Source organism: Ursus arctos, unplaced genomic scaffold, assembly GCF_023065955.2.
Source record: "Ursus arctos isolate Adak ecotype North America unplaced genomic scaffold, UrsArc2.0 scaffold_13, whole genome shotgun sequence".
Taxonomy (NCBI): domain Eukaryota; kingdom Metazoa; phylum Chordata; class Mammalia; order Carnivora; family Ursidae; genus Ursus; species Ursus arctos.
The window spans coordinates 14,773,422-14,989,272 of record NW_026622797.1 but is presented as its reverse complement, the minus strand read 5'-3'; the positions used below and the strand labels follow the sequence as shown (position 1 = coordinate 14,989,272).

Below are 215,851 nucleotides of genomic sequence, written 5' to 3'. Positions count from 1 at the left end.
ATCTGGTGGTGTCTTCCTGAAAAAGTCAATTTTCTTTTATTATTTTTGGTTTTAAACAATGAGAAATGGCTAGAAAGAAATTTTTGAGAAGGCTTAATAGTAAAAATGCCTGGCCCAGCAGGTGATTTTGGAATTTTTTTTTTAAGTGTCAAAATGATTTCTGATTTATGCTAGTATGTAAAAGACTTGGTCAGACAATGGCCATAGTACCTGCGTAGTGTTCCACTTTTTCACACGTCAAAATGGCCTGGGCACGTATGCTTCTTAAATTGCGTTCAAACGCAGAACTCCAGTTTGCAAACTTAAATTACGACTGCTAGGTAATGATTTTAAAGCATTCTAGATGTTCGAGAAAGACTAGTTTAGCAGAAGGATAATAGGCTGTTAAAAGCAGAAAGTAGTTGATCCTGGATCAACAAACCTGACGACCAAAAAAGGGGCCATATTAGAGAGACACCTTATGATAACAGTGTATGGCCTCGTAGTTGGGAAATGTTTACTCTCTTTTTAGGAATTATTCTCATAATAGTCATCTGAGGCTCATTATTAGACTTTAAAATCCCCAAATTAAAAAAAAAAAACCCTTTGATCTAAATATCTTTTGCCAACTTGAGACTTAAAAAAATCCAAGTGCTGGTGTCAATTTTTGAAGATCAACCAAGAGGTCCTGGAGGTGAGAGCAATTTGTAAGGGGCTCCTGATAGGTCCAAACACTGACTTCGTCTCTTTGGCATGAGGATGCTTCGCTTTGCACCGATGAAAGATTCGTGTAGTCACGTGGTAAACGATTTTTTGTTGTTGTTGTTTTTGTTTTAAACACTATCGCCCCACTCTGTTCTGTTTGTGTTTGTCTCAGACCACCTATGGCCACGTCATTCTGGCCTTGGCAGGTGGTTTTCCAGCAGTGTTTGCTTCATGACTATGCTTTTCATACTCCTCTCTGGATGTGCCCCGGATTACTCCTGTGCGAGCTCTATACCTATGTCTGTTAAGCAACACTTTCATTAACCAGAGGAATGCTATTAACAGTAGCATGAAATAGAATTCTATATTATAATTCTAAAGCTGCTGTTAATTTATGAAGTACATAAAAACCAAATGTAAACTGCAGAAGTTGCAGCAAGTGCCTATATTTTGCTATTTTTGGCAAATGTGGAGCCATGTACAGTAGAACGCAATGCAAGACTTGTAAACTCTCCCACTTCTTGTAATTGAGGAATATAAAATGTTGCCCCTCAGGTGATTTTGCTAATGGTACACATGAGTTGCCTCTTTCTGTTACAAATACTGTGTTCCAGTATTTTCCTTTGCTGTTTGGAGCTACAAATAGTCAAGGGCTGGAAATTTTAGCTTTCAGTGTTAAGCTTCAAGCATAGCAGTTTCCTTTTAACCTGAGACAGTATTTGATGACTAGTTCTGTTTGGGGGCAATTTTTCATTTATCTAAATAAAATGCGACCTTTAAATGCCATGGATTTTCTTTCCGTAATTTCACCCTAATTCAGTTTTGATTGCTTTTCCCTACTGTTGTGATAGTCATCACACATTTAACTTCTTTTACTTACCATCCTTTGCAACATTTTCCACGGAGCGTCGTGGGAGTTTGGAATGTACCTGGGACTTCGTAAATGCACAAAACCTATCAGTGATTCTGAACCTTTTGGGGGCCAAGGGCCCCTTTAATTAGAATCTCTAAGCCTCTGGCTGACCTCGAACTCCCCAAAACACGGTTTTTGGATAGTTACACAGACCTCCTCTGCAATCCTGACCAGTAACTAGAAGCAGACTTAGAAACCCCTCCCCCAGCTCTACAAGGAAAGAAATGGACGGAGCCCCAGGATCCCAATGGTGCAAGGATGGAGAATGAGCACACAGCCAGCGTCCTGGAACTTCTGGTCTCTGTCACTGTCTCTTCTAATGTGTGATTTGGGAGATGGATGCGGGACATCCCGGCACAATTCTTGTGTAAATACAGATTTCTCCTCCCCACCGAATTCCTTACCATCACCACCTGTGTCACTGGAAATGATCAGGGGGTCTGGGTCCTAATTTTATGAATGAGAAAGCGGAGATTTAAGCCACCAGCTTTTCATGGGGTGCCTGGGTGGCTCGGTTGGGTGTCTGCCTTTGGCTCAGGTGGTTCTGGGGTCCTGGGATTGAGCCCCATGTTAGCTCAGCGGGGAGCTTGCTTCTCCCTCCCTCTGCCTGCCACTCTGCCTGCTTGTGCTCTCTCTCTCCCCCACTGTGAAATAAAATCTTACACACACACACACACACACACACCCCACCAGCTTTTAAGTCACTTAAGCATTTTTGTTTTGTTTTTAACTTTTAAGGTTTTGGCTAAGGTGACCAGGACTTGGCAACGGCATGGTGGTGAAGATAGTCATGACTTTTTTTAATGCCGTCACAGCTTAAAAACCAACCCTGCGTCTTAGATCTCTCTGTAAAAGACATTGTTACAGCGCCGCACCTCCAGTTACGAGTGACGTGATCTCAGAACTTCGCATATTCTTCCACTGCTTGTTGACATTGCAAATTTTAACACGAGAATTGTGACATTAACCTCTGAAGAGCTGCATGGGCTCCTGGGTGGCTCAGTCAGTCAAGCGTCTCACTTGGGCTCAGGACATGATCCCAGGGTCCTGAGATTGAGCCCCATGGTGGGCTCCCTGCTCAGAGGGGAGTCTGCTTCTCCCTCTCCCCCGACCCTCCCCACCCCCTTGCTGGTGCTCACTCGCTCTCAAATGAATAAGTAAAATCTTAAAAAAGAGCAACTTCACCATAACATTCATATTTGGAGACCAGAGGTCGAATAGTATTTCCTTAATGAAAAAAACAGGACTGAGCATGCTGTTTTCCTATGACAGGATATTGAGTGCTGAAGCCTACCTCTAACTCAACCCCGTGCTCTACCTTTTATTCTAATTCCTGATAACTTGGTATAATTAACTAGCACAGAGGCAATACTATAAATTAGGTTAATTTAAAAACCACATTGTGCTTGATTCTCCTCATCCGTATTAGCTTCAGGAGCTCACCTGATGCCTGGAAAAGCAGGTAGGGTTTCTCCTGGAACTTGAAACCTGAACAGAATTTGTGCTCCTTTGAAAGACTTAACAAATATTGCAGAGTCGGCCAGTGGGCCATTTTAGGGAGTGAAATTTATTATAAATCATTAAAATAACTTAGGGAAGCGAAACGATCCTCACAGGTTAGTGATTCCCAAGGAAGTGTTACGGTGCTGTTCTATTCCCTTGTAGCGTTTTTGGTTTCAGTGATAACGGTGTTACTGGAATTTAATGTGTTGGAGCTCTGGAGGCTTGTCATCCTGCAAGGCCCGGGACAGCCCTTCTTAAGAAAAGAGTTTCTACCTAAAATGTCATGCGTCTCAGGGGCGCCTGGGTGGCTCAGTCAGTTAAGCCGCCTTTGACTCAGGCTATGATCTTGAGGTCCTGGGATGGAGCCCCACCCTACCTCAGGCTCCCTGCTCAGGGGGGCGGTCTGCTTCTCCCTCTCCCTCCGCTCCTCCCTCCCCCACTCGCTCTCAAATAAATCTTCAGAAAACAAAAAAATGAAATGCATCTGGAGAATTGCTTCCAGCTCCTAGAGAATTAAAGACTGGAGATTGGGAGGAGGACTAGCAAACGTGAGTATGATAATTGAGGCAAGAGTTGATACTGGCTGACATTAAAGTGGCCATTTGGCTTGCAAGCCATGCTTGAGATCAGAGAGATTTAGGAGGGTAGAATCAACAGGGCATGGCCGTCATTATCTGTCATGGGAACTATGTGGGGTGAAGAAGGAAGTTTCTGGGTTACCAGCGTGCATAAGGAGCCAAGCCCTGATATGGGTGGGGCCAGGAGATAATAACTAGTGTGGGAAATGTTCAATTAGAGAGGCCCATGAGCTATCCAAGGGCAAATGCAGGATCAACAGCTGGACCTGTGGGTCTCAAAAGAATTGAGAACAACGAGACGGCAATGGCTCTTCTGTTGTATTTCCTGGGAGACCCAGAGGGGGTAAATAACCTTGCAACGTGTCTTAAAATTCACAGACAGTGGTGTCTGGGTGGCTCAGTGGTTTAAGCATCTGCCTTCCGCTCAGGTCATGATCTCAAGGTCCTGGGATTGAGCCCTGCATTGGGCTCCCTGCTCGGTGGGGAGTCTGCTTCTCCCTCTCTCTCTCTCTCTCTCTGCCTGCTACTCCCCCTGCTTGTGCTCTGTCTCTGTCAAATAAATTTTTTAAAAATCTAAAAAAAACCCAAACACACACAAACTTTGGTGGGGTGACTGAGAAAGAGGAGTCTTTAGTTACCGTGTCACAGCAGTGTCATTTCAGAACGTAGAAGTACGTGCTTCACAAGATTTTCCTGTTGGGAATGTGTTTATGAACTAGAAAACAAAATGCACCACAAAGCATTCAGAGTAGTAATTAGAAGAGAAACAGAAATTTAAATAAAACTGTCCACCAGAGGCAACATTGTGACTGCTGCACTGCTGCCTGCTTGAAGATTTTGGTAGATTGGGAATAAAGGCACTGATCTTCCCAAAACGTTATGAAGATACATCTTTTTCAGACATGCTTTTTTAGAAATGAAACATCCACTGTGTGTCATCTGCATTTCTTTTCTTTCCTCCCTGTTGCCTTTTCAGCTTCTGTGGCCTGCTGCACCTCTCCCCAGGGAGACTCGACAGGAGAGACGTGCTACGTGGGGAGGAGGGCCTGTGGGAGGGACCAAGCCTGCAGTGTCCTGGGTCAGTCCCAGGTTCCTCCCGACCGTGTAGCATGCAGGCTCCTGGTTCTCTCCCACGTTTGTCTACTTACTGGCGGCACTACCCTAACTACAAAGATAAGATTCTTTAGTTCCTTTTCTCTTGCTGACAAAAAACATTGAAACGACTAACAGCTAGGAAGGGTTTCCCAGATAGTGTGATGGCAGCAGAAGGGCCCTGGCTTAGGAGATGGGGGCTGTGTACTTACCTCTAAGAGGTGGTGTGGCCTTAGCCAACCGCCCAACGCCATTTTGTCTCCTCACCCGGATCCGTGCCTCTTTTACTAAGGAGGAAACCAGGTGGCCTTTCCGAAAACTACTTAGGGTATTTGATTACTTTAGCTTCATTGTGCTCGCAGGTTATAGGGGCATTTCGAATGAGAAGAGGGAGGTTTAGAATAAAGCCCATTTTTTCTAAGTGTTCCTGTACCGATGTGTACAGAGCGTCTATCTCATTAGGGAGCACTTTGCTTCAAAGAAAGCAGAATGCTAGAAATGTCACAGGTCCCTGTCTGGCCCTTTATTAGCTCCCCTGGTTATTGCAATTCTGAGAAGCAAGTAGAACCAGGAAAGGACAGTGATATAGCAGAAATGATAGAGTAATGCTGTGGTTCTCAAAATGTGGCTCCTGGGGGCATCTGGTTGGTTAACCGTCTGCCTTTGGCTCAGGTCATGATCCCACGGTTGTGGGATGATGTCCAGGGTCAGGCTCCCTGCTCAGCAGGGAGTCTGCTTCTTCCTCTCCCCTTGCTCGTGCCCTCTCTCTCTCAAATAAATTTTTTTTTTTAAATGTGTCTCCCCGTATCATCATCATCATCATCATCATCATCATCATCATCATCATCATCTGGGAACCTGTTAGACACGCACATTCTTGGGCCTGACCCTAGAAGGCCTGAATCAGATACTCTGCCAGGCTGAAAGTCTGTTTTATTAAGCCCTCCAGGAGATTCTGATGTGCTTGTTTTAGGACGACTGCAGTAATATAAGGCTTTAGAACAGATTTAAGTTAATTACCTCAATAGCAGAACAAATAGGTTAACAGGTGAAAAAGCTTTCCCTTCCCTGCACCTGGCACCTCCCCCCAGCAATTGCTTCTAGCCCGTAGAAATGTTTGCACGTTTGGGAAAATATCTTTTCCCCCTCTTCTTAATATAAGTTGGACAAACCTAGGTCTGAAACCAAATACAAAAAAGTAGGTCAGATGAGCAAGGAAAGCCATGCCTTGTACTTCTTGCTTTTGCTGAATCAAAGGCTTGTCAATTACAACAATACGGGACTTGTCGATTGCCAAGGGCTGGTCAAAGGTGCCTGATAGGTGTAGAGCATCCCTGGGGGAGTAGAAAGAGCATTGCTTTTTGAGGGAGCCACATGGGGTTTTAAATCCTGGCTGTCTCTATTTGGCTGAATAACCTCAGAGGCGTTGTTTAATTTCTTTGGGCCTCAATTTCCTCACACAAATGGGACACATGCCTGCCAGGATGACTGGGAGTAAATGAAAGCACCTAGCACACAGACACCCAGTTGAGTTTTAAAAAAAGATGAAATCAGTGAAAACCTCTCACTGTTTAAGAGTCTAGGTTTATATAGCATGACTTTGTGTCATTTTTAGGTAAACACCTCTCGGAGTCTTTTTTCTTCCTTGTAAAACAAAGTGGGGTAGGATGACCTTCAGATCCCTTCCTGGCCAAGCTTGGACGGTCCATGGCACCTTCATACGGTTTACTCATTCGATTCCCACAATCTGACAATCCAGCGGTTATCACTGTCTTCGTTTTACAGATGTGGAACATGCCACTCAAGTTAGGGGACCCATCCGCCCAATTTTCTGCAGACAGAAGGAGGGGTGCAGCAAGGAGATCCCTCCTCAGGCCACATCCCCCTCCCTGCATCTTTCTGGGTAGACAAAGTAATACACAGATACAATAAAATACCCATTTAATTAAATGTTTATTCAATGAAAGTATGTATAAAAACTTACAAATCTGAGAACTCAACTATACATGAAATAGGATGGTGGGATATTCAGTTTTAAACACATACGTACAGCACAGCTATGAACTGTTCTTCCCTTTTCCCTCCGGTCCTTATTTCTGGCTCCCGTTTTGTCCTGTCAGACCATTCTGTTATTGGCCCAAGGAAAGAGTAACGGACACATTTTACTGCTTTCAGGCCAATGGAGGAAATTTCAGGTGCTCAAAGAAAAAAAAAGAAAAGTGGAGACGAAACATCAAAATCAAGTTTTTTCCCAAACAGCAATTAGGTTTTTTCGTCCTGATTTTTCATTGCCATTTTTGATGCTTCAATGAATGTTGCCAGTAAACTATTAGCATTAACGTTTAAAGTCATTAAAGTTCCTACATGCTTTGCTTACAACCTCCCCTCTGAGATGCACTTTCCCGCATACATACACTGATTTAAAGCAGCTGGTCGGTGCTAAAACAGATTTAACACGGGCAGCTGTTGGAATGGCATGTCGTTTTCTATTCAGAAAGACAATCTACAGTACTTTCAAATCTGATTTTTAAAACAACCAACAGATTTATCAGAAACTAAAAGAGAATTTTGTTCTTGTTCAACTTTGAAAGAAGCCAGCAATTTGATAAGGCATGTGCGTTAATACACCTGTTTATCGCTAATATCCACACATTTTCTCTTACAAACACACAAACTCACAGCTTTGTCATGTTTTATCCAAAAATTAAGATTGCCATCACATTATTACTTTTTCTCTTTTGTGTTTTGTTCAAGTAGATTTCTTAACGAATGATTTTTCTCGACTGGACATAATCTCAAAGGACGTGTTCTGAAATAAGACACCTGGAGGATAAACACTAAGAATATTTTCTTGGGTTTAAAGTTTCCCCACACCTTCTAGATTTTGCATAGTACAGAGCCCAGCGGTATCTCTAAGAAGCATGCTGTATTTTCTGCCATTTTTCTGAGAAGGAAGACTTACTACCCAGGGAAAGTCATAATTTGAGCTTACCAAATCGCATTCCAGTTGTTTTGTTTTGTTATATACCCTTCATTAGTTCCAAGTATGCTTTTAAATAATCTAAAACGTCTCAAAATCTATTTGAGTTTATAAGTACTACTGACCATTATCTTTCCAATATCCCCTGACTCGAAGTAAATATGTTCCAGGTTTATAATGCACAAAGCCTTTACGGAGGAAGGGCTGGGGACAGGGAGGGGGTGGGGAGGACAGAGGGACCGGGGACCTGTTTGTATCATGCCACGGAGAACTACAGTTCTGAACTGGGGGGGGGGGGGGGGGGGGGGGGAGGAGACAGTCTCTGTAAAAATGACAGTTTTTAAAAAGATAAGTAACATTCAGTCTAACAACACTGTTTCCTGTTCCTTTTTGATGGAAGCTAACACTGGGTGGTCAGGTTCCGTGACTTCCGAGTCCCCGCTGCCCAGGAGAATGGACCGCCCCTCGTCCAGGGCAAAAACGTCCGAGTTCTGGTTTTGGCACGAATGTTTAACCACCTCATTGGGAGTCGAGAATGTTTTGTCACACAAGTTGCATTTGTAGGGTTTGTTGGTCTGGACCAACATGTTGTCCATCTGACTGCCTTCCTCAAACGTGCAGAGCTCCAGAGTCTGTTTGTCCACCATGGTGTAGGTGTCGATGCTCTGATTGAGGCACACGTGCCGGGCAGCCTGGTTGGCCCTGCAAAAGCTCTTGTCACAAGTGCTGCACTTGAAAGGCTTGCCGGTGTGTATGTACATGTGTTCCCGCCAGTGGCTCTTCTGGATGAACTTGCGGCCGCATATCGTGCACTCGTACTTGCGCCTCTTGACCTCGCGCTCTTGGTCCGCCTGCTCCAGGTTGTCAATGTCCGCGATGTCCGAGGGCGGCGGCGTCTCCGAGTGCTGCTGCCCGTCGATGATGGGAGAGTCGGAGATGTGCTGCAGCTCGCTGTCACTTATCATCCCGGCCTCCGGCACCTCCATGGTGTCTTTCCCCAGGTCGGCGGCGTTGCTACAGAGAGACAGGGGCACCCGGCTTTCTCCCGGCTGGCTGGACGTGAACGGCACTCCCGTGTGGATCTGCAGGTGTTCCCGCAAACTGCTCCGCAGGGTGAAGCGCCGGCCGCACAGGTGGCAGGCGTAGTACTTTGGAAAGCTCCCGTTCCTCTTCATGATGCTCGGCTTGACGTGGGCTATGGTGAGGGATGCCGGCTGTTCGTCGGAGGAAGAGGCTTCCAGATTGGTCTCCTCCCCGGGAGGAGGGGGAGGCACCGGAGTGGAAACGAGTTCTGGAGACAGCGAGGTCTGCAGTGGGTCCGAGGGAGTCAGATGCGTCCGATTCACCTGGGCCAGATTGGAAGTCAGCTGAGACAGCTGGGAGGCCTCAGGCACCTGTTCCTGGCTCATCCTGGACGTCGGCGGCCGGGGCTCCCGACCGAGTTTCTCGGGGGCAGAGGCAATCTTGGTGGCTTGTCTCAACTGGTGGTCTGCAATCTGAATGCCATACAGGGAAGAGGCCAGTGGGAAAACTTGGTCGGGATGAGAAAAGGCTCCTTGGCTGGCCAGGCTGGCTTCCTGGATCAGCGGGTAAGCGTGCAGAAACTTGATCCCCTGTTCTAATCGAACAGGGTCAATCAGCTGAGGCGCCATCTTTCCAGTGTACATCAAATGTAAGAGATAGCTGAAAATATCTGGCTGTATGTCAGTTGGTTTCAAACGGACACACTCACTGGAAGAAACAAGTGAACAATCTGTAAGTAAATGTCAACCCATGTCTCCAATGAGAGCATGATCTCTGAAGGAAAAAGGGGGGACTTTTAAAGGCAAATGAAACAAGAGCATTTCCCATTTCTTATTGTTAGTGTTTCATGAAATGGAATACTCAGGGGAGATAACTGGAACCTATGTAATGTAACTGTATTAAGAACAGAGAGATACAATAAATATATTTTCAAGGACCGAGACAGAAAAAGTTCATGTTAAGCAAATATGACATCTAACTCCTAGCCTCTTGAAGCAGTTTTTCTCCTCATACTCTGTGAAATTCTATCATATTATATTTTTAGACAGAACTCCAAGAGTTTTATATAAAAAAAATCTGTGTTTTGTGCAGAGGAGCTGTTGCTTATCAGTCAGAAAGTGCCCTGTGACCCAGTCGTGGTTAAGAACCGCTGACCTGGCAGATCTTTGGCTAAAAGTCTATGATTTTCTATTGATCCAATGCCATCCGGAGCTCCGCAGGACATCTCTGAAGGCAAATCAAACAATCTACCTGATGAGAAAGCTTCTTCATTTGTAAAATGACACGGGGGAGCTGGGCTAGTATGAACAAGCACTAAGAGCCACACGACAAAAGGGAGAGAAAAATAAAACCTAATTCTGTTGGTGCTCTGAACTCTCTGATCTATCTCCCACAGGAAGGTATGGAGGAACATTCTAGCTCTAATGGGGTCAGATCAGCTTCCCAGTATGGCTAGATTGCATTAAAAAAAAGCGGTTCCAGGGCACCTCCCTTCCTTAACAAATGTAAATACCACCACCATCAACAGAACTATAGCTGGGCTTTACAGTCACTATCTCATTAAACTGCCATTACAGATAAGGGATCAAGGCTCAAGGAGAGTCAAGCCTTGCTCAATATCAGAGCTGGTCAGAGGAACTTAAATCTCGGTCTCATTCCAAACCCATGACACCAAAATGGTTTAGAGCATGAAAACAATCCCGTGTAGTAGTTAAGGCTGATCTGATTATTCCCATTTGGCAGATCTGAAAACTGAGACCCCAAAGAGTTATGTGATTTATCTGAGGCACCTAAAGCAGCTGATTTTCTAACTTTTAGATGCTAGTTTGCCTCATTCCAGAAACATCATTCTGGCCAAGCAGCTTTAATCAAGAAGTCCCAAAGAACTCTTCCTAAACCATGACTAATGGCAGAAATGCTAATGCATCATTAGAAAGCAATGATTATATCTATACAGTATGAGATATGTGCTATTGTGAATGAGTGAATATATTCTCAGACAATGCATTGTCAATTTCAAAGACAGCTTCCTTGAATGCCTTTAGAATGGATCATCATTTTTGATTACACCACTTCTTACTACTATAACTCTTTTTGTCTCCTTTAGCTGTTTATCTTATGGATAAATATTTTTTCCGATATGCTAAAATGCTCTTCCAAATTTAACATTTTATTCTATTTTTTCAGAGTGACTTTAATAGCAATTTGTGACACAGATTTGAATAATTCCTGTCTTGCTACTGATGTGTGTATATTTCAAGACGACTGCATACAAATAATCATGTGAGAAATGTCTGCTTACCAAGTATGGAAGTCAAAGAATAAAGATTACTCATAAAAACTTGCAGCACTTTGATGGCAAAAGAACAGAACTTCTGTGACTCTGTTTTTTAAAAAGACAGATCACTCATCTTCCTTTGGAGTCTTTATAGTCCTCTAGTGATATTCCTTTAAACAGGAATGCAATTACAGGTGGTCTTCCCTTCAGCACAGGGTGAGTGCCAACAATACTCTGTACACTAGAATACATTTAAGGGGCTCTAGGGAAGTTCAATATTCAAAACAAAGCTTCAGAGATCATGTGTGGTAAAGAATACTTCAATCACGTAAACAATCATCTCCCAGAGAACTGGGAAACCAGAGGCCTTTAGAGATACAAAGTCCTCCCAGGAGATCACAGGGCACCTTTGTTCTGCTGGGAGGGAATGTTCCTCCAGGCAGAAGGGACAGCAACTCCCCCTCTGCCTCCCAGAAAGAGAAGGGCCGAAATCCCAAGGAGGGCTATGTTTTTTTAGCATCCGTGAGCGGTAACCCCCAGGCAGGGCCCCTTTGCATCAAAATGTTGTCATCAGTTTTATGATTTTCCCTCATTTGTTATTGTATATAAGTTGTCCTCTGTCTACTGCCAGTGACGGGTGGTGACTGAGCAGAGCTTGGGTTTTAAAGAACTGCGTGCAATCTCTGAAGGCAAAGAAGAAACGGGGCTGGGAGACCCCGCCAGGCTGTGGGGAGGATTCTGAAGGGGCCCACGGGGCTGGTGAGAAACCACCAGGGAGAGGGAGGCCGTGAGCGTCTGGGATAATGCCAGCGCCTAGGGTCCCAGGAGGTTCCCAGAAACCAATTATCTTGATTTCTTGATTTTAATTTTTTTTCTTAAAGCAGAAGAACACATGCACACATATACACAGAGAAACACTTTAGAAAAAAAGTTATTTTAAAAAGTTCTTTAGGTCACATTCCAGCAATTTCCATCCTTGACTGCTTTCCCTCCCAGGCAGCTAGACCTCTCGGCTCGCTATGGGCCAGACTTTGGTCATTTCCAAGTCCTTCTGGAAGGGCACAGCTCTCCACAAGATATTTAATTACACCTACATGGTTTGATTTGTAGGCGTCTGCTTGAGACAACACTTTAACAGGGAAAATACGGTTTTAGCACAGGCACAAGCCCTTCGTACAGATTTTCACAGTCATTTGCATTTTTAATCTTTCCTTCACTAGAATCGTGAAGTAAAAGATGGGCTTAAAGAGCTTGGCAAAGAATTTTTAAGTGATGTTCGACCTCAGCAGGAAGTTGTGCTTAGTAAAACCTGCCTCTCTCCAGTTTTGGGAGCCCCATGTTTGCAGTCCTACAAGATTTGAAACGTAACCACTTGGAGGGCTGCCCACGAGACAGAGACATCTAGTGGTGCTATAGACAATAAAACACTCTTAAACCAAGTGTGAAAAAACGGTATTCTCAGTTCACCTTTTGGGGAGTCAGGTGGCAGCTCGCAGTGCCTTGCAAAAAAAAGGCGCCCGTTTAAAAGCCTGCCTCTGGCCTTTGGCCCGCATTGGCTCCGTCTTTGAGACGGCGTGAGCCCCTCTGGCCCAGTAACATTTGGGATTCCGGGATTACACAGATACCACTTCTCCTTTTTACAAAGGCATTTAACCGCTCTCCACTTAAGTTTCTTGCATCTATATAAAACTCATTAAAGTGTATTCTTTTCTTCCTCAAAATGAAAATCTTCCCCCTTTCAGGACAAGTTAATTCATTGTGCTGAAACTTCTAAGTAAGTCTCGACAATGAGGTAAAAGGGAACATCCTTAGTGTGGCAAGACAAAGCACCCCCTGCTTGCCGGCATTCCTCTTCTTCACCCATTCCGCTCCTCCGGACACCGGTCAGTGGCTCTTACGTACAAGTACGTGACCTACACACTGGGGCGCCCACAAAGCTTGGTCAACCCGGTCTCTGCCCTCAGGAAACTTACAAAGGAGGAGGGGAGAGAAGTCCACCGAGAACCACACAGGGAAAACGTGCTGATCTTGTTAAGGGGCAGAAAGTGCTGTGAAACGTGAGAGAGGAAGAGACGGCTTTGGATCACTGTAGGGAGGGGTCACGGAAGAGGTGATGGGGGAGCTGGGCTCAGGAACTGGGCCAGTGGGAGGGGCTGCTGGCCCGAAGGGGCTCGGGGGCCAAGGAGGGTGCAGGTCAGGCTGCCAGCCTGCCGGACCCAGAAAGAGAAGCAGGAATCTGTGTGCTGTTCTGATGGTCAATGATACCCTCTAGGTTTCTGATCAGAGGAGTAACACCGTGCAGTAATTTCTGATCAAAGGTGTCCCACAATCAGAGCGCTGTTTAGGAATATTAATCTGACAGGAATGATTAGGAAATGGGAGGAAGGAAGAAGGGGAAGGAAAGGGCTAATACAAAAGGCACTGTGAGGGAAACATGATTTGGGGACCGAGAGTACGGGGTTTTAGAGCGATTTTAAGTGCGGGTTACTTGGAGATAAACAGGGCAGTAAGGGAAGGACCCAGGAAGGCCTGACTCAGCTTTAGACATGCTGATACTCAATTCTACCCCTGGAGAAGCCAGCTTCGAAGTCTTGGGAAGCAGAGGTCTGAACAACACAGAGAAAGGTCAAGGCCAGAGCTGTACACTTGTGTTTCCAGGGGAGGCCAAATCCAGGAGAAAAAGAAGCTCCCCTCAGGAGAGTGCATGTGGAAGGAAGGTGGAGAGCTCAAGACCAAAACTCTCCGAAGGCTCCTGCCCAGAGGGCAGGGAAACGGGAACATTCTGCATTATCAAAGTGCAGAGGACGGCCATTAAAGAGAGGAAGCAAGCGGTAGCAAGAGCTGCCGAGGACGAGGAGGCTGAGAAGAGCTGCGGTTTCGATGAAGAGGTGACCTTTGAGAAATGATTTTGGTAGAGATGGAGCACAGACCACAGTACCACCAGAGAGGAGGGGCGGGGGGGGGGGCACCAGCAAGGCCGCAGCTCGCCCTCTGAACACCTTCACGGTGAGATAAAGGAGGAGCCGCCCAGGGTGTCAGGGGAGCGTGGATCCTGCAGAGACTCAGGCGCAGGGGGAGTGCACAGTGAAAAGCACAGACGGAAGAGTAAGAGGTAGGATCTGCAGCCCCCGAGTTGGAGTTGGAGGAAGATCACCTTTCCATAGACATCGAGGGTCCTTTTCTCCCAGATGGGAGAGAAGGGAAGGAAAGATGAAGCAAAGATACTGGGATTGAGATGTTTTAAGAGAGAAAAGAAGGAAACTGGGGAATTCACGCCCTCAAGCTTCTCATTAGATCAGCAGATAAGGATAAAAATAGGGAAAGGGGTGGAGGGAGTCTGGGCAGCCAGGGCTAGAGGAGTGGGAGAAAGGGATTCCGGAGGCCGCTGCCCATCCTACTGTGCAGGGGACACCGGGCCAGGGTACTGGGCGTGGCGGGGCTGCTGGGGGCTCAAAGGTCCGTGGAAGCGTGAGTAACCAAGACAGGCAAGGGGGCAAGTGAGGTCACGGGGGAAAACTGGGAGCCCAGGGGCCTAGGATTCCAGGGAGAGGAGGTGAGCCCCCACGGTCTGGATGGGTAAGAGCAGGTTCAGAGGGAAGAGGGCCGTGAAGTTCAGTGTCTGCAGTCATTCGATTATTATCAAGCACGTTAGTTACCTGGTCTGATGGACAAACAACATCTTAAAGTAATTGGAGAATGAAGCAAGAACTGATTTGTGTGCCTTGAAGTACACATCGCCGATGGCAACCGTGCAGTCACACAGGAAACCAAACTCTCGCTGAGCGTTTAACTGTTGCAGGAGAATAAGTCCATGGTTGGCCAAATCCATTTTTTTAAAAATCTGCAAAGCAAACAATTTTTTTTTTAAGAAAGGTGGTTCACAAGGAAGTATGTGTCCGTTACAGTCACCGATAGTAATGACCGCAGCTAACATGTCATGCTAACAACGTGACACCAATTCACTCATTTACTCTCCACAGCAGCCCTGTGAGGCAGCTGCTCTGTCTTCACTCCCATTTCACAGATGATGGCATTTACAGTGACCTGGGGGATCACACGGTCTGCCCAAGTTTACACAGATGGTGAGGGAGGAGCCGAGCCGGGAAGTGAACTCGGTTTTCTTGCGCTCCAGACGGCAAACATCCCCAGATCAGTTAGTCTTTTAGTTTATGATTCCAAATGCAAATTCTAATGATCCATTGACCAGAAGTTGTCAACTCTTCCATAGAGAGCAGTAAATTGAGGTGCTGGGGTGGGGCCACAGCAGGGTAGGGCAAAGAGCTCACCAAACTGGGGCGGTGTTGCAGCTCCTGCTGTGTGGACAGGGCAGTCCCCGGCAGGGATATAACAACACGCCCATTATTTCCCCGGACACCTGCGCCCACGGAGGGAGGAAAGAGGATGGTGCTCTTCTCCCTTTTTTGTGGAGGAGGAACTGGGCTTTGAGAGGTGTACATAATTTGCCCAGGCCATCTAGCTCGAAGGTAGGGGAGCCAAAATTTAAATCAGAATGTTCTGACTCCAAATTCTAAGGTCTTCATTCTCACACTTCACCCTAGCAAGCCACTCGTTCTGAATCATCTACATAGTAGGGGAACTGCCCCTAAAGGAGATGGTTCATCACATCAGCAGACAGCTCCTCTCCCACAAAGAGCGTCTGTAACAGCCCTCCACGTACAGATCAGCATTATACATACAGATCAGCCCTCTACGTATAGGTCAGCATGCTTCACGGCAGACTCAGTGTTATCAAGAGCGAATGCTTTCTAAGCTTGTGAAGGCAAGGATGCCCACGCTCACTACTGGACATGGTACGGGGTTTGAGTTAGTGCAATAAAGCAAGAGAGGAAGTAAAAGTCATACAGACAGGAAAGAAAGAACTAAAACTGCCCCTATTTCCAGATGACATGCTTGTTACTACCTAGAAAATCCCAAGGAATCTACAAAAAACTCCTAGAACTAACAAATGAGTTTGGCAACAGCACAGAGAAGCTGTAAGATAAACATGTAAAAGTCAACTGGTGTTCCGTATACTCTGAACTTGTGGACACTGGAATTAGAAATATAATACCATTTACAAGCACTCAAAATATGGAAATATATATGTTGTCAATCTCACAAAGCACGTATAGGACTTGTATGCTGAAGACTCTTAATAAAATGCTGAAGAAAGCAATCAAGGAACACCTAAAGAAACCAAGACATACTGTATTTATGGTTAGGAAAACTCAACAGAGTAAAAACATAAATTTTTCCCAAGTCAATATATAGGTTTGACAACATTCTTTTCGAAATTCTTGCAAGATTTTTTTTTTTGTAGATTTAGATAGGAATATTCCAAAATGTGTAATGTAAAGCCAAAGAAACCAGAATAGCTAAAATGATTTTTAAGAAGAATATTAGCGTGGGACGAATCTGTCTGATTTCAAGATGCATCAAATAGCAACAGTATGAAGACAGCGAGGTCGTGTCCAAGGGACAAACATGCAGAGCAGCGCAACGGAACAACAGCCCAGAAGCAGAGCCACACAAATGTGCACAACCGACAGTCGACAAGGCACAAAAGCAATTCAGTGGAGGAAGAAGAACCTTTCCAACAAATGGTGCTGGATCAACTGGACTCCCCGGGCACAAAAGAAGAAAAGAAAAGCACTCACCAAAGTTTCATACCTTATACAAAAATTAACTCAAAAAGAATCATAGACTCAAAGGTAAACACCAAACTAAGTTTTGGGGAGAAAAATCTTAGGGATCTAGGGTTAGATATAGAGCTTTTATACTGAACATCGGAAGTATAATCCATAAAAGGAGAAAGTGATTAAGTCGGATTTCATCAAAATTAAAAATTTTTGTTCTGTGAAAGAGCCTGTTAAGAGGATGAGAAGACAAGCTAAAGACCAGGAGAAAATATCTGCAAACCTTTGAACACCTTTGACAGAGGACAGGTATATAGAATATATAAAGAATTCTCAAAATTCAACAGGGAAAAAAAATATAATCTGACAACAGGCAATAGACTTGAAGACACATTTCACCAAAGGGGCTGGTGGATGAAGACTTGAAAAGACCTTCGACCTTGCTGGCGACTGGGGAAAAGCAAATTAAAACCCCCATGAGATTTCATTATATATTTATCAAGATTGCCAAAGTAAAAAATAATGGCAACACCAAATGCTTGCCAGGACGCCAAGGAACTGGATTGCTCGAACACGGCTGGGGAGAAGGTGAAGCGGTGTAGCCACTTCGGAAAATCAGGTTCTTAAAAAACTCAATATGCAATGACTGTACCACTCGGCAACAGCGCTCGTGGACATTCGTCCCAGAGAATGAAAACTTAAGTTCACACTGAGACCTACGCGTGGATATCCACAGCGGCTTTATTCCTAAGAGTCAAAAACCAGAAACAACCCAGATGTCCTTCAGTGGGTAAAGAACAGTTAAGCAGTGTGGTATGCCCACACCACAGGAAACCACATAACCGGCAAGGAGAAATGAACTACTGATACATGTATACAGCAAGGTCGGTGCTTTATGCGCAGTGAAAAAAGCCAATGCCCAAAGGTCACGTCCTGTATGATTCTATGTCTGTAACAGTCTTGAAACTCAGAGGAGCAGAGAACAGATCAGTAGCAGAGGGTGAGGGGAGCAGGAGGGAAATGGGTTTGGCGACAGAACGGCAACACGAGGGATCCTTGTGATAGGAACGTTCTGTAACTCAACTGTATCAACGTCAGCACCCTGGTTGTGATACGAACTACGGCTCAGCGAGAAGTTTCCATCAGAGGAAACTCGGTAAAGGGCTTATGGGATCTCTAGTATTTCTTGCGACTGCATGTATATTTATAGTTATCTCAAAATAAAAAGTAAAAAAAAGACAATCCCACCACACATTAAGTAGTTAGCCAGATTTAAAAAGAAATGGGTAACCATGCTGCTTAACTGCAGAACCGGGCAAGCTACTGTGGAGAACGCATTATCAATAAGCTTCCGAAACAAAACGAAACAGACCCGTGGCAATCTTACTCAGCTGGTACTGAACTCCCCACTCTCCTTCCTCTTCTAGGCATGATCTGTCAGATTCAGATTTAACAAGTGTGACCTAAAAGAAAAGAATGAAACGGAATGATACTTCGAGAGACCAGTCAGGTCACCGAGCAAGGATCGAGGATGTCCAGTCTCATGTTTTCCATCAAGAGCTATCTCCAAGTAGGAAAGGCAGGAGGGTCACCTAAGTTAGCAGTGAGCTGGGTACAGAGACCTGGACCACAGGCTCAGTCACAGGTCCACATCCATGGAACGGAGCAGGGCCTTAGTCCCCTCAGTATTTTCTGTGCAGGTCAGAGAGGTGAAAGCACTAAGATTAGGAAGGGGAGACAGAAACAAGGCCTGGGGTTCATGAAGAAAACACGAGTGGTGCCAGGTAGCCGGGTAACAGGGATTATTACATGGAAACATCACTCTAACCTGACCTCCCCCAGAATATAACGTTGAAAGCTTGCTGGCTGAAAAACGTCAGAATACTTCCATTCCATCTTACTAACCTGCCTTTCTCTACACAACAGAGAGAGGGTCAGAGAGCACCCTGCTGTGAGCCGGGCGGGTCCCCCATAGGCCGCCGCCACCGCTCTGGGTGTCACTTCGGGGACGGCAGCTTCAAGTATGGTAACACATCACTATTTATTCCTTGATGATAATGACAAGAGTGGCTGTTATTTACGGAGTGTTTACCACTGACCCTTCATTTCCATATGGTATTCATTCAAGTGCACACTAACTTATCTGAGGGACCGCTATGCAGATTTTATAAATGAAGAAAGGGCTGGGAGGGCAGCTCTGTTTGCCCGTGATGACGGAATCCGTAAGTGTAAGAAGTGAGATTTAAACAGGATCGTTTGATTTGTTGGAATGTGCTGTGCGCGAGTGTGTTTAAAATCAATCGGAAACATTATTTTTATTGCTGCTTGTAAGCATCTACACTTGTGATAAGAGATTCCACTACCAGGGACATGCAGTCGTGAGCTGTCCGTCCACCCCTGCCCCGGCCAGTTTCTCCACACTCTGCCCCCACTGGGTATCACTGCTTCTTAAAAGAATCTTTGCCAAATCCATTCTCATTTTCTTACCGTCTATGGATTTAGTGATGAGAGGAAGTATATTTTTATGTTTATTGATCATTTACATTTCCTCTTGTATCTCTTCATGAGCTCTGCCTGGTTTTCTATCAGGCTGTCTTTTTCTTATCGATCTGTACAACGCTTGGTATATAATAAAAATGAGCCCTTTAATGACGTAAGTCGCTACCATTTTTCGCACTTTCTTTTTGTTTAGAGATTTCTGAGATATAATTTTATGTTGCAATGTCATCAAACTTATCAAGATTTTATAGGATTTTGAAGTTTTTGGTCGTACAGTGAAAATCTCCTTCGATATAGCAAAAGGTAGAGCTCCTTCTCATTCCACAAACAGACCAAGGTAAGTATTTTTTTTTCAGCCCATAGGAATGGAGCTATGAAAAAAACTGAAGTGTTTCTTTTTTTAAGGGGGTCTACCAGTTATTTTGGAATCTCGATTTAGAGATTTCCTATTCGATCTAGAATAGGAAACAAACTGAACATGTCTTTCACACAGAGAGGGAAGAACACATGTATAGGAGTCTCAGGGATGTGAAAAAAGCCAAACAAGAGGAGGAAACATGGAAAGAATGAGTCTATGTTCACAATTCACACAGGGAAGACAAAACTCCCTGTAGATAAATTTTTAAAAATCTTACTTTGGACACCCAAAAACCTTTCTCAGGGAGAAAAATCAGAACAACACCCCCTAGAGCCTGACACATGTGAATGAGTCTGAGAAAATGGGGTGGGGGGTCCCCAGCCTGGATTCCACGAGCAGGGCACTTAGGGGCAGTGTCCCCAGCCCCCACCCAGCTAACAGCACCCCCTATTCCTAAATCTCTTTTCGTCATATGGCCCCTTCAGAGCCGCTTCCACTCGGCCTGTGCTGCAAGGCTGAGGCAACAGCATCTTCATGGGGGGCTTTGCTCGAGGCCATCCCCCCTCCATTGTGGAAATGGAAGTCTGCTCTTTGCTCTGCCTGTTCTGTTTTAATCTCCACCAAGGATTCCTCTTTTGCTGGTGCTCCTCTCTGCCTTCGGTCCACAGTCTACTTCTCATTCTGCGGACTCTCTGTGGGGATCCAGTCCACTCCCACAGGGCCATCCCACACGACCCCTCACTTCAGAATAGGCAAAACAACTCAAATCCCCCTTCCCCTCACCCCCATTTCCTCCAAAGGACACTAAAAGCCACGGACACAAACCCCTTCCTTCCATATCCCCAGCTGAGTGCATGGCGCCACCATCATCCATCTCTTGACCAAGCCAGGAATCTCAGTTCCTCCTTTCAGGGCCCCACTTCCCTCATTCCTCAGTCAGTCCCTCACCGCCCACCAACTTCACCTCCTTCTCCCAATGCCACACCTGAGCTCTGCCTCCCTACTCATCTCTCCAGTTTCCAGCCCTAGCTCTTGAATCCTTCCACACGGGAACAGCCAGAGTGATCTTTCCAAAGGGCAAATCTGATGTTACTATCTTGCTTAAAATCCTCCTGTGATTCCCTACTTCCTTTAGTATGAAACCCAAATTTTTCAGCACAGCTTACCCAGTCCTGCATGACCCAACCCTTGCCTAACTCTGCACAACGTGCTCTCCTGCTGCCTAAAACTAATGATTCCAGAATTTCGGATTGCACAGACCTACTAAACACCAACCAACCAACCTTGAAACTAGGGGTCCAAAAGAGTATCAGTCCCTCTTTACTTTTCAAGAAAAGACAAAAAATATTCACATACCCAGTAGAGGTGGGGGACTTCTAAATGTAAATGGGCAGAAAGGACCAAATCAGAACTTTTCTAAAGGAAGGACTGTTGGCACTATATTCATTATATGGAAGAAAAATTTTATAATGCAAAAAAATATTACAACATAAAATTTTACTTTATGACATTAAGTTGTACCTAATTTTTTTTGATATAAGATTACATTCGACGATCTTCACGAAGTGATCAAGTAACCAACTTGTTCTGAAATCCAAGCATCACCAAAAACCCAGTTTCATCTGAGTATGCTGATGATTATGGAGACAAAATGATGTTATTTCACTCACTTTGGAAATGCTGGAGGAACTGAGATAAGCTGAAGAAGGGCATTTTTCTTTATAACTAGAAGGTCCTGAAGCCCAGACCACTCTTGGGTTCCTAGCCGTCTGCAACGCTCACTGCTCAGGGGCCACATTCTCAAAGCTGAGCCCAGAACCAGATTTCTACTCCCACTGTCAGGACTGGGGGCCTGTTTGAATGGGGCCTTAGAGCCTCTGTGCCAGACCTTCAAACATGCCACTACCAGAGTGACCCACCCCTTACTGTCTCCCCTTTCCCCTCAGCCCCAGCCCTACTTGTCCTCTGCAGAATTTCCCTGTCAAGATTAGGAGGCTCTCCTTGCGTCTGGAGCATCTGTGAATATTCCAGTTTCTGTGGGTCTGCCTGACGCTTCCAGAAAGTCAGCACTGACTCTTACTTATCATGTATTACTCTACTCTATTCCATGTACCTAGCATATTGTCTGGTGTTCAATATTTGTTAAAAAAAATTAAAAACTCTATGTTCAGAGAGAAGAATGTTGAGTTCTTGGCCCCTGACTAGCTGGGTGATACGGGGTAAGAGTTCAATTTCTCTTTATCCTAGATTAATCTAAAAAATTCACATCAATTTAAAGGAAGCTGTATTTTGGAAAAAGTTTTTGATTTTTAAATGTCACTTTGTGTTTCTCCAGGCTCACAATTAAGTTCTGAATAGTGCTTTATATTTTACAGTAACTCTTTACACTCATCATTTAATCCTCAATAATACCATGGTATATCATTTTGTCACTCTTCAGTATTAATTATAATATTAATCACCACAGCATTAATAATAAATCACCACTTATTATGTGCCAAGGACCAACTACCCTCTTTCCAGAAGAAACCTACTAGACTTAGGAAGTAACTTGCCCACATGCAGTCCAGCTCTTAAGAAGCAGATCTGGGAAGTAGTCATGCATTTAGTGAGAGAATTCTGAGGTCCCAGGCACAGTGTTTACTATGGTATACAGACTACAGAGTTCGAGGGCAGAATCAAACAAGTACACAAATTTACAATGTGAAGAAAAATACAAGGAACTATGAGGTCATGAAGCTGGGGTCTAATTTGGGGGTTGGAAGTCAGGGAAGGGTTTTGTGAGGAAATGCCAGTTAAGCAGATATTTGAAGAATGAGAAGAGTTAACTGGGCAAAGATGGACCGAGGGGACACATCTGCAAAGGCCCTAAGATAGGCGGGAGTAAGCTGCAGCTGAGGAACTGGGAGAAGGTCCATGTGACTGGAGGTCAAAGAGCCCGCAAAGAAACGAGGCGAGGCAAAGCTGGGGACTCAGGTCTTCTTAAGGATTTTGGTCCATATCTGAAAAGCAATGGGAGCCACTGGAGGGGATTTTGCAGGGTGAGCGATCCCATGGCTGTACTGCAGAGCTCATGGAATTTGATCAGGGAGTGAAGAGGCAGGTGAGGGGAGACCTGCTGGAAGTGGTGAGAGGGGAGACCTTTCCGTGGTCCAGAAGAGAGATGACAAGAGTGGGTGGTGGCCATCAGGATGCAGCAAGAGGGATGGGATTTGAAAGGTAGTTAGGAGATAAAAACTCAACAGAGCTGGTTGGTGAATTAGATGCAGGAGGGTGGGGGAAATTGAGGTGTCCAAGATAACTCCTACTAGATTTCTTGCTTGTGTAACTAGAAAGATCATGGGGATTCCCGCCAGGAGAGGGAACACAGGCAAAAAGCCAGCTCTGTGGGGAAGATCATGAGGTTATGTTCGGACGTGCTGGGGCGGGGATACTTTTGAGAGAACCAAGTAGAGGTGTGCAGTACACGTTGGTTATATTGGTCTGGAGCTCCTAAGTCCCCACTGGGATTTATGTCTGAGAGTCTTTGGAGAAGTAGGGTGTATCTAAATCCAACTTTAAATCACTACATGATAGTTTAGAGAAGTTAAAACTGTAAACAGGAGTGAACTGAACCCTGGTCTCTGGGTGTAAATTTCACAGGCTTTCTTTCCTCTGCACTACCTGGCTCTTCAGCTCAGTCCCCAAAGTTCTTAGTAATCCTAGTCACGGGGGCCAACATGAAATCTTGCCCAGAAACTGAAGACCTATATAAAGCCCCCAACCATTTAAAACAATAAATGGAACTTAAGAAAAACCCAAAAAGCTAAAATAATTAAAAAAAAATTGTCTTTCTTAAATCAGAATAGTGAGCAGAAAGGAACTGAAGAAAAACAGAGATGGGAGAGGGGAGGCGATTCTTTTCTTTTTTAAGATTTTATTTTTAAGTAACCTCTACCCCCAACATGGGGCTAGAATTCACAACCCCGAGATCAAGAGTCCAATGCTCTATGGAATGAGCCAGCCACGTACCCCGAGGGGAGGCAATTCTTAAAAGTGGGTTTTCATAGAATACCTTCTTTATGCATGTATATGTGTACAAAGTTAGTTTTTTTTTTTTTAACTTAAGCAAATTCAGAGACTGTGAGACACATGTTGAAATATGTAAAAAAAAAAAAAAAACCTTTGCGGAGCTAAATATTTTAAATGACTGTTTGTATTATTTAATGCTGCACCACTGTTTCCCACACTGATAACGCGATGCTGCCTGGATGTCAAGTGCTTTCACTTCCAGCTTGCAGCACAGGTGGCGCTGATCCTTACTTGTAAGTTACTCATCTTTTGAAGGTGCAGCTGAATGGGACAAATAGCATCATATTATATTTTGACAACCCAACTTCCTCCTACATTTTCAGTATAAGAAGAGGAGACCCAAACAGCTTTTGGAAATTGATGACTCACTTTTTAAAGACAACAGCTCTCCTAAGATACTAAATACCACTTAGATTACCCATTTCGAGGGCACTAAAAGGGTCCGCTAAAGTCCTTAATTTTATTTAAGTGAAGCATAAATGAATACTGTAATGCACAGGACACATCAGTAACAGAAAAAGCACTACCCACAAGTAAGATTGATCCTTTCAAGTAGTTCAGACCACTTACCAGGACGAAACAACTCTTTTTCAATTAGTATTATTAATAATTAATATTTAGGGCCTATAAAGTAAACCTGAATGAGGCTGGTCATTTGAATTTTAATGTTTTTAAATTGTATCTCAAAGCTAGGACATGCGTCTTAATTAGTTGTGGTGACAGGTTGGTGTACTGTTCTTAACATTAGTCAATCCTCTTCCATAGTAATTAGAAAAAGGTGGGGCATAAACTAATCAATAGCTCGTATTTTGACTTTGAAAACCATTGGATTTGTAAGAGACTGTCTTTTCAATTACAGGCTGCTGACGTTAAGTTTGGAATTAGTTTTTAATTTCTAAGTGAAGGTCAGAAGGAGGCAGTTCCGGGACAGTTTGTGTCAAGAACCAAGTCAGAGATTTATGGCGAATGGAGTTGATATTAAAGTGATAATTCTAAAGGCATTATGCTATAATCTACTTTAAGGAAACATACATATGACCACACAGCAAAATTTAAAACCTAATCTAATTTGCTATTTTTACAAATCTCTTTAATAGAAGACAATGGGATTCTGCATTTACTCTCCTCCATTTAACTTTGTTGTGATAACTGTTTTGGTTGAGTATTGAAGAAAATCCAACCTCACCCACATATGTAGTTGGAAAAAGAAATATATTAATAGCTTTTCCAGGTAATTGTGGATATTTTTCTTTGATATTATATCAAAACTTGACAAGCCGTAGTTTCTTAAAGGTTAGCAGTATGATCTAAAAATACATAACGAATGAAATTTTCCTACTCTCTTACAGTAAAATTCATTGCTCTACCTTGCACTTTGAACGGATCTTTTACCCATTCATGGTTTTTTCGAACATCACCTATTGGTCACTGGAAAATGTCAGCTCAGTGAGTTATGCAGCAGATCTTTCCAATGTTGACACATTTTGTCAAGAGCTAAAAAGTCCAAGAACATCTCACCATTATTATGAAAATTGTTTTGACCTCATGGAACCCTGAGGGGGTCCTGGAGATTCAGAAGAGTCTGTAGGCCACACTTAGACAACCCCTGTTCAGAATCACTTTGGGGCTCGGAGAATCTAAGCAGATAGGCAAGGTGTAGAACACAAATACACTCTGAAACTGCTCTCAGATGATTCTGACAGTTCATCCTCGCCTGATGCAGACCTTAGGCGGGTACACAATTTAAAGGATCTGTACCTCCTGTAAAGTAAAAAGAGCTGTTTTATAAATACTTAATACCTAAAAATGCTTTACCAATTCCTATCTTTGCACACTGAGCTTTCTTGAAGTGAGAAAGTCATATGATGCGTACCTCAACCGTGAACTGGGAATTATGTGTTTGAGCATAAATACAGCCTCTAACTTGGCCTTCTAGCATAGAATAAAACAGTCCTAAACTGTCTTGGACTGCCAACTTCTGGTAAGTATTCTGTGGCTATGGACTCCATCTCTTAATGGCGTACTAGCATCGTAAAACACTGACTCTTATTTACTATTGACTCACAGTAATATTTTAATTATTTAAGTTTAATTTGCTAATAAAATTATAACTTCCCTGGGCACAAAAAAGATTTAGAAAATGTTCTAATGCTTAGTATGTTTACAATTTTTTTCTTCAGGAAAATAAAAATTCTCAATTCCTTTAGATTTTTAGAGTCATGCTTTGCAACCATAAGGAAGTAGGAAAAGTGATAAATTCCCATTTCTGCCATGTGCATTCTGAAATTTATGGTGGTCTACAGCAGACCAGCAGTTCTTCTTTTACTGTGACAGGCTGGAACCACACCACTTGCTCAGCGTTTCAAAGTTACTTCAGGGAAAGTGCAGTGGGTCTAGGGATGAAACACCAAGACAGTTCAGAAATGGCTGAAGAGTCTCCAACTCCAAAGCCTTTCCCAACCCAATGCCACATTATCAGCCATGAAGGCTTCCTTCCCTTACTACGTCCATGTTAGGAGTTCTCACACTGGGGAAAGCGTATCCCCATACACAAGACGTGCAGTGTTGACAAGCAGCATCTTCTCAGAGGGTTAAGGTGAATAAAATTTTATATTTTATATAATTTTTATATTATAAAAGTGCAGATCTTTGAGGACAGTGCAAAGTTCATATTAATCATTACAATAAAAAAGAAAATGTCATCATGGCAGCTTTTATTCTGTGGCCTAAAACATGTTTCGTGTTTACTCTGCTGCTGGACTATTTCAATGGAAGTTTGCAGAGCACCATTTATTTACACCTTCTTTGAGAGAAGCTTTAAAACTGGCAAATGATTGGACTATACATTACAACAAAGCTTCAAGGGGGGTTTATCTGCCACCCTTTTAACCGATTCCTCCACTACTGTTTGTGGCACTACCACTGGTATAAATTATACCTTGAGATCTTACCATGGTGTCAATAATAGGTCAATTCTTCGGTTAGAAAATAAACTTCTATAAACCACCAATTTATTAAGTGAGAAAGGCCCAGCTTAAAGAAATGTGGAACTTTTTTCCTTAAAAATTGCCTTTTAACGGTGTGAAAACACCCTGGATATACATCAAGGTTATTTAGAATGCAAAATAAAATCTACTTCAACAGTTAACGTTGGTTTGTAATAAATCACAGAAATGAGCATTTAAAATGTCTTAATTCTGATTTTCTATTAAAGTTTCAGGCCTCTCCAACTAAAATGCTAGTGCAGGGTTCTGTCAGCAACTACACGAAGGTCTATCCTAAAAAGGACAGGGCAGCCCATTTAAGGGAACCCTGAGCACCCCTAAGTTCTGTGTGAGCCCGTAATTCTGACCTTTTTTTATGCTTTATTTTACTGAAACAATAACCTATGAAAATGAATAGACTTGAGACTCATACACTAAGTGAGCCCGTTGTATTTGATGAAGAGCAAATGAACATTGCAGCCGGTGGGGCGGGGAGGGGTTAATTCCCTAAGGCATCATTAGTTCAGCAGTTGGAAGTTCTTGCAGTAAATGGCCTAGCAATAACTATCTGCATTTTCACCCTGCCCACTTTCTTGCCTGCTCAGCTACCCTTGCCTTCTTATCGCCCCCCTTTCACTACCAGCTAAAAGCGACAAAAACCGTGCTTCCGAAGCACCTCTGTATTAACAGTTCTCTTTGCAGCCTGTTTAAAAATCAATGGTTTGGGGGGGTCCGTTATACCGGAAAAACGCCTCGGGCCCGGGAAGCAGCCTCCGCGCCCCCAGCCTCCCCTTCACGGAGGCCTCCGGGGTGTGAGGGCCGCACCGCCCCGTGGGGCGGCACGGACGCCGGCCCACGCCCCAAGGCAAAGCAGCCAGAAACCACAGCGCAGCTCCGAGCTAACCTCGGCCTCAGCGGAGGCGCAGATCGGCAGCGGAGCGGAAGCTGGAGGCTGCCGGCCCAGCATGCCCACACCCGCCGTCCGAGCCGCAGCGGTCCACCCGGGCGGCACCCAGGGAGGCCTACATCTCCCCAGCCCGCAGGCTAGCGGCCCAACGGCCGCCCCATCCTGCCTCGCCCCGCCCCGTCCCGGGGGCGGGGGCCCGGCCGGGGGCGGGGCCGGCCAGACCGGCAGGGGCCCAGCGGGCCCGGGCGCCGCGCTCCCCGGCACCGCCCCCATCCCCGAGGGGCTGGGAGGAGGGGAGGGGCGACGCACTCCAGCCGCGCCGCACGCTCTCCGCTTCCCTCAGTCCCGCGTGCGCGCGCGCGCTCGCCCCAAGTCCCGCGGAGTTTAACACAATGCCGACGCCTACGCCGTGCGGAACGCCCCGGCTGGCGCAACAGCTCCGGCGCCGGGGGCGGGGGGTGGTCAGACAGGGCGAGGGGAAGAGCGCGCGCGAGAGCCGAAGACAGCGCGAGACCCGAGGAGGCCGGAAGCGCGCGTGCGCGCCCCCGCCCGCGAGCGGGGAGGCGGAGCCGCAGCAGTAGCGGCAGCAGCTGTAGGAGCCGCTGCAGCTGGGAGAAGCGCCAGAGAGGCCGGGCCTGCTCCGGTCGGACCGGATCCCTCCCCTCCCCCTCCCTCTCTGCTCCCCTCCCCCAAACCCACTTCCGCAGCTCGCGGCCTTGCCGCCGAAGAAGCAGCAGCGGCAGCAGCAGGAGGCGGCGGCGAGGCGTCGGGAGGATTACGCACCTGACGGGCCCTCCTCTCAGGGCTCCAGCGCGGGACGCTCACCGGCCGCCGCCGCTCGGGACGCGCTTCGCGGTGGCGGCGAGAAGGGAGGGACCGGCAACGGGGAACGGAACGCGAATCGCCCCCCTCCCCTTCCTCCCTCCCTCCCTCCCTCCCTCCGATCCGCCGCCCGCCCTCTCGGCTTCCGTCCCCTCCCCCTCCCGCAAAGCCCCGGATGGAGCCGCCGCCGACTCGCCGCCGCCTGGCTCCGGGGGATGGTTTTGTCAGGCGGCCAGAGCCCCGGCGCCAGGCGCAGCCGCCACCGCCCCCGCGGGGCGCCCCTGCCCTCGCTTCCCAGAACTGGGTCCCCGTGTGGTCCGGGCCCTCCGCCTGCCTTCACCCGGAGCCCCGGGACGGGGGTCATTCGTCTTCTTTGTTGCCACCGTTGGTGCCGGAACCGTTTGCGAGCTCCGGTGGCCCCCGCCCCCCCTCAGCCTTCCCGGAGCCCGGGCCGGGGGCGGCACGTGGGCACCGGCCCCGGGAGGTGGAGGCGTTGCGCGCTTACCTGTCGCCCGTGCTGCTGCTGCGGGGGGTGTGGAGGAGGCACCACTGGGCAGCCTTGGCCGTGGTCTCCCCGCCGCCGCCGCCTCTGCCTCTCGCTGCTGCTGCTGCTGCTGCCGCCGCGGTCGGTGTCTCCGGCGCGGCGGCGGCGGCGGCGGCGGGGCTTTTCCTGTCCGGTTACGTTAAGGTCACATGACCGAGAGAGCGGAGCGACTAGTGCAAAGAGGCTGAGAGCGGCTCCCGCCGGGGGGGAGAGGCGGCGAGAGAGCAGTGGCGGCAAGAGCCCCCTCCGCCCCCCCAGCCGCCTCCCCTCCCCCCGCCCGCCTCCGCCTCCTGCTGCTCTGCCGCCGCCGCCGCCGCCTGCAGCACTAACTACACTGCCGCTCCCACCCAGGCTCCGCTCTGCTCCAGCCAAACTTCTGCAAACCATGTGCAGCCGAGGCGAGGAAACTTCTCTCCACCTATTGGGGCTGGAGGCTTGAGTCACAAGCCCCATGTTTACATAAAGTGTTTAGGTAGGACAACCCTGGAGATGCTCGGGGAAGGGATGCAGAACTGCTCGGATCCTTCTGCAAGCTTCTGCTTGACATCTCTTGGCCATTACCTTTGTCCCTTTATTTCCCGTGTGTCATATAAGTTTTCATCCTAAGACTTGAAATGAGTGGACTTGGGAGCCAGGGAGAAACTTGTAAATCACTGATAACCTTTCTATCACCAGTGGAGTTGAAAAGTCACCGAAGTAATGTCAGTTTGTGCTTTGTATAAAGAGGTACAAGTGCTTCCTTACAGACTAGTGTGATGTCAGACGTTCGTTAGGATTGAATTTGATGCTTATTTCAGTAACTGTGTTTTACTTTATGAGGTGTTGGTCCAAAAAAAAATTTGCAAAGCATGTTTGTTACTTAAGAACAATTTACTTTCCTGTTAAGTTTTGGTCTCTGAGGACTGTTAGAGTGGATTTAGAGTGGCCATTCTGTTAAAATTGGAGGTTCTGAAACAGGTTACACGGCAGGCAGGGGACTTAGATTCTCTGGTGGTCATTATTAACATTTTAAAGTTTATTTTGTGTTTCCATTTTGCTAGAATTTTATATCTTTGGAAGTACAACTTAATTTTTTGAGGACTGGATTTAGCGATTTCTGTATTTTACATATCTAGGATTTTGGAGACTTAAAAAGAATATGGCGTGGTTATTAAGGAAATGGAGGTCGCAGTTTCCAGGATTCTCTTTGGCTTTAAAGTATGCAATTCAGTTACAAGTTCCCTAATTTGATGTTGAACTCATTTTGGTTTATAGGGCCAGACTTTTAGCACAGAGCTCTGGCACATATTTCCTAAAATATTTAAGGCAAGATTAGTAAGACAGTTAATTTAATATACAGAAGTGTCCCCTCCTAAAAATGTGACTTTGATTTGGTAATCCAGTTATACCCAGGGCTACTGATGACTAATTCCTTCTTCTTTGAAGACAAAATAAGCAGCTGTGTAACTTCAGTGGTCCAAAAGTGAATACTAGATTTCATACGTACCTGCCTTGAACTTTCTTATTCTTTGATCAGCTAGATAAATGACTTGAGTGGTTAAATGTCTGCCTGCAAAACTAAGTTCTGACCCTGATATGTAAGTATTTCTAGTGAACTATCGCTAACACATCAAAGTTGGCCTTCAGATTCGCATGCCACGTTCCTTGGATTGGCTCTGCAGTTGAAGTCTGTTTCATCTCACTGGGAAGCTAAAGTGATTCTGATTGGTAGACAGTCATAGTTAGAGATCTTTGGGTTCTTAATTCTTTTAGACCTTGACTGTGAACTTTCACGTTTATGGTTCGGATGGAGTGCTTACCAGGAAAGTGAACTGACTTGAGGGAAACTAAAGGAAGAAATGGGCAAAACTGATGCTAAAGTTTTGGATTAGTCTTAGCCATTGTGTCTATAGAGTATTGGCCTTGAGTCCTCAAAGTTACTGCTTATCTTAAGACCAGTGAATAATTTCCCAGTACTATATACTCTTATATAGTTGTACAGAAATAAACCAGTTTTATTCCTGAAACTCTGGATCTCATTCCTAGAGAAAGTGCTGTCAGGAGCGTCGTCGTTTTCTGTTCAGGAGCTGCTGCTCTCGACTTTAGAACTGGGCTGCTTTGCTGCCAGTTTTCTTAAGGCATAGGCATGGGTACTTGAATTTTGCCAAGTATGCTAATTATTTTGATTTTTAGTCACCATCATAAAGTAACAGCATTATAAGGAATTCTGTACAAATTACATCTGCTTTCTACAATTTGCTGAATTGGAAATCTTTAGGTGGATACATACGCAAAGGTTGGGGAGAAAATAGTCATTGCAAAGAAAAACTAGTAGTATATCTCAGGATTTGGACAAGGAAAGCTGTCAGTCTGGTTGTGGGAGAGCCACAAATGCCCTGAGTTCAGTAATAAGAAAAATAAGAAGTTAAATCATCTGTTTAGTGCTTATGTACTGATTTATTTTGGTATTTTGAAAATAAATTTGGTAAATTAGGAGTTCAAAAATAGTTTCACACATTTACTTCGAAGAAAATCACAGTGTAAGCAAATAATCTGAGTGGATTCATCAAAAGTTGAATTGTGCATATTCTGCAGTCACGTGCTGCTGAAAGTTTTGATGCATGTTATGCTGAAATACAATCGGAAAAGTATGCACTTGCTTGTGTTCTGAAGAGAATAATTGCAGTGAGACTTGGACAGTGGGCAGAAAGCAATTTAGTAGTACTGTACTTAGCTTTTTTTTTTTTTTTTTTTTTTTTTTGGTTAAAAATTTGTTGTGCATGTGTGCTGAGGTGGAAGATGGAATTTCCTTTAACACTGATAAGAGTAATAGAGGAAATAATAGATGTGGGTAGATCCCAGAGCAGCTTTTTCACTACATAATTTTATAAGGATGTCCTCCTGGGTAACCTTGAATTAGGAAAATGACACGTTTTTACATGTGTAAGTCTACCATGCCTTCTGTGTTTTATATGAAGTTTAAAATACAAGTCAGAAAAGGTGTATTTTGAGAGTGTCTTATATTTCATTGGTTTGGTTATAAAGTTTATAGGAAATGCTTATTTTATTGTTGGTTGTTACTGAGTCCATATTCCCTCAAGGATTCCTTATACTTTAGGGAACTTTTTGTTTTAATCCTATTAGTGTTGGCTTTTGGGTTTCATACCTTTTTAGTTATAATTGTAAGATATATTTTCTATTAAATGCTACCTGGTATACACATGTATGTAAAATTTAAACAGTTTTCAGGAGCTCTAGTGTTAGTTTGAGTTAATATAATTATTTTTTTCTAACTTAAAAACCTGATTGTGGTTGTTTAAATGGATTTCATTAGTCACAAATGAATCAAGATCCACTTTTTGAAAAACACTGGTAGATTAGTTTTCTTGCTATTACAAATTACCGCAAAGCTTAATGGCTTAAAATAATAAACCTTTGCTTATTTCATACAGTTTCTGTGGGTCAGGAATCTGGACTAGGTTAGCTTAGTGGTTCTGGGTCAGGGTCTTTCAGTCAAGATGTTGGCTAGAGGATTTGCTTCCAAAGGTGGGTCACACTCTGACAGGTTAATGCTGACAGCCTGCCGGTCTCAGTTTTCCAACACACTGCTTGAGTGTTCTCACAACATGGTGGTAGTTTGTTTCCCTCAGGGCAAGTGATCCAAGCTAGAGGAAGGAGGAAGTCGCACCACTGCCACATGCTGTTAGTTAAAAGAAAGTCACGTAAGTCCAGCCTATAGCCAAGGGCAGAGGAATTAAGCTCCATGTCTTGAAGGGTGAAGTATCAAAGAATTTATGACGTATTTTAGTAACTACCACAGTTCTGTATTTTTGCTGTTTACGGATGAATTAGGATTGAACCAGAAGCCTTGTTGAAGTCAATCTGTAAGTAATTATCTTAGTTAATTAAGTCAGTGTTTTCCTCTGAGGGCATCTAGTCTCACGCCCTCAATCTTAAATTTGAGAAGGGAGGCTCGAAGAAGTTAAGTAATTAACCAGCCCATGGCCATTCAGTCTAGAAAACTAAACCGATTTTTCTCTGATTTTTGTCATGAATAATCTGTACTGATTAAGATGAGAAAACTTGCTGGTGATTTTTAAAAATCTGAAGAAGTTAGAGTTTAGAACTGTTGTTTCCTAATCTCCTGGTTACCAAACTTCTACATGATAGTAATACTTTCATCTTATTTGGCCTACAGGTAATGCCTTGATGTCTATGAATTTGCAGACTCCTCATACCAGAACCCCCTCCTTATTGATTATAAGAGGAAACAAAATGTACTTATGAAATTAATTCAGATTATTTTACTGTTAGCTCCAGATGCTGCTTATATACAGACCTCGAGATTGTATGTAAATATTGCAAATAGCACATTTTTAGGACCTAAAAGAAGATGTTATAGCAAAGATAATCAGGGTTCGTGTATGAAAGAAAACAATACCACTTTCTGCTGTAAGATTGTCATGGAAATTTGGATCTAGTAAGATTTGTTCTAAGACTAGTTTTGGCTTTGTGGTAGAAGTAGGATGGGACCCTGACATGGGTAGTGTGAGTGGAGCCAGGATAAATTTCAAAGGCTTTTCTTGATTTTTTTCTTTTAAATCCGGTGGACTTTTTTGAGTAATAGATTGGGGGTACAGTAAATTATCTTACACCTTTGCTGTTGCAGAATTGATAATGGCTGCTTTATTCTCAAACTGCTTTCCAGTTTCTTTGACCATCAGGACTCCTCTGACAGTTGCTGGTCTGCCCTAAAGCGCATACTTACGTGATTGCCCTTCTTGTTGTCTTCCTATATCTTGTATCTCCCATCCCCACTGTAAATTCTTTCCAGGGACTTTCCTTTTCTGTATATTGCTGGTACTCAAATGCTTGCAGAATTGAATAAGTTGAAGGACCTAAGAAGATAATTTTTCCCACTAGAACTGAATGAAAAAATGTTTATTGTTGTGGAAAGCCTCCGGATATAGGTGGGAGGTGCTGGTGCTGTATATGTTAATATCTGTTCTTAAGATGCTTACAGTCCAGTGGGGGAGAAATATACTTTGCTAGTATATTCATATATTTAATATACACTTCTAAAACTACACATATTCAGAGTGTAGGGGTAGTATAAATGACGGTATTTAAGGTGAGTCTTGAAGGGTGAATAGATGTTTGAAAAATAGTTTTGTGACATGTTTGGTGGTTGTGCATTTCATTTCCTTTTTTTTTTTTTTTTGAAAATTTTATTTATTTATTTGAGAGAGAGAGAGAGCAAGAGTGAGCATAGGGAGGAGCAGAGGGAGAGGGACAAGCAGACTCTGGACTGAGCACACAGCCCGACGTGGGGCCCAATCTCATGATCCTGAGATCATGACCTTAGCTGAAATCAAAGAGTCGGACACTTAACCAACTGAGCCACCCAGGTGCCCCAAGTGGTTCTGCATTTCTCAGCTTTACTCCTTCATTATACATCTGCCTTGAATTGTTTTATTGTTGAGTTGCCATCGTATTTTGGTAAGTTGCTTTTTTTCTGTGGCATGCACGCTCTTTTTATATTATTTCTCTAGAAGTGTCCTGTCTAATTCAGTAGCTACTAGCCGCATGGGGGTATAGGCGGGGTATAGGCGACCATATTGGACAGCACAGATATAGAACATTTCTATCGTTGCAGAAGGTTCTGTTGGACCATTCTGTTCTAGAATCATGTTTTGCTTATCTGACATTTTCACGTTAGGGTAATGTATTGAGTTAGGGGTATAATGAATAAACAGTAGCTTTCTGACATCATTGGAAGAGTCTGAGTGGTTGGTATTTATGAACAGAGGGGAGAGAGTATAGGATATTTACATTGGTGAAGAATATAGGTGTTGGAGTCAAATCTAGGTTGGAATCATGTTCTCTGTACCTGGGCATGTACTTCACTTCTGAGCCTCAGTTTTTCGTTTTACTTAAAGCTATTCTTAAGATGCTCACAGTCCACTGGGGGAGGACACAATCATATATATTATTTTATATAGTATATAAAATATGTATTATATATTTATCTCATAGGTTTGTGTGCATATAAAATAAGAATGTGTGTAAGGGCGCTTAGCACAACACTTCAGTACATGAGATTATTGACATATTTTTGAAATAATCACTGATTAAAGAAATTAGAAAAATTTTTGCTTATAGAGTTGTGTTTGACTTGGGATTTTTATGTTTGAAAGTGAAATCAGTGATGAAATTTATAGGGAAAAACGACTTCCCCTTATAACCGTGTGTCTATGATATTGACTTGTTTTTCTTTATGAAAATGATTGATCATTGGTGGGGGAGATTCCCATTTTTGGTAGTTTGTCCATTAAAGATCTGTGGAGTGGCAGGAGTGTCCTTTGAAAAAGTTATCTATTAAACATTACTTTCTAAAATGTGGTCTGAAGATAGGATAACCAGCTGGCTCCTTTGCCCAGGCCTTTCCCAGCCTAGCATTGGAAGTCTGGCTGCTGCGGGAAACCCCTCAGTGCCAGGAAGTCCAGGATCTGAAAGGGCCACATAAAATTCAAGGATTCCAGTTTATCAGATTTCATTAGTGAACCACAGGACAAGTATTCAAACTAATCTTACTTGCCATCAGAGTGCTTAGAGTCAAAAATCTCTAAGGTAACCAGAACCCAAACCACATGAGGCTTTTTAGATTAAGATAATACTCTGCATTTAAAGACTAGTGTCTGGTGGTTTAGATTTGACTGGAATTACATCATTTTTTGTTAGTTTGTTGCCTTCTGTAAGTCTTCATGTGATGGGTTCAAGAAGCAGTCTAGTACATATTTTTATATTAGCAGTATTCAAAAAAAATTGTTGTGGTAAGCAAGTTTCTACGACTCATGTATAGAAGCTAGGTTAAAAGTCAAGTTAATACTTAACCAGAATCTCTCCTGTTTTGGGCTTTTCAATTTAAATAGTGTTGTCTAAATCTCACATAAATTTTAGTTTTTTTAGTTTATTTAACTATTGTGTTCACTTTTCTGATTTTTCATTCCACCCCTCTACCGGTTCTATAGATTTCTCTGTAGAGCATTTCTGTTTTTAAGCAGATTACTTAGTTGTTTGTTTTCCTGCTGCCTTCATTTGATTGTAAGCTTCATGAAAGTAGGAGCCCTTTCTGTCACTGTGTCTTGGAGTCCAGAGTAGCACGTCCTAACTTCTGAGTAAGTATTTGTTGTGTTACTTGAAAGAATGAGTATCTCCGTGAGTAGGTTTTACAGTTCTGCATGCTTTCCAGCCTATTTTATCATAACAGTCTAGGACATGTTGAAACATTTTGTTTTTATTTTAAAATTTTTATTTTTTAATTTTTTGGGATTTTATTTATTTATGTGTCAGAGAGAGAGTGCGTGCGAACATGTGAGCACAAGCGGGGGGAGCAGCAGGCAGAAGGAGAGGGAGAGGGAGAAGCAGGCTCTCCGCTGAGCAGGAAGCCCAATGTGGCACTCCATCGCAGGACCCTGGGAGCATGACCTGAGCTGAAGGCAGACGCTTAAACGACTGAGCCACCCAGGCGTCCCTATTTTTACATTTTTTAAAAAGAGTTACTTATTTGGGGGCGCCTGGGTGGTGTAGTCGTGAAGCGTCTGCCTTAGGCTCAGGGCGTGATCCCGGCGTTCTGGGATCGAGCCCCGCATCAGGCTCCTCTGCTGGGAGCCTGCTTCTTCCTCTCCCATTCCCCCTGTTCGTGTTCCCTCTCTCGCTGGCTGTCTCTCAAATAAATAAATAAAATCTTAAAAAAAAGAGTTACTTATTTGTGAAAGAGCACACAAACACAAGCCAGGGAAAGGGCAGAGGGAGAGAATATCCAAGCGGACTCCCGCTGAGCACGGAGTCTGACACAGGGCTCTGCCCCACAACCCATGAGGTTAGGACCTGAGCAGAAACCAAAAGTTGGATGCTTAACCTACTTGAGCCACCCAGGTACCCTGAAACATTTTGTTTTTAAAGAAACATTTAAATCTTTGTTTCCAGTTGTGCAGAAGGAGTTAAAAGATCTGGCCTTTAAAAAATCCTGTTTTGTTAAACCCTTGACGAAAGCTCCCATGAGGAAAGGGAATTTGGAATAGTGACCTTAAAATTTCCTTTAAAAAATGGCAATTCATAACCAGTGGAGAGAATTGAAAGTTAATAGATTTGGATTGGAAGTATTTGGAAAAACTTCCTCTACTCCTCTTCTTCACCTCACAGCACCGGCCCCACATATTCAATTTGTAAAGGCAGGAAGGGGAGAGCATGAGGAGATTGGGTTGGGGAAAGAAAGAGAATTGAATCACCTGAGGTGATTTAGTACTTAGTACATTAAATGGAGCAAGAGATTGCTAATGAATTTTATTGAAAATATGTATCCATGAAGTGAGGACAAATCAGTAAATAGTCTCTTAGTTATTGGTACTCAGAATTTAGTGAGCATGGGAATCTCTTGGAGAGTTGTAAAAAACATTCCTTAGTTGCAGCCTCAGAAATCCTGACTGCAAAACACAGGAATCTATATAAATTCATGGACACCCAGGTGTTTGCTGATGGAGTTGGTCTGAGCACCACACTTTGGAAAAACTGTTAAGTGATAGACCGGAGAATAATTAAAAATAGGTGAATATGATTAAGTTTTGGCAAAAATTTCTGATACTAGAAACATTTATATTGATTTTATATGTAAAAAACAGTCCTGCTTCTCACAGCTGTGGTGATGTGAGAAGCCACCCCAGAATGCGTATTGGCAGCTGCCTGGTACACGCAAAATGTGTTGAATTTAAAAGTCTTTTGGGGCTTGCACTGAATAGCCAACTCATTTCAAACAGTGGAAATACTACTTTATATTTAAGTGAACTCCATCCATTTAGGTGCAGGATTCTCTAATGTCGGTCTTTAAGTCTCTCATGATGTTTCTCAATTGGAGTCAAGGGTGGGGGGGCTCCTGGTGATTTGATTTCAACCTCCATTTAATCTCAGAATCCTATGGATTTTTACTCAGAGGGATTGTAGTAACAGTAAACTCCTAGCTTCACATGTTAATTCCATTAATCCTCACAGCCACTCTATGAGGTAGTGGTACTGTTAAACCCATTTTACAGATGAAGAAACCGAGACCCAGAGAGGTTCAATGATTGGCCCAAGGTGATAAAACTAAATAGGTGGTGGTGAGGAATTCAAATCCAGGTTGGTCTTAATCACTGTACTCTCATGAGTGATAGAAATTTGATACCACTTTGAGGAGTGCTTCCAAGGCCACTGGTGAATGTACTTAACTTTAGGCTCTCCTCTGTCTTCTGGTAGGATTTCTTGGTCATTTTGATGTTACAGAAATTGTGATCATGAAAATCAATCTTCTGTTACATAACCTAAAGTAATTAAAAAAAAAAAACCCTCTTTCCTATAACTTAAGTTGGAGCTTTCATCATAAATTTAAGCAGTTGGAAAAGATGCAATTTCTGATGAATCATAAGTATTGATACTTAAAGGTATTATATCAATCTTTTAATGTATCTAGTCGAATGTAATACTGTAATGATCTGGTGTCTGATTGCTTTAACATAAGTAAATTCAAATTTAATACTGTTCCTTTTTTCTTCTTGTAAAACTGTTACATTTCCCCCACAAAATGTTTACCTAATAAATTTTTATGCTTGAAGGTCTTAGTGATTATCCTTTTGTTCTTTGCAGCATGTTTGTATATAAGTTGAAATGTTAGATTTTGCCATGACCATAAGACACCAGATGTTCTTATTTTGTTGTTAAAATTGTTGTAATTAACACACAGTTGACCCAAACAGCAAATTGTACATATTGATACTTGGAGTAAAACTTTATTGGAAATGCCCCTCTTAATAGGTGGGGGATTATATAGTTCCCATTAAATTAGAAATATTTGTTGACCAATATTTCAAATTGTGTTCTTGTTGGCTTCCCAAAGATTTCTAAATGTAAGTTAAATATGTTTATAGGTTTTTAAATACAGTGGACCAAACTAAAATTGAAGATGGGTGAGAAGGGAAGATGGGAAAGCTGAATAGGCTTCATACATTGGCTGCAGGTGTGTATACAGGCACAGCAGCTTTATGTAAGTGCTTCTGTGGAACTTAAGGATCTAGAAAGCATTCCTTGAACTCTCCATGCCCACGTGTTCCTTAGGAAGTCTTGGGATATAGGTACCTTAGCAGACTGCTACTCAAGGAGAATTCTTGCAGTGTGCTGAAAATGGTACCAGGATGTTTACCTTTGCACTGTTAGAGCAAATAAGTACATAAAAATAGTAAGGGTATAGGTAGATGTGTATTCTCTAGGTGAAATACTGTAGCAGTTAAGTTGCAAAATGTCTCAATTTAGAATAGTAATACTGTATTCATGGATATAAACCTTGAATAACAGGTTTCATTAAACTTCACAGTTCCATTTATATGCAGGTGGATTTTTTCCATAAATATAGTACATACAGCATATAAATGGATTTTCTCAACCTTTACCTTGCCTTATTGTTAGAGTAAAAAATGGAACAAATGTATTAATTGACTTATCGGTAAGGCTTCTGGTCAACAGGCTATTAAGTTTTGGGGGAGTCAAAGATAACAGATTTTCAACTGGGGGGGTGGGTGCTCTGACCCCTCATTTAATGGTGAACTATAATGTATGAAAAATACATTTAAATTCATTGTGGGAAGCATATGGAGCAAGTGGGGGTTATGCATTAAAAACAAAAAAGGAATTTACTTTTTAAAGATTTATTTTAGAGCATGGGGGGAAGGGGGAGAGGGAGAAGGAAAGAGTCTCAAGTAGGATCTGTGCTGAGGGCAGAGCCCAGCATGGGGCTCGATCTCACGACCCTGAAACCACGACCTGAGCCGAAACCAAGAGTTGGAGACTGAACCAACTGCTCCACCCAGGTGCCCCAAAAGGACTTTGCTTTTTAAAAATGTTTATCAATTCAAGATGGTAACCATATAAATGTCAAGTTCTTTGTTCTTGGCATTTTTTCATTTCCCCAAAGTATGTGTGAAACTAAGAGTCTGGGAAGAATATTTTGACTAGGCTGGTAGTAACAGCATGGGTAGTGCTGATTAATGAAGTGCCAGTGAGCAGCCATACTGAAATTATGCCATCCAAAGTAGGTACAGAAAATTCACTGCTGTCATCACAAACCTGTGTTACGTATTTCAGCACTCCAGAGTTCCCTGTATTGTTCTCTTAGAGCTGGGATTTCCTGGAGACGGGAGGGATGGTGTCCAAAATCTAAGCCTTTTGGCTTTAATAAGTATCTTTACCTAGATTTCCTAGATGTTAAGCTTTTTATAGTTCTTTTAAAATATCTTCCTTTCAAATTCTCAGTGTTAAAGACCCGAACACCAGATTCTTCATAATTTTTATTTAAGTAATACATACAGGAGCTGAAGAAGATCATCGCAACCTCTTGATTAAAAATATTAAATACCAATTAAATAAGAGATTTTCCCCAACAGTGAGCATTTATTTTTGATTGTAGAACTTGAATATCTCTTGCACTGATACTTTTCTCTGGTTATCACTTGATCAGAAAAAATACTCGTCCCAGCTCAAACATTACCTTAGGGTGATAAGAAGTGAGGTTTATTAATTTCATAACAAATTACTGGTAAAAACAACTGATTTTTCCAAAATTGTGATTAATGAAAAATGCTCCTGAAGTCTTTCCCACATGGCAAGCTGTAGATAATGGGGCAAAGGTACTTGCTGCTGGATTGTACATGAGAAATCTGCAGCTAGAACTTTCTCTAAATGCTATCTTCAAAAATGGAACTCCTCCAAAAATCTCACTTTGTGCATTTGCAGTATTTCCATAGTCACTTGAAACTTGCCTCACTTCCAAATAGACTTAGTAATTAGAACAAAAAGGGATGCTCTTTTCCACTGTCACTTTCTACGTCAAATTATTTTTTAAAGATTTTTAATTTTTTTTTTTTTCAGTTACACCCAGTGTGGGGCTTGAACTCACAGCCCCGAGACCACGAGTGGCATACTGCACTGACCGAGCCAGCCAGGTGCCCTTGTTTTCATTCTGAAAAGCTGTGTACCTCGATGGTGATAAGGATGACGATCATCCACTCCAGGCGCAGCGCCCTCTTCTCCGTCAGGTGATTCCGCATCAGAACTGTCAGCTCCATGCAGTGCTGAAGCTTTTCATTCATAACCTGCATTAGGAAAATCTTAGGGAATACCCTGTTTTATGTATGAACAAGCGTGAGAACTAGGTAACATCACATTTCAAAATTCTAAAGGTCTGAAATAGGTAAACGGAATTTACCCTCCAATTCTTGCTCCATTCTCTCCCCAAGGCCACCTGCCAATGTTAACCTGCCTCTTGTGAGTTCATCTAGAGACACTTTCTAATGCACAGACCAGCAAGAAGTACTTTACCTACTGAAGCTCTCAGATTCTTAAGATTTTGATGGAAGATGTAGAAACTAAAGGTTTTGAGTCCTAGTTTTTGGTAGCTGCCCTTGGGAGTTCAGTAGTTAAGAAAGGCAAACTTGAAACGTGTTATGGCCGAAACGCCCAAAAGATGATATATACAGGGGCGCCTGGGTGGCGCAGTCGTTAAGCGTCTGCCTTCGGCTCAGGGCGTGATCCCAGCGTTCTGGGATCGAGCCCCACATCAGGCTCATGCACTAGGAGCCTGCTTTTTCCTCTCCTGCTCCCCCTGCTTGTGTTCCCTCTCTTGCTGGCTGTCTCTGTCAAATAAATAAAATCTTAAAAAAAAAAAAAAAAAAGATGATATACACAATGATTACCTTCTAGAATTGTTCAGGCTCTTCTGTGCAGACCCCCAAATGGTACCATGTGACCAGCAGCACACTTGCTGTTAGCTGGCACTGCTTTTAGTGCTGAGCTGCAGAGCTTCCGGGCTCTGATGCCCCGCCACATGCTAGTTGGTGCAGAGTCACAGAAAACAGAATCTTTGGGGGTTGTTTATTTTTTAACAGATTTTATTTTTAAGTAACCTCTACACCGAATGTGGGGCTCGAACTCATGACCCCGGGATCAAGAGTCACATGCTCTACAGAAAGCCAGCCAGGCACCCCCAGAAAACAGAACCTTTGAGTTTAAGACCTGGATGTGACCGCTGGTAGTGGTACCTCCTTAATCTCTATCTCACGTTCTTTTGGAAATTGGAAAAAGTCTGGAAACATTTAAAGTAGTTTGATTCCCCCTGATAACTGATGGGGCATGCTGAGGGTGTGGGTTTGGTCTGGAAATTTGAGACAATTGTCACAGACGCATTTTTGGGGACTGACGGAAATGTGTTAGCATACTGTATGTACTATGGTTATGCAGAGCATTAAACTGCCTCGGGGTGCCTGGTGGCTCAGTCAGTTAAGCTTCTGCCTTCCGCTTGTCATGATCGCAGGGTCCTGGGATCCAGCCCTGCGTCCTACTCCCTGCTCAGCGGGGAGTTTACGTCTCCTTCTCCCTCTGCACCCCACCCCTACTTGTGCTCTTTCTCTCCTCCCTCTCTCTCATCTTGAAAAAAAAAAAAAACAACTGCCTCAATAATGAGAACACAAGGGACCACAGTCATAGCATATATTCACCAGGTTTCCAGCCGTTATGGCCATCCTGTAGTTTCCACTCTGTGTCAGTGCTGAGAACAGTGCCTCCTCTCCTGCCTTCCTTCCAGTTTCTATTGGCTGCTCCATCTTGGTCTATAAACATGCTCATCCTCAGGCTGGCTTCTCTCTTCAGGGTGCTGGCCTGACCCTCTTCCATTTTCTTTCACCTCTGACTAGACACGTTCTTCCTCCACTTCCTCATCACCCAGTTTATTCTTTAGCCCTTAGAAGTTCCATATTACAACTCTTCTGAAACTTCTGTTTCCAAATTAGTAAATCTAACAACTTTTCTTGGTTCGAAACCTCAATGAACTCAAGCGTTTGACACCACCTAGACATGCACACTTCCTTTGGCGTTTTTCTCCCCTAAGATTGAGGTTCTACCTCTGGCCGTCATCTTTTCCTGGGTTTTCTCTACCTCCCCTTGCCTTTAGATGACATTTCCCAAAGTCCTGATCTTGTCCTTCTTGTCTTCTAGCTCTACACTCTGCATTACCGCACCCTAAACTTTGGTCACTTTGCATCCCACCATCACTCTGTGATGTGTGTGCCACCTGTACTATTATGTAATTTCCAAAAGACTTTGCTTCATACGTAAACTGCCATCGCCATAAATGGACAACAGTGTGATGTGAAAACAGTGTTGCCTACAGGAAGCTGAGCCTGACCCCCGGGAAAGTGGGAGTAGCATACATTGGAGGGCCCATCAGGAGCCACTAAACCACTAAACCAAACTAGTTCAGGGTCCATGTGTCACCTAAATTCATCTCTTGAACAAGTGTATGTTTCCCACATTGTGGGAAAGGCTTAAACTACTCTTTTCTACTCCCGAATGTAACTGTTTCTCGTTTCTTCTCTGACTGAATTTCTAACTGCCTATAAAACATCTTATGGATTTCCTGACCACACCTCAAATTTAATGTTTCTCAAACTAAAACTGACATCGTGTCCAAGTCTATCCCTTGTCTTGGGTTCCCTTTCTCCGATCAGGTCATGCTGTCTTCCCAGTCACCTGGGGTGGAGATTTTTTTAAATTATTTGAGAGAAGAGAGAGCACAAGCAGGGGGAGCAGCAGGCAGAGGGAGAGGGAGAAGCAGACTGTTCTTAAGAAATAATGACTATTTCATGAAGACCTCCTATGTAGTATTAAGGAATACTAAGAAGGGGATAGATTCAAGACTGTCCATCATGGGGCATAACTGTAGGCAATGGGAATTAGAGATCAAAGATCTCCACCCCAGAGGTGCCTGGGTGGCTCAGTCCGTTAAGTGTCTGCCTTCAGCTCAGGTCATGATCTCAGGGTCCTGTGAGCAAGTCCCATGTCGGGCTCCCTGCTCGGCAGGGAGTCTGCTTCTCCCTCTGCCCTTCCCAACTCCCTGCCCTCCCACCCCCGACTTGTGCTCTCTCTTGCTTGCATAAATAAATAAATAAATAAATAAATAAATAAAATAAATAAATAAAATAAATAAATAAATATATATATCTATCTTAAAAAAAAATAGGCAGGTGCCAGGAAGAAAGGGTAGGGAGCCACAGACAGGGGAGAGCGTCTCAGACAGGAAACAGCATAGAGGCAAAGCATGCTAGATACTTAGAAGGAAGTACTTGAAAATGAGGTTGAAAAGGTAAGTTAGTGCCAAATTGTGAGAGGAACTGTAGACCCTAATTCCTGGGACCTGTGAATACGACATGACAAAGGAGAGTTATGACCTCATATGGAATTAATGCTGGCAATCAGCTGATAGCTTAAGACAGGGAGATAAACCTAGATTATGGCGGGGGGGGGAGGAAGTCCAGTGGAATCATGGGGGTCCTTAAAAGTGGAACTGGCAAGTACAAGAGCCAGCCATTGAAGTGATGCCATGTGAGGAGCCCTCAACTCGCCTCTGTTACATGAAGGGGCTGCAAGCCAAGGAATGTGGGCTGCCTGTGGCAACTGCAAAAGGAAGGAAAGAGCCTTTTCCTACACAGAGCCTGCAGAAAGGAACACAGCCTGCCAACACCTTGATTTTGGCTCAGTGACTCATGTCAGACCTCTGACCTACAGAGCTGTAATACAATACATTCGTGTTAAGCCAGTTTGGGGAAATTTGTTACAGCAGCAAGAGAAACTTACTACATGATGCTGCAACATTGGAATTTTATTAATGTGGAGTCCTTTGTTCAGTCTTCAAGTACTGGTTGTGTTGACTGTACTGTGCTGGGCAGAGGACATGGAATGGTGAATAAGACAGACACATGTCTGCCTTCCAGCTAAAAGGTCCAGTGGAGAGGCTGGGGGCAGTCAGGAAGGTCTGAGAATGGTCTGGGGGAGAGAAGAAGGTGAGTGGCAGCAGGAGGGTTATAGACGGGGGCCTGAACAGGGGTCAGTATGGTATCCCCCGTTTCACCAGCCGAGGGCCTGTCATACAGACTTTCCATAGATATCTGTTAATGAACGAATGACACTGGGAAGAAAATGAAAGGATGGTGTGACTGGACGTGGAGGGTGAAGGAGAAAGAGGAAACCACCATGCCTTTCAGTTTTCTGGTTGACGGACAGATGGAGGAGGCTAGTGGTCCTGCCATGAGCTGAAATGGAGAACAGAGAAGGTTCATTGTTTCCTGGGAGAATACATGGGTTTCGTTTTGAAATCTTAATCACTGATGAATTCTACAAATATTTACTGAGCATGTGCTCTATGTGAGGCCTTGCCAAGAACTGGGAAGATAACAGGGAAGAAAATAATGCTAGTCTCTGATCTCAGGGAGCCGACATTCTAGTGTGGAGTGACACACAGAACTGACTTGCAAAGGGACCCTACAAGATACGTCTGTGTGGAAGACATGTGAGATTTTAGTAGGCAACAGAAAACACCTGGAAGGCAAGCAGAGAACTGAGGTTAGAGATACTTATTTGAAAATCATCAAGAAAACATGGGAGCAGAAATCGTGGAACCGAAGAGGAGCGCTGTTGGAGCAGGCAGCATGAGGAGAGAAGCCAGGACAGAACTCTGGAGGACACCCACGGAGAAGGGGTGGCGAGGGACCCACCTCCGCCTGGCTTTTCTGCTCCCACTGCACTGCTGTGCCTCCCCTCTGATCTTTTCCAGTCGTCTCTTAACTACCACATGAAAGGACTTGACCTCCATCCTCAACTTCTTGGACTCCTTTCAGCACATCTCATGCCTAATACTATTTTTTTCTCAAGATTCTTTTCTCTGGGGGAAAAAAACCAACCAAACAGATGGAACAAAGAACAACCTTCTCCTGGCATTACCACGAACTCTCTTCGTCCTGGGCGTCGTCTTGTTAGACGGTCAAGCCAGTTGAAGGGCAGCACCAGCTCTTAATTCTCTTTTGTATCATGTGCAGCACCAGTGTCGTGTTGAGCACGTGAAGGAAGGCTAAATTCTTTCAACTTCTTCTAAATCATCTTCACATAACCCAACTGGTCTTAACTGCCCTTGGCGTGATAAGAAAAGAGTCTGAAAGGGGTGACTGGGTGGCTCAGTCGGTTAAGCGTCTGCCTTCGGCTCAGGTCATGATCCCTGAGTCCTGGGATCGAGCCCTGCATCGGGCTCCCTGCTCAGTGGGGAGTCTGCTTTTCCCTGCCCCTTCCCCCTGCTCGAGCTTTCTCTTGCTCTCAAATAAATCAATAAAGTATTTTTTTTTAAAAAAAAGGAAAGTACTCTGAGAAACAAAATCTGGGAACTTTTAGGTATGCTTGGTAACTTGTGGAAGATTTAACACCAAAAAGATGGCTCACAGTGGGCCTGGGAAATGAACAATTAGTGTAATGACTCAATCAAGCCACGAAGGGGATGATGGTAATGATAATTGGTCACCTCAGCTACAGGGGAGAAAAATTCAGTGGGACGTGAGAGTTCCATAAAAACTGTCAGTTACCAAAGGAATTCTGATGAGTGTAAGTTTTAGTTGATATGTAATGAGTTTTCAGAAACAGAATGTCCAAATCCATTAGATAAAGTGAAATGTAGTTCAAACCCATGTGGCCATCATGCCCAGCAGCCATTTACCTGCTAGAGATCCCAATTCACATACCTTGCCCTCTGGGCCCATGAGCCAGATACTCCCTCCGTCTCTGGTGTGCCCATCATATATTTAGATATTTAGGGGGAAAGTAGCTTCTATCCCTTTTGCTGCTGTGTTTTAAGAAAGGAGAGGGGGAATCCCACGAGTGTAGCTCCAATTTCCTGTAAGTCCCTTTCCCCCCTAATACATTGCCACTTCTACTTTTAGCTATCTTGCCCCAGTTCCTAACATAGAATCCAATAAAGATGTGGTAGAAATATGTAATTTATAAAGATAATTAAAATGAATCTTGAATTTTAGCTCCTAAAGAAAAAATAAAGTGGAGTTTCAGGGACTGTTGGTATTATGGAATTAATGTTTGTGTCCCCCTTAAATTCTTATAGTGAAACCCTAATCCCCAAAGTGACGGTACTTGGAGATGAGGCATTTAGGAGGTGATCAGGTATAGGTGAGGTCATGAGGGCAGGGCCCCTATGATGGAATTCATGTCCTTACAGGAAGAGCGGACACGAGACAGCACTCTCTCCCCTGCCACGCGAGGACACAGTGAGAAGGTGGCGGTCTATGAACCGGAAGAAGGCCCCCAGCAGGAACCCGGTCTGCACACGTAATCAGAACACCCAGATGCAGTGTGGAAGTGCTGCACGCGAGAGATACCTACAAATACTCCAGAAGCACAGAGGCGCAGACCAGATGGGAAACCTTTCCGAGGACGTGACATTTGGGCTCACCAGGCAAAATGCAACCAGGCATGGTCCTGGCCCAAAGGTACGAAAGGAATCAAATCACATTAACTTGAAAGAACATAAGCTACAGATGTATCTATGATGATGCGAAATTTTAAAAGACCCTGATTTTTGTTCTGATTAACTGCAATGTATGCAGTCTCCCGATGTACTCAGCTGAGGACTGAGAAGCCAGTAGTACTGTCCTTATATCTCGTTCGTATGAGATTTTTTAAAAAACTGCCACAGAGCTGACTTGTTCCAGGACTTTTCCAATTTGGGGACTGACGGACCCCACTGCACCTGCTCTCTGGGCTGCACAGTCAACTCTCCAATGGTGTCTCCACTGCAGGTGCCCATCCTGGTTTAGCAGAGTGATGACGCAGTGGTACTTTCTCCAGGTTTCCCCTTCCTTCTCAGTCGTTTGATTCTCGTCCCACTAGTTGATTATTTCATTGCATTTCCGTCTTCATTATTGATCCTGCTCTCACATTTCTCTTCTTCAACTCTGGCTTTCCTGTTGAATGTAGCACTCATGTGGAGTAAGTTCCTGAAAGACATCCTTATTTTTATACTTCTCCTCTGAACCGTACCCTCAGACCACCTTCATAATTGGTGACCATGATCTTGTTTCTCCTGTCCTGTGGTCTTGTGCACGAGGGACAGGTGAAGGACACCCTGGGCATCAGTAGTACAGACCCGTGACTTGAGGGAAGACAGGATGGGCTGGGGGGGCATGCAGCTCAAGCTCCAAGCCGCCGGTTACCTTGGTTCTTGCTCACCACCTTTACTGACTCAGTTAGGCACAGCAGGCTGGGCATCAGAAGAGGGAGAGAAGGTCTGCATCTGCTCGGTGGCGATGACTTTATAACTCGTCGCACTGATCCTGAGTCCATCGCACGTCTCCATTCCAAGAGAGAAAGGGACATCCACGAGCAGTAACTCTGAGTGCTCTCAGATTTGTCCCCAGCGAATGTGTCTCAGTGACACTGATGTTTTTGTTTAGTTTGTTATTACAGAATTCTCACAAGATGCTGTATTTTCAAATTAACTTTACTGAGGCATAATTTACATAGGGTAAAATGTAGCCATTCTAAGTATACAGTTGGAAGACTTAACAAATGGATTCCCTTGTAACTGCCTACACAACATTTCCATCCCCCCAAAACGTTCCCCTGTGCTCGTTTGGAAACTACAGCCCCATCTACTCACCCCCTCGTCCAGCTCCAGGGAATCACTGACCCACTTTCTGTACCTATAGATTCGAATTGCCTTTCTAGATCCCATAATTACAACAGCACATGTTTTTGTGTCTAGATTTTTTTCACTCGGCATGACTCTGATATCTGCCCATGTTGTGGCATGGATTCAGTAATTAATTTACTGTTGCTGAGTGGTATTCCACTGTATGCACACACTGTGTTTATCCACTCACCTACTGATGGGCACCTGACTGCTGTTTTTGGGCTATTACGAGTTTGGGGCCAGTATGAATAAAGCTGCTGTGATCATTTGTGTATGAAACAGTGTGAGGACATGTGTTTTTATTTCTCCTGGGTAAAATACTTCAAGACGTGGAATGGTTGGGTCTTACAGTAAGACAATGGGTAAGTTTATGAGAAACTGCCAAGCTACTGTACCAGTTTATATTCCCACAAATCATGAAGCTCCAACTGCTCCACATCCCTTCTAACACTTGGGATCAGTCTCTTAGATTTTAGCCATTCTAATGGGTGTGTAGTGAAATCACGTTGTAGTTTCGATCGCACTTCCCTGGTAAACAAGGATGTTGAACATCTTTTCATGTTCATTTGGCCATTTGCATTGTTTTCTTTTGGGAGGTATCTGTTCAAATCTTTTGCCCATTTATATATCTTTATCTTTATTTTTTTAAAAAGATTTTTATTTATTTATTTGAGAGAGAGCCAATGAGAAAGAGCGTGAGCAGGGGGAGGGGCAGAGGGAGAAGCAGTCTCCCTGCTGAGCGAAGAGCCCTGCACGGGGCTCCATTCCTGGACCCCGGGATCATGACCTGAGCTGAAGGCAGACTCTTAACCGACTGAGCCAGCCATGTGCCCCTCTTTGCCCATTTAAAAAATTGGGCTGTCCTTTAAACACTGAGTAGAGAGAGTTCTTTTTCTATGCTGGGTAAGTTCTTTGGCATGTATGTCTACTGAGAACATTTCCTCCCAGCCTGTGGGACACTTAACAGTGTCCTTCAAAGATGTTTTTAGTTTTGATGAAGTTCAACTCACGAAGTTTTCCCTCCAAAGTTCATGCCTTTTTTTTTTTTTTTTTGGTCCTAAGAAATCTTTGCCTGGCTGAAGGTCATGAGGCTTTTCTCCTATATTTTCTTCCTGAAGTTTCATAATTTTAGCTTTTATATTTAGGTCTCTGATTCATTTTAAAATGGTGTGAAATAAAGGACGGAGTTCAGCTATTCAATTGTTCCAGCACCATTTGTTGAAAATATTATCCCTTCGTTATTGAACTGATTTATATTTGTCGAAAATCAATTGCTTGGGGTGCCTGGGTGGCTCAGTTGGTTAAGTGTCTGCCTTGGGCTCAGGTCATGATCCTGGGGTCCTGGGATTGAGCCCCACATCAGGCTCCCTGCTGAGCCTGTTTCTCCCTCTCTCTCTGCCCCTCCCTCTCCTGGTGCTCACTCTCTCTCAAATAAATAAATACAATCTTTAAAAAAATTTACTCCTAAGTAATGTGAGGTTTTGATGCTATTGTAAATGGTATTTCAAATTTTCATTTTCCAATTGTTGATTGGCAGTATAAAGAAAAACAATTATTTTTTATAGTGACCTTGGATTTTGCAACCTTGATAAATTCACTAATTAGTTCTAGTAGCTTTCCTGTAGATTCTTTAGGACATTCTACATACAAGATCCTGTTGTCTGTGAATAAATTCAGTTCTACTTCTCACAGGATGTTAAATCTTGGGGCTATACATAAAGCCACCAGAGGGACTCGTGCCTTTTCTAGCTGGCACTGCATGGGGCTTTTTCCACAGGTCTAGAGTGCCAGCGGCTGGCTTTGCATCCGCTTCTCCCAACGGCAGATGTGTGACAGTGGTTACGTGTCAATCCTTTCACGGAGGGACTCAATCTCAAGCTGGCCTTGATAATGGAAGACGGAGGATACTCAACATACTACAAGTAGGGGGAAGGAGCCTACACAGCCCTTTTGTTCTCACTGGTGTTTTTCTTATGTTTGCACTTGATCTTAGCCATGAATGAGTTGACCATTTGGTTGTTAAGGTCTTCTTCACTCAAGGTGTCCTCAGTTGTAGACCTGATGCCAATAATTCCATCTTGTATAGTGAGGATAGACACATAAAAACGGCCACCTTCCAGGAGAAAGATCAGACCATTTCGTTGGCATAGCCCTCCTGCCTAAGCCAAGTGGCAGTGGCATTTGGCTTACGGATGATTCAGAACATGAGACCAGTGACGCCTGCTGCCAGTGCCGCTGGTGGTGTGAAGCAGGGAACCATTAGAGTAACAGCACTGTGAGGGTGATGTGGGTCACAGTGCTTACCCTGTAGGCTTCTAAAATTTTCTCCACCTTTTTCAAAATCTGAAGTCTGTGTTAGGCAGACTTCTACGACGCCACCTAAAGGTCCTTGTGTCTGAGCATTCACACCCTTGTGCAATCCCCTCCCCTGGACTGTGGGCTGGGCCTAGTGACCTGTTTCTAACAACAGAATACAACAAAAGTGATAGGCTGTAATCACTGTGATTAGGTTACAAGAGACTGTGAGTCCGTCTTGGTAGTGCTCTGGCCCACTTCTCTCACTTGCTCACCCTCATCAGACAAGCTGCCGTGTTGGGAGATGCTTGCTCTCTGGAGAAGACTATGGGAACTGAGGGAGGCCTCTGGCCAACAGCTTGTGCGGAACTGAGGCTTCAGCCCAACACCCTGAGAGGAACTGAATCTTGTCAACAACAAATGGGTAAAAATTAGGAAGTTCACCTTCTCAGCTGATCCCTGAGATTACTGCAGCCTTGTGAGAGAGCTGGAGGCCCTGGCTGAGCTGGACCCCGGTTCCTGACCCATACACTGGAAGATAGTAAGTGCTGTTTTATAAACCACTCAGTTTTGGAACAATTTGTTTCACAGTAATAGCTAACTAATACAATCACAGGAGATCCCCCAACTCAGTAAAGCTTTTAGCATCCCTTTTATAGCCTCTGAAACGTCATCCCAGTCCACAACCTTGTAAGTCCAGTGCTTTTCATGTCTGACCAGACATCTGGATTGTCAAATCGTATCTAGACATTTAGTATCTGAAACCATTTTGGAATCCACTGAAATTTGAATCTTATAGTATCACTGACCAATCTTCTTGCATCAGCTAAAAGCAACATAGTTTAGGATGGGCCTCTTTCCCTGACCACTGGCAGTGACCGCTGCTCTTCTGTGCTGGAAGACGCCCATACAGGCAGAGGTGGTAACAAGGTCAGTGACAAATAAGGAAACTTCGATGTTGTTATTCAAGGGGAAATGTCTGGCCTGGAGAAAAATATATAGATACCGGAGCTGGCGTAACATTCAACGAGCCATGGTGGGCCGCTGAAATTGTGCGTCATTTTTTTAAAAGATTTGTTTGAGAGAGAGTACGCATGCGCATAAGCTGAGGAAGGGAGAGAGCCCAATGCAGGGCATGACCCTGAGGTCATGACCTGAGCCAAAATCAAGAGCTGGATGCTCAACCAACTGAGCCTTGCTGGTGCCCTGTAAGTCATTTATTTTTGACGGGGCATAAGATGAATGTGGGGAAGTGGTAGGAAATAAGATTGAAAAAGAGGAGAAAACATGAAGGCCCTTGTATATGAAGCAAAAAACCTGAACATAACACTTGAGGCAATGAGGGGAACTGGAGGTACTTAGTGGGAAGGAGTGAGAGAAGATAATCAGTAGATGTTAACATCAAGATAAATCAGATGCTGAAATTATCTAACAAGAATTTTAAAGCAGTCATCATAAAACTGCTTCAATAAGCAATTATGAACATGCTTGAATAAATGGGGGAAAAAAAGTCCCAGCAAAGAGATAAAAAACATAAGAAGAACAGGAAAATTTTAGAACTGAAAGATACAATAAGTAAAATAAAAAACCCAATGATGGGCTCAGCAGCAGAATGAGGGTGATGAAGAAAAGAATCCGTGAACTCGAAGACAGAATACTGGAAATTACCCCATATGAACAACACAGAGGAAACAGCCTAGAGAACAAGTGAACAGAGCCTCACATACGTGTGGGAGTGTAAGAAAGGACCTGATGTTCATGTTATCCCATCAGAAACCAAGCAGCCCAGAACTACATGCCACAGCATTTTTCAGGTGCTGGAAGAGAACGGTCAACCCAGAATCCTAGAGCTGGTGAAAATATCCTTCGGGAAGGAAGGGGAAATCAAGAAAGTCTCAGATAAAGTACAACTAGGAGAATCTGTTTCTATAGACTTATCCTAAAGGAATAACTAAAGAATGTTCTTGAAACAGGAAGGAATCAATAAAGGAAATCATGGAACATCATGAAGGAAAAAAGAACGACAGAAAGAATAAAAATATAGATAAATACAATAGAATTTACTTCTCCTCTTGAGTTTTCTAAATTATATATGTTGGTTAAAGCAAAAATTGGTAACAGCAATGGATTCTCAATGTCTGCAGAAGAACAGTTCAGACAATTATACTGTAAATGGTGGAGGGTAAAGGGATGTAAAGGATAGCAGATTTCTGTACTTGATTTAATCTGGTAAAATGTCAAAACCAGTAGACTGTGATAAGCTATGTCTGTATAATATATCTAGGGCAACCACTACATATCTATGCAGAGATATACTAAAAATATACAGATAGATAAATCAAAATGGAATTAAAAAAAATGTTTAAGTAACACCCAGGAGGGTGGGGTTTGACACAGACAACTTACATGGATGGCAAGGGCATTATGCTCAATGGAAAAAAGTCAGTTTTAAAAGTCACACCCTGTATGACTGCATTTTCAAAATGACAAAATTATGGAGATGGAGAATAGATTACTCGTTGCCAGGGGTTAGGGATGGTGGGGGAGGGAGGCAGTGTGACTAGGAACGGGCAGCTCAAGGAGATCTTTGTGGTGACAGAACGGCTCTGCATCTTGACCGCGTGGTTACGGACCTCAACGTAATAAAAGGTCACAGAACTATGTGCACACGTCATACAATGTCCATTTTGTTTCCTACCCTCCTTCCCCGCATAGTTTATCTTCATCATGACCACCTCCATCCACTTTCATCATTCTCTTGATACCCATGTCACTCTTCTCAATTTTGCTTCCATGCTTCTAAATGCTTGTGTGATGGTTCTCATTGGATGGCTTCTTGCCACTTACTCTCAACATATCTTAAATTTTGCTTCTCCACTCCCCTAGTCCCACCTGTCTGTGTTTTGCCATCTTCCTACCTGTAACTTACAGGCACACGTCAGTCATCCTTGACTCTTCCCCGTCCCTGGCCTCCCATGAACCAACTGCTTGATATTAGAGAATTCTTTCTTGAATTCATTTCTATTCTCACTGCCACAAACACAGTTCTGGGACCCATGAACTCTTGGGTTCAAGTCTTGCTTGAGAGTTGACAAGAGCTTACTAAAGGAAGAGTAGACCTCTAAACTCTTACTACTTTTACCTAGTTTGCAAAGCAAGTATCAAAATATTCTTTGATGTAATAAAGGAAAGTGTTTAAAACTGTCTGTATCTAGGAGATGCGGAAGGGGAAATCCAGAGATCTGAATAAAAGTCAAACAAGATATTTCTCCAAAACCAGTTAAATGCATTTACTTAATTTAAAATTTCTCTTCATGTAGTCATACAAATTAAAAGCAGAGTTGTGTCTTTCTCAATAAAAGTGCAAAATACATACCTTAACTCTACGAGCAATGCTAAGGAACTGACAAGTTTTATCATAAAGTTGTTCCAGGTTTTCTCTGTCCCAGTAGAAATCGGGAGTGATCAAGAAGTCTGAACTCAAGTTTATACGGTGCCTTAAAAAAACCAAAAATTATAACTTTTTTATCTTGAATTAAAAATCACAGTCTTTATTTCTTTTTACAAAGTACTTCATGAAAACATTTGTTAATGCTGACCTTTGTAATACTTCTGAGAAATGTATAAATAAAAAGATTTACATAAGAATTTCAGAATTTGTAACCAAATTAACTCAATCTTTAGCGTTAATGTTATTTATAAGTAGTTCAAAAAAAGAAACCCCTATCATTTTGCTCTCAATTTCTGAGCTTTTTTCTGTTTTCATTAACTTTTACAATATACACACATTTTTTGATGGATAGGTAATCATATGGCTTAAAAATAAAAAAGATAGAAAAGGTAAACTGACAAATCTCACTCCTATTCTTATTCCCATCTTTCCCTTTCTCCCACCCACAACAAGTAACCACTGTTAGCTTACTCTCTATTCTTCCAGTGTTGGTGTAAACACTGGGCAAGCACACACACACACACACACACACACACCCTTAATTTCTACCTTTTTACGTAAGAGGCCTGTGCTTACTTTTAAATGAAAATTTAAGACACAGAAGTAACACATAAATAGTTGTTCACTATAACAAAGAAAACTCCAGAGAAGAACTCAGAAAACAGTAGTCGGCCTTCTTACCCTAAAACACAATTCAAATCCTTTAGGCCCTGTGAACACTTTACTGTGTCCTTCCAGACCTCTCTATGCATACATTCATGTGTGTGTGCATACAAACACGTATGTGTGGTATGCATACACTGTGAGATAAAGATGAATATTCATTTTTGTTTGTTTACACAAACTGGATCATACCATACATGATTTGGACTTAACTTTTCACCCAATGTTGTAACTTGCCATGTATCTATTCATAGATTTACCATGTTCCTTTTAATAACACACAAGCACTTCTATGGTAAAGAGAAGACAACTTAGGATAAGAACAATAAAACTCTATAGAAACTGTTCACAAACCTACGTATATTTAGTCCTAACTTCTGAGTTTTGATATGATTACAGTCGGCCGCATCAAATTCTGCTGGCATTACTAAGAGAAGAGGATAGAGACTGTCTTTACCCCATTTCTTAGAAGCTCAAGGCTTTAGATGTGCTGCAGGATGCTCCCAATGAGTGGGTTATTTGGTTGGCATCCTGAATCAGGGCCCCTGGGCTACGAGGAACACATAGGTGACAAAATCCTGGACCACTTCTCTCCAGGCCAATCTCTAAGGGGGATGTGGAACCACAACTCTCAAACTCGTTACAGCGATCCTTGGCCGCTCATGCCATGTACTTGGATGGACAAGACACTGAACGAGGCTGCCTGGTGAGAAGCATGCCAAGATTCAGGATGTTTCATCCCATAAATCCTGGGAAAATTACAAAAAAGAAATAAACTGAACACCTTTTCAGAAACTTCTTTAACATGATGCATCGATGTTCTTCTTCGGTCTTACGACACTGTTCCCTCCCATCTCTGAAAGTGGATGGCATCTTTAAAATGGATGATGCCTTACAAGTGGCGGCTGTGACTTAGCTGTCATTGCCGTTAACTTCCCTCTTGCTTTCCTTTTATGTATGCCCAAGAGGGAAGGTGATGGAATCCACAGCCAATAAAGCTAAAGGAGTTATTTCAGTGTAAGACGTTAATTCTGTGATAAGAAAGCACTGTATCATAGCTTAACTGGCAGCACTGATCTGCTGAGGCATCTGACGGCCTGTCTCAGAGTCGGTGACACATGGTATATAATGTTTCCGTAGCACTTGCTTCTATTTAGCAATAGCATGCAATTATGTATATATATATTTTAATTCCGATGTAGTTTACAGTGTTACATTAGTTATACTAGGTGTACGATATGGCGATTCATCAATTCGATACACTGCTCAGTGCTTGTTATGATAAGTGTACTCTTAATCCCCTTCTCCTATTTCTACACGTGCCACTCCCCCCATCCCCCGGCAACCATCTGCATCTGTTCTCTATAGTCAGGAGTCTGTTTTTTGGCTTGCCTCTTTTTCCTTTGTTCATTTGTTGTGTTTCTTAAATTCCACATATGAGTGAAATCATAGGGTATTTGTCTTTCTCGGACTTATTTTGCTTAGCATTATATTCTCTAGATGCAATGAGATACTTTTACTGAGAATTCCCATTACCCAAATTCTAGAACATATCTTTCTACCTACAAAGAACATCTACTGGGTTCCCTTATGTAGGTTTAATTATGATCTCCGGGCACATGCAGAATTTCTTGCAGTGCAGTCCTAGCACAGCCCAAGTGCCTCTAATGGGCAAGAGGTCCCCCTGTTTAGAATCTGTGAGATCAAAGTGGCTGCGCTTCCCATAAAGGCACGTTTCTTTTTACTATACAAGTACAGGAATGTCTTCTTCAGACTGTTAAACACATACATTAATTTTATTTACAGAGAAAATTCTACCTCAGGGCAAAGAGTTCACCCATTTTCTGCATAACTTCTTCATGAGATAGTTTCACTTTCTTCCCAGCTTTTAAAGCCTATTTGAGAGGGGAAAAAAATACACACATACATACATACGTCCATACAAACACATCTCCAACAAGTAACAGGACCATAAAGCACATTCTAGAGCAGATGTACATGACATCTCTTGGATGATGTCTCTCAGTCATTTCTCTTTGAAATTTCAACATCTTAATAGGTAGAAATTTCATATTCCCTTGTTCCATTTCTCTTCTCAATAGCGTTTTCTAGGATCTACATTCCTAATCTTTTATTGAGAAAGCTGAGCCTCTTCTCCCAAGTATAATTCCATTATTCTTTCACAGTAAAAACAAAATTACAGTAAACATGAGTTTTGGTGTATTCTGATATAACTTTATATGTATTTTTCAAGCCACTATTTGTCTCATAATTCAGCAAAATACTTTTCAATAGAGAAAACTGGTCATTATCCTCTTCCTTAGAGAGGAAAGAGCTAGCTCACTTTTTAAAAAATTCAGTTACATTAAAAATATTACACCATCAGAAGAAAGTAATTAGAATTCTAAGTTTTCAAAAGTAAAAAAACAATGTAAAAATTTTTATTTTAGATATAATGACTGTTCTGTTTTTGCTTAAATTCAGTGTAACTTTTCTAGCATTTATTACTACTTTATTGTACTCCTAAGTATATTTTTAGGGTGGGAAATTTGTATTTTTCTCAAATAGAAATCAATCCTTGAAAACAAGCATAAAAGTGGTATAATTACCTCTGGAATTGACTGAATAGACTCAACAAATTTATCCAGTGATGCCTCCCAAATAGCCAGTTTCACTGGGAAAAATGAATAACAACGGATCATTTTTCATCATCGTATTCGTGTTGATACAGGATGAATAACTAATTGCCCGGTACCTCCGCCGCCGTTTCAACAAGAGTTTAGGAAGCAAATACGCTAACAATGTGCAACTGAAACTTAAGAGTAGTTCATTATCATTATCGAGGATAGCACTGAGTGAACAAGAGGGAGCAAAGAGAAGGTATCCAAGCTCTGCCAGCAGACCAAAGTGATATTTGGTAGCATTCCCGATTTTCTGATGCTGCATCTCAGAAACCCAGACAGTGTAAGCTACACCCCGAAGGGAAGCGTGGCTCTGTTGACGGGGCAGGAACCAGGCCTTTCCCGCCTTCCCTCCTACTCCTTACTCTCCTCGGGGCTGAGCTTAAGCTCCCAAGTCCACGAAGCCTGCTGGAGTGGTGTGGACAAGGCCACATCAGCCGCAGCCGAGTGCCGGGGACGGCCACGCCATTCTCAGAGAACTTCTGCAGTTTTACCCAGTGCGTGGATCTCTGTCCCATCGCTGTGAGGCACCGGTGTGCGCTTTTCCCCAGAGGCCTGTGCCCAGTCACACTGGGCTTTCTCTGCCTGGATTACAGACAACTCGAGAGCCACCACCACGCAGAAGAAGACAGGAAAACAAAGGGGATAACGATACTACAAAAAATATTTTTGGAGAGGGTAAGTTTTATCAATACAGTTAATAAAGAATGAAGAGCTTCAGCACAGACACTCGACTTTATTCTCTGGTGTTTCTCTTGGAAGGAGAAGAAATGTTACGGCTTTGCTGAGTAATCTGTGAAAACACGCCTAAATCTTTACTGAATGCTTAAAGTTCCCTGATGAAATGAAAACTATGTAACACTTTCTCTGATAAGTAGTATTAACCTACCTGAAAGGCAAAGAGCATTCGAGAAAGCAAATTTCTCTAGAATGGCATCATCTATATCTAGCTCCGAATTTAATCTGATTTCCCCTCTGTGAAGTTTCGACTGTCCCCTGTGAAAAGGAAAAAAAAATTATCTTCTAAATCTTAAAAAGCACTTTTTCTTCAAAAAAATTTTTTTTTTCTTTTGAAGTAGTCACCTTATACTCTTTCTTTCTAGAGGTCATTTTGGCAATTTGTATCTAGAGTCTTAAAAATGTTCTTACACCCTTTGATCCGAGAAGTCCCACTTCTAGGAATTTATCCTAAGGAAATAATCAAAGATGCAAAGAAAGATCTGTGTAGGAAAACTGTTTTATGGTCAAATGCTTAACAGTAAAAAATCAGGAAAGAAACTAAATCTTCAATAGGAGAATGGCTCATTTATAAGAAATCCACACAGCAAAAATTAACAAGCATGTTTTGATTTTTTGTAGAAAGGGAAAATGATCACAAAAAATTGCTAACTGATCAGATATTGAATATAAAGCTATCTATACAGTGTAATCTAAAGTCACACCGACATGGTGAGAACGGGGAGGGAGATGGGGAAGTGGTGAAACGGTGAGGTGCGCTGTGAGGACTTTGGGAGGACTGGGAGATAGGGAATGGCAGGGAACTTGGGAACATACATGTCACAAGCAAACAGGAAACACACAGGGTAAACCGTCACAGAAGATGTGAGGCAAGATATGGGCAAAGCGGTGGACAAGAAGGCCATGGGAGGCAGCGAGGCAGAATGTGCCGACCACCTCAGGTGGGAGGAAAAGGAAAAGACAGAGCGGAGTCGACAAGTTGCTTTAGGGAAGGAGCCCGGCCAACACCACAGAACTGCCTGAGGCAGCAAACAGCTAGAAGCCCTGGCAGGACTCACCTAACAGCCAGGGCGGTGGCAGGGGTGATGACACCAAACATGGGATCTGAGATTCAAAGAGACCCCAGTTGGGGCCTTTACTCTTCCATGGACTGTAAGGTATTGAGTGAGTGTGAGTGTGTGCGCGTGTAAGTGTGTGTGTGTCTGTGGGTACCTAGTAACAGTTTGATCTGGAAATAGAGCACAGAAGGGAAGTTCCTGGGAAGCACAACCACAAGGCTGGGTGCTTAATAAGAAAATGAATAAAATTCTATTAGCTTTTCCTCTGTTGTGCCTCTCAGGTTCACATCCTCACTTTCAAGTGCATCCACTCGGGGCCCAGGCCCTCACTCACTGGTCGGGTGCCCTTAGGTAGGATGAAACATCTCTCAACCTTGTCCGAAGGCTGGTTAAGGCCATTTGTAGAGTTTTTTTGTCCAGCCTAAATGAAAGGATGCCTGGGAAGCACCTAGAACAGCGCCTGGCACAGGGCGAGTAGCTCATCTTTGTTAGCTCTGATTCCATCTTGTCTTTCTACAGCTGGTGTCTCTTCCAAATTTTTCTAAAGCTCTGCTTTCATCACTTCCTTTAATATAAAGAATTCTTCTTCCGTATTCCACTAGACAAGTAACTCCCCGAGGGAAAAGGCCTTTCGATCCTGTTCGCACTGCCATCTCTCTTCATCTTTTCCCTGCTTGCTGAGACAAGAAAATCAGCCAGGATGCTGCTTGCCCACACATCTTCCCTGGGAATCCTATGTCAGGCCCCCCCACTTCCTGCAGGCACCCCCATTTATACCAGTGGTTCTCTCAGATCGCATCCTCATCCATACTCAAACTCAACACGGGAAAACTGGACTTACGAGAAACCTCTACTAGAATAACCTGATAGGTTCATTCTGATGAAGGCAGAGCATTTTGCTGATTCAGGCTGCTTAGGACACTTACCATTTCGGGGTTATACTATCCATTTCTTTTAATTTATAAGTAGCCTGACAAGTTCAAGCGATTATGTTTACCTACTAATATTTATTATATTGTTTAGGCTTTAGATTTGTACCAATAACTTGTGTCTTAAAATGAGTCTCCAGGTGCATAAGCTGTTTATCGCCTCCACTGCTTGATGTCCTTTTTGTAAACTTGATAAAATGCTTACTCTGTTTTTATGTAGTTAAGCTCTTCATTTTCCCAGTGCACCAGGGCGATTTCGTAGGGCTGGATTTCATGCTTTTCCAAGACTTGCATCACATGCTTCATCTAGAAGAGACAGAAGATAATCCAAAATCAGACAGACTCTCTCAGTACAGAACTATGGTACAGGGTTAACGCTTCTAACATTTTTCATTACATCTGATGACATTTCTTCTGATTAGTTTTTAATTAGCAATACTCTGCCTCAGAGAAACCTCACTGGCTATGATACTGCCACTGTGCAAAGCTCTTCTGTCTATAGTTTTTAAAGAAAAGACAAATTCTTTGTGATACTAAACTCATCAGGATAATACATTGTTTTTATATTTAGAAAACACAGATTGGCATAAAGAAGAAAAATAAAATTATCCCATTCCACAACCCAAAGAAAACCAACTAGTAACATGGTTGTAGCCTTTAAATCTTTTAAAAAATATGTAAGTTACAAAACTATAAAAATTTAAACAATATCAAGGTACAGAAAGTGAAAACCTCTCTCTGCTCTCCTGAGTTTTTTGGTTTTTTTTTTGGTAAGACTTTATTTGGGAGAGAGTGCACGCATGGGAGCACACAAGTGGGGGGAGGGGCAGAGGGAGAGGGAGAAGCAGACACCCTGCTGAGCACGGATCTGCTCTCAGGACTCCAGGATCATGACCTGAGCAGACACTCAATGGACTGAGCCATGCAGGTGCCCCATAATATAATCATTTTAGAAGACAAAAGTGCTAGGATAAATATCACATAATGCAGAGCAAGTAAGTTGTGGATTATCTGTTAATTTATCTTCCAGTAGCTCAGATTATTGAGTGATAATGAACACTTCCTTTCTCAGAAAACCAAAGATTTACACTTTTGTACTTTATATATACTTACAGTTTTGTCTTTCACATTCCAGAACACAGCAGCTCCTTCTCTGATTTAAAAGAATAAAAGAACCAACTAAGTTAATGCTGGAATATATTCTTTAGGGCTATACATAAAGCCATGCTTAGGTAACTTCTAGGATATATCCCGAAGGCAATCTTTAAAAATGTGATTTATTACTTATTTGACATTATGGTCCCTACATGGAGTTGCTAAACCAAGAGCCCTTCCTGAACTCTTGATAAAACCTGAGCTCCCCCAAATCCATGATTACTCACATGGCTTGCAGAATAAATATTATTGTAATACTATATAACTTCATGTATCTAGACCGTTTCATACCTGGTTCAATTCTGATGTACAGAATAAGGAAAATTTGGGGCCCGTCTTAGCTCTCATTAGGCAGATTTTGCTATAGGAAAAGAATAAAGGATCATGCTTTTAATGGTTGTGGAATAAAGAGACGGAGATAAATTAAAGCCAGAGATGGCTAAAAGCACCCATGGAATAATGCCACCCATCCTTACAGTGCTTGGAGCAGTGCGATGAAGCCATTAAGAGGCCTATGAATCTAGTTTTGGCTTTGAAAGAATTTGAGGTCTAAAAACTATAAATGAACTTGTTTTGATTACCTGAAGTTTGACATGCTGAGCAGTTTTTGGTGTTAAATAAAAAACGAGGGAGAGAGAGAGACAGAGAGAGAAGTTATGGCTCTGGGTTATTGCACTGGAAGAAGGAAAGGTGGAAATGAAGGAAAGGTAAAAATGATGGTCCCGATCATTCTTCAAACGTTTCTTAAGCACCGTGCTTATCAGCATATGTGTGGGTCAGCACTCTGCACTGGATACAACGATGAGTTTGGTCTAGTTCTCTTGAGGAACTCCCGATTTAGAAAAGACTGACCTCCAATTGCGGGTACAGAGTGGAGAGTGCTCGGAGAGTTACGCAGAACGTACTCTGGGATGTCTGCAGGGGGCCCGTTCCCACAGCACCAGTAGGGCTAAGCCAAAGGAGAGAACGGGAGGCGGCAATAGGGTAGAGGGAACGACCTGGGCTCGGGGAGAAGGTGTGACGGAGCCCGGCCGCATCTCGGAATAAACAGCTAGTTGTCTGCAAGGCTGCGGACGTGAGCAAGCAGTGGGCGATCAGACCAGAGAGGCAGTGACAAGGAGTCTGGTCAAGTTCCACGGAATTTTAAACAGGAGAGTGTAGTGATCAGAAGCGCCCACTGAAAACTGCTCCTGTCAGTGACAGGCAGTCAGACAGGCAGGGGGACCAGGCAGCCAGCTGTGGCACCCCGCTGCTGTACGGCCTAGGAGGTGGATGGCATTGGTATCTAAAGCTACAGCGAGAGGAGTATTAGTTCAGAGTATCACTTGTGGGATCATGAGAGGTCTTGGGATCATGCCCCTCTCCGTTCAGGAAGCTGTGGTGTTCGGTGTGGCACTTGGAGGCCATGGGGGCCACGGAGCCCTTGAAATGTGCCTGATCCATGCCGATTGACGCTGGCAACGTAAACCACACGGCGAGTTTCAAAGACTCAGTGTGAAAAGAACAGTACACAAATCTCATTAATTATTGACTGACTGCATGTTGAAATGACAGCATTGTAGATATGCTGGGTTAAATAAAATACATTGCTCAAATTCATTTCAGGCAACATATATTATTATTGGTGTTCAAATTTAAATCTTTTTTTTTTTAAACTTTTAAAAATGTGTCTACTAGAAAATGTATCATTACATACGAGGCTTGCGTTGTATTTCTACTGGACGGTGCTCACCTAGAGGCCCTCGGAAATCCAAATCCCTCACTCGAGTCAAAGGAGACGCTATTCTCCTTGGGCCACGTGTTGAACTCTTTTTTTTTTTTTTAAAGATTTATTTTTATTTATTTATTTATTTGAAGAGATAAGAGATAGCCAGCGAGAGAGGGAGCACGTGTTGAACTCTTTTTTTTTTTAAAGATTTTTATTTATTTATTTATTTATTTATTTATTTATTTATTTGAAGAGATAAGAGACAGCCAGCGAGAGAGGGAACACAAGCAGGGGGAGTGGGAGAGGAAGAAGCAGGCTCATAGTGGAGGAGCCTGATGTGGGGCTGGATCCCAGAACGCCGGGATCACGCCCTGAGCCGAAGGCAGACGCTTAACCACTGCGCCACTCAGGCGGCCCCACGTGTTGAACTCTTGATAATCTCCAAAGTTATGTCAAAGGGAGGTAAGGCTTTGAGAGGAACCAAGCTGGAGCTTCCAGCTATCCTCAACTCTAAGCACTGATATCACAAACATTTTATTGAAGTTTGGGTTCTTACAGACACTCTATGTGTTTCTGTTCTTTCATAGAACAATCCCATGACTGTGGGAAATTCCCTTAATCTCTCTCACCCTGAATTTCCCCAGCTGCAGAATGGCAATCATAGGCCTCCTCAAGAGCTGGGAGGACAATATGAAATTATTTTAAGCGGTTACTATTATCATAACCATTCTCACTCAGCTACTAGGGAGTATTTGGTGTTGAAACCACCTTTAACTAAAAGGAGTAAGTATATGTAACTCGGGGTTCCAGTCTGAGTCTCTGGAGAGGCAAGGTGGTCTAAAACTAAAGCAAAAAAGCTACAGAAGGAGGGAAAAAAAAAAGGAAGAAAAGACAGCAGGGTGGTAGCATGAGTCTGGTAGGAAGCCCTGAAGATGAATGGAAACTAGGATGCTTTACATACTCTCAGGAAACACAAATCCAGATTTATAAATAAAGGCGAGCCATGGAAAAATTATTTGTTTTAAAAATTATTTGTTTTATCAGGATTTACCAGAAAATTCCTAAAACTGACAAAGTCCCCTAGATCAAATAAGAATCAAAGGAGAATTTTAAATCCCAAGTAAATTTTGAACACATTTACTACTAAGGGAGGAGGTACGCCGTCGGGTTTAAGGACCGTGTTATCTGGACGGCAACATGCAGAAGAATGACACTGGACCACTCTCTTAAACCATACACAAAAATAAATTCAAAATGGATGAAAGACCTAAATGTGAGACAGGAAATCATCAAAATCCTAGAGGAGAACACAGGCAGCAACCTCTGTGACCCAGGCCGCTGTAGCAACTTCTTACTAGACACATCACCGGAGGCAAGGGCAACAAAAGCAAAAATGAACCACTGGGACTTTATCAAGATAAAAAGCTTCTGCACAGTGAAGGAAACAATCAACAAAACTAAAAGGCAGCCTATGGAATGGGAGAAGATATTTGCAAATGACAGATCAGATAAAGGGTCAGTATCTAAAATCTATAATGAACTTATCAAACTCAACATCCAAAAAACAAATAATCCCGTTAAGAAATGGGCAGAAGACATGAAAAGACATTTCTCCAAAGAATACACACAGATGGCTAACAGGCACGTGAAAGGATGTTCAACGTCACTCAGCATCAGAGGAATACAAATCAAAATCGTGATGAGATACCACCTCACACCTGTTAGAATGGATAAAATTAGCAACACAGAAAACAACAGATGTTGGCGAAGACGCGGAGAAAGGGGAGCCCTCTTGTTGGTGGGAATACAAAACTCTAGAAAACAGTATGAAGTTTCCTCAAAAAGCTGATAACAGAACTATGACCCAGTAATTATTTACCCAACGGACACAAAAATACAGACCCGAAGGGGCACACGCACTGCGATATATATATAGCAGCAATGTCCACAATAGCCAAACTATGGAAAGAGCCCAGATGTCCATCGACAGAGGAATGGATAAAGAAGTGGTACATACTCAGCGATCAAAGAATGAAATCTTGCCATTTGCACTGATGTGGACGGAGCTAGGGTGTATTACACTAAGTGACATAAGTCAGTCAGAGAAAGACAAATACTGTATCATCTCACTCGTGTGTGAAATTTAAGAAACCAAACAGATGAACATATGGGAAAGGGGGAAAAAAAAGAGAAAGAGAGATGGAAACAAACTATAAGAGACTTTCAACAATACAGAACAAACAGAGCGTTGATGGGAGGTGGGGGGGGGGATGGGCTAGATGGGTGATGGCTATTAAGGAGGGCACTGGGTGTTATATATATATGTGAGGAATCACCAAATTCTACTCCTAAAACCAATATTACACTACATATGACTAACTAGAATTTAAATAAAAATTTGAAAAATTAAAAAAAATTACACTGTAGTAAAGGTGCAAAGTGCAGAAAGATAAAAATAAACAAAACATCTGTGGTTCTACCACTTGGAGGAAAAACAAACAAACAAAAAACCCACAATATCTGACCACAGGCCCATTTCCCAGTAGGGTCGCTCACTTGTCTTACCTGAAGAAGAATATTGTTCCAGGATCACCTTCTTTAGCAGAGTGTTCCACTCCTATCACCAAAATATTCGCAGCATCTGTGATTTTAAATAAAGGCATAAAAGCTACCATTATAAAGTGACACAAGGTTTATGAGTCACCTTTGAACTTTTAATAAAGTCCTGATAATCATTCCTTCATACACCATTAAGTGCCCTGTAACATTCTGTCCATTTCTAGGTTTCTGAAAGTATTTAACATATGAAAATGAAAAGACTATAAGAAATTACTTCCACAAAACATTGAAACACCTGTGACACTGTTATTAATACTACTTAAAACCACTTACTGACACCCATTTTCATTCAGTAATCACTTCAGTTAATAATTATTGCAGTCTTAGTTTTAATGCAACTAAGATTCAAGAATTAAATTTTCTACAAAATTCTCTTCCTTTAAATACCATTTTGTTAATAGAATTTTAATATTCTCAAACTACTCATTTGATGAATTTTAAATTATATGAAGTGTGAGACAACAGAAATGTACGGAAAAAAATATACTGACCATTTCAAAACATATCTGAGTTCAAAGTTATTCATGAGAACCAACACTGTAGTCACCTGTAACTAAATATTTCAACCTTTTAAATATTATTACATGTATATTAATATACATATATTCATCAATAAGTAGTTGCTTTATATATTAGTAAATTGAATATATCAATTAATAAATATACTAATGTTAATTTGCAAAAAATTATATGTAATTTCTTTTTTTTTTTTTAAAGATTTTATTTATTTATTCGACAGAGATAGAGACAGCCAGCGAGAGAGGGAACACAAGCAGGGGGAGTGGGAGAGGAAGAAGCAGGCTCACAGCAGAGAAGCCTGATGTGGGGCTCGAACCCAGAACGCCGGGATCATGCCCTGAGCCGAAGGCAGACGCTTAACCGCTGTGCCACCCAGGCGCCCCTATATGTAATTTCTTAACCTAACATTAGGACGAACAAAACTTCAGAGTTCCTAGTAGAGGCTGGGGAATGGGGCATTCAGATAAAGACCAAAGCCTACACTACCTTTTTTGGGTGAGCTCTAACTTCCCTGAACGTAGCCAAGAGCAACACGAATGAAATGGAAAAGACCCAGGGCAGCGGGACTGGTACTAGAAGCTAGCCAGGGTGTAGGGCACAGGGCCACCCTTCTGACAGCCCTTAGAATCAGTCAAGAATACACCTGGAAAATTTTTTATCTTCAGGGTTCTGGACATAGCTCTGTTTTTCTCAGTCAATTATGTTTGTTTCTGCCATCAAACAGCACGAAGAGTCTGTCCTGATCACCAAGGCTGAAAGAGCACTTCTTATGGGGTCGATGACTCTTTGAAGAATTTTCTATGTAACAGGGAGGTTTTCAATCTGCTACTTTTGCTACTTTGTGCTAAATTCATGAATTTCCATCAGAGTGTTCCAAATTATTTATTTTTTAATATAAAATAGGCTATTTTCTTCAAGAATCCTTCCTGATACTATCCTAAAAATCCTGTTAAGTTTAATTCTCTTTTTAAATATTCCTTGTATTTCTCTTTCCGTTAACTTTTTTTTTATTTAAGATTTTATTTATTTATTTGAGAGAGAGAGAGAGACAGCCAGCGAGAGAGGGAACACAAGCAGGGGGAGTGGGAGAAGAAGCAGGCTCCCAGCGGAGGAGCCTGATGTGGGGCTCGATCCCAGGACTCCAGGATCACACCCTGAGCCGAAGGCAGACGCTTAGTGACTGAGCCACCCAGGCGCCCCTTTTAACTTTGTTAAAGTATCGAATTCTACTGGTAAATTTTTCTTTAAAGGCTCTCCCCCACATTTCTGTTAATTGCATGGTTCTTCTGTAACACTAAAACAACTTTTTAATGCAACAGAAATGAAGTGTCACAGTCTTTGATCATCCCAAGTCACAGTGACCCTACAAATAAAGCTTAACAAACCATAATGATTTTAATCGGAGAACGAAGTTCTCTGTAAATACATTTCCTTATCTTTGCCATTTGTATAAAGAGACTCAACATCATTTTTGTGATGCAATCCTTTTTTTTTTTTTTTTTTAAGATTTGTTTTAGAGAAGGGGAGAGAGCAGTGGGGGGAGTCAGAGGGAGAGGGAGAGGGTCCCAAGCAGACACCCCACTGAGCTCGGAGGAGCCAAACTCGGGGCTCGATCTCACAACCCTGATCGTGACCTGAGCAGAAACCAAGAGCTGGATGCTTAACCAAAGGTGCCACCCAGGCACCCCTGATGTAATCTTTTAAAAAGAAAACGGAATGTAAACAAGTGCGTATTTAAGACGTAGCACAGGAAAGTTATTTTCTAATACATTTTAATATACTTGGCCCCAGGTCCAAGAAGACGTACCCCTAGGCAAGCTTGTTACTTCAACATATCCACGGGAGGCCAGATCTTGAGAGAGAGTCCCGAGATGATATTCGTCTGCAGTGGCAAACGCTGTGCAGTGCATCAGGTCCTGTTTTGGCGAGATAGGCATGACGCAGGTTACCAAGGGGTTGACATGTCTGTGATGGCTATCACATTCCAGGACTCCGTTTTGCAAAGCAAGCACCCGAGAGTTTTCATTAAAGGTCTCAAAGGTTCGTCCAAGGGATATGATAAGGGTGAAGAGAAAGAAGGTATAGGGAGATGGATTTCAGCCCAAACTGTGAAAGAACTTTCTCCTGCCAGCCACCAAAAGGATGTAATGGGCTATCCAGAAAGAGAGCTGCTCCCCCAGTGGTGGCGCTGCCAATGCAGATTGAGCAAAAGATACGGAGAGGATTAAGGCATCACAGGGCCGTGGGTGGAAGGATATTTAGTCTCTCCACACCTGCGTTTCCATGACTTCTTCACGGCCACATGAGTATTTGAGGCCATTTGATAATTTGTCACTAGCCTTGTACAGCAGAGATTACTTTAAATCTACTAAGGAGGTACAGCACTTTTACTCTGGTTACTATTCAACAAAAAGTTATGTTTATCTGAGGATGTGTCCGGGTTTCGTAAGTGCATGGAGTCTCATCTGTGCACACACGTGTACATCTCTGCTGTGTGTGTGTGTGTGTGTGTGTGTGTGCAGGACACAGATGGTAAGGACATGGCACAGCAGTGCTTCTGTCACACTGTGAGTCACAACCCATCACTGAGGGCCGCTACCGATTTAGTTGGCCCAAACCAGCTTTTGAAAAGAATTAATTATAATAAAATAGAAAATATTACAGTACATCATTCAGAGTGCAGGTAAATATTATTTTATAAAGGTTTTTTTTTTGTCACTTATGCATGTCTAGTACGTAAAATGTAAAATGTATTTCTCACTAGGGGATGAAGTCAATTAAGTTCAAAAGCTATTAGCAAAGACTTCATGAGTTCAGCACAGAATCGGAATAGTTTTTTAAAAAAACCAGAATGACAAAATACCTACTTATAGGATTGTTGTGAAGTTTAAACAAGCTGATAAATGTCCAATGCTCAGAATCATGGCTATCACAAATGATCAATATTTGTGAGATTATAGTTATTACTATTGCATGTACAGGTATATTTAAACCATCAAAATTTATGGGAGTTGAAAAGGTTTATCAAGTAATTTACATCTGAATGTTCATATGTTCATACTTTTATATTTTCAACCAGAACATGAGTGATTCTATTATGCTGCTTTGGCCCACCACTGGTTAAAAGAGATTTATGAGTCACTGAATCAAAATTTACTCCTAGGAGTTACTCATCTCAACAAGAAACTCTTTCCCTTTCTGTTCCATTCCTAGTACAAAGTTTCAGAAAAGTAGTATATTAATTCCTTCCCCTCTTCCACGTTTGTTACCTAATTCCTCGCCCTGTCTCAAGAAATGGCCTAACTCTGCTTTGCCTTTTCCTTAATCCGTTATGCGGTTCTAAGGTGTGGTTTAAAAAGTAGCACAGGAATAAACAAAGGACCTGAGGATACACACAAACTAAAAAACCTAAAATCAATCCAATATCCAGTCATCAGCAAAATAATTTTACCTCAATTAGAAAAAAAAATAAAAAAGGAAAGTCAGACAAGCAGAAATTGCTGGTGAATGTGAATGCAGGACACCCTCCTTTTGCACGTAGGTATCTGATAAGCTGATTCCCAGAGTCACTGTCAAGTAAGAACATGCTGGTATAGGAATCACATGGATCCATACAGCCAGAGTCGAGCTAATACAGATAGTTACAGAGGAATCAATTCCGTGCTTAAGGTTTAGAACTGCTAACACTATCTGTTCTTTTTAAGGCTCCATGGAGTTAGAAAGAGCTGACAGGACATGTGATTAAGCTGGATGAAAGAGAGGAAGCCTGGTAACAGGCATCAGGTAAGGCCACAGTGGGCAGGCTCCGCTCTGCAGCAGACCCAACAAATTTATTGACGCTTGTCAAGCAAAATCACAGTATATTAGGTTGGATGTGAGAATTACTTCTGTGACTACTATGGTTGACACGCTTAGTCTGGGCCAGAAGGAGAAAGGCGGGAGGCACAAAAAAGATAAGAGATGAGGAGAGGGGTGCCCAGCAGGCTTAGTCGGTTAAGTGTCTGACTCTTTTTTTTCTTTTTTAATTTGTATGGCAGAGAGAGAGAGAGAGAGAGAGAGAGACAGCGAGAGAGGGAACACAAGCAGGGGGAGTGGGAGAGGGAGAAGCAGGATTCCCGCCGAGCAGGGAGCCCGATGTGGGGCTCGATCCCAGGACCCTGGGATCATGACCTGAGTCGAAGGTAGATGCTTAACGACTGAGCCACCCAGGCGCCCCTAAGTGTCTGACTCTTTTTTTTTTTTTTTTAAAGATTATTTATTTATTTATTTGGCAGAGATAGAGACAGCCAGCGAGAGAGGGAACACAAGCAGGGGGAGTGGGAGAGGAAGAAGCAGGCTCATAGAGGAGGAGCCTGACGTGGGGCTCGAACCCGGAACGCCGGGACCACGCCCTGAGCCGAAGGCAGACGCTTTAACCGCTGTGCCACCCAGGCGCCCCTAAGTGTCTGACTCTTGATCTCAGCTCAGGTCTTGATCTCACGGTCGTGAGTTCAAGCCCCTTTAAAAAATTAAATTAAATTAAAAAAAAGAGTTGAGGAGATAAGGGGGTCCCAGTCCAAGAACTATCCCAGTGGAGGATCTTTCCAAACTGAAAGTGGCAGAGGCCAGCTGTCTCTAGAATCAGAATTGTAAACTGGCAGCTCAGAGAACTATCCAACTCCAAAAGTGACCCATCTAGGGTTTTTAAGATCTGAATTCATTGTCAACAACAAATTGAGATCTCACACAAAAGCCAGATTTCCACCAACTTTTTACCAAGTGGACGATCTGGCAATGACCAACTAAGGTTGAGGAGGGGGTTGCAGTTCTCCAGCGCACCCAGGCCCTGCCACTCGCTGCTGTCTCCTGCCTGCTTCACCGTCATTTGTTACCGACCAGACTCACCCATGCTAAGGAGGTATAGTACTCTGCACTCTCAAGGATGGGGCAAGGCAAGGCGTTCAGCCACTACTTCCATGAAAAAACGTATTCTGAGTTCCAAAGAGATTAAAAATAAATCTTGAAACACAGTCTGTTTTTACTTAGCCATTCCAAGGATTTTTGCAGACTTTCTGAAGATTGTCACCTTTCCTTCTGTCTCCTGTTTGATTTGGCTCACAGTCCTGGCCGGCGTCACACAGCTTATCTGGCTTGCCACACCACGATCTGTACCCTCCTTAAGCATCTCAGATCTCAGCCTCTAACTTATGGCTTCTTCTATTAATAAAGGATTCACAACGCTCTTCAGTTTGATTTGTTAGATCTTTTTTTTTAGTTTTATATCCTTTAAGTTTCAAGATTATACTCAAATCCATTCCGTAAAAGGAAAGAGAGGCCCATGGAGTGTGTTGTCTTCACATTTTTTCCCGTTAATGATATTGTTACGTTGTGAGAAGCTTTTGTTTTCATACATGTCTTTTTCTGGATTTTTATAATGAATCACGTATCTATATGTAGAGAGAGCAAATTTCAGGGTTTAGGATAGGGATCAACACTCGTTCTTAAATAAATGTGCCAAATTAACCTAAAATAGTTACTGGATTTAACACCTAAGTTTAGGCCTTTCTATTTTAAAATGTTAAAAAAACAAAAACAAAACCCTAAAACCCAAAGCCAAGAAAGCCACCGTGTTTCAGTATGTGTTTCATTTTTCTGGCCACAGAAAACATATTCCAGCAGATGGGGCTAGAAATCTATATATGATTCTTGTTTCAGCACATAACACACACTCTGATGGAACACTTTTCTTGAAAAAGAAAGTTTATTTTTATTCATATTCTAGTACTAAAGAAAATTAATGCAGAACCTCAATATTGTTTTGTACTGCGGAAAGAAAAATGCATGTTTTTCCTGTTATGTATAGATTGCAGATAAAGTTAGAAAACACAAATATGTTTTACACTACCAGTAGAATGCTTTGGCTTTCAAGTGTTTTGACGACACCCCACGGTGAGAAAGCTTTTTGTATACACAGTACTCGTAGGCGTATGTGCACACATACCAGTAACTGCACAGAAAATCCACAAAATAGTATTAGCTCTATCACTACTGATGCTTTCTATTCTATTTCACTAAAAAACCCCCCTAAGAACAAACAGACAACTATTAACAACCCACGAGTTAACTTTGCTGTACACAGTGGTCTTCCTCTGAAGACCACGAGCAGGCACCTGGCACCTGCCCTCTCGTGCCCATCTCCATGCTGCTCAGAGCAGTGGCTGTCATCCCCCAGCAGGCTCCTCCTGAGAGACAGGACACACAAACAGGAAGCACTGTTGTTTGCTCTGATCAGCTCTGAGCCAATGGCACATGGGCTGAACATCTTAGTAGGTTAATCTCTGCAAATGACACCAGGTAAAGACTTGATTCCAGCAGAGAGGGTGATTAACCTCATTCAGCACACTGTGTGGCAGAGGAAGAGGGCGAGCTCAGGAGCGTGTGTGGGGGTCCAGACAAAGCACACCTGCCGTCTGGTACAAAGCAGAGTCCTTCCTGTCTCAGTCCAGAGGGGTAGAAAGGGCTATACCGCCACAAAGGATTTGCCAGCCCCATGACGCCCACGTGGAAATGGAGTGGCCCTCCATCTGGGGCAGATAAAAGCCAGTCGTTGGCCCTGGGGATAGAGTACCTAGTCACACTTCAAGACTGTGTTCGCCTAGGAAAAGTAAGATCATCAGAAAGAATGTTCCAAGAGACACCTGGCTGGCTCAGTGGGAAGAGCATATGACTTTTGATCTCAGGGTCATGAGGTTGAGCCCCACACTGGCTGTAGAGATTACTTAAAAAAAAAATAAATAAATGAATCAACTCCTAACTTCATAACCTGAGGATCAATAATGAAGGTGTATAGACCTTTTTGAAGGAAGTCAAGCACGCAGTAAGAAAAACAGCAACAACACAAATTAAACATGCTCAGGGTCTACTTCTCAGAATCAAGATTTTAAGACAGACATTCTAACCTGTTTTCTGATAGATTCAGAAGGCCTGATCAAGTTTTAAATATTCTACATTCCCATTTTTAATGTTGATGACCATGGACATCAAAGACCCCTTTGTCTCTCTTCTCTCCTTTCCAATTTAATGAACATTTATTTAGTATAAAGCGCAGCTTTGGGTATCATGTAAGATACAAAAGCTAGCAAAGGGCTTGATCTTGACCTTAAATAGTATTGATCATTTAGAAGGGAAATGCAACTGTAGCTGAGAAACTCCCATAAACCCCTTAACAGTGAATAAAAAAGCCCCTTCAACCCTAAAAAAAACAAAAAATTTTCTCTTTTCTGACTGTACCTTGCCACATCATTTCACTACCTGAACCCATACAGTTACTACAGGCTAATGAGTGCTTACCAGTCTGCTTAGCTACTAAAAAAGGATTTTTTTAATTTGATGAAGAATTTACAGTTTGAATTTTTTAAAATGGGTGTTTTTTACAGTACCGTTCCAACACTGGACTTAATACTAGTCTCCTGGGGCGCCTGGGTGGCTCAGTCGTTAAGCGTCTGCCTTCGGCTCAGGGTGTGATCCCAGGGTCCTGGGATCGAGCCCTGCATCGGGCTCCATGCTCTGCTGGGAGCCTGCTTCTTCCTCTCCCACTCCCCCTGCTTTTGTTCCCTCTCTCGATGGCTGTCTCTCTCTCTGTCAAATAAATAAATAAAATCTTTAAAAAAAAAAAATACTAGTCTTCTTCCTCAAAGTTTCCGTAAGTCAATAACTAATCTTTTCATAAACTATATTTTTATATTTAATTGCCTATACTTTGTCTTTATATGTACTAATAATTCTTAATGAATTCTTAATCAACTAAGATGTTGATTCCCTGGGGCACCAGGGTGGCTCAGTCAGTTAAGCATCTGACTCTTGGTTTCGGCTCAGGTCATGATCTCAGGGTTGTGAAATTGAGCCCCACCTTGGGCTCTGTGCTCAGCGGGGGTCTGCTGGAGATTCTCTCTCTCTCTCTCTCTCTCCCTTTGCCCCTCCCACTCGCGTGCACTCTCTCTCAAATAAATCTTAAAAAGAAAAAAAGATGTTGATTGCCTTTGGATATCATAGATTTTACTATTAGGCTTCAGAGATCTCATTGCCAGCTCTCTATGTTCACAGTAAGGCTGTGTTCCATGGACACTAGTTACAGTGCAAGCGATGATTACAAAACAGAATGCCACCACCACACATCTTTACCTCACTCACAGACAGAACTGGAAGGTTGGTCCTGGATGGCTGCCTGGTCCTCGATGCTTTTAGTGGTCTCTTGATTTGCGGAAAGTCTTGTTTAGGAACAAATGTTTCCGTTGATGGAGATGAGTAATGCCGCTCTAATATTTTTATAAACCACTTAGAACCTAATAGATTGGGTTTGTGAGTCACTTTCCTGTGAGTACCAAAAGATTTCCTGGTTGGAAGGTGCACTTTTTCATCTTGGCAATGCACAGCATTTAATGGAGAGAGTATGCTTGTATTTGAGGTTTTCTGATTCATTTCCAGGACGGGGGACTTACTCAAACCACCAGCTGCCATATGAGGATCCAGGTTTTGACTTCTCATCATGGTGCTGCATGTTGTAGTCTCAAATTCTTTGGGTGGTTTTAACGTTCCATGAACAAGTCTTTGGCACTGACGCACTTTTGATAAAATACAGTGAGATCCGGCCAAGGCTCTGAACAGTCTGGCTGACATTACCACATCTCAAGCTAAAAGAAGAAGAATGAGAAGTTCAAGTGTTTTTGTTTTTTACATGTTTTCAAATACATACAATATTTTCCTAGGTAATAAGCATACTTCTGTAAAAACATCTGCAGAACAAATACACCTTAACCTAAGTCTAGTAAAAGAATGAGGTTAAAAAAAATAAATATGGGGCGCCTGGGTGGCACAGCGGTTGAGCGTCTGCCTTCGGCTCAGGGCGTGATCCCGGCGTTCTGGGTTCGAGCCCCACATCAGGCTCCTCCGCTGGAAGCCTGCTTCTTCCTCTCCCACTCCCCCTGCTTGTGTTCCCTCTCTCGCTGGCTGTCTCTATCTCTGTCAAATAAATAAATAAAATCTTTAAAAAATAAATAAATAAATAAATAATAAAAAAATAAATACAAAGTGTAGTTACAACCTAGGCTGTTCCAATTCCAAAGACGACACAGTAACACTGTGCTATATTACCCACATCTAAATGGAAGAGGACCAGGGTGCGTCAAGGTGATGTTTAGAAGCTACTACTTTCAAAGTATCTCAAAAGCTGGAATTCTCTGTTTAGTTCTAGTCCAACTAGCTATTATAGTTCACCTTTAATTAGTACTATTCCTTGCCAGTTGAACCAGTGGGTTTTGAAGAAACTAATTATAAAAAATTTTAGAAATCTGTATACACTGGTTCTCCTATTCTCTTCTAGGAAATTCTTACCTTGAAACTAAAGACTGCCTTCATGGTGAGGTTACGCAAAGCACTAGGACAAAGAACGCAAAAGCTACAGGACAAACAAGAAGTGTGTTTTCTGGGGCGCCTGGGTGGTGCAGTTGTTAAGCGTCTGCCTTCGGCTCAGGGCGTGATCCCAGAGTTCTGGGATTGAGCCCCATGTCAGGCTCCTCCGCTGGAAGCCTGCTTCTTCATCTCCCACTCCCCCTGCTTGTGTTCCCTTTCTCACTGGCTGTCTCTCTCTCTGTCAAATAAATAAATAAAATCTTAAAAAAAAAAAAAAAAGAAGTGTGTTTTCTGTCTTTGCAGAGAAAGACAGACGTAGCATTTAAGGTGTCTAACATACACACAAAATTAAGGTTTTGTTAAAAACTGGGGCACATCTCAGGAAAGTTAAATTTTAATTGCACAAACTAAATTTAAAGGTTAAAAGTATATTAGATTGTTAATTACTCTAAAAGTTCTGCATAAGCTTTGTGCATTATCAGCAACTGCAACTTCATATGCTTGGTTTCCAGCATTCTACTCCAAACTCCATGTCTGGTCTTTTTTTTTTTTTTTTTTAAAGATTTTATTTATTTATTCGACAGAGATAGAGACAGCCAGCGAGAGAGGGAACACAAGCAGGGGGAGTGGGAGAGGAAGAAGCAGGCTTCCAGCGGAGGAGCCTGATGTGGGGCTTGATCCCATAACGCCGGGATCACGCCCTGAGCCGAAGGCAGACGCTTAACCCCTGTGCCACCCAGGCGCCCCATGTCTGGTCTTTCAAGCTCACTCCTCTTACTCAATTCCAACAATTCTTCAACCCCAATAGGACCTAACAATTCAATGGTCCAAACACCCTTTCAGCACCCCTCATTCCCCACACGTCACTTCCGCCACGCTCAGTATATATTCTGTGGTCTACCATCTCTTTCTCTCCTCCGTATACCTCAAACCCCTTGCATCCCTCTCTCTTCCTCATCCCCGTGTGACATCACATCCACCAAAATTAAATATAATTCACCTAATATGTGCCTGCACTCCTGCCTCTGAACGTGGCTACAGACAACCAACCAACCACGCCAACTGGTCTCACTTTAAAATCATGACCGCTTCCTTCAGGAGCGCCCTTCACGCTGCTGAACACCATAACCTATTTCCCTACCAGAGTCGACTCTGTGCTCTCTCCTCATACCTCCAAAGCCTCCTCTTCCTTTCTCATTCTTGATAATGATCTTGCTTCCTCCTTCGTTGACAGAACAGAAACAACCAGAAGAGAATTTCCATAAGCTCTCACCTGCTGATCCACCGGCCCACCGACTACTTCTGTGCCCATGTAGTTTGTCTTCCCATCTGCTGCCACAGATGAGCTGCCTGTGGTCCCATCTGGAACTGGGTCCTCCATGTGCACACCAAGTCTCATCCCTTCCTGCCCCTAGCAGCAATGGCTAAACCCTTCTTTTCTCTTTCATGCTATTTATTTTTCCTTCTTTAGATTTTATTTATTGGGTTGCCTGGGTGGCTCAGTCGTTGAGCGTCTGCCTTAGGCTCAGGTCATGATTCCAATGTTCTGGGATCGAGCCTTGCATCCGGCTCCCTGCTCAGCAGGAAGTCTGCTTCTCCCTCTCCCACTCCCCCTGCTTGTGTTCCCTCTCTTGCTGCCAATCTCTCTGTCATATAAATAAGTAAAATTAAAAAAAAAAAGATTTTATTTATTTATCCCAGAGAGAAAGAGAAAGCAGGAGGAAGAGCAGAGGGAGAGAGACAAGCAGACTCTGCGCTGAGCATAGAGCCTGATGCGGGGCTCGATTTCAGGACCCTGAGATCATGACCTGAGCCAAAACCAAGAGTCAGATGCTTAAGTGACTGAGCCACTCAGGCATCGCTTTCCACCATATTCTAATTAGCATATGGCTATGCTTTAATTTCTATCTTATAAAAACAATTCTCCCCTAACCCCTTTTTCTTTCCATACACTTTAGCTTTTCTCTCAGTTCCTTTCCTTTAAAAGGAGTTTTATTAACTGTCTCTAACTCCTCTTCTCTGATTTTCTTGAATCCACTTCAAACAGGCTTTTATCCCTACCACTTTGCCAAATCCCACTTCAAGGCCACTAATGACCTCCATATTTCTAAATCCAGTGGTCACTTCTCATCTTCATTTTACCTGATTTATCAGCAACATCAGATTAGTTGATCACTCCACCCTCTTGGAAGCAACTTCTTCACTTGGCTTCTGGTATACAACACTGGCCATTTTCCTCCTACCTCATTGGTTGTACCTTCCATCTCTTTTGTGTTTTCCTATCCCCTCAACAATCAAAAGCACCACGGCTCAGTATTTGGGCCACTTTTCTTCTCTATTCTCAGCTCCGTATATGCAACTCCAATTTGCAGCTCCAAATATGCATTGATGAATAGCAAATATTTATTCCTAAACCACTCTGATAAGCATGAAAAACGTAACATGCTTAAAACTAAGCTTCTGAAATCTTCCCACAAATTCTATTCTTTCCACAGTCTTTCCCATTCACAAAATAGCAATTATATTCTTATCTTTGCTAAAGGCAAAAACCTACAATCCACCTTGCCTCTTCATTCTCCATACCCAGTATGTCAGCAAATCCCACTGGCTTTATGTGCACCAGGTCTCAACCGATACTGCTACCACCCTGGTCCAAGTTGCTGTCTTTCCATTATTGTAAGAGCCGCCTAAGCGGTCTCCCTGCTTCTGTTCTTCACCCCCTACAGATTCTTCTCAACACAGCAACCAAAGCAATCCTCTGAAGACCTACGTCGGATCACATCTTTCCTCTTGCACCAAATTTGAAGCTGGCCTCTCATCTTACTTGAAATAAAAGCCAAAGACCTTAAAAGGGATGCATGGTCCTACATTCTCTGGCCCTTCTCTCCACCTTAAATCTCCTACAGCTCTATGCCTTGCTCATTTTGCTCCAGTCACTCTGGATCTTGGTACTTTTTGTACTGACTGTTCCTTATGCTCTTCTCCTAAGAATCTGTAAGGCTCATTTCCTCACCTCCTTCAGATCTTTGCTCCAACAGACTCCTACCCACTGAAGTCTTCCCCAATCACTTCATTTAAAATGCACAACCAACTCTCTATCTTCCTCCACTGTTTAAAAATTAATTAATTTTTCCATTGCATTGAACATCACTTGAATGCCTTCTATTTCTAATTTGTCAATTCATATAGCAAAGATGAACTGAGTTCCTACCATGTGCCAGACTTTGTCCTAATTGCTGATAATACACATGAAAACAAAACAGACGAAAATCCCTACCTTTTGAAACTTACATCACATTGGAGATGCCAGAACATAAACTGGGTAAGTCAGAAAAATATATGTTAAGTAGTGACAAAGCCAGGGACGCCTGGCTGGCTCAGTCGGTAGATCTCTGGGCTGTGAGTTTGAGCCCCATGTTGGGTGTAGAGATTATTTTTTTTAAAAAAGATAAATTCTTTAAAAAAATAGTGACAAAGCTAAAGGAGAGAACATTAGAGGAAAGAATAGATTTCCCTCTCCCTTCCGTAGAATGTAAGCTTCTTGAGGATAAGATTTGTCTTCCATTCATGCTGTGCCTTTGATCACAGTGCCCACTATATAGTAGGTATTCCACTGATATTTTCTGAATGAAACACAAGGCAGCTACTCAGTTCCTAGGCACATTTCCTACTTCTTAAGAACAATAATACCAAATAAGAAAACAGTATCAGCCAGGTTACGATTCAAAGGAAGAGCGGCGCTAATCTTTGGGAGCATGCCTTCCAATTCCTTAAGCTCAATTAAAAAAAAAAAATCTTTGTGGTAAGCGCTATAGACTACCTCAAAAAAAGGTTCAGTAAGTGTTTATGGATTGCGTGCTTTTTTACTCCCAGCTAAGTCAACCAAAGATCACCGCATAGGTTCCGGTGAAACCTGGTGACCCGAGCGGTTCAGAGCGGCCGGGATCAAAGGTGAGGACCGCTGGGAGGGCCCATACAAGCTGCGGAAGAAAGGCAATGCACTAACCTCTCCGCCGGAAAAGAAGAGGGACGTGCCAAGCGCGCAAGCTTCCGCGACCCGGCTGCAGGTAAGACACAAGAGCGGTATCCGAACCTCCCGCTTCCCGCAGCCTGCACTGCCGGGCCGGCGACCGTACCAGTGCCCGCACTGCGCAAGCGCGCAGAACTGCCGGCCCGGCAGAACGTGGGCCGCCGGGTGCACGTGACTGCCGGACCACGTGATCCGCGTCGCCGCGACCTTTTCCGCTCCCTAGTGTCTGGGACCTCCCGGTCCCTGCTTGCTTCCGCCTCCGCCTGCTTCCTTATTCCGCTGCGCTCGTCGCCCTTAGTTGTCCCCGCCCTCGTCCCCGGAAGATCTCCTCGTCTTCCAGCCGATCGTTGTTTGTCTCTTCCGCGGGCACCAAATAAAGTTTCTTCATTCAAACGCATTTTTTTAACCCATGCCCCTCCCTTTCTTAGCTCCTCCTTGGCGCCGGCACCGCCTCTCGTGCAGCGGGTGCGACGCGAGCGTTGGCGCCCGCACGGCAGAGGTGATGGCCGGGACTCCGGCGTCCCTCTCGGGACAGGACGAAGGGTTCGTGTCGCTTTCCTCGCCCAGTCCCTCCGCTGCTCTTCCCCCTCCCTGCTTCTCCGGAAAGCCGGGCCTCGCCGGGAACCTCTGGGTAACCATCAGGAATGCTGCGGCGGGCCGGGGACGCCTGGTCCAGCCGTTCGGCCCCGCTCGCCGGCGCGTCGGCTCGGCTTCCTCGGGGAGCGAGGCGGCCCGGGGCAGGTGGGCGAAGCCTGCTGGCTGCGGCTGCCCGCCGGGCTCCGGGCTCCGGACTCGGATCGGTTTCCAGCCTTCTCCCTGAATGCTGGGAGCGGACTACGCACCCCGCCGAAATCCTCCGGTCACCCGGCTTCTCTCTACTGTCCTTGTTCAGGCCTTTTCGTAGGCTTATGTTATGATTTATGTCGATCAGATAACTTGTCTTTCAAGTGATCCGGTGCTGCTGTTTTGTTTGACTCATGACTTGAGAGTTTATGTTCCTCTATCCCCTTTCAGGGTGTTAACAGCGGCATGGCTCTACTCATCTTTACTCTAATAAACGCACTTTTGGAGGGCTAAATTTTTCTGCAAAAGTTAGGAATCTCAGATTTATCGAGAAATGTTTCTTCCTATTGCCGTTGAGATTAATTCGTGATCCCACTATCAGTGCCTGCAGCTTTTCGCTTTTTACGCGTCATGTCACAGATTTCTGGATAAAGTTGTGGACGACTATAAAAAAATATTTATTTGTATAAATTGAATAGCCAAATTTATCTTTGAGCTATGTCTTGCAAAATACTGCCCCCTCCCAAAGGAGCACGTAGAGGAAATTGAGCTTAACGGGAATAGAATGAGGCTGGAGAGACACTAATGGCCCAGAATTTGAGCAGGCACTCGTTCAGTCATGTAAAATATAAGGGAGTGTGTGGAACCTTAAATTTTGAGCCCTAGGTTCCTCTGGCTCTACTTTAGTCCTGACCTGGGACTTTACCCTCACAGATGCAGACCTTTGAGGAAACTCTGAGGAAATTTAGTAGGACTGTTGACCCATACACAGGTGGGGGTGGGTTGAGGTTAGGGGCCCTGACACCCCTCCTTTCCTCTTCTTTGGAAAATCTGCATATAACTTCTGACTCCCCCAAAACTTAACTACCGTACTTTGGTGATGTGAAGGTAGAAATGAACGGATCAGCTAAGTTTTGTGCTCTAGAAATGCACAGAATTTCATCACTTAAGTCTTTTTTTTAAAGATTTTATCTATTTATTTAACAGAGAGAGAGAGAGAGAACAAGCAGGGGGAGCAGCAGACAGAGGGAGAGGGAGAAGCAGGCTCCGGCTGAGCAAGGAGTCCTATGCGGGGGCTCGATCCGAGGACCCTGGGATTATGACCCGGCTGAAGGCAGCCGCTTAACCAACTGAGTCACCCAGGCGCCCCTGAAGTCTTTTTTTTCCAACTGAGTCATATGCATTTGCTTAAAAATTAATTATGTATAAAATAATAATCTGTAAATCTTGATTTTTGTATGCCTAAAATCAAGAGTATCTTATTTTTTTTTGATGCAAGTATGCTCAAGTTTTTCCTCCAGCCTTTTTCATTCTTTAACACTTCTAGAAAGTCTCCTAATTTTTTGGTTGGGAAAATGTGATGGTAACTTGCCTTAATTTTGTTTGGGGGCAGAGTAAGGTGGATGGAGTCATTGTGCAGGTAGAGAAGGCAGGAGAGAAAACCTTTGAAGAGAATTAAAATTGGCTAAGAATATAGACTAAGAGAAAAGAGAAAAGCAGGTTAATAAAGTATCTTTCATTCTTGATCTTCTAGCCCAGTAGAGGCTTTCACACAGTTTTACATCTGTTGCCTCATTCGTCTTTCTAAGTATGTGAAGTCACTTAGTAAGTAATAAACCCGAAACAAGAGTTTTAGTATAAATTTTTATATATTTTAGTGTATATTTATTATATAAGTATAAATTTTTATGTATTTTAGTATATATTTTAGTATAAATTCTTTTATCCTAATTTCCTTTTTAGGATAAATCCTTTTTCCTATCACATTGTTACGTTTCTGATTCGAGAAAATAAAAGGAAGAGAATGGGAAAGATAATCATGGGACAGTCTCGAGGGGAGAATCTGGGATTAGAAGCACGAAGAATGTTTAGCTTTCGTGACCTGTAACACCAGAGAAGTTTTCGGATTTTCTTGTCTTACTATCATGGTCAAACAACGGTGGCTTACTTTATAATGCTTGTATGAAAAGGAATTTTAATTCAAGTGAAACTGGAAGATGGCCATTCTGCTGGTATTTTAACTCTAATATACTGTGTATGTGGCTCTCTTTTCTAGATCATTTGCGTATCTTACAATTAAAGACAGAATACCACAGATCTTAACCAAGGCTATTGATACATTGCATCGACATAAAAGTGAATTTTTTGAGAAACATGGAGAGGTAATACTGTGTTTTCACTTTAATTTTTTGTTAACTCTTTAACAGAAACAAAATAGCAGTTTTCCGTCTGTGGTAAGGATCATTCCTCCTCTAGAGAAGAACTCTGGTTCCTTAGAAGAAACTTAAAAAAGGCAGAATAGCTAAGATAGGATAATGTGTGTGTCCTTTGATTTTCAACTTAAGAATTCTGAATTTCAATGTTTATAATAGTTTGTAAAAGACATAAAAAGTAGCTTTGAAATCTAGTATTTTTTTCCTTCTTTAGGACCTTAAAAATGTGTTATCCTAGAGGGCTTATTCCTATGTAAATTAATTGTTTACATATGTAAATTATATATTTAAATATAGATTTTTCACATATTTTTTAAATATTTAAATACTTTTTCATGTTTCTGCAGAAAGGCACAGAAGCTGAAAAGAAAGCAATTTCTCTTCTTTCTAAATTACGAAATGAATTGCAAACAGATAAACCAATAATCCCCTTTGTTGAGAAGTTTGTTGATACTGACATATGGAATCAGTACCTAGAATATCAACAGAGTCTTTTAAATGAAAATGATGGAAAACCCAGGTGGTTTTACTCACCTTGGTTATTTGTAGAATGCTACATGTATCGTAGAATTCATGAAGCAATTATCCAGAGGTAAGTATATAACATCAAATAATAAATGTTTAGATGACTTAATGCTTTTTCGAAATTATAAAATGATAAGTTTAAAAATAAAAGCCAGTGGGAGCCAGAATTCAGTTCAACAGATATTAATGGCAGTATTGGATGTTTCTGCAAGTGTTACCGATATAATAGATTCTTGGCAATTACAACCCAGTTGCCCAGAATAGATGTAAGATATAATATCTGAGGGCGCCTGGCTGGCTTGGTCAGTAGAGCATGCGACTCTTGATCTCAGTGTTCTAAGTTCCAGCCTCACGTTTGGTATAGAGATTATTAAAAATGAAATATTTAAAAAAAGGATATATCTGAAGTGGGAACTAATTAAAAATTCTTACAAAGACTTACTTTTAGAGAGAAACAAATTGTATTTATTGAACAAAAAATGTTAATTTGAAAAAACTATTTCAGTAGAACAAGACAGAACAAAGGAAGCATGTTTTGCTTATTAAAATAGGTAATATGTCAGTTAACTTGGGGCAAGGAGTCAACAGATCAGTGAATCACTATGGTGTTTTTTGCACCATCTTAATTAATTTTTAGCCTTTTTTTTAATGGGCTAAATAGAGACAGACTTTAAAAGTTAAACATATATAAGATCACTTTTTATAGGCTTGTTTATACTAATTTAATTTTTTCCTAGGAAAATTCTGATATAGAACTGATTTAGAGAGCAGAAGAAAGTGTAGGGGCGCCTGGGTGGCTCAGTCGTTAAGCGTCTCCCTTTGGCTCAGGGCATGATCCCGGAGTCCTGGGATCGAGCCCCACATCAGGCTCCTCTGCTGGGAGCCTGCTTCTTCCTCTCCCACTCCCCCTGCTTGTGTTCCCTCTCTCGTTGGCTGTCTCTCTGTCAAATAAATAAATAAAATCTTAAAAAAAAAAAAAAGTGTAATGTAATGTGGATCATCCTTTTAGGGCACTGATTACAAAAATACAGGTTTGCTAAATAAGAGGAATTCTTTGGTATCTGTTCCTAAACATAGGAAAGAATAATTGAAAGCAATTGATCAAACCAGCACTAATAGTAAAATAAAAAAATTATTTGGGGAAACAATTTAAGTCTGTTCATTAGCTTTTTCTGTCTTAATCTTTAGAAATTTTTTTAAAATTAAATAATTGTTTTTAAGATTTTATTTATTTAATTTTAGAGAGAGACAGCACGAGTGTGAGGGGCAGAGGGAGAGAGCAAGAATCTCAAGCAGACTCCGTGCTCAGCATGGAGCCCGAAGTGGGGCTTGATCCCAGGGTCCTGGGATTATGACCTGAGCTGAAACCAAGAGTCAGATGCTCAACTGACTGCACCACCCAGGTGCCCGTAGAAATTACTTTTTAAAGTCACAACGTGTTTTTGCTGAATAAGTATATTAAATTTAATTTAATTACTTAATGGTTTCTCACCCCGCACCCACTGTATTTTAGAACTTTTGCTCTCAAGGCAAAATACACTGTTAGATATCTAGCACATTGCCTGGCACATGGGAGGCAACTGAGCAAGACTATTGCCAATACTAGGAGCGGTCATGTGTTGAACACCAGCTATGTTCCAGTTACTTTGCAGCCCGGTGAAGTGTAGGTATTATTATGGTTTCCGTTGAGGAAATCAAGGTCCAATGTTAACAAGTTACCCGGGGTTACATGGCTTGTAAATGGTATAGCCTGTACTTGACCCTGGTCTATTTAAATCAGCTTAGAGCCCTCATTAAACCATCTTTTTCCAAGCAGTAAATTTAGATGTCTGTCAAGGACTAACGTGAGTCTGAAATTCTGGGTGAGAGTTTCATAATTCTGGAAAACATCCGTGATATGAGCCAAAGTTACAGAAGTGTTGAAACATGGGGTGGCTCCCTGCACAGGGTTGGGGGAGTTTGGAAGTTAGAAAAGTAAAAGGAATGTGTTTCTGAGTTTGATTTTAGAGGTAGATCGGGTTCAGAATTAAATCTAGGGTAGAAGTTTACAAACCTGGCTACACATTTATAACCCAGTTAGGTGAGGAATCTTTTTTTCTTTTTTTTTTAAACACGCAGGGTTTGAAGTCATTATATTAAAATAACCACTAATGGTTTACTTTGTCTGCGGTGGGGCCTGGGCATCAGTTTTTCTTTTCACACCTCAGGGAGATTCCTCACGTCCTGGATTGATACCCACTGGTTCAGGAACAGCTTGTTAAAAGGGGTTGAGGCAAAATGTAGCTTACAGTTGCAAGAACAAGAATGTTAGTCAGTCATGGATGTAGAACTCTCCTCAGGTCATCTCTGCGGCAGACACTCAGAAGTCAGGGAATTTACATCAGAACTCTGGTTTTAGGTCAGTGTAAGGAAGAAATATCCTGTAGCAGGACCAGTACTGAAAGTTTTTAAATGTCCAGTTCGTAGGAGGAGTTCCTATCCTGGGCCAGTGATACAGCTCCAGTGACCAAAGAAGGGTCTTTACTTTTCCAGGATCCCAAAGCACACATTGTCTTTAAGACATGTTTATGTTGATTTTTGTCCCTTATACTGAAACATACTTATAATTTTCTTTGTCAAGATGTGTGTTTTAGTTTTTATCAGAGTTAAATAGTTGAGTAGTCTAAATTAAGACTCAAAATGTCAGCCATATGCAAAATTTAAATATTAAGAAAATATACTTCAGATATTGAAAAATGAAAGTATGGAGAAAATGGGCATTTTAAAGCTTTTATTAAAGTATAATATACATCCAGAACATATCTTAAGTGTTCAACAATCTTTACCAGAATATGCTTACATTCCAAGCACCCAGATCAAGAGGCAGAACCTTATTGGACTCAAAGAAGCCTCGCATATGGCGCTTTCGGTCCTGCCATTCCTGCCCCTCAAGGATAACGCTGTCCTGACCTGCGTTAGTTTTGCCTGTTTTTAAACTGCATTTATTTTTTATTTTTTCCCAAATGACAAGCTTTATTTAAAAAAAATTTTTTTTATTATGTTATGTTAGTCACCATACAGTACATCATAAACTTCATTTAAATGAAATTATATTGGATCTAATTTTGTGTCTGGCTTTTTTCATTCGGCATTATGTTGGTGAGATTCATCCATATTGTTGCATATAAATGTTAATCATTTTCATTGCTATATTGTATTGTGTTATACGAATATATCACACACTGTTTATTCTATTATTGATGGATATTGGAGTAGTTCCCAATTTGGGGTTATTATGAAGAATGCTGCTACAAGCCTTCGAACACATGTTTTTGGTGAGCAGACGCATGTCTTCCTGTTGGGTGTGTATCTAGGAGTGAACCACAGGGTCATAGTGGGTGCACATACACAGCTTTAGTAGATTCTAAAATAGCAAACATTTTTTAAAATCAGAAATCATATGTAAGTATATGAGTTTACTCTTAAATACAAGGAATAAGGTTCATTCTTAATAAGAGGTGTGGGTTTAATGATTTATGAATAAAACATTAGAACAAGGATTGGCAAACTTTTCCTGTAAAGGGCGGGATGGTAAACGTTTTAGGCTGTGGGGGCCATATGGGCTTTGTTGCAGCTACTCAGCTCTGACCTTGCCTGCAAAGCAGCTACAAACAGTACGTAAATGAACAAGTGTGGCTGTGCTCCGATAACACGTTATTTATGGACACTGAAATTTGAATTTTGTGTTTCGTAAAATACCCTTTTTTTCAACCACTCAGAAGTATAAAGATCATTCTTAGCTTACAGGTCATACAAAAACAGGTGGTGGGCTACACTGGGTCTGCGAGCTGCAGTTCGCTGACCCCTACACTGGAACCTGTGCGTCCAAGTAATTCTTATCTCTTTAAGTCACCTTGAGAGACCGATTTATTTTGGCAATGCTGTCGTTGCTAAAAACATCTTTTAATTCTTTGGAACCTCTTTCAGAACCTAAAAAAAATTAGTCTCACTATTTTTTAGTTCTTCTTCATGTTTGATAACAAAAATCAAACTATTACTCCGTTTGATTTACACACATCATTCTACTGAAACTTCTCTGAGTGACTTTGGCTCCAAATAAACCCCAAAGGATAAAGATGTGCTCTCACTGATAGGACGTTCAATAATGTGCCACAAGTTCTAAAGAAAATCCCAGAAGTGCTTTGAGCAATGGCAGCATCCTTGGAATAGGGTGTAGCTTCCCAGGGAGACTTGAAGGAGACTGCAATCATGGGGATGTATAAATTCTGGTATGCGTTTGTTTTTGAAGTCAGTCCCACATCAGTTACATTGTTTTTATCCTGAGGTAGAGGACCCCTGGAAAAAGTTGCTAATTTAGAAGTTCAGATGATCTGAATGTCTTTTGTGTTTGGTTCTGTAAAGTCTATGATGTTCTTATTTATACCTTGCTAGTTATGTTCTTAGGCCAGTATTAATATTACTTGATCTCTCATTGGACAGCATAAAGCCCTGACACATATATCACCATTGGTTAAAACCCAAAAACTACATATATGTAGTCAAAATTTGTTATTATAGTAAAATTTACTGAATATTTTCTGATTTCTCTCAAGTAGTTTTTGGGTTCCCATAATACTGTATGTTTGACTCTGTTGGTAATTACCATATTGTGTTCAAATATTGATACCCATATGTTTGTTTCATGGAACCCTGCCACATCTAGAACCCCCCAAAATACTTGTTAAACTAAAGCAGTTATCTTGAAATGTTGTTGCTTTCTACTTTTGCTCTGGAACCCCTAACTGGGTAAATAATTATGGATATATCACTATAATTACTTCAAATTCCAGTAAAATATTTGAGTAGGGAACTTGTGACAGTTAACTAAAATGAGTTTGGGGATTTATTTTTGTGTAATTTGATTTATTTTGTGTAATTTGATAACTATTCATTTTTCTGTAACCTGATTTATGTTTGATACAGTATCTATTACCAGTCATTTTTGAGATTAGATACTTCTACTCACTTTCCTTTAAACAACTGCAAATTATCCAAATGTTAAAAAAAAAAAGGTACAGAGTTATAGAAATGTTTCACCTCTATGTTTTTCTCCTCCTATAGTCCACCAATTGATGACTTTGATGTGTTTAAAGAATCCAAAGACCAAAATTTCTTTGAGTCACAGGAATCTATCATTGCTCTGTGTACTCACCTGCAAGAGGTGGTAAGAGCCATCGAAGACCTAGATGAAAATCAGCTGAGAGATGAATTTTTCCAACTTCTTCAGGTAAATGTGATAATTAACCTCCTGAGTATATTTTGTGTATTTAAATAGTTAAAAAAATAAAGTGGCATTGATTTAACAACAAAGCACGTGTATATATTGTCATTTAACTTATAATTGATCATTTTTTATCATTTTAGTAATAGTGTTATTCAAGAGCTGAAAATCCACTTAATCTCTGAAAATGAGTCTTGAAATCTCTTCAGCTGGAGGTGATTTTAGTGGCACAAGAGTTCTCTGGCTTCATAGCCTCTGTCATTCTTGAGAGAATACTTCATAGTCACTTGGTCGGCCTAGCCTGACTTGGACTTGAATGCTGGTTCTGTCACTTACTTGTTGTTGGGCCTGAGGCAAGTTACTTAGTCTCTCTGAGCTAGTTTCCTCCTGTGTTAAATGAAGATGGCAGTACATACCTTGTGAGAATGAAAGTGGATTCAGTCGTGTCAGTGGGGAGCACAGAGCCTAGAACACCCAGCCTGCTCTTACCGTCAGGTGGAAACACTCAGGGGGTCTGTGGCCTCTTTAATAGGATTTTATTACATTTCTTCATCTGTCTTTCATTAAGTTTAGTTTTTAATTCTCATTCGAACACATCCTTAAGATGTGTTATTAGAATCAGAACTATTTGAAAATGCGGGGTTTTACACAACAGTATCCCCAGCCCTCATCTCCCAGACAAAGTTAGAAACATTTCCAGAAGAAGATGCTATTAGGAAATGCCACGAAGTAAGATAGAGCAGGGCAGGAGAATGGGGATGTTGGAGGAGATGCAGGGGTACCGTTTAAAGTGGGGCTGCCAGGGAAGGGCCTCAGAAGGTGATGGGGAAAGATGCAAAGCCGGCGAGGGAGTGAGTCACATGCAGGTCTGGGGGAGTGTTCCTGCCAGGGTACCTGACGTGGGAAACTGGCAAGTATGTGAGAGAAGCTGCCAGGGGATTCTGCAGGAAATGAGTGAGGTGAGGGGCCTGGAAGGGCCTCGTAAGCAAAGGTGAGATTTCGGTTTTTACTCACATTGCCATCACGGGGGAGCTATTCGAGCGTTTTCATCAGAGGAGTAACGAGGATTGACTTGTTTCAAGGATGACTTCTCAGGACACACTGAAGGGGTACAAGGCTAGACATGGGGAAGTCTGTTATTGATGTGACTCCGGGAGGGATGACTGGACCAAGAAGAGGTGTTAAATGTCACCAGTATTCTGGAAATACTTTGAAAGTAGAGACTGCAGAATCCTGATAAAGCTTTGAGGGCAAGCAGAGTAAGCTGCATGATTAAGAGGGAAAGGCTTATTTTGAGTTTGGAAGATAAGTTGGCAGGGTATTATTAAATAATAAGCCTAGTTGTTTCCCCCAGTTGAAACTAGCCTTTATGCTTAATTTAGAATTAAAAAAGAAAAGAAAAAAAACCAGTAACATGTCAGTCCTTACCTGTAGCTGGCCCATTGTTTCAAGGGCGGTCTTTGAGTGTGTCTTTGTCCCGTGAGTATAGTAAGTTGTGAAGAAGGAATACCTCTCTGTTTCTGTCATTGAATGTGGCCAAGTGAAGGAGGCCAAAGTTGCCTTCCGTTAGTACTCATGATGACCAGCAGGTTAACTTCCTACAAGAAACCTAAGGGCGTTTTAATTTGCAGGGAATGTTGATCTGTTTTTGTTTTTGTTTTTTTAAAGATTTTATTTATTTAGTTGAGAGAGAGAGAGACAGCGAGAGAGGGAACACAAGCAGGGGGAGTGGGAGAGGGAGAAGCAGGCTCCCAGCAGAGGAGCCTGATGTGGGGCTCAATCCCAGGACTCTGGCATCACGCCCTAAGCTGAAGGCAGACGCTTAACGACTGAGCCACCCAGGCACCCCTGTTGATCTGTTTTTAAAAGCCCACTGTCCACACAAACATTTCAGCACCTGCTCTGTCAAACTGCATGCGGGGCCTGTGATGTTGAGGAAAACAGACGGTCCTTGCTATCATAGAACTTGTAATCTCGAGAGAATATAGACAGTCAAATAATGGCATAACCTAACGCGGAATTACAACTGGAAGATGGTGTGAGGGAAACTGTGTGGGCGGTGGACAGAGACCCTGATGTCAACTGAGGAGTGCCGTCGCCCACACCGTTGTGTTTCTGCATCAGATGGACACTTAATATTTAAGCCTTGCACTTAAAAACATCCATTCATCTGTCTTATTTTAAACATAATATTCTTAGAATGTGCATTTTCCTCTTTGAATTACACAAGAGTAGAGTCTGTTTTGGCTAATATTTATGGAGTATTGGGTGTGTTAGTTAAACGTATTATGTCACCTCTCACAGTAACTACAAGGTGAGTGCTGTTATGTCATTTTTCCATTGTGGGACTTGAGCCTTAGGGAGCATATATACTTTACCAATGGCTGTTAACTGGAAATGCTGGGATTTCAACCCACGTCTCTCTGATTCTAGAGCCTGTACTCCTAAACGCGTTATTTATTTATTTATTTATTTATTTATTTATTTTTTAAAAGATTTTATTTATTTATTCGACAGATAGAGACAGCCAGCGAGAGAGGGAACACAAGCAGGGGGAGTGGGAGAGGAAGAAGCAGGCTCATAGCAGAAGAGCCTGATGTGGGGCTCGATCCCAGATCGCCGGGATCACGCCCTGAGCCGAAGGCAGACGCTTAACCACTGTGCCACCCAGGCGCCCCTAAACGCGTAATTTAATTACAGCTTTAAAAAGGGGGCTACGTACCATTTTCTATAAAATAAAGAGTATTATTTCAATTTAAAATGGAATAATAGATGATTGGAATTGGAGGGATCTTTAGACATCACCTTGCCCAATTTCTTTATTTTTCAAGTAAGAGACCTAAATCCCAGAGAGTTTGCCTGGTCCTAAGGTTATACAAGTAGTAAAAGAAACAGCGTTTGGGGAGGAATATGAGGAGGGAAAAGGGAACTTATTTTTCTTTTGACTTTAGATTTTTAAATAAACTTTGTAACCTCTTTTTACAGTATGATCGTATTCTAATATCTGCAAGATGCAAAATCATTCTGGTTTAAGCCATACAGATCGTTAACATCATTCAGACCAGTTTTTTTTTTTTTAAATTATTACATAGTGACCAATTAAATGTTTCATTGTCTTAACCTTGTTTATACATCATGATGGAAACACAGTCTTTGCATTATTAGAGAAGGTGTAGATCTGATGGGTATTTTAAATTAAGCGTGTTGTAGATATGAATTTTACGAATAGTTTTAGCAACCTCTCCCCCCCCCATTTTACACAATAGAGTTTTTGTTGGTTAATCAAAAGAAGGGTAAAAGTTTTGTACTTTTTCTTTTTCAGATTTCACTGTGGGGGAATAAGTGTGATCTGTCTCTATCAGGCGGGGAAACCAGGTCTCAGAAAACCAATGTAATTAATTCTTTGGAGGAACTAAAACCTTTGATTTTAGTGAATGACATGGAACGTCTTTGGTCACTGCTTAACAACTGCAAGAAAACAAGAGAAAAAGCATCTATTACCAGAGTAGTAATTGTTCTGGATAATTCTGGGTTTGAACTTGTTACGGATTTAGTTTTAGCTGACTTTTTGTTGTCCTCTCAACTGGCTACTGAGATCCATTTTTATGGAAAAACCATTCCGTGGTTTGTGTCCGATACTACTATCCGTGATTTTAACTGGTTAATTGAACAAATGAAAATGTCTAATCATAAGTGGATGTCCAAGTGTGGGGCTGAGTGGGAAGCCTATGTAAGGACGGGCAGATGGGTTTACCGTGATCATATATTTTGGACCCTGCCTCATGAATTCTGCGTAATGTCTCAGGTTGCTCCTGACTTGTATGCTGAACTGCAGAAGGCACATTTAATTTTATTCAAGGGTGATTTGAACTATAGGAAGTTGACAGGCGATAGGAAGTGGGAATTTACCGTTCCATTTCATCAGGCCTTGAACGGCTTCCATCCTGCCCCTCTCTGCAGCATACGGACATTAAAAGCAGAGCTTCAGGTTGGGCTGGAGCCAGGGCAGGCTGAGCAGTATGTAGCCTCCGAGCCCAACTGGCTGACCACTGGCAAGTATGGGATATTTCAGTTTGATGGTCCACTCTGACTTGCTTTAGGAACTCTTAAGTTGTGTAGAGAGATATGAGAGACACTTCGCGTCCCCAAAAGGAGCGCGTGAATTTAGTCCCATGGCTGCTCTGCATTCGCTCTGGGGAGCGTGGCTTCTCAGTGCTCGTTTCCATACGCTCTCGATGCTTTTCTCTTTGGGCATTTTGCCTCACTACATTGTTTGGGCACTAGATGGATTGAGCTAGTTACAGTTACTTATGTTTATGTTGGAATTTTAGTCACTTATTTCAAGTTAAATGCATAATTTCAAGTGGTTTTAATGAACTTATTTTTAATTGGTCAGAAAGTAAAATATAAGAGAATTCTGCTTTTAAAGTTAGTTAACATTCTTTTAATGCTATGCTGCATGGTATTTAATATTCTAGGAAGCATGGGATTTTATTTACCTTGTTTTGGGGCTCTAGAAATAAGGGCTCCGTGAAGGCAAGCATCTTAAATGAAATAGGTTTTGAAAAGAGAGGCATTTCTCAGAACTGTGATACTTGAACGATGAAAGTAAAGATTACCTCATAAGTTAATTCTAAATTTTGTTCTCCTTGAACTTTATTTCATTTTAAATAACTTGTTTAATTTGCACGCATTTGTATTTTGATTGAGCTGTGGAATGGGTAGCAGGAAACCCAAAATTGAACAGAATGAAACAAATGGTATTTGAAGAACTGATACCTTTTACATTCTATTTGTGATATCCATAACCAATTGAAATATATTATTTTAATACATAAATGCTTTAAATGAACAGATTTTTAGATTGTTCTGCAGTTTTTTTAAAAAAATGCTTTCGCTAGAAAAGATTCTTGTGCATTGAATTTGGAGTACTAAGTTAACTGTTTATATGCTTACCCATTTTTGATGACCACTAGATGTTAAAGACTATAAGTTTCCATCAGTTTGTTTTGAAACTGAAATTGGTAATAAACCTGGAAATGTTTTCTTGATGGTATAATAAAATGAAGTGTACTGAAAATCTTTTTGGTTTTATTTTCCAGTGGGAGAAAGTCAAGAAGGGAAGATTAAATATGACGTCTGTGTGATAAAGAAACTGATAATGTGTATCATACACGTTGCCACAGCAGTTCATAAATTATGTCGCTTATAAATGAGGTTATGGTCTATGGTCTTGCTAAGTGTTTTTAAAAAGTTTTGTAAAATGTTTATATAAAGCTGCACATTTTGAATTTACTCATCTACATGTGTTCCTGTTTTAAACACTAAGTTACTAAAATACTGAGCATATTAGAATTGTTTGTAGATACTTGACATAAGTTAGAACATGACTGTGTATATATATTGACTCCAGAGCCACAGTGTGGGCTATGGTGTCATATATTACATTTTTCAGAGCAATGGATTTTTTTTTCTGTTTTTATTGTGTTTTATTAAGAACATGAAATTAGGATTTGTGAAGAAATAGTTCACCCCCTCCTATAAGAACAAGGAAGCAAACGAGCAAGCAAGAAAAGGGGCGCTATGGGAGAAGAAGTTGGTTCAAGATGGAATTTTAAGAAATGCTTAGCAGGGGTAGGACCCACCTGTAGTTCAACCGATTGACTTTTTTTAAATTGAAGTTTAGTTGGCCCGCAATGTTATGTTAGGTTCAAGCGTAGGACATAGCGACTGGCCAAGTCCATAGGTCGTGCTGTGCTCCGCACAGGTGTAGCTGCCGTCTGTCACCAGACGTGGCTGTCGCAATGCCTTTGAGTATCTTCCCTATGCTGTACCTTTCATCCCGGTGACTTGTTCATTCCCTAACTGGAAGCCTGGATCTCCCACTCCCCTTCACCCATTTTATCCACCCCACCCCTCCCCGCAACCACCAGTTCCTTCTCTGTATTTGAGTCTGTTTCTGCCTTTTCTGTTGTTTGTTTTTAGATTCCATATATAAGTGAAATCCTATGATATTTGTCTTTCTCTGGCTTTCACTTAGCATAATACCACTTAGGTCCATCCATGTTGCTGCAAATGGCAAGATCTTATTTATTTTTTTCGTTTTTTATGGCTAATACTCTGTGTGTGTGTATATCACATCCTTGTCCAGTCATCCATTCAGTGGCCACTCAGGTTGTTTCCATGTCTTGGCTGTTGTAAATAATGCTGCAGTGAACATAGGGGTGCAGATACCTTTTTGAATTTATGTTTTCTTATTCTTTTGGTAAATACCCAGTAGTGGGATTACTGACTGTATTCTATTTTTAATTGTTTGAGGAACCTCCATACTAAGTTGGCTATACCAGTTCACATTCCCACCCACAGTACACGAGAGTTCCTTTTTCTTATTTTTGAATTTTTTAAAAACCAGCTTTCTTGAGATAAAATTCACATATAATTCATCCATTTATTTTTTTTAAGATTTTATTTATTTGAGAGAGAGCACAGAGCGAGAGTGAAAGGGAGAAGCCAACTCTCCATTGACCAGAGAGTCTGACATGGGGCTCGATCCCTGGACCCTGAGATCATGACCTGAGCTGAAGGCAGATGCCTAACTGACTGAGCCACCCAGGTGCCCCTGATTCATCCATTTAAAGTGTGCAGTACTTTAGTATATTCGCAGTTGTGCGACCATCACCACAATCTAATTTCAAAATGTTTGTCACCCCTAAAATCAACCCCGTGCCCCTTAGCAGTAATTCCTCCTTCCCCTCTTCTCAACACTTGGCAACCAGTGGTTTACTTTCTGTCTATGGATTTGCCTGTTGTCAATATTTCACATATAAAGAAAAATAATCAAATATGTGGGCTTTGTGGATGGCTTCTTTTCGAGGCCATCAGTTATAGTGGGCAGCGCCTCATTCTTTTTTTGTATGCTTGCTGTATGGATAGAACATGTGGAAATGCCCTGTTTATCCATTCATCAGTGATGGACATTGGGGTGTTTCCACTTGTTGACTATCATGAGTAATGCTGCTCTGAACATTCACTGACAAGTGTTTGTGTGGGTGTGTGTTTTCAGTCCTCTTGCGTATATACCTGGGAGTGCAGTGCAAGATCCCATGGCAACTATGCTTAACATTCGGAGGAACTGCCAGACTTTTCCAAAGCGTTTGTGATGTTTTATGTTCCCACCAGCAACGCATGAGGGCTCCAGTTTCCCCATATCCTTGTCAGCACTTCTTATTATCTGTGTTTTTTATTACAGTGCGCTACTGGGTATGAAGTAGTGTCTCATTGTGGTTTGGATTTGTATTTCCCTAAAGACTAATGGTGAGCGTATTGGAGCATATTTGCATGTGTTGCTTGGCCATTTGTATATCTGTTTTGGAGAAATGCCTTTAATTCCTTTGCCCATTTAAAAATTAGATTATCTTTTTATTATTAAGTGGTAAGAGTGTCTATGCCATACATCTCATCAGATACATAATTTGCAAATATTTTCTCCCATCCTGTGACTTGTCTTTTCACTTTCTCCTCCCTTCCTTCCTTCCTTCCTTCCTTCCTTCCTTCCTCCCTCCCTCCCTCCCTCCCTCCCTCCCTCCCTCCCTCTCTCCCTCTCTCTCTCTTTCTTTCTTTCTTTCTTTCTTTCTTTCTTTCTTTCTTTCTTTCTTTCTTTCTTTCTTTCTTCTTTCTTTCCACTTTCTTGATGGCATTGTTTACAGCACAAAAGTTTTCTATTTTGACGAAGTCCTTTTACCTATTTTTTCTTTCATTGGAAAGCCTTGGTTTTTGAACTACTTCTTAACATTCCCTTCAGGGCCACAGAAGTGAGAGGTAGAAACACCCAACAACCGCTCTGCCTACAGTCTTCTGCTCTCCCACTTATTTCAACCCAGCAGGTTTGGTCCTTCTTTGTTTGGCATAGCTCCAGAGTAGGATAATGGGGAAAGCTGAGGCTCTGGAGTCCATTGGGCATGGGCTTGAGTGATCTCGGGAAACTTTCCCCAAACGGTGCCTGCAATTGCTTCAACTGCTGATAGCATACTTGGTTAAGTATGAAGTAGCTCCCGGATAAAGCAGCCGTTACATTTCACGCAGTGCATTTTTATCAAGACATAGATCCAGTACCTTACGTATAGTATGATGGAAATATGGATGAAGGACAGGTAAAAAATTAGGGGGGGGACAGTGGTTTATACTCTATGGGTTTATGTTACTTTCTGATTAAACAGCAAACGGACAAGATTTGTTGTGGTGATCCAGCTTTTATTCTTATAATTTGAAGCAGTATTTTGTGTTGGATAAAATGCAGTAATGTTTTTGAATCTTTATCCAAGCCCAAACCCATGTTGTTCAACCTCAAGGTCATGTTTCTTTTCTTTCTTTCTTTTTTTTTTAAAAGATTTTATTTATTGGGCAGAGAGAGACACAGTGAGAGAGGGAACACCAGCGGGGGAGGGGGAGAGGGAAAAGCAGGCTTCCCACTGAGCAGGGAGCCCAAAGCGGGGCTTAATCCCAGGACCCTGGGATCATGACCTGAGCCAAAGGCAGATGCTTAACCACTGAGCCACCCAGGCGCCCCTCAAGGTCATGTTTCTATAAAAGAAATACCCACCACAAAAGGCAATCTCAACATAGTTCAAACTCTTTACTTATATTTTTAAAAAAACTCCAGAGTGCATCAAAAACATAATTCAGAGTTATAATTTAAATTAAATTAAAATTTTTCTACAGCTCTTTCTGCCCAAACCCCTACTGAGTCTCGTTTTGGAGCCTCTCCCTCCATAAAACTTTTCTTCTCCCCTCTACTTTTTTTTTCCTTTCTGTTCTGATCTGGGGGTAGGGGTTGGGGAGACTGAACACTTCTACACATGCATGTCTTATTACCTGAAAAGTGTTAATGTCATGTCTGCCATGGTAAGCAATCAGTGGTATCTTGAAATTGTAGAAAATGGATAAAGCAGAGGAGAAAAAATGGGAAAAGCAAGAACATAATCCTAGCAACTTCAAATACCCTTATTGATTTTTATGGATGTATTTCTAAGTTTTCCTCCATATTTAGACATTTTTTACATATCTAAGATAAAAAAGGATCATACTGTCTGAAAAAAATTTTTTTTTTAAATTCTGAAGTATTTTTTCCAACTCCTGAAGTTTTGTCTGGTGCATTGGTTTTGTTGTTATTGTTGTTGTCATTTTACTTTTTTCTAATTTGCTAATTAGTTCCTGGTGGGAGGATAGAAGTTTGTTGAAGTTTTTGTTTTTTCCCTTGGGTAGCAGTGTGGCCTGGGACTCGATGGCCTGGGACTCATAAATACTGGATTTCTAATCCCTGGTCTCCTATGAATCATGTGACCTGTCACATTCTCACTATTTTACTGGAAAAAGAAAAGTTATTTCTGGTCAACTTGAACTATATTCAATCTCAAATCTGGAGTCCCCTAGGAAAAGAGTCATGCAGGGATGGTAGCATTCTAGCACCCCCTAGTGGCCACCTGATATTCCGTAAAACCCCTTGGTAATCTGCAGCAGACAGGGAGATGCTGTTGTGAGTAGAGCATCAGGTTAAGCTGAACCATCCCTTTGAGACCACCATTCACATTGTTCTTCCTTTCTGATTTTCTTTGGTGGGTCACATTCCCCCTTCCAGTTTCTTTAACATCCACTCCATTTTCAGACCTTTCAGAAAATAAGAGGGAAAATCATTCATACAGAAGACATTTCTAAAGTGCTGAATCCCATTAATTGTACATTTCTTGGGGCAGCTACCCACTGAAGCTTCTGCATATTTGTCCCACACACAGCTGGGGCAATGAATGACTGATTGATAGGTGATGGATTTTAGCATTTGAAATAATTTTGTAAACCTCTGAGGTGATGCTACTTACATTGAAGTCTAAAGGATGAAATGGGTCTGTTAGCCTGATCAATTAGACCAAATAGTACTTGTTGAATGAATAAAGAAGTATATATTATATAATTGGCAGTTTTCCATACATATATGCATCTTTGAATACTGCCTTATTCCTTCAATATTATATTGTGGTCAATTTCCCATTGTTAAAAATTTTTCAAAAATGTGATTTAAAAAAATTTTTATTTTCATTTAAATTCATTGTAGTTAACATACAGTGTATTATTAGTGTCAGGGGTAGAATTTAGTGTTTCATCGGTTGCATATAACATGCAGTGCTCATTCCATCAAGGGCCTCCTTATTGCCCATCACACAATTGCCCCATTGCCCCACTCACCCTCCAGCAACCTCAGTTTGTTTCCTAGAGTTCGGCATCTCTTATGATTTGCCTCCCTCTGTTTTCATCTTATTTTATTTTTCCTTTCCTTCCCCTATGTTCATCTGTTTTGTTTCTTAAATTCCATGTATAAGTGAAATCATTTGGTATTTGTCTTTCTTTGACTTATTTTGCTTAGTATAGTACCCTCTAGTTCCATCCATGTCATTGCAAATGGCTGATTTCATTCTTTTTGATGGCTGAGGAATATTCCATATATATATATATGGTACCTCTTCTCTATCTGTTCATCTGTCAATGGACATCTGGCCTATTTGCATACTTTGGCTATTGCGGACATTGCAGCTATAAACATTGGGGTGCAGGTGCCCCTTTAGATCACTGTTTGTATCCTTTGGATAAATGTCTAGTAGTGCAATTGCTGGGTCATAGGGTAGCTCTGTTTTTAAATTTTTGAGGAAGCTCCATACTGTTCTGCAGAGTAGCTGCACCAGCTTGCATTCCCACCAACAGTGTAAAGAGGGTTCCCCTTTCTCCACATCCTCGCCGACATCTGTCGTTTCCTGAATTGTTACTTTTAGCCATTCTGACTGGTGTGAGGTGCTGTCTCATTGTGGCTCTGATTCGTATGTCCCTGGTGCTGACTGACGTTGAGCATTTTGTTCCTGTGTCTGTCTTCTGCCTATTTCTTTTTTTTTTTTTTAAAGATTTTATTTATTTATGTGACAGAGAGACAGCCAGCGAGAGAGGGAACACAAGCAGGGGGAGTGGGAGAGGAAGAAGCAGGCTCACAGCGGAGGAGCCTGATGTGGGGCTCGATCCCATAACGCCGGGATCACGCCCCGAGCCGAAGGCAGACGCTTTAACGACTGCGCTACCCAGGCGCCCCAGTCTTCTGCCTATTTCTTGACTGGAATATTTGTTTTTTGGGTATTGAGTTTGACAAGTTCATTATAGATTTTGGATACTAGCCCTTTATCTAATGCGTCATTTGCAAATATCTTCTCCCATTCCATAGGTTACCTTTTAGTTTTGTTGACTGTTTCCTTGGCTGTGCAAAAGCTTTTTATCCTAATGAAGTCCCAATAGTTCATTTTTGCTTTTGTTCCCTTTGCCTCAAAAATGTGATTTTTAATGGCTATATCATAGAGCTAGATCATATTCTCTTTTGCTATGTAGATTGTTCAAAACTTTTGCTATTATAAAAGAGGCTGCATGAATATCTTCGGATGACTAACTCCCATTAAGATTTGCAAGTGTTCAGTTACTGCAAATTATTTGAAGCTATCCAATCATTCTGGTCCTGCTAAAATGGTGTTTGTATTAGACTTATAGCCCTAAACCCTCAATATTGAGAAACTGCTTAATAGGAGAAGGGAAGTCTCCCTTTTCCTTACTTTTTTTTTTTTTTTTAATTTATGCCATAGATCATGACTTTCAATCCTTTTGAGTTCAATACAAAGTTTAGGCACAAGGGGGAGATCCTTTAGCATAGTAAAGTGGCTGGATTTTCCTCCTGTACTATTTAGCACTGAGATTTCAGCAAGAAAAACTGGCAGAGTATAATTTTCATTGTTGACTGCACACATTCTTGTGGTTTCAGCTTTAAAATCATTACAGTGGAGCTAGGATTCTGGTGTCTGCCACAGTAAAATGCAGTGAGGTCAATGACAAAAAAATTATGTCCTCATTTCCTTTCTCGGCTGGAATTTTATGTATATGTGTAATATTTGCAACAAAATATTATAGTGGTTTATCATAGAAGTATATCAAAATAGATGAGAAAATAAAATTAAAACTCAGGAAAAGTAAAAAAAATAAAATTTTGTTAACAATATGGAAAAGTCACACTAGAAAAAACTTTGTAAGAAAATAAAAATAATTGCTTTCCATTCATTTAACCTTTACTTGAAGAGAAAAAGCACTACTGTATTTGTTTACTTATTTGGTTAATTTTAATACAGCAAATTCATTTTTACTGTGATTCAGAAATTTTAAAGGAACTAATATTCCAATTGTACCTTACATTTAAGAAGATACGAATTGGGGGGTGCCTGGGTGGCCCAGTCAGTTAGGTGACCAACTCTTGATCTCAGCTCAGGTCATGATCTCGGGGGTGTGAGATCGAGCCCTGGGTCGGGCTCTGTGCTCAGTCGGGAGTCTGCTGGAGATTCTCTCTCTCCTTCTGTCACCACCGCCCCCTGCCCCCGGCTCCACCCCATGCACACACTCTCTCTCTCAGATAAATAATAAAAAAAAAAAGAAGATACAAATTGGGCATGGTATGCCTTCAATGCAGAAATTTTTCAAGTGGTGTCCAAGGGGTTCAATCAGACATATCCAGGCAGTCTGTAAACTTGGCTAGGAGAAGGTTTCATCTTCATTTTCTTCAATCCTGAATTGAAATTTAGTTTTTCCTTCAGTGTTTTATGTCAATTGTAAATTTTTCAATGGTCTGATGATTTTTAATGATTGTAATTGCAGCAATATTGGCAAAAAAGTTTTAAAAGGTCCATAATTCAGTCTCAATTTTTCAGTTTATTCCCTTTCATGTTATTCTGTATTTATACAGTTGCAATTATAATGAGCCTATTTTTAGGTTTTTACACGGCTTCCTAAAGATAATTTACAATTATCTTTTGTATAATTTTTTATATGAGCCATAAACTTCAGCAATATTAGCGGTACCTGTCCCTTTGTCACCTGTGGAAATCAGATCTTTTCGTATTACATAACAGTTGTTTCAGCCATCTTGAATTATTATTTCGTCATTATGTTAAAAATTAAGACACTTTATTTGGGGGAAGTTGATGGCACAAAAACAGTTAAGAACTCCCGCTCTTATTTTCCTCCTTTCCCTCCACTTTTTCTCCTTTCCCTTTCACAAAGCTGGTGGAAGACATGACTGGATTTATTTTTGTAGGTTTGGATTTTTTTTGTTTGTTTTATGTTGTTATTATTTTTTTGAGTCAAAGAGGAAACACATTATACTGTAGTTTTTTTCTTCCCATCTCAACCTTCACTTAGTGCTAATCATCTGTTATCCAGCTTGGTACCTTCCAGGGGTCCTGAAAAAAAAAGAGGTGGAAAAATCTGACACACGCACATAGGTTGAGTCATCCTTAACTTTATCATTAGGAGATTTTTTTTAAGAGATGAAAAAGTGCTTGGAATGTTTTTTTCTTATTTAGAACTCTTATCTTAAAAATATTTTAAAGATCCCAATAATTGGAAACCAGAAAGCTATTAAAATGTAAAGCAAGAAGTAAAATTCAACAAAATTTCTTTCACGTATATTTTCAATTTTATGATAATTGTTGACAATCAGTGACTATCAAGCATATATGAATGTGTTATAATGAGAATAGATACCATTTATGGAGCACTATGTTCCAAGCATGGTATTAAGTGCTTTACTCCTAATGTGGCATGATATCTTCATAGAGACCCTGGGGGCAAATATCCATTATACATACAGGAGCACTGAGGCGCCATGATTTCAAGTAGCAAGGCACAAGGCCACTCAGGTAATGACAAAGCCAAAATTTAAACTCCAATCTGCTAGATTCCAAAACTCAACTTATGGCTTTTATTGAAATTATTATGCCGTAGGCATAATTTTAACCATTAAATTTTTAAAAAATGAGTAAATATACTATCATTGGAAATTGAGTCATGGGATGATGTGGATCAGAAGCCATATCATCCATCATTAACATGTTGAAGTCTCAGTAGAAGCAGAAAAAAACCTCAGCTCTAAATATCAACGATACATTTTAGAATAATGATCTAGAATGGGTGGGGCAGAAATAGGGATTGTTTTTCTGTATCATTCCATTTTGTATCTTTGGGCACACACGATTCACGGAATTTTACAACAGGCTGAACACCAGACTGAGAAAGGGAGTCTTCTCTAAGATCTTTGGTTCACAGGGCTAAACATCAGCAAATCCAGTAATGAAATGGGAGCCTCTCATGTTTCAGGCCACCAACCAGCTGAAAACAAGTGGGTAGTTATTTTGAAGGGAAATTATTTTTGTGAACAGATGGAAGTGATTTGACAAGAATGAACTGGCTGGTTCTTCCAACCAGAGGGATGATATAAAAGTTGTTTTGCTATCTTGGTGAAAATCCAAAATCTGTTCGCGTAAATTATCTCAATTCTTGCCTGGTTTTTTGATAGCAGTACTGATAAGTTGTTTCAAATTAAATGAGGCACAGTTTTATACTAATCTGTGAAAGTATGCCTTAATTCTATATTTCTGTTTCCTTCCTCATCAATTCCCAAATAGAATGTGATGTGAATTTCTGAAGCCCCAATAACGGTGATCTTAGAGAAGACCTATCAGTCACCTTCCATTCCCGAGGTGGGTTCTTGTTCAAAGAGTTGGTAACTGGGGCAAGGAATGGGAATTCCCATCCCAACTCTGTTACTAATTAACTATGTGATTTTCAGTTAGGTGTTCAATTATTCTGCTACTTAATGTTACAGATAGGTTGCTAGAGATATAATTATGTTGTTAAGTAAGAACCAAAGGACTACAATTTATTTTCAGTTAAAATAATTGATTGAAAATATTCCACATTGTAGACTGTAGGACTGTAGACAGAAATTCTTCATGGAATGGAGGAATATTTTATTACATTGAGGAGCCTGTCTTAGCAACAGGACTCCAAGGGTAATACCTAGAGGGTATTAGGCTAAATGAAATAAGTCAGACTGAGAAAGACAAATACCGTACAGATCACTCACATGTGGAATCTAAAAGACAAAACAAATGAATAAGCAAACAAACAGAAAGCAGAATCAGACCTATAAATGTGGAGAACAAATGGATGGTTGCCAGAGGGAAGGGGGGATGGGCAAAGTGGGTGAAGGGGAGCAGGAGGTACAGGCTTCCAGTGATGGAATGAATAAGCCATGGGAATAAAAGGCACAGGATAGGGAAAAAAGGCTTATGGAAGGAGAGACCTCTCTTCTTTCTCTGGCGTTCTCCTCTCCTCTCCTCTCCTCTCCTCTCCTCTCCTCTCCTCTCCTCTCCTCTCCTCTCCTCTCCTCTCCTCTCCCCTCCCCTCCCCTCCCCTCCTTTCCTTTTCTTCTTAAAGATTTTATTTATTTGAGAGAGAGTGAGCAAGACAGCATGGGCAGGGGGAAGGGCAGAGGCAGAGGGAGAAGCAGACTCCCCACTGATCAGAGTCCCACTCAGGACTCGATCCCAGGACCCTGGAGATCATGACCTGAGCCAAAGTCAGACGCTTAGCTGACTGAACGACCCTGGCGCCCCCTGAAGGTTTTCATGTCCTAACGTGATAGTATATTTTCTCCATTTATACAAGCAATAACAAACGGAGAGAATAAGAAACTCCAATAGTAGCAAGTGACAGAACCTGTATTTAAACAAGGTCAAAAGGGCCCAAACCCACAGTTTTTGCCACCACTTAACATTGCCTCCCATAATAATAAGACTCTATCGCACATTTTGCAAAACAGAAGAATTAACGTACTATGTCCTGTCATCACAAGAGCACTGTAAGAGAGGTTGTTACTACCCTAACTTGGTCTCTGGGGCAACAGAGGCTCAACAAGATCCACACAGCTAGGCAGTGGCTGGACTGGGGCTTGAACCCCAAAGCTTCCAAGTCCTCTGCCCTTTCCATGGTCCCATAAATTCTTTATTACAAGTACTAAGATCTCAGAGATCAGAAACACAACTCTAAAAAGTTACGCTTTGTCCTATTGACGACTGGTTCTCAACCTGTGCTTCTAGGAGTTCTGGGATTCTGTGGAGGTTCTTTGGGGGTTTGGGGTGGTGTGTAAGATGGGGGTCATGGGGAGGCCGTTTAGGGGGGCTCTAGCACCCCTCCCCTAGTCAACTAGGTGAACTAGGGAAATCTCCAAACTGGTCTATTCTGCCTGCTGGGCTCCTGAGGAAGACACCAGCTGAACAAAGATTCATTGGCTTTAAAAGGAAAAAGGCTTAGAAACCACTGCTGTAGGTGATAGGGAGCCACTGAAAGTTTCTGAGGAGAGAAATGGTAAAAGTCGTGTTCTAGAAAGATCAGTCTGGCAGTTCTGTTGTAAAAGACTTTCAATGTGGAGAGTCCAGTACAGAGAGACTTAACAAAAAGGGGATAGAAGCAGGAGAGGTTGGGGAAGGGACAGGGAAATCATAGCAAGAAGTGGGGGACTGCAAAAACTCAAATTTTCTGGGTCTTAGGATCCATAGGACTAAAAAGTATTTTTTCTTACATATTTATTTTTATTTTATTTTTTAAATTATCACATGGTAAACTTGACTATTTTCTTTTGGAGCACAATTCTATGAATTTCAACACATGTATAGATCCTTGGCAAACACCACGATCAGGATCCAGATCGGTTCCATCATCCCCCCAAATCCACGCCCCCCATTGCTATTCTTTTATAAAGTCACCTCTATCCCCACCCATAACTTCTGGCACCACCGATCTTGTTCTCTGTCCTTATAGTTTTGTCCTTTTAAGAACGTCACATAAATAGAAACATACAATGTGGACATTTTGAGATTAGTATCTTTCACTCAGCACAATGCCTTTAAATGTCATCCATGTTGCTGTATCAACATCCATGGGACTCTGAGATGGGAAAGAAGGCTGCAAAAGGGAAGCATAGCTTGATCATGTTGGGGTCTGAATGTTTTTGAGCAGAAAAAAGTAATAATCAGGCGCTACACACTCTCCAGGGGTGTTCATTTATTCGTTTATAGAATTATTTACCGAGCAACAAATACATGCTACCTACTGTTCCAGGTGTTGGGGATACAGTAATGAGCAAAATAAAAATTCCATCTTCAAGGAGGTTATATCCCGTGAGGGGAAACGAACCAGTCCATGTATGATTTAATGTCAGGAAGTGATATGCTCTGGGTAGCAGGGTAGAAGAAGAGACTAGTTAAGACAGAATAGGATGGTCAGGGAAAAAAGCCCTGTGAGCAGGTCAGATCTGACCACAGACCTGAATGAAATACATCAGTGAACCACGCAGTCATCTGGGAAGTGAGAGGTGCAAGCACAGGGACAGTGGAGTTTAAGGGCCCCCGGGCTGGGATCACACTTGCCATGTTTGAGCAAAAACAAGGAAGTATAGATGGAGTAGCAGGGGAGTGGAGACAAGGCCAGGTCATGTAGAGTCTTGGCTACTGAAAAGCCTTTGGATTTTTTTTCTAAAGATTTATTTATTCATTTGACAGAGAGAGCACAAGCAGGGGGAGAAGCAGAGGGAGGAGGAAAAGCAGGCTTCCTGCTGAGCAGGGGGCCCGATGTGGGGCTCCATCCCAGGACCCTGGGTTTATGACCTGAGCCGAAGGCAGACGCTTAACCGACTGAGCCACCCAGGCGCCCTGTAGCCTTTGGATTTTTATTCAAAATATGATGCAGCCAATGGAATGTTTTCAGCAAGAGTGACCTGCTCAGACTCATAGTTCATGAAGTCCACTTGTGCTGCTGGGTAGAGAACAGACTCAAGAGAATGTGTGCAGGGGCACCTGGGGGGTGCAGTCAGTTAATCGTCTAGCATTTGGGTTCCACTCAGGTTGTGATCTCAGGGTCGTGAGTGAGATCGAGCCTCACGTCAAGCCTCACGCTCAGCGCTGAGTCTGCTTGTTTCTCTCTCCCTCTCCCTCTGCCCCTGCCCCCTGCTCTTGCTCCCTCTCTCTCAAATAAATAAATAAAGCCTTTAAAAAAGAGAGAGAGAATGTGTGCAGGATGGATTGCGGGATTGGGGAGAAATTCAGGTAAAGGAGTCATGTAACCTGCACTAGGCCGATGGTAGCAAAAAATGAAAGAAAGATGAATGTGAAAAAATATTTTAAAGGAAAATGAAGTTTATTATGTAAGATGTTACACAGGTTGAAAATTTAAATAATTTCCAAAAATGCAAATTAAACTGGTAGATGACAAGGCAATCATTTTAAGTTATGAGAAACTAAGGATGTTTAGCCTGATTGTACCTGCATCTCGTGATGGAATTAATATAAATTGTGGGTTTTAAACTATACTCCTAAGTGCCCCTGGGGTTTTGTTAAGTTGTTTCCAGGGATGCCTGGAACTGTTTGGGGCTGGAGCCACATTTTCAACCCCACTTCAACCAGAGCAGTGCCAAGATGATCTGTTTTATATATTTGCTTCCCTGTAAAATTTCACTGGAGTGAAGTGTTACACAGAAAAAAGGGAGGGAGGGTGACTGTGGGAAACCATACACTGAAAACTTTCTTATTTGATGAATGAAGAGCCTTTCCCCTCTTTGGGCGCACAGCATGGGGGCAGGGCGGGGTGGACGGGGGTCGGGGGGGACACGACACACAGCTACTTGTATGGCGGATCTGTTTTAAAAAAATATTTCCCTTCAATAATTTTCTCTCTCCGTGTTTTCTTCTAATGATATCTATACTTACAGGTTTAGTTTTACTCACTATTCAAATGCTTTATTACTTTAAAGAAATGAAAAGGCCCTGGGTGACTCAGTCCTCTGCCTTTGACTCAGGTCATGATCTCAGGGTCATGGGATCCAGCCCAAATAGGGAATCGGGCTCCCTGCTCAGCGGGGAGTCTGCTTCTCCCTCTCCCTCTGCCCCTCCCCCCGCTCATGCTCTCTCTCTGTCTCTCTCTCTCTGTCTTTCTCTCAAATAAATAAATAAAATCTTAAAAAAAAAAGAAAAGAAAATGAAGTCATAATACATCTCTTTTCATGAATATCTAAAATTCTCCAACAAAATTCAGCAGGGTGACTCGTCTTTTTGCTTTAGTTTTCTGTGTTTTAAAAATGGCACGTTGTATCGTTAAGGTTATGCTAGTTGTTAGAACAGGTAAACACCCAGAGCCCAGGGGTTTAACAGAACAGAACGTAGTCTTGGACGTGCAGGTGGCCAGGATAGCTGTGTGGGAGGCAATGGCGTTATCTGCTCTGGGCAGACACTCAGGGATCCAGACTGTTGGGGCCTGTACCACCTCCAATATGTGGAGGTCATTCTGGAATCAGGATCTCATCAGAAGACAGAAAAATAGAGAGGCACACAGAATCCCACAAGAGGTTTTTAGGGGCCAAACCTGGAAACCGTGCCCTTTACTTCCACCGACATACCAAAGGCCAGAATTCAAGGTCACCCCTAACCAGGCTTAGTGAACCGCTAACCAGTCTCTGCCACATAGATGACTGTGATGTCAAAACAGGAACACAAGCCTGGGCCCTGGATTTGGTTTTGCTGTGGGGCAAGCCAGGCTGCACTGGTGTCTGAGTTTTTGTGACTATGTGGATTCAGAGCGTTTTTTGTTTGTTTTTTTCACATACCTGTTATAGAATGGCAGCCCCTGAAGCGCCATGTGTTGAGTCAGAGAAGTTCTTGCTTTTTTTTCATTTTATCTTTGCAGTTATGGTTAAGAGTCAGTGCCTCGAGGGCTATCATCAGGTACTCTTACTCCAGCTATGACTTACCATGTCTGCAGTATTGCTCGGTGACGGCTTTTGTTTGCGATTATGTTCTATGGTTTTCCTCTTTTCCGTGTCTCACGGCTCCTCATTAATCTGAAAGTCCTGGACCTTAGACTAAAATACCTTTTCCTCTCTTTTTAACTCACGGTGCTTTCCGATCGCTGCTCTGTATGGAGCAGGTATTAAGTAATTGTGGCTGCCTTATCCAAAGAAATAAAGGCAGTTTACCTGCCTAAGTTAGTGTTTTGTATCAATGATGAAACTTAGAGGAACGACCTCAAGCGATATCTGTCCCTGGGAAGGCTAAGGCGTTCGTTTAAAAAAGTTGATTATCTGAGTGCTCAGCTTTTTGTATTTTGCTTCCTTTCTCTTTTATTAGAGGAAGCTTTATAGACCTTTATGACTAGCACTGTGAACTTATAAAGAGGTTATTTTAATTGACGCCAAATCTCTGAATCAGGTGAAGATAAAAATCTCTTTTCAAAAATTAGGTTAATTTATTTTTATGATATTGTTGAGAGGAGTAGATGAGGATTGGTTTATTTATATATTACAGTTTTAATATATATTACATGAACTATAGTTGGTTAAACCTCAGTTGGTAATAAAATCTAGCCTGGTCTGAATCAGAAAAATCATAAAAATGTTTTTGATTACTTTTGTGAAAACCTCAGCAGGAAGCCAGGACCAATCCTGAGAAGCCAGAGCAGTGCATATGAGAAACTCTTCACCCTCGACTTTTATGAACGTTTTATTAACAAGAATTATTTGTTGCTTTTTGAAAGAAAGTTGGCATTATTTTAAAAGAAATTTAAAGCGTGTCTAAAATGAGGTCAGGAAAATCCCACACTCCCCCACCCAAAGCCATAAGATTTTCCAAAATAATAAAGACATTTTAAAGATCCAGAAGAGGCTGGGATTTTGCTTAATTTAGAAACCACATTTGCTTTTGAAGGTTAATTTAATGGAATGTTTGGCAAATTATCATATTTTCTGGTGGAATTTTTAACATCGGTCATTTAAGACCAATTGGTCCAACTTGTGGGAGCAAAAAGAACCCGAAGAATTGCATTCATTTTTTTTTTTATTGCTGTTTTAGAGCATGCTGTGACATTAGGGTCCTGTTCCTGGAACATTCCTAACACGTCCTGTGAATGGATGGGGAGACTACAGCCACAGGTTTGCAGGCTTTGAGGGTGGAATCTGGATCTTCTAAAATCTCCAAAGCCTATTTATTAATTTCAATGGGAAATAAAGTATCAGGTGGACAAGACATTAACATTTGAGGTCTGGGGCCTTTCCCCTGAGTTCCCTTTGTACAATAACCTCTATTGTAATAACCACATTCCCTCTTCATGTGTGTTAATGTATTCAATTAAGTTACAGTCTTTTATAAAGTGTCTTGCATCTCTCTGTTTCGGTTTAATCGAATGAGGCCAATTGATTTCTAAGTTCTTGGAGATAAGGCACTTTGTTGCTGCCAGTTGCTACCTGCAGACCCTTTCTACCTGATTTTTCACAGTAAAGAAAGTGCTTTAAGAATTTGTTCATAGGGGTGCCTGGGTGGCTCAGTGGTAAGCGTCTGCCTTTAGCTCACGTCACAATCCCAGCATCCTGGGATCGAGCCCTGCATTGGGCTCCCTGCTCAGCTGGTAGCCTGCTTCTCCCTCTCCAACTCCCCCCTGCTTGTGTTCCCTCTCTCACTGTCTTTCGCTGTCAAAAAAAAAAAAAAAATATTCGTATATACTGAGTAGTTAAAAAAATATTTTTTTAAGGCTGTGATCTTCCAAGGTGTCTCAAGTGGGTTAAGCGTCCCAACTCTTGATTTTGGCTCGGGTCATGATCTCAGGGTTGTGAGATCAACGCCGGCAGCGGGCTCCACACTAAGTGTGGAGTCTGCTTGAGATTCTCTTTCTCCCTCTCTCTCTGTCCCTCTCCCAACTTAAAAAAAAAAAAAATTATGATCTTCCAAAGTTCTAAGCAATTTAGAATAAGAGTAAACAATTTTGCTTTCCTAGTCCTTTTTTGCAGTGTTTTGTGAGGGAATTTCCTACTCTTGTGTTTTAAAAGAACGGTGCTAACAGCTAACACTCTGGACTTCGTCCCAGGTTCTGTACTGGGTACTTTACATGCATTAACTCATGTAATTCTTACAAAAAGGCCATGGGTTAAGTACTATTCTTACCTCTGTTGTACAGACCAGGAAAGAGGCCTGAAGAGGTGGAGAAATTTACCCAAGATTACAAGGCCAGGCAATGGCAAAGCCAGGATTTCATCCCAGGCAGCCTGGCTCCAGAGTGTGTCCACTTAACCTCTCTTTGAGGGCTGCCAAGTCCAGGGATAAACCCAAGGACTTTTACTATTTTTAAAAAGGAAAAGCTCTCTCACACAAGCTTATACTTTACGGTGCTCCCCCCCAATAGATATGAAAAGAACTAGATCTCATTTACAATCTGATTTCAGTTAAGGGGGAAATCCACTGATTGCCAGTTTTGTTACAGCAAGGGAAGTGCTTGACGCAACAACACTATCGCTTGGTGGTCATTATTTCCAGCTCCCAAGGAGGGCTGACTTTTGTCTGGGAAAAATCTGCCAACTCTATAGATCAGTTCTAATTTTTCAGTAACACATCTACTGAAGTAATACAGCAGTGATATTCTTTCAATATTGTAAACTTCTCTTTTAAAGATTTTTATTGCTGTACAACAGCCCAAATATTTTTCTAAGCATTATTGCTTCATTTTTCTTCAGAGACGTTCACAATTTCACAATCTGATGCTTTCAACTACACTAGTTGTTTGCAGCCTTTGGCCATGTTTCATTCCGTTGTTTAGAGAAATATTTAAGTCTAATATGGTTTTTTAAAACAATCTTCAGACAACTAAAATGTCATAGGAGTGGTTTCAGCAACAGGTTTCGAAATATAAGTCAAAAGCCCCCAAAGTTATTATCATATTACAAATTTTCCTATGAGAAGCATGTTTATTTGCAGATGAACAAGCAAACTAACAAAGGAAAAACCAGAGCAATACACTTGTGACATTACAAAAAAACCCCCAAAATAAAACCCCAGGTGCCAGAAGAGAGAGAGAGCTTTTCATTGTCTCCCGGAGCTACTTATGAGGCATTTTTATCTCATCTCTGAGAGCCTGTTTATTTAACATATACCTCAGCAGGGCCAGGTTTATAAACACATTTCAGGATAAAATTTAACATTATAGCAGAATGAGCTGGAAATTCTGGTTTAAGCTGGATGTGCCCAGGACTTCCTGTTCCCAAACTGCAAAATGTTTGCCTTCCCCTATCAGCACCTCACACTAAATTTGTCCCAAGCTGAACTCTCTCTCCTCCTCCCTCCTCGGCTTTATCTCCTTGCTGGCTCTCAGGCCTCACCCCACTTCCAGCCTGGCTGGAAGCTCAGACTCCAGACCTTTCCTCTCCTTCCCTTTTGCACCCCCCAGCGGCACGCGTGCCAGCTCTCAGCTGGTCTGTGACAGCCCCTCTGGAAGAGCTTCTTGCTCTGCCTCCATCTCCTCCAACGGATCCTGCCTCTTGTTCCCTGTTGTCTTCCTCTGGGGGCGAGCTTCCTGATGTTGCTGTTCTGCTCTGGGGAGCGGAAGAGTTCCTACACACCATGGCCCAAACTCAGTCTGGCATCTAATCTGGAAGAAGCAGTTATATGAGATGTGCCAGGTCACATAGCTGGTGGCTTTCTGTCTTTCTTGATGTTACAAAGAGAACTAGAAGTCTGTACTGAGGCAGGATGGATCATAATATATTGTCCAGGCCTGCAGTTTGGTGAGGAATCTGGGCTGGACCTTGCTTTGTGCATTTGGACCTCCGTCCCTTGCTTAAACCATCATCACGCCCAGGCCCCCCCCCCCCCCCCAGCCTACATGTTCTATCACCATCATGCCAGCTCGTCCCTTCCAGGCTCCAGCTCAGACCTACATCCAGACTCCGTCCTCCCTCTCAACCCTCAAAGACACATCATCAGGTGCCGCCTTGAAGACTCACTTGGCTCATGTCTTGACATCCCAGAAGGTTCAAAGGCACCTAGGCAGGGGCCAGCCAAGCACTTTGTCTGCTCCCACTTACACAAAAGTGCATTGCTGTCACTTAGAGAAAATCTGCTTAACACTGAGGAAAAATTTTTTATTACGCATATTTGGTTTTTCTCAGCTTTATTGAGGTATATTGACAAGTAAAATTGTAAGATATATAAAGTGTGCAGTGATGATCTATGTATGCATTGTAGAAGGATTCCTCCCGTCTAGTTAATTAATGCATCCATCACCAATGCTAACTTTTTTTTTTTTTTAAGTTGGCTCCATGCCTAGTGTGGAGCCCAATGCAGGGCTTGAACCTATGATCCTGAGGTCAAGACCTGAACTGAAATCAAGAGTCGGATGCCTAACCGACTGAGCCACTCAGGTGCCCCTGACTTTTAAATTTTTTTCTTTTTAAAGATTTTTATTTTTGAGTAACCTCTATACCCAACATGGGGCTCAAACCTGCAACCCCAAGAGATCAAGAGTCGCTCACTCTACCGACTGAGCCAGCCAGGCACCCCAACCAATGCTGACTTTTAAAAAGACTGTGGGAATTCATATCTTGTGTTGTAAAGAAGAAGAATTACAAAGTTGACCACAGTGACCAGAATTAGACTTCATAAAATTGAATTCTGAAACAACTGGAGGCAGAGTTAATAGAGAAGGGACTTTCTCAGCTTGGTTCTCTGCCAGGTGCCTCGGGGTTTCATCACATTATGTGTTTCCCCAGACAGTGTCCTTTTACCGAAAAATTTGAAAGTGTGTAGTAATTCCACTGCAAGGAAAAACTGCAGCTTGAAAACATGATTACTACAGATGATACTATGTTTTAATAGATTTCTGAAAGCCTTAGTTTCCCTTAAGGCTTTTTTTTTAAAATAGTACTCCAAGTGAAAGCCTTTGAGGTGATTATGGATTGGATATGTGGCAATGTGAACTGTAAAAACAGAAACCATTGTCAAGGCCAAGAAATTCTCAGCCAATAATGGATGCATGTAGGATAACTGGATGGAATCCAAGGATTGCTGCTATCTTTCCGATTTTGTTTAATTTTAGAACACCACACAGGTCCACCAAGGGCCTTCAAGTGAGATAAGTGGGGCTCAACAAGTTTCTGCCACAAAGCGTGGGGCCTTAGGCAGGATACTCACCTTCTCTGTGCTTGAGTCTTATGGTCTGGCGTCTGATCCTGAGTCTGCCCCTGACCAGCTGTATACTCGTGAACAATTTATTTCATTTCCTGTGATTGTTTCCTCATCTTAAAAATGGATTATTCTAATATCTACTTGATAATCTTGTTTTATTCAATGAGATCACACCTGGGAAGCACTTAGAATAGTTCTTAAAAGAACACACAAGTATTTCATAACTAGAAGCTATGGTTGCTACTAACACTAGTATTACTCTTACTCATATTTTCCTGCAGGTTGTTGAGAAGGCAAATGCAGGAACGCTCACTAGGACAGGCTACTTAATTTGCAGAGCCCAGTACAAAATGCAAATGTAGGGTTCCGTGTCCAAAAGTCATTAAGAATGTCAAGGCTGGAACAGCTGAACATTAAACCAAGCGCACAGGCTGGACGCGCTCAAAGCCAGCGCTGAAGCCTGAAGGAGCAGAGCGTTTGCACACAGTAGGTGCTAAATAAATGCTCTTCACCTTTGTGTCAGCACGCCCCTACAGCTCACGCGCGCCAGCAAGGTAACGTTGACCATAACACTGACCATTCGTTGTCACTTGTGCCTGCCTGGCAGAAGGACAAGACCTGGAATCGCGCTCGCGGGGGAGTCCTACGGCGATGACCGGCCTCTCTCACCGGGACCCCCAGCCTTCCGGCGAGCGTCTACCGCTCAGCCAAGCCTAGGCCGGGCCAGACCCAGCCGCCAGGGCCGCCGAAGCCGCGGCTCTGCGCCGCCCGCGCTCGGGAGGACACCGTCGGGCCGATCGGGGTCTGTCCGCGGCCCCGGCGCATCTCAGAGGGCCAAGGCTGCGGGGCCCCCCGCGAGTGCGCAGCCGGTCAGGTCCCGCGAGCGCCGCCAGCGTCCGCGCTGCGCCGTCCGCGCGTGTTTACGAGTTGCCCTAGGAGACGCGCGCGCACCGGCACCCGCACCCGCCGCTCTCCCCCGCCTGCGCTCGCAGCGCCCAGGAAGCCGCGGCCGCTCCTCCGGCTCCAGGCGCCCGGACCCGGCCCGCGACGCCCGCCGCCCGCAGCGCCTCGCCGCCCGCGCCCGAGGTACGTCCCAGCCCGCCGGCCGCGCTCGGGGGTGGTCCCGGCGGCCTCCCGGACCGCAGCCGAGCACCGGGGATGGACGGCCGCGGGGCGCCCCCAGAGAGCTCGGTATTTGCAAACTTCTTCCCAGTGCGTGGGTGCCTCGTAGTGGGTATGGCTCCGCCTCGGAAGCGGCCTGGGACTGCCAGCGGCCGGTTAATTTTAGGAAGTTATGCGCAGGTCGTGAGTTTGTGAAGTGCGTCTGAATTTTCGTTGGTACCAGTTTGCTTCTCTGACCATTTAAACGGGTGAAATTCTAAAGACAGCTCCTGCAGACCCTCCGCGACCCCCATTTAACTTACACTACTCGCCTAAGAAGTGAGTCAGAGCAATTTCTTCAAAATTTGGTGTGGTAGGATTAATGATGGTCCTGAGCAAAGTCGCTGGCCTTTTTGTTGCTGGTCACCCTAGAAACAATCATTCAGTTGTCCTTGAATCCATTTACCCAATTACTTAGGCACTGGGGACTTTGGGGCATCAGATATGCTGTAACACAAACACGCACACACGAAATTAGGGCTGGCTCAGCCCGGGTGAAGTATCCCCTTTTGGACCTGGCATCAGGGTCCCATCAGGCATGGTGTGCTAAGGGTGATGCCAGAGACAGGGAGGGAATTGTGTTCCGCAGAACTGCTAACCTAAGAGTGTCCTCAGCCTGACCATACTGACCGCAGAAATCTCTGGGGGACACTCTTAGATTCAAAACATGGGGTGGATTCTCCAGCATGTTATAGGAATTCTTCCAATATTTAGAAGTTTTGATTGCTGCCTTACATCTGACCTATATTTAGATTTCTTTGATTCCTGGCTTATTGTGGAAAATTAGTAATATATTGTACAAATAAAAGCGATTTTTTTTCCATTAGACATTTGCAAATTTTATCCCAATATGGTATCCTCTGTGAATTAGGAATGTTAGCCCAGGGGCACGTGGGTGGCTCAGTCCGCTTAGCCTGGGACTCTTGATTTCCCTGAGTAATGATCTCAGGGTCCTGGATGGAGCCCCCACATGCCTGTGCTCAGCAGGAGTCGGCTTGAGGATTCTCTCTTTCCCTCTCCCTCTGTCCCTCCTCCGCTCATGGTCTCTCAAATAAATAAATGAATAAATAATCTTTAAAAAAAGAATGATAGCCCATGCATAAGTATGTAGTATTTTTATGTTATTTATCTTTGTTTGGAGAAACAATTGAAAGTGAATTATAGACATCATGGCCCTTTATTCCCAAATATTCCAGTAGGTATCCCCTAAAAGCAAGGGCATTCTCCAACCAAAATGCAATAATCAAATCCAGGATTTTTTTTTTTTTTTAAGATTTTATTTATTTATTTGACAGAGAGAGACAGCCAGCTAGAGAGGGAACACAAGCAGGGGGAGTGGGAGAGGAAGAAGCAGGCTTCTAGTGGAGGAGACTGATGTGGGGCTCTATCCCAGAACACCAGGATCACACCCTGAGCCGAACGCAGACGCTTAACGACTGCACCACCCAGGCGCCCCAAATCCAGGATGTTTGACATAGCTGCAGTAACTTTATTTAATGTACACTATCTACAGAAATTTTGCCAGTTGTCCCAATAATGCCATTTCCTGCAGAATATTTTTAATTTTAGGATTATGCATTGTATTTAGTTATGTGTCTTTAGTTGCCGTAAACCTGGAATAGTTTCTCAGTCTTTCTTTGTCTTTGATGATGCTGATATTTTTACAGAGTCTAGGTCATTTGTCTTGCAGAATAAGTTTGTTTGATTGTTTTTTATTAGATTTTTAGTAGAAATACTATAAAGTGTTATGTCTCAGTACATCACACCAGGAGGTACATGGTGTCACTTTGTCCCACTTTTGGTGATCCTGATTGGTGGTATTTGCCAGAATTTTCCACTGTAAAAGTGAAAAAAAAAAAGCTTTAGCAATAAATAAGTGATTGTATTGAGTAATCTTTTTAATTCATATTGAGATTTTTAGGATAAATTCTACTACCTATGTTATTCACAGCACCTGGGTGGCTCTGTCGATTAAGTGTCCAACTCTTGATTTTGGCTCAGGTCATGATGTCGGGGTCATGGGATTGAGCTCTGCACGGGGCTCCATGCTCAGCATGGAGTCGGCTGTCCCTTGGTGCCCCCCACCCCTTGCAAGCGCACACACTCTCTCTCTAAAATAAAAATCTTTATTTAAAAAAAGGAAAATATTCACCAAGCCTAAGACTTTAATTGACCCGAAGGACTTAAATTTTACTGAGACTAAAAGTAGAAGCGGAAAGAGCAGCATTTATTAAAGTGGATTTTTCAGTTTGCTAACTACTTCATCTGAGACAATCTTACACTTCAGGTAGGCAAGGCAAGAATTTCCCACTATATGGAAGTGAAAATGGCTTGCTCGATTAGCAGCTGCTGTGGCTGGGACTTAAATATCGATCTTTTGGAAGTTTAGTACTTTTCCTACCACACCATCCTTTGGTCTGAAAACCAGACGAAAATACAGCAGTATGCGACCGTATGAGGTCATAGAACACCGCAGAGACCAAAGCTGCTAGTTTTGGGTTCAAGCCATCCTGATTTATACCCCTTATTATCTGTGATGACATGGGCAAAAAAATGACTTATGTCTCTGAACGGTAGTTCTTCATCTGCAACCTGGGATCAGAGTCCTTACCACAGAGCGTAGTTTGGGGATTTCACAGTTAATATATCTAATCCATCCGAACTGATAGAGTAAGTGCTTATTAATATTAGTTATTTTTATTCTCTGTAACTTTTGGAATTTGCCGTGGCATCTACCCCACTACTGTCATCACTGACACCTCCATTAATAATACCTCAGTCCCCACCTCAACGATCAGTAACTGAGGATTTGTGTGAGGTACTGAGGGTAAAAAAACGAATTTGACACAGTTTCTGCTCTCAGGGAAGAATCAAGAGTTCACAATCAAGAAAAACAGACACATGAACAGATGGTTTGGGTCGGTGTCACCCGTGACCCAAGTTTAATGCGACTTTTTCTCAAGCTGGGTTTACCTCCAATCAGATCATCAGCAGAGCTTTACTAGGCTAGAAAATGTGATGCTATGTGACTTCAAGTATAACGGCTCAAGCAGGGAAGACGGAAACATGCGTCTGGGAAATTCATAAATACAGCTTTGAGCAGAACGGTGTCACTTTGCCGTGCATGTGAAATAAGGTATGGAGTAAAAAAAGAAATAAGGTGTGGAAGCCGAAAAATGTTACCAAATTATTAAAATAATACCAGCGAGCAAGAAGCTACAGCAGTCGTTTGGGAAAAAGTGATTGGATGTGGGCTCAGAGGCCACAGACATATGGTGGTTTTGCTCTGTCCGAGTTTTCACATACCTAGAACCCGAGTGGAGGCTCCAGCAAATAGCACTGTTGGGACTTGGAGCAAGTCTCTTTCCTTTCTGTAAAACAGGTTAACTAACTGTCTGATAGGGTTGTTCTGAGAAGAAAATATAAATAGCAACACAGTTTATCAACAGCTGTAGGTCCTCAGAGCAAAGGACCTGGAACTGGTCAGCTGTAATTATAAAGGAAGTAAAGTCAGTTTTCCCCTCATTTCCCCACTACTTCCACTTCTCAAAAAATTATGAAAAAATACACGTAACATAAACTTTACCATCTTAACTGTGTTTATATGCACAGTGCAGTGGCAGTAAGTACTTTTATATTATTTTGCAACCATTGCCACCATCCATGTCTAGACTCTTTTCTTGTTTTTTTTTTTTTTTTTTTAAAGAACGCTTTTCATCTCGCAAAACTGGGACTCTGTATGCACTAACCTGTAACTCCCCGTGCCCCTCTCTCCCTCGTCCCTGGAAACCACCATTCTATCTTCTGTTTCTGAATTCGACTACACTAGGTACCTCATGTGAGGGGTACATACACTGTTTATCATTTTGCGCCTGCCTTATTTACTTAGCGTAATGTCCTCAGGACTCAGCCGTGTTGTAGCATGGCAGAATTTCCTTTAAGGCCGAACAACATTCCATTATATGTATATGTCATGTTTTTTTTAATCCAGTCATCTGTGCCTGGACACTTGGGTTGTTTCCACATTTTGGCTTTAGTGAATAATTCTACTTTGATCATAGGTACACAAATAGCTCTTCAAGACCTTGCTTTCAATTCTTTTGGGACTGCTGGATGATAATGGTGTTTCTATTTTTAATTTTTTCAGGAGCTACCATACTGTTTTCCATAGTAGCTGAACCATTTTACGTTGCCATCAGCAATGCCTGAAGGTTCCAATTTCTCTACATTCTGTTCCACACTCAAATTTTTCTTCCCTGCCTCCCCCCCTTTTTTTTCTTTTTTCTTTTCATAGTAGCCATCCTAATGGGTATGAAGTAGTATCCATTTATAGTTTTTAAAAATAGGTTTTAAAATGAGGTATTTATTTATTTACTTGAGAGAGAGAATGAGAGAGAGAGAGAGGAAACACAAGCAGGGGGAGGGACAGAAGAAGAGGGAGAAGCAGGCTCCCTGTTGAGCAGGGAGCCTGATGTGGGGCTCAATCCCAGGACCCTGAGATCATGACCTGAGCTGAAGGCAGTTGCTTAACTGACTGAGCCACCCAGGAGCCCCTCTGTTTCTACTTTTTTTTTTAAAGATTTTATTTATTTATTTGACAGAGATAGAGACAGCCAGCAAGAGAGGGAACACAAGCAGGGGGAGTGGGAGAGGAAGAAGCAGGCTCCCAGCAGAGGAGCCTGATGTGGGGCTCGATCCCAGAACACTGGGATCACGCCCTGAGCCGAAGGCAGACGCTTAACCGCTGTGCCACCCAGGCGCCCCTCTGTTTCTACTTTTTAAGAATCATTTCTTCCCTCTTCTGGTTTTGCTTTTTTGTTTCCTCCTCTGCCTTTTAATCAAACTCAAGTTTAAGAAAAGATGTAACTCTAATCCCTTGTCTTCATATGAATTCAAGTTAGAAGCCTCTCTATTCGAGGTGTAAAGAAAAAACCTAAATCTCCCAAAAAAGGCAAGAAAGAGAAACAGAAACAGAAAAAGCGGAGAAAAAAGAAAAAAACAAAATGATGGTGGAAATATATACAAATATAGCAGTAATTATCATAAAGGAGGATGGATGAAATGCTCAGTTAACAGAACAAATTGTCAGATTGAGTTTTTTTCTTTATCTAGGTATATGGTATTTATGAAAGACATAAACAAAAGTATATGGAGAAGTTGAAAGCAAAGTGTATAAAAAGATTCATCAGGCACGGGGCGCCTGGGTGATACAGTTGGTTAAGCCTTTGACTCTTGGTTTTGGCTCAGGTCCTGATCTCAGGGTCGTGAGATTGAGTCCCACATGGGTTCCGGGCTCAGCATGGATTCTGCTTATGTTTCTCTCTCCCTCTGCCCCTCCCCTCCACTGTCTTTCTTTCTAAAATAAATAAATTAATTAAAAAAAAAGATTCATCAGGAAAAAAATAAGCAAAAGAAAGCTGATTAGCTATAATAATATACAAAATACTTTTAAGGCAGAAATGTATTACTGGAGGTAAAGAGAGTCATTATACAAATTATATCACTATCTCATAATAATAAAAATTTTCCTTCGGGGCACCTGGTTGGCGCAGTCATTAAGCATCTGCCTTCGGCTCAGGGCATGATTCCGGCGTTCTGGGATCGAGCCCCACATCAGGCTCCTTCGCTGGGAGCCTGCTTCTTCCTCTCCCACTCCCCCTGCTTGTGTTCTCTCTCTCGCTGGCTATAAATAAATAAATAAAATCTTTAAAAAATTTTTTTCCTTCAACAGGAAGGTGTAAGAATTCTAAATGTGTATGCAATAACATGGCATCACAATTGGTATTCAAATATGCAAAATAAGAATGGACAGAAACAAAAATCTATAAAGACATATAGACAAATCCAAACTAGAGCAGAACTTTTTCAGCCTACCTCTGTTATCTGAAATAGCAACCAGGCAAAAATTTGGTAAGAGAGCTACTAAAAAAACTAAAGATACAAACTTGGTTAAGTCATTGTGAAGAATTGAAGTGTATAAGATATTTGGGATATGGTTGTGAAAGTTAACAGGATGACTTTTTCTCTTTGTCCACGGGAAAAAAACACCTTTAGACTAGGAATCAATTGGACGAAATTCTAGAAAATGTACTCTATTGGTAGGCATTGAACTAGATCAGTAATTAGATGTTTTTCCCTTGTCAATAAATAAGGACTTTCTACTATCAAAAGTAATGATGACAGTCCGATCAATGAAAACATTAGGCACACCCACCTTGAAGGATTTTCTACAAAATAACTGACAGGACTTAAAAATGTCAAGGACATAAAGGAGATACGACACTAAATGCGATGTGGGCACCTAGACTGGCTTCTGGACCACAAAGATAACATTAGTGGAAAAACTGATAGCTTAGTTAATACTATTGTTCCTGGTTGCTTATCCTAGTTAGTAACATTAGGGGAAGCTGGGTATAGGATATACAGAAACTCTGTTCTAATTTGGCAGATATTCTCCAAGTCTAAGATAATTTCAGAATAAAATGTTTAAAAAAATAAATGATAACCAGTTAATTTATTTGTATATGTAACTTTGTTGATTTTAACTACAACACTTGGTTTCTCCTGTTACCTAATCATTCTTTGTCCGCCTGGCTTCAGAATGCAGCGTGAGAGAAAGCGTTCAAAGGACAAGTAGGAGAGCTTTTTGAACACCAAACAGAGCAAGTTTTTCTTTGCATATTTTTAAATATGGGTGTGTTTACTTAATGTTACCAAATACAATGTGTAGTACATTTGAAACAATAGCGAGCTCCTTGGTTTGTACTCAAATTAAGTTGACTCATTATAAAGACTTTCTTTTTCTGTGTTCAAGGAGACCTAAAAACATTTACTTGAAGAAGGGAGTAACGTTTGCTCACTAGGAATTATTTATGCTATGTACTTTACCCAAGGTGCTTTTTTTTTTCTTTGTTTTGCTTCCAGTTTTTTCCCCCCTTTAGAAATTGGTACTTTGGTGGCTTAGATCTAAGGCAGAGAACTTCAGAGGCATTGCTGAGGTGGACCAGTAGTACCGTACTCTTTTTCTTACTGATACCAACGTAACTATTGATTGTGGGTTCTATATTTACATGCTTAGTTAGAGCTTGAGTAAAATATCTTAAATATTGCTTATAAAAACAAACACTTGCCTTGTATTTCTGAGTAACTGAAATAGCTTCCTTTTCATTGAACTTACCCTATGATTTCCTTCTTGAATCTTCCCTGTTAACTTTGTACAGAAATGCATGTTTCAGCATAGTCAGGCCATCAGAGCCTAACCTCAGCATCAGTGCAAAGGGGAACAGTTTTCAGACTATATTCATATTTGACTGTAATTGTCACATTTCCTTCAGTCTCTTCTACTTCAGGATAAAAGAAATGGATAGCAGAGGAGAATGTAAGAAGGAAGACTTGATGTTGACATCTTGTGAACATTTGAAGTAGGCAAAAATGAGCAGTTGGGAGGAAATCTGAATCAGAAATATTCTGCTTAGTGAATCACACGTCGTGTTAGTCACCTATTTGGCAACCTCCCATTGAATCCCAGGCTCTCTGTTAGGCATGGAAGATACAGACATTCTTTCCTTTTTTTTTTTTTTAAGATTTAATTTATTAGAGAGAGCGAGAGAAGGCAGGAGCGGGGAGGAGAGAGAGAAGCAGGCTCCCCAGTGAGCAGGGAGCCCAATGCAGGGCTTGATCCCAGGACCCTGGGATCATGATCCCGGGATCATGACTTGAATCAAAGTCAGATGCTTAACCAACTGAGCCACCCAGGCATCCCAAACAGGCGCTGTTTTAGGTAAGGTCTTGCTCTCATAAAAGTCATATTCTTGTGGGGGAAATAAATAATAACAAAGTAAAGAAATAGATAAGCAAGGTATAATTTATGGTAAAAAAAAGAGTGGTAAATGCTGTAACAAGAAGTTAAGGCAGGATACCAGGATCGAGATCGGCTGGGGTAAAGGGTGAGGTCTACTTTGGATAGGGTGGGTGGGGAGGGCTCCCTAAGGAGATGATGTTTGTGCTGCGTTGTGAGGGATCCCAAGAAGGAATGTTCTCAGTAATCACAAGGGCGGCTACATTCCCTTAGGCAGGAGTGAGGGCAATGTGCTTAAAAAGAGCCCAGCTTGTAGAACATCCCTCAGTTGGGGTATGTCCAGTGTTGTCTCACAGATTCAGCTTAATCCTTTCTGGCATTTACAGTAATTCTCTAGGAGCGATGATGGGCTCTCAGTGCACCATGTGAGGAGCTGTATGTCAGCTCGTCTCATCACTGTTGTTATGAGAGTCAAAGAGAGGCTGAGGACCTGTTGCACGTCAGACAAACTAAAGGTACTTGACAACACGTGCCACGCGGTTACAGTTGCTCCAAGGAACATTACTGAGATAATTGGTGAATGATATGATGTCATTGTGAAATTCCTTAAATTTGACTGTTTGCAAAGGGATGTTCTTGCTCTTAGGGGATACATGCTAAAGTTTTTGGGGGTGAAGGGCCGTAATGTTGGCAAATTACCCATGATTCAGCAATCGTGGTTGTAATAAACGCATGGAGAAAGGAATCAGTCAAATGTGGCAAAATGTTCTCACAGCTGGTGAATCCAGGTGAAGCATATACTTGGGATTATTGGATTAGTCTTGAAACTTCTCTGTCAGCTTGAAATAAAACTTAAGAAACATGTGCCTGCAACAAATGGAGTGACAAAGTAGAAGACACTGTTTCTAGCTGTTGAGCTTGCAGTGGAATTCAGTACATAATAAATGGTGATACATAAACGTTTAAAAAAGAAGGGCAGAAAGCATGCCTGGAGTAAGGACATGCTGTCAGATAAGGATCTAGCCGGAAATACAGAAACAATGACACAGGGTGCTCTAGTAGACCAGGGACAAGGATGGAGGTGGGCAAGTTTGGCTTCCGGTGGTGGCTGGGAGATGATGTTGACTTCGAAGTGCCAGCAGGACGTGCAGGCGATGTTCAGTAGATGGCTGGACATGGGAATCTCTAGCTTGAGGTGCAGATTTGGGAGCCACCAGACGCTGGGAATGGTTGAAATCTCAGCAGGGCAGGAAGTTGGCCAGAGAAGGTGTCTCCAGTGACAGAGGGTTGAGGACAGAACCGCAGAGAATATCAAGTTAAGGAGTGGTAAAGGAGGATGAGCTGCTGGTGGGACTGAGTGGGGAGGGCCAGGTGAGTCAGAGAAGGGAGCAATGCAGAGAGGTGAGGGAGATGAGTAAGGAGAGTTCAGGGACAGTGTGCTTTGGGTGGCACATGCCAGAGGGAGGTCAAGGCAGGTGAGGAGCAAAAGTGTCCCCCAGTAACCCTCTTACACTATTAGTGGGAATAAAACTGGTGCAGCCACTCTGGAAAACAGTATGGAGGTTCCTCAAAAAGATAAAAATAGAGCTACCCTATGACCCAGCAATTGCACTAGTTGGTATTTATCCAAAGGATACAAACGTGGTGATTCGAGGGGGCACCTGCACCCCAATGTTTATAGCAGCAATGTCCATAATAGCCAAACTACGGAAAGGGCCTAGATGTCCATCAACAGATGAATGGATAAAGAAGAGGTGATACACACACAAACACACACACACACACACACACACACAGACACACACACACACAATGGAATATTACTCAGCCATCAGAAAGAATGAAATCTTGCCATTTGCAATGATGTGGATGGAACTAGAGGGCATTATGCTCAGTGAAATAAGTCAGAGAAAGACAAATATCATATGATTTCACTTACATGCAGAGAAGGAAAACATGAAAACAGGGGAAGGGAAGGAAAATTAGGATGAAAACAGAGAGGCAGGCAAATCATAAGAGATGCTGAACTCTAGGAAACAAACTGAGGGTTGCTGGAGGGGAGGTGGGGGGGATGGGGTAACTGGGTGATGGGCATTAAGGAGGCCATGTGATGTCATGAGCACTGGGTATTATATGCAACCGATGAATCACTAAATTCTACCTCTGAAACTAATTAAAAAAAAAAAAAAGTGTTCCCCGGATTTGGTGGTCAGAGCAGTCTTCTTCCAGGAAGTGAATTTTAAGCCCAGCTTTGGAAGGTAAGAGTCAGCGAGGCAAAGGATCCGGGGTGGTTGTGTTGGGTAAGTCTTCTCCACAGCACAAAGCATGGGTGCTGGCTGTGGGAGAGGAGGAAGCAAAGTCCACTCAGGCATCTACAGAAGGCCAGTGTGGCTGGGGTGTGGTTGGAGCGTACAGGGAGGGAAGGAGTCATGGGCATGGAAGCTGGTGAAGCAGGCCAGGGTCAGATCATACAGGACTTTATAGGAGTTTGGATTTTGCCCTAAGGGCAAAGGATGCCCCTGGAGAATTTTAAGTCTTGGGGTATATTGAACAGTTCTGCATTTTAAAAAGATCCCTTTAGGGGGTGCCTGGCTGGCTCAGTAGAGCAAGTGACTCTTGATCTCGGGGTCCAGAGTTCAAGCCCCATGTTGGGCTAGAGCCTACCTAAAAAAATAAATAAAAACAAAAAGATTCCTTTGGCTACCAATGGGCTAGCACCTTGGTGGAGGGGTGAGGGTGGTTGATAAGTCTGAGGTCGGGGAGACTCTCTGGAGGCTATCGTGGTAATCTAGACTAGTGTAGTTAGGCACGGACGTTGAATGTGAACAGTTACTTAGGTGTGAGAATCAAGACAGAGGTGTTGGAACTGGAAGGAGAGACAGAGAAATTATAAAATATGGGCTTCCAGCTCAAGGAACTGGCTGGGTGTTTGCTGCCATTCACTGAGCTGGAGAAAGAGCAGGTTGGGGGAGAGTAGCATGAGTTCAGTGTTGGACGTGTTGGGTGGGGGGTGTCTGCGCTATCTGGGTGATATCACCTGGGCAGTTAGAGGTAGACCCTGAGCCCAGTAGAGAGGTTTTGGGTGGGGATCATCATATACTTGGGGCTCCTCAGCACATAGATGGTTCTTAAAGTCACAAATAAAGGAAGGCCAGAGAAATAAGAGGTGTTCCAGGGAGAGTGTGAGGAGAATTTTTAAAACATTGAATTTGACCATGCGGTGGTTGAGGGGAGCAGACAGGAAAATTGAAAAGATCCGAAGGGAATAAATTCTTTTGTTATCGGCACCTATTAATAAAATTGTTTACTCATCAATTTAGTCATTTATTGAGAAAATATTTCTTGGCCTCAAAAGAATATTAACCTTGGAGTGAAGAGACCCAGATATTATTAACTCTGAAATGAGCCGACTTAATCTCTCTGGTTTGGTTTCTTTATGTTGTCAGGTTCATTTCCACCTCAAGTTTTCTAAGATGTGTGATGGTACACAACGGACAGTGTCTTCAATGCTAAGCCTGACCCTAACCCTTGCTTCACATGAAGGTTTCTCATAACATTTATCCCTAAAGCACATTAATCTGTGCCTTAAAGAGGTGACTTCTCTGGAGAAATACTTTCTGCCCCTCTAATTGATAGAACCTGAGCAATATTGAGTTGACCTTTTCTCTTACTTTCTTGCTCTCATATCAGGATATTTTTTAAATTTAAATTTAAATTTTTTGTATTTTGGTATTGAGTGGAGGATAGCTAGCTCTCTCTGGTGAGGGCCTGAAGTACAGATACGACATAGGGAGTGGGTGTAATGTGTGTAACTGAGGCTGGCAAACAGGAAACTTTTTGGAACAACTGGGCTTAACTCAGGAGACAGTTTCCTCCCTTTAGAAGAAAAAGACCATCTTGTCAATTTAGGGGAACTGACTCCAATTGTTTTCCTTACTCCCTCTCTCCCTTAGGTGAACCAAGTGAACCAAGTTTCTGCAGGTAGGGAGGGTGTGGTTTTGAGTAGCTTCTCGGGGCTTGGGGGTGGGGGTGGGGAGCACTTGGCTCCGACTTCCCTCGGGGACTTAGACATCGTGTCTGCTGAAGTCCTTGGCTTTGCTCTGGCTTCTGAAGGTCCAGCCCGGCAGCAGGATCCTTATTCCCATCCCAAGTCCTTCTATGTCTGTAGTCTTATCTATATACCCCTTTTTGCTTTCCTTGGGGAAGTGGGGAACCAGGGTAGGGTTTCCCTTCCCTGCTTGAGAAGTGAATACAGGAGGCAGAGCTGCCCGCGGGCCCCATGGGCATGTCCCTCAATCATTGTTACTTGTTCCACTCCCAGGAGCTGCGCTGCTGCCTGTAGGGCTCTCCAGCGACATCCATCTCCAGGGGCCACATTGTGGGAAGCCAGGGAGGGAGCTGGAGTTTTTATTGTCCTTCCCACTCGTTTTGGGTATTAGGTCCCAAGAGGGCGGGCAACGCCTAAGGGTCCTGCCTCCTTTTTCCAGGGACTGGAGCCACACATCCCCTTTCAGGTGGGAAAATGATTCTCCAGCATGCACTGTTCTCTCCTTTACAATTTAAAGGAATAATTTTCTGTGCTGTGAATCCTCAAGGCTTTGTTATTTATATGCAAAGCCATGTTTTTGTATTTTAAGTATTTTAAATCATTCTCTTTCAGAAAGCCCCCTTCTGAAAATCCAGGGTGTTATGGCTCTTGATAGCATCCTTGATCCTCTAAACAGGGGCCTGAGCCACACCCTCCTGGACCGGCCAGCAGTATTTACTCACACAATATAGCCCAAGTAATGGAATGAGTTGACTTACTGGATGGAATTATCTAGAGTCGACAATTAGAATTTTGGGGAATAGCTGCCAAAAACAATGATCATGGGTTTGGCCATATTGGCTCTTAAATTTTTTTTTTTAAAGATTTTATTTATTTATTTGACAGAGATAGAAACAGCCAGCGAGAGAGGGAACACAAGCAGGGGGAGTGGGAGAGGAAGAAGCAGGCTCCTAGCGGAAGAGCCTGATGTGGGGCTCGATCCCATAACGCCGGGATCGCGCCCTGAGCCGAAGGCAGACGCTTAACCGCTGTGCCACCCAGGCGCCCCTTAAATTTTTTTTTTGATAGTAATTAACCAAGGTTTTTTTTATTTTAAAGATTTTTATTTATTTATTTATTTGAGAGAGAGAGTGAGCACAAGCGGAGGGAGAGGCAGAGGGAGAGAGACAGGCAGACTCCCTGCTGAGTGTAGAGCCCAACACCACATGGGGCTCATCCCAGGACCCTGAGATCATGACCAGAGCTGAAACCAAGAGTCAGAAGCTCAACCAACTGAGCCATGAGGTACCCCAATAATTAGCCAAGTATTTTAAGTCCATTTTTGGTTCATGATTTTAAGATCGTGCTGCCTGAGGAGAGGAGAATGGTTTTCTGTTCATGAAGGCAAATGGGTAGGCTGGCATTTCCTTAAAAGCAATATTAGAATATTTCTATGACATTTTAGGTGTTTATGACATTAGGGAGATGAAACTGTAGAAACACTGTCTAGAGAGCACTGGTAAGTAATAGAAGAGGTAATACTCAGGGATAGGTAATGGAAAAATTATCTTAATATTGCTTGTTCTTTTGTCGGTTGACGTGGAACTGTTCAGTACTGAAATGAAGTCCCACAGGAGTTAAGTCTCCTCATGATAATTACGGTGCTAGAGAATTACTTTTTTTGGAAGATGGGATAAACCGTATCTCAGGTCCCTTCTAAGGGAAATATTTCTGAGGAGCCTGTTTTGAGTAAACAACTTAATTAAAGTTTGAAGCACACTGCTCAGCATAGGAGCTAAAATATTGCATCTTGAAAATTTTTTCACTTTACAATAATTTATCAAGTTTACATGTATCAATTTTATGATACATGGAGTGGAAAAATCCCATTTGGGAAGAGTTCTAGAATCTTTAACATGTGAAAAGATGTATAGAAGACAATGACAAATAAAATACCCCATCTAGTTGTCAATGAAGATTTTTGTTTCCACCATTTCTCTCACAGAAGCTATTCCATACATGACATGTTTTCAAATCCGCATTCATTATTAGCCTTGACAGCCGAACCCAGTACCTCCCATGGGACCATATTCAATATGAATGCTGAAAAACTGCCAGCACTTAAAATTTGGCTTGAAGTTAATTAGTTTCCTGTGATTTTCCTTGCATCCAGTCTGAGAAGTTATCTTGCTAATGTACACAGATTAAAAAAAACTTCATAGAACTTTGTATCGAACTAAAATATTAGCTTCTAAATTGGCTGGACCTGACCCGTACGACATTTATGAACTTGTAGAAAGTAGAACACACCTTCCAAAAAGTAATTGGAAAATATAATTATAAATTTATTCTCTTGGAAAATTTAATTATGAATTTATACTTTTTAAAACTTTGAACATAACATTACCTATGGAAATGCAACTCATTATTATAACGGCCAGATTCGCAGACAACAATATTGAGAGTGAGAAAATAATTCAGTTTAGGGAGAAATGATTGTTTCAACATTTAACCAGATATATATGGGCAAACAACATTGTGACTAAGAGCTTGCGCTTTGGAGTCAGACAGCCCTGATTTTGATTTTGGCTGTGCCATTTCATTCGGTCCTTCATTCATTTTTTAGTCTTTATCTGAAACCCAGTCACTGGGGACATAGTGGTGAACAAAACAGGCATTTTCCTGCCTCCTGTAGACCTCATAGTCTAGCAGGGGAAGTAGATATGAAATAAATAATCATATAAATAATAGTTATAATATGAAGGATAAGGACTGGGTGCCATGAAATCAAATAACAGATTGAGGCTTGGGAAGGCCAATATAAGGACTGAAAACAGGCCATAAGGTGTTTGGGTAGAGGGAGCCGGAGTAAGAGAGATTGAGAGAGGAGGGGAGGGGAAGGATCAGAAAATACAGCTGTAAGATTTGATCAGATTTTTTCCTTTTTGAATCTAAATTTCCTTGTTATAGATAGTAGTAACAGCTTCACGTAGTTGCTCTTGGAATTAAATAACATTGCATTTGAATCATGCTTACTACAGACCTAGCATGAAAAGTATTTACATTCAGGTGAGGTGTAATATCCACCGTAGGAATGGAAATGAGCAAAGAAGGGCTGATAGTTGCTTAAAAAGCTTCAGAGAAAAATTCCACATTTATGCTAATTTTAGAAATGAGTTATTTATTACAGTCGTAGCTGAAGGAAAAGGCAAGACAAAACATCTTAATGTTTTCTGACTAATGAGTGAATTTAAGTGGCATAAATCAGCGAGGTTACAGAATAAAGATACTGAAGTTATAAAGAGTTGATTGATGTAATTTCCCATGTATAAAACCTTGCACATCTAGTCTGTAAAATCTTGAGATCAAGATTGGCTGTTGCTCGGGCCCTAACAAGCTTCTAAAGGCAGGACGAGTTAAAGAAATAATTGCAGACTTATTAACTAAGATATTTTCACAAGATTTAGAAAAATTATAAATTATAAATTAAATAGGAATGGGCCTCATCCAAGGATTAAGATTCCTAATTTTGGTTCCTTCAGGGGAAGCATTTTATAAATGTTTTATGCTTTTTATCCTTATCTAACAGGATGTGGATGAACAATTCATGGCCTTTCCTCCTCAGTATATCTTGGTCAACTATCTCCTGTCCTCTCCAGATTCTTCTAAAGCTCATATCTTTGTTCTAGGTTGATCTCTAGCCAGGACTAATTTTTAAAAATATGAGGTTTATTATGTTCTATTTTTATAAGAGGTGAGTGAAATTCCACCTATATTACTTCTCCTTATTTTTTTTTTTTTAGTAAAGTCTTTTTTTTTTTTTTTAAGATTTTATTTACTTATTTATCAGAGAGAAAGAGAGAGCACAAGCAGGGGGAGCAGCCGACGAGGGAGAAGCAGGCTCCCTGCTGAACAATGAGCTTGATGTGGGGCTCGATCCCAGGACCCTTGGATCATGACCTGAGCTGAAGGCAGACACTTAACCACTGAGCCACCCAGGCGCCCTGAAAACATGGATTTGGAATTAGATAGACTTACGAGTTTGAATTCAGTTTCCACCATTTAACTACGTGTGGGTCCTTGGGCTAGCCAGAACTCTGCATCCTTTGTAAGAATTGTTGTAAGGATTGACTGCAATAATGTTAGTAAAGTGCTTATATTATGTCTGTTTGTATCAAAAAAGTGATGACTAATATTACTATTGTTATTATTCATGTCAAATATTAAAATGCAGGCATCTTCAAAGTGATATAGAAAACTTTGCGAAGGGACTGGTTAAGCTGAGACCCCAGTGTCATTAAACTGTTATAAATTATTGCTGGGAATGTAAATTGGTGCTACTTTGTATGCACTATGTACCAAAATCCTTAAAATTTTTATTTATGTTGACGCAGTTGTTTCCCTTCCAGAAATTTATCCTAAGGAAACAATCAGAATTCTAATATATTTATAATAGTGACGGGAAAAAATAACTTAATGTCCAAATATAGGAGAATAGTCAAGTTAAATTGCAACTTTATGATGGAATATTGTGCAGGTTTTAATATTTTTAAAGAATACTTGGGGAAACGTTAATATTTAGTGAAGAAGATAGGATATAAAATTATGGTTATAGCATGACCCCAATTAAGTTCTTTTTTTTTTTTTAAACACATGATTAAAAAAAGAAACCCACACAATTTAATTAAATGGTATTGGGAAAACTGGACAGCTAGCTACATGCCAAAAAATGAAACTGGACCACATTCTTATACCACATGCAGAAATAAACTCCAAATGGATAAAAGACCTATTATGAGGCTTGAACCCATGAAACTCCTTAAAGAAAACATAGGTAGTAATCTCTTGGACATCAGCCTCAGCTACATATTTATGGATATGTTTCTGCAGGCAAGAGAAACAAAAGCAAAAATAAACTATTAGGACTATACCAAATTAAGTTCTTGCACAGTGAAGGAAACTACTAACAAAACAAAACAAACTACTGAATGGGAGAAGATATTTGCAAATGACACACTTGATAAAAGGTTAGTATCTAAAATATATAAAGAACTTATGCAACTCAACACCCAAAAAACAAATAATCTAACTAAAAAATGGGTAGAAGACATAACAAACATTTCTCCAAAGAAAACCTATAGATGACCAACAGACACATGAAAAGATACTCAACATCACTCATCATCAGGGAAATGCAAATCAAAACTACAATAAGATCACATCTCACCTGTCAGAATGGCTGAAATAAAAAATATAAGAAACAACAAGTGTTGGCAAGGAAGTGGAGAAAAGGAAACTCTCCTGCACTGTTGGTGGGGCTGTAAATTGGTATAGGCACTGGGACGACAGTATGGAGGTTCCTCAAAAAATTAAAAATAGAGCTACCCTATGATCCAGTAATAGTACTACTGGGTGTTTACCCAAAGAATACAAAGACACTAATTCAAAAGGATGTATGTAGCCCATGTCTATTGCAGCCTCATGTACAACAGCCAAATTGTGGAAGCAGCCCAAGCGTCCATCGACAGATGACTAGGTAAAGAAGATGTGGTGTACGTAGGTACAGTGGAATATTACTCAGCCATTAAGAAGACTGAAATCTTGCCATTTGCAACATGGATGGAGCTAGAGAGTATTAAGCTAAGTGAAGTCGGTCAGAGAAAGATAAATACCATATGATTTCACTCTTATGTGGAATTTAAGGAACGGAACAAAGGAGAAAAAGACAAACCAAAAAACAGACTCTTAACTATAGAGAACAAACAGATGGTTACCAGAGGGGAGGTGGGTGGGAGGATGGGTGAAACAGGTGAAGGGGGTGAAGAGCACACTTACCATGAGGAGCACTGAGTAATGTACAGAATTGTTGAATCACTATATTGTACACCTGAAACTAATATAACACTGTATGTTAAGTATACTGGGAATAAAAAATAAATAAATAAAAATGAAAAAGTAAAAACCTTTCTAATTCAGAATCTCTATTGAAAAAAATACAGTGTTCCAAAATACCCTTAATACTAGTGCTCTCTTAAAAGAAATTGAGTCTTCTTTTCATTAGGTGGGGAGGAGCAGAGTTAGAAAAACTGAGATGCCAAACGTTTGGGAGATTTGCTTCAAGCACTAATCCTGATGTAGTTCTAATATATATATATATATCATGCTGAGGTAATTCTAAAAAAATCCCCATATACATAACGTATGATTATATATATAAAATGTATATATATAAAATGTGTGTGTGTGTAATATACATATATATATATATATATGATGTATATATAATCCTAACTAATATTTGCTGAGCCAGGAACTATTTCCATTCGCTCTTTTTATTGTATTTATTTATTAGAGAGAGATGGAGAGCACAAGTGGGGGGGAGGGGCAGAGGGAGAGGGAGGAGCAGACTCCCAGCTGCGATCCCAGGATCCTGGGATCATGACCGGAGCCAAAGGCAGATGCTTAACCCCCTGAGCCACCCAGGCACCCCTCTGTTCACTCTTTACAATTCATCACAAGTGAGTGGGGACCCTTCTTATCCCCTCATCTGAAAATGAGGCAATTAAGGCCTGAAAAGCAAATTCTATTTGCAAATAAAAACAACTGGAAGTAGATCTGGAGGCAACGATTGGTTTTCTGTGGTGGACGATTTAAAACATACGTTTAAGTCGGTTTAATGCATGGACATGGGAAATGACCCTGCTGGTGCAGGTGTATAGCCTAGGGGTGCAATTCTAATTCTACACAAATGTTCATAGTTTGTAGTGTCCATTAATACAGCAACTGGTCAAGTATAGTATATTTGTAAGATGGGAATCTAAAAAACAGTTAAAGGAATCAAACTAAGTCTATTTAGGGCAACATGAGTAGATCTTAAAAACATACTGTTTTTAAAATAAAGTAAAAGAGGAACAAATATACTATTTATGGTTAAGAATATATGTTAGAATAATATATCTTCTGTAGGTATACGTAAAAATGGAAAAATGCTTTTAAAGATTATTTATTTGAGGGGCACCTGGGTGGCTCAGTTGTTAAGGTCATGATCCCAGTGTTCTGGGATTGAGCCCCGTATCGGGCTCCCTGCTCAGCGGGAAGCCTGCTTCTCCCTCTCACACTCCCCCTGCTCCCTCTCTCCTGTTCCCTCTCTCACTGCCTCTCTCTCTGTCAAATAAATAAATAAATAAAAATCTTAAAAAAAAAAAAAGGTTATTTGAGAGAGAGAGAGGGAGAGAGAGAGGGAGTGGGGGTCGGGAGGGGCAGAAGGAGAGGACGAAGCAGACTTCCCGCTGAGTGAGGAGCTCAACGTGGGGCTCCATCCCAAGACCCTGAAACCAGGACCTGAGCCAAAATCAAGAGTCAGACGCTTAACCAGCTGAGCCACCCAGGCACCCCCTCCAAAATTTTTTAATGGTCTGGAGGATATTCGCCAAACTTACCTAGTAATTACCTCTGGAATGGAGGAAGAGGGTCAAAATTAGAGATCACAGAGAAAGCAAATTGTAGCTCCATTTGTGATATTCCAATTTTTAAAAGGAAAGTGACTCCAATTTTAATATTAAGATTAATTTCTTAATTAAGTCAAAGACCATTGAAAGTATGCTTCAAGAGTCCGGTTTACTAGGTTCTCAATTTTCGCATCCTAATCTTCAGACTTAGGAAACCGAATATTGTGTTTGTGCATTTCTTCCTGGCTGCAGAGGCAACAGGAAACCCCAAACTTGAACCTCAGTGTGCAGAACGAAGGGAGAGGCAGAAAGCAGAATCACTGAGTTCCCAGCAATACTTGGAACGCATTCGTTATGCAAGTACAACGTTTCGAGTACATTTGGGACAGGAAGTTCATCATGAAAATAAGTGGAAGATAAATAATATTATAGCCAGAATAGTAAGTGTCTTCAAGGATTAAAACAGGAATTTAATGATTTCTAATGTTTTCAATAGCTGTAAAAAGATCTCCAGCTAAAGGAGGAGAAGCTGGAGGGAGGAGGTGACCTACATAGCGTTTGTGCTGCTCGTCCAAGGTGGCTGGCCCTTAGCTCGGCCCAAAGAAAACTCAGTAAAAACGCTGCTGCTTCATCACTTCTAGCGGCATTGTTCTGTGAGAAGGAAGCCGTGACGTCCAGCCCACACACTCCTGATAGCAGCAAGGCCTCCACAGAGGCCTGCTTCGTAAAAAAATGAAGAAGAAGATGGCAGGGAAATGTTCGCAATATGGAATCCCTCCAGTTTCACTTTAGAAAGAAATCAAATCACGTTTCACCTTCCCATAAGAATCCCTGCAGGGAGACAAAGCAAGATCCACAATGAAGTTTTTAGAATTAATTTTTCTCTCTTTTGTGTCCAGGATACATTGGATTAACGGCAGATTTCAAACCTTAACCCTCAGTGCTTAGCTACTCTCTGGCTGATCAAGGACAGGATAAGGATGTCCTCGGCACGCTCTGTAGGACAGACAAAAGTGAGTAGACTTCCATTCCGGAAGCCTTTCCCTCTGCAACAGAGAGCCGATAATCTCCTGCGTTCTCCCAGGCCCGGCCTCGCATCCTCAGTGCAAGCTCAGCAAGAGCACAGCAGGGGGCAGCTGGGCAAGGAGGAGGGAGGGATCAGAGCCAAGGAGGAAAATCACCTCGTGGACAGTGTACGCGCCTTCCTAGCAATCCTGTCCCTCTTCTCATATTTGCAGTTTCAGAGTCTCCCTAATCCATTTTTCCTCTAATTTTCTGCAGAACCTGACCAATCAAAACTCCCACTGACCACAGTGCTGTCTTTCAGCTATTCTCCATAGCAACCGAGGCTTCTCCTTCGCAGCACTTAACACAATAGCAAATAGTAAATTACATGTGTAATTAAGTATTTAACATCTCCCTGCCTCAGAAGACTGTGATGTTCCTAAGTCGTCCCTAGCGCTACTCAGAACCTCACAATGGAAATGCTCAGTAATTATTTGTGGAATAAGTGAATGAATGGATGGACGGATGACCACTCCTCTTACCAGTACCCTATGCCTCCCGTCTGATTCACCCTACAATCTCATCCCGTTCTCATCTGCCAAATCCTGTACCGAATTCCATCAGCCCCTGCTGCTGCTTGACTTCTGCTGAGCGCCCCCCCCCCCCAGCAGCAGGCTGATGTAGGAAGCCCACAGATCCTTGCAGCATATCCCATTTCAGCCTGTCCCTCTCTACTAGCATTAACAAACCGAAGTTGCCTTCCTGTTGACTGTGTACCGAATAGCTTCTACGCTATGGCAGGATTATGAACTAAAAGCCGGTCACCACACTGCTGGTGTTTCCCATCATCCTTGCAGGTTACCAAAGGTCTAGATCTCAGAGAATAGCTTCCAACGTCCCTCCCAAGTTTCAGATTTAGTTCTCATCCAGTGTCAAAAAGAGAAAAGAAAGTAAATGGCAGTAAAGAAATATTGAAAGAGGGAAAGGTTGAGAGGACGGGAAAGAGCATCATGCACGTGCTGTTGGGGCTGTGCGCTGGTGCGAGGGGGCCCAACCGTCTGACTTGGCTCTTCCAAGTAGATCCACAGAAGTCACACAATCCACTAGGACCACAGGGTAACGCAAACAAGTGGCTCGGTAACAGCACCCCTATTCACTACAGGAAACCATGACAAATTTCAAGACCCACGAAACAATTCAATGGCCTAAGGTAAGCCCTTGTTCAGTAAAAGCACTTTTATAGCAGAGTCCAATGGGGTCCAAGTGGACATCTCTCTGAGGTTCTGGCTTTTCAAGGATAATTTTGAAGTCGAGCATAGAATGCATGACAGCACATTCTTCAGCCAATCCTCTGAATATCATTTGCCACCATTAATTTGGTTAATATCAGAAACATGTTTCTGAACCTCTGGTCTGGGTACGAAGACTGCGTTCCTCATCATCTGGGTCCAGCTGCCTGCTGCGACCAGTGGATCATGTCCTGTCACTCGAGGGTGGAGGGCTCATCTATCTAACCCCAACTTAGCAAGCCTTGAAATGTCATAAATTCTAAACTGATGTAATAATTGTAAGGCATTTCAACATGGGGCTTGAAAACGGCCTTGCCAAAACTTCATCCAAAAATAAATGTAGGCTGATGCAATTGCCTTCTGGCTGTTCTCCCTTCCTTCCCTCTCCCTTTGTACTGATCTAACCTTTTCAGCACCGCAGAGGAGATGTGATGACATGCAGACCTGATGGGGTCCCTCCCCCGGTGGACAAACGCTGTCCTCTGTCGACAGGGTGAGGAATAGACAGACTCCTTAAGTCAGCCGAAACACATTACCGGTATCTAAAATCTAGCCAAACCTTCAGTCACATGGAAAATTCAGGTTTGTCCAAGCTTGCCATGTATCTTTAAGCATAACTGTTTCTTGCCTGTGGTGCCTTCTACCCTCCTTCCCAGGCTCCTTCTCTACTTGACCAGAGTTGGAATTGGCTTTTCTGCGGAGCTTTCATGGGACACCCAGGCAGACATTTTTATTCCGATTACCACTCCTGCTCATCCTCGTCTTGTTTTATCTATTCTGCTCGATAATTCTCTGTGGAATCAATTAAAAAAAAGTCCCCCACATTATTACCAATCAGAAATGCTACTGATATATTTTGGTACATTTCTTTATAGTACTGTTCCTATACATAAATACTGTGTCCTTAGAAAACACTTATTATTGAAGCGTAGTTGACATACGGTGTTAGAATAGTTTCAGGTGCACAACCCAGTTATTTGACAGTTCCGTACATTACTCAGTGCTCACCGCAGTAAGTACAGTCACCATCTATCACATGCAATGTTATTACAATACTGTTGACTATATTCCCTATGCTGTATTTTTCATCTCCATGACTTACTTATTTTATAACTGGAAATTTGTACTTCTTAGTCAAATTAGGTAAAACCTAATTCATCCATCCCTCCACCCACCTCCCCTCTGGCAACCATCAGTTCGTTCTCTGTATTTAAGAATCTGTTTGTTTTTTTGGTTGTTTGCTTGTTTTGTTTTCAGATTCTACATATAAGTGAAATCATATGGCATTTGTCTATATCTGTCTCACTTATTTCACTGAGCATTGTACCCTCTAGGTCCATCCATGTTGTCACAAATGACAAACATCTCATTCTTTTTTATGGCCGAATAATATTCCTTTACACACACACACACACACACACACACACACACACACACACACGCACACCCCTCCCACGTCTTCTTTATCCTTTCATCTGTTGATGGACATTTGGGTTGCTTCCATATCTTGGCTATTGTAAATAATGCTATAGTAAACGTAGGGGTGTGTATATCTCTTCAAATTCGTGTTTTCATTTTCTTTGCAAATATGGAACCACCCTTGCATCCCAGGAATAAATCACCATTTGATCGTAGTGAATGATTTTTTTTACTGTATTGTTGGATTTGGTTTGCTAATATTTTGTTGAGGATTTTTGCATGTATGTTCATCAGAGATGTTAGCCTATATTTCGTGTTTTCTCTCTCTCTTTTTAGTGTATCTGGTTTTGGCGTCAGGGTAATGCTGGCCTCAGAGAATGAATTTGGAAGTTTTCCTTCCTCTTCTATTTTTTTGGAATAGTTTGAGAAGAGCAGGTATTAGCTCTTCTTTAAATGTTTGGTAGAATTCACCTGTGAAGCCATCCGGTCCTGGACTTCTGTTTGTTGGGAGTTTTTTGATGACTGATGCAATTTCATTGCTGGTAATCGGTCTATTGAAATTTCTTATTTCTTCCTGATTCAGTTTTGGGAGGTGATATGTTTTTAAGAATTTATCCATTTCCTCTAGGTCATCCTATTTATCGGCACATCATTTTTCATAATATTCTCTTATAATCCTTTGTATTTCTATATATTTCTGTGGTGTTGGTTGTAGTTTCTCCTCTTTCATTTCTGATTTTGTTTGAATCCTGACTTTCTCTCTCTCTCTCTCTCTTTTTCTTTTTTTCATGAGTCTGGCTAAAGTTCTATCAGTTTTTTTGGTCTTTCCAAAGAACGAGCTCCCAGTTTCTTTGATCTGTTTGGTTTTTTTGTTTGTTTGTTTGTTTCTATTTCATTTATTTCTGCTCTAATCTTATTATTTACTTCCTTCTGCTGGTTTTTTTGTTCTTTTTCTGTCTCCTTTAGGTGTAAGGTTAAATTGTTCATTTGAGTTTTTTTTTTTTTTTTTTTTTGAGGTAGGCTTGTATTGCTATAAACTTCCCTCCTAGAACAGCTTTTACTGCATCCCAAAGGTTTTGGACTGTTGTGTTTTCATTTTCATTTGTCTCTATGTATTCTTTTTTTCCTCTTTGATTTCTTCGTTGAGCCATTCATTATTTAGAAGCATGTTGCTTAACCTCCATGTACTTGTGTTCTTTCCAGATTTTTTCTTGTGGTTGATTTCTAGTTTCATAGCATTGTGGTCAGAAAAGATGCATGGTATGAATTCAGTCTTTTTGAATTTGTTGAGACTTGTTTTGTGCCCTAATACATGACCATTCTGGAGAATATTCCCTGTGCACTTGAAAAGTATATGCTGTTTTAGGATGGAATGTTCTGAATGTATCTGTTAGATCCATCTGGTGCAATGTGTCATTCCAAACCACTGTTTCTTTGTTGATTTTCTGTTTGGATGATCTATCCATTGATGGAAGTGGAGTGTTAAAGTCCCCTATGATTATTGCATTACTATAGATTACTTCTGTTATATTTGTTATTAGCTGCTTTATGTTTTTGGGTGCTCCCATGTTGGATGCATAAATATTTACAATTGATATATCTTTTTGTTGGATTGTTCTCCTTATGACTAAATAATGTCCTTCTTTGTGTCTTGCTAGTCTTTCTTTAAAAGTCTGTTTTGTCTGATGTAATTACTGCTACCCTGGATTTCGTTTTGCTTCCATTTGCATGATAAATGTTTTTCCACCCCTTCACTTTCAATCTACATCTATCTTTAGGTCTGAAATGAGTCTCTTGTAGGCAGCATATAGATGGTTCCTGCCTTTTTAAATCCATTTCATCACCCTATGTCTTTTTATTGGAGTGTTCAGTCCATTTACATTCAAAGTAATTATTGATAAGTATGTACTTATTGCCACTGATAAGTATGTAACTTGCTTTATGGCTGTTTTGTAGTTCTTCTTTGTTCCTTTCTTCTCTTGCTCTCTTTTCTCAAGGTTTGCTGGCTTTCTTTAGTGATATAGTTGGATTCCTTTCTCTTTATTTTTTGAATATCAATTACTGGTCTTTGATTTGTGGTTACCGTTAGGTTTATATATGGTATCTTATGCATATAGCAGTTAAGTTGATGGTTGCTTAAGTTTGAATCCATTCTTCACTCCTGTCCTCCCACATTTTAGTATAGGATGTCATACTTTACATCTTTTAATTTTGTGAATTCCTTGACTGATTTTTATAGATATGCTTATTTATACTGCTTTTGTGTTTCCCACTTTTCTTACTCCTACTATGGTCTTTCCTTTCCACACACAGAGTCCCCTTTAACATTTCTAGATCATGAACTCCTTTAACTTTTGTTTGTCTGGGAAACTCTTTATCTCTCCTATTCTGAATGATAGCCTTTGCTGGATAGCGTATACTTGACCGTAGGTTTTTGTCTTTCCGCACTTCGAATTTATCATGTCACTCTCTTGGGGCCTTCAAAGTTTCTGCTGAAAAATTAGCTAATAGCCTTATGGGGTTTCCCTTGTATGTAACCGTTTTCTTTTCTCTTGCTGCTTTTAAAATTCTCTCTTATCACTACACTTTGCCATTTTAATTATTATGTGTCTTGGTGTGGACCACTTTTTGTTGATTTTGTTGGGGGTTCTCTGTGCCTCCTAGATCTGGGTTTCTGTTTCCTTCCCTAGATTTTGGAAGTTTTCAGCTATTATTTCTTCAAATAAATTTTTTGCCCCCTTTTCTCTCTGTTTTCCTTGTGAAATCCCTATAATGTGAATGTTATTACACTTGATGGTGTCACTGAGTTCCCTAAGCCTGTTTTCATTTTTTACTGTTATTTTTTTCTCTCTCCTGTTCAGCTTGATTGCTTTTTATTACTCTGTCCTCCAGGTCACTGATTCATTCTTCTACTTCCTCTAGTCTACTATTTATTCCATCTAGTGGATTTTTAATTTTAGACATTGAGTTCTTCATCTCTGATTGGTTCTTTTTTTTTAATGTTTTTTATCTCTTTGTTCAGGGTCTCTGTGAGGTCCTTTGCTCTTTTCTCAAGTCCAGTGAATATCTTTATGACCATTACTTTAAATTCTATATTAGGCATATTACTTACCTCAGTTTTGTTTAGGTCTCTTGCTGTAATTTTTGTCCTATTCTTTCATTTGGGACGTATTCCTCTGTCTCCTCATTTTGTCTAACTCTCTGTGTTTGTTTCTGTGTCTTTGAGAAGTCAGCTATGTCTTCTGCTAGTGAAAATAGTGGCATTATAAAGAAGATGTCTCGTAGTGCCCTGTGTTTCAGTGTCGCCTATTCGCCAGCACCTGGCACTGCAGGGGTATCTCCTATGTGTGTTGTATGCACCCTACTATTGTGGCTGAGCCCCATTTGCCATTAGTCCGGTCATCTGCAATGGCTCTTTTTGCCTGTTGTGGGCAGTATTTGGTTCCTGTGGTGTTAGTGGGCCAGTCTGAGGCCACCTTGGGCTTAAGCTGAGTCAGACAAGGTGTTTACCAGAGATACAGTACCACTGAACTTCAGGAAAATGTGGGGGTTGGGGGCCAGTGCCAGCAAGGTCTGCACTGGTGGGAGGGGACCTGTAGCTGGGTTGGACCTGTAGAAGAGTGTGGTGGCTGGATGTGTGGTGTTAACGAGGTTTACACTGGCCTGGCTCCACAGGAAAACGTGTGAGCAGGGCATGCTGTTAGCAATTTATGATGTGAGTTTTGGCTCAGGGATGGTTCCCACAGGTGTTAGTGTGCTTATGGTGAAGAGAAGGGGAGGGAAATGGTGTCACCTAGCTCTTGTGTTCCTGAAGAAGTCTCCCAGTGGTCCCTGCCCCACTAACCCATGCTCTGAGATTAGTAAACAAATCTCCATTCCATGTAACTCAGCCATTTTTCAAATTCCTGCTTCCATGCTATAGCTCCATGGGGTTATTTGTTGCACTGTCTCTTTAAGTGCAGGGACTCAGTTTCCTCTTGTGCTCCTGGCTCTCCCACAAGCCTGCTATTTTTAAAGTTCCAAGTTTTAAGCCCCAATAATTGTAAGAAATCATAATATTCGGTCTCTCTGGTTTTCAAAGGCAAATGTCATGGGGATTCATCTTCCCTATGCAGGCTCCCTCTTGTAGGAGTCTATTTCTCTCCCTTCTCTGCACCTGTGGTGTCCCCCCTGTCTTCTGGGGACAGTTATGCAGGTCTGTTTCCTCCCAGCTTTGTCTTTGCCTTTCCTACCATCTTCTATGAGGCCTCTTCTCTACATTTAACTGTGGAGAATCTGTTTGGCCAGTCTTTGAGTCATTTTCTGGCTTATTTACACTGGTGTGGCTGTCACCTAGTTGTATCTATGGGACGAGGTGAGCTTAGGGTCTTCGTACTCTGCCATTTTTCTTAGAAGAGTTTTTAAATGAATAAGAGTGCATCCAAAAGACAAGAAATGGGAAAATAATATGAAAATAATAGATCAGCTTTTCCACAAAACTTGATTTTGTGTACAAATGTCTTCTAAAACTTTTCCCACAACGGCTAAGATTTATTTCCTGGATTCTGCACACATCCCACTGTGCCCTGCAGGCACTGGTGAGCCCCAGAAACCAAATCCACATACAAAGAAATGAAAGCAGGAGGACCAGGAAAGGCCCTCAGATTAGGGATAAGAACTGATGAGTGGTCAAAAATTGACTAGAGCACTTATTATGTTGGAGAAATACAATTTGCAGGACTTAATTTATGCACTGTAAATTAGGGAAGAAACTTTATTTGTTGGAGAGTAGGGGAGAGGGTCATAGAAGGGATTGCTCCCTGGGACAGCCCTGGAAGCTTGAAGAAGGGGGAGGGGGAGAGAGAGAGAGAATGGCTACAGGAAGCACTCCATACTGGGAGAGCCTTGGTCATGCACTTGTGCATTGCAGTGTGAATAATGCTGGAACAAAGAGAAGATAGGTTATAGCGCAGGGAGATAGGAATGGATTAGGAGATTTTGTGTGTCACAGGCAGACAGTGATTTTCTTCTCATTTTTTTGTCCACAGGATAATAAGACAACTAAATACCATAGTAGCAAGACTGGCCCAAGACATTGTCCCCAGGTCAGATAATTGGGCACATTGTATACTAAATTATGAATAAATTTATGTCTCCTCTATGCCATTGAGCTTTGAAACCATCCTTTATTCTGAACATACTATGAGCCACCCTGTGAGTCAATTTCAGTCATTATCATAATAATATCAGTAGCAGAATCAAATAATACGTAGTTGGCTTTCTAAAATTAATATAAAATTGCTTCATGGCTTACCTGAGAGATACCTAATAACTTAGATTATCCTCACATGAGGACAAATGGATGAATGTTTAATCTTGCTGTTTTGAATAGGGTAAATTAGTTTTTTTAGAAGTGAAGATTATTTAATACTTGTAGAAAAAGTTGAAGAATTTTCAAAAAATTTTGCTAAGTATACAAAGGCTTATTAGGAGCGCAAACCCCCTGAAATGTCTGCTGTCACGTGCGTTGAGTCTTCTTTGCTGTCTAGGGTTGCTTCTTTGTGCTCGTGTTCCTCGTAAAGACACTTCCTCACAGGGTTTGTGATTTTTGTCTATCCTTGTCCTTGTTTTCTTTTTTTTTTTCTGAATTTAAGGGGGACATTTATTCTGATTATGAAAGTAATACATGGTCATTGTAAAGGATTTGGAAAATATAGAAATATAGAATAAAGTGGAAAATAAAATCGAGTTCTGTAAAAGATAACTACAGTTAACATTTTCTTTTCAATATTTTCCTTTTCTGTAAATTATATCTAATTATACAAATAATGCATAAATACATCTTTCTTGAAAAAACTAAACCATTGCCTTCTCCCCACCCCCAGCTCCAATTCTACCACCACCCCCAGAAGTAAGTACTGTTATTGAGGTGATGTGTATGCTCTCAGACCTTCTTCTTTTTTTTCTCTCTCTACATTTATTTATAGAAAATAAATAGTATATTAACCTCTTCTTATGTTTTATGACAAAGAGTATCAAACCATGGATCTACCCTTTCTCATTTTTGTTTAATGACATATCTTGGAGATATTATTATGTTCAAACATAGAGATCTAGCTCACACTATGTGTTGCATAGTATTTCACAGTGTGGAAATGCCTAGTTTTAGTGATTGCCCTGTCAATGGGAATTGATATGGTTTTAGCCCTCCCCCCTTCGCTCTTTTGCTATATAAATAATGGTATAATGAATATCCTTATACATATTTTTACGCACATGTATGAGTATTTTTCATGGGGAGATAATTGGAGAGTAGAGCTTCTCAGTCAGATGGTATTTTCATTTAGTAGATATAATACATAGATTTTATTTTATTTTAAACTCCTGTTTCCTTTATTTATTTATTTATTTATTTATTTATTTATTTATTTATTTATTTTAAGAGAGACAGTGCACGCATGCACACGTGCATGAGGGGTGGGAGGGGCAGAAAGAGAAGGAGAGAGAGAATCCCAAGCAGGCTCCCTGCTCAGTGTGGAGCCCAACACGGGGCTCGATCCCATGACCCTGAGATCAGGATTTAAACTGAAATCAAGAGTCGGACACTTAACCGACTGAGCCACCCAGATGCCTTAGTACATTGATTTTAATACAGCCAAATCAGGAGAGCATCCAAAGGGTTTAACTATCTCATATTCCTGGCAGCTACATATGAAGATAACCTTTTCTTTATATTTTGCTAACACTTGTTATTATCAAACCTATTTTTTCCAAACTGATGTACCAAAAATGGTGTGTCTTTGTTTTAATTCTTATTCACCTGATTATTAGGGAGGTTGGAAGATCTTTTTATGTATTTTTTGGCCATTTGTTTTTCTCTTAATGCAAATTCTCTATTTATATGTATACTCATTTTATTGGGTTGTGATTTTCTTATTAATTTCTAGGTATTCAAAATATTCTAGGTTTTAGCTGTGTGCTCAGTGGGGAGTCTGCTTGAGATTCTCTCTCTCCCTCTGCCCCCAATAATAAATAAAGAAATCTTTAAAAAAAATATTCTATGGGGGCGCCTGGGTGGCTCGGTCGTTAAACATCTGCCTTCAGCTCAGGGCGTGATCCCGGCATTCTGGGATCGAGCCCCACATCAGGCTTCTCCGCTATGAGCCTGCTTCTTCCTCTCCCACTTCCCCTGCTTGTGTTCCCTCTCTCACTGGCCGTCTCTCTCTCTGTCAAATAAATACATAAAATCTTAAAAAAATATATTCTATGTTTTAATCCTTTGATACATATAAAACAATTTCTTTCGGTCTGTCATTTAGTGATCTATATCTATAAATTTTTGTACATGACTGGGACAAAACTGTGCAATTTTATATTTTGTCTTTTTTCACTAAAATTATATTGCATTTTCCCCTATCTTTAAAGATTCTCCAACAACATGATTTTTAATAACTGAATATAACTTTATTGTGTAAATGTAACATTTTCTTTTCTTTTTTTCTTCAAGTTAATATTCTTCTGTTGTTGATCTCTAATTGTGTCTGCAATCTTGCTATTGAATATTTTTGGAAAATTTTGCTAATGATTGCTTTTCTGAATATCTTTGTATTTAGTCTTTGGGTGTATTTCCATTTCTTTAGATAAGATTATAAGAAGGAAATTCATTGGGGCAAATGCATTAATTTAAATTTCATTGATACATACTGTGAAATTTTTTTCTGGAAATTTTGTACCAACTTATCTTTCTATGAGTAGTGTGTCAGCATGTCTTTCTCACAGAAATCTCTCTCTCTCTCTCTCTCTCTCTCTTTAGAACTATCTCTTAATACACTTGAGTATTAACTATATTTAAAATGTCAGTTTTAAAGATCAGAAATAATATCTCACTGATAGTATAATTTATATTTAATTGATGACCAGTGAAGAAGGCTACTTCTCATTTATTAGCCATTTATAGTTCTTCTGATAATAGTTAGTTCTTTTATGTAATTTTTCTCTAAGGTGTTTGTTTTCTTATTGTCTTGAGTAGGTTCTTTGCATATTACAGTTTTGACTTGTTATATTACTTTTGCGAATATTTTTACAGTTTGCTCTTCACTTTAAATTCTGCTTATATATTTTTAACATATAGAAGTTTTAAAATGTTGTTGTCATAGGTGAGTTTTTTCTTGATGTTCTTTCATTGCTTCTATGCTTAGAAAATCCTTTTCAAGATAAGATACATATAAATTGATAGTACTTTTTATGATTGCATTTTTAATATTCCGTGCTTCAAGTCTATCTTAAATGTACTTTGGCTTATAATGTGTAATACAGCTCTAAACTTTCTTTTTTTTTTCCTTTAGTAATTAGCTTCACTATTTATTGACCAATATTCTCCCTCCAATATTTATAGCATAATCTCTTTCTTCATACACTAAATTCTTCTGAGCTCTAGAGACTAAAGACTGTTCCTGGGGTTTCTGTTGGTCTTTCTGTTGATTTCCTGCTGGGTACCATATTGTTTTAATTAGATTTTTTTTTTTCCAAAATGAAAATTTTTAAAAGGGCAGTTTTTCTAATGCCTCTAAGCCACCAAAGGGCCATTTAGTTAAAAAAATCTATTTAGGTACTTCTAGTTTAAAAGTGGTGACATACAGATAGCATTTCTTTCTTCTATTTCTGGAAATTAGCCACAAGCAACGAAGAACATGAGAAACAAGTTCCATTGTTGGCCCATCCAGGAGATGGCTGAAGTCTTGCGACACAAAGTCGGTGGTGAGCCCTTCCCAAGCAGCCGAGGTAGAGGGGAGGTGCATGTGGGAGGCACGGCGGCTGCAGAGGGTAGGAACGGCTGGGGAAGCTTATATCACAGAGATGAGTGCCAAACTCAGAGGAGTCGAGCCAAAATCTCTCTTTTACAAGAGAGGATGCAGGTGTGTGGACGGGCAACGGGAGCTTCTCTGGACCTACCTGTCTTCCAAAAAGTTAGGAGAGGGAGAGCCAAGTAAAAAATCACACCGCGAGCCAGATTTGTAGGCATCTGTGGAGCAGGGGGCTGGTGGAAGGTCTGCATTGTGATAAGCCCTCTCCATGGGCTGGAACGCAAGATGGGTCCGATGAAGGTGTACACAAATCCCGTGTCTTAGGGAGACTCGTGCTTGGCTGGAACATGAGCGACTTTACCTTCCCATCTCTGTGTGCCCACTAACCTCTTCCACAGCTGGCCCAGCGAGCAGTCACCTTCTAATAAGGATTCAAAAAGGAAACAACACAGGAAAACTTGTGACCAAATATTCATCATGAATAAAACAATTGAATAAAGCCAACCCATGCCCGAAGCATTTTCAGAAAGCAGTGACACAGGACTTCAAGAAAGATACAGCAAGGCGAGGAGAGGAGATGGAGTGTGACCTGGTGGGGCTCAGGAGAGAAAAGACATCACAGAAATAATAGCAAGACCCAAAGGGGCACAGGGAGGCAGGCGAGCATAGAGAAGAAGCAGGAAGAATAAGAGAGATGGAATGGAAATAAAGAATTAAAAAGGAACAGGGAAGAAGTGAATGAAATGGAATACACAGAGAAGAGATTAAGCGTGTTATTATTATTAGAATCCCCTGAAAAGAAGACTAGCCAGCGTAAGAGAGGAAGAAAGGGGAGAGGTAGCAAAAGCATTTTGGTTTCTTCCATCTAATAACTTTGCTGCTGCACTGGCAAGTGTTTGGAATGAGAATATAAAGCCGAAGTTGTAAGGGAGGGGACGAGAGGAGCAAGGAAGGGAAGGTAGGCTATTGTAGTGAATCAGCGGATGTTGTCTAAAAGGTATTATTTACAGTTACCGTTTTAAACTCACGGCTAGAACAAAAAATACAAACCTTCCCAATGATCCGACCAAACAAAGCAAAGTAAACAGATGTGTGGTGAAAGATTTTGGAAGAGCGATCAAAACAGGAAGCATCACATAAGATAATGCAGCAGAGCTAAGGCCAAGTTCATCCATCACGCGAATAGGTGTGAATGTCGCTGAGACATCAAGATTGGGAAAAAAATTTTTAGGATTGATCGCAATGCCAAACAAACCCAGCTGTATTACATAAGAGACATCAAAAACAAAGGGATCCAGGAAGGTTGAAGATAAAAATACGAAACAGAGGTATATGTAGTCAGATGCAAACAAAACGAAATCAGGGATTACGGTCTCAATATGAGAAAAGACTGGATTCAAAGCAGAAGGCAGTAAGCGAGCACCTTAGGACGCTACCCGGTACAACTCCCCGTGAAGATAAAATTCTGAACCTTTGCACCAAGTCAAACAGCACCAGCCCCTAAACCAAGAAAACAAGCGGCACAGAGGGATAGAGATTTACAGCAGTGATGGTTGGTTAAACTCACCTCTCAGCTCATGACAGAGTAAAGGACAGAAATGAGGCTTGGCTAGAAGTGTCCAATTAAAATAAAGAGTAAGGGAGAACTAACTGATAGATGTTGGACTCCAAGCCCCGAAGACAGAGAATTCACCTTCTTTTCAGGTACCTGTAAGACATTCATAAAACTGAGCGTTCACGAAAACCTCAATAAATTCCCTGAAGTAGAAATAACCGGAGACAAGGATGATGGGGAAAATAGATAATGGCTCGTAGAGCAAAGGGACTGCCCAGTCTGAATAGATCCAGTGCCGAGTGGACACTGGTCCAGCACTGGACTGCACCTGTGAGCATCAGCCCGGAATGCAGACAGTGTGCTCTGAGCACGGTGAAGTAGTAGTCCATGACAAACCCGAAAATAAAGAGCCGTAGCAACAACACAGCTCTTAACTCAGGTGAAAGAGGAATTCCAAACCAAGCCAGAGTTATCTAGGACATAGTCCGAACACTTCAGAGAGATCTGGTGGGTGGCTGAAGGGCTAAGACGGAAGAGCTTAGTCATAAAGAAATACGTTCATGTATTCTTTCAGCTTTTGGATTGTCTTTCCTTGTCCCTATAACCTTCTCCTGCTGCTGTCATTCATTTCTTCCCAGTCAGGCTACCTCGGAGCGTCTTGAAGGAATGGATTTCTGTGCACACTCTGGAGCCCTCTCGGCGTAGACGGTCTAGTGCTAAGGGTTCTCTCTCTATATAATTATTTTCTCTTCCTATATGTCTATAGAAAGAAATTTATGGTAAGGAATTGGTTTGTGCAGAATGGAGGCTGAGAATCCCAAGGTCTGCAACCAGCAAGCCGGAGACCCGGGAGAGCTAATGGTGTGAGTTGCTGTCGGAGTCTGAGTCCAAAGGCAGGGGAAGACTGACGTCCCGGCTCCAAGACACGCCTGGCAGAGAGAGAGCAAATTCTTCCTTGGATACTCAGCCTGTTGTTCTATTCAAGCCTTCAGGGGATTGGATGAGACCCACCCACACCCGGCAGGGCAATCTGCTTTACTCAGTCTCCCATTTCAAATGCTGATCTCACCAGGAACACACTCAGACACACCCAGAATAGTGTTCAACCAAATATCTGGACACTCTGTGGCCCAGTCAACCTGACACATAAAATTAATCATCACAGCTACTAAGAGACACAGAAGAATCCCGAACAACTGGGAAAAAAAGGGATCTTTGTGGGAAGACTTGGTATTTAAAAGATGTCAGTTCTCAGTTTATTTGTAAACTTAACACAATCCCAATAAAAATACGAACAGGATTTTTGGGAAGTTGATAAGCGGATTCTAAATTTCATATGGCGGAACGCACAAGTGAGAATAGTCAGGAATATTCTGAAAAAGAAGCCCTAACTGTCACTACCATATATGAATGAGCTCAGAGCTGCCTTTCAAGCCACTTTTTCAATTGCTCGTTTCTCAGCCTCACTGCCTTTGCTCAGATCTTTGACCACACAGCATGTTCCTGCCACAGGACCCTTGCTCAGACTTTTGGCTATTTGAATGATGTATGTTGAGCCTGCTTCATTACCTCTTGCCTATTTAATACCTACTCAGTCATCAGTTCCTTAGGAAAATCTTTCCTCCTCAAGTCTCTGATCCTAAGTCACTTTCCTTTGTTTTCTCCTTTTTTTCTTTTTTGCATGCATTTCAGTTTGTAACTATGTAATCATTAGTGTGGTTGTCTGATAAACGCTCTTTTTCTTAGTAGGGTGTAAGCTCAGTGCCTGACCTTAAGTAAGTTTCCAATAAATATTTGTTGATGAATAATCTCCAGTCTGCTGGATTTTGAAGGGTGATTTAGACCCAACAACTGTCTTCTAAACTCAGAATCGGGAGTCTGTCTAATGTGGGCCCTGTCCTGGTGTCCGTAGTAATGAGATCTTAGTGTGTTGTTTCTTTCACCCATGCACATCTGAAGATGTAAATGATTTTTGGTAGTGTGCTGCTTTCGATTGTAACCTCCTAAAATGAAGGGCCATATCTGAACTGTCCTGTGTGGCTTTTATTATTATGTCCAAAGGACACTACTTTTTCATAAGAAGGAGCTATAACATTATAGAATGGTTACATCATTTCCTGAAAATGATGCTAGCCATTGAAAGAAATAATCATAGCTATTGAAGAACTCATTTTCCTAATGAATTTTATAAAATGATGTGCCATACAGGGGCGCCTGGGGTTCAGTCGGTTATGTGTCTGACTCTTGATTGCAGCTGAGGTCACGATCTCAGGGTCGTGAGATTGAACCCCGAGTCAGGCTCCGCGCTCAGTGTGGAGTCTACTTGAGATTCTCTCTCTCCCTCTCCTTCTGCCGCTCCCCCTGCTTGCTCTCTCTCTCTCTTAAATAAATAAACACATGAAATCTTTAAAAACATCAAACAAAATGATATTCCATACACACTCTACTTCCTACCTCTCATAAGTGACCAAAGTCCTTACGTGGCCTATTTTAGGAAATCTTGCTGTGGTTAGGGTGGGGAAGTCACTTCTGAATATAAAGTGAGGCTGAACAGGATGTGGTTCTCTCATTAGATGTAGTTAAACGTCTTATGCTTTCTCCCCAGGAGCACATACCTACCATCTTCTTGGATGTGTTGTGATTGGCAAACACGGGCTGTTACTAGGCGCATGAAGGTTTTGTTTGGCGTTTTGTGCATCGAAACGCACTAGTCATGACAACGCTTGTTATAAAGTTAAGGGCTTTGAGATGACTTTTGCATTCATGAGTATTTCCAAACAGTAGTCTTTGGCAGTTCAGTAGCTGGGCAGCCGTAAACCAGTTTTCCTAGTGTGTCCCCTGAGGCCTCGTAGATAATTCCAGGAAACCCTCCTTTATGTGACCTCTTTCATATTCCTTCAAAAATGAATGGCTTTCCTGTGTGTCTTTCACAAAGACCACAGGCCTTGGAAACTTCACAGAGGTAGGCATAGCTATCTGTCCAAGCTCAGGAATAATTCTTGAAAGAGGCAGGCCTCATGGCATAAGGAACAGAACCAGAGGTTGCAGACTGTGACCCACAGGCCAAACCCATCCAATTTGCTCTGCAGATGTGTTTATTTGGATCATATGGTGTTTCTTCTTTAAACGTTGAAATTAGTTGCCAAGTTGCAAACACTGGGAATTTTCACTTTAAAAGGTTCAGATATACGGCTTGTCTTGAAAAATTGGAAAAATTTGGCCTCGCTGGGATCTACATTTCTGCGTTGGCCGCCGTCCGTGGAGCTGAGAGCAGTTGCGGGTGGGTGGATGGGGCGAGGACCCTCAGGCACCGCCCCACTGTTGCCGGTGTCCTGCATTCATCTGTGTGTCACCTTCATGACCCCAAGATGGGCTATGAGATTGAGAATAAATGCTATAGTGAATGATTAGGAAGGAGACAGCCTTTTGCCTTCAACTCGCACGATCTCTTTAGTAAACAAGTGACGCTTTATTCAAAAGTTGAGGTAAGTAGGTAATTTTTGTAGTCTGGAAACAGAAGGACAATGAAAACTGCCTCTTGGCTGTGGACCTTGTCACACTACGTCTCTTCTGACAGTTCTGTGGGGACTCTATCAGTTCTGGTCAGAGGTCAGGTAGCATTTGAGTTGGGTGGAAGGAAGCTCTCTGAACTGGCAAAGGCCAGTTCTTAAATGGCTTCTTGGGAGAGCACATCATTTGTTCCTGGGCTGGCTCCCGCCTCCTTCTGAATTTCTAGAGTGAAATGGTCTGGATGAGACGCATTCTGGGCAGCATTTTCAAGACACCGGGACTACAAAGAATGCTCTGTGTTTCATCTTGCTTTGTACAGCTGCACAGAAAAGATTGTTTAAAACTCTTCTTTATATTTTGTCTTTTGGGGGACTGCTGTCAGGAAATTTATGACCGTCCCTTGGAAGTCCCGGTCACTCGGGAGCAATTAAACCACTATCGGAATGTGGCCGAAAACGCTCGAAGTGAACTGGCGGCAACTTTGGTCAAATTTGAGTGCTCTCAGTCTGAGGTAAGACGACGCATTTTCGTGACTGAAAAATGGGCTGTTTTAGCTACTTAGAGAGTGAAGCAGAGTGTAGAGGTGATGAGAACTAGGACGGGAGGACACAGCTTTGCACCTTTTGGCAAGGGTGATACTTATTCCTCCTGTGCGCCTACCCCCCTGTTGCAGAGAATTCCTGAAAGGTTATGCATTTGCTGTGATGCAAAGGGAGGTGACACTGGCTGGTTCCTAGATGTCAGAGGAGCTTCACAGCCGAGAGACCTGGGGGCACCTGATGACTTGGGTTGAAGCTGCCTTGGCGTTGGGGCCTTTTTAGCCTCTTCCTGAATAAGTACCTTTAACGTGGCTAGCTTGCAATCTGGAGGTCTTAGAATGGAATGCTGGATCCCTCCCTACTGCTCATTCTGATTGGCTGGGGGAAATTCTAGGACGATGATTGGGATCCATCTTCCCTCTGGGCTGGGTCAGGTTTATTGTAGAGTTTCTGAGAGAGTCTCTCTAGATCCATTCTGCTCACAGCCTGGTGGCCCTGAGGGGTCCTAGGCTTGCCTGTGAGATAACTAGCCTTTTTGCTGGGCTGCCAGGAATCCACTGAGAAACGATTTAATACCATGTGTATGTGTGTGTGTGTGTGTGTGTGTGTGTGTGTGTGTGTGTGTGAAAAATAGTATGCATGTGTACTCATAGTTCCAAAGGAGTACATGCATTCATAAAGTTTTCTTATAGGGTGGACCTGACATCTTAATAGGGCACATGTGTTGTTCAGTTTCTTGATGCCGCAGAATTCATAAAAATTAAAATGTTTCTTTTGTATAAATCCTATAAGGATTTTCCTTTTCTTCCGCATTTTCCCCAGAAATTTGAATATTATTATTATTATTTTATTATTAATGTATTTTTATTGCCCACAATAAGGATCCAGAAGGCAAGTGGGAGAAATACAGTGACATATCAAATAGTCTGTATCTACTTAGGAATAAGTTGTGGCCATGAAATTACAAATATCTTAGCTTGTAAGTTTCTTGTGTCATTGTCAGCAGCAATAATAGCAATGCAGATTTAGAAAATGAGTTACCACTGAAAAATATTTTATGGCTTTTTGCAAAATACACCACAAATGTCTCTTGAGTGACACTAAATCACCCTGAGACATTGCTCAATTGCTCAGTTTCGAAAGAGATAGGATATGAAGTCCATCGTTTAGGCATAAGTTCCCATCTGGTGATGTAGATACAAATACGAAAGAAAGAAAGGAAAGTTGGATTAAGTCGTGAACAAAAGAGTGAGATTTGAAATTATGGTTTTGGGTTTCTTACAAGTACTCCACACTTACGCCACTGAACTCTTTTTCCTCCTTTTTACGGCTTTTCCACGTTAGCTTCGAGACCTCCGATCCAAGATGCTTTCGAAAGAGGCCTTCTGTCAAGAGTTGAAAGCTGAAATGGAGAATTACAAAGAAAATAATGCTAGAAAATCATCTCTCCTCACCTCCCTGAGAGACAGAGTTCAGGAGCTGGAAGAAGAATCCGCAGCACTTACCGCTTCTAAAATTAGAGCCGAAATCACAGCTCACACCGCAACCAAGGAGAACCAGGAGTTAAAGAAGAAAGTTGCAGAACTAGATGAGAACGTACAGTAAGGATGTTTCAATATATTCCGTAGTCATTCGTGTTAAAATCCTAGTTCTTGATAGCAGGATATGCCCTTGAAGGTATTGGCATGTTGTTCCCTTATTTGGCCCTGAAACTCAATTTGAAAGAAAAAAATACTGAACCTCAAATATCTTTGGAGTCTTGAAAATTTTTCTCAAACTCATTTGCAAATGTTACCAGGAATCTTAACAAGCAAGGCATTGTCCTAAGCATGCTTACGTCAGATTGATTAGGGCTGCGGAGGCTCATATACAGAATTTGGAAGATTTTCTGTAAGTAGAGGCTTAACCAGAGGGGGTGGAGTGGCACACAGAGGGAGGTGTTTCTTCAAAAGCTAGCTGTAAAAATACGCTGGAAGCCCAGACCACTTCAGACCACCCCGAACACTCCTTATTAGGTTTTATTGCCCGTTTATGCAGAAAATTCGCGAAATCTGGGTTTTCCACACTTAGTTCTGGCAAAACGTAATTATTGAGACAAAACTGGGAACTAGTTGTTCCAAAAGTATACTTTAAAAATTCTACGTGTAATAACTTAAATAACTTTAATAATAAGATACTTGATATTTACTTTACTTATTCCATCTTAAAAAAAAAAAAACCCGACACCTCCAACTCTTGTCCTCTTTTTCTCCCCCCACTTACAGCAAAACTCCTTAAAATGTTTGTATAGACTCACTGTCTCCAGTTCTTCTCCTCTATTCTCTGTTGGGTCTCCTCCACTGAAACCACTCACTGTGGTGACCAGTGACCACACATTGCAGATGAAATGGTCAGTCTTTATCTCACTTGACCTACCAGTATATCAGGCACAGTTGGTCTCATTCCCTGAACCACCTTCTTCTGGCTGCCAGGACACTACACATGCCTGCTTTGTATCTTTCCTTTCTAGCTGCCTTGCCATAATCTCTTTTGTTTTGCCCGTCTCATCTCATTGACTTCCAAAGACTGGAGTGCCCTGGCGCTTGGTCCTTGAATCTCTTCTCGTTTCTATCTAAATTCAGTCTCTCGGTGATCTCATGACTTTAAATATGATCTACGTGCTAGTGATGCCCACATTTCTGTGTCTAGCCTGGTTCTCTTCTCAGACTTCAAAAAAGACCCACTTATTTTTACTACCTACTAGGCATTGTCACATGGATGTCCAATGGGCATCTCACACTTAACATGACCAAAACAGAGCTCCTGCTGTTCCCACAGAACCCTCCTATTCCTTTCCTCATCTCTAGTGATAATTCCATTCCGCTAGTCCATCAGGTCAACAGTCTTGGTCATCATCCTTGGTCCCCTTGTTCTTTCACACTCTGCGTCTGATCCTTCAACAAGTCCTCTCATCTTTACCTTCAGAATCAATCTACTCTTTGACCACTTCCCATTGCTACCCTCAGTTCCACTAATCTGATTCAAGGGGTTACCATTTCTCTCTGGGATTTTTGCAGTAGCCTCCGAAGTGATTTTCCTACTGCTGCCTGTGCGCCTCGCAGCCAGACTGATTCTGTAAAAACATGAATTAGATCTTATTGGTCCTCTGCTCAGAGGCCTGCAGTGACTTCTCTTCTCTCTCAGTGTAAAGACAAAGAATATTCTATGACCTAGAAGGCTCATCCTGACCTGGTTTTGCTTCCATTCTCTCTTATTCTATCCGTTGCAGCTCACTGGCTTCTTTGCTGTCCTTCAAACTTAACAGGTGTGTTCCTGCCTCAGGACTTTTGCACTTGCTAATCCCTTGGCCTGGAAAGCTCTTCCCCCAGATATTGCATAGCTGCCCCTCTGCTCCCTTTAGGTCTTCACTCAGAAGTCGCTTTCTCAGTTAGGGCTTCCACGAGTGACTACATCTAAAATTTTACTCTGCTCCCCCTCAAATATTTTTTCCTACCTTTCCTGCTTAATTTTTTCTCTCCAGCTTTTTGTTTTTATAACAGTGTACATTTAGCATACATTGATTTTGATTACTGTCCATCTTCCCGACTAGAATGTAAGCTCCATAAGGGCAAGGATGTTCATCTGTTGTGTTCACTACTGTATCTTTAGTACCTTTAATTGGGCTTGGTGCATAGTGAGTATCCAGTAAATATTTACTAAATAAATGAGTAATACAAATGATATGTACTAACTAAAAAAAACTTTTTTAAAATCTAGAAAATTGCCAAAAATATTAAAATTACTCAAGACCTTATGATTCCTGAAAAGCTATACTTCAAATTTTGGTGAACAGATTTTCAGGTAGTTGACATCATGTAATGAATTATTATTTTTTTTTACTGACTAATATATTACAAACATATATTTTTAAAGATTTTATTTATTTATTTAATTTATTTATGGATCTGGAGCTGGGGGAGAGGGATATGGAGAGAGAGAATCTCAAGCAGGCTCTGCGCTGATCATGACCTGAGCCGCCAAAATCAAGAGTTGGGCACTTAACCAGCTGAGCCACTCAGGGGCCCCTGTGTTGTAGATATTTTAAAAGTCATTCATTATATCATCTTTTTTTTTTTTTTTAAGATTTATTTATTTATTTATTTATTTATTTGACGGAGACAGCCAGCGAGAGAGGGAACACAAGCAGGGGGAGTGGGAGAGGAAGAAGCAGGCTCCCAGCGGAGAAGCCTGATGTGGGGCTTGATCCCAGAATGCCAGGATCACGCCCTGAGCTGAAGGCAGACGCTTAACGACTGCGCTACCCAGGCGCCCCCATTATATCATCTTTAATAGCCCATGGTACTCATTGCCTGAAATATCATAATTTACTTACTAGTTCTTTTTGTTATTTTCTGTAGACACTCAGGTTAGTTCCACTCAAAAAAATTATTATAAACCAAGTGTATTCATGTGTATTCATATTTTCACATTTATGTGATTATGTCCTTAGGGTAGATTCCTAGAACTTTGTTGGGTCCAAGTGAAATGCAAACAGGAGTGGGAATAGTTTGAGGTCTTGGAGTGAGTGGGTGGAATCATGCACGTAAATCAGTCCATCTGCATCATAGCATTAACCGTGCTTTTCATGAGTCAGACAGACTGAATAAATTTTACCTTTTATATGCTGAAAATAAGAACTTAGAGATATATTGATGTCAGTCTTTTATTGTTATACATTTTTCTAAATAGAAATATGATATGCTTTTGAGTGTATGCAATTACATGCTTTGTTAATCTTTGAATAGAGGGAAAGAATTTGCAGTAAACACTCAACATGGTAAAAAGGGAAAGCAATAATCATGTTTATTATCTAGGGTACTGAAAAAATGATACCAAATTACTGAAATGATTCTAATTTGCCTTTAAAGTATGTCTATTTTTTGATGATCTCTTAGTCTCTAACAGTTAAAGCATTAGAAATAGACCATGCTATTTCAGCAAACCTATCTGAGATTTGAAATGAAATATTCATAGCAGAGCATAATCAACAGATTTTCCTTGACTGGCCCATTTCAATACTCTTTAAATACTCTGGGTGTATGAAAACTAATAATGGTCTTTGCTGGTGATTGAACATCTCTCTCTTCTAGAGGGGGAACATCCCCTGCTCCTGATATATTTTTTATTATAGTTATGCTTGACCATGAACCAGGGTATGCCTTAAGTAACCCTTGTAGATCACTGCATAATGTCTGAAAATAAAACAAAGGATGATATGCTAGAAGAAATACAGCAGCACTGTCCTTCTTCCTCCTGAGGACCCAGCAGAGACCCATGACTATATACATCCATTGTGATCTAGAGATTTACCACCACTTTGCAGATCGTAAACAGTTGAGGACAAGAGGCAGAGAGTCTGTCTCCTTTGCTGTTACTAGATCTAAGACGCCATGAAGATTTCTGTACATTTCTGCTAAGTGTAGGTGCCTGGCTTTGACTTTTCTCCTTCCCTTTCAGGGCTAGGATGACAATGATGTGCTCTGTGTCTGGGAAACTGTGTTGCGATGAAAGTGATGATTGGATCAGAGAACTTAAGTTCTGAACTTTGTTTGATGAATGATCTCTTCTATGGTGTTACAACTTGACTTATGTGTGATTTGCCCTATAGAAAGTGTCTAAAGGAAAATGAAGAGAATAAGAATCAAGTCTCAAAGAATTGCAGGAAACATGAGGAATTTCTAGCTCAACTTGGTGACTGCTTAGATCCAGAGAAGAAGAATGAAAAGGCATCAGATGAAGATTTAATTCTAAAGGTATATGCACATGAAAAAGACGATAAACGTAGCGGTCATTCTAACATATGCCGTGAACGGAAGTGCTGTGGTTGAGTCTGGGGGTGTCAGGAGAATGGGGCAGTAGCCCAAGTATAGCATTACTTGACTGTGTGATCCGGGACAAACGTTATCACCTCTCTGAGCTCAATTTCAAAATCCTTTCTAACATTATTTGGGATTAATTACTCTCCAGAAGAGATTAATTGTTTTGTCTAAAATATATTTGGGATACCAAATACAATTAATTATTCATCTTAACAATGTGTTTTAGGGAGTTTTTTTTGTTTTAATTACAGACAGAAGCACACACACATGCTACCCAAACCAAAATCAGCTGTGTCATTTTTGGGATACTTACTGAGTATAAGGTTAAGATTGGTTCTGAAGTACTTTTTAATTTTCCATTGAAATCAAATAATAAAGGTTCTACTTTAATGGTAGGTTGACAGTAAGATAGAAATTAGTTATATCCAGTGAATAATTCACTTGGCACATAGTGGTTCATTAGGGCACCTGACAGTGTTGGAGCTCTCACCATATCTTTGCTCACTTCACACCTTTCGTATTCTTGCTTCCTGACAGATCTCCTTGCAGCCAATCTTTTTTATTAAAATTGAGGTGTAATTGACATGCAACATTGTATTAGTTTCAGGGGTACAGCGTAATGATTTGACACTTGATACACTGTGAAATGATCACCATAGTAAGTCTGGTCACCATCTGTCACCATGAAAAGTTACAAAAAATTTATTACTTTCTTCTTGGGAGGAGAACTTTCAAGATGTGCTTTTCTGGCAACTTTCAAATGTGTACTAGGATACTATTGACTATAGTCGCCATGCTGCACACCACATCTCCATCACTTATTCATTTCACAGCTGGAAGTCTATACCCCCCAAGCCCCTCCCCACTGGCAACAACCACTCTGTTCTCCATATTCATGAGCTTTTGTTTTGTTGGCTCATTTGTTTTTTAGATTCCACATATAAGTGAAAGCATAGAGTATTTGTCTCTCTCTTGACTTATTTCACTTAGCATAATACTCTCAAAGTCCATCCATGTTGTCACAAATGGCAAAGTTTCATTCTCTCTTTTTTTTTTTTTAGAGAGAGAGAGTGTAAGGGCGGGAGGGGCAGAGGGAGAGAGAATCTTATGCAGGTTCCATGCCCAGCACGGAGGCCAACGTGGGGCTCGATCTCACAACACAGAGATCATGACCTGAGCCAAAATCAAGAGTCGGACGCTTAACTAATTGAGCCACCCAGGCGCCCCATTTCAGTCTCTTTTATGGCTGAGTAGTATTGCAGCAGTATTTATATAGTATTGCAGTAGTATTTTTATATATATATATACACACACACACACACACACACTACAGTATAGCAGTATTTATATATAAATTATAGATAATTTATAATATAGTATAATAATAAATTATAGATAATTAAAGATATTATAGCTAATAATATAATAATGAATTATAGATAATATATGTATATCTTTAGTGATGGACACTTAGGTTGTTTCCATAGCTTGGTTATTATAAATAATCCTTCAATGAACATATGGGTGCATATATCTTTTCTTTTTTTATTATATTTATTCATTTGAGAGAGAGAGAGAGAGGGAGGGAGAGGGAGCATGAGTGGGGGGAGGAGCAGAGGGAGAGGGACAAGCAGACTCCCTGCTGAGCAGGAACCCCTCCCCCGCCCCCATGCAGGGCTCCATCTCACGACCCTGAGATCATGATCTGAGCTGAAATCAAGAGTTGGATGCTTAATGGCTGAGTCACCCAGGCACTCTGCATGTATCTTTTCTAAATAGTGTTTTTATTTTCTTGGGATAAATACTCAGAAGTGGAATTGCTGGATCATATGGTAATTCTATTTTAAATTTTTTGAGGAGCCTCCATACTGTTTTCCACAGTGGCTGCACCAGTTTATATTCCCACCCACAGTGCACAAGAGTTCCTCTTTCGCCACATCCTTTCCAATAGTTGCTTTTTATCTTTTTGATATTAACCATTCTGATGGATGTAAACTGAAACCTCATGTGGTTTTGATTTGTATTTCCTGGATGATGAATGATGTTGAACATCTTCTCATGTGTCTGTTTACCATCTGTATGTCATCTTTGGAAAAATGGCTATTCAGGTCCTCTGCCCATTTTTTTTTAAAGATTTTATTATTTATTTGAGAGAGAGAGAGAAAGAAAGAGCGAGCGTACACGCACACACGAGCAGGGGGGAGAGGTAGATGGAGAGGGAGAGGCAGACTCTCCACTGAACAGGGAACCTGATGCGGGGCTCGATCCCAGGACCCTGGGATCATGACCTGAGCCAAAGGCAGATGCTTAACTCACTGAGCCACCCAAGCACCCCTGCCCATTTTTTAAAATTGGATTTTATTTCCTATATGAGTTCTCTCTATATTTTGGATATTAACCCCTTGTCAGGTATATGATTTGCAAATATTTCCTTCCCATTCCGTAGGTTGCCTTTTCATCTTGTTGATGGTTTTCTTGGCCATGCAGAGGCTTTTCAGTTTGGTGTAGTCTCACTTGTTTATTTTTGCTTTTGTTGCCTTTGCTTTTGGAGTCAGATCCAAAAAAAATATTGCCAAGACTGATGTCAAGGAGCTCACCGCCTGTGTTTTCTTCCAGGAATTTTATGGTTTCAGGTCTTATATTCAGGTCTTTAATACATTTTGAGTTCATTTTTGTGTGTGCTATAAGATTGTAGTCTAGTTTTATTCTTTTTCATGTCGCTGTCCAGTTTTCTCAACATCACTTCTTAAAGAGACTGTCCTTTCCCTATTGTATATTTGTGCCTCCTTGGTTGTAAATTAATTGACCACATACGCGTGGGTTTACTTCCGGGCTCTCTAGCCCATTCTGTGGATCTATGTGTCTGTTTTTATGTTGATACCATACTGTTTTGATGACTATAGCTCTGTAATATCGTTTGGAATCAGGGAACATGATGCCTCCAGTTTTGTTCTTCTTTCTCGAGATTGTTTTGTCTGTTGAGGCTCTTTTGTGGTTCCATATAAACATAATTGTTGTTCCATGTCTCTGAAAGATGCCATTGCGATTTTGACAGGATTGCATTGAATCTATAGATTGCTTTGAGTAATACGGATATTTTAACAGTATTAACTCTCCCAGTCCATGAGCACAGAATATCTTTCCATTTATTTGTGTCTTCTTCAGTTTCTTTCATTAATCCATGCAGCCATTCTTAAAGGCCCCATCTCAGAGTTTGATTAGTAAGCTTCCCAGCTGTGCTTCCGGGAAGCTGCAAAATCATTTCAGTTACCTTCAGGAAGTGTTCCATTTCACTGACGGTATTGATAGCTCAGGCCTGATAGCCTCGAGGATGCGGTCTCCTCCTCCTCGCCGTTGCACACCCGTGACTGGGAGCCTGGTTGTGAAAGTCCCCAGTGCAATGTAGCTTGGGCGGTTGTTTTTAAAGCCAAGTGATGGGGGAAAAAAAAGAGAATGAAGAACCTTCTTCTTTCATGACACCCTTTCCCCCCATCAGAGACTAGCTCCAGGTGCTAATCTGGAAGTTGATACTGTATTAATTATGCCTTATTATCTTCTGTATTTCAAATGCTTTGACATCTGAGGCCTTGCTGACCCAGGAGAGACTGACTCAGAGGGTTAGCCAATTCCTGTAAACGACTCTCCTGGGAGCATGGCTTTCACAGGCAAACCAGCCGCTCCCACATCCCAGCCATTTTCTGTATCAGGCTCTGGGCCACGGCCCGCCTTCCCTCATCACCACAGGGCTAGGTACCAGACAGCTAGGGACAGCCCTGACACGCCTCAGATGACTCAAACTAGCCAGTCCCGAACCTGCATACCTCGCCTTGCTCACTCCCTCCTGTGGAAACCACAACAAAGACTCTTGCCTCTGTTTTCCTTTGCTGTCCGTGTTTCCTGACAGACCTGGTGTCTCCCTGCATGGCCTTGTGTGGCACGGCGTGCCCCCGCTCTTCTGAAGAACTGGGAGCAGCTCTCTCCAGATCTGTTCACCGCACCATACCTGAACAACAAATATTTTAAAACAGATACTGAGATTCCAGGGCTTTCGCATCTCAAATAGAAAAAAAAAATCACTGGCCGAGAACAGAGAAATTACTGGCTGAGAGCAGAAAGGCTGCTGCATTGATGACAACTCACTAGGTGTTCTCCTGAGAAGTGGAACAAAACCACTCCTTCAATTTCAAAACCACTTCCTCCTTTTTACAGCTCTCCTAACCACATGTGCACACACCCCCCCAAGACACCAAGGAGGCATTCCTAAGGACTCATTTGACATCCATTTCGCAGATATTTAGTGAGTGACTGCTATAATGCTAGACAGGGTTCTGGGAGTTGGGCCTGCCGCAGTGAAGGAGATAAGACTAAATCTGCTCTCCTTGAAGTTTTGTTATTGTGAGGTAAAGATAACGAGGAAATAAACAAATATCCAATATCGTCCCATGTAGTAAAGGTGAAGAAAAACGAACAGGGACGTGGGGATAGAGAGTGAGGCAGGTTAGAGGCGTGACAGGCTAGTTTAGGCAGACTGGCTGAGGAGTCCCCCTCTGAGGTGGGGGCTTCTTTTTAAATTATTTTTTTAAATTTAAGTTCGATTGATTAACATATAATGTATTATTAGTTTCAGAGGTACAGGCCTGTGATTCATCAGTCTTATATAACACCCAATGCTCATTACATCACATGCCCTCCTTAATGTCCATCACCCAGTTACCTCATCCCTCCACCCACCTCCCCTCTAGCAACCCTCCGTTTGTTTCCTATGATTAAGAGTCTCCTACGGTTTGTCTCCCTCTTTGATTTCATCTTGTTTTATTTTTCCCTCTCTTCCCCTATGATCCTGTTTTGTTTCTTAAATTCCACATGTAAGTGAAATCATATGGTATTTGTCTTTCTCTGACTGACTTATTTCGCTTAGTATAATACCCTCTAGTTCCATCCATGTCATTGCAAATGGCAAGATTTCATTCCTTTTTGATGGCTGAGTAGTATTCCATTGTATATATACACCACATTTTCTTTATCGATTCATCTGTCAGTGGACCTCCTGGCTCTTCCCATAGTTTGGCTATTGTGGACATTGCTGCTATAAACATTGGGGTGCAGGTGCCCCTTTGGATCATTATGTTTGTATCTTTGGGATAAATACCCAGTAGTGCAATTGGTGGGTCATAGGGTAGCTCTATTTTCAACTTGCTGAGGAACCTCCACACTGTTTTCCAGAGTGGCTGTACCAGCTTGCATTCTGAGGTGGGGACTTTTGAAAGATGTTGGGAATTGAGCACACACATATGCAGAAAAGTGTTCAGGAGAGTGGGAACAGCCCTGAGTTGGGAGCAGGGCGCCATCTTGGCCAGGTGCTGAGGCTGAAAGATGTGTCACTTCCCCAGAGCATCATAACACAGATACCAATTCTGTAATGTGGGATCTCAGCTCTTCCTGTAGGCGTCGTTGTGGCCTTCCAGGCTGAGCTGTCTGCAGGGTTGGTTCCCCGGGCCAACGAGCCCGTCTGACTTCATTTTCCCTCCTTGTAAATCTTACGAATCTTATGCATGCTTTCAGCTGACAACCTAAATGCACAACATAGAGAGTGAAAAGCTCTGCTAATCCCAGTGATAGCCACTGTTTGAGCCTGTTATTCAGGAGTTTTCTACGCTTATATTAATTAGAAGGATTTTCTTCTTAAAAAGAGAGTCCCACTTGCTTCTCTGTGTTTCCCCCCTGTGCCAGGTAAGGCCTCACATGCAGTTGGCGCCCGTGGACGTGGGCAGAAAAGAAGTCCCTTGCTTCCTCTCCTGCTGTAATCTCTGTAGAGCACCACCTTTCCTCAATTATTGAAGCCAGGGGCTTGCTGATGCTTGCTCTGTTGGGAAGCATTTGGCGAGACTCTCAGCAGTGTTGCCTGGGGCTATCTTTTGATTAATTTTAATTTGATCACTGGGTCTGCGCATAACAACGGAGTTGAGAGGCTGCTTTTGAAAATGTGTTCTTTTGAGTGGATGGAGGGAAAGGGCTTTCACTGATTCCGTGTGATCATGCAGTCAGCGGGATACGTAGATCAGAGCTGTGTCGAGGAAGCCCTACGAAATTGTTAATTTTTATAGGATAGCTGTCATTGCTTTCTCTTCAGCTTAGAGAGCTGTGCGAGGAAAATGCCTTGGTGAAAGGACAGATTGTTACTCTTGAAGAGACTATAAATGTCCATGAGATGGAAGCAAAAGCCAGCAGAGAAACCATCATGAGGCTGGTGTCAGAAGTAAACAGAGAGCAGAAAAAAGCTGCCTCCTGCACCGAGGAAAAAGACAGGCTGAACCAGGTACAGTATGTGCAGTGTGCGAGCGCATCTGTGATCATGTGTATGAAGCAGAAATTGAAAACCACATGTGGGTGAGCACACTGGCATTACGACCACAGTTTCAAAAGGCTGCTGTCAGCAGGAGGGCTGGGGGCAGCATGGGACTCCGTGACCCGGACAGGCCGCTGGATACATAGTTTTTTCCTAATTAGAAAGAAAGAAATATAACACATTTGAAAGTAGAGTTTGTAGAGAATTATGTCCTGCTTTAGCTAGACTCTAAGGATTTTTAAAACTCAAACATTAAGTTTTCTTGAACAAATAGGTGATGCGTCCACCAGATACAAGATTCCAAATAGACATAAGGGTATACGGTGAAAATCTTTCCCACCCCTCCCACCCGTCCCACCAGCCACGCAGTTGTTCTCCACAGATGCAACCTCTGTTAACAATTTTTTTTTAAAGATTTTATTTATTTCTTCAACAGAGTTAGAGACAGCCAGCGAGAGAGAGAACACAAGCAGGGGGAGTGGGAGAGGAAGAAACAGGCTCATAGCTGAAGAGCCTGATGTGGGGCTCGATCCCATAACGCCGGGATCACGCCCTGAGCTGAAGGCAGACGCTTAACCGCTGTGCCACCCAGGCGCCCCAACAATTATTTTTTATATACCTTTCTAGAAATGTTCTATGATGTGTATACTTCTTCTTTTTTAAATTTAATTTTAACACAAATGGCAACATGCTCTGCTTTATATTTTTTCTTTCATTTATTTTTGATACAAAATGGTAATATACCACACACTATTATAAGCAAGGCTGCTATGAATGCTCTTATATTATTTTTCATGCATGAGAATGTATCAGTAAGACAAAACCCTAGAAGTATACTTGCAGAGTCGAAGGAGATGGGTGTTACTTAGAAGAGACTGTCGAAGGGAAGTGCCTCAATGCTAGACCTTTATTTGTACAATGAATTGCTTGATCTTTTCAAATTACCCAAAGCCCTGTTTGAGCATGCCAATTAGTACTATATGTTTTTTAGCGCTATATAATCTTTCAATTATATTTTTATATTTTTGTAACAAAGAAACTAATTATGGGATTAATAATAATGGTGAATTTTCAAAAGCGAAAGTAAGCCAGTGCAATCAGTTAACAAAATACATAGGAGACAATTAAGTGGTAAAGGAGATGTAGTTCAAAATTAGGTAATGACTGGATTGGATTCAGGTTAAATGTTTTTGGCAAGGGCATTTCAAAGGTTAAGCTGTCGACTTCATATTACAGGCAAGTCACGCTAGATTGTTCCTTGTTGCTGACACTAAGTTTGCCCATCTCTTTAGCGTAAAGGAATATTTTTTTCTTTTTTCTTCTGCAGTTAAGTAAGGTATCTCTGGGCAGATTATTTCCCATAATTGGCAGGTTATTCCTGTTCCCCACTGACGTTACTGAGAGGTGTTATCATCATTGATTCTTGCCTGGATTAATTTACAACATGGGTGGCAAAAAGGTAATCTAATTTTACTATTCCTTCTGCTTATTAGCTCTCATTCTTCTGTACAGAAAAGCATTTTTTAAAAAAGATTTTATTTATTTATTTGACAGAGAGAGAGACAGCCAGCGAGAGAGGGAACACAAGCAGGGGGAGTGGGAGAGGAAGAAGCAGGCTTCCAGCAGAGGAGCCTGATATGGGGCTCGATCCCATAACGCCGGGATTATGCCCTGGGCCGAAGGCAGATGCTTAACGACTGAGCCACCCAGGCGCCCCCAGAAAAGCATCTTATTTCTTTTCTTTTCAGTTCTATGGACACATGGATTTTTATTTACTCACTGTGTTGCAATCAATTACTTTTTTTTTTTTTTTTTTTTGGTGCTCCAAATTCACTATGTTGGCCCAGCAGCAGCCCCTTCAGGATGGTCTCTGTGACCTTGTCACCTGGCTCTAGTCTTTTAACATGTCCCTGCTTTTTCTGACAGAAGACATGGCATCTTAGGATCACTTAGAATTTTCAGACTACAGAACGAAAATCAACCTGTGCTGTCGGGAGCGTTGGTTCCTTTGACTGGAGAATGGTGCTTCAAACCAAGATTTAGGTTGGAGGTGTGGTCATTGCTATTGGGCTGTCATTTCTTCTGGTGGACAGAGCTAGACATACATTTTTAGTAATAAGCTAATACGGGTATTTTTAATTAAGGCGATATTAAGAGTTTTCTTAGTATCTTTGTGTTTTATATTAGTATCGTTTGAATCTTTTTTTTTTTTTTAAAGATTTTTATTTATTTATTTGACAGAGACAGACAGCCGGCGAGAGAGGGAACACAAGCAGGGGGAGTGGGAGAGGAAGAAGCAGGCTCATAGCGGAGGAGCCTGACGTGGGGCTCGATCCCACAACGCCGGGATCACGCGCTGAGCCAAAGGCAGACGCCTAACTGCTGTGCCACCCAGGCGCCCCATGAATCTTAATCATAATTTCTACTCATTTGCTTTGCCTTATAATGTACATAAAATTATTTCAAAATTACGCTTTTAATATTTTACCTACCAGTGAGCCTTCTGAGTGAAGTTTCAGGCTCTCAGATTTTTTACATTAATACTATCAGCAATCATTGTTATAATAGTCACTGTTCATCGATCACTTACCATTAACACAGTCGTTGTGCTAAGTATACTTTGCTCAAGTTCGCGTAGCTCGTAAGTGGCAAGGCTGGGATTTGAACCCTGGTCATTACATTATTTTGCTATCGTCAGTAATCCCTTTCCATGTATAGGCACAGCTATATCTTACATATCAGTCTGATGCCAAGTTACTTGTCAGTGGGGCAACAACGGTGAGTAGCTATGCAAATTTCCTCAGTGAATGGATAACTTGAATTCGATTACAAATAGTAATTATTAAACTATCAAGCCCTTGAAAATTAGGAAGAATTTAATATTTGCCTATAAGAATGCATTTCTGAAGATGAACAGGAGGAAATGAAAATGTGTTATAAGAGCACATTAAAAAAAACAGAACTTATTTCTTATATTTCTCTTTACTTGTAAATGATGCAATGTTGTTCAGACTTGGAAACACATTCGTTTTGGGATGAAGTTCCTGCCAAAATAATAAAAATTGTAAAAAAAAATATGGGCAATAAAAAACTTGAGGTCTTTAATAAAGTGCTCCTTCATAGGATTATGACTCCAAAGATTTACTACTGAAAAATACTGTCAGGTGGTTTTACTGACACATTAATGGCCTCAGGAAGAGTCTTCATAATGCTTTCTAAAGCTCTGTTTTTGAGGTAGGAAACTTACTTTATTAGTGAAGCCCAGAAGGACTGTAGAAGTAGTAGGATTTGCAGGCTGGGGTGCTGTTTTTACAAAACTCAACTTGTCTTATTTTCTTAATTACTCTATTTACTTTATGACTTTTACTTTATGAAAATTTCCCAAATAAAAGTCCAGGTGATTTATTATATATATGGAAAATGTATTATTTGAAAATCTCGAGTAGTTAATATTGAAGTATGTTTTAACAGCTACCAAAGACTGGCACTTTTTCTTTCGGTTGTTTTGAAATAACTCAGTGTTGAAAAGAGTAGGCACTTTCCCTACACAAGCCACACATGCATTTCCTATAGACAGTACAAGTTCAGATCAGCGGCTCAGAGACTAAACTTACTTATGGGATTTCAAACAGCTTCTTTTCCTTCATGCTGTTCACATTTCCTTTAATTCTGGTAGCTAGAATCGAAGCTAAGGAAGAATATTGGTTTTGGAGTCAGGCAGGTCTGGTTTGGAAGGATGTCCCTTCTGCTTTTTTGGTTTGTTACCATGACGTAGCGAATGGAAGAGAGAATAGCACGAGACAGTTAACGGGGAGTAGAGTGGTTAAGAGGCTAGGATCTCCGGTTTTTATCTGGGCTCCAGAGTCATGTGGCTATGTGATCTGAGGCATATGATCTTACCTCTTGGAACCTCAGTTTTTTGTCTGTAAAATAGAAAAATAATTTAAGGATCCATCTCTTACAATTATTCTTAGCATTGGATGACATAATATACATGAAATACTCAGGACACGCCCATCACATAATTGATGCTCAGTGTTTTTATTTCCTTTTCCTAGTTATTTACTTTTACCCAGGGATCCAAAGAAACAAAATTATTTTCAGGGTATAGGCAAGTGGAAATAAGTTTCTGGAAGTGAGGTCTTATTAGGATAAATTACTAAAAAAATGGAAGCTCTCTTTACAGTCCTAGAATAAGGATGTTGGAAGTGACCTTAAGGCCTTTTAGAATCTAGATCATGTAACCCTCTATGTGAAATCAGAATCAGCTTTAAAATGTCACTGTCTAGCTAGTTTCCAGCCTTCTGTTGAACTCTTCCAGAGACAGGGAACTCACTGCTGAACAAGGAGGTCCATATTCTCTGTATAGTTCTTTTTTTTAAAAAAAAGATCTATTTGAGAGTGAGAGAGAGAACAGGTGGGAGGGGCAGAGGGAGAGGGAGAGAGAATCAGATGCAGGGCCTGATCCCACAGCCATGAGATCACAACCTGAGCCAAAATCAAGAGTCAGCCACTCAACTGACTGCAGCACCCAGGCACCCCTCTCTGTAGAGTTCTAATTGTTTGACAGTTCTTCATTATAGCAAGTCAGGATCAGAATCCCCGTAATTTAAATCCTCATCCTGGTTCTATCTTAATTAAACTTTATAGAATAAACTGAAATCTCTTTCTTATGGCTAACTTTAGCATTTGAAGACATTTATCATGGATTTCTAAGTCTTTTATTTTGGCTAAACAGCCTGTATCTCTCAAACTTTGAAACTTCTTTCTTATCATCTGTGAGGTTGGGAGAATTCTAGCTTCTGGGCGAGGAATTAAAATGAAAACAAACACTAAAATAATATCTGCTCATATTATAAAAAATTAAACGGTTCATAAGGCTCTGAAGTAAAATTAAAAACCTCTCTTCTTCCACTTCTAGTCTCACTGGGGCATTCTTATTTTAGCTTCTGATAGTTACCATTGAGACTTTAAAGGAATACATTTCTATTCCTGATTCACCAACAGGAGATCGTATTTGTAGACTTTTTGCAACAATGTGGAGGAATTTAATGCCTTTTACTTTTTTACTTCCCTTTTTCTACTTCCCAGTTTTATTTTATTATTGTATTTACATTGTCAAGGTTTGTAATATTGTTCTATAATTAAGTTGTCCGTGTTTTGCCTTTAGATTCATTCTATGTATTCAAAATAAATTAAAACAGCATTTTAAATAACACAATTACATAAATATTTTTATTACAGATTTAATGCTAGCAGGTGATGCTGAACCCATTCCATTTTGACAATGTCCCTCTTAAAATTTCCAGCTGGGAACTGTCCATGGTCCTCCAGGCATAATCTGACCAGTTTGCAGTATATAGTGAAGCCCAGGAACACGCTGGCCTCACGGGCTGCTAAATTCATTGTCAACTTGTATTGTGTTTGTCAATAATGAGAATTTCAAATTTACATTGAATTCTTATTATTTTCCGAGGTTGATGATGTCAGCGGGACAGCATAAGGGGTATGTGTGTGTTGTGTATGTGTGTTCCTATCACTATTGACTCAGCACTTTAAATGGGCCAGAATTTCCTGGGTGTTTTCTTAGTTGTTTCTGTTCTGTCATATCTTCCTCCCATTTCTAGCCCCCCAGCTACAGGTCCCTTCTCTAGAGATGATCAGAACTGGCAGTTGCTTGTGCTTATTTCTAGAGAGATGCTCTTTTTATGTCGGTACAAATGGCACTAGACACATGGTTAGGTACCTTACTTTTTTCACTGACTGTATTTTGGAGAATCTTCCCTATCAGTACATAAAAAATTTCCTCAGTTCTTTTTAGGAAGTACATATGTTCTATGGTATAGCTGTCTCATACTGTTCACATATCAGTGAACATTTGTAGTACCTAATCTTTTGCTGTATTGTAATGGAATAACTTAAAAAAATTATTTTATTTTAATTCAATTAACATATAATGTATCATTGGTTTCAGAGGTCCAGGTCTGTGATTCATCAGTCTTTTTTTTATTATTATGTTCAGTTAGCCACGTATAGTACATCATTAGTTTTTGATGTAGTGTTCAATGATTCATTAGTTACATATAACACCCAGTGCTGAGCACAACATGAGCCCTCCTCAATACCCACCACTCTGTTACCCCCTCCCCCCACCCTCCTTCCTTCTGAAACCCTCAGTTTGTTTCCCAGGGTCCATAGTCTCCCATGGTTCATCTCCCTCTCTGATTTTTTCCCCCTTCAGATTTCCTTCCCTTCCCCTATGGTCCTCCGTGATATTGCTTATGTTCCACATGTGCGTGAAACCATATGATAATTGTCTTTCTCTGCTTGACTTACTTCACTTAGCATAATCCCCTCCAGTTCCATCCATGTCAATCTTATATAATACTCAGCGCTCATTACATCACATGCCCTCCTTAATGTCCATCCCCCAGTTACCCCATCCCTCCGTCCCCCTCCCCTCCATCAACCCTCAGTTTGTTTCCTATGATTAAGAGTCTCTTATGGTTTGTCTCCCTCTCGTTTCATCTTGCTTTATTTTTTCCTCTCTTCCCCTATGATCCTCTGTTTTGTTTCTTAAATTCCACATATCAGTGAGATCATATGAAAATTGCCTTTCTGTGATTGACTTATTTTGCTTAGCGTAATACCCTCTAGTTGTAATGGAATAACTTTGCGCATATGTCAGTTTCCATATTTAGTAATCTATCCTACAGATCTATTCTTGGGACTGGAATTGCAGGACCACAGGGTATGTGCATATTCTTTTTTTTTTTTTAAAGATTTTATTTATTTATTCGACAGAGATAGAGACAGCTAGCGAGAGAGGGAACACAAGGGGGAGTGGGAGAGGAAGGAGCAGGCTCACAGCAGAAGAGCCTGATGTGGGGCTCGATCCCGTAACGCCGGGACCACGCCCTGAGCCGAAGGCAGACGCTTAACCGCTGTGCCACCCAGGCGCCCCTGTGCATATTCTATTTTGTTAGATGTTTATATCAGAATTACACCTATTCACACTCCCACCAGCAATGTATGCGGAGAATTTCTGAGTTTGTTAGTTTTAATTGCACTAGGTAAAAGTAATCAACTGGTTTTTCATTTTACAAAATTCGTGTAGGGTTGGATGAATTAAACTCAAGCCAGAGGTTCTCCACCCAGATGATAATTAGTCCTGTATCTTTGAGAGGCAGTTTGATCTCATGCATATCCAAATCCATATAATAGTTAGCAACATTAAAATAGGAAACAGTTGCATTTTAAAAACAAACCTTTGAATGGTTTCATCACTTAATGCATTATTTGGGAATTAATTGGGAATTAACACAGACGTGCATTTAATTGGGAAGGTAAATTGAATGCCTTAATGATACTATTTACAGCTGTTTTTGTGAAAAGCGATTGCGAAGGAGTCATTATCCATTTCTGGCTTTGGTAGGACTCATGAAAAGTTAAAAAATTTTGTTAAACAAGTCATCCCTCTCCCTGTCTCTCTAGGGGAAGTCCTCTTTTGCAAATGTGATTTCCTCTGTGGAGGTCAGCCTTGATTTTACTCAGAGGGAACTACTTGTTTCTCGTTCTGTGTGTCAGCGTGGTCTGACAGCAGTCCGCAGGACCTGGCCAGTGATACCGATGTCACATTACTTGAGTGTATCCTTGAGGTAGCCACGCAACGAGACTCCACTCCAGCTCTGTCTCTGCTAGCTCTGCGGGTAATTGCATTTGTAGTCTGAGGACATCTGTTTCCAGCAGATCAGCCCAGTGCTCCTAAACCCTGAAGCACTGAATCAGAGCACTGAGGGCGGGGCTGGCCGAAAGGCCTTGCCACTGGCTCCCCAGGCCTGTGCTTCATGTGAGAAACACCATATAGTTCACAGGGCTGAAATGTGGCCAGAAAAGAAATCTGGCCTGCCGCCACGTGCCACTGTATTTTATGACCACAAATTGAATTTTCCGATTTTTTACCAGTCATAAACGTTGGTGCTTTGGATTTATTAGGGACTGTTTGGGCTCTTGTCTTGAAGGCAGGGAGACAATAGTCTGATATTGGGGTGGAAAAAATTCCTCATAGCTGGAATATTTTAACTGTGTTTATTGGTCTGGCGCAAGCTGCTAGTTGATTAGCACACTCTAAACTGACAGTAAGTCTGAAGTACTCAAGCGTCTGGTATATTTTTATGTGTGTATTTTGAGGACCTTTTGTACGTGGTTAAAAATATCACTCTCTGGGTCATGGAAACGCCCCTGTTTGGCATTAGGGGTTTTCTTTCCACATCAAAGTTAACATAGAATATTCTAGAGGGTTTTAGAGCTTGGAGGGGATTAGAATTAATTTTCATCTCCGCATCATTGAATTTGGGACCCTCTTAACTGCACGTTAGATGGTCATTTCTCAGTAAAATATGGGCCTAATTCATTATCACCAGTGCTGATACTGGTTACCCTAATTGAGTAGCTATTGTATGACTCTCCGAAAAGAAATGTCTAAAGTGTTAAAATATTGCATTTGTGATACAGTGTCCTTGACTCTACCTTATAAGGGCCATAATTTAATTAGCAGCGGTGGGGCTGCTCCACAAAGAGGACCAGTATCGAGAAGGGGTGGGGAAATGAGGCTGTTGCCAGGACCTGGAGAAGCAAAGCATTTCACAAAATAGGTTCCACAATTAGTTTAGCCATTACTTTTCTGAAAAGGCCAGCCTTCTCTACCTACCTGTCCACGCTCGATGACTTTTTTTTTTAAAAAGATTTTATTTATTTATTCGACAGAGATAGAGACAGCCAGCGAGAGAGGGAACACAAGCAGGGGGAGTGGGAGAGGAAGAAGCAGGCTCATAGCGGAAGAGCCTGATGTGGGGCTCGATCCCATAACGCCGGGATCACGCCCTGAGCCGAAGGCAGACGCTTAACTGCTGTGCCACCCAGGCGCCCCCACGCTTGATGACTTTTTATTTCAAATTGATGCCAGGGACTTCCTTGATTAAAAAAAAAAAATCACCAGAAGGAAAAAAAAAGTAAGATGTTCTCTTTTTTATTAAAAGTAAAGAAGTAGCATTTCAAGGAACATCTTTCTTGTCTCCAAGCTGTTGGTGGAGATAAATTCCTTTTAAAATCCGGTTCTGGTGCAAAAGGGATGAGTGATTTTTAACTGGCAGCCTGAAATGTTACTGGCCTGTTTGGATGTAGAATCTTTTATTCAAAGATAGTGTTTCTTTTTTGTTGCTTTCGACCATAACATACTATTTTTAATAAATAACAATTTTTTTTTTTTTTTTGCCAGTTACCTAAGCTGCAATACTGTAGCAGTGCTGGTTAATAAGTTGCTTCTTCTTATTTAACATGAACTCATGTATTTTAGAAATTCATGTCAACGGGTTGGTTTTTTTTTTCATCACTTTTAAAGATGCCCCTTTTATGCCTCTTTGGACCCTTCTAGATTATAGTAAATAGAAGTAGGTGCACAGGTACCCTCCCTTATGCCCTTCATTTATTTTTGTGAACCTAACAATACACATTATATTCTTTCAAATTATTATTCTCAGTGTGGTGCTTTATTTCCCTCTACCTTTAATTCTCCCACCCAGCAAATGGCTGGATATTTCTGTCTCTTTTCTTTAGGTTCTATCTGTTTTATAAGACAAGGAGATACACAGTAAATGAATATTGAAAGATCTGATTCTCTACTCTGTTATTTAGAACAGTATTAAGGAGGCATCTTTATTCAGACAATTTTTAGTGTGTAGGGCTTTTCGTAGGTAGGACTCTGAGAGTTTACTGTTTATTCAGAATCAATTTCCATGTACATCAAGCTTTAGAGCAGATAATAATGTAAATAAACATTTTCTATCTATGGATTGCCTCTACCAGGTGCTAGCCAGCAATTAGTTTTTATTAACTCTTTCTCAGGGTCCACACAGAAAAGGCTTATAGGTCAGTTTCCTTCTTTTCCTCGCTCTGGCTTTATACCCCTTCCCTTTTTTAGACCCCTAAATTTTCCTGACATAGCCTTTACAATTCAATAACTTTATGAGGAGATGGTGGGGAACTGGGTTAAACAGGGAATGTCATGAATTAATCCTCACTCCATGAAGTCTGTAAGCAAGTGCAGATGTCCCTCAGTGGCTGCTAAGGTTCCTGTCTTCACTGTCTGTAATCGTTTCAGGACTTGCTCTGCGCTGTGGAGACCAAAGAAGTTCTTGAAAGGGAAGTCAGGATCCTCCAGGAAAGGCTGCTTGCTGGCCAGCGGGTCTGGGATGCTTCGAAGCGAGAGCTGAGCCTCTTGAAGAAAAGCTCTTGTGAGTTGGAGAAGAGTCTGGAGGCCAATCTGGATGCGGCTGCAGCCTCGCGAAGCCAGCTCTCCTTATTCAGGGAGAAAGTCGCAGCCCTGCTTAGAGGCAGCTGGGGCACGACGGGGCCCACAGAGGACGCCATTTTGGAAAGGATCCGAGAAGTGACCAGCCAGGAAGAGAGCAGGAAAAGGGTGAGTGGGAGATGGCCTCTTGTAAGACTCTGGAGGACAGTAATTTGCTGAATCATTTAAATGTGGTTTTTATTACTTTCAATTATATGTCATACTTTGGGAGCCTCGAGAGTCACTTAAGTGACAGCGGACTGCGATGTGGGTCCTGGAGTCAGAGCTACCTGTGGTCAGCCCTGTCTTGGCTGCACACTCGCTCGCTCCAGGTGTGACGCGGGCAGGTTCCTAAGATGACAACCCCTGAGCTTCTGTTTTCTCAGCCACTGGACAGGGAAGGCTCTGGGGCCGCACCCCTCATCTGAACCCCCTGGGGCCCGATGTGTTTTTGAATTGAGAACATTTTGGGGTTTTGAAAGGTACAATAGTAACACAGAACGGTAATGGAGAGAACGCTCATACACATCCCTCTTCAGTGGGGTCTGGGGCTGCACCCCATAATCAACCACATTCATCATTCTGCAGTAAAACCCGCGGCAGCTCCATCACACGGAGCGCACCAGGACCGGGAGGAGCTTCCTGTCACTTTGGATGAGGGTTTGCTGCCAAATCCGTCAGGTCAAGCTTTATCAGCAAGTGAGTTATGAAAAAAGCTGTCAGTTTTCAGATGCTTTGGGATTTTGGAATTGCAGACAAGGTTTCCTAGACCTGGAAGAGTATCTGCTTCATAAGGTTATTGTTTGTTGAAAGCATTGAATGAAAAATAATGGTTATGAAGTCCTTAACACGCTGCTGGCCGATACCGGTGATAAATAACTCTTGCTGCCCCTGCTTCTCTTCCTCTCTGTCCTTCTCTTCATAATGGTGGCCCAACGGTCTCTTAAGGGACTCATTTAATACATAGAGAAAGATGTTTTAATTCATGTATATGATTGACGATTGTTTAATTTTGTTATCTTGTTTATGCTATTGACAATTCTCCTTTACTACGTAGCGTTGCTTCGCAGAGTCAACTTCAGGCTGACTCTGTTTAAATTACCATCGAATTCAAATTATTTAAGTCCTAATTAAAGAGGTTTTAAAGTAAATATCCAAAATCTAGGTATAATTCCACTGAGATCTATTTCTTCCATGAGCTCATGCTGGTCCGAGGGAGAAATTGTATTTTTCCCTCTTTTGATGTTTCTAAAATACCCAGAACAATCACTAACTCAGAGTTCAAGATTGCATTTCACAATCTCCTTTAATGATCAAACATTTTCAATCCCCTTTAAAAATTCTCCAGAATTTGGGATGCTCGGGTGGCGCAGTTGGTTAAGCGTCTGGCTCTTGGTTTCAGCTCAGGTTGTGATCTCAGGGTTGTAAGATCAGGCCCCGAGTGGGGCTCTGTACCCAGCGTGGCATCCGCCTAAGGCTCTCTCTCCCTCTTCCTCTGCCCTCCCTCCCCTCAATGTGTGCACCGATGCGCTCTTTCTCTCTCTCAAACAAAAAAATAAATCTTAAAAAAAAATTCTCCAAAATTCACTTGTGTTCTTAGGAGCAACGCAAACGACCCCTTTGTCCAAGTGTAGGGTTCTCTTCATGGATATAAAACGTTCATCCTGTGACATGTGCATGTCTTTGAGAGTAACTCAGTTTTTCTCGTAATTGGTACTAGACTGGAGAAGAAAATTATTTCCAGGACTGAGAAATAATTCAGTCACTTATTTACTTTGACTAGCAGTCGGTGTACTTCAAAAGCTAATGGTTCTTTACCATTTTGTTTTATTGCTTTCCTCTTCTGTTTTCCCAAATGTTTTCCCCAAACTATTTTAATTCAGCATGTGAAACATGACATAAAATTGTCAGCATGATGTATATGTTTTTTTTCTAAAGCAAAATGATGTAAATTGGTTAAGCTGGCTGTGCCTCCCCCTCCCCCCCATAAAAATCAGAATGATTCAGTCTTTTTAGTGCCTTTGTCTGCCTTTTCTACCCTGTAATTTTTTTCAATAGCTGTTCTCACTATTTAAAAGCCTGAAATCAAGCGTATAGCTGGGGTCTTGTGTGACTCATCTTCAAGTAAAATGAGGAGAAAATGGATTTCATATATTGTCTTAGAAATGTTTCTGAAGAATGGGAGATTTACAAATTGATGAATCTGTTTGTTGAAGAGGTTGTGCACCCCTGCCACCTGCCTTGGTTAAACACACACTCAGCAGTTGAGTAATACCCACGGGAAGGCCCAAGGGTGGGTTCAGGCTGGGCCTGGCAAATTCTCCGTTTCAGGTCGACTCCTACTTTCTGAGCCTTGGTTTTCTTGTTTACCTTGTTGCTGTTCATTTTGACTCTCCTGTTTGCAATTCTCTGTAGAATTCAGAACACCACACACACTTTTTTTTTAGTAAGTCATTTCTGCTTGTTCTTTGCTTTTCTGCTTAGAGCAAAACCAAAATCTTTTTTTAAAAGCTTTACCAGACCTTGGGATAGGGTTTCTCAGTCTTGGCACTATTGACATTTCGGGTTGGATAACCCTTGGTTATGGGCCCATTCTGTACATTGTAGGGCATTTAGCAGCATCTCTGGCTTCTGCCTACAAGGTATCAGTTGCACCATCCCCCCCCCTCAATTTGTGACAACCAAAGATGTCTCTAGACAAATGTCCCTGGAGGGTAAGATTACCCCCAGTTGGAAACCGCTCTCTTAGAGGAATGCCCTACTGTTGGGTTCCTAGGAATTCTAAATGAGTGTGGATGTTATCTAGCCTTGAAATTTCAGTACCCTTGTAACAGGTGTTTTTGAGATAATGATGTCTTGCACAATGACAGAAAGTTGCAACATTTTCAGATTTTAGTGTGAAATGTCGAGGCAAACATTTCCTTTTACTTTTAGATGTTTCCTAACTGGCTGATATCTGGATGAGAAATGATTATGTACAGAGAGGACATGACCATGATTGATTTCTATGTCATTTCCTAAGTTAAAGACAATTCAAATAAGCTCACAAACGTTTATCTAGACAGCTCTTGTGTTCTTCTCTAGGCACACATAAGGCTTTATTTCCTCCACTGGAGAGTTTCTTGGTCCAGTGGCTCTGTGGGAGCCATGGGGATCCAGCCCGATGCCCTAAAGGACCTGAGATTTGTGTCACGCACTCTCATCTGATCTAATCATTCTGCTTTCTTCTTAATCTTCCAATACACTAAACCAGACATTTACCCAGAAGCATTGGCCGACTTCCACTGACATTTCATTGCCCCAAATTTTGTTACATGGTCACCCCTGGCAACAGGGCCATCTGGGCGAGTGAAAAGGTAGAGATTTTGGCTCTCCCAGCATCTATAGCATAGTAATTTCCTAGGATGGCCATGACAAAGTACCACTAACTTGGTGGCTTACACAATAGAGGTGTGCTGTCTGTTAGTTCTGGAGGCTGGAAGTCTGAAATCATGGTGTCAGCTGGATTGGGTCCTTCTGAGGCTGTGAGGGAGAATCTGTTCCAGGCTTCTTGCCTAGGTTCTGGTAGCCTCAGGTAGCCCTTGGCTTATGGATGGCATTCTCTCTGTATCTTCACGTTATTTTCCTTCTATTTATGTGTGTCTCTATTATGTGTATCCAAATTTTTCCTTTTTTATAAGGACAGCAGTCATATTGCATTAGGGCTCAGCTCTGTAAAGACTCTATTTCCAAATAAGGTCACATTCTGAGGTACTGGGGACCTTGAACATACCTCTTTGTTGGAGGACCCCATTTAACCTGTAACAAATGTGGACATGCACAAAGGTGGAGGCAGTGGGCATAGCCAGTCCCTAGGGTTGGCTGCACAAACTGATAAGAAGGAAGGAGAATTTGATTGATATTTTATTCCTGGTTCCTGACAACATAGTTTATATATTGCCTAAGTAAAAATTACAGCTTGAATAAGGAGAAAAGAGTTTTATGTCCAAAAGGCACTGGTCCTTAAGTGACCCAAGTGGCTCTTCCCTCAGATTAGAACTCTTGTCCTTCCATTTGGTTTAATCTTAGGGCAAAAGTGCCTCTCTGGTGAAATCAACAACTACTTGTCCTTGGGAAGTGAATTAATTCTTTTAGGGCATTATGACTTCGCTTCCAAAAACCAGGCTGCTTGTTTGTGAAGTATAATTTACTTCAGTGCCTTTTTTATTAAAAAAAAAAAAAGTATATTTTCTTTATTATAACCCCCCCACCCCAATTCCCTACATCCCTAGTGTTGAAATCCCTGGCACATTTTGTCCCATGGAATATCAGAGATATGTAAACAGAGGATATTAAGAAAAAGAAGAAGAAGAAAAAAGAAAAGCATATTCATTCTTTGGAGTTCTTGGTGTGAAAAACACAACATAACTTTACAGTTTTGGCAAGACACATATGTTCACCCAGGCCCTGGCATTTGATGTTCCCAAGAACCGAGTCAGATTGGGATGTTAATTTATTTGAATACCTTTATGTAAATTTAGCTCTGAAAAAAAAAATGGTGGTATCATATGTACCAAGACCTAAATAAGCTTAGTTCTGTGATGCATAGAATATGGAGAGCTTCTCAGCTCTTTGCTCCTCTCTGGACACCAGAATCTGGGCAGGGTGGTTTTATGGTTCAGCCATTCCCATACTGGTGGTTTTTAAAAGTTACAGTCTGCTGAGTCTTCATATTCCAAGGAACACTCTTGGGTCCACACAGGGTGAGGATACAGGAGGAACCCTTTCATCTTTGACTTAGCACATTGTCCCTTCTTTGTCCTTCCCAGAAAGGTTTTCAGTTGAAAAACAGGCTCTATGGGCTGCAAATGGTTTGAGACACATGACATGGGACAATTCGAGATGGGCCCCTTTAACACTTTACGACAAAAGCATGGGACGACTGAAGCACACTGGGGCAGTAATACTGATGATAAAAATGCAGGCAATGCGTCGAACTTCAGCTGGGTGTGCCGTACTGTGCTGTTCACATTCTCTAAGTTGTCATCTGATCGTCATAGCAAAGACGCTGAGTTTCAGAGAGGTTAAGTACTTGCTTCAGTTAACATGCTGGTGAGGAGTAGCGTGGGAACTTGAGACCAGGACTGTCTGACTCCAAAGACCCCATGCCACAGTCTGGTCTCCATCAAGATGCCCTCGTCTTTCTTCAGGGTCATTGTCACTGCCTTAGTCTACCTTCCTGTAGGTGCCTGAGGGGTCATCTTCAAAATGGAGTCTTTACTGATCAATCTCAATGGCAGGCGTTGCTTTCTTTGGGGAAATACATGCAGATAATGTAATCTCTGTAAATGGCACCCCCTTCTCCCCCAGGGTGTTGTTTGATGGCTCTTGTTTTGTAGGTTACTTTGTATATTGTACCAAGACAAGCACGCCTTTCTCTTGCATTAAGATCACATCTATTACCAGTAAGTGCCGTCGGTAGGAAATACGACATGAGGGTTCTCAGAGGCTCATATTCTGTAATTAAATTAGAAATTACCTTGGAGATTGGGTGTGGTGCTAAGCAGCTTGCCATCAAATATTTGATTTCAAGTACCCACACCAGTATAGAATTAATTGAATTATAGGCCTGGGACCTTGAGAGCCGTAGAAGCACAGGAATAGAGCATTTAGAGATCCAGTAGTGTAACATTCCTGATGGTAGCACTTCAGCCCTCTCCATAACACTGTTAACACATGCTTGGCCAGTTTCCTACCATTTCCAGGGACCGGGAATCCACTGCCAGACATGGGATGATGCTTAAAGTATGAGGTAAACACAAAGACATAAAATTGCAAATAGAGTGTCTCAACTCTGTTTTAACAGTGCAAAAAATAAATTTAAATACATTTTTTTTTTTTTTTAAAGAGTAGGAGGCAGGAGGAGAGAAAGAGAGGGAGAATCCAAAGCCTGGCATGGAACCCAATGTGAGGCTCGATCTTACAACCCTGAGATCATGACCTGAGCTGAAATCAAGAGTTGAGCACTTAACCAACTGAGCCACCCAGGGGCTCCATTTGAAAACATTAATAGCTGTTCTTTCTGGGTGGAGATTATTATTTTTTCTTATTTACACTTTTTAAAATCTTTAATGAATTTTTTATAGGGGGCATGTATTACTTTGTAATTATGGGGATCAGGAGAAATTCTTCCTTATACTGAAGTGGAATTATTTCTCTGATTTATATCTGTTGCTCCTTAACTTAAGCTCTGAGGGCAACTCAGAACAGACCTTATTATTCTTCCACAAAATAGCTTTTTAAAATCTTTGAGGATGGCCTGAGTGTCGTCTTGCTTTTTTTTTTTTTAAGATTTTATTTATTTATTTGGTAGAGAGAGACACAGCGCGAGAGGGAACACAGCAGGGGGAGTGGGAGAGGAAGAAGCAGGCTCCCCACTGAGCAGAGAGCCTGATGTGGGGCTCGATCATAGGACCCTGGGATCATGACCTGAGCCGAAGGCAGATGCTTAACCAACTGAGCCACCCAGGCATCCCTGAAAAAATATCATTTTGCACTTGAATTCCTGATAAGTTTACTATCAAAATTAACTCACTGTATAAACTATAATCCACTATATTTGGTGGAAGAGTTTCTCCGGAGAATGACACTTACATAGGTCTGAACTTTTTTTTTCTAGCTAAGCTTTGAAACTCCTAAATTAGTTGCAGTTTTAGGGGTAAGTAAATATGATCCATAAATATTTCTTGAGTAACCTGTTTAAGGAATTATATAAAAATTAAAAATACCAATAGAAATATTTTATTAGATAATGAATGCAGATTATTTCAAGGAGAGGCAAAGACAGCTATCAAATTACCTGTTTTTTAATGTAATTTTTACGAAGAATCTGAAAGTTGGTGTTATAAATAGTTATGTTGCTTGGGCTGAGCACTAGATTTTAACACTTTGTTGCATTGAAAACAAGGTTTATCCTTGTCTGTTTCTTTGTTTCCAGATGGTCTCCCAGCTTGAAGCCCGAATATCTGAGCTTGTGGAACAGTTGGGAAATGAATCTGGGTTTCACCAGAAAGCTCTGCAGAGAGCCCAGAAAGCAGAAAACAAGTTGGAGACTCTTCAGGGTCAGCTGACACACCTGGAGGGAGTGCTGGTTTCTGGAGATGTTCTGCGAGATCACTTGAATTTTGAGAAACAAAAAGTAATAACCTGACGGTATATCCATGGGTAGAAACATCTGTTGCAGTGTAAAATTTTACCTGAAAATATTCCGAATTTTATAGTACTTCAGTAGAATGGTTATGTCTGAGTAATGAGGTAATGTCAAGGAACAACAGATATTGTTTTGGGGGGTCTTCCTATTCTTAGGGGCTTTCTTGAGTCAAATTAATCCAGTTAAACTCATCAGCTATTTGAGAGGCTGAAGGTTTGAGGGCTAAGGTATGAATAACACACAGTTCTTGGTCGTAAAAGGCTCATCATTCAACAGAGGAGGCCGACATTCTAGTACGTTGTATGTGTTGTAAGAGCAGGACTGATTGAGGAAATGCTGTAGGAACTCGGTGAAGGAATGATAACTTCTGGATAAGGGAGGAATTTTACAGGGGAGAGAATAATGCAGTTCATCCTTGGAGGAGAAGTCGGATTTTAGTGGAGAGAGGGAGCAGATCCTGTAGGGCCAACAGTTTGAGCGAAGGCATGAAAGCTTGTAGGTGCATCGTTAGGTCCGAGTGCAGAGCGCTTGTTCCCATTTGGCTGCAAAATGACACCCCTGATGGCTTGTGACTGGAGAGAAGACTTGGATGGTTTGGATTACGAAGATTCTTCATTCTCTGCTCTGTAGAGTACGCAGCACAGTAAGTGACGTGGAGCGTCGCGATGTTGTAGACAGAGGACGTGATGTCACCGTGAAGCTGACGTCACAGTGGGGACGGACCCGGAAATGCTAATGGTGCTAACCCAGTGGGCGAGAAGGAGAGTAGAACGAGGAGGTACCCCCACTGAAGGTTTGACTGTGGAAGATCTTCCGTGGCCTTCAAGAGGCGGTTCTAGTAAAGTGGCGGAGAACAGAGGCCAGTTTGCACTTGGCTGAGGGGTGAGTGGGAAGGGAAGGCTAGAGATGTAGAAATAGATTCTTATGAGGTCTGGTGACCAGGGAAAAAGAGGCATGAAGCAGGAGGATCAAAGAAAGGTTTTATTGGGTGGAATGGGAAGGTACATGTTTGTGGGTCCCAGGAGTGTGCAGGGGAAGAAAAAGACAAATGGGATCAGAATCTGGCACGGAAAACACTCTAAGATTAAAAAATCTGTACCTTGGAAACTCATTCATTCTCATTTTTCTGTACTTAAAAAAGCCGAGGAAGCATTTTACCTGCATTGAGGGTTGGCTAGGCAAAGGTGCATAAGGGGTGTGTGGGAAGTCCTAGTCTAAGTGGATGGGACAGGTAAACGAGGACACAATAATCAATTAATGGAGATAGGTATAAAATTCAACAGGAACTTGGGTAAAGTTTCCTATTTCTGTGTGTGAGGAAATGAGCCCTCTTCACACAGGAGGTGGCATTCATGAGAGGCTTTAAAGAATGAGTAGAAATTTGTCAGGCAGAAGCGGTAGGGAATGGATTCAAGGTATAGGGAACATCAGGAGGGAGGAAGGAACAGAGGTGTGCCGGGCTGCTTAGGGGGCCAGTGAGGCACAGGGAGACCAAACATGGTGCATTGTGAGGCCAGAGGCATGAGGAGGCTCTAGAAGCATGTAGGAGTAATTGGGACAGTGAAGGCTGATTCCCCAAGGCTTCATCCTATAGGTAATGGGACACCGTAGAAGGTTTTTGAGTAAAAGAAAAGAAAGAAAGGGTTTTGAGTTTCTGAAAGCAGACTGGCTCTGAGGGTCTAGAGACTAAACGCAGTGTGTCCAGCTGGGGGATCCTTAGAATAGTGGGGACTGGAAGCTAATAAATATTTAGACCAAGTAGTGGTTTTATGAATGAAGACGTAGATTGGAGGTATTGGGGAGGGTGAAGTGTATCTGAAAAAGGTGTGCTGGTTGAAATTTTGAGTTTGAAAGGACATGTCGCACCTGAATAGAATATGTTACATTGGAAGAAGTCTGAGTGCTGGACTGTCCAGCTAGATGTCCCAAGTGCACCTGGCACTAAACATATTCCAAATGGAAATGATCCCCTCTCCACAGATTTGCCTCTCCTGCCTCAGGGATGGTGAGGTCATCTGCCTCCAGGTGCCCGAGCCCAAAGCCCTAGAGTCATCCTTAATGCTTCCCTCTTTTTAAGCAATTCCTAAACACTGTAGATTCCATCTCCTTCACCATCTCAAATACCCACCCCCCCGACTCTGTATTTAGTGACCGTGCTTTGACTCCGAGCATTATGGTCATTGGCATGGACTCCAGAAACAACATTCTGACAGCTTCCCAGGGCTGCCGGGGAGGTCTTAATAAGAGGCACGTCTGATCTTACCTTTCTCTGTCTTAAAACTGGCCACAGGCTCTCTACGGTCCTCAGGCTTCTCGCCACGGCTAAACATTCTGTGACCTGGCCAGTTTCCCCATCCAGGCTTCCATCACCTGCCGTCTCTCCAGCCCACAGTGGCAAACTCAAGGCCTCTGGGGTCCAACAGGCCCCTGCAAGGGTATAGGGGGATCAAGTCCAAAGATATCCACATTCACGTTGTAAAAAAAACCACTTGCCTGGGGGAAAAAAAAGATGGCTTCCTTGGAATCCCAAATTGCCCACTGCTGTTCTCTCTGTGAAAATGTTCTCCTTATCTCCTTCACCTGGTAGTAGCTGTCCCCTGAAGACTTGGCTCCAATATCACTCCCTCTGGAGGTCCCTTAGAGGCTTAGTTCTCCTTCATGCAACTTTATTGTCTTCAGTTTTTGTATTTTTAAAAATATGTATTTATTTATTTATTTATTTATTTATTTATTTATTTATTTAAGAGAGAGTGTGTTTGCAGGGGGGAGGGGCAGGGGGAGAGGGAGAGAGAGTCAGTGTGGAGCCTGTCATGGGACTTGATCTCACGACCCTGAGATCACTGAAACCAAGAGTTGCAGGGTTAGCTGACTGAGCCAACCAGGTGACCCCCTCTACCCCCGACATTTTCTTCAGGTTTTAATTCATCTTCTCCAGTCAACTCCAAGCTTCTTGAGGCCAGGGGAATTTTTTTTTTCTTTTTTCTGGGTTTTCCAGCACTTAGGGAAGAGTTAAATAAACAGTATTTAAATTATGAAGAAACATAATTAAAGGCAAGAATTTTAGGTGGATTGGTGTCTCTTCCCCCCCCTTTCTTTTTCATTGTAATGACTCATTAATTTTCGTTGAGACTGTGCCAAAAGAACTCTCAGTTATGAAAGCGAATTATGTAAACAGATTCCATCCCAGTGACTCTTCTGTAGATAACCGCCTACAACACACACATACTAGTGAGGGGGATGGGCCCGTAAACTGGGAAAGCAAAGTTGTGCAGAGTTGAGATTTCGATATAGGTAATTGAGGCTCACACTGAATAGAAGATATCTAGGCTAATCTATGACTCAAAGAAACAAGTTGTATAGTAAATCCTTCTAGTAACCCTTACTTTCGGAGGCACAGCCAAGATCCTTGAAATGAGCACTTGCTCTGTGGGGTGTTGGCTTGGTCCTGTCTTTATTCCTTTATGCCTGTTATAGATCCTTGCATGTAAGTGGATGGATCAATGTAGACATAGCAAGAGAGGCTTTATACCCCCACATGAAATGTACCGAGTCTATTTTATTTACAAAACAAACAGTAGCAGTTATTTTCCTTTTATTCACATACGTTAGAAATGAGTAATTCCAGGGGCACCTGGGTAGCCCAGTCTATTAAGCGTCCAACTCTTGATTTCAGCTCAGGTCATGATCTCAGGGTCGTGAGTTGGAACCCGTGTTGGGTTCCGCACTGGGTGTGGAGCCTGCTTAGGTTCTCTCCATCCCTCTCCTTCTGCCCCTCCCTACCCCACGCATGTTCTCAGTCTCTCTCTCTCTCTCTCTCTCTCTCTCTCTCTCAAAAAAGTAAATAAATAAATAAAAGAGGGGCGCCTGGGTGGCTCAGATGGTTAAGCATCTTTGGCTTAGGTCATGATCCCCCTGGGATTGAGCCCACAACAGGCTCCCTGCTCAGTGGGGAGCCTGCTTCTCCCTCTGCCTCTGCCATTCCCTCTGCTTGTGCTCTCTGGCTCTCTCTATCGCTCCGTCAAATAAATAAATAAAATTAAAAAAGAAAGAAAGAAAGAAAAGAAATGAGTAATTCCAAGGGGAGAGCTGACACAGCATTAAGAAGTGACAAATTGATGATATGGCAACAAAAGCAACCTACGGTCTTATAGCACAACACAGTAACCCGTGGTCTCGTAACTCAGCAACTAAGCAATATTTTGCCGTGACTGTGCCTCCCAAAGAAGAGGTTGAATTTTAGGTATGCCACTCAGCAAAATTTGAAATTACTCACAATTTCATCTTGATGATTAGAAGTATAGGTAGTTCTGGGTTTCACACTGGCATGCTTCAGTCATCAGGAAATTATAGTTATTTAAACATATAATTGCCTGAAAGACACCAGATAGATGAGGACTTATTGCAATGAGAAGCAAGTTTCAAAGAGAGAATCCAAATCATGAAGTGATGATGCAGAAAACTCATTGATTGGCTCACTCATCCAGCAAGGACTTAGGAAGCATTACTCTGTCTGATTGGAAGGGATAACATGCACCCCGATGTTTATAGCAGCACTATCAACAATATTCAAATTATGGAAAGAGCCCAAATGTCCATTGACTGATAAATGGATAAAGACAGTGTATGTGTGTGCACCCGCGCGTGTGCACGTGTATAAAATGGAATATTACTCAGCCATAAAAAGAATGAAATCTTACCATTTGCAATGACATGGATAGAGCTAGAGTATATTATGCTAAGTGAAATAAGTCAGTCAGAGAAAGTCAAATACTCAATGATCTCACTCGTATGTGGAACTTAAGAAATAAAACAGATGAACGTAAGAGGGGGAGAAAAGAGAGGCAAACCATAAAACAGACTCTTAATTATAGAGAACAAACTGAGGGTTCCTCGAGGGGAGGAGGGTGGGGGATGGGCTAGATGGGAGATGGGGAGTAAGGAGAGCACTTGTCATGATGAGCACTGGGTGTTGTATGTAAGTGATGAATCACTAAATTCTACTCCTGAAACCAATATTACACTGTATGTTAACCAACTACAATTTAAATAAAAACTTGCAAGAAAAAAAAGGAAATCAAATGGAGGAAGATCCTAGAACAATTTTGTAACACTAACCTGTTAAAATACGAACCTTGATTTCCTTGATACAGCTGTATTTTACGATGTTGTTCCTTAAAGTATGATACATTAAAGACTCTTAAAGACATGTTTTTTTGTATAGGATTTTAACTTAAAAAAGCAAGAACTTTGTCCAAATGTGTTTGTATGGAGAGCTTTGATTTTGGAGTGATCAGAGTGGTAACTGTCGGTATTTTTTTTTTCTTCACATTTGAGGCCAGGTTCCACTTAGGTGGGAAAAATTGCCATGGAAGGTTTGTGAGTGAGTAGATCCCAGGGGCTGGATTAACTTGGAAGGGGCATCGTGGTAGCAGCAAGTAGCCAAAACAGAGACACGTGGATGTAGTTAGGATGGTCACTGGTGGGGTGAAGAAGAGTGTCTAACGTTAGGTTGAACATCAAGATCACTGACCAGGAGAGTCAAGTGAATTTGGACAAGAAGCAGGACATGGAACTGGCAGGGTGGTTCAGGAATTCATTACCAGGTACTGGGGTCCCGGGCTGTGCTACAGACTGGGTTTAATGAGACCTATCTGTAAGCTTGGGATAAAGAGAAGGATTCCGTGAGATCACCTGTTAACTTTGTTTTTGTGTCTCATTTTTATTTTTGTTCTTGGGTTTAGTATCTTAAATTTCTGGATCAGCTCTCAGAGAAAATGAAATTGGACCAGATGGCTGCTGAACTTGGCTTTGACATGCGTCTGGATGTAGTTTTAGCCCGCACGGAGCAGCTGGTCCGTCTCGAGAGCAACGCAGTCATTGAAAACAAGACTATCGCCCACAATTTACAGAGAAAGGTAGGGGATATTGAAACTTGCTGGTGTTGAGAGAAGGAGTTGTGGAGAGACTTAAATATTGATAAATAATGCACTCCCCCTTCCTATTTGCCACTGTAGTTAGGAAACATACAAATACGTATTTAGAATTTGAGTCTATGTTTCAAGTCTGAGGGATGGTAAGTATATCACCTAAGGTTATGTGTGACTGTGAGTTAGAGAGACCCCAACTAAAAGTGACTTAAATGACTAGAAGTGATCCCTCCACCTCACATACATTTCTGGAGGTAGGCAGCTCAGGGTGAGTGTGGCAGGTCTGTTCTGTGAAGTTTTCAAGGAGCCCAGCTGATTTCAGCTCACTAATCTCCCATCCCCAGGGTGGTCCACATCCTGATGGTTCAAAATGGTACCTAGAACTGTCATGTCTGTGTTCCAGATAGAAGTTTGGAGAAGAAAGGGATGAAGAAGAGGGGTGCAAAAGAGCCTGTGTGAGCTGTCTTTTGACGGAGGCTTCCAGAGTTTTCTGTGTGTACTTGTTTTAAATCCCATGGTTCTGATGGCTGAAACTAGCTGCAAGGGAGGCTGAAACTGTGGTCTTTACTCTGGGTAGCCACTTGCCTCGCTAAGAAACTGTTTCTATTCTTAAGAGAGATGAGAACTGGGGAACATATAGCAGTCTCCAACTGGATAAACTCTCTTGTATTAGATAGTAAAGCGAGGAGAATAGCTAATTTTTCACTCACTCAGAAGAGTTAGAAACAGCTTAGACGAAATGAATGAGTGGATGAAAAGGATAAAAATATAATTATTAGTTATATAATTATTGGCATTGGTGAAAGAAAGCAAAACACAGATGTGTTCTTGTAATGGTTCTTAGGAGAAAATTCTGTGGTGGAATTATAGTGTTCAGGCTGTGTAATGAGTCACATCTGGGATCCCAGTTTCGTTCCACCAAGCTGTGTGACCTTGGACAAATTACATGCTACTCTGTCTCTGTTTCCTCATATTTAAGATGGGGATAATATCTTCCTCATGAGGTTGTTCCTTTTTAATAAAATACATGTTTCATGTTTAAACTCTTGGCTTATAGACTGTACTCTATTTACATTTGAGCTTTCTCCATTTACTGGATTTTTAGGAATATTTTATTTAAAAAAAGCAGATAATCCTATTACCATCAGAGACATTGAATTGAGCTACTAGTCTTTGAGTTCTCCTCAGATAATTGATTTCTTCCCCAATATCCAACACCATTCCTTCTTAAGTATTGTATAATTATTAAACTTGCCAGCGTACAGAACTTACCAGTGTAATTTTGCAGTAGACTGGATTTGACATGAAGAAGCTCAAGGCAGGAGGGAATTTGGTTACAGAAACATGAAAGGGCTTTGTTAAAGACGGATCTGGGTATGGAAGCTGTCATAGTTACACAGGCTATACAAGCCTGTGTTTCAGTCTGCCCTTCCCATCTCTGAACACTTTACAAGTGTGGAGTATATAATTAGGGAAAATGCAACAGTCTTCAGCTCTAACATTCTAGAATGCTACACGATTCCAGTTCCCAGTGTTCACAACAGTTGACAGAGGTTTCTGTACTTAATATTCTACTCACTGAATGTGACATTTGCAGGCTAGGAGGATTTTTTTCCCGCCTTAGAGTCCATAATCTTTTTCTAAAAACCACTATAATTTCCTTCATCAAGTTTGATCGTGAGTGATAAGTGCTGTTTGAAGAACTTGTTCTCTGCTTGGTTTGTGGTTGGTGTAGGCCAGGTGGATAATAAAGACACCAATGAACGAAAACCTTCTTGAGGTCCCTTCTGTTTCAAAGATTTTAAACATGTAAGCAAAGCTTGCTTTAAACTCTCCCTGGTATAGCTTACTTTAAAAATACATCAACTCTCATGTTTGATATCAGTCAGTGTGGTTCTAAGGGATTGAAATTCGTCTAGGTTTTTGGTACTAACCTGCACTCTGGCTTCTTTTAGAAAAGACCAGTGTAAGTATAGTTGCCATGGGATAGTGGAGAGGATTTTGTTTCTCTGCCCTATTTTGATCTTGATAAGCCCATTTCAGTAGTTTTTAAAAGTAATTTTACACGTCTGTTATGCTGTACGTAATGTTGGAGGGAATCAGATGTTGAAAGCCTACTTCTCTCTGAATCTTCTGTGGCTCTTTTAGCTCATCCTTTGCAGCTCCAAAATTAATTCTTGGAAAAACAGGAATTAAAAAAATGCATCAGGAAAAGGAATCCAATATTTTTTTTTGGTGGTTTACAAATTAGTCTTATTGAAGTGTAGGTAAAGAGCAACATGATCTGAGTGATTAATTTATATTTACTGACTGTTCAGTGATTATTTAAAAAAAATCCCTGTTTGTATCAAATCAGCTCAGGACTCAGCAAGAAAGGCTGGAGAGCAAAGAACTGCATATGAGCCTCTTGCGGCAGAAAATCGCCCAGCTGGAGGAGGAGAGGCAGGTGCGTTCGGCCTTGGTGGTGGAGAGGGACGAGGCCAATCTCACCCTAAGAAAGTTGCAGAAGAAGGTGGAGAGGCTGCAGAAGGAGCTGCGTGTGTGTCGAGAAGCGAACACGGAGCTCAAAGCCAAGCTGGCTGACACCAGCGAGCTCAAGGCAAGTGCTCAGCTTGGTTCCCTTGTTGCTTTTTGCAAGTTACCACTTTAGTTTATGTGAAAGCATCGAAGTCTTAGAACAGACACAGCAGAAGAGAAACAGGGACAAAAGCTTCCTCTGATTTTCTAGAGTCGTGGGGGAAATGCAAGCTACACAAATCAGCATATTAGGTCACTGGAGCGTCTCCTCGAGCGTTGAAGTCATGGTTGCTGCATGAGAAGTCCATTAAAAAAGGGTGCTGTAGGTGGGGGGATGAAGAGGCCACTTCCCGTGATGAGCACCGAGTAAGATGTGGCGTGGAGAGTCACTATATTGTACGTCTGAAAGGAATACAGCGCCGTATATGAACTCTACTGGAATTAAAAGAAAAAGAAAAGAAAGAAAGGGGGTGATGTGAAGTACAGAAAATATAAGCGTTTCTTCAGGGTGGGTGACTGTGGTATTTGTGATCATGTAAGGAGCCGTGGCATAGGGGTTTGCTTAGGAAGAAACGAGCGAATGAGCACAGCTCTTCATGGAGAAGAGTCAGGCAGACAGCAGTGTTCCGTGAGCTCCGTGAGGTGCCTTCTCCCCGGAAGTGAGGAAGGTGCTCAGATCCGGACAGTGTGCTTCCTGGATTTGAAGTGTTCCACTTCTAATCACTACAGAGAAGAAAGGAATTCAAACTTAGAGGAATTTAATCTGGATCTTCAGCTGTCCTGTATGTGTGCCCCTGGAAGGGATATGTAACTTCACAGGCACATACCATTTTTGGCAGATAGGCGTGTTGTGAATACAGATGTGAATATTGTCCTGGCTCTTTGCTGATGAGCGCTCTGGACTGACTTCTGGAATGTTTCTGAATCTGGAAACAGACCAGGAAGGAAGAGGAACCTGGCATTAAGCTAGCAATTAAATATGTGTGGTGGAGACAGTATTTTAGGAAATATTTCCTATTGTATTTTTTTCTTCTGAGTCATGACCTCTTTTCCCCTGAAACCCTTCTGAGTTGAGGCTTATTTCCCTAGAGGAAAGAAAGGGCAGACACGGGCCAGGGGAGGGAACATATTTAAAAATAAGGAAAGCAGGAAACAAGGAAAAGGATCTGATGGGGTGTGAAAGCTGGGGAGCAAATATCGAGGTAAGTATCTTCCACACCCCCTCACACCTTGAGACTGATCTTTAGGGGAGGTGTTGGGGGGAGTCAGGAAGCCACCGCTCCCACCCTGGCTGGAAGGGGCTACAGGGGGTGCTGAGGCAGCATTTGCATTGTAAAGCCAGGTTTTCAATTGTCCTGTGGTTCATACAAAGTGTTTCCAGGTGGTGCATGACAGGGCATGATACAATGTTCAGTCCTGACGTGAAAAATGGGTTCCCTTTGGTTTTTTCTTCCAATTCTTCCCATTGTCAAGGAGCAAATCTTTTTTTTTTTTTTTTAAATATTTTATTTATTTATTTGACAGAGATAGAGACAGCCAGCGAGAGAGGGAACACAAGCAGGGGGAGCGGGAGAGGAAGAGGCAGGCTCATAGTGGAGGAGCCTGATGTGGGGCTCGATCCCATAACGCCGGGATCACGCCCTGAGCCGAAGGCAGACGCTTAACCCCTGTGCCACCCAGGCGCCCCAAGGAGCAAATCTTAATTAGAAGTTATTAGGTCTTTACTACTATTATTGCTGTACACCTAGCCTTGGGCCCAGGAAGAATCTGTTCTATTCATTGGCTTCCTCACATTGAAGGGGAGATGGAAATGGTTCCCATAATTGGTGTTAAATAGGCAGGTAGCAAAACATAGACTAGGAATGATAAAGGGAACTCGGATTTCAAAACCGGGAAGTAAACTCAGTGATAAAGGGACATGTTTCATTGTAAGCATGTATCAGTGGAATAGTTCAAATTCCTCCAAGAAATCTGTGACAGGAAGGAAGGGTAAACAGCACTGGGGATTTTCATACACCGAGCTCGCAGAACTCCCCGAAGCCGGAAGAGAAGAGAAGGACCTGGAGGCGTCTGGGTGATTGCTAAGCATGACTAAGTGGGGGAGACATCGGGGAAGCCTGATGCCTGCTGGCTTCCCAGAGGAAGGATTGAGTGAGGATTCCCTAGTAAGACCACACTGTGTTTCGGTGCGGTGGTGCTGGAAGGGACCGTGTGAGCTGCCTGGCTTCTTTTCCCTGGTTCCCTCCCCCCTGTGGCTGGGGACATCTGGTCCCCACCAACAAATTTTCCCTTTCTCATATAGTGCGCTCTTCTGTCCTCAGGAGAAATTAAGCGGCTGATTTAAATGGTCAGGGTTGACTCAACCTTGCTGTTTATTTCACTGCTCACCTTGTGAATCTGCGTGGCTTGCGAGGCTGAGCACCTCTTCTCCGGGACTGGGTTGCGGCTGTGCTCTTTCTCCTCCGCGCACCCCCTTATCGTCTCCTTGCTTCCCCTGATACTAGAGGCCTGCTTTGCTTGTGCCACTTTCTAGGACCTGAGGTTCCGTCTCCGAATGACGTGGGCTGGGCCCGACGAAGGGCCGTCGGGACCGGGACGTGAACTTGCGTGTTCCGGCTAGCTCTCTGCATGTGCCGGATACCGTAAAGCTAAACTAGAACACGGTGGTGAATGAATATACAAGAAAGCCCGGTACAGATGGTAGTTGCCATTGTAGCTCATTCTGTCGCTGCCGAGGGTGGCATTGTCCTGTGGGGCTGGAGGAGCCTTCAGAATTACCACACAGCTCAGGACCCTGAGTAAGGTTGGCCTGCATGGAGCTTGGCAGCCCCCCGTCCAGCAGCCAACGAGGTCGTGATGGAACAAGGGAATCTCCATCGGCGACGCCCCAGAACAGGGCCCAGCCCCTGCTGGGTGAGAGTGGAGAAAGAGTAGCTTTGGAAGTGGGGCCAGAGTCCAGAGACCTGGTGAACGGCAGTGTGGGGCCCCTTGGGGGTGTGGCTCTGAGGAGGGCATCTTCCAGGCCACGTGTATTGAGAGTAACACTTGGGACCCTTAGTCAAGACAGCCCTGTGAGCTGGAAATGGTGCTGGGGGGAGAGGATTCCCACACTTTCTGTAGCAGAAGGAGGAAAACAGCTGGTGGAGATGGAGCCCTGTATCTGAGGAGTATGCTCCCGTTTGGTCTCGACAACATCTGCCTCACATCTGCATCGTATTTCGCCTGGATTATGATAATTGTCTGCAAGTGGTCTTTCCACTTAACCTTTCCCAAGCAAGCCTGATTCTTGTAATTAAGTTTTGCTGTTTGGGTGATGTGATTATGCAACGGGTGGTTCTGGTGATAGTGTCAGGTTTAATGGTTTCTTCTTCCAGTGTCAGTGCGGTAAAGCAACGCTTTCGAGTGTGGGGCACATGGCTCTTGTGGCATATAAAATGGGTCTAGGTGCTGCATGACAGGTCACTATATAATGTTCAGTCGTGAGGCAAAAAATGGGTTCCCTGGATTTTTTCTTCCAATTCCTTCACATCAAGGAGAAAATCTTAATTAGAGGTTATTATGTTTTTATGCCCCTAGAACATTTACTAGACTACATTTTAAATAAACAATAAGCCCTAAGCTTAGTGCTGAGTACAAGCAATAGTACTTACTAATACTGTTTTGTTTTCATTGTACAAATGAAAAGTCTTATTTTAAGAAAAGTCTTAATTCCAGTAAAATGAACATATAGTTATATTAGTTTCAGGTGTATAATATAGTGATCAACTATTCCATACATGACTCAGCGCTCCTCACGGTCATTGTACAGTGTTTGCTGTATTGTCATCTTCCAGTTGTGGCAAATTCTACTGAAATCATACAAAATTCCTTTTAATGGAAATACTAGGGGGTATTATGCTAAGTGAAATCAGAAAAAGACAATTACCAGATGGTTTCACTCATATGTGGAACATAAGGAATACCATGGAGGACCACAGGGGAAGGGAGGGAAAACTGAATGGGAAGAAATCAGAGAGGGAGACAAACCATGAGAGACTCTGGATGCTGGGAACCAAACTGAGGGTTACAGAAGGGAGGGGTGTGGGGGGACGGGGTAACCAGGTGATGGGTATTAAGGGGGCACATGTGGTGATGAGCACTGGGTGTTATACGCAACTAATGAATTGTTGAACACTACATCAAAAACTAATGATGTACTATATGTTGGCTAACTGAACATAAAATAAATAAATAAAATTTAAAAGAAAGAAAGAAATTCAGGTAAGTTCAAAAGATGGTTGAGTTAAAGAAAAAAATGATGACCATAGGTGATATGTGGATATGGGAAAAATTGTGGACGTGGAATGGGAGTAACTGAAGTATAGATGAGTAGGTTGGAGAAGGGAATGGTACCAGTGATAGTCAGATGCAATCAGTAGGTGAACAGAAGCTAGGTCGCTTGCTGCTGACACCATAATGACGTCCAGAGACCGGGTGGGTGGAAGAAGAGGCTGGGCAGGGGGCAGGGGCCAGATCACCCAGGGCCTTGTGTGTCTCCTAAGATGCTTGGATTTGTCCTCTGGGTCCTGGAGAGCCATTGCAGACTTTCAGACAGGAGAGTGAAATCATCAAGGAAGAGACTGAAAGGAAGCAGAGAGAGACATGGGAGGGAGAGCAGGGCGTCTCCAGAAAGAGGCCGTGACCAATAGCATCACGTGCAGCAGTAAGGTAGAGGGGGAACGACTATCCCCTGCACTTGTGTTGGGACTCCTATGACTCAAGCACGTGTAGTGTAGATTGTAGCGTTTGGGGGTGAGGCCATTGAGAATAGGCTAAATTCCAGTATGCCGAGGAATGAAGAAGTAGAAACAAAAGTCAGTGGCCTGCTCTTCTGGAATACTTGGATGAAAAGGGGAGGAGTTGAGAAGGTAGATAGAGTGGGCTTGTGTGTTTATTTGCTTTATTTTGAGTAAAGAGATCCAAACCTTTTTATCGCTAAGAGTATAGGAAAGGTATAGGAGAAGTGGAATTTGACTGACTCAAGAATGACTCTGGCCCTTCACCATGGAAATAGGATGCTAAGTCTGCCTTCCACTAGAGAACAGAGATCTCTCTAACTTACTAACACAGTGAATGGTAATTTCATGAATTTATCAGAGATTTTAGCTACAAGTGACTTTTTATTTTTTTTTGTTAGAGACACATAATATTAGTGTCCAAGGCAGACTAATGATACCAACTATTTATCTTTGTACGTTGCCTATGCTCGTCCCTGTACTGACTTTATTATTCATAAGGTAACATTTCTGAATGTTAGCAAAGATGGCCTTTATATCATTTTCTACGGCTGCCATAACCAATGATCACAAATTGAGTGGCTTAATACAATAGAAATTTTTTTTCTTTCATGATTTTGGAGGCCAGAAGCCTGACAGCAAGGTGTTGGCAAGATTGATCCTTCTGGGGAAGCTGAGGGCCCATCCGCTCCATCCAGTCTCTGGGCTCCTGCTTGCTACTGGCAGTCCCCAGCTTGTACCTGCTGGATTCCTCTCTGCCACCACCCTTAGGTGACCATCCCCTCATGTGTCCCTCCTTCTCTGTCTCCTATAAGGACAGCTACCATTGGTTTTGGGGGCCACCCTATTCCAGGATGATCTCATTGTGAGATCCTTACCTTAATTATACTGGCAAAGACCCTTATTCCCAATAAGGTCACGTGTTGAGGCTCTGGGTGGACATATATTTATTTTTTTGGGAGGGGGAGGGACAACAGTTCAGCCCACTACACTTATTAAATTAAGAATTAATTTCACCACTTATGGAAGATCGATATAAAAAATATTTTGAACTACATTTCTGTGTCTTAAAAAAATCAAGCTATAATTCACATGCCATAAAATTCACCCTTTTAAAGTATACAGTTCACTGGCTTTTTAAAAAAAAGAGTTTATTTTTTTGAGAGAGAAAGAGCACAAGCAGGGGGGAGGGGCAGAGGGAGAGGAAGAAGCAGACTCCCCGCTGAGCAGGAAGCCCAATGCGGGGCTCGATCCCAGGACCCTGAGATCATGATCTGAGCTGAAGGCAGATGCTTAACCAACCTAGTCACCCAGGCACCCCCACAATTCACTGGTTTTTAATATATTTATGGGGTTGTTCAGGCATCACTACTTCCTAATTCTAGAACATTTCCAGGACCCCCTAACCTCCCCCCGCCCTCGCCAAATCCCATATCTATCGCAGTCACTCCCTATTTTCCCCTTCCTCAACCTCTGGAAACCACTGATTTATTTTCTGTCTCTATGGATTTTCCTATTCTGGGCATTTCATGTAAATAGAATCATACAGTGTGTAGCCTTTTGCCTCTGGCTTTCTTCACTTGGTCTGTTTTCAGGGTTCATCCATGTTGTGCACATGTTAGTACTTCATTCCTAAATTAGAGCTCTCCAGACAAACAGAACTAATAGGGTATGTCTGTCTCTCTCCCTCTCCCTCTGTTACATATAAACAGAACTAATAGGATATGTATGAACTAATAGGATTTCTCTTTATTTATATCCTCTATCTATCTATCCCTCATATATATATTTCATCCAAGTATTCCAGAGGAGCTGGCTTAATATATATAATATTATTAATATTTATATTATTATAAATATTATATATTATATAATATATAAATATTATAAAAATATATTTTATATTTATATATTTATATTTATATAAAAATATTATTTATATATTTCATATATATTTATATATAAATATTTATATATTTCATATATATTGTATCATTATTTATATATTTCATATATATTGTATCATAGAGACAGGGAGGGAGGGAGAGCTGGAGGGGGAGAGAGAGGGCTACAGGGAGACTGACTGACTGATTTTAAGAAATTGGCTCATGTGATTACAGAATTTGGAAGCTCAAAGTCTGCAGGATAGGCCGGCAGGAAGAGCCGATGCTGCAGTTCAAGTCTAAAGGTTGAATTCTCGGAGAATTCCCTCTTGCTTACAGAGAGACACTTTTGTTCTATTTGGGCCTTCAACTGACTGGATGAAGCCCACCCACGCTAAGGAAGGGAAATCTACTTTACTGAAAGTCCACTAATTTAAATGTTAATCTCTCCCCAGGACACCCTCCCAGAAATATCCATGTTTCACCAAATATCCTGGTTCTGTGGGCCAGCTCAGCTGACGCATAATATTAACCATCACAATTCCTTTTGATGCTGAATAATATTCCATCATTTGGATATAGGACACATTGTTTATGCATTCAGCATTTGATGGACATTATGATTGTTTTCACTTTTTGGCTATTATAAGCAAGGCTGTTGGGAACATTTGTGTGGAGTTTTTGTGCGCATTTCTGTCTGTTGCAAAACCATGCTTGAAGACCTTGACTCCTAGGTTATCCCAGTCTCCCTTTTTAAGACTCATGCAGTACATTTCCCCCTGAATTCTCAACCAGGAAAATGTAGACCTTTCCAGATAACTATTAAATTTTAAGTTGGCAGGCAAACATGATTACTGTAGAAAATCTCTTTTGGGAAGAAAAATATTCTTTTATAGATTCCCCTCCCTGTGTTGAGTCAAAATAATTTTATTATACTATTGCTTTCATGTATACAAACTCAACACTGTATAAAAATTTCTCAACCTTGCTACATTTTTAAAAAAGGGGTCAACAGATTTTTTTTCACCATTTTAAAGATTTTACTTATTTATTTTAGAGAGAGAGTGAGCACATGGGGGGGGGTAGGAGCAGAAGGGGAGGGAAAGGGAGGGGGAGAGAATCTCAAGCAGACTCGCCACTGAGCGCGGAGTCTGACGTGGGGCTCGATCCCATGATCCTGAGATGATGACCCAAGCCAAAACTCAGAGTCAGCCCAACTGACTGAGCCACACAGGTGCCCCAATCTTGCTACATTTTCACCATGATAAAATTCAGACCAATTTAGAAAGCAAAATGTAGTGTAAAAATCAAATTAAAAACATGAGTGATATTAATTCACTGTGCTAGATTATGTTATTTCACTACAATCACCATTAATGAGAATGTGTAGTACCAATTGCTTGTGGCACATGTTCCTCTGACCAGCATGCCTGTGGTTTATGTCATCTAAGGACAGACCATTTATTCCACCCCGTGCTTTAACTGAACACTGCAGATATTTTATTTGTACACGCACTGTGACATAGTTTGGCCTTCACTTGGCATGAACACATTATTTATGTATGAACTCCACCTTTGCTCTTTTCCCATTAACCTAGAATAATTAAAGTAGTACTACTAATTGGCACAAACGTAGGTTTTTGCACAAATGCAAATGCAGGCACTGAAATCATGTGGCAGAACTCCAGAAGATCCAGAAAATGCTTTGTGTAACCCCTATAACACCAGCTGCTTCTTAGCCCGTGTTGGTTATGATTAGTCTCCGCTAAATAAATTGAAACACCTCTGTAATAACAGTGGCTTAGACAGAAGAGATGTTTGTTCCTTTCTCACTGAAAAGAGGATATGCCATGCTTAGCAGGATGGCTCTGTGGTCATCAGCCACCCTGGCTGCTAGTTTCTGCCTCACTATTCTAGCAATAGCTTTCATCCTCAATGCTGCTTCCTAACACAAGCTAGCTGCCGGGGCTCCGGCCTCATTCCAGCCCCCAGCGAGGAGGAAAGGCAGGAGGACACCCTGTAGGCCTATTTCCAGGAACAATACAATGTTTTGTATCTCCATTGGCCAGAACTTAGTCCCTGGGCCTCCCTTAGATGAAGTCAGCCTGAGAAATGGGTCTATTCTGGGCAATAAGAACAACAACAATCAAAAAAACAATAGATATTTAGTGGAAAGGTATCAGCTTTCCATCTGTACCACATGGCCCAATTTTAGTAGGGAGCTGTGCCCCCAAATCAGTAGTCAGACAACCAAAAACTAGTGAAGAGCCATTGTTATCTTCATTGTAGTTTCTCAAGGAAACACCAAAAGGGAATAATGTTCTTTAGTCAGCAGCAAAGATCTCTCCCTCTTGCTACCTCTCTTGATCATCTCCCATGCAAGACAGCTGCCCTTCATGCTCCTTATCCACTCCAGAACTCTCTCCAACGTGGACAGTGCAGCCTTTGTTTATATATATTTCTTATAACCTACCATCTTGGGCTCAGCGGATCTCCAGTAGTAGATTGGAATTGAGTCTGAGCTCTCCCTACTTAGAACGTGGGCACCAAGCAGAACCTGTGAGGAAGAACTTCTTGGGCTGCAGAATGATGGGAGAGGAGGTGTGCTCAGACTGCAGAGTCGAACACCTTCCTCTGTTTTCTGCTTCAGGTTCCTTCTGCTGAAATCCTTGTGGTTCTCTCCTGCAGGGGCACAGCATGTATTTGGGCTGCGGGGATACTCTTCCCACTTTGCTGTCCCCCTGTCTTCAGGGTGCCTGTGCACAGTGCCTAGCTCCTGCGGGATTGTATTTTCAATGCGGCTTCTAGAAAACCCTCCAGTTAGAGAATTTAGATGCTCTGGGGAGTCAACCCATCAGATTTTAAATTCAATCGCCATCTCTTTCAGGGCTTTGGGCCCTTTTAACATGAGAGAGAATTGTTCACTGGACTTGACAGTTTTTTGCTCAAGGAGGCTGACGCTAGATAAGGTGTTCTCCGGGTGTAAAGCCCACTGGGAACCTTCTCCATCCCTGCCGGGGTCTGGGCGGCACGTCGGTCTTGTTGATGACCAGTTCTGCCCCACCGAAGACCATTAGGGGCACAGGCTCTTGTTGAACTCTGAGCTGGGTCCAGGAGGCTCCTTCTGGAGGATTAAGAAACCAGTTTAGCCACCCCCCACTTCCAGGAATCTCGTTTGTTGGGTTTGATTTAGGAGCCTGAGGTCTCTGTCATCCCCTGCTTTTAGTTCTGTTCTGGTGGCTTGGCTCAGAGCTCCATGACTCGCCTTTGCTCCCCAATGACAAGAACTGAGGCAGCCTTTAGGATTGTGATAAAGTCTCATATTTTTCAGAAATTCTTGGCTATGAATTCTTCTCATTAGGACCTGATTTATGGACTTCCAGCTCTCCAAGCTGTGTTCCGTCACTTTTGGTAGATAGCCTACTGTAAATGTTTTTCCAGTCTGAGCAGAAAGGCTGAACGTATCCATTAATACAAGCTTTTGAATTCAGTATCCCAATCCCAGCAAATTCCCACTCGGCCACATAGTCTCTCTGCATCAGTGTTACAGTTTGCACATGAAGGGAATCTCTTTGTTTTAAAAGGAGATAACTTTGTTTTTAAATTGATAAAGATTATTTCATTCATATACTGTCCCCCAATTTGTAAAATGTTTGATAGTCGACAGACTATATTATTTAGAGCAATTGCTTATATAATTTATAAATAAATATGCAATATATATTCAAAAACATGTACAGGTAGGATGCACGTTGAATTGATCATGCATGGGACAGTCCCTCTCCTGACATTTTGTTTTGAAAAATTTCATATCTAGAGAACAGTTGCAAGAATAGTATAATGGACAGTATTTTATTCTTCACATGACAATTTACGTAATAATTGTTAACATCTTACCGATGGCTCTGTTTTGCCTAATGAGGGCAGGAAGTTTTCATTTTTGCTGAACCATTTGAGAATAAGTTACATGCGTCATGACACGTCACCTCTAAATACTTACCAGGTATCTCTTAAGAAGAGGCGTGTTCTTCGATGTGACCCCTGTACATCATCACACCCAGGAAGCAATCCTGAGGCAATACTCTTATTATACTATATCCAATATGCTGTTCATTTTCCAGTATGGGTTTTCATAGCTTGGAATCCATGCATGATCTCCAAGGTCCGCCTCTGTAGACCTGCACTTAGTAGATGGCATTAACTTGGCTCAGGTGCTAGGTCTTCCAGTACCATTTCATTGGCTCATAAACTGACTCAGAGTTCCTTCTCCCAGCGGTGGTTGGCATCGTATCGCCCGCGGATTTCTCAAGCCGCAGTGGTGGTTTTTATGCCTCCTTGATCGCAAGTCCTACAGCAGCCGTCAGTTTCCCGAGGATTTCCTTTCTCCTGCATGGAGCCAGTTCAAAGCTTTGAACTTGTCCAGGCGTGGCTGCCATCGGCCTCCTCTCTGCTGGAAAAGGAACTAAATTTCTTAAGAAGCTGTGTGTGTTTTAGTAGATGAAAGCAAATTTCCATTATCAAATTTCAGAATATTTTCATCACCCCTAAAAACAACCCATTGGCAGTTATTCCCCAGTCTCCCCTACCAACAGTGTCTGGCCTTTTCTGGGTCTTTCATGTGAGTGGAATAATACAGTAAGCGGTCTTTCTTGACTGGCTTTGCCCCCTTCGCAGAAGATTTTTTGAGGTTCATCCATAGCGTGTATCCGTACTTCATTCCTTCTTATTGGCGAGTAACATTCCGTTGTATGGATACGCATTTTATTGGTCTCCTCATCGGTTGATGGATATTTGGGTTGTTGTTACTTTTTGGTGATTATGAATAGTGCTGCTGTGAACATTTGTGGACAGGTTTTGTGTGACGGAGGTTTTCAGTTCTCTTGGATATATAAACCTGGAAGTGGAATCGCTGGCTCATGTGTTAACTCTGTATTTAACATTTTGAAAACTAGAAAACTGTTTCTCACAGCTGCAGCATTCTGCCTTCCCACCAGCAGTACGTGAGGGTTCCGATTTCTCCACACCCTCGCCCACTCTTGTGACTATCTCTCTTTTTGACTGTAGCCATCCCCGTGGATGTTAAATATTAGTAGCTCGTTCATATTTATTTTTAACGGTCAGTGTTAAAAATTTTGTGTCAAATACGTAAAACTACCTCCAATTCATTTTTTAAAAATGTGGTAAAATATCCATAACATAAAAGTTACCATTTGAACCATTTTTAAGTGTACAATTCAGTGGCATTAAGTACATTCACAGTGTTATGGAGCCATCACCACCACCCATTTCCAGAACTTTTTATCATCCTACACTGAAACTCAGTGCCCATTAAATAACTCCCCATTCCTCCCTTGGGGATGGAATTCTAGTCCGCATTCTCTCTCTATGAATTAGCCTATCCTAGGTACCTCATATAAATGGAATATACAATATCTATCCTTTTGTGTCTGGCTTATTTTATTTGTTGTGATGTCCAAAGTTCATCCATGTCATAGTATTTGTCAGAATTTCAACCTTTTTATTCAAATTCTTTTTGTAAGCAGATCTGGCAAAGTTTTCAATACCAAGCTAATAAAGAAAATGTGCCTCGTGCTCCGGGATGCTCTTTGTGTTGCCTTTAAGATCCTGGGACAGCTGCCTAGAGAGAGGCACCCCCCCACCCCTTCTCTCTTGTTTGCAGTGGAATGCCGTGCATGCCTCCTGCCTCCCATACTCATTGGTCAAGTCAGAAGGCATTTCTTCCGAAATATTGCTGTTCTAGATTTTCCTTATGGCAGTAATCAAGACTTACTAAGAGGATTTTAGGTGGGCTTCCTTGTCCTAGACCACTGGCAGAGGAGATATTTTACTTTTCCGAGTATTTCTATGCCAGGGACGACCCTTTTGTAGGGCCAAAAGTGCAAGTTGTTTTTGCCTATGGAGCTCATTAGAGTGTGTGTAAGAACCAGCAGCCTTTATTTTAATATTTAACCCCAGAATCCTGCGATCTACCATTCGTCTCATTGATTTTTCCAAATAATGGTACTCTGACATGTTTATAAACTGTAACTGCCTTAAGACCTGTTTGTCCAGTGTGTATGCTTAGCAACGTCTGTATAACTGGGATGGATTCCATTCTTTATTTATAAAAAAGTTATTAAGTGAATTCCATTGACTTCGAGTTTATCTTGTTGATACAATTGTCCAAAACAAATATGAAAGGAATTATTAGTGTTCCCTTGGCTCTATAGATTAAAAGTTTGGAACATACCAAAGCCATTGAAGACCTAAATAAGTCCAGAGACAAACTTGAGAAGAGGAAGGAGAAAGCTGAGAAAAAGCTCATGTCTGTCAAGTCGGAACTGAATACTGCAGAGCACGAGACTCAGGAGGATAAAGAGAGGGCCAGGAATATGATGGAAGTGGTAACCAGCGAAACGAAGACACTAAAAAAGTCCCTGGAAGAAGCAGAAACGAGAGAAAAGCAGGTGGGTAGAAATCTGAGGGTGAAATCTTGTTTAGGAAAAAAGGGGACAATTCAAAATCTTGGTAATTATTCGTACGTTTCTTCAAAAACAATTTACAAAGCGTCTTTATCGTTTCAATGTATCTGCTTGCCCTCTAGCATCTTTCTGGCATTAAAATAACCATTATGATTTACTCTGCTGAGAAAAATAATTCACAGTTTCATGGCACGGATCGTAGGAAAGAAAACGACATTCTCATCAAAACAGTGGAAAGGATGTGGACAGCCAGGTTCTGGTTGTGGAGAGGTTTTGATTATGTCCACTGATTGCCTCTGAAGTTTGCATCATCCCAGGCTTCAACCTCAGGAGGGAAAGCTTATCTCCAGCAGAGATCAGTGGCAGGAAACAGTCCCAGCTCTCAAACAGTGGCACCCAGACTCGATGGCCAATCTCGCCCAGATGTAAGCCATAAACAGTGCTCCCTCGCTGACTGGTTGCAGGGAGGAGAGTTTTATCTGGTGAGCACATCAGGAGGTCAGGCATAAAGAAACTGGCCCGGGCAGCCTGACCCCCATTGCTTTTGGCTTTAATCTCCCTCTCTTTCTGAAGCTCAAAAGGGCAGAGAGTGGACTCTGATCGTAGGGTATTTTTTTTTCCCTCTTTGGCTGCCTCTGCTTTGGCTCATGTGTCAGGCAACATTGAGGAAGGCCAAACTATAAAGTGTGTGTTCTCAGAGGGAAACCTCTCAGGAATGAAGAGCTTTGACCATATGTGAAAGGGGAGAACAGTTTGAGGGGAACTTTTTCATCAGGGACATTAGGCTGGAGAGAGTATTATGTTCCCCAAATTGGACTCAGCCTAGGAAGGTGGTTGGGAAGTGAATGAGACATGGTGGGAATGTTTGGAAGGCACTTTTCCCGGAGGCAATGTCCATTGTAGCCTATCTTTCCTCGGATGGAAGCTACCTCTAGTAAGGGGTTGCCCAGACAGCCTTGACTTACCTGCTTCTGCGTCAGCACAGAATCACAGCAGCCAGTGTACGAGAATTTGAGGGGAATGAGGCACCTTTTCATCCTTCGTCTCCAACCTCCCCACCTCTCCATTTTTCCTTTTGTGGTGGGTAGATAGTAGTCCCAGAGAGTCTAATGTTATAGGATGTGAAGGAAGCTGTTTATGTGATGTGACCTCTCATTATTTAGCAGTCCTTCTGTTTTTATCAGCTCATACTTCCTTGCCCTTTGTTCTTCCTTTAGTTTAAGAGGTTCCAAGCCCAGGGGTGCCTGGGTGGCTCAGTCGGGTAAGCGCCTGACTCTTGGTTTCGGCTCAGGTTATGATCTTAGGGTTGTGAGATGGAGCCCCTCGTCGGGCTCCACGATCAGTGTGGAGTCTGCTTGAGATTCTCTCTCCCTCTCCCTCTGCCCCCCCACCTCACATGCACACACACACACTCTCTCAAATAAATAAATAAATAAATAAATAAATAAATAAATAAATAAAATCTTTTAAAAAAGAAGCTTGCACATCTAGTTAAAATTCCAGTGGGCAAGTACTCATCACCCATGGACACCAACCACACCTTCGTCAAGCACTTCCTAGTATATAGAACACAAACACAGTCGTTGTTTCATTGGACCCAAATTTCAGAGCAGCCCTGGGAAGTAGGTTCTCCCCACCAGGAAGTGAGAACATGGTGTCTTAGGTCAGGGTCTCACTCCTGGTTGCCTAACTGAGATTCTTGACTTGGTAGCCAATGCCACACTAATTAGCTCATCAGAAAAGATGTTACGACATCACTGGAAGTTGGGGATGGAAGCATTTTGGAGGTGACTTGGTAGATTCGTCTTCTTATCTTATAAACGAGAGGACTAAGGTTAAAGACAGTAAGTAATTTGCGTACCTCATGCACACCTGGGTTTTCCACAGGCTTTTTCGTTTGGTTGGTTGGTTGGTTACATTTGGACTAGCGGTAGTTGATACATGTTGTCCTCACTCTTCCTGTGTGTTTGATATTACAGCTGTTGGACTTCAGGGAGGTGGTTTCCCAGATGCTGGGCTTGAACCTGACCAGTCTTGCGCTTCCTGACTATGAAATCATCAGATGTCTTGAAAGACTGATCCATTCACATCAGCATCACTTTGTCACCTGTGCCTGCCTCAAAGATGTGATGCCCGGGGGAGATAGGCACCCACAGAGCCATTTAAAACTCCTTCATTGAATACCATGTCTCTTGGGGGAGGTGGAGCTAAGAGATGGGACGCAATTGTCAATTCACGAATTCCCCAAACCTTTGAAATTTGATCAGTGTGTGAACACCATATATTTTGATGATCATGCGAGAATCCATCATTTGCAAAAAAGGATCTCTGAGGTGCCAGCTGTAGATTAGTGCTTGACACTAAAAGCACCTATTATTTTACTTGCTAGCACTTTGGGACCCAGAAGAATTGCAGTAGATTGTATATCTAGAATGGGCAATGGCAGTAGGGGACAAACATTTATGGGATTCCTTTTATGAGTCAGAGGCTTTACTACCTAATTTAATTCTCATAATAGCCATGTGGAGAAGCTTTAATGTTTTATTTTAAACCTCTCTGGGGTCAGAGAGGGTGTTACCTATCCAAGGTTACAGCTGGTTAGTGATTGAATCAGCAGTCTTACCACGTTGGCTCTGGATCAAAAGCTACTTCTCTTTTCTGCTACTTCTCTGCTACTCCACACTCTTCCAGTTTCTCCTGAAATCCTGCGATCCTGGTGAAAATTGCCCCTATAAAGGAAGGCAAACATTCATACATTCAATCAAGCCCAAAAAATGACTGAGATTCATGAGTGTTACGCATATGATTTCTTTAAAAAGCAATACAGCTAATTATTTGGATAAAACATACTTAGGTCTGAGGTCCTATAAGAAACGAACTGGTTTTAAATGTTGCTGCCAGATCACATTGGGTGGTAATTTTTCATGTGTGAGCAGAGTTGATCTCAGTCCTTTAAAAATGAAACCTTGAATGTGAAACCTGTAAGATGAAGAAATCCTGCCCAGGTTTATTTGCCAATATATCACGTGTACTGACAGCAAGAGTACTTTTTTAGGATTGGGGTTTTATTATTAATTTCCATCACTTTCTGCCCTCTTCTTAAATTTCTATTTTACAAGTATTTTTCAGGAAACCATATTTTCATTGAGAGAAACTTTCACTTTTTTGGGTGATTATCTTATTTTTGCCATATGAAAATTTTAAATAGTCTCTGGAAAAAGCACTGGTGTCTAATTAAAGGAGGGGGGAAATAGATTATACCCTATTATAAAAATAATTATAAAACATTAAGGAAAAAAGCAAATTCTAGAGGAAAGGAAATGAATTTGACACTGAGAGGTTAGATGACAGATCAAACAGGGGGAGTGATCAAGGAGGTCCCCTGGGGGATGTGTCAGGGTTGCCTGGCTTTCGCTGTCTCCTGCAAGGACAGTATGAAGTGGCATTTGTGACCTATTAAGTATACCTGCAAAGCCGTGACTGAGGAAATGAGCTAGGGCTGCAACAGGCAGGAGAGGCGGCCTTATATTTTCCCAGTGGGAGGCCTGCAGTCTCCGGAGCCCCCACTCCCCCCTGCCCACCCCCGCCCCCCCATGCTCCAGAAATATGGTGGCTACTGCTCTGGACCCACACTCACCCAGAGAGGGAGAGGCAACTTTACCGGTTGGGTCTGTAGAGGACTGAATTGCTGAGCGGTTCTCTTTCATCCATGCCACGGAAAGGTGGAGGGTGTTTAGAGATGGAGGGATTGTTTCATACCTTCCCTCTGTTTTCATTCTCCGAATACAATCCTTAATGAACTTCACTTATTTTCTCTGTAAATTTCATTTTCGACACTCTTCGGAGATACTTTTAACAACATCACTTTAAAAAACATGAGCGGGCATAATAATATGTTTCCATTTCTGGGGGAAAGATTACACGGCATAAGAAAAAGAAGTTCTGTCTATGTGTATATAGTTCATATGCACATTCACTGTTTGTCATTCGGACAAACTGAAATCCCTTAATAAAGCCATTTCCCTCCTTGTCGAAATGCCAGTTGATCATTGGCTTTCCCTCTGTGGCATTCATTCTAGAGTTGGCAGCCCAGCCTCACATTTTTGTGTTAGATTTTGTTCTTCCATAATATCCATCTATATTTTATGTTGGCCAATAAAATGTATTAGGTTGATGAGATTTTCTAACGAGGGCTTTAAAATATTTAACACTAACTCTTCTACCAAATACACTTGAATGATAATTGCCTTTGAGATTATTATTCTGGTCGTTGAGACATTTAAATGTATGCATAAAACATCTCAATTAGGAAAAAGAAGGAAGCTGAGCCCTCTAAATTTTCAGTTCTACCTTCTCGTCTGTCCTACAGATGAACAGTGAGTGATTCAAGGCCAAGGAGTGGTGGGCTGTAAAGTGGTTAAAGGGTATCTCTATTATTTATATTGTAATAAAACTTAGGACTTAGAAGTGGAGTTTGTTTTTCACTGGGAAACATGTCATGGTTATATAACCTTGGATCAGGAAGGCTCTGCCTGGTCTATGCAGTAGTGATCTTATCCACATTATTGCACAACTCCACTTAGCTTCTCATCAGTAAGTGGGATCTGGTTGCTTCTCTCTCCCCTATGCAGCCTCATACTGTTATGCCTGTGCCTTTGTATAAAAACCATTGCTCATTTGAGGCCCCTGCTAACAGATATATAACTTTCTTCTCATCTTCATTGAAGTTACCTACTAATATCCTGTCTGTTCTTTCTACTTAAGACTCTTGCAGATGGTTCCTAGATGTCTTCTCCACTCCTGTTAAGTACTGCCTTCATCCTGGATGACTTTAGTGCTCGTAAGGAAAACCTATACCACACTCTGTCTTTAGTTTCCTGGCCTTCTTGGCCCTCATACCTTTACCTCTTTTTGTTTCAGCTACTTAAACCTTACATTGCAGTTTATAGTAATCCAATATAGACTACCTTCAGTTGGGGCGTCTGGGTGGCTCAGTCAGTTAAATCCGGCGATTTAAAATTGTTATTTGGATTCTTCTCCCTTCTACCCATCTTTCATTTCCCCTTGATTTGCTTGTCTTTGCACGTTGGCCTCACTTTCTCCTTCTGGAGGTGGTTCCTCCGTGCTACCAGGAAAGAATGGTCACAAACAGCTACATGGCCTTTATAAATCATGAGCTGAGAAAACGAGACTCTCTGCCTGCAACATTCAGGGAAAGAATGTCAGGAAAGAAGAGTCTGAGCATATCTTCTGGGTCACATACTCATCCCTGAGCCAAGCTCTTTAGCCAGGGGATGAACTCATTGGCCTGCATCCCATGCTGACTCCTGTAGCAGAGGTGGGGTGGGGGGCGGTGAGGTTCCAGGGTGATCTATTCAACCAGGATCACATGTAATCACAGAAGGAAAGCTCCCCAAAGGAAAAGAAGCTGGACAGTCACGCAACACACATCTTTGACACATGGTCCAATTTAGGATCTTCTAACCACCTACAACTTCACCCCTGAGATCTTCAAATCTCCATGAACTCTTATCACCACAGACTTCCATCTCTTACTCCCACACAGCTATTCTTTGAGTCTCCTTGGTTCTCCTCTTTTCTCCCTGCTAGCCTTGGCATCCGGGGTCCGCGTAGATCCTCTGGTTCCTTTCTTCAATCATTCTTTCCCCAACACCTTGAACTCCTTGTGCCTTTGCCCCTCTCTCCTCAGACCTCAATTAATCCCAACTAACAATGTTTCTGCTGCTTTTCCTGCCCCACCAAGTGAGACTGGAGGAACTCACAGGTAGGCATGCCAAACTCAGGCCTGTGGTCTCACCTGAGCCCTCTGTACTAACCGGTAGCCCTCCACAGTGTTCCACTTAGAGCTCGCTGCCATTTTCTGAAATGACTCCTGCAAATCTTCTTCTCTTCCTCAAGGCTCTTAACCTGTCTCCTCCTTCACGGTCAGCAGATAATCTTGTCTCCTATTTCACCCACAAAATGGAAGCCATTACAGGAAATATCTTCAATATCAGATCCTAAAATAGCCTGCTCTGTGTGCACACCCCTCGTTGCCTCCTTCCCTCTTCCTGTCTCGGACTCTTTCCTTCCCCCAGCTGCTTGCACCCAAGCAATTTCATCCCATCAGTTGTCCTCTCTCCAAATTGTTTTCAACCTCACTCTCATGTATGGCTCCTCTCCCTCCGCATTTAAAAGTGTTCATCTTAAATCAGTCCCTCTACTCTGCAGCAACTTCTTTGCAGGGCCTTACTTCCCTCTCTTTCTTCACAGTTGAGCCACTTTAAAGTGTGGTTTCTAGGGCTCTTTCTGGTCTTACCTCCCATACCTGCCATCGTCCGCGGCAGCCTGGCTTCGATCCCCACTCACCCAGCTCTCACATTTTTTGTTAGCAAACCTCTGTTGGTTTTAAAGTGCTTATCATGCTCGATCTTTCTGTAATATTTGGTGCAGCCATTCCCTTCTTGAATCATTCCTTTGCATTAGCTTCCATGATGTGGCATTCAACTCATTTCTTTCTCCCTGCCTCTCTGGGTGCTTGAGTCAGATTGTTTTAAGGTTATAAGAAGCAGAAGTGAAATGAGCATTTAATGTAAGGATAAGTGCGGATATGCACGTGGGTGGGAATCTTGATCTCAGAGTCAGAACTCAGTGAGGAACAGTTTTACATCTCCAAACCCGGAATGTAGTCGTGGTCCAACAACTGCAGTGCCAAATGCAGGCTCCAGTGTGGCTCTCACGGCTGGGTGCACTTGCGTGTCCCGTGCGTCCTGGTTTCTTTTGATGCCATGAAAACTCAACTTCCCTCTGTCTCTGCTTCTACTGCTTCAGCTGGTGTCTCAGACGCCTGGTCTCCAGAACTGTGTGACAATACACTTACGTTGTGTAAACCACGCAATTTGTGGACCTTTGTTAACACAGCCCTAGGAGCCTATGTCCCATCTTACAAGATTGCTGTAAGGATTAAATAATGTAGAGCATTGAGAAGATATCCTGACGTGTGGGGAAATACTTGATGAGTGTCAGCAAATAACACTGTTATTGTAAATATTGCTAACTAGTTCCACCTATTCTTGTGGCTTTAATTATCATCTATGCAATGATGATGCCAACCGTTATCTCTCTAGATCAGATTCCTGTCCTGATCTTCTCACAGAACCATTATCTCTCTAGGTCAGATCCCTGTCCTTCTCTTCTCATCTGTAGAATGGTGTGGAGAGGACACCTGTAAGCATAGAGCAAAATAGACTTGGGTTCAGATGTAAGCTCTGCTGAGTGACTTGGGCCAGGTGATTAACCACTTTGAAAACCCATGTGCTTTGGGACAAGAATAGGACTAGCAAGATTGGTTTCCTCATAGAGGAATCCTTATACAAGGATTCAGTGAGTCGATGTATACAAGGTGCGTAGCTTAGAACATGGATGTTGCAAGTGCTCAGTGAATGTTGTTATATCCTACAGGTATCTCAAACTCAACACAGGCAACATTAACTTTGTAATTTCTGCCTCTATCCTCTTCTCACCAATAACCTACTTCTCTGCTGGCTTCCCTGCCTCAGCCAACGGTCTGGCATCTGCTCCAGTGTCCAAGGCAGGGTGTGGGGAAGGAACTCTGTCTTGTCCCTCTCCTTCCTCCCACAGCTGATAAATCGCAAAGCCCTGTCTTCTCCCTTATCTATCTACTCTTTCCTTCCACACGAACACCACAATAGTTTATACCTCATTATCTCTTCTCACTCAGACTTCTCTGGGTTCTGAGCAGATGCTGTGATTCACCACTTGGTTCCCCCCTTTAGGACTGAAGTGCTCCTTGTTCAGCTGCCCAGAGCTGTTGGCTCTTGACAACCCAGAGCTGAGTTCCCTGCAAGGACTTGCACTTGGCTGAAGGAGCTACCTCATCCTGGGTCACAGACTTTTCCCGAAGACAGTTTGTATCTAGTGACTGGTCAATGTGGGGGTACAAAGACCTGGCCTCCTTTCTTCATTTCAAGACCACTCTGAAGGGTCATGTCAGATTCAGAACTACACTCTCCACCCATTTTAAACACTGCCCCCCCCCCCCCAAATCAGCCAAGGCCTCTGTGGCAACTGTATCACACTTCAACTGCTTCCCCTGCCCAGTCCTGCTTTCTTACTTTCTTACAGGTTTTGTTCCAAGTGTGAAATTCAACAAACCCCTGCCTCCAAATTCCCATCTCAGGGCCTTTCCAGGACCTTTTTTTTAGGGTCTTAGGTCTGTCCAACCTAAAACAGATTCATTCATTCTCCTTGCAACTAGTTATGAAAGTATGAAGCCATTTGGTGTTTTTCCATCATGTGGTCTTATCAATGAACAAGTGTTTATTGATTGCTTGATGATATAGGACCTGCAAAAACCAGAACAACAAAAAACCCCCAAATATCTATGACTTTAATGATTTGGGTTTTCCCTTCTTTTCAGAATTCTCTTGTCGAGATTCATAACTAGGTTCCAGTATAGTGTTGAGTACCAAAAGAAGATTTTATTCTATTTTTCCATTTCCTGTTAGTCTTAGCAGTGTAGAGTACAGAAGAGACACTACTCCAAGTAGCTTAACCAAGAAAGGATTTATTATAGGGTATTAAGTGGCTTGCAGAATCATGTGAGGGCTGAAGAATAGACTTGAGGTTGAGTTTTCCATAGTGATTCCCAAAGGCACATTATAGAATGAAACCACCAAGATTGCTGCTGCTACTTCTGTAGTCAGAAAGCCAGAGGATCCAGAATTTCATTGATATGACCAAGATCTGGAAGCTACGATGTTTACGGTGCCTCCCCTCTTGCTGCTAACTCCATTTCCTGCTGCTATCTGGGCCAGCAGGAAATGGATGCCTTGTGCCTTGCCTCTCAGAATCCAAGTATCTTGTGACTGTATGCTGGGTCCTCTGCCAATGATGCCACAGAAAACCCCAAGTGTCCACCACACGCCGACAGAAATAGCTGTGGAGTAGAGGTGTGACCACCATCATCTTCCAGATCTCACACTTGGGCATCTCACTGGCAAAACCCAAATTGCTCCTGGAATTTTTTCTGAAAGGACTTTGGGAAACATAGTATTCAGCTTCTCAGTGTCAGAGGTACAGAAAGGCATGCCAGAACAATGTTTTTCAAACTATTTGATAAACTCTAAAATTCAGCTTACCCATGTACACAGTCACATTCATGTCTACCCGAGATAAAAGATTCACAAGACAATGGGATGCCCTGATAGATTCTATTCTAGTCTTTGCTGTGCAATTGAGTGCTACTCTAGGCTATGCCACTCCATTAAGAAATTCCAGTCTTGACCCCCTAAGTTGATTTCACGACAGACTAATGGATGGCAACTAATAGTTCAGAAAAAAAATAAAAAAAGAATACTGGGCCACAAGAAGGGAGGAGTGGATGTCGAGCGCCAATCAACAATATCCACTATGCTATGCTGTTCCCTCTCCTGCCCCTAAGTTAACAAAAAGGATCGAAGGCTGCTTGTAGAGGGACTTAGTGAGATGACATAGCACAGTGGACTGAGAATCAAGAGAATGGGTTCCAGTCCTTCCAGCAGCTGTCTCTCCTTCTCTAATTGAGAGCATTGCAATAGCCCCATGTCCTAATGACCCACTGGACCCATACCTGGAAAAATTGAGAGAAAGGGTAATTGGTATCTCATGATTTTTTTGTAGAGAATGGATGAAGCTCACAAGGCCATCTTGGCAGCAAATGCACTTGTGCATCAACTGTTGCACTCCTAACAAACATTAGTTGGCTTTAATTAAGTTCCTGGTTATGCACATAGGCTTAAAATCTCATGATTCATTCTAAAAGCATGATGGTATGTATTGAATGTGAACCGTATGATTAGTTCACCTGCCCCATGTTTGGAAGGCGAGTGTTAATTTCGCTGTTAAGGTTTGCAAAGAATTTAATCCCTTAATGTAGAGCTTTTAGGTAAAAGCTTATATTTGCCAATGACTAAGTCTTTTCATAAGGACTTTTTTTCTAATATGCTGTAGGTTTGGAGGTAATTGGTGTTAAGAAAGAAAAGCCTATTGAGAAGGCAGAACAAAATAAACATTTAACAAATGCCTATTTGGTGCCAAATGGTGTACCAAGCATTTTCATCTACAATGACTCATGTAATCCTCACATTAATTCTTAAAGGAGGAATTATGATTCTCATTTTTACAGATAAGAGGCTCACTCTTGGTCATTGACAAGTGCAAGAATGTGGAACTTGCACTCAATTCTGGCCGACTGAGCTCTTGCTTTTCCTTCTGTACCAGGATGTCTCTATTGCTTTCATTATTTGTTCCAGGTGTGTGAAAGTGGAAAAAAACCACTCAAAACAGACTTTATTGAGAAGATCGAAATTTTCCTGTTTTAGACAAAGAGACATTGGAGTGGATACTTACGTTTCCCATTTTAATTGAAAGTTTCCTAAACCCCCCCTTGGCTCTTTAGAGGACCTCGATTTCTGTAAGCAACAGGGAATTGTGAAGATTATTTGTGGGCATTATTCTGGTTTCGTATCTTCCATGGCTTCCTTTTGCTTCTGATGGAGTTGAAAGGGACTGGAAGAGTTTGTGCGTGACGTAAAATACTCTCCTAGGCACCTCCATTTTGTAAACTTCACGCAATGGCCTGTCGAACATGGGGAGCTCTAGCTGTGCACGGTTGTAGCAATGTGAGGAATGCTAACCTTGTAAAATGCGTGAGAAAAGATCTACAAAGTGTTTATGCATCTTTAAACATGAGACTCTTATTTGTTTTTGAATTTTTCTCCTTTTAGCAAGAATACATAAAATTAAGTAAAACGTTAGATTTTAAAGAAAGCATTTCAATGTGATTCCTCACCCGTGTGATTTGGTTTTATTACCCTCGGTAGAGAGGTTGAGCTGACACACAAACAGACAGGATATGTAATAAACGACTTGGGGAAACATGGTTCACATACTTTGGAGAATCACGTTGCCTTCTTACCCGCCCCCCCTCGGCCAAGTCAAGTAGCTTCTTTAAAACTTTTCTTTGATTATTTCTTGTAAATAAGCTAATGTATAATCTATATGGTTCTGCTGATTGTCCTTAGAAGGTCCTCCACAGAGATGATAAAGCCACTGGGATGCTTCTTTCAAAGTATATGACTGGCAAGGAAAAGGGGGCTTCCAAGAAGTTCTGAAAAGCACTTAATCTTAATAACAATAGTTACCATTTATTTATGTACTAGAAGCAGCAGTTGAGTTCCCTGTAAGCTTTATTCAATTTAATCTTCCCCTAAACTCTCTGAGACAGACCGCGTTACTAACCTCTTTTTAAAGCTAAAGAAACAGGGGTGCCTGGGTGGCTCAGTCGTTAAGCGTCTGCCTTTGGCTCAGGGCGTGATCCCAGCGTTCTGGGATCAAGCCCCACATCAGGCTCCTCCGCTGGGAGCCTGCTTCTTCCTCTCCCACTCCCCCTGCTTGTGTTTCCTCTCTCGCTGGCTGTCTCTCTCTGTCAAATAAATAAAATCTTTAAAAAAAAAAAAAAGCTAAAGAAACCGTCTAAGGGAGGTTAAGTGACTGGCGTCAGATCATGTTGCTGGGTGGTCTAACCAGTGTTTTCGTCCTGGGCTATTTTGCCTCCTCCACAGAGGAGCCTGTTGCCAGGCTCTGAAGTGAGGGGTGGCTGGCCAGGTTGTGTTCTACCCTAAACGAGAGGGAACCGTATCTGTGCCTGTGTATTAGCCAGAAGTCTAGGTGAATTAGACAAGGAGAAAAGAAGTCTGCTCAGTGGAGAGCTTTGTGGACAGGAGGCCATTCTGACTCACTAGTTTGGGACTTAGGATGATTGACTTCAATTTAATGCAGAAGGTGAATTTTTAAAGACATGGCACTGTCACTACAGTGGGGACCTCTGTACCATCTGTTTAGAAGTGTGATAATATGCGGCTTAAGAACATGAACTTTGGAGTTGTGTTCCCTGGACTCTCACCTTGAACACTACCTTTTACTGCTTGTTTCCATGTCTGGGCATCGGTTCTGTTGTCCTTACAATGAGGATTTGTAATGGTACCAATCTTGTACAGTTGGTATGAGGGTAAAGTGGAATAATAAATATGAAATGTTTAGTCCAATGCCTGGCTTGTCCTAACTGTCCATTTTTATATTAGTTATTATTGAATTAAGCCCTTATATGTCCAATCATTATGTTTTCATATTTAATGCCTTTGTTCCTAAACTAAATCTGTTCAATCAGATAATTATTTTTTCCTCTCTCTGGGTAGACTGTTACATGGATGGTCACCAATGAATCACACCTCCCGGTATTGATGCCCTTGTACAGTCCTTGGGCTTGGCCGTGCGACTTGCTTTGGGCAATGGGACATCAGCAGGGGTGGTGTAAGCAGAAATGTGATGAGCACTTACACTGTGGGGTTTGCCTTCTTGGAACCCAGATGCCATGCAAGGAAGACCGGATCTGCATGGTTTTTTTGGAGAGAGATCCTAAGATCACATGGAGAGTGAGGCAAAGCCATCCCAGTGTTCTGGTTGAGTCCAACCTGAGCCAGTTTTTCAGCTGAATGCAGCCGCATGGGGGATTCCAGTAATGAACAAAAGGAGTTCCCAGACAACCCACAGAATCAGGAGAAATAAC

At 41.9% G+C, this 215,851-nt stretch overlaps 4 protein-coding genes, 1 long non-coding RNA gene and 1 pseudogene across 25 annotated transcripts; 3 read left to right on the top strand and 3 right to left on the bottom strand.

Annotated features, from left to right (window-relative positions):
- Positions 1-6,706: 6,706 nt before the first annotated feature.
- ZBTB2 (zinc finger and BTB domain containing 2) lies at positions 6,707-29,143 on the bottom strand. 5 transcript variants are annotated; one of them, XM_048226177.2, is made up of 4 exons: positions 28,834-29,143; positions 18,060-18,150; positions 14,708-14,892; positions 6,707-9,481 (listed from the first exon to the last, which is right to left on the bottom strand). In XM_048226177.2, the coding sequence occupies exons 3-4, from the start codon at positions 14,878-14,880 to the stop codon at positions 8,110-8,112; spliced, it is 1,545 nt and encodes a 514-aa protein (XP_048082134.1). In that variant the 5' UTR covers positions 14,881-14,892; positions 18,060-18,150; positions 28,834-29,143; the 3' UTR covers positions 6,707-8,109. The 5 variants fall into 5 exon arrangements, with proteins under 5 accessions (XP_048082134.1, XP_026360839.1, XP_026360840.1 ...); XM_026505054.4 differs by lacking the exon at positions 18,060-18,150; XM_026505055.4 differs by lacking the exons at positions 18,060-18,150; positions 28,834-29,143 and adding an exon at positions 28,290-28,469.
- Positions 29,144-34,089: 4,946 nt separating this feature from the next.
- Positions 34,090-48,855, top strand: LOC130543524 (uncharacterized). Its single transcript, XR_008958920.1, has 2 exons — positions 34,090-38,899; positions 46,979-48,855. It is a non-coding gene; the product is annotated as an uncharacterized LOC130543524 (long non-coding RNA).
- On the bottom strand, positions 40,214-79,962 carry RMND1 (required for meiotic nuclear division 1 homolog). Of its 4 annotated transcripts, none has more exons than XM_026505062.4 (12): positions 79,661-79,962; positions 74,437-74,936; positions 68,075-68,183; positions 65,695-65,770; positions 61,380-61,419; positions 60,472-60,572; positions 58,431-58,537; positions 57,470-57,534; positions 56,679-56,755; positions 54,123-54,243; positions 40,911-41,027; positions 40,214-40,423 (listed from the first exon to the last, which is right to left on the bottom strand). In XM_026505062.4, exons 2-12 carry the CDS (start codon positions 74,920-74,922, stop codon positions 40,382-40,384), a joined length of 1,341 nt encoding a protein of 446 aa, XP_026360847.2. In that variant the 5' UTR covers positions 74,923-74,936; positions 79,661-79,962; the 3' UTR covers positions 40,214-40,381. The 4 variants fall into 4 exon arrangements, 3 of the variants coding, with proteins under 3 accessions (XP_026360847.2, XP_026360846.2, XP_057166952.1); XM_026505061.4 differs by having other exon boundaries at positions 74,428-74,936; positions 79,661-79,864; XR_008958919.1 differs by lacking the exons at positions 40,214-40,423; positions 40,911-41,027 and adding an exon at positions 55,318-55,609 and having other exon boundaries at positions 54,157-54,243; positions 74,428-74,936; positions 79,661-79,864.
- LOC113259716 (U4 spliceosomal RNA) lies at positions 60,571-60,755 on the bottom strand (annotated as a pseudogene).
- A 23-nt stretch (positions 79,963-79,985) lies between the features above and the next one.
- ARMT1 (acidic residue methyltransferase 1) lies at positions 79,986-93,545 on the top strand. Of its 3 annotated transcripts, none has more exons than XM_026505059.4 (5): positions 79,986-80,227; positions 82,524-82,629; positions 83,028-83,272; positions 88,306-88,471; positions 91,788-93,545. In XM_026505059.4, the coding sequence occupies exons 1-5, from the start codon at positions 80,094-80,096 to the stop codon at positions 92,553-92,555; spliced, it is 1,419 nt and encodes a 472-aa protein (XP_026360844.3). In that variant the 5' UTR covers positions 79,986-80,093; the 3' UTR covers positions 92,556-93,545. The 3 variants fall into 3 exon arrangements, with proteins under 3 accessions (XP_026360844.3, XP_044242359.2, XP_026360845.2); XM_044386424.3 differs by having other exon boundaries at positions 80,105-80,425; XM_026505060.4 differs by having other exon boundaries at positions 80,199-80,315.
- Positions 93,546-113,548: 20,003 nt separating this feature from the next.
- Positions 113,549-215,330, top strand: CCDC170 (coiled-coil domain containing 170). 12 transcript variants are annotated; one of them, XM_057310961.1, is made up of 13 exons: positions 122,117-122,305; positions 134,698-134,811; positions 135,966-136,013; positions 151,742-151,870; positions 153,243-153,499; positions 157,546-157,690; positions 163,887-164,072; positions 174,262-174,579; positions 181,427-181,627; positions 187,381-187,554; positions 189,923-190,165; positions 202,972-203,208; positions 205,203-215,330. In XM_057310961.1, exons 2-13 carry the CDS (start codon positions 134,779-134,781, stop codon positions 205,401-205,403), a joined length of 2,172 nt encoding a protein of 723 aa, XP_057166944.1. In that variant the 5' UTR covers positions 122,117-122,305; positions 134,698-134,778; the 3' UTR covers positions 205,404-215,330. The 12 variants fall into 12 exon arrangements, with proteins under 12 accessions (XP_057166949.1, XP_057166948.1, XP_057166944.1 ...); XM_057310964.1 differs by lacking the exon at positions 135,966-136,013; XM_057310963.1 differs by lacking the exons at positions 134,698-134,811; positions 135,966-136,013 and adding an exon at positions 122,710-122,838.
- The last annotated feature ends 521 nt before the right edge of the window (positions 215,331-215,851 follow it).

Bases quoted from the DNA above. Each gene is read 5' to 3' on its own strand.
- ZBTB2 (XM_048226177.2), bottom strand. From the start codon at position 14,880: ATGGATTTGGCCAACCATGGACTTATTCTCCTGCAACAGTTAAACGCT. The intron at 9,482-14,707 runs GTAACTAACGTG...TGTTTCTTCCAG, and splicing joins TTGTTTGTCCATCAGACCAG to TGAGTGTGTCCGTTTGAAAC.
- RMND1 (XM_026505061.4), bottom strand. From the start codon at position 74,922: ATGTCAGCCAGACTGTTCAGAGCCTTGGCCGGATCTCACTGTATTTTA. The intron at 68,184-74,427 runs GTAAAGATGTGT...TCGCCAAAACAG, and splicing joins CAGTTCTGTCTGTGAGTGAG to GACCTGATGCACTGCACAGC. The intron at 54,244-56,678 runs GTAGAATTTTCT...GGTTTTTTTAAG, and splicing joins GGTGAACTCTTTGCCCTGAG to GCACCGTATAAACTTGAGTT.
- ARMT1 (XM_044386424.3), top strand. From the start codon at position 80,187: ATGGCCGGGACTCCGGCGTCCCTCTCGGGACAGGACGAAGGGTTCGTG. The intron at 80,426-82,523 runs GTGGGCGAAGCC...TCTCTTTTCTAG, and splicing joins AGCGAGGCGGCCCGGGGCAG to ATCATTTGCGTATCTTACAA. The intron at 83,273-88,305 runs GTAAGTATATAA...CTCCTCCTATAG, and splicing joins CATGAAGCAATTATCCAGAG to TCCACCAATTGATGACTTTG.
- CCDC170 (XM_026505067.4), top strand. From the start codon at position 151,592: ATGGTCTGGATGAGACGCATTCTGGGCAGCATTTTCAAGACACCGGGA. The intron at 164,073-174,261 runs GTACAGTATGTG...TAATCGTTTCAG, and splicing joins AAAAAGACAGGCTGAACCAG to GACTTGCTCTGCGCTGTGGA. The intron at 174,580-181,426 runs GTGAGTGGGAGA...CTTTGTTTCCAG, and splicing joins AGGAAGAGAGCAGGAAAAGG to ATGGTCTCCCAGCTTGAAGC.